At 40.6% G+C, this 288,358-nt stretch overlaps 1 protein-coding gene and 1 long non-coding RNA gene across 4 annotated transcripts; both read right to left on the minus strand.

Moving 5' to 3' along the window:
* Positions 1-21,036: 21,036 nt before the first annotated feature.
* LOC128088466 (uncharacterized) lies at positions 21,037-24,309 on the minus strand. The gene is made up of 3 exons (XR_008210264.1): positions 23,907-24,309; positions 22,836-22,933; positions 21,037-21,280 (listed from the first exon to the last, which is right to left on the minus strand). It is a non-coding gene; the product is annotated as an uncharacterized LOC128088466 (long non-coding RNA).
* Positions 24,310-25,357: 1,048 nt separating this feature from the next.
* On the minus strand, positions 25,358-178,172 carry EGFR (epidermal growth factor receptor). Of its 3 annotated transcripts, none has more exons than XM_052698993.1 (28): positions 177,702-178,172; positions 70,817-70,968; positions 68,789-68,975; positions 67,762-67,896; positions 65,691-65,759; positions 62,907-63,025; positions 61,671-61,812; positions 60,728-60,844; positions 60,053-60,179; positions 59,880-59,953; positions 58,590-58,680; positions 57,935-58,134; positions 57,227-57,359; positions 55,599-55,698; positions 53,630-53,787; positions 50,063-50,098; positions 48,438-48,579; positions 47,251-47,373; positions 46,547-46,645; positions 42,953-43,138; positions 39,545-39,700; positions 38,607-38,682; positions 37,302-37,448; positions 34,904-35,001; positions 33,889-34,056; positions 33,742-33,789; positions 33,488-33,590; positions 25,358-32,503 (listed from the first exon to the last, which is right to left on the minus strand). In XM_052698993.1, the coding sequence occupies exons 1-28, from the start codon at positions 177,808-177,810 to the stop codon at positions 32,127-32,129; spliced, it is 3,672 nt and encodes a 1,223-aa protein (XP_052554953.1). In that variant the 5' UTR covers positions 177,811-178,172; the 3' UTR covers positions 25,358-32,126. The 3 variants fall into 3 exon arrangements, with proteins under 3 accessions (XP_052554953.1, XP_052554952.1, XP_052554954.1); XM_052698992.1 differs by having other exon boundaries at positions 33,488-33,593; positions 177,702-178,171; XM_052698994.1 differs by lacking the exon at positions 177,702-178,172 and adding an exon at positions 176,582-176,790 and having other exon boundaries at positions 33,488-33,593.
* Positions 178,173-288,358: the final 110,186 nt, after the last annotated feature.

The following is a 288,358-nucleotide window of genomic DNA, read 5'->3' on the forward strand; positions in this document are numbered from 1 at the left end:
GCGAGGATCTGTTTCGCCCGGCGCATCCGCGACCTCCGGCGGCCCGCGCTCATCCGGAGGCGGCCGGAATCGCCGCGGTACGGAGAGGGAAAGAGGCGGCGACGGCCCCGAAGCCCGCCCGCCTGCCCTGAGAGCAGAAGGCGGCCCTCGCAGTCCGCCCAGAGCCGGGTGAGGCGGCGGCCGCCCCTTGCTGGCGGGAGAGGCGGCTGCGGAGGGGAGGCGTGGGCGGTAAGATTAGCGTAGAAGCAGCCTGTCCCAGCACCGGCTTCAGCTTACGGTTGTTGGTGGGCTACAATTTGATCATGTAGCGTGTCCGTTATCCTGCGGAGTGGCATAAATATTAAGAAATACTTGTTTTTAACAACTGATCTGATGACTAAGCAAAAATTTAAACAGCTTGTCCACAGCAGATTTACGTGCTCTAGAAGCAAAAATGACCGTTGACTCAAAAATGACACAACAGTCCATGAAATAATGTGTTCTGTAATAACCTAAAAAATTCAGTGTTTTTCTCTTTGAAGGAAGTCTTTTATGCTGAGTGTGAACCTAAATGTGTAAGCACAAAATCTTTTAAACAAATCTCGTGTCTCCATGAAGACATCTTGCTAGGAAAAGTGCATGTTTCTGTCTAAAATGGTGTCTTGCCCTCAGTTGGCAAATCCTGCAAAGGTTGTGCAGTCCTGCAGCAAGACGAACACCTTTCAGTCCTGCGGGTGAAACTGCAATAAAAGTTTAACCAAGGTCTAACACCTGCTTAACAGAAAACTAGACTAATCATTCTTTACACAGGAGGAATTCACAAGCCTCTCTTTTTTACTTAATCTGTGCTTTCCCTCCCTGTAATTCCCCTTGTATCCCACTAAGTCCAGTACCTTACTCCTGATGGGACTACTGCCAGTTTTTAAAGCACTAAAATAAAGTATCTGTGACTTTGAGCCAAGACTGAACAACCATTATCCATGCATAAGCCATTAACAATGCTGTGGTTTCCCACATGTTTTGCTGTATGATCGTTAGTGTGCTTAGTAAATTATTTCAACAAGGGGAGAAAGAGCTGTATATCTCAGAGCCAGTCCTCCCAGGGCTAGTGCTCAGCTGCTCCTCATGCTATGCCTCACAAGAGCTACATCATACAATATAAGCAACATGATGTGGCTTATATAATCTACAAGAGCAACCATCAGGAATCTCAGAATCATTAGCTGTGACACATTTAATGGTTCCTTCAACAGCTCTGTTCCTTCTTTTCACATTAGCTGTTAAGCTGTCATTTACTTATGTGTGTAGCGCCTCCAGACGTGCAAGCAACAGCTCCATTTGTGTTTTATTCAGCGGAAACCAGATGATGAGTATGTGACTGATAAAATACCTTGTAAATTGAGGAGAACCAGTGCAGCAGCTGCATTAATCTCATTTTATTTCTCAATGTGCATTGATGAGGTTCAGCTCATCTCTGGTACATGAATAAAAGGGGGCCAGGCTGGGCACTGCCTTCTTCAGTCTATTATGTGGAAAAACAAACCAAGGCCTCTTTTTATCTGCTCAACAAAACAGTGGAGATTGGGCAGTTTACACCTGCTGAAAATCCAGGATCATACCTTTATTTGCCATGAAAATTACAGTATTTTATACAGACCTTTGCTTTCTCTTCAGTCTGCTTTTTTGTCTATACTGTAGTCCATGTCTGTTTTGCAGAACCCCATTTTCTTCTCTGACACTGCTATAGGCCTATAACAGCCTACAAAGACTTCCTTATCATCTCTTCACCATTACTGTTGCATTCCACTTAATTATATTTCCTAATTTCTTTTTTTCTCCACCACTGTCTATCGTGCTCTGCAGTTAAATTACTTGAAACAGTATAGGCCTAATAAACTCTGTTGGACTTTTTGTATTGAATGTGATACATCAAATTTGCAGGATCAGGCTTTGTATGTTAATTGTAAAAGTCTTCCAGACTTTGGATGAAATTCAGCCCTGTGTTTCAATTTATCTTCAGGCAGAGTATAACTGTTCACAAGAACTGGTGGTTTTGTGTGATATACCATACTTATTTCCCATAGCAACAAATTTCTGTGTCTGCTATGAATAACTGATCTCTGTAATAGAATAACTTTGTTATTCAATATAGCAGAGATTTCTATGTATCTGTTAAGACACTGTGCAACTCAAACACCAAGTAATAATACTTCCATATAGTTGTGGTTTTGTGCTTTTTTGTGTTGTTTTTCTTTTTTAAAATTTTTCTGTTCTTTCCTCTTTTAGCAAAAACAAAATAAAAACAAACAAACAAAAAAGTTGCATCAAGTCTATTGCAATTCTGTTTTGATGAGTGCACACTAATAAATGATAAGGCTGAGCAGCAGTTTTTGCTTTTCAAGTTGTTTTTAAATAATGGATTTTGTCATAATCAAACATTTAGGTTCCTTATCCCCTTAATCCTAGTGCTCTTGATTTTTCACCTTCTGAGGAATACAACTAATAATGAAATTATGCAGAGATGTCTGTAAATGTTCTCACTGCTCTTTACTCTCCATGATGAAAATTGAACCAGCTTACTGCTATTAAAATGTACCCTTAATAATCTTTGGCATATCACTGGATTTTCAAAGGAGATGATACTAACCCTGAGAAGATTTGTAAGCTCAGGAAAAGAACATCCCAGTTAGTAAAAAAGCAACTTTCCAAAAGACAAGGAGAGTAACAAACAGGTGAAATATGTGTGCTGTTAGGCTCCCTGTGGCTGGGCTAACAATACGCCTTTGCTCCATACAAAGGAGCAACAAAAAACTGACAATTTCCTTTCTCTAAGGAAGCTGTCTCAATTTGGATTTTCAAATTTCTGACTGTATCCCTACTACAACTATTTTCTTATTTCTTCTGGTACCCTTTGAATGGCACAATGACAATGTGACTTAAAAAGTAGCCCCAGTTATTTTTTTGAGATAAGAATAAATGAAAGACCCAGGCCTGAGATTCACCAGAAGTAACAGGCTTGGTGCTGTAATGCACAGGGTTCTCTCACTCCTGTTTGAGGGGAAGGTTTATGTTCTTCAAAATATGCTTCATGGCTTCGGATGCTATCTTCAGTGGTTTTCATCATGTTAGGACACAGAGGAATAACGAAGAGTATATTTTGGGGGATAATCAGGAAAAACACAAGCACCTTCAAGCAGAGTGGCTCTAGAACTTTTGTAGGCTGAGGAAGAATGGCAGCAGTAGAAGAAGGGAAAAGAGAGGCAAGGGTAGACAGTAGAATATGTGGTAGACAAGACAGGGGAAAAAAAAACAAAAACAGGACTAGTGGATGCCATGCTGCTCTTACTAAGGAGGTGAGTGCTGACATATTTGTTTGTCTAGATTTTAAATACACCCCCAAGAAGAGTCATGTGTTTGGCAGCTTTTTACGTGCCCTGATGATCACTTTATCTGAAGATGTCTGGCCTGCCACAACAATGGAAGGGCTGAGAGGTCAATTATTTAACAAGAGACCTGCATAACGAAAGCAGTGTAGGTGAAAAGAGAGCCAAAGCTACTCAGATGTCTCAGCTGATCAACAATTAATTGCTCCAGCTCTTGGGACTATGCCATTTGTAGAACTGTATAAAGTCTCATTTTCTGCTGTATGTTTTATTCTTGTTCATGCAAGCTGTGGAAAGGTTTGTTTGTTTGTTTGTTTGTTTGTTTGTTTGTTTTTATGAGCATATGATTTTCAGAAGCCTGGATCAGAAAACAGTTTACTAAGACGTTACGGGAGCATTCAACGCTCAGCAGGATTTTTTCCCTCTTGTGTACACCTTGTGTGTTTTAGTGAATACTGCCTGATTCTGCAAAGAGCAGCAGGCAGTTCTTTTTACATCTCTTGTGTGTGCTCCATGCAGCCCTAATCATGGAAGCAGGAACTGCCTCATTTGGTGCCTTGAGTCCTGAGATGAGAGTACGAAGAACTGGGCTAAAACACATGGAGACAGGTGGAGGTCATTAAAATCATAAACATTTTTCCTGCCTTAATTGAAAGGCAAAAAGGGAATCACATTCATGTGGAAAAGATCCTAACACAGTCCTCATATAGAAAGGGAATCCATATGGATGTCAATTTATTGATTTGTATACAGTACATCTTCTTGTAGCCCTGAGGGGAGCAGCATGGGGAGCTGGAGTACTTCCACAGATGAACAGTGATGACTTGGGACATGATCCCCTTGTTATCATACCTCTTCCCACCCAGGGCTTTAGACTTCATCTGACCCTTCAGAATGCACAGATTGTGCCATTAGCCTCTCCATTCCTGGGATTTCAGCATCCCGGGGTTGGGAAGAGAGAGAAACATCAAAAGATTTTATTATTATTATTTTTTTCCCTGTTACAAACTGAAATACATCTGATCCAAAAAATGCATATTGCAAAATGTGCCTGGCAGATCTTATAATTTGAATTCTTCCTGTAGCCTGTGCGTCTGATGTGCATCTCTGTTTTGTCAGAAAGTATGAGGAAAAATTCAGAGTTCCAAAAATTAAGGTGACTGGGATAGTGCAAAGGAAATTAACATCTGCTATAACAACAGTAAAATCCCTTTTGCTAGGTAAGGACAAAAACAAAGAGCACAGAAAGAGCAGCTTTTTGTTTTGTTTTGTTTTGTTTTTCTTTTAGTAGGGTAAGGATAAGGTTAGAAGGATTAAGGAGATTAAGGTCAATCCAGGTCTAGTAAAAGCAGAATTAAAATTAAATTAAAATTCTGTAACAGATTAGAGAATGTGGAAATGAAAGCAGTGTCATGGGAACAAGTGAAGGAGAACAAATTACTGTGTTCTGAGTTGGGCTGAACCAAAACTTAATACCCAGTTTGACTGAAATAATAAAAACTGGCAAATGAAACTGCAGTTTCCTCAGTTATATTTATTTGTGCAGGTATAAAATTTGGCAGTTGGCAGTATTATGCAGTTGATGAATGGCACATATAAGACCTGTTTAACAAAAAGAGATATAATGAGACATTCCATTACCAATCATTTATATGATCTCAGTAGGATGCAAAGATTTAGAACAAATGTTGAAGAAAGGATTAACTGGGAAGCTGGAGATGTATGAAAATGGAATAAAATAAAATCATCTATACAGTTGCACTAATCAACTATGTAGCCCGAGAGCAGATTAGTACAATTATTGTACTGTAAGCAAGGATCTAACCTGGGAGGGGAGGCAAGAATCTGCCACCAGAGAATGCATGACACTGCAGAAAAGACTGATCCTAATGTATGTTTGTATTAACAATGTTTATAGAGAAGTTAAGGAAAACAAATCAATTACTTTTGGAAGGAAGGGTTGTTGATGCAGAGAAGGATCAGAATTTTGTAAAGTAATAGCCAATAATGTGGAGTTGGTAGTTTCACTAGGGATAAGAGTTTATTAAGCATAATACATTGTTATAATTGCTCTGTTTTAGAGATGGTTAGTCATGCTCAAAAGATGTTAAAATTGGAGTAGATGCAGAGGATGAGAATGGAGAACTTGCTTTATGAGAAAAGCTGAGGCAAACAAAGAATAACAAAGACTGAAATGTATGTAGTTGTTGTCTGTAAGTACCAGACAGCATAAATATCGATCTGTATCTATACTGGGGAGAAAGCAGAATAACTAGTGACAGTATTTGCAACTGAACAGGCGTGGTTATCTGTTGCCCATAATGAAATTCATGCTATAAAGAACGAGGTGTTGAACTATCAGAGGAGGATGGCTTGGAGAAGCCTTAGACTCTGATAAACGTCTTGGAAAAAAATGCTATAATGAATCATAGAATCACAGAATGATAGAATGGCCTGGGTTGTAAAGGAGCACAGTGCTCATCCAGTTCAACCCCCTGCTGTGTGCAGGTCACCAACCAGTAGCCCCGGCTGCCCAGAGCCACATCCAGCCTGGCCTTGAATGCCTGCAGGGATGGGGCATCACAGCCTCCTTGGGCAACCTGTGCCAGTGCCTCCACCACCCTCTGATGAAAAACTTCCTCCTCATATCCAACCTAAACCTCCCCTGTCTCAGTTTAAAACCATTCCCCTTGTCCCATCACCATCCACCCTTACAAACAGCCGTTCTATTTATTAACACCCTCCTGTTTATCCGCTCCCTCCAAGCACTGAAGGCCACCATGAGGTCCCCCTGCAGCCTTCTCTTCTCCAAGCTGAACAGGCCCAGTTCCCTCAGCCTTTCCTCACAGCAGAGCTGCTCCAGCCCTCTGCTCATCTCAGTGCCTCCTCTGGACCCGCTCCCAGAGCTCCACGTCCTTCCTGTGCTGGGGGCCCCAGGCCTGGACGCAGCGCTGCAGATGGGGCCTCACAAGAGCTGAGCAGAGGGGGACGATCACCTCCCTCTCCTGCTGGCCGCCCCTTTTTCATGCAGCCCAGAACACAGCTGGCCTTGCGGGCTGCAGGCACACACTGCTGCCTCATGGCCAGCTTCTCGTCCACCAGGACCCCAAGTCCTTCTGCGCAGGGCTGCTCTCAAGGAGATCTTCCCCCAGTCTATATAAAAATACCTGGCATTGCCCTGACCCAAGTGCAGCACCTTGCACTTGTTCTTATTGAACCTCACTGGGTTCACACAGGCCCACTTCTTCAGCCTGTCCAGGTCCCTCTGGATGCTTCCCTTCCTTCCAATGCATCGACTGCACTGCTCAGCTTGGTGCCATCTGCAAACTTGCTGAGGCTGCACTCGATGCCATCATCTGTGTCATCGATGAAGATGCTGAAGAGTACCGGTCCCAAGACCGACCCCTGAGGGACAGTGCTTGTGACCGGCCTGCACCCTGACACAGAGCCACTGATCACAAATAATGTTATTGTGAGCCAAGATTATCGCAGTCCTCTGAAGTACAGTGGCCTCTGGAGACATTGCAGATCTCCTTAAACCACTGATAGGTCCAGGTAACCAGTGATTAAGAGAGCATAAGCTTTTTTTGCCGTTCATAAACTTCCTGCTGAGGAAGGTGAATTAGCAAGTAAAATGACTGTAATTTTTAATGAGCTCCTGAGTGAGATTTCCTTCATCTGGCTTCTAAAGTCTAATTGCTGTTAGTGATTCTGCACATGTAGTACTGATGTGGCAAAGGAGTACAGGCATCTATACCTGCTTAAAATTCTGCCAGGGGAGTGACAGGCCGAAGTCCTGGGAGGGCAGTTAAGAGAGAGGGAAGTTACAAAAGGATGAACCCAGGCAGGTTTACATTTTATGACTTCAAGGGAGATTTCATTCTGAAGCGAATTTCCCATTCTGACAGTTTCCGCTCGTGTGTTTTTATTTCCATACATCTCTCCTGGTATTTAAGTGTAAAAATATTCCTATCATCCAGACTGAGCTTTCAGGTCTAACAATGAAAGAGAACAAAGGTGAAATTTAAAAGTGGTGCCCTCTTGGGAGCCATTTAAGAGCTGTCAGTTTGATATAGAAAAGACTATTAATATTTAAATTGTACAAATAAGGAAGATACGGGGACACTCTTCTTTTTTCACCTCAAATATTCTGGTTTTTAGCTGCATTTTTGACTCAAGGAATAAAAGAGAACTTAGTTATTGTATAGTCCCTCCAGTACTGTTGGACTGAGTACAGTTTTCCAGAAGACTGAATACCACCAATGTGGCTATCTTTGCATCTATGAAGATACAGTGTAGATACTAAGCAGAAGTAATACAGTACAGAACTTCGTATGTTTGAATAATGTGAGTGAAAATTGCTAACAAATTAGAAAATCCAATTTCTTCTTGCGTAATTGCTTTGACTGGTTCAGATTTTCTGAACGAACAAAATGGATTAACATTACTCTGCTTGCGTGTTGCAATTCAGCTGCAACATCACCTCAGAATTAAGCAGATTGCTTTTGAATATTTCTGGAGTATTGCTACCCATTGCAAGTTACAAGTGTTGTTTTACCCATGCTTAAGCAGGACATGCATCTTTTATTGGACCAGAAGCTGTAGCAGATTTCAGACACACAAATATGTTAGCACACCAGCCTGACTTCTGTAAAAACGATGGATTCCAGGAATGATGTGGGAAGAAATGGTTGCAAAGCTACTGATCATAGCTTACTACTTCAGGAAATGGACAGCATGAGAGAAGCAAAGTAAAGATAATGGGCTTCAGTAAAAGAGACTTCGATAAACTCGAAGAATTTTTAGGTTGATTTTCTTGGGAAAGTAATTTAAGGAGAAAGGAGTGCAGGAGAGATGACAGTTACTGAAAGAAGCTGTATTTAAGGCATAACAGCCAATTTTTGTCGTGTGGAGGAGAAAGTAATCAGTGAAAGAAGCAAGAGTAGCTGAAGCAGAATCTCTTTAAATGTTGGATATTAAAAAGGGAATTATTTACGAATTAGCAACAAGGGTAAAGCTGAGTGGAATAAAAATAGACCAAAGGTTTGTAGATTAGCCTAGAATGATTAAAGCACAGAATTATTTACTACCAAGGGCAATAAAAATTAATGTGAAAAGATTCTATGAGCACTATAAGAGCAGGAAAAAAAAATGAGTATAATACCTTAATAGGAGAGTATTGGAAATAATAAGCAACAATGAGAAGGCCAAGATATTCAACATCTCTGCTTTAGGCATTCCATAGGGGTAAATCATCAGCAAATGCCTAAAGCAATTAGGTTGTTAGGGAACAGATGCATGAATGCAACCAGGGCAAAAAAAAAAATAAAAATTAAAAAATGTTTAATTTTACTACATTTATTAAAGATTACAGTAGTATTTTCCCTGAAATATCTAAGAAACTGAAGAAAGTAACTGAAATAAGTCCTATTAATGCGTTTTTTGTTTCCAGTTTTTCCTGGAGAGGTGGTGGAGTCACCATCCTTGGGAGGTCTTCAAGACACATTTAGATGCTGCACTGAGGGACACAGTTTAGTGGGAACCATTGGTGATGGGCGGACATTTGGACTGGATGATCTTAGAGGTCTTTTCCAATCTTAGGGATTCTCTGATTCTAACCATTAGCACTTGTTGGTAATAGAAAAGGAAAAAGTTCTGTGGGAACTAGAAAAACAAATCACAGAAACGTAACAAATAGCTGTGATGACTGTAATGAGCACAAATGAAATAGTCATGATATGTTACAGTTACAAAGATAAACAACAAATCTCATGCTATGCAGTGCTGATAGAAGCATTGTAGGTAACAAATGCAAGGTAATTATTCTTCCCTACTTGGCCCATAAGAGGCTGGCGTTGGCTTTAAAACAGTTTTGGGCAGCAACTTCATTAAGTATTGTCAAACTTGAGGGAGTCCCAAAGAGGAAAATCAAAAAAGTAGGTGCTAATGAATACATCACTAGAAGATGATACCCAAATTAGTCTGAGAAAAGACTGAAATGTAAGGTTTTCTTTGGTTTATGAAAGGGAAGACTGAAGGTAGGAAGTAATAATAATCCCTGTTAAAGAGATAGGTGGAAATTTGTTTTCAAGGACTCTAGCAGATACATGATGATGATCTCAGTGAATTTGCATTGGAGATATTTTGGGCTTGGTATTAAGAATTATCTGTGGTGAAGTGGCTCAATATTCTTCACAGAGGAGAACTGTTTATGGAAAGGTTTTAAGATCAAGCTAAACAAATTATTAGTACATAGTCTAAGTATAATAACCCTGTCCTTCACATAGGAGGAGAGACTTTGTGATCCCAGGAGGTCTGGTAATGCACCAGGTTTGCATTATTCTGTTAAATTAAGTACAGGAACATGGCAGAGTTGACTATCTATCTGTAGTTAATTCTCAGTTCCAATTTTCAAATACATAAGGCCATTATAAGGCCTCTTTTGTTTCACATGGATGTTAGACAATCACAAATAGGAATGGAATGTGACTAGATTTTTTTTAACTGACTTAAATTTGGAGCCACCTAGAGAATAATGATATGCAGAGGAGAAGATTTAATCAAGGAACTGTGGGAAGTCTGTGAAGAATTAAATATGGTCTATATAATAAAATCCCAATATTTTCCATAGGAAGAGCTGGTAGCATGGCTAGTAGAAAACATGCTGCCCTGAAAGACTGTATTGTGGAGGAGAAAATGAAGGATAAGACAGAAAAAAAACTTCAGGTGAAAGGCCAACCATGCCAGAAATCAAAGGGCAAGAAAGGAGGCTGTAGGCATTGTGAAGACTTCAAGAATCAGAAGCAAATTCTAAAATCTATCCTATATTTATTAGGTGAGACTATAATGGCTTTGAAAATTATAATTTATTCATTTGCATTCTTCAACCAAGTGGACTGGTACAGTGTCTACTGAAGACCTAGCACCCTAATCTTGGGGAGCTAGGAATGTAAAACCTGAATATTAATACTTCCATTCCAGTTCTTTAGTAAGAGTTATTCCTAATACAGGAAGAGCTATCTTCTTTCTTTGCACCTATATGCAGAGATTGTTCCAGTGCTAGTGTCACTCATGCAGCATCAGTGAAGAACATTGCTCGATAGTTACAGCAGACTGGTGCTTTTGTAAGAAAAACTCTGGTTTGTGAATGCAGGTTTTGGAACCCCTGATTTGAGATGCAATGCAGGAAGAGTATGTGCATGCGTGTACATATGCTTGCACAAATGGAGCTGCAGCTAAAATGTTTCCTTTTCCCATTTAGTAACCAATACACGTGATTACAGTTTCTGTTGCATCCTGAATCTTGATGTCTGACAGAAAAAGATCTATTGCGTGATTACCACTCTTTAGCAGAAACCCCAGCATATGCTGTGTAAGACTGCTTTATGCTATTTTAAAAAGGCACAGAGTAGGACGAGAGGAAGAAACGGTTCCAATAAGAATATGTCACTTAAGACAGATTCAGAAGCAAAGGGAATAATGTTTGAATGAATTCTGGCTTTATTCCACATCAATCTCCTGAGTATTATCTGGAATTATTACCCTCAAGAACAGCAGCTGTAAAAGTCCTTCGGATACTTTTGAGTAAATGTATAGATGCACAAACCCATTCACCTGAACCTTAGAGACAGATAGTGTACAAGGATTGAATGGTAGAGATAACAAACCTTAGACAGAAGAAATTTTCTAATTCTTTGTTCTTAAGCATACACCCACTGTGAATGAAAAAAAATCTCTGCATCTCCCTGAGGCCTGCAGAGCAGCTGAAACATCTGATTTGTAGCATGTTTAATCTCCAGTTTAGTCCTTCAGAAATCCTGTGTGGTGTCTGGCTGGGGAATGAAGTAAAGCCAGACGAGGAGGCACAGTAACCTGCAAGACTTATGCAATGTCCACTAGATTTTTTTAATCAGTCATTAAAGTCAGCATCTTTGATTTCTAATATCTTTATATATTTGTTTTTCTCTCTGTTATAAATGCTTTTCCATTGCCTTGGTCCTTATTTGTAGATATTGTGGTTTTTATTAGTGCTTCAATACACTGACAGAAATATCTTTCATTCAAATGCATATATGTTATTCCTCCTTTAAATAAAATATGCTTAATTTTGTGATAGTTAGGATGCACATTTTACACTTATTGATGATATTAATTAATTACACAGCCTGATACTGATCTCAACAATAATCACTGCTATCTCATTCAGGATCAAAGCTGATCCTGAATTGTTGTGGTCTGACCTCTTATTAGACACGTTGATGAAAGTGACCGTAGCTTTTAGATGCGACACTTTCAGAATGTACAGTATCAAATAAAATACAGGAAATGCATGTTCTCCATAAGATCTGATTTTTAGTGAAAAGGTTAGAATTAGTTGTAAACTCTCCCTTATAAAAAAATATGACATTATGGCTAGAGGAACTATTATTTCTTAGCAATACAAAACTCTCAGTGCTGATTAAGCGGAGTTCACTGACTGCTAAAGCTGTGAATTTATCTTCATATTCAGTGGAGATTAATTCCTGTGCTACTTTAGTTCTACTGGCAGCATCAGCAGTAAAATATTTTATGCCTGCTGCCTCCTAGCTTGTCAATGTTGGTTTTTTTACTCTTGGTATCTGTGCAAGTTCACATTACTTAAATTACTTCCCTTTGTTCTTTTTTTCTCTGCCTGAAAAACGTGCTTTTCTCCTTTCCAGTTGAACAAGCCTTAGAAACCCACTGCCGCAGGTATTTTGAGACTCTCTTGAATTTAACCTTGTTTGTCAGGATTCTTGCCAAGTGCTTCAGTACGCAAAAGAATCAGAAGTACATCATCTGGGAACAGATTTTATGTTCAAGCCAGAAATGATTTACTAGCTATATAGGGTGAGGAAGACTTTAAGCAAAACAGACCTGGCTGGCCTGAAAGGGTCAAACAGGGAACACGCGGCCCCTCCTGAAAGGGAAGGACTGCCATGTGAAACTGGCAAGCATAAGCTACAGCTTCTTCCTTCTGTGACCAAGAGCAGAATATGTTCTGTGAAGAGAACACCTTTTGATCACTGTACTGACCATAATCCACAAAGAGCTAATTAAATAATGATGTTTTGCTGTCAGCTGCATGAATGTTATCTGATTTAAGTATTGTATACTCTTGTAGCTAAAAGAATATAAAAACTCTGTAACAACAATAAAGATTGCTTCTTGCGCCACCAGAGCCTAAGCCCGTCTGTCCCAGGCGTCTTGAGCTGGTCTCCGTCAATAGGGTACTAGGGAAAATGCATATTCAATATATCTTCCTTCAAGCCAGGAGTTCATGTAAGTACAGGAGGAGCAACACTTAAGATTCATTGCAAAACTGTTGTACACATTCTGTTTGCCTTTTATTAAAAAAAAAAAAAAAAAAAAAAAAAAAAAAGCTTACACCAGCTATGTGATCACACCATGTTTCATAGTTGAGTGTGCTTGTTCTGAACATTTTCTAACCTAAAGATTAATGGAGCTGAGCTTGCTTGCAAATCTTGCCAAAGATCAATTGTATCACTTCGATGTAGTCCACAATAGCATTGGTCAGAAGCCATGCAATTTCACAAGGATCACTGAGAAGGATCACTTTGTCCCAGGGAAGGAAAATGCTCTCTTTGGTGACATTACTACCATTCAAGTGTGCCGTATTACTCTTATGCCATCAAGATACTGTGTGCTGGACACATGCCTCAGAATCATAGAATCATTGAGGACTGAATGATCTTTGTAGTTTTTACCAGCCATCTGTCAACCCATCACCACCATGACCACTAAACCATGTTCCTAATGCCCACATCTACACATCTCATGAACACCTTCAGGGACAGTGACCACCATTTGCCTGAGCAGAGCCTGTTCTAGCGCTTACCACTCTTCCTGAGCAGAAAATTTTCCTAATACCCTACCTGAAGCTCCCCTGGCCCAACTTGAGAACATTACCTCTCATGCTATCAATAGTTACCAGGAAAAAGAGGTCGGCTCCTAGCTCTTTAGTACCTCCCTTCAGGTAGTTGTAAAGCACAGTAAGGTCTCCCCTGAGCCTCCTCTTCTCCACAGAATCACGGAATTGTAGGGGTTGGAAGGGACCTCCAGAGATCATCGAGTCCAACCCCCTGCCAAAGCAGGTTCCCTACACCAGGTCGCACAGGTAGGCATCCAGGCAGGTCTTGAACATCTCCAAAGAAGGACTCCACCACCTCCCTGGGCAGCCTGTTCCAGTGCTCCGTCACCTCACTGTAAAGAAGTTCTTGCACACATTGGTGTGGAACTTCCTATGCTGCAGTTTCCAGCCGTTTCCCCTTGTCCTGTCTCCACTCACCATTGAAAAGAGTCCGTCCTCACCATTCTGCCCCCCACACCTTAGATATTTATAGACCTGGATCAGGTCCCCTCTCAGTCTTCTTTTCTCAAGGCTGAACAGACCCAGCTCACTCAGCCTTTCTTCATAAGAGAGATGCTCCAGGCCCTTCACCATCTTCGTGGCCCTCTGCTGGACTTTTTCCAAGAGATCCCTGTCTGTTTTGTACTGGGGAGCCCAGAACTGGATGCAGCGCTCCAGATGAGGCCTCAGCAGGGCAGAGCAGAGGGGGAGGATCACCTCCTTTGACCTGCTGGCCATGCTCTTTTTAATGCACCCCAGGATGCCATCGGCCCTCTTGGCCACAAGGGCACACTGCTGGCTCATGGCCAACCTGTCGTCCACCAGGACACCCAGGTCCCTTTCCGCAGAGCTCCCCTCCAGCAGCTCATCCCCCAACCTGTAGTGGTGCATGCAGTTATTTCTCCCCATATGCAAGACTCTACACTTGCTTTTGATAAACATCATCCGGTTTTTTTCTGCCCAGCTCTCCAGCCTGTCCAGGTCTCACTGAATGGCCTTCAGGCGTGTCAGCCAATCCTCCCAACTTCATATCATCAGCAAACTTGCTGAGGGCGGCCATTATCCCCTCATCAAGGTCACTGATGAAGATGTTGAACAAGACCGGACCCAGCACAGACCCCTGAGGAACACCGCTGGTTACAGGCCTCCAACTGGACTCTGCACCACCAAGCGCTCTGCCAGTCAGCCAGTTCTCAACCCACCTCACTGTCCATTCAAGGAATGTCTGGATTTTGTGTTGAGTGACATGGTTTAGTGAGAACTATTGGTGATGGGTAGATGGTTGGACTGGATGATCATCATAGGATTTGGAAGGCTTTGAAATAAAATAATTTTATATCACTACTGATAAACTAACAAACCACTGAAGCTACTCCTAGTATACCTGCTTCTTCTCAGTGTGGTTTGAAAAGCTGAAGCTGAAAAGCTGAAGACAGACTCCTTTTTTCCCCTTCTTTCTTATTCTGCAGCACTCATGGAAAAGTTGAATGCAATCTAGCAATATGGAGATCCGTCAAATAATAAACCATGAATTACTCCCACAGTGGTACTTCTCACATTAGGCATTTATGAAACACCATACTTGCGTCTTGTCAATCTTGAAGGATTTGAGCAGTAACATAATTAGGGATCTACTACTGTGAAACAGCCAAACTTGAACAAAAATAAGAGGGCTGCTCTGAAAATAACATCTACTTTATTACCTTGGGCCAGGATGTCAGAGGCAGATGTTGGTAGTAGAGGCTGAAGCTTTCTGCCAATACTGTTACATTTTGCTGCCATGCAACAGACGGCAGCAGCAGAGGGGCAGTCTGATAGAATGGCACCTGACATGGGAGTATGTGTGAATTGAAGGGATGTAATTGAATCCCCCCAGGTAGGAAAAAAATGCACCCATGGACATCCACTGATGCTTGCTGAACATTTATGGAGACCAAACAGTGGATATCAGCACAGTGAAAGCTGGATTGGGCAGACAGTATTTTTGTAGCAATTATGTCATTGTTGCATCTGTAAAACAGCAAGTCACTTCTATTAGTACAGAGATTTATGAGTGTGGCATGTGGAGTCTTGTTCATTGCTGGCAAAAAATGCATAGCTAATGGTGCGGACTATACTGAAAGAGTGTTTTGTAGCCAACAGTTTGCTATACCAAATAGTGTTCTGATGCTCTTTATGTGTTGTAGTTTCCATGGAAATAAATAGGAAATGAATTACATTTGGAGCAACCTGTGTATATCTCAGTCCCTTCTATTTTCACTTTCATACAAAAGTTATCTTCCCTTCCTTGCTCAAAACTCAGAATTCACTGTATTTCTCTATCACTGACATCCACTATAGCCTTCAAGGACATCACCTGAAAGATTTCAGAAGTAGTCCTGCACACAAAGCAGCCTGTTTTTAAATTCAACTAAATCATGGCATTAGAAGAATTTTTAAAACTGCAAAAATAAAATTCTAAAATTCCATAAAGATAACGCCTAGATTGGTATCCAAACAAAGCATGTGGCTTGCAGAGGAGTGTTCAGAGATGTCTTCTCATCTCAGAGCGTGATTTTTTCATTAACTATGGGTTGAAGGGTTTTTAAGCTACATGGAATACAGATGTATCCAAGAACAGCTTTGGAGATACCCTTGCAGTCTTTACCCACCTGTATGAGCAAATTATTTTGGGTTGCAGAACAAACTGGCTATCATCTCTCAGGGCTCTGCTTTTTTACCTGGGATTAATCCTCATATCTTCAGTTATGGAATCTGCAGATCTCCTGGCAACTCTCCCAGGACATCTGATTAATTGCTGCTCAGCCCTTCACATGCCTTTGCAGCTGCAGGCAGCTGGGTGGGGATAGAGGAGACTCCCATGAACCTCTTGGGACACGTTCGCTACCCTTTCAAAGGAACCACACACATGGAACAAAGAGGTGGCTGGAGCCACTGAAGGTCTCAGTGGCCCAAGGGAAACCTATTCTCTTCAGGAAGATAAATGACACAGTAGAACCATTCCCATGAAGGGGATCCTCAGGCTCTCTCGTACTTTCTCCTCTTCCTTCAAAACGGGGAGTCTGTATCCAGAACTCCAGCCACTGAGCAACAGATGACCAGCAGTAACTTTACTTTTAAGCTGCCTTTTCTGCCAAGGAGACAGATGGATTGCCCTTTTGCCAAGATAAGGCAGCTGATGGAGAAGCTCCACACTCTCAAACTGATGAAGGTGGACCTGCCTAAGAGCAATGAAGAGCCCATGGAATTGGATCTACCTCCACCAGGGCAGAACCATCATCAGCCTATCGCTTTCAGGCAGTGCTGAAGGAGGCCCAGACCCCACCCCTATTATCACAGGGGCACAACATCCTGTCCAGCTTCCCTCAAATGCACACCTCAATCTTGGCACTGAACCTCCTGCCCTGTAAGTTTACCAATAGCCAGCAGAACCCCAACTCCACTACCACTCTGTGGGCTCCCATGGGACATCTATCTCCTCAGTATTCTTCTTTTGGCCTACAAGCCATCCTTCCTGTCCCCACCACCCTTCCCTCATAAGGACTTCTCATTTCTTCTGCAGCAAGAGGAATAAGAGAGGGCAGGGACTGGCATCTGCTGGGCTGCTGTGCTGAGCAGCACTGTACCTGAGCTGCCTGAGGCTGTGGGGAGCTGTCAAAGTGACAGAAGTGGCTGTTACTGTGGAGAAGCAAGACTTCAGTTCTCAAAGGAAAAAGGCTGAAGAGCAGCATGAAGGACTTATTTTCAAGAGTAGAAAAGAAACAATTAGAAGTAATAAAAATGAACAATTCAAAAAACCAAAAAAAAACCCAAAAAAAAAACCCACAAAACCAAAAACAAACCAACAAGAATAACCAAAACAATAGATGTTCTTGTTTTTTGGAACTCCAGACTCTGCATGTAGATTCCTGTGTCCCCTCTTGGTCTCCCCAATATGGGAAAGACATTGCCAGGTGGTGTGAGGGCTCAGCTCAGGGCCTGGAGGGGTTGGGAAGGGGCCAGGGCACCTGGCATTCCCTGGCAGGCTGGCGGAGCTGCCTTCAGTCAGCATTAAGGACAGAAGGCAGAGGTCTGAGTGCTACCTACAGCTGCTGCTGGGAGCATGGAGGAAGATGAAGCCTGACTTTTCTCACAGGTGCTAGGTGGTGGGAAGATCATAAATAAATTGAAAATAATGCCTCCTGAGTAACCTACATAGCTCCTGATTGATGGCTCATTTTGTCTCACAGAGGAGTCACTCCATCACAAAGGCACCTAAATGTCCAGGCCCTAATGAACAGTAATGTCTCACTTGGTTTGATTTGAGAGTGAGTTTGTTCTCCGAAGGCTTCTCAGTGGGTGTACCTGATTTTAGATTTTGCACAGCAGCGTTCATGGAGGACATCTCTGAATTGTACTTACCTTAATAAAATGCTGAAAATAATGAAATGAAATGATGAAATCCTAACCACCTCCTCATTATCCAGACAGCATCTGTCTGACTTCTCAACGCAGGGAGTGTTGCATCCAGTGGGTACAGGAAGTGATTTCTAGCTTGTGCAGTTCACCAACCATAGGAGAAAAATCCGCAAAATCAAATACAGTATTTCGTGAAATATCTAGAAGCACAGTTGCTGAGAAAAGCCTATTCTTATGGCTTTGCTTTTCAGGACTCTTAAAAATGTGATATTATCTTTACTCACAAAATGCCTTTCCTTCATCTCTGCCATGACATCCCTGTTCTAAATAGCTGAGCTAGTTTTGCTGGAACTCTCAACAAAAATAAGTATTTTTGGTAGACACAGGAAGAAATTGGCACAGGCAGAAAAGAGAAAAACTGAAGCCAACTGTAGTCCCTGGAAATTCTTGCATAATTTGATCTAAAGCAACCCCTCTGACTCTCATTTCAATTACCATTCCTCTTCAACAAACTGAGGATAACATAACATAGAATTAATCCCCTTGGAAAGAAGAGTAAATCACAGTTATCAGGCTGCGGAGTGCTTCCTTAAGTAAGCTATCAGCTTTAAAAAAAAAAAAAAAAAAAAAAAAAATTCTTTCAAACAAAACAGCCCTGAGGAGACACTGTAGCATCAGCATAACAAAACAAGTGACTGACAGGATAGACAGGTACAGGCTTTGGTTATGAGATCCTCCTCCACAGCAGGGTGCATACTCCTTGTAACTGTGTCAGACCTTGCTTGCCAAAAATACATCGTACTGCTCATCGCTGTAAAGAGGGCATGGGGCTGAGAGCAGAGTGAAGGGACATGAAGCTGAAGAGTCCACTGGTGGCTTGCGGAAGTGAAGGAAAGCTGGAAAGAGCATTCAAGGTCCTGTAAGATGAATATGGGCCAAATAGCAAGTAGACTGAGGGTGTGAAGGAGAAAAAAGGAAGAGTCAGATGGTAACTCCTGCTAAAAAACTGCCTACATTTCTAAGCACATTCATACTTCCAAGAATTGGGTCATAAGTGATCTGGTTATGTGAAACCCCATTTTAGAAGAGACCTATGTACTTGGAAATCTGTTCCTCTCCCTGAAGTTACACAAGGCGTTCACATCATGCTATACAGCGTTTTTGACATCTGTAAGCCTAAGAGGAAATATATGCAAAACTGCCATTGATTTTACTAAAGTTTTACCTTGTGAATTACCATAACCAGCAAACGAGTTAAACTGAGCTTTTATAACATAGAAAGTGATTGATGCTCTTGTCAGTAGCTGGCAGCAACACCTGCTGCAGTGAGACTTGGAGCAGATGCTAGCTTGGACCTCCAGATGAACCGCATACTTGCCTCCCCATCACTGTGTCCTTTGAGGAAAAAGAAGGATAGCCAGGAAAAAACAAACAAGCAACTGAGAGCTCATTACAGCCTTGCTCCTGCAAGTATTGCATGCTTATATTACACCAGGAACAACTTCATAGAGCTTCTGTGGAACTACTTTAAGAAGTTAAACACCTATGCATGTCTTTGCAGAGAAATTTACTCTGCAGAGAAGGCAGATGTGCCATTAGTCATGTTTTAAAGACTTAAGAGTAATATAAATGATATGTAAGTTCTTACACAGATTGTGTACACAGGCAGATTTCAACAGCATTATTAATGCTATTTGAAGTATTTATAGAAGTGCTTTGCATTCAGCAGTGATTTAAAAAAAAAAAAAAAAAAAAGAATCTGTGCTTCAATTGACATCTTAAAGGGATGTTTAGAAACTTCACTAACGTTTTCCCTGAGGCCCTTCCCATGATATCTTTAATACTGAGACATGGAAGGTTAATTAGTGAATATTTGTAAAAGACTTTGAAGATGAAAAGCTTTTTTTTTTTTTTTTTTTTTTTTTTTAATGCTAAATGCGTTGATTATTATGAAAGCAAGGGTTTTGATGGCTTTTTTTTTGCATGGTGCATTGAAGTGGTTTGCTGCGAGTCCAGTTGGCTGCCAGGTTTCCAGAGACAAGGTAACCAGCTCCACTTAGTGAGCGCACTATCTGCCTTTTGCTATGCTAATGCCTCTGTGATGAACTTGTGCTGCTAGGGTGCCTGGAGATTCAGGAGGAAGCTGAGCTCAAGTGCCACGTTGCACACCACCAGCAACCACCACTATGGATCAAATGGTAAAATCTTCCTTTTTACAATGTTAAAAATGCACCAGTTTCCCCTTGACTACAAGGAACATAGCTTTGAAACCTAGGGAATTGAGTCTATTGAAAAAGATCTGTGCGAGTAACCCTACAGCCAAAATCACACCGATGTTCTGGGCAGCCTGCTCTAGATGCCCCACATGACAATCAGAGGTCCTTCCAACCTCAATTATTCTGTGATTCTGTTCTGCTGAGCATGATAGGGTAGTCTGTAATATGAGACAGAAAAGATGTGACAGCAACTTTGCCATTGGCAAGTTAAACGTTCTTTTCATGAAATCCCATACAAAACTACAATATTTAGGGTAAAGAGCCAAGTACTAAACAACCCGCATTAGAGCATCTTTTGTTTGTTTGAACACGAGCTCTGCAGTAACAGCATGAATCAAGTAATATTTTCAAATCTTTCTGCTGTTTTAAGAAACTAGCTGTTCTCTTCATTAAACTCATAAAAAATACCCAGAGTATTAAGACAGAAAAACGTAGCATTCCTAAGACACTTTGTATTGAAGTGGAAGAACACACAAAAATGAGAATTTTGTAATGGTACAAACTACCTCAAGATGAAGAACACAATGAATTTCCCCAGTGAAAAACAAATCCACAGCTTTTTGCCCCAACCTGTACTAAAATTTTTATTGTACAGTAATACAACGTTGGAAGGCATTTGTACCATATAAATTGTGTAATTTCCCCTCTTTTTCTTAAGATTATATTATAAATTATGACTACAAATTTATTCAGCCCTAATTTCTCACCATCTGTGGAAAAGCAGTCACTGTCTATATATTTGTCTTCAATATGAAGAGTAAGTTCTTATTACACGTGTGAAACGTGTTCTTATTACACATTTCAAGATAAAAATTATAGTTAACATAACAGAAAAAGTCATAAGGTCATAAACTGATAAAAGGCACTGCCAGTTCAGTGAATGTGAGCTTTAGCTGGATCCCATTGCTTTGTATTCCCTGAAGAGCTGAAACAGCCCGAGCCACAGAGAGTAACTTCTGCTTGGTGAATGCAATTAAACCATCAAAATCACCAAGGCTGGCTGAAGACAGGCTTGCCCTCTAGTTTCCATCAGTGTTATTAAAATTCCCTCCCTTCAGGCATCCCACACCAGCCCAGACGGTATTTCTTTATCTCAGTTTCCTACCTTAGTGTAATGTGTTTACTAATCTTCCAGAGATGTGGTGAAGCCCAGTTTTTGTTGCACACTATCAACAGCCAGCATCATCTCTGCAGGATCACTTCCAATTGTCTTGATGTACCATTCCTACTTTCCAGTTTCTTGCCATTGGCTTCCTCAAAAACCATCTTGGTGCAAATCCTCTGAGCTGCCAGTATCCCAATGGGCTCATCTCTTGCTTCATAACGATGTTAAGCTTCCCAGTGACCACTGTTACCTTAGGAGAAGTGCCCTATTAGCCTAAAACATCTCCTATTGAAAGGAAGCAGCAGAAAAGCCTATGTAATTAGTAAACTGACAAGGATGCTTACAAACATGAATTCGGGATCAGTGTTACCTCCAGTATCTAATTACATATAGATCACTGTCCTCTCAAGAATTTCTTGCTGTCTGCCTGTATTTTTGTACTGATTTCAAATGCCTATTGCCTGACCTTGCCACTGCCTATGATGGGTCAATGCCCCAGTACCACAAGAAGACATCCTGAGCAAGAGTATCAGCACACTTGCTCTGCAAAAAATTGTTAACTGGCATGGTTCTGCAATACACAAGAGATATAAAACTGGGAAGAAAGCAGTGCAACATTCAGGAGGAACACAGATGAACAGCCTCTCATGATGCTATTTATCCCTTGTCTAATACGTCGCAGAGACATGCCTGTTGCCTTCTGCAAATATAAAAGGTTCCAAATAAGTCAATTTCAGCACAAAGGCATTCCGTAGTTTTTGCTTGCCTGCTGAGCTGATGTGTGATGGGAATTAGGTTTATTGTCTTCACACATCTGAGACAAATGCAGACCTCACTTCCTTATAACTTGTCATGGTTTTGTGATTTTTGTTGTCGATATTCCACATGATTAACATCACGTAAAGCAGTTAAAGAGTTAATGTTCCGGTTCTGTGCACTGCCTTTTTTGGGAATTTTGGTTCTCAGAGGGCGGGGGGGAGCGGCCATTCCCCAGAGGACGAAAGGAAACACGGAGCTGCCTGCAGGGCTTCAGCGCGCCTCCCTCTCGCTATGGAGAAAAGCTAAGGAGAAAAGTTCTCCTGCAGTCTACTTCAGTAAATTACCGTTCCTCCTCCTTCCTCCTCCACCCACCTACTGTCTCCCTACCCTTCCCCTACCCCCCGATTTCCCGGCTCTCCCGAGGCGCCGGCCCGCGAGTCACTCAGAAGCCCCGGGGCCGGGCCGGATAGGCATAAATGGTTAACGCTTCTCTTTTCCTTCTCCACTCCTTTGTTTTTTTTCCCCTCTCTTCGGGCCCGTGCCCCGTCACAGATCTAGAGATAACTCTGTGAGGTAACTAGTCTGGCATCCTGAGTACAGCATCCAGATTTCTTAGGCAAATCTCTATTGCATTCTGAACCAGAATCAAGTAACAAATAATTCTGTGTTAGCAAGATAGAAGCCAGTACAACCATTTTTTAAGTGTACATAACATTTTTTTTTGTTCGCGTTCCACAAGACCACAACTTTTCCAAAGCTGTCACTCACTGAAAATATTCTTATTTACTCTGCAAAAGGTTGTGTGTATGTTGGAAACTCCTCATATGATAAAGAAAAGCCTGGGCAAAGCCTGCTTCCTAACAGCAGAGTAAATAAAAATCATAAAGCAAGAACGAACTTAATTCCCTTTGTGCTGACACAGCCTATTTGCATTATTTCAACTCACAGCATTATCTGCATGACACGAAGAAAACAAATAACTGAGTGTTACAGAAGTGGCGTGCTTCACAAGAGTATGTGCAGGAGCTCCTGAGGGCAGGACATACCCGTTTGTCACATGGTCCGGTCATGTCCTTGGCGTACACACTGCCACATCAGACCTCAGATCTCTCGTGCATGCAATCACATTGTAGATCTGCTTAAACTACACCATCAGAGAGAAGGATTAATTACCCATCGGATCAGCGCAGCGATCGTTTGCAGCAACAGCCCGTACTTACACTGGATTAAATGTAGCATGAACCTGTACTCCAAATAGGCTGGAAAGTAAATTGCTTGTTTGAGCTATTTTTTTCTGCTCTGCTTGCTGGAAGCCTATCTTAAAGCTATGTATTTGCTCACATTTTAATCTCTTCCAGAAGAGGGCACTGCTAGCTTTTCTTCCGCACCTTCCAACAACAGGAGCCAGGCAGGCTTTGCAGGCTTGGCTGCGCTTTGCCAGCCTCGATGGCTGTTTGTGCTCTCTGCACCTCTCCCCACCGGGCTGTCCGCACAGAACAGCGTGGTCGGGGCCTGGAGGACTTGGCACCCCTACAAGAGCTGCCCCTCTGGCATTTCTGACCCGAAGCAGCCGGCCCTAGTGCAGCTTGCTCTTCGCAGGCAGCAGCGGAGGTGGTTGTGCTTATTATCCACCACCATAGAACACACGAGTTATCTGCTTTCGATGATTTAGCAATTAGGCAGAAAGTGATACAGTCAGCTACGATCCCTATTAACTGTATATTGACTGGTTAAGAGTGCCAGTAGAAACACAGCTAAATGAAAGCTGTTTGTAAGACAAGAACAGCCATCTCCACTGTCATCATAGCTCACACCTGAGAAGGACAGGAGCCACTGAAGTCTAATGTAATCCTGTTACAATTGGAAAGATTCATAGAGAGGAATGATGATAGAGGAGTTAGAGGAGTATAACAGCAAAGGAATAAGATCAGATGGAGTGTTGCTACAAAGGAAGAATGCTCACTGGTCTCCAAAGACCTAGGCTCACAGGAAAATCTTTACAAAGAACAGATCTCCAACCAGAGATCCTTCCCTGAGGCAGTCAGCCCTTAAATGCAGTCTAAGAGAGGTGCAGCCAGGCTCCACCCCTTCCCATCACTCAGCTGTGTTGCCCTCACCTGTGCTTCCAGGGCTGACCAGGTCCTTTTCCCTGGTTCTCAATCAGTGGTGCGACCATGACTCAACAGTTCCCATACAAATCCATACATCTATACCCAAAAGGAAGAAATGAGAAAGAACTGAAAAGTGTAAATCAGCCCACGCAGTACTGGATACAAAGACAAACACTGCTATTTCTGAGCTGGTTCAGTTTCACAGGACAGCAGTCCCTGGGGTTAATGCGTGCATTAGATGATACTTCTCTCTTCAGAAAGAAAAGAGGTTTTAAAGCAAAAGGCTTTCTGAAATAAAAGCTCTGATGTGGAACATCTCACGTATGGTAGTTATTAGGGAGATTTCAGTTCCCAACAATTTAAAGCACCACCCGACCTCTAACTCCAGTTCCTCTTTCAAATATGAGCAGCAATGTCCTCCGTTTTGAATTTGTCCACCTCACAAACATCCTGTGCAGGACGCATCCCTTGGTGTCTGCTGGCCCAGACACCTGGGGGTCTGCCATGAGTCTACCTCCGGTGGGCACCAACATGTGCTGTGTGACTTCAGAGGAGCTGTGCTGATGGATTAGTAAGCGCCTGCTTTGGTGCCGCATGGAAAAACACTCTGCAATGGTAAGCTCCTGGCGTGAGCAATGTGGCTAACGGGGAGCCCAACCACTCAGCCCTGGGCAGGATGTGGCCTTGGATGAGCTCTGCCATCTTCACAGCTTGTGAGTCTGTCATAGGCACTGTGGTAGAGACTCTGACTGTAGCCATGGCTCTTACTGGCTGTCCTGGAAATTTCTTACAGGATTTGGTGTAGTTGTTGCAGGTTTGGATGAGATCCCTAAAGGCTCACTTTGCTCTTTCCTTGCTTGAATTTGGGAATAGTGAAACATGATGTTTGATCAGTGCTGATGAGAATAATGAAGGAAGAACGTGGCAGAGACTTGCCTTCCTCTCCTTAGATAGCAGTTTTCTGTATCTTACCTTAACGGAGATAAGGAAATTAGAGAATACTAATAATTAGGGAATAAGTAGGGAAACACAACAGCTGTGTTTCTTTGGCCGTCCTATCCTTTTGCACCTTTTGTCACTTTTTATGCTTCAGGCTTTTGAACTGAGATCAGTGAAATTTCTAAATGTTTATTCTTCCCAAACATTCGTACATTTCTATACTCACCTCATTCTTGATTTTTAATTTCCTCTCTTCTAGTGCTTCAGCGGGGAGATTTTTACCCACCAGTGTCTCCACTTCTTTGGGTAATGCTGTGCCTTTGTTTTTTCTGTCTGTGAAATACAGAGAAGAGTATTCGTGCCCAATGAAGAAGACTTGAATCTTCACAGCGGAGGTGAATGGACATATATCTCAGTTCCTTTTCAAGTTAAAAATAGTAATACTAATTTATGCAGAATCTTAATTTAGCACTGAAAAAGGAAAAAAAAAAAAAAAAAACATGCTTCCAAGCAGCAGATTTATTTAATTACTTTTATTAAAATAAAAATATCATGCATTAATACACATTAGACATTTCTGAGAACCAGTAATATTAAGACTACATAAGTTCTGAATAAGGTAAGTTGAGCTGGTAAAACATGCAGCCTATGTGTTGGAAAGGTCTGGATGGAAAGATGAAAATGAGAAAGGTGCTGTAGTGGTTCTTTTTGGTTTTTTTTTTTTTTTGTTTTTTGTTTTTTTCTTTATTTCTTTTTTCTTTTCCCCTCTGTACAAAATTAATCTCTAGAGAGAAATAATGATTTAGTTTACTAGTGATGATACCAGGGACTCATCCAGGCTGAGTGTGTACTGTCAATTCTAGATCCTCTCTACTGTACTGTAAACCCAATGTATTTTGCTCCATTATATCACAGATCCCGCAGTTCTTTAAAGGCTTTATTTCAGTTGCTTTGATAACAGAATTTATCCTTTTTGCTAGAGTAGTACAATAATATTTTTCATGTGTGTGACTCTAATTGAAACTTTTGACTTTCCTTTCCATGGAGTTGTGCTGTGTTGCTGTTGCATAACTCATGAGTATGAAATTCAGAGATGTTCATTAGTAAGTATAGCTTGTATGCCAAACGCCACCAGGATGAGAATCTGAGGGATTCTTTGACTATTCTTCTGCTTTTGCTGCCATGAAACAGAAGTGAGAACCTGCCGTGTATTTTGAAAGAGCAGCTTTTCTTAACGCCCTGATAAGCAGCATCGTGTCTTTTATATTACACTTCCAATGGTCGCAACTGTTAGCTGGATTTTTTCTCACATTATGAACTGCTGCACTACCAATAGAGAGAGCCCAAGATTATTGAAGAGAGGAGAGGTTCTGTTATTAGCTTCACTAAGCACTGGATAAATCCCTTAGGTGACCGCTCTTAGAAAAATCTAAGCCCACCAAAAAAAATCCCTAATGTGATTTCTTCTCTGGCTACAGACGCTGCAAGCTAGCCACTGATTTTTCTTCCCCCCAAGTACAACAGTATATCACAACAAAAGTTCTCAACAAATTAAAAACAAATAAAAAGAATAATATACACCTCATTTTTCTCACTCAATATACAAACAATCTTTGATCAACAGTATAAACCATTAAACCATATAAAAGTCAAGAGTTTCTTATTGTACAAATAGTGCTTTCATATTTGAGTAACTTTACAATGCAAGGGTACCACCTGTATCTACGGATATATTGCTTGATAGTTCATTAAAACAAAGACATTATTCCTTATATTCAATTGATTGCATCAATACCAAGCAGCCTAAAATGGGTAATAGATCCATAGGATCTCTGGTTATCAGAATCACTCAACATTAGCCTTGTTTTATACTCTCATTGAAATCAAGTTTAACATCCCATTAATTGCAAGGGGAACAGAATTAGGAATGTAGGATTAAAAAGAAACTTAGGTGTGTAAGCCAACCCTCCTATCACTGTACACAACTACTTCACATGTCCCTTTCATTAAATACAAGGATAGCGTTGATGTTATTTGAAAATCCACAGTTTTCAGTTAGATTGCGAGAGGTCAGGAGTATGGTTTGGCTCAATTCCAGAGCAACTGGAAATGATGTACCGTTCAGCTACACAAGAAAAAAAATCAGCAATTTGATAGGTCACAGGTGTGGTTTTGTGTTTAATTTTTTTCACCTTATTAATCAGAAAATTCATCATTTTAAGGAGAAAGATACAGAGAGACCACACTGCATCCAGACCCATGTGCAACAAAGCTGAAGCATGCAGGAGGACAAGAGCAAAGGTGGTGGAACACCAGCCCCAAAACTTGCTGAAGGTATTTTGCCTGCTGACTTCAGTGATGCAATTAATATGTCTCTAGCCAGGTCCTCAGTTCTTTTTCTTCAGGAAACTTTTTTTTTCTAATGCTACTGAGGGTTTCCTTCTCCTCTAACTGCAGTACAGCCTGCTGTCTCTGCAGTCTCCTCTCCCAGTCTCATTTTGCTTTATGTACAGTAGCTATTGCTGATGTGAATGAACCATGATTTTCAGTCCACTAGGCTTTTGCAACACAGGTGATCTGCAAATGCACACAATGCCCAACTAGGGAGAATGTGCGGCAGAAAGTGAAACCTATCATGGAAGTGTCGTGATTTCAACTTCTCCACATAATTAAAGTAATGCATAACAAAAAGTGTTTTCATTTTAAAGTCTCCCTGCCTGTTGATGCACTTATTCACATAAAAGGCAGCTATCTAATCATGTCTCATCACTGTATTTTTTTCCTAAATCTGAGCCAAAATATAATGCAGTTGTTTCTTTTTTTCTTTACTGTGTCCTTGTTTAGCTATTGCGTTGAATGAAAAATGAATCAAAATTGAGCAGAGGTTGTAGATCTGTCCCTGAAGTGATGTCTGGTTCTGATGTTTGGTTTGGTTTTCTATGGACAGGCCTCAGTGACCTGTGAAGCCCACCTGGCACAGCGATGCTTTGGCCAGTCCCAATGCAGGATGGAGATCAGCAGCTTTTCCTTGTAATGAGATAGTGTGGAAGTGGTGATCAATACCCTATTTCTTTAAAGCAAGAAAACAAGACATTACGTCTTTGGTCCTAATGCAGCTTATTAAAAATGCTTCTTAAAAGTGTCATATTTTTCTTTTGTATAAACTTTATTTTTCTGTTATTTTTTAAAAAGTCTCTTTAAAAACTTGTATGCTGGAACAAAGAGATAAAAACTTACAAAAAGAACACTAGAAAATGGGATTCCAATATAGAAAATTGATTCAGTGGTGATAAAACATTACAAAGCATTCTTGCTAAGTGTTACATGCAGAGTTTGATGCTTCATCAGTATGTGGTTTTCATCAGGAGGGAGGACACAGGTACATTTTCATATCTTGTCCTGATTCAGACTACTTCTCCCAGAGAAGCATGGGCAGAAATAAAAGCTGGCATTTTGTAACTCCTCATCTGGAGAGGCAGTTGTACTAGTAGAAGAGGCTGGAACTCTGAATTTGAAAAATGACTGCTTGTCTGGAAATGCAAAGTTTCTTGTTGGCAGCCTGGAGCACCCCCAGACAGCCCGAGGACACCACAGACACTGTGTGAGGGCACAGACACTGCCACAGCCCCAGGTACACCCTCAAGCCTCCTGAAGCACAGAGGCTGAGCCCTGTTTTTTGTACAGTCTCTCTAGAAATATAGAGGACTTCTCTGCAAGGTGGAAGCAGGGAGAGGAGCCATTTGTGTAGCTATTCCCACCCGTGCCTGCAAGAACAATTCATTGCAAACTTGGCAGCTGTCTCAGATGTGGACTGGCTGTCTGTGTCCTCAGCCTGGCACTACTCTGCCCTTCCTCTCAAGTAAACCCCAGGAGCATATTTTATAATGCATTATGTAGGAGAATTCCCAAGCCAATTTCCTTTGCAGCAGAAGAAAACAAGCCAAGGCCCAAGTGAAATAAAGTGCACCAACACCGCACACAGATTGCTGGAAAACATCAAAGTGACATGAAGACTCTTGACGTGACTTACATTTTCATATCCAAGCATGTAGTGCTTAAATTATTGTTTCAAATAGTTTGTCACTAACTGCTGCTTTATGATTAACAGACAGTAACTTGTGAGTGGTGTCATTTTGCCTTCCATGAGAAATACAGTGAAAACTGAGGTTTTATTTTCTGGATTATAAAGTGTCTGTTAGGCTTTTACCAGTGGCTGTGGCCTGTTCCATTACCCTGTTTAGCTGTGTTTTAAAATCAGTGTTCTATACCCACGTATCCTGAGAGACAACGGCAGCGCTTTTAAGTTATTTTTGGATGCTGATGTATGTAAGCTGTCAAGATGCAGTGCCTTTATCTTTTCCAGTATTCAGAAAATAAAATTCTAATACTTAGTTTCCTAAAAGTTGTAAGCCCACAGCTTCTCTGTCCCATTCAATAGCCTGTATCTTGTACAACGCTGCACCAGCAAGGTGCCTGTGAAAGTGCTGCCTGGCCCAGTTTGGCTTTACTAGCACCTATGGGGCTACTTGCTGTTATACAGTCAGTGACCTGCAGTGGAAAGAAAAAACAACACAGAATGTATTTCAGCTGCTTATTAATTATTTTTTCAGTGGCAATTGTTGGGTACCTTGCTAATGCATGTTACCCAGAAGCACTACCCTGTGTAGCACCCATGCCAACCATGCAGCTGCACAATCTCATTCACCCCAGTGCCACTGTATCTGCCCCTCGAGGCACTGCCTTTTTTTTTATTTTATTTTGCTGGCTTTTTAATCTTTGCTGCGCTGCCTATTTACAAATCATGGCTTAAAGGGTGCATATTTACTGGAATTATTTCACAATGCAGCTAATCCCACAAATCTGGAATCTTCCTGTATGTTTTTATCAAGAGCTAAATCCTCTTTCCTAGTATTCTCATTAAAAAAATATATATTTATATATATAGATATATAAAAATAAATTTTAGATGTATTTCCCTGTTTCTAGTAATAAGTCTCTACTGAATTCCTCCTAAATAGCTTTAGCAAGCTTTAGCAAGCAAACTAACCAATATTGAACAATTTTAATGCTACATAACACTAGTTATAGATATTGCTCCTTCTTAGTGGCTTTCTTGTTTTGGATGACAGATTAAAACATCAATACATTCTTCCATGTAATGGTGTTGAAAATTTGCTATGGGAGGACACACACTGGATGATTTTCTAGTGTTCTGCTTGGAGACAGAACAGATTTAGTGAACTGAAAATTATCTGTGCTTTCTTTTAAAACACATTTTGGTTTTATATACATTCCTCTTGGGGTGGTGGGTGGGCAGAAAAGCACTGCCTGTGCATTCACATTGCTTTTGAGAGCAACAGAACAAATGTGCTCTCAGGAATGCAAGGAGAAATCTGCCACTAGTTGGACGTGGGAACTAAATTTTGGTTATTGTTTTAAACACAAACCATCAATAATCAAAGTCAGACACTGCATTCCCCATAGCACTGTGGCTGGGACTCACGTCTCAGTGACACAAATCTATGAAATAGCAGACCAGGAAAACCTTTGAATTTTGACTAAATACACTTTTCTACCTCAAAATGAAAGGCAGTGATGAGCTACAGCACACACAGGAGCTGCCGATGCCTTTTTCACTGCATTACCTATAAACAGGGTCATTTCACATGACCACTCTTTCACTCCTCAGTAAATCTGTAAAAACAATGTTCTAAAATTGATGAACACGCCTTTAATTTCTGAACTGATGGTTTTATTAAAATTGCACTGCTGCCAAGCTGCTGGAAGGTCACACTTTGGGCATTTCACTCCTAATTCACAAAGAAATATCTTTGCTGGAGAAGTTTTGTAACATAGAGCCCTTGAAAGAGTACCTGCTTTGGTTCCGGTGACTGACATGCTATCAGTATACACAGTATTTATATATTATGTTAAAGTCTTAACCTTGGCTAGTCTGCCTCTTCCACACTGACAACAGAAGCCTGGGCTGGGAATTTTGAAGAAGCAGAAGCTGTGTTTCATACGAGGTAGGCAACTTCTTCCACCATTCTAGCTTTCTCTTCCGAACCCATGCTCACTGACTCTCCTGTGTTGCTTTGAGGTGTGAGAGGTCACCCCACCTGGAAAGGTACAGCCCTAGCCTCTGCCCTGGCATTATACAGCTACTGGCCATATTCTGCCTTGAAGTGAGGAAAGCACTAGTATGGGCATGACCATTTTCTTTGCCAAATGTAGGCGAAAAGATTTCCGAGTCTCTAAAAGAGACTATTTGGCTAGAGCTACCTGTGTTTCCTGCCTTTCTAAAGTTTAATTTAGTATCAGTCTTCCTGTCTGTCTCATGAAGGTTCCAATTTGCAAACATTTGCATTTCCTTGACATTTAATTAGAGTCTGTTAAACATTATTTGACACTTATTTTTTCAGTTATGGCAACATCTTTAACAGCTTTGTTGAAGAGAGGCATTTTGACAACTCTACAATAGCATAATACATCAGAAAAACGCCTTGTGTTTTACCATCAGAAAACAGACGAGTGAGTGCTCTGTAAAAATCTACAAATTATTGTGAGCTGCATTCCTCCTGTCAGTTTTTAGCAGCAGTGGTCAGTAGGTGGTGTGTTTTGCCATTCACTCCTTGTGCTGGTTTTCCCCAGAATAATCTGCTTCATCCTGCCATGGACAGAATCTCCCATACGTCCACCAGATGCACTTTTCCTGTTCATGCCAAGATGCAGTATGTGGAGCCAATGTGTAAAAATCCTGTGTTTTGGAATAACTATTTCTGTTCCAGGACCTTTGGAAAACTATTTAGTAACATTGTTTTTCTTTCTGCTGGTGATCTGATCACCAACTAACAGATGAGCAGTACAAGCATCTGATCTTGTAAAAGATCCAAAAAATCTGTTAGAAACATTTATAAAAATACACATTGTAGAAAGAAATTTGACTGTACAGAGTGTACAGCTCACAAGTTCATCCCAGAGTGGCTTCTTACCATGCTACCATTTGAAAATGAAAGGAATGCATCCATATTTTTTCTGTACAAGAAAGGTCCCGCTCCATTTCAACACACATCTCAGTGCAGGGCATGGGCTTCAGCTATACATGGAAATGGGCAAGAAAAGACCCAAACTGTCCTGTGAGATTGGCTTTGCAGATTCAGATTGCATGCTGAAGTGTGCTTATTGATGCATTGTGGTTGCCATTCGCGCTGAACAGTTTTTGCTCTTGCAGCAGCCAGATGATTCACCAGTCTGGCTTGCCTCAATGCAAGAAGAAATCCTCTGTGGTCATGCTGAAGCTTCAATGTATTCACTTTTTGGTGCTGCTACCCTCAAGTACTCTGGGTTTTCTGCTGCAGGAACTTTCAAGAGACCGTTAGGTTTCGTTTCATGTGGTAGAAAGTCCTGCTGGTAGTCAGGATTGTCCAGATTTATTTGATGATTGCCTGACTGGATCCAGTAAGGAGAGCTCTCGAAAACTGTTTTGGCCTGTGGGGACTGGTTAGTGTTGAGATATTCAGGGTTGTCCACAGCTGTGCTGTGGGAATTCTGGTAGCTTGAGTCCATGGGGAGCTTTGAGTTTGTTGTGAGAGAGATGTTGTTGTAGATTGGATTTTGGACCATGGCAGTAGATGGTTTATTGGGCATCAACTGGTTTACGTACTCTGGAATTAAAAACAAACAACCGAGATAATGGAAGTGGTGAGGTATGACTAATGCAACCATTTGCACCACTTTAGCTGCCGGTTTTAATCCATCTGCAACACTTTTTTCAGTGCAACATCTCACCAGACTTCCCAGCTCTGCATCCAGAGTGGAAGAGAGCTAAATGCAATGACTGCCAAGCTGTACATGAAGCATACTGCCTTGAAGCTCACCATCAAAATTCAAGTTTCAAAGCAGTAGCTTTGAAACTTGGCTGCAAGATAGCTAGTGCTGATTTCAGCAGCTATGTCCCTGACACTGTTCTGAAATTTCAGTAGGGAGTTTGGTGGTCAGAAGCCATATCCCTCAAAAAATGTTTAGAGATGAAGCAACTACCTGGGAAATACAGAACAGACAGTAACAGAGATTCCACATCTCACTCATATGCAGTCTCTTGTCAGTCTTTTCAAAAGAGATGTGGGAAGGGAGAGAAGGTTAATTTTTTTTGAGGATACTACTTAACCGTGACCCTCTCTGCCTTCTGTCTCACTCTGTGATGGCCAGTGCTGTAAGTTAATGGGAACCTGTGAGCTTCCTTCCTGTATCAATATCATGACCAGAAAACTGTTTATATGGCAGAAATGGTATAAGGGGTGAAATCTATGTTGACATGATATTTTCTGAAGTAGTAGAAAGCTTTAAACATAGACTGACACACCTAAACTTCCTGACCAGATGGCACACGTGGTAAACATGGGGAACTTGGCTCATGAAGGAGTGGAAATGAGAGGTGGCCAAAAGCAACCAGAAAAAGTTTAAGAACAGGATATGTGCATGCGTTTCCACTCTTGTTTACTGAGTAAAAGCAAAAGGTAGGAAACATTTGGACTGCTTCCTTTCTCTCAAAGAGTAAGGAAGACAGCTATATTCATGCAAGAGTCTTAACTGATCAAAAGGTTTGTGAGTGAATAGCCCTAGGATGGAAACATAGGAGAGGTACTTACCTGGAGCAGGCAGGAAGCCATCATCTATGCTCTCTTCCAAGAAATTACCTGTTGGGTCTGAGCTGTACCTCTGGACAAAGCTGTCTTCCCTCACAGGGTGCCCCTGCTAGGTTGGAAATGCAGAAATTCAGTATTACAGGGACTGTGTTGTAGAAGTTGACTTGCATAAGTGAGGTATAAAAGGGAGAGGGGGGTTCAATAGGAAAGTGGTCACACAGTGCTGCTACTCCTTTTTTACGAGTCATTCCACTTACCCCATTTCTGTCAATGCAGGTTGTAGCAGAATTGTTGCTAGTAGCGCTCTTTTGAAAAGGAGGAGAGAGAAAATACAGGTAGCATGAGAAACAGTTCACTCTCTCATTACTTCTTTTTTTTGTTTTCAGAGAGGAAAAGCTTCATACCAATGAACTCAGGAGAGGAGTCCGAGATGTAGATGGGCTGTTGAAAAAGCCCTGGTGTGGGACGAGATACTCATCTGCATCCACAATGTCTTCCATGTCCTCCTCCTCCATCAGGGTGCGATAAAACTTGGAATCTGTAGGGCTGGGCAAATGCATCCTTTCATCTCCCTGTGAGACAAATCAGAGTGAGAGAGGATTCCATTAAGTTGAATTCCTTCAAGCCCTCACTATCCATAGAATTTGGACTTGCGACGTCCATGCTGCTGTAAAATATCTGCATTTTTGTAACATCTTTTGAATATTTTGTAATATTCAAACTATTCCAACTCCGTTAGCCTTTCAGAACTTCAGTATGTTATTGGGCATAGACGGGGACCAGTGTTAAGAAAATATTGGTCTTGAAATTCTGTCTGTGGTTCTAGCTGAATGTGTTAAGACCTGGAAGGCAAGAACTGTCCTTAAATTATCAGCATGCGCTAGAAATTATTTGCAGTATACCTTCTCAACTCATGCTGTTACTGAATGTAAGTTCACATTCTGCCAAAAACAGCTGTGCTGTTTCCTCTTACCATCAGTGCCAGAGAGGATGTTCAAAATCTATTCTACAACTGCTCTTGTTTTCCTAAATGGCTTCTCTTTCCACATCATGTTTCAGCAAACATCACAGGAAATAATCCTTCACTGGCAAGGAGATAAACAGACCAACAGATTCTCTAAAACACAGAGCTCTGCCATTTCAGTCAGCTTTCACATCCTCATACCTATGCCATTTGTGTTGGATCTTTTAGCTTGAAGTAAATGTCAACATAAAAAAAATTTTGCTGTAGCACCCAGAAGTGGTATGGGCAGGATAAATCATTCTGCCTTGGAAGGAAGCAAAGCATGGGAACATTGGCCTGTGTGGCCTGGCATCTTTTGTGTGGAAAAATTGTCCAAACCAGGAATTTATTTTCCTATTCATCATTAATCATTCTGGACCCGATATTAAACGCCCATTGGACATGTTGTTCAGTACCTGTATAACAAGATAGCGGGGAGGGTCACGAGCCATTTTGGAGAACTCTGCAATCAGCTCACGAAACTTGGGCCGGCTGTCTGCGTCAATCATCCAGCCTGAAGGGACAGCAGGGAGAGCAGTGCACAATTGAAATTGTTTCGGCAATCAGACACAGAGTCTGAAATAAAGTGTAACAGCTAAAAGAGCAGTGCTATACATGGTAAGAAGAAAGCAGCTGCCTGTAAGAGATCACCATAAAAAATTAATTAACCAGACGCTAGCTGGTGCGAAGGTCAGCCTTTAAGAAGTACATCCTGGCAGTTTGGGAAGCATGAAGGAGGCAGTAAAATCCCAAGGCCAGATAAGCTGCAGCCTAAGCCTGTCCACTCTCTTCCTGGCTTGTCTCTGCTTGGACAGAAGGTCCTACAACATGATAGTAAGGAACAAGACCGGAGGACAGCTAATTGGGGCCAGTCTGGATCTTGAAGGAAGAGAAGCAAAGTATTTTCAGCAGAATCCTGCAGATATATGATAATTTGCCTATTCCTTACTGCACTGCTTCATGAAATCCTTGCAGAAGACCTGCAATTTTCTACCCCGTACCAGATATTTTCTAAAATTTACATCTACAAAATGTTTTGAAAGATTAACCATACCTAAGTTGTATTTAATTAGTATGTGAACTTTAACTACAGTTTAGGGTGTATCAATGATGGAAGAGATTTCTAATCTTGATACTGGTGGCTTTACATGTGAGATGACTTAAAAAATCCACACTTTCCGATATCAACTAACAGATGTGGTGATATATAGACACTTGTGTTTGAAATTAGAAGTAAGAAAGGTTAATCTTAGTATGTCTGAGAGAACTCATAAAAGCAGCTTATCCAAGGCAATGGAGGAGCAAAGTGACAATACGCCATCTGAAATCTGCACTGGACAAAATCTCATCAGTGCCAGTGGCTTTTTTGTCACATTGAAGATACTATGTGTGCTAAATTCTTCCAATGCAGTTTTTACCAATTAAGGAAATTCTTCTCACTTTAGGAGAAAGTGGACCTTTTGGAAGTATGCTGCTCTTGCAGAAGCAGCATCTACTGCTTCTGAATTTATCTTTTAATTGCATGTGTTTAAATATAGCTTAAGAAATTGTGTGTAATAACTTCCAACTTTTCAGTTTATATTCTCTGTTTATGAAAGGAGATGAATGGGAATCCCAAATTCTTTTAGACAAGAGGGCATGGCTTCAGCAATGTCTGCACTGCAACCTGTACACAAGGTCTGATCAGAGCAGTGAAAAATGTGCCACTGAGTCCTGTGGGACAAGGAAGGCTCAAACCCCACATTCGCATGCTCTTGCTTTTAAATTTAGTGCACTGGTATAAAAGAGGGTAATGACACTCCATTGGTAGTGTTTTATAAGCAAGAGGTACCCGACTGAGTGCCTGGAAAAACGCCTGCTTTCTAGCTCTAGCCTGGCTTTAAAGAAGGGCAGTGGAATGGAAATGCCAGGACTCAAAATCTCAGCATTTGGAGACACACTGTTGTGCAGAGCTTGTGAAGATCTGGGACAGGATTGCCAAAATCTGGTAGGGCTCAGGTGTCACCAGGGCTTAGCATTGCTGAGGAGGGACTTCCAGGAGAATGCTTATGGGTCTGAGCACTGCTGATGGATGCAGATGGACATGTCTGGATGTGGTTCCTTCTCACCACAGTGAGCACAGGATCAGACTCTCCTTGCAAAGTGCCTTTCCCAGCACAGCAATGCACAGGCTCTCCAGGCCTATCCAAAAGTGCTATGCTACAGGGTCGGTGTTGTAGCACAGCTTTTATTTCAGCAAAAGCTACAGTCTGTTCCAGTGAAAAGATCTTAAATGCCACCTGGTGGGCTGCCTCTCAGCATCCTCACAAACTCTACTGGCAGGGATGCAGCCTAATCTTGGCTTAGGAAGCAAGGTTACAATCTGACATTTTAGCAGCTGATAGATGAAAAAGGGGTTTGAGATTTAGAAGCCCTTCAGTGTGTCCTACCTGACAGCATATTACTGAACTAAGGCTGAGCCTGGAGAAGTCATTGTTAGTTTTATTTTCTAGGTGTTTAAAACCAAAGTATCAGGTCACATGGACGATGTTATACTGATTTATACTGCATGACATCTTAAAATAATTGACAACATCAGCCAGCAATGTGAATGGTGAAAAACCATTAGTTGGCTGAATTAGCAATTAACGAAATCGTGCCCTCTACTCCCACCTAAGGCATGAGGTGCAGGAATGCACCCTGTCACTGCTCTTTTCATGTAACCTAATTTCCATGCCATCACCAAGAATACAACATACAGAAATGCCTACATAATGAAGACAACCGTGCCACTTATTGGGCTTAGGAAAGCACCCACAAATCCACTGAACTCACATTTGACCATGATCATGTACACATCAATGGTACAAATGGGTGGCTGAGGCAGACGCTCGCCCTTCTCCAAGACAGAGGAGATTTCACTTGCAGGGATCCCATCGTAAGGCTTGGACCCAAATGTCATCAACTCCCAAACTGTCACACCTGCAGGGAAAGGAGAAGACAGTGACTGAAATTTGGAGGAAGCCGAGAGGCTTGCCTGGATGTGTTTGTTAATTGAGAGAAAAACACTGACAGATCCTCATCCAGGCAAAGCACTTTTTGCCATGATATTAAAGACATACACATTAATAAAACAGTTTGAAATCATCCTGCCTTCCTTTATTTCTTTTTAATTGCAACTAGTGTCTCAGTGTTGAACATCTCACAGACTTTCCAGCCCCACAGGAAAGAAAGGAAATACAGGTTACAGACTCCTGACTCAGCTTAGAAAGGGTACTGAAAAATGGAAGTTGTCTTTTTGTTTAAAACAGTCTCTTTGGAGACCAGCAAGAGCAGTTGTTGAAAGATGTGTAAACCATCTGCCTCAGTGTTGTTTGCTGATGACATACTCTGTGATGTAGCTATTGTGATTGTCCAGTAGCTTAGGATACAAAATAAAACTTCGGATGCCAAGATACATAAATGGATTAAGAGAACCAGAGACTGTACTTTTTCTAAATGGATACAGCGTCTGACATTTGTACTTAACTTCTTCCAGGAGTATGACACCATGGAGTGGAAATTTTGCAACAAGTTGCTCTGAAAATTTTCCTTTCAGCTCTTTTATCTCTTGTACAAAGTATAAAATGAATTATTTCAGTTGCTTTTCTTTCCTTGTTGTCCTCTCAGTACCCAGAGAGCACATCATACTCCTTGCCTTTTTGCAACTACTCTGAATCATTTTAGGCCACCGTGACAAAATAAGGTTATATCATCACCTCAGATAGTGCCAGAGGAGAAAGTGGAGTTACACTGACTGATGCTGACTGGCAGTGTGGCCAATGGTTTTATGTCCTCCCTCTCATTACACTGTTTGATTTTTGGTCTTCAGCAGTTCACCGTTTGGAGGAGTGCGGTCTCTCACGTGTAGCTCCTGTCAGGGAAGGGCTCACCATGTGGAAGCATACTCTGCAAAACTTCTTACACCTCACCACCGCTCAGTTCTGTGGGAATTTTACTTAGTGAATAGGTAATTTTGGCCCATTATTTAGGTTTAATCTCTCAATCTTCAGATAATAGGAAGAATAAAGAACTCTTTTCAATGTCATTGCAATTGTTCCAACACATCTACAAAAACTATAGCTATGTTTTCAAACTCACCATAACTCCAGACATCACTTTGATGAGTATAAATTCGGTGTAAAATTGACTCCAATGCCATCCATTTAATAGGAACCTAGGAAGATCCACAAATTAGCCGTAAGATGCTGAACCAAATTTTATCAGCAACCTTTACCACCAGGTGGTGTGTAAGTCAATGATTTGGTTGTAGAAGGGGGTCAAAAAACACAGTGAAACAACACAATTATTTGAGTGGAAAGCAGGCAAGTTCTGAGTCCCTTGTTACTGTTTTAATTTACTATGCTAAACCTGGAAAATTGTGAAATTTTTGAGGCTATTATAAATATCTCTCACAAGTTAGTTTTACCATATTTTTAACAGTTAAATTACTAATTTTTTAACTTTCTCCTGTTGTACCAGAATAGAAATCCAATCTCAGACAGTATGACACAGACTGATTTATGCTCATCTGATTTCCATTTATGGTTGCTGCAATATTTGCAAGCAGATTCTTGTTAATTTCTCAGCAGGACACATTCCCTTCATCAGCATGTAGTACAACATAAAGGCATGTTGAACCAAGCCTGACAGGTCTTTCTTCTGCTATAAACATACGGCATTCCCTTTCTCTTCACAGACTGCACTGTTTTATTGGTGTTGGCTCTGTGATGAATTCAGACATGCTTTCATTTTTATTGTTTTTTAAATAACCTTGTTTTTTTCCAGACATCCAGGGTGGGAATTTCAAAAGCCCTTGCTGCTCTGCAACCTCTGCTCCTACTGCAGTCACACTGGCCTGACGCTGCTCTGGCTGTGCTCAGCAGACTTCCACAGGCTTCAAAGGCAGCAAGCTGAGATTGCAGCTGAGTCTTCTGAAAAGCCCACTTCTTTTTTCCTATTTTTAACATGAAGACTCATGCATGAACACACGAACACACCGATAAACACGCCATGGTTCATCCTCTAGTGCCTTGTACCTTGCCTCCCTCTGCGTGATACTCCTTCTCATCAGCCCCAAGCAGCTTTGCCAGCCCAAAGTCTGTGATTTTCACATGTTGTGGAGTCTTAACAAGGACATTCCTGGCAGCAAGGTCACGGTGCACCAGGCGACGTTCCTCCAGGTAGTTCATTCCCTGCAAAACAACAGACTGGTGGTAAGCCTCTTGCTCACTTCGGGCTTTGATGCGCAAATAAGTCACCAAACTTCAGCTGCTCTATGGTAACTGTATACATACCACCATAAACATGTGGTAACACATTCCCCTTTCAGAAAGATTTGCTGTTTTGAATTTTGTGATGCTGATTGCAGGAGGAGGGCATGTACTACACAGAGGAGGAGGTAGTTACGTTACTGTCTTCTAGTAACCTTTCTGTGGGTCTGTATTCAAATGGAACCATGGAGATATAAGGGATGGTAGGAGGTATAGCAGGGGATGTGGTTCCTCTAGGACTTTGTTCAAGACATATAAAATCAGCACAGTACTGTCAAATGAGTGGGCAAACCCATCTTTCAGGTGTGGTTGTGCAACTCCTATGACCTCAAGGTAGCACAATATCTGGTGACCATCACCATCCTTATTCACACAGGCAAACCTCACTGGGAGAATCTAGACACAAACTGCCTGGGAGAAGAGTCCAAGCAAAAATAAATTCATTATTCAAAGCTGTCATTTCTGTGCCTTGTTACAATGAACTCTGCCTTTGCACAGATAGCAATTAGGCATCTCTGCAAACACAATAAAAGGAAAAAAGTTAAAAAACCCTCATGTAATCGCTGAGCTCAGAGTTGCACCTATTTTCAAGTCCTCTTTGTAAAGGCAAGTTCTTCTGGTTTCATTGCCATAGCATACGTGCTTTTTTGGTACAACTTCTCTCAAGGAAGAACAGACTTTTCTCTGGAGTGACTACAGATCTCTCAGACAGATAAAACTGCTAATTGTGCTGGTTTGATTTTTAAGGCATGATCCTAACATCTGCCTCTCTGACCATAGAGTTAATTCTTTGTTCCCTCAACTCCAATCTTGTGGTGCACGGAATTAAATAAAACCACGATTTCTAAGTTTCCTGTGAGATCCCTTCTAAAAACCACAATTATTCCCAGTCCATAGGTTTCTGCTGGCAGTAGATTACATGCTTGTATTTTTACAAAGACAGAATTCATTTAAAAAGTGCTTTTGGCCTACAGAATTAACACCAAAACGAGCAAAATTTGATGACAGGGCACTGGAGGGAGTAATTCCCTTCCATACTCCACTCCCATCCTAAAGCCCACTGTTAACCTGGACCACCAGTGAATCTTCCATTGCATTTTCTCAGCAGAACTTCACCCTTGTGCTTAGAGCTGCTTGTGTTGCCAAAACAAACCACCCAAACAGACTGGCACAAAGCCTCTGTGAGCATGCGTTTAATTATACAAATATGTCTTTAATGAGCAGAGTTCTTGAAAAAAAAATGAGCTACCAATAGAAAACTGACTATCTTAAAAAAATCACAAAATCTCACCCCGGTGGAGCAAACATTTCCTGCTAAGCATGTATTGCTGCAGAGTCTTATTAGGACTCAAAGCTACTGAAAAGCAGAATATCAGTTTCACACTAAGCTATTTAAGACTCTGGGACCCAAAGGACTTGTACACATGCATAAGCATACACCAAAGATGTTGAACTGCTCATGCAGAAAGTACAACAGATCTTTATTAGTGTTCAAGTCTCTGATTTAAGCCATTTTTTCATCATTAAGTGTGAGACTAATATGTTCAAAGAGACTTCAAAGTGTTTCTGCACATGGTGTGGATAGACTCATTTTGTCTGAAGGACATGGCTTAGTAAAATATAATGTTTGTGAAAGATACAAAGAGAAATTATTTCAAAGCTGTGAAAACAGAAACAAAAATAAACTTCGCAGTGAATTTGTTTCCTTCTGGTTAGTTTCCAGACACAAGTATATTGTTATAATTTTTCTCCCCATTTTCAGAGTCAGAGAAATTCAAAATACGGGGCATGACTTCATCAGCAGCAGAAACATCAGACACATCGGTGGGAAAAAGCCATATGCATTATTTACAAGCACTTTGAGGAGAACTTCAGTATGGAGCAACACAAAGGAGGATGCTGAAGGTCAAGCAACACTGGGAAGGGTAAAGGTTGCTATAGGTGAATGCTGAACTGATGTGAAGAGAATAAAAAAGAAGCAACTATTGTGGATGGTAACATTTCAGGCAAGCGCACAACAAATGGGGTGTTCTGAGGATCAGTCTGGGGACTGATTTTGACACCTCAAAAATGAATGAGGAAGAGGAAGAAAAGGAGGGAAATGTGGTTCATCATCCACAGGAAGAAAGACCAGGAGAAAGCAATAACTGGTTTCAAATGAAAGAGCAAGAGTCAGAATAATGGCAGCTCGCGTTACCGGTGGACACACAAACTAATTTGCTGTGGAGTGTGCTGTAAAAAATACACATAACTAGATGAAAAGTATGCACTGTATACTTCTGGTGGATACATTTCTGAAAGCAAACCATGGCCAGGAGAGCCTGAGATGTATACAAGGTCTCAAGGGACCAATAATGTGGTAAGTGTGTGGTTAACTTGGTATTACTGAAATGAGCAGCATTAAGGATCTAGACTTTGCAAATAATGCTTTCTCACAAAACAAGCCTTACACAAACTGCAGCTTGGTTTTGCCCCACTCTTACATACCGAACCATCTTTCACGCAGCATACTGCTGCTAAGGGCTGTACTTCAATCTCCTTTGCTTCTCTTCTCCTTAGTTCCACGCACAGGCAGATAACTAGTGCCAGGTGTGATAATGATGTTTATTTAGCACTGTGGCAATTTGATCATGCACCAACTCATTGTATCTGAATTGCAAAAATCCCTGTGGTGCCTGGAATGTCTTTGGTCACAGCCAGATGGTATTTATTAATCAGCAGTTTTGATCCCCAGACCACACAGATTTCAGCCTGAAAAGCCAGGGTCATTCTCCAGGGCATGCTAGAAGGTATATTTAACATTACTGTTTGCCTTGTGGCACAGCCCAAATAAATACGGTAACTTGAAGCAACATTTTGTTATGAGAATGACAGATTCTTTTCTCCGTCACAACTTAATTATATGACTGTTTCATCACTGGGTGATTAGTTTTCATTGGTGACAATATTATGCTGCCTAGGAGCAATTTGTTTGCTCAGTGGCTTGAAAATCATAAATTGTTTAAAACAAAGCGACGGCTTGGTGATGTGTATCAAGTTTCCAGGAACTATGGGGCATAGTGAAATACGGAGACCTGCGCAGACAGTTAAGTAAACAAACACATGATGTATTTCCTGATATCTCTGTCACAGCCTGGGTCTTAGCTGGCCCCAAAGCCAAGCCGGTCAACTTACCTTTGCAATCTGCACACACCAGTTGAGGAGGTACTGAGAGCCAATGTTGTCCTTGTGCTCTCGGATGTAGTCAAGGAGGCAGCCATAAGGCATGAGCTGGGTGATGAGCTGCACAGTAGAAGTGAGGCAGATTCCCAGCAAGCGGCACACATGAGGATTGTCAACACTAGCCATCACATAGGCTTCCTGAGAAGAAAAAAGGGAAGAAAGGGATGTGAAACACTCCCTTATGTACAACCAAAATATTTGTCTATGATATCAAGAAAATAGTTATACATTTTATGAAAAACTTAATAAAGCCTTTTGGGCTTGATTTTCATAAATACCTGAAAAACTCTTCTTTCAAGCCTGTACACCCTGAGTAAGGTAAACACGGTGCCTCTTCTTTGCTCTGTCTGCAGTTAAGAGACAAGAGAGGTCCCGAGAGGCTCTTGTAGCCTCTGGAAAAACTGAATACACCTTTTAACATGGACATGAGGGATAAGCCACTCAGACTTCACAGTTTTTTATGCAAAAACTACTTACAGATTAAAATTTAGGATTTGTATTTGTATTGAGATCCACTGTCAAGAGCCAGCTCAAAGAATGGTGTAGTGATGGACAGTGGGCTGAATATGAGCCAGCAGTGTGCCCAGGTGGCCAAGAAGGCCAATGGCATCCTGGCTTGGATCAGAAATGGTGAGCAGGACCAGGGAAGTCATCCTGCCCTGCACTCGGCACTGGTGAGGCCTCACCTTGAGTGCTGTGTTCAGTTTTGGGCATCTCAGTACAGAAAGGGCATGGAGGTGCTGGAGCAGGTGCAAAGAAGGGCAGCAAGGCTGGGGAAGAGCTTGAAGAATATGGCCTATGAGGAGAGACTGAAGGAACTGGGGCTGTTTGGTCTGGGGAAGAGGAGGCTGAGAGGAGACCTTACTGCTCTCTTCCAGTATCTGAAAGGTGATTGCAGCAGAGTGGGGCTGGTCTCTTCTCACTGGTGACAGGATGAGGGGAAATGGCCTCAAGTTGCACCAGGGGAGGTTTACATTGGATATCAGGAAACACTTCTTTATAAAAGGGTTGTTAAACACTGGAATAGGCTGCCCAGGGAGGTGGTTGACTCACCATCCCTAACTGTGTTTAAAAACCATTTGGATGTGGTGCTCAGGGACATGGTTTACTGGTAGGTTGTTAGAGTTAGGGTAGTGTGGTTAGGTTGTGCTTGGACTTGCTTTAAGGTCTTTTCCAACCTGAGCAATTCTATGAGTTATATACAATAGGGGAAAAAGCAAAGCTGAAGTTTTTTTTTAACTAACTTCCCATTTGATTTTGCAGTATTTTTGTTTTGGACATCTTAAAAGACCTTTGATTGAAAACTGATACAATTAAATAAATAAATGGGGATTTTTCAATGCAGTGAGCTTCTACGTCAGTATCTTAACTCAGTATCTAGAGTGCACCAACTAATCATCCCTTGAAAGTTTCAGCATTAAGTCAGCAGTCCCCAGAAACCTGAACTAATAGTCAATGCCCACAGAGCACTATTGTGGCAGGGAAAGAAGCAAATCTGCACTTTCTAAAAGCTTAAGAAATGAAATACCACAGCAGTAAACTCACCACCTAACAAGCTTTCCACAGACGTCATATAGCTGTGTAGCTGGTAAGAACTATTATTAAACAAAGATATTATAGCAATGACGTTCAAGAAATAAACAATCCCAATTCTTAAGCAATACATTCTGTCCCTGGAATTGTTGTATGACATGCCAGCCTAAACAAAACATGACATAACGCCATTTCTTCAGAGGTGCTAAGTCTGCATTTGGTTTCTTTGTTTAAGAGCCAATGGGATGCAAGTGGCCTCCAGGCAGCCAGTGTGAAGATGATCTCCAGCAGAACTCAAATTAAGGGATCCTCAACCTCCTGCAGAATGTGAGCAGGTAACCGAAAAACTATATTTTGTCAAGGAGAATGCTGAGTAAGGCAGCTTGAGGAAAGACAAAAAAAGAATACAATATGCTCTTTAATTACGTAAACATTTACGATTTTAAGACAATCTTGTGAATTTACTATGATGCTTAGATGGAAGCAGAGAGCAAAATACGCTAATCTCAGGAGGCCTCAAAACCCAGCAGCAATGATGATTAAGGGCGTCTTTTCCTAGTGTTGCTTCCTGTTGGGATTCAGCTCCGTGCTGTATTAATTTCTGCAGGGGGAAAAGAAATCTGCAGGCTCAGAGCTGCTTTCTGCCCATCTGCCACACAGCCCCTGCTGGGCTGGCTTGGGGCAGAGCAGGGAAGCTGGAGGCGTGGAGTTGGCATTCGGCCACACAGCTTTCAGAGAGCTCCCAGATTTGGTAATAGGGAAATAGGGCCACGGCCTCCTCAAAGGGAGCAGAGGGGAGCTATTGCACATCCAGCATCCCTCCAAGTAGTCGTAGACATTAAAGTGAGCCTTTGTTTCAACTGTTTATCTTGGAAGTCTCTGTGTATGCTCTGACCTGCTCCAAGTATGCTTGGTATTCAACAACAATCTTCTGAATTAGCCCTACCCTAATAAAGTCAGCGAGAGCTTGTATGGATTACAGGAACTAAAGCTGATGAGCTGGTTTGATTGTCATTATCTCTGATGTTTCAGTGACCTTAAAATATTGGTTGTGTAGCAAAAGGAAAAAAGCTTTTGGAATCATCTTTCTGACTTCTTTCAACAGAAAGTATTTTGATACCACCAAAGAGCATGCAGTGCACGCATGTACCAAATGTATCATTTGGGCATATGGCTCTGCTGAAGGCAGGATGTGGTGCCACAGGCTTATAAATTAACTTTTCCTTCACTATACAGGAATTTGACACAGTTCAATTTGTGAAAACTGTGTTGTGCTCCTTATCACTGTGAAACAGCCCCTGGAAGGCCCATGCAGGAGGAAATTGGCCTACTCTGAATGCAGTGGAGCAGTAGCAGGACCCATGGGGGTCTGGGACTTGGAAAAGCATAAGACTGGCCTGGGGGCAAAGGGTCTGTGCTGCTTGTGTCTTGTCCAATGGCTTAGGGGAAACAAGTGGTTTCTCCCCATGGGATAATGCTAGGAAGCTTGTTCCAGAAGTCCAGAGACAAAATCTGGAAGACAATTTCCAGATCATAGTTGTTTAGCCATGGCTGTCAGCAGCTCCTGGGGACCTGGCAAGGTCTAACAGAGATCTCAGTCATCTGAGAATTGCTGATCTTTGTCCCTCTGAAAGCATATGAGAAACAGTGCCTCAAAACAGCCTTTTCCCTGTTTTGTGAAATTGCAAGTCTTATCCGAGTAAGAAAGTAAAATTCCCAAGCTTCTTTCAGGAAGTGAGACAATTTTTCACTTTTCATGGCTGAGAAACTAGCTGGGAATTTTTCTTTGTGGATTAACAGTTAACTTATTCCTTTATAACTAAGCAACCATGTGACAACAATCTGCAATGTCAGGATTCAAAACAGTTGCATTATGACCGCAATTTTATATGAAGAATTCTGGCTGGGATGTTAAATATTTCTTGCCAGCCAATGTTCCAAAATCCCTTTAGCTGCTAAAGGGGAAAATCCACAGTCCACTGTCAACTTGGCAAAACAAATATGAACACTTACATCAAGTATTTCCTTGTTGGCTTTTGGTGATGTAGCCTCTCTCAATTCTTTAATAGCAACAGGAATTTTAACCTTTTCCCCTTCTGGGATCCAAAGTCCCTACCAAAAAGAAGAACAAAGAATTACTCAGATCTTATGCCTAACAATTTCATTCTCACAATTATGTACACGTTTTACATCTTCTGAGTAGACTTAAATATTCTGAGCAATGGGAAAGCAAAGCAAATAACAAAAAATTTGACAATCAATATGCAAAAAGTCATTATGTCTTGCGGGTATTAAAAGAATCCTGTCAGTGGAATGACATTTCATTTTTTGTTACTTCTACCGTATTTTTATGAAAAAAAATACAAAAAAACTCCATGTTAATTACCTGTATGGATAGCCCAAGACATGCATAAGGAACACCTTACTTGGATAGAAATCTAATTAATTAGCACATTGTGGCGTCTGCAATAGGAAAAGCTGGCCACTTCCAGTTTATAAATCACTGGTTCAGCAACACACAAAAAAATCCCATGTTATCAAATTAATAAATGTGTTAATGACAATTTTAGTAGTATCTCCGCCAGTTCAACACATACAAGTTATGAAAGTGAAAAAAATCTACAACAGTAACCTCAGCTCTCAATTCACGCTCTGTTTGGGTGGCTTTCCCGTGTGGGAACAAGACAAAGAGGGGAAGAGAAACATTGTGATCTTACCTTATAAACAGTGCCAAAAGCTCCAGAACCCAAAACTTTGACCTTTTTAAATTCTGTTTCCTTTAAAATTCTCAGGTGGGCCTGGTTTGGTGCCTCCCCACTGGGTGTCAGCGGTTCGACAAGCTGGTGCAGACAGAAGAACAAGGCTTTAGAAGGACGCAGGTTGGGGTACAGCAAGCAGCACAATTTGGGAAGGAAATTAATCCTACATTTAAATAATGAACATATTATTCCAGCTGAAATTTATGTGAGGGCAGTTCTGCTCTGACTTACAGCAATAAATATCTAGAGTTGTTCCAAATTTCAGAGGTAAAATAAATCAAAATAAGCTCCACTACACCATTTCTGTTCACTGAAATTGAGCAGAATAGCAGCTGCCATTTTGAAGGAAAATGAAGGAATACTGCTGTTCAAATGAAGACTTAGACATAAAAGACTTAAAAAATATGGCACAAAGAACAGTGCAATTACCACAGATCTTAAATAAGATTATTTTTTTCAACTTGCATATAAATTATAAAAATGTTTAAAGTAATGTGCAAGAACCACCTGCAACCTTTCAGGTTTGCTCTTGTTTAATTAGATGAAATTCCCATGGTACTGGAAGTAGCTCCCCCAGACCACTGCATTTAAAAACAACAGTTTAAACTCTGAGCACAATCATTGTATAAATCGAAAAGGAAATGTTGAATTGACTGTTAAAATTTGATCTAAGCCTTGTTGCAAACAGCAGCAATGGCCTCCAAACAGAAATATTTAACACTTGTTTTGATATGTAAGTCAGTTTTTTCCCTTTGTTGATTTTCTTTTGTTGCCACTTGGCTTCTCAGGAGGGAGAAATGACTCAGTGCTGTGGGTTTACATGGCAAGCATATTACACATCACCCCTCAGGCAGTCTTTTCCTCGAGTAGCAATTTTCAGTGATTGCCACTGAGATTTATACATCTAAATCCCTATGGCTTTGGAAAATTTGGAAAATATCCACAGAGATCAGACTTAAGATTAAACGAGAAGGTGTTAGGTGCCCACTGCCTCTTTTCCAATGAGTGTGGCAGATTCCACGGCAGCCAAGCCTGGGCTTATTGAATTACGAGGCAGATCCCAGTGCTGCAGCTCTCAGGTTTAAGGTGGTCCGGCTCCATTGCCCTCAGGAAAGCAGGCAGGGTTGGCAGTTGGCAGTGCTCACCTCCCTCTCTTGCAGCAGCCTGCGCAGCGTGCGCTTCCGCACGATGTGACGTCGCCGCAGGTACAGGCCGATGCCCAAACCAACCACAACCAAGCACAGGAGTCCTCCGACAACACCAGCCGCAATGGATGGAGTTTTGGAGCTGCCGGGCACCAGAGATGCAGAAAGAGAAGAAAATGCTTAGGTGTGTGATTCAGGAAAAACCTGCAGAGGTTGCATATACATTTCTGATTTTTGATTGGACACCTCCCTACAACAATTTGACATTTTGGGAGTCTAGTGTAACTGTATTTTTAAGTTCCTCACCCAGCCTTTGTGTTTATTGATCGCCAGGGAATAGTGAAAAATCAAAAGAACTGAGCTGATTTGAGACCATCTGTACTTCTACTGTGCTTTGCACTGGAGATTTCTTCTCCACTGCTCTGCCATCTCCTCCTCTTGCAGATGATTGTTTTTCTGTATCTCCCATTTCTGTGCTGTTTGCTTTTGTAGTTGTCTTTCCATATTTGCAAAGCAACCTTTAATAAACCAATTTTCTCAGGAAAAAAGTGCTCCTATAGCCAAGTGCTGAACCTTGCAGAGATGGGTCTGCTTGTTTACCCTGGTGATTTTAACATCACAAAGCAGGAGGGAAAAGAGAAAGCTCTCCATGTAGATGAGGTACTTACAGGTTTGTATACATACAGGTAAAGTGATATCAAGAAGGCATACACAGCTGTAATACCGTTGATGAAGCTGACAGCAGTATTTATATCATCACTGTGAGAGTGCATGATGCATGGGTCACGATGTACTTCAAATTATCTGCCCTTCTCCCCAGGTACAAAATGACTGAGGCTGGGTAGCGTGTGAACAATCTGTGTTGCATGTACTGATAGCTGCCTATTTATAAGAGTCCAGCTGGTTTCAGACTTAAATTGAAAAGAAGAACCTGTATCCCAAGGTTGCCTATTGGTCTGTACTTGGAAATCCATCAGATTTCCTTGGGGATTACTACTAAAAAAGGTCATATTTTAACAGTATTTTTAAGCTGGTTTTGTCTTGCCATAGCATAACATAATTGTCAGAAACTAAATTCCTCTCTTAGTCCGAGAAACCTGTTAACTTCTTGCATGTTCTTGAGCAAGATAAGAGGCCAAACAATGCAAAATAAGATCTCATGAGAAGAATGAATGTCTATTTTTGCATGGAGAGGCTGAAGATGTAGAGGTTCCAGACTGGAGAAGCCCCCATGTTCTCTGCAATTACGTCCCTATAATGCAGGGAATTAACTACATCAGTTCTAAACACATATCTTTCTGCCTCTAAACCATTAGCCTTTTTTTTTTCCAGCTTCCTCCTTTTCCTTTCCAGTATCAGAACCCAGGTCTCATCTTGATCTTTCTTTTGACAAGTAAGCAGAACAAGTTTTGGAATCTTGTGCCAGTAGGAGCAGTTCTTAATTACTTAGTCATTTTCGTAGTTTTTCTATATATTTGTATGAGGTCATTTCCTCATACAAATCTGAAACAGGACTTTACCAAGCTTCAGCCTAATGTTACAGCATCCAGCAGACACTGCAGAAATGTAGACACACATGCATTCTTTCAAACTCTGTTGTAAATTATAGCAGATGGAATACTCACCCATTTGGACATCCTTCAAGACCTGGTCCTTTGCACCTGTAAAAACAAATGAGTGCTACTAACATGTTAGCTCTAGCATACCTACTCCTATAATTCCAACTAAGAAGAGTGCTACTGATGGAAATTTTATGTTTTAGAGCAGTACAAGCACAAACACAGGTATTTATAATAATCACACACTCTAACATCACACAATGGCCCTGCTCCAGAACCTTTTACACAGAGGTATAATTATGCTATGTAACCATTATAAAGAATATTTTAAAACATCTTTTTATGTGTTAGAGTGGGGAGAGAACACAGATACACAGATTTCAAATGGGTCTGGATTCCCTGCTTCTTTATTTTGAATATATTTCTGTGGTTTCTACATGTGCTGTCCTATCCACCAGCTTCAAAAGAACTGATCAGCTTGCTTAGACTCAGAGGCCACAAAAATAAACAGCCATGGAGACAGCTGTGTGATAGACAGTGTGCTATCAGCAGTGCTCTGGTTCTATGTGGTCATTTGTTCTAGCAAAGAAGGGCTCAGGGCTGACTGAAGAGGAATACAAGATGATAGAAAGCTACAAGGAAATGCACAGCTGCAGATCCTTCTGTATTATCCCAGTGTCCTGAGAAGCTAAGGATTCCCATTTCCAGACTTAATGGAAAACTTCGGTAGCAGATACATGCTTGCATCAGAAAACAGGATTTGACAGCACTCCCTTTGACTACAGTGTCCATGATATTTTTCTTTCAGAATCTCAGATCTTGTGCCACTGGTAATGTAAAAAGGTATGACAGCTATCCAAAGAGCCAGAAACTCTACTAGCAAGTCATTCTCCCTGCATTTGAATTTAAAAGGTCCAAAATTCATTTTGGCAGGCTTCATATAAAAAAACAACATGGATGAAAACACAGTGACTGCATTCACATTGTGCTCTAACAGGCTTGAGGGGCACTGTGCATTCCCTAAGTGCTGCTGGGCTACAAGATGTATGCTCTTCATAGGAACTGTGGTCTTTGTGGTGCCTGCTGAGGAAGGAGAGCATTACAGAGGAGATTACATCATCTCTGAAAAACAGAGCACAGCAAGGAGAGAGTTCAGCTTGTGGTATCTGCTCTCTGTGCTGACTTAAGGTCCATCATACCAAAGCAGCTACAGAGGAGGTCATGCATGTGTTAAGGAGCAAACCTGTTCCAGGAAGAGTGCTCTGAGTTCCCTCTTACTGAGAAGAGGAAACAGAAAAAATTCAAAATGGCAGGTGGAGCTGAAGATTTTATTTCATGGAGTGACCTAGGTCTAGGGGGGTAAGGAGGGGAAGCAAGTACTCATTTTATTGTGTTTTTGTTTATTTGTTTGGTTTCATTACTCTGATCTTCCCCCATGTATTTGACTTGTTCAGAGGCCAACACAGTGTTCCAAGACCCAGCATCTGGAAGGTCTTGTGAGTTCACTGGTCTCCCATGCAAGAATGTGCATCCTGGTGTCCTGGACATACTGGAAGTACTGTGCATACTGGTTCCTGGATCCTGGGAGTCCTCTTTGTTAGCATTCCCTGTCTGCCTACAGCTTGTTTTGTTTGCTTAGTTGTGTAACTAAACAAAGCGAGGCTGCACATGCAGAGCAGAATCACCAGCTTGCCTGTGGTCACAGGAGATGTATCTCACTTTCTACGGGGCTTATTTCTTTGGGCACTTAAAAGAAAAGTGATTTAGAATCCAAGATCTCAGCCTATCACACTCTATCAGTCACTTGGATGTGAATTTCTATATGCTAATGTAACAAAGCATGTGCAACTTCTCCTGTTTGGTATATGAAATAAAAAAACACTCTTGCATTATTCCAGAATGTGACCATAGTCCTCCAAGTTAATTCTTTCTAAAAATTCTGTTTTTCATGCTACTCTATTATAGCAAAGCCTGCATGCGCTTCCTAACAGCAAAAAAAATAGTACCTGAAGTCTGAGGAATGACTGACTAGTTATTTTTCTAGGCCAGAACGTGGAGGGAAAAGAGGGGTAAATTTTCATCTGTGCTCTTTTTTTTTTAAGGAAAGTATTTCCCACACAAATCCATCAATATTAAGTCTGGTGGGATAAAGTTAAAAGGCGTTTGGGAATAAAATGACAGATCAGCGTATGTTTTTCAAATCCCATGTAATTTTCTGATTCATTTCACAAGTCAAAGAAGAAATAAAGACTATGACACGTATCTATCCAATACTAAGTATAACCATCTTTCTTAATGTGGAATTTTATGATGACATCCAAATGAGAAATAAACTGCCTCAAGATCTTATGGCTGTACTGGGTGGAATCTAGCAGCAGTTGTAGTCTCTGAAATATTTCTCTACTTTTTGCAAAATTTGTGCTCTGTACAATCCCTGAAAGTGTTACATCCTGAACTCAGCATTTCCTCTCTCCATGTACATATTCCTTGTCCTGATTCAGACACAGTTATAGATTTCCCAAATCCATCAATATTTGAATGACTTTCTCCTCGACCCACAGATCCTCATTTGATGTAATGCAGACACACTGCTATGATTTATGGCCTTTCAGAGGGGACTGTGTTTTAACAGCCAAAGTTACTTCAAAATCATAAAAGAAATGGAAAACCATTGGGCTTTTCAAAGCCTTACAAGAATTTTCCTCCACCTTTTCTTTGTCATTAACCTTTAGAACATGACAAAGGCATTGAATGTGAACTGTGCAGCTGCAAGCTTCCTTATCAGACCTCACTTTCTCACCCACCCCTAGAGCTCCCTGGTATTTAACATAAGGACCAATAAGACACAGCACTGGTGAAGACTCTTGAGGCAGGACTCATCATCTAGTCCTAGTAATTACAGTTGTGCTGTCCCCCTTTCTTCCACTTCACTGAATGTGGCTGATTTTGATTCTCATAATCCATGAGAAAATCAGATCCCTCACCATGGAGCAGAATAATCAAGCTGGTGTGTTTTGTTAGTTGCTGGAGATACAAACTGAGTAATTCCAGGGCTTTTGGGTCATTGCTCTCTTTAATGGAGCATATATTCCTAGCTATAGAAGCAGAGCAGAAGAAAGCTGGTGTACAAAATTCCCAAACAGTCACAAGAGAAACAGGGGAGAAGAACTCTGGGATGTGCTAGGATGTGGAAAGTAAAAGGGGAAGAAAATCACTGTGGTACGCCCACTGGAATTTCCCTCCCAAAAAATCAAAGGTGCCCCAGGAGCTCAGCATCCACCAGATGTCACTGATGCTCCTCCCAAAAACAGAGGACCTTGTGCCCAGCCAGGTGGAAAAAAAAAAGTGCACCACTAGTGCAAAGCTCTGTAAAATACCAGAAAGTAAGCAAACAACCCTGTTTTAAATGACCCAGATCCTTCTGTGTAAAGAAGTGCAACTGAACTTTTCCTATTTACAAAGTCCACTGCACTTTGCTTACATTACCTGTGTATGCCTGACCTCTTTCACTTCCTGCTATTTTTTGTTCCTGGTGTTTTGAAATGGGACCAGTCAGGAAGGGAGAAAGCCTGAAACAAGCTGTTCTTATGCTTCTCACTTCTTCCTCTCCATTCAGAGCATGGTTTCACTCACCCTCGTGTACAGTTTGGATGGCAGAGCTGGCAAACAGCATTGGCATCTGCATACTTCCAGACGAGGGTGTCATTCTCACCCAGCACCCCTGCGGGGCAGGTCTTCACACAGTGGGGACCATCTATAAAATGGGCACACTTCACACAGTGGTCTGGGCCCTGCAAAGAAGAAAAGAAACAACTCATCTACGATTTCCTTATGCTCCTCCAGGAAGAAACGTAGAACATAAAATCTGTGCATTCAACTGTGGAACATCTTCAGCATTTTGTGATTTCATTACCCTGCTTCATTACCTGAAATACTTACGAGTTTTTGCTCTTGTAGGATGGACTGTACAAAGGGCAATACCTGGTGTTTAAAGCTAATTCTTCCTCAAGTTGGGATTGTTGCTGCATAGTTCCTGCTGCCCTTTTTGTCTGCCCTCTGCCTGGTGGAAAAGCTCCCATTTTTTGTTTAAAATGGGGAACAATTTAATGAAACCACATTAAGGGGTAAGTTGAAAAGCAGGCCAAGCTATTTCCTGCTGCAGTCTACCATCACATGATTTAAAATGATGGCTGGCTCTGCTTATCTCTCTCTGAAGTACTGGCCCCAAATCGTTATTTCCCTGATTTCTCTGTGTTGAGAAGCACAGGAAATGGAAACTACCCAAGGATGCCATGCATTTTCTGCTTTGAATGGCATTTCATTTGCGTTTAAAGGCAATGCCTCTGGCCATTTTTGGCAGAGCTGTTTTTACTCAGACTGTGACAGCATCTGGAATGCTGTAAGTATTTTAAATCAGGGAAAACAGTAATTCTGGGTCAAATTCTACAGAAAAGACAAACCCACAAAAAACCCACGCCAGATCCACAATGTTTGTTTCAGTGGAATTACAGTAAGACATGCGATGTGAAGATTACTTTAATTACTGTAATATCTAAGGGCTAATATAATTGACTAATTACTAGATGCTGGGAAATATGGAACAAGGGGTGGCCACCACCTGAAGTAGTTTATAATGTTAATGGCATCCCTTAGGTGGTCTGAACTGGAAGGGAGGATGGAAATAGTTCACATTGCTGAGCAGTCACTCCTCAGACTGATGGGCAAGGGTCAAATACAGAGGCTGCGGGAGATGGCAAGAGGTGCTCTGAAGAAGCAAGTGATTTGATTTCAGTTAGTGAGAAAAGCTTATTGAGACAGAGGAAGATTAAGGAGAGAAACAGGTTTATCATTAAGACATGAATTTTATCTGATTAAAATTATTTTTCACAGTTGCCAAACTGAACATTTCATAACACATAAGTGTATTCTAAAAATTAAAGAAAAATTATATAAAAAACACTGAGAAAGATTCAGGACTGACTGCAAGACTGCAGCGTTTTGACTTTTGTAAAAGTATTTTGTGTAAGTATGAACATATATCTAACTGTATAAAGTAAGAAAATCCAATCATTTTGTTTTGAGTGCTTTTCTTTTATCATACTTTATGCCTACATTACTTTAACATTGGCTATAAACTTTAGCCTAGTTAGTTAAAAACAGTTTTAAGTAAAAACTGTATCCTGGGTATTTTTCAGTAAGCACTTTTTAAATCTCAGTTTTAACAGGTCTTTTCAAGATGCTGATCCACTATTTTAACAACTCTTTTCCTGCGAGCAAGGAAGTGTAATTTATTCATGCTAACTTGGCTGTTCAGTAATTACACATCCCCAAATTACTATATCTTCACTTATGTTTTCTTTGTGTGTGTTTTTTTCCACAAAGACACAAGAAAGAAAGACCCTACAATGCCTGTGACTATGAGGCTATGTGGATAACACATGTGATGGGGGAAAAACACATCCTAAAGTTCTCTCTCTTGGTTTTTTCCCCTCTCCCCCACCTGTGCCTGACTGTGGCAAAGAGTAAATGGGAATTCAAGATCATCCCATTATAACGAACTACAGCCCAAGGTACTGTTTTGCTAAGCCAGGTCTATCCTTACAGGTCCAGTGCAGGTTGCGTTGTATGCAGTGGAGTTCTGTACCAGACACTCTGAGTGGCAGGGGAGGCATTTGGAGTCCCTTTCAAACTCACGTGGCTCCCTGGAATAGAAGAAAAAAGAGAAATAATAAAGCCCCAGCTAATTAGTGAGGATTAAAATTTGTTCGTCTCTCCACCTCCTGTCTTTTCCAGCTTGAATCCATCAGGATGATTGCCCTGATACAAGAGAAGGTGTAGGGACCATCTTGCCTGATGTCAGCACACCAGGGGCACTTTCTCAGCTTACAGAGAGGTAAGGGAAAGGGAAATTTAGATGGCAGTGGAACACATGGCACTCCAGGCCACACACTACAAATGAGTTTATTTTCCATTTTAAGCTCATGACACAGAATGTTCTCAAAGATTTTCAGAAGCTTTTAAATGGTAGCGATGCAAAGAGAACAGCAAAATAATTTCAAGTGTTTCTAAAGCTTCAAATAATAATTAGGAAAGTTAAACAGCAATGCTCTGATAATTAAATTCATGCCCTCCCTACAACACACAATTAATCACTAAAATATGAAAGTTGGGAGCAGATGGTTTCAATAGCAATAAAGCTGTTCTCCTTCAAGTAATAGAGTTATTAATTAAACTACATCTACACATCACAGGACACAAAAAATGCCCAGATCTGCCCTTCAGATCATAAAAGCTGCTGGAGGGAATTCACTTATGAAAAAGACAGCTGCTGAATGGCAAGTTGATAGACAAATCATCATGGGCATGAGCATCCTGTCAAGTTCTTATTTAGCACTAAAGATTTTAGTAAGAAACAAAGGCAGAAGTGTTTACACCAGCAAATTTGTAGATGGCAAAGCATTAGTCTATTGTGCATTTCTGAAGATCAGCATATTTTTTGGTGCTAGCCATGCTTTCCCTGCCTATATCACATGCTGAACTAACTGAAAAAAAACAGCCACAGCCCTGATACAAAGACACTGGTATGCTTTCCTTGACTTGTGAAGAACTGAAGCAATATTTTGCCTCAAATTACTGCACCCAGTGCTCTGCAGATGGAGCCTATTTTTCCTTAACTGCAACACTGCACATTGGAGGGCAAGTTACTAATCTGGCTGGTGAGCAAGATCGCCCTGTCCCTTCACTGACAGCCGCAGAGCACACCAGGTATGCTCTGATCTAACGAAACGTGCTGCAGTTCAGCAAATCCAACACGTTGAGTATAACTAGGAGAGCCTTTGCAGCAAGGAAACCTGTGGGGAGTGGCTGTGTTTCTACAACTGCCTCTGTGGTTGATGGTGACAGCTATCTCTGACTCTTGCCTGATGCATTTAACATGACCGGCACAGACTGGCGATTTAAATTCCTTTGTACCGTTTGGGAAGGAAAGGCAGCACTTCACCTCCTTGACAGCTTCGCAGCAGGCCTGATGCTCAGGAGCAGTGGGTATGACCAATGCTGAGAACTGGCCTGAATTTTTCTCCATGCCTGAAAAAATCCCTGAATATATATCTTTTTTGCTCAGGCTAACACCTCTGCCAACACACCAAAATCCAAAGACCCTTCGTCTTGCTCACTTTCTAGCCACACGCATTCTAAAACCAAAACCCCCAAAGGCCCGCAGCCCCTTACCCTTGCAGGATGTTGCACTGTTTCACACACTCCTTCTGGCGACTGAAAAACCTGCAGGAAAAGCAGTGGAAAGGCCCTGGGCCCCAGCAGCCCACGTCCGAGCACAGCGGGTCACACACATGCCTGTCAGCAGCTGAGAAAAGAGAAACCATGAACTTCAGGGCAAGAGAAAGGACAGATACAGCATGGCAAATGACTTCATCCTGACAATCACTTTTTTTCAAACTATTCCAAAGCAGACACGAATCACCTTAGTAGAAGAGGAATAATCACAATTTTCCTAATTCCCAAAACTTGACTTCTGGCCTTTATTTTTGGAGCAAATTCTGGCCTTTCAAAATTAAAATGAGATCCACTGTGACCATGTACCAGACTTACAGTATAGCAAAACCAGTACCAGAGGAGACACTTTTCTGATGTGTAGCAAATTCACATTCTGGTTAAAAGAAATAAATAGATTTTGGCCCAGGAACCACTGCTGAGTGACTAACTTTATCAAACAAGCCTGATGTCTACAGCTGGCTTCTCTGTCCCTCACTGTATCCATAACAGGATGTATGATCACCATGAAGCCCATACCCCCTGTGGGACCAACTCCCTTTTCTCCTCACTGTCTTCTATAAAGCAGCATCTCTGATGAATTCTGCATTAATTGTTCTTCCAATTCATCAAGAGCATTTGCGAGGGCAGGAAAGCAGATTGACTTACTACAGTCATTTTTATTTCTGTTCTGTATTATTTTTGTTTTCTGACTCTGAGTAGCAAACAAGCTGCGCCAGTTCATGGTGTCAGCATAGCAGAGGTTCTTGTTCTTCATAATGGCAATGTCTCCATCACTTATTTCCTTGAGGGAGCGTAGCCCCAAGGACTGTATTTTCAAGTTAACAACAGCAAGGGAATACTGGCCACTGAAATGGACAAAAAGAAGACACATAAAAAAGAGAATTAGTAAGCAGGGTTGTACTTGGAGAAATAATCTTTTGGTATGTATTGCTGTGTAATCAATTTTTTCTAATGGGAATTTTAAACTAAATCTGGCAGGACACATGCACTCCATCAAATGAATGATGGGTAAGGATAGCAGTAGGCAGAGAAGCTATTTTGTGCTGGTCCAAAGCCACTCTTCCTCTCAGGGCAAACTCAAATGGGTGCTGGGTGCAGGCTCTAACAACAGTACAGAGTTGCGTATTTGATCTTACTCTACTGCTACCAAAATGGTGCTCAGCATCTTTCAGGCTATTTCCTGTTTTGCATGAGTTTTGTGACACCCGTATATCCCAGTGCTAGGCACCCTGGTATGTTCAGAGAAATGCAGCTCCCAGCAGAGCTCCTTTTAAGGCATCCTGGCACATCATTTACTTACTGCTGCTTGGTTCGGCCTCGGATAATCTCCAGATTTTCAAAAGCATAGAGATCAGTAGCATTATCAGGCCAGGCCTGAATCAACAGAAATCCTGAAATAAAGAAAAGAAGATTTAAAAAAAATAATAATAATGCAAACACAGTCAGTACTGGAGGTGAAATGTCCTTCTTGAGATTCTCTTCGGCCAGGAGAAGGCACTTGTGCTTTCCACGTGTTTTTCTGAGAATCTCAAAATTAAACATGACATGCTAGGAATATTTGTAAACACTGCTTTGTAAACTCTTTTACTGTTTACTCTTTAGTCCACCATAACGCTCAGGAACACCAGAGAACAGTGTGTCAGGGGCTGTGCATCTGACACACTGAGCTGGCAATGATGGCTCTTGATACAAGAGTACCTTGCTTGAGGGGTTGTGGGCTTCCTGCAGCATGAGGAGGCATTGTCCCCTTTGTGAGCTGCCCTTCAGTAGGAGAAAAAGTAGGCACAGAACAGCCAGCAGCTCACAGTGCATTTGTTATGACAAGCAAATTTCTCTGCTAGGGTATGGTACTCTGGAGAAGGGAAAGAATTTGGGAAATTGCACAAAGAAGTATGAAACTCTGAAGTTAGTCACTGCTACCCTGAAGGCAAAAAGACAGGTAAAAGAGATAAAGAGAAGTGGACCTGGAGTCATATCCACGGGCTCTGACATTACATTTGTTTTATAACTGGATGAACAAAATTACTTTCAAGTTGATGCCTGTGCAAGATCGCAGTCAAGCACTCTCATACTTTGTGGCTCTTGGCCACTTTGTGCTCATTTCCAGGCAGGGCTCTTTGGGCTGGAGAGAGTGTCTCCATGCGTCTCCATGAGGATGATGCAAGAGACTGAGCATGGTTCCCTAAGGAGCTGCAGAAAGGTTTTCCACAAATAGAAACACTTGGCTATTTTCAGATAGAGTGGCATGCCCCTGAATCACCACACACTTCTTGAGTAGCTGAGAATTGCTTCTACTTTTAGTCCTCGGTGGGGCTGACAATTCAGCAGGAGGGATGATCTGGAAAAACCAGAAACATCCAAGGAAATCCCTGGATGGGAGGCAGGGTGGGTACAATACTGGCAAGATGCTGCTGACCTCCAGTGTGAGCAGTGACCCTGCAAGCTCAAGAACAGAAACCATTCTCTTTGTTTTTTTTTCTCTTGGTCTCACGCTCTTCCGCTCACAAACTTTGAGAACTTTCTTCTTCTTCCTTTAGGTTTTAGGCAGCACTACTCAGATAATATCTCATGCTTAACCCATGTCACTGACCTGATATTTCTTTGACTGTTCTGAAGACATCCAGCTTCTTAGGGTCAAGGGGTAGTGTCTTTGTGAAGGCATCCCTGAAACAAACAGAAGGAGGTGTTGGGAGAAGAATGAATCAGCCTGAATTTCTCCCTACTCCCTCTCTTCCAGTCCTCAGTGACCAGCAGGCAACTCACCCCAGAAATGCAACAGGAAGAATGCTGACATCCCCGTTGATCTTTGTACAGTTTTTGAAGGAGTCGATGTTTGTGGCGTTTATGGATAGGATCCCTTTAAGTTCACCTATTCCAATGCCATTGCACACTGTTAAAATAGGGACACAAAAGTTTGGTAGTGAGAAGCATCATCACATGTAAGGAAACACATACTAAAAGACTGCTGGTCAAAAAGCTTGGTCAATTCTACCACTGTAAGATCAGTGTCACAAATCTTTTGCCTATTGTTGCTTTTCAGAAATCACAGAAGGAAAAACACTTCTCTTTTGCACACCTGTACAGCCCTGGTCTTTGCATCTCCACACACACATTCTGACACATGCCCTTCTCTTTGTCCCATTTTCATTTTATTCCTGTTGATGAGAACTGAGAAGGCTGCATAAAGGATGCTGATGTGTAGGATACACATTAAGTGCAGTTTATCTGTGTAAGCACATTTGCAGCATATCCTAGCTGAAGCATGCTCTGCTGCCATGCTTCCTGAGAAAACAGCCTGTCAAAACTTCAAACTAGCAGTGGATATGTGTATTGAATTTGCACTTCGAGGGCTCAATTCAGTTCAGAACTCCATCTATTTATTCTAATAAATCATCTATCATCTCAAAGCCTTACTGTTTCGCACCATGCTTTTTATACCTTTGCTGCATAGCCCATCACATTTTTTACACTTCCGAACGCCGTTTTCTTCCACTTCGTAGGTATCAGTATTGCATGAGCGAACACAGGAGCCATGATCTGTCACCACATAGTTGTCTGGAAAAACAAGGATGACAGAGAACACTGAAAAACAAGAGACATGTACCGGAGGCGATACAGGTACTTCAATACTAGGAAGAAGAAGGTTTTTTGACCTTTGGCCATGCGTGAAACACATACATTAATTATTAATTTCCACATCCTTTGAAGATAGACAGACATAGAGTGCTATTACTATTTTGTAACAGAGGAGAATGGTCACAGAAGAGTGAAACAACATTGCAAAAGACAGATTCCAAGCACTGTTGTTATTTGAATCAATACACAGCCCTTTTGAACCCTCACTTTCACACATCCTTCCAGGCTAAGGGCAACGATGAACCTCAGAAAAGGATACCAGGTTTATATGCTGAACTCTCTCTTACACTTAAGTCTTATTTGTCTAAAAGACCATGGTTATGGAAAACCTTGAAAGAAAGCATCTGTAAAGGAAGCAATGATCACAGGAGTTCTCAAAGAGTGTTTAAACCAATGACTTTCCATCTGTACTAAATAAGAACCAGTTAAGAGTTGGTACTGTGTCAGTAATACACAGGATTGTTCCCATATGTCTTCTCTGGCCATTGAGTTGATGATTCTATTAAGACGCTTTTCTCTCCATTAGGAAAAAATCCTCAGAAGTCAAAATTTAGCTGCTAATAATCAGAGAAGTTGACGGATTCAGAAAGATTAAAAAAGGCTGATTGTCTTCATAAGCCATTCTCTGACTCTTGTCACTTGTTCTCAGTTCCCAGAGGAAATGAAGAGAATAGGAATGTGCTGGGCTGTAATGCAGAGGGTGACACAGGTCCTTCTCTTCGGCTGCAAGCTGAAATGAACTTACGTGGACATTCCCTCACACAAGTGGCTCCAAAGCTGTATTTTCCCTCGGGGTTGACATCCATTTGGTAGGTGGTGGGGTTATAGAGGACCAGTGGGGGACACGTGTCCTTGCAGGTAGCATCATCCCGAAACTTGCGGCATGCCTGTCAAACAACAGCACCCATTAAAACATTACAAGGTCTTTACATTAGCTGTTTAAAAACACTTCTATGAGCTGTGCTGCTTCTCACCTAGCTCTAATGGGAATCCTGAGCATCTCCAGGGCTGGTCCCTAGTGCTTAGGATGTGAAAGGTTACTTCAGGTAGGGCAATTTAGTATGACATTTGAAAAAAAAAAAAAAGAGCAAATGTAAGGTTTTCTTGTTCTGAACAAGAAAACTTGGCACTCTGGAGAAGAACTGCTGGGATTCACATGGGAACATGGGCGAATCTGCATGCCTCAGATGAAATTTTCCCTACAAGCCGTAACCAGATCAAGACAAACAGTACTTTTCTTGGCCAGCCACTTTTTAATAACCTCAATCAAATCAAGTTCTTTCCTGCCAATTACTGACTTTTGTGGCTGAATATTAAAAGGAAACCATTCTATTTGGCTGCCGGTAATGAACAACCTAGAAGCTCTTTATGAAGGATAAGTTGGTTCTTCCAACCCAATCCAGCATTAAATTAATAATCAGTCCCTTTTCCCCTTTATTTGTCCCTGGTTTTCCAGATGAGACAGAATAACTCTTCCTTGCAATCCAGTAAGATCATCCTAGCTATGCAATTTCTTAGGGTGGCCAGAATACAGATAACAGCAACAAGACACAGACTGGACAGTTTCTGTGGGAATTACATGAGCATCACTTAATTCAGAATTAAATTTAGTGCAAAGCCAGGGACAAGTTAAAAGCACAGCATGTATTAACCCCTGAAAACTCTTGTAGACAGACAATAACATTTTTTATTCCTAAAAAAGTTGGATTTGCCCTTTTCCCATCCACAGCACCAGGGACCCCAAAGTTTGTAGCAACTGAGAATCAGACAGGGAAACCTTGTTACTGAAGACCAGTGTTGAAAGGTTTGTGTCCTCTTCCCTGCCTGTTTCAGAGATGGCTTGCTCCCATTCCAAATGGCATCCTATGGGTCAGTATATCTCAGAAGCTTCCTCAGATGGAAGAAGGTTGCAAGACATTCAGCTGCCTGCCTGCTCCTCTGTTTAGGGATTTAAGCACTGATGAAGCTGTAGCATCCTTACCAGGCAGTCGCTCTCCCGAGGTCCCGTGCACCCTGCAGCACACTGGTTGTGGCAGCAGTCACTGGGCACCTTTCCTCTGCACCGCCCAGAACATTGCTGGGCACAGATGACTTTTGTTACTGAAAGAAAAAAAAAGAAAGAAAAGAAAGAAAAAGAACAGAAATGAGGAACGTTTAGGCTGCAATGAGATCAATAAATGCAGAACAACCATCCGATGCAGTATCTGTGCTAGTTCCCCCATGTTCTGCCCACAAATCAGGCAAAAGCTAGGAAGGGTGAGAGCTGGTGTGGGTGGTGGCAAAAAGAGGATGTATACAGCTCTTGTGGGGTGCAAAGCACTCTGTTCCAGATCAGCAAATCATATCCTGCTTAGAAAGAGCATCCAGGCCCCTTTGGCATCGCTGTCTGAATCGAGAATAACTCCACGGAGTCAGGCAACTTTCAGCTTGGCTCTGCTTTATTGAGGTAACCTGCTACTACTGGTGGTAGCTTTGGGAAAAACAACATGACAGGAGAACTGCCAGAACTCTGGGCAATAGTGGGAAATTATGTATCATTGGTGCGGTCTTAGGATTCCTTTGATGACTAAAAATATTTCTGAAATTTGGAGAGAGAGGGGACATCCACTCAGTAAACTGATCTCATATGAATACAATATTATTTTCTTTAAGCTTCAATTCCTTGGCCAAATTTTATCTTTATTACTCAACTTCCTCAGGGTTTATACCAATGTAACCCGAAGGAAAAGCTAATCCTGGGTCAGCTTTTTACAAGAGAGGAAAAGCTGCCTGCAATAATTTTTTAGATCCATATATAATCTCAATTTGAATATCAAAGCAGATAGAATAGTAATCATAAAAATAATTTTAAAAAGCAAAACACCACGAAATGCAGAAATTAATGGATAGTGTATGTCAGCACCATGGGCCAAAAGTGGTCTGCTTTTTCTCCACAATAAAATCACTGATCAGCACTCAGGCAATAGGGGACTGAGTCCCCAATAGAGAAAGTGGGGGATTGCTAGTGTGCTTCACTACAGCACCCTGAGCACCTGTACAGTGCAGTACTGCTACCAGCTTCCCTGCCGGGCAGAAATTAGTTACAACACCACCAGGAAATCCTATAAGTCAGAAATGGTTGTTAACTAACAGAGAGTTATCAGAAAATGCAACCTGATACAGGTACACAACCATCACTGTTTTTTTTTTTCCTAAACCACGCTATATTTTTCCATTATCCATTTTTCTTGTATCTTGTAAGCAACATATTGTCTTTTGAAGGAAACACATGATTTGAACAATACATATTAGCTTCTCTGGCAGCAACTCCTCTGTTCAAGCAGAAACAGGGGAAAAAAAAGGTACGTTGTTCAACATGGACAGCATTTTGATACAACTTTTTCATAAGCATCAGCATAGGAGTAAAACAGCTCATCACTTTGATAGCTATTGACTGAAGCTTCCTGCTGGAAACATGTATCATGGCAAACATTTATATTTCGTACAGAACATCCCACATTCATCTAAGGGGAAAGACACATAGCAGACCAAACTTCCCCACATATGAAAATGTGGGATACATTTTCAGCTGCTCAGATTCTCAAATGCTTCAAGAGTAGAGCCAAAGCTTGCAAATGGTTTCATTTTATGTACTCCACATAACCCTCCTGAAGCCAGCAAGTGTTTGCAAATGCTGGAAGTCTGCAGGATTGAGATATGATCTTTTGCAAGCCCCTGGAACAGCTATTCTGTCTTAGTGGTGGGGAGCACTGTCCTTGAAAGCAACTTGGTGAGCTCGGCAATGGCACAAGAAAAAAAAACCAAGCTTGAAGCCAAATAAGAGAGAAAGGCTCTACATTTATTTTTCTGTCAGCTGTAGAAGCTGTACATACTTGGTCTGACACTTAGAAGCATGAAACTTAGGTTTAAGACATTATTTACAATGGAAAATGTCGCATTCGTTTGTGTGAGTATAGCAAACTTTCCATTGAGCTTTACATGGTTATGCAAAACTGGCAAGCAAGAGAAATTAGAAACTGTGTTTTTCCCCAATTATTATAGAAAAAGAAAATAATGAAGTATAAAGAAAACTTTCCTCCTCAATCTTTACCTTAGGAGAAATAAAGTCTTGCAAAATCTCAAGCAACTCTGATTGCATGTTACTCTTGTAATTTCAGGAAAATAGGCTACCTCCAAAAATTTGAAGTAAAGCATATGCAACAAAACTGAACAGGCTCACAATCGCAAATATATAAATGTACAAACTAAGAAATAACTGAGTGTTCAAAAGGTCTTCTGAGTACAATACGTAGTGCTATTGCCCATATGATGGTGACATTGCTTGTGCCTACAAACAAACTTGTTTGTGTTCAAAGTGGAGCTGGATACTCTTTGAGCTCTTTGAGCAACATGACTGGATTTAAGTAAGTTGCCCCTGCCCAGGGCAGAGGGTTTTGACCAGATGACCTTGGATGGTCTCTTCAATCCAAATCATTCTGTGATTCAATGATCCTCATGACAGTTTTTTTTCAGAGCAGGAAGGCCATATATGCACATGTGTGATATAGACTTGTTTCAGACCCATTGCCACTTATCATGCCTACTAAGACTGTGAGGAGAAGCAAGCCATGTGTTGTGCTTCAAGGAGCATGAGCATAGGAGGACAAAGAAAGGACAAGTGTAAAACACATGCTGCTCAATTGGCAGGTAAATTATTCAGTAGGCAGAAGATTACTATGTCAGATTGTAGCATTCAAGATAATTCCTAATTAATCTATACACTTACAAGTCTGGCAGTTCTGTTCACCAGCACCCCAGCAGTGGTCTTCTGTGCAGTTCGGATGGCACTTAGGACCTAAAACATAAGATTGGAGTATTATAAAAAACCCTGTTTAAAATCTGGGTGACAACACCATATGTGTCACAGGAAACAAAACCTTGAGCCTTCACATTCTATGTTCAGAAATTTTGAGTGCTGGAACTAAAATCCTTATCTGTTGTTCATAGTTGGTTTCCTTTGTGCTGTACTACAAGTCTCCTCATAGCAAGCAAGTGCAATACCTTGCTGATCCGGCAAGACAAAAGAGGAGTATTTTTCCCAGGTACAGGAATTTCAGCAACTGCCCTTCTGGCTCTCAGGCTTGGATTTGCATAAAGCTGCAAGTCACTACTGGCTTGCATTCGGGCATGAGACAGATGCTTGCTGCAGGCCATGTGGAAATGAATGTTTCTGAACAACATGTTTCTAAGAAGAAAACAAAACCAACTGGATTCACAGGTAACTGCCAGCTATTCCTGCCACAAAACAAGTTGACTTGTCTGAACTACGCTCTCCTCCCGCTCTCAACCAAAAACATCCCTCAGCATAGGTCTATGCTGTCACTGGAGAGGCATCGGGACAGATGTACACCTTCAATGTTTAGCACTGGGTTCTTGTTGCTAAGCATCCCTTTCTTATCTGCTTCCCTCCCTCTTCCTGCTGTGTGTACTCTTTCTTTTTTTTTTCCTTTTTTTTTTTCCCTTTCAGTGTCAAGGAGTGTCCCAAAGAAATAACATATTTTAGATTACAGGATCACTATCACCATTGACCATAAGTGGCTTTCTATGCAGACTAATCTGGAATTTACTACACTGAAGAGACACGTCATATTAGAGTAATTCCTCCTGCTAGTGGCACGTGATCCTCCCTCCGTTCACTGCTGATCACATAGCTGAACAAATGTCAGTACTTGTCCAGGAGTCGACTGATTTGCTCTGGGACTGAAGAACTATGTTTTTTTCCAAAGTTAAAAAGTTAAAGGTTAACTTTCCATGATATTCAGAGCCAGGATCCTGTGCTGACTTGCACTGTTTGCAGCAATGCTAGGTTACATTCGAGCTCTGCAGCAAATATGTCAACACAGAAGTTGTCGATTACACAACTAGAAGATAAAGAAAATATGTTTCCCGCCAGTTTACAGTGCCAGAAATGAAATGCTCAGAAGTGAAAATAAACTCCTTTCCTTGAAGCAACAGGGGATTTCACAAGAACTCACAAGGCTCAAGGATCCAGGCTCTTCTCAGGGACATCCAATGACAGGACAAGGGGCAATGGGTGCAAGTTGGAACTCAGGAACACATAAATATGAAAAAAAACTTCTTTACAGTGAGGGTGACAGAACACTGGAATAGGCTGCCCAGAGAGGGTATGGGGCCTCCTTTCCTCCTTTTCTGGAGACATTCAAAACCCTCCTGGCCTCGTTCCTGTGTGATCTGATCTAGGTGTTCCTAATTTGGCAGGGGGATTGGACATGATATCTTGCAAGATCTCTTCCAATCCCTGATATTATGTGATTCTGTGATCAGCTTGAGCCTACCTTAGGCATATCCTACACAAACTTTTAAACACATGCGTATCTTCTTGCTCAGATTTATTTACCTCTTATAATGACATTTTCAAGGATTTTTTCATGCATCACAAAACATAGGAGTTTTTTTACAGCACTCTTGATAGAAAATTGTGCCTTATTGCAAAAATGTGAAGGTGCCTGTATAGCTGCTTTAAATTTAAAGACTCCTGGAAAACATGCAAGTGCATGTTATTCTCAGTTGTGTGGCTATCTTTGAAAAAAAGCATTCATAAGGTACTGCGAGGAATCAATAAAAATTTCTTTGAGCTATGAGTTAAGGACCTAGACATGACAAAACATTGAATCTCATGTCAGTGATGAAGAACTGAATGGATTTCCCTCAGAACTGGATTTGATGGCTCTGTGTATAAGAACTGGTGGATATGAAATCCAAAGCTGAGAGTTCGGTTGCTGGCTCTTCTCTCTGAAATGAGGAAGCTCATAGCATTTTGGTAAATTAATACTTACAAGAAGAAAGATTGCTTGCAAAGTCAAGTACTGTGAGAGGCTTCCTGCTTGTATCGATGATGTCATTCCACAGAACAGTGTCCATGTTGCACAGTTTGGGATTGTTGCTGATTTTAACACCTCCATTGAGAATTTCTGCCATGAAGAAAAAACACTAATGAGTGAAGCACCTTTCTTAAGTTTTCTCCCTCTCTCTGTGATTTAAAGAAAGGGAAACAAAAATCAGATTTCTTCATTTCACTCACACTATGCTGACAATCTGCACAGCACAGGCACACTTGAAGTGCAACCAACTCCAGGCTCAGACTGACAGGTTCTGGAGGGCTACCTGCTGTTGGATGCCACTGAGAAGCCACTACATATAGCTTTTCACACAGTGACACGTCCAGAGGCCACTGACTTTGGCAGACATAGCAGAAGGTAATGTGTTTTCACCTGCTTCAGCTCATGATTGAGTCTCCTCATGCAAACAATTCTTTTCAGTGTGTGCTGCTACAAAGTCTGTAATAAATCGGTACGGCAGAAGACTGGGCATATTGCCTGTTCTGCCATCCGCTACAGTGCCTCCACTGCAGTGGTTGTGATCTCTGATAGAGAGTGAATTAGGCATCTGCTAGCACTGATGGTTTGCACAGCCTGACCCATCAGCCAGAGACCGTATGAGACCCCAACTCTGCAGCTCTTCACATACCACCAGCTCCCACTGGAAATTAACAGAAAATAGTAAATTACACTAGAATTAAAAAAAAAATAAGAAGTGATGATTCTTTTCCATTTTGGGGATACAAATAAATTTCAGCATCCTATTGATGCTTTGGACTTCGTGTCCTTTTGTAATGGCAAATTATGAACTTTCTTCATGTTCTGAAAAAGGCTGTACAGCTGGAAAGCGAATAGAAAAATGGAAAACTGCACCCAGTTTTTTAAGCATTGACTTTGAGAGCAGATCTTCAATTTGGTCTTGATATCAATAATTTAATGGTCTAAGTTTACTTACGGGTGCCTCCACCTTTTGCCCTGGTCTCACCTGATAGCCGTTTCATTGGCAGCTCTCGAAGTCCCTGGGTTTTATTCATGTGGTAATTGGATAAAACTGCCAGGGCGAAAGAGTTGTCGTAAAGCACATTCCCTCGGATAATCTGGAGGTTTTCTAAGGGAATAACGTCCACCATGTTAAGTGCAATGAGCACATAGCCTGCAACCTCCTGTATGGTCTGAGAGAAGAAACAAGACACTTAATCCACAGCATTTATAAACCATCTTTCATTCTCTTGACAAGGTTACTTTCCTTCTCCCACTCCCCCAATGCAATCTTTGAATTTTAATGAACAAAAAAACAGACTCAGAAGAACTAAGTAAATTGGAGAACAAGAAGGGACTACATGAAAAACGAAGCTGAAGAAATGTGTCTTCATGTTTGTATTTTGTGCTTGATTGACTATGCTAAGCAGGTATAAAATGACCCTAAAAGTAGCTACCAGCTGGTCACTACCTGTATCTTGTTCCCAAGCAAGGGCAAGTAGGCATACTTAGAGGATGCAGGAGAAGAGAGCAAGCACATATGATATGCTAACTTGTATGATGCTTTCTCTGAATATTTACCTTCAACCATTTGCAGCACAGACACTTCACCTGATTAAGTCTTACACTTTATCTTCTATGCCTCTCCCCTAACCAGCACTCTAATGCTCAACAGAGGGGAGGATCAGGCAATCACCTCTCAAGCGATAGACGTTTACAGGACAATAAGACAACTGAAACGCTGACCATGGATGTAGGTTAATTCCTGTCTTGTACTGTGAAATGTGTGCATTTCTATCTTCTAAAAAAAATCCCTGCAAATGAAAAAGCCCTCAGGCTACTTAGGATATTCTTCTCTTCTATGAAGTCTATTAGTGAATTTTCAGAAGACTTGTTATGTTCCTGGAGACACTGATCTTCATGGCCAAGCAGTGCTTGGAAAGAAAAATGGCAATACCATCATATTTATAACCTGTATGTCTGAAACAACTATTTTCTGATGTTCATGCTTGCTATTGCAGTGTTTTTCCCTTTTTTTGTTCTGTGAGGAGGAAAGCTCATGAAAATTTCTCTAAACTCAGATGACTGACCTGCTTATTCAGATCCACCATAGAAGAGTTCTTGGTACCAGACACACATTTTTCATGTAAAACATGCATTTTCTCCTTCTGCCTTGTTCTTTGTAAACCTCCTAATCTGACATACCAGGGATGCCAAAAGCAAAGCATTTAAAACTTCTTTAAAAACATAAACCCTAATGTGCAGTGCTGCTGCCATTAGTGCATTCTGACAGGGGGGAGCAGAACTGTACCCTTTACCCAGTGTCTGTTGGTGGGGAACCTGGAGGTGCCAATGAAAGACTTCTCCTCCTCATGCTCTGGCTGCATTTTAACATCCATCCTGTCTGTTCTCTTCCCAGTTGGCTGTGGTAGCTCATGCAGTTGTGCACAGAACAAATGTTGTGATGGGAATAGTCTGTGTGTTAAGTGCAGAGGATTACCTTGAAGGTCACAAAAAGCACACAGCTGGTGCAGAATGCAGCTGCCTGCTTCCTTGGGACACAGGTGCTGATAGATGGTGAGGCACTCACTATCACGTGTGGAAATGGATCACAGATTGCAGAGAAGGGTAACAGCCTCCACACATCAAAGCCTGCGATCAATGTTTGCCACTCACTTTGCCATTTGTTTTGCCCTATCATATAACAAAGACTTTTGCCCTCTCAGAGGGAGACAAAGGGTAAGCATGTGATAATTTCTGAAAATTACAAACCCATCTGCAACCAAAAATAGGCAACCAAAATAGGTCGGGTCAACACTTGAGAAGCTATTTCTCAAAGTAAATGATTTTGTGTAATTGGGCTGAGCATAACCTGCAGCCTACAGACATGTTGTGACTGTGATTTGCAATATCTCTGACAATTACTGTTCTTGGATCACTACAGCATTTAAAAGATAGATAGATGATCCTTTGCACTCAGAAATGCAGTAAGATTCCTTTACTGAAATAAGCCATGTTGGCTGAAACCACTAACCTTAAGGAAGGAGAGATCACGGTTATGCTCCACATAGGTAATCTCCAGGTTACTCAGTACCACTTCGCAGTTGTTGTACATTCTCTGCAGGCTGGTGAAATGGTCTTCCACGTGCCCCAGCTGGGTCAACTTGTTATTTGTCCCTTGACATACTGTGGAAGAAAGAAGAAAGCTTCATGAAGGAAATCAAGATCAGCTACGGAGAGTTGAACAACTCCAAAACGTGTTGCCCATCCAGTTTTTACAAGAATCACAGTAACTGAAGCATCAGCACAGTGAGAAACACAGATGTGTCTAATGTGCACGAACCTAATGGCAACAGCACTGGGAGCATACAATATTTCCTAGGCAAACAGATGCATCAGCATTATAAACAGGCAAGCCCCAGAAACTCTGCACTCATCCATCAAACATTAAAACATCTTTATGTTATTGCAATATGGAGGAAAGGAGAGTAATACATAAATAAATCCTATAGAAGACTTCAAAACACCTTTCAGGTAGAAAACTTCAACCCAACTTGGCTCTTGGGTGGAATCAAAAGGAGGCCTTCATCTCATCATTATTATAATGTATGTCAGGCCTGATCTCAAGAAATTATGCCTTCACAGAGCCATAATTTTGAGAAACACCAGTTACAAACTGCAACACCATTGTATGGGGTGCCATAAGGCAAATAACAAATATACTTGACAGAGCTGGATACAAGTTTCAGAGGGAAGACACCTGTTGAAGATTAACCAAACAATTGATGTTTCACTAGTAGGAAAAATAACTTAATAATCAATGATAAAAAACATACTTATCTACTGCCAAAACCATTCATTGAACAGATGTTACTTCTCAGTACAGTCATCACCATTAAGGAGCTACAGTGACGAACTACAGACAAAATACTCTTCATCTGTGTTTGAAACAGGTCATTCACTTACATTCTTCAGTTATTTCTCATTATACATCTACATAAGCATTATTGTATTTGTGATCAGAGTAGCAGCTGCACGTGGGAGCAGCTTAACACGGACTGCGATTACACCACCTACAAGAGCGTCAAGTGTAGAAAATGACCCTGTTTATATTTGCCTCAAATTTCTGTAATGGATGAGAATTTCCTAGGCAGGATTTTCTGCTCCAGTTTCAAAGTTAAGTGTTTAAATGTGTTCATGTTTAAAATCTGCATCTGAGTTCTTTTGCATATGGGGATCACAGATTATTAGACAGAGACACAGGACATGGAATGATCGTATTTTGAGTGTATGAAGTTAGAAAAATTTTCACATATTGGTCTGCACTGGAAAATGCGCTGCTGTTGGGGATGCGAGTAAAGAGGCCTTGCACCATTTGGAAAAGTAGGAGTCCTACCGACTTCTTCTGGAATTTTAAGCAATGTTATTGTCCAGCTTTTGCCCAGGGATTAGGGAAGAACACAAAACTATGCAGAAGGTGCAGTTTTTACTCAGTTTTTACAGCTTGAATTTAAAGACAGGTGGAAAGAGCAGCCCTCTATGGCCTTGTCTTCCAGGCCCATGCCTACCATCTACCAACTAGGCAGCTGTGGAATCAGAGACAACCAGGTCACCAAAACGAGCCCTAGGGAAACAGCTTGCCTGCAGATCTATTCACTTGAGATCACAGAAGAGCCAGAACTCTGAAGTTGGTTCAGTTGACCCAAAAAGCACAGCCTTTTTCACTGCTTTCTAGCTCTGACTCAGCAGGCTGAGGGCATGGTTCCTCACACACTTCTCCCTCTCTCATGGGACCGCTCAATGAATCGTGCCAAAGAGTTGATCCAAACCCCTAATAGTGCAGAACAATAAATAAGTAAATGAAATAAAGGCTTTTTTATCTCAAGAAAGCTTGTCAATTTGGGTCACCGTGGTGTTCCATGTACTTCTGTATTGCAAACAGCTCTTACAAGGAGAGGGAGAGGGCAGGAGTACATAGTCAGCAGAAGGACCTTGCCAGTGTGTGAGGTCATGAAAGGAAAAGTAGACATAACAAGCTCTGAAGAGCTTCAGGTTGGTCCACCAGGACTTGCTATCTTCCCCTGTCCTATGAGGACAGACAATTTTGATGGCTTCCTACCAAACATATTTTAAACCATGTGCAAAATATGTCCCCTCCATCAGGCGCATCATGTCCTCTATGCAGTAAACAGAAAATAAAGGACGAACGTTTGTTAAGATCTGGGCAGCAAAAGTAAATAGTTTGCTTCTGTTAAGATTTCAACAGTATATGGCCAGCAGCATTCTGACCACCCCATAGAAGCTCCCCTCATAATTTTTTGTTTGCTCAAATACATATGGGGCCAAACACTTTTTTGCCATAAAAAGGTCTAAGTGCATAAAAAAGTTAACTTAGTTACAGTAATACCAACCAGATGAGCACTAGGGTTATAAGTAGTATATGCTGAGAAAGTTGAATCAAACAGAAGAACATAAATCCATGGAGCAATGTTACTGAACTCAGGCTAATCTGCTGCCCAATTTCCCAAATAAAAGGTTTCGAAAGAAAAGAGAATGACTTGCTTAATAATAATACTACCTATAATAATACTATCCTGCAATTTCTCTTCCTATGAAAACCATGTTCTGAAAAGATACATGCTATAATTATCTGCATATAATACATGCATGAACACTATTCTGGCCAGAGGGGAAAAGAAAAAAAACAAGACAAATTACAGATCAGAATCTTCAGAAATAGGCAATGCAGACTGAGACTGCACGTATCAGGTAAACATAGCAGGTCATTTCTTCTAGCCTATGCTGAGCATCTGCACGGGTCAGCAGGCAATAGAGGCAGTCCAGCACAGTGTTGTACTGGCTGCCTCAGCAGAGGTCAAAGGGGGGCACGTATGCATGAATGGATGGAGGAATTATGATTTAACATCTGTTCAGATTGATCTATTTGCCCCCCAGAGATTTTGATGCTAGCAACATTTATTATATACTTTTGTTTCAGTGAGTAACAGAGCAAACTATCCAGTGTAAGGAGAGGAGGGAATGGATCCTTCCACAGTACTGCTGAGTAGTGTGGTAGCATACTCTAAACAGTAAATCCCCAATGAGGACATTACGTGTGTCTCCAGCACATTTTAGATAAAAGTGAGAATGAAGAAAAAACTGAGAAGTTTTCTGATAGCAATTCAGGGTGAGATTGTTCCCAGGCAGAAGGAAAGCTGAGATCCAGATCTGAAAAGTGGGCTGATCAGTAAAAGAGGGAAGTTTTGCTCTGAGATGCTGTGTTACTGTAACAAAAATGCAGCCAGTGTGGAAATGTTGTGCCAGGGCAACAATGTGGGACACCAGAGAGCAACTTCATTTCTATGGGATGTTATTCTTAGCAAATGTACTGGGTTTCCTAAATGTCAGTGTAAAGTCAGTGTTGAGTAATTTACAGCATTACCTCCACAAATGGCCTAAAAGTAATGCTTGCTCCCTACTGTACTTCAAACTGAGCTGCGAAGTAGAATTTCTAGATGATGCAACCTCTGCAACCCTCTGATTCTTCATCTTCTAGGACTATTGGAAAGGTCACTGGTTTCTGCTGAGTCTATTGCTGTGCAAACAACTAGAGTGAAACGAAAGCATTTCCTAAACTACATTTTTCCACAGGCAATTTTAGGGGCACAGAATGCACCCAACCCTCTGCAACGCCAAGTGATTATATCCTCCCAAATTCATTCAATCTCAAATTAAATAAGCTGGTCCCTACAGTGATCGTACTGATACAAGAGAAGTCTGTTTTCTACTTCTCAGAAAATCTCTGATTACTGAAGCACCAATCCTGTCGTGCATATTTGTCCCACACTTGATGAAACCCTGGAGAATGCTCTGAACCCAAATTATTACCAATCCCCAAATCATCAGTTGTTTCTGTTTGTGTTTTGACTGATTTACCCTCTTGCTGCTCTGACACACACACTGAAATAATAACTCAATAAGGCAATTTCAGAGACATACAAGTCCATTTCCATGCTTCGTACACCACTGATAGCTCTACTCCACATGGCATAATAAACATATATGTTTTTTCTGCATCTTTTCCAGCCACTAATGATAATGCAAAACCTGCAGAAAAGAGATTTTTTTGCTTAATCTGCCAGAATATTTCTAATAAGTCCTTTCTTCTCACTCACTTGCAAGTTCATTTTTGATTCATTTTGGCATTTCTTGGAAGAGCAGTACCTTGCAGGGGTCTTGTTCCAGATGCAGAGCTGCCTCCAGAGGTCAGGGAGGAAAATGAGTCTCGGTCTTCTAACATCAGTGATGCCCAATACTAATTCACCTCAACCAGAGCGTGGAGAAAGAAACACTTCAACTGAACTAGAAACATTTTGTAAGAAATACTGATCAGCATGCTTATGTATGGGCAATCACAGATAGGAATGGCTTTGTGTTGATGTATTCGCCCCTTACAAGGGCATCCACTGACCTTTTAGAACTTGATGATCTTTGAGGTCTCCTCCAACTCAAGCAGTTCTATTGTTCCCTACTAATTAAGTGAGGATCCCCTCGTGTATTCAGGCACAAATCTGGACAGATCTTGTACGTTAGACTTTTTTTTAACCAATCCCAAAGCTCTCTCTTACAGCTATTGAACAGCTCCCCAAAGGCCCTCCAGATAGTTGTGGAAACCTGGTATGTGCAGAACTAGCACTGTTAAATGATTGAGATAACGGCATTTAAGATTATGAGGCAGAACGAGAGCAGATAACTCATTTGTAATAATTAATAACTATTTCTGCAAAGAAAACAGGAATCAAATGTCAGAGACTCAAAAAAGAAAGTGACGTTTTGTTATATGTGATTATTTATCTAGTAATACTTTACATATTCCTCAACGTTAGACAGAGACGTGATGGAGAACTTCCCGTATTACTGAGTTTTGAGTGCATTTTTCATACTGAGTCAGTTTCATGGGGGTAGAAAGACTACATGACACAAAAAGAAAAAGCTGCTGCAATGTGCTTTGAAAAGTTGCAATATGGAAAGGAAAAGCTAGAAAACAAGTGAAGAGTGCTCAGATGCTGGCAGATGTTTTCCCTTGAGAACAGTGGTTGCAAATGTATACAACAGCTAAAAAGACCAGCCTAATGTCAGCACTTGGGCACTGGAAATGTCACCACAGAATACAATCATTTTTGCACATACTCAAATTTGGTAATTCGAAGCATCATGAAAAACAGCCACATGTGGCTGTTTTAAATCCATACTCAAAAAGAATAGTTTAGAGTAATGCAACTACTGAGATTAATTCAGATTTTAGGCACATTGGGAAAAAGCAATGATAAGAGCTCTTAAAAATTCTTTGACAGAAGCTAATCCTAAAAGTGACCCAAAACTAGAGCCACAGCAAAGAACAAGATTATGCTCTAAAAGAAAACTTTTCCAGACGGTTTCTTACTTCTATTTACTTGATGAAAGTAACTTTTCCAGCTAAATCTAAAGTCTCCCCTGCTCCGATTAGGAGTGGAGATCTGCCCTTTGATGGCAAAAGTCACATCCTAAATTGTAGACACAGAGGCAGCTTGACAGACGGATGATCTGATTGCCTGTATCTCCGTCTAAAAGAATAGGTAATAATATAAAAACCAAAATCATCTTGCTCCTCAATAAAGACCTCTCCAAAATACAAGCATTTCTAGCATTTCTACCAACAAGAAATTGTCTTTTGAATTCTCTATTATTTTTTCCCTCGATATTGCTCATATTTTTGTTTTTCTTCTCTGTTGCTATTATTTAATTCAGCATGTATATTCCCTAATGCTCCAAAATCAGTCTTTCCACTGGCTTCATTGAGAACGGGATGTGGGATTCAATTCTCTGACTGACAAAGATGAAGAAATAATAATGAGAGTGTGGGCTAGTCCAGCATTTAAACTTTCCCTCCAAATGCCTTACAAAACTATTGTAGGAGGGATAGAGCACAAAACCATTTTTTTCTATTAAAAAATCAATTTCAAAATGTAAATAAGAGCGAGGGTTTTTGTTTGTTTGTTTGTTTGTTTGTTTGTTTGTTTTTCCTGGGGAGGTTTTCTAGTGAGATCCTTAAAGGTACATGATTTTAGACCAGTTTTCCTCAGATAGCTTTGTCAGTGTTCTGTAGGAAATCACTGATAATTATGACTGAAGATGACACAAATGCTGGGGCTCTAAATAATAACAAGAGACGAGTAACCTGCACAGGTTGATTTGTATAACTTAGTAAATCAACGCCTCTGAATGACATTTATCTGAATTATAGCCAAAGGCGAGGTCTCACATTAGACTGTAGGACATGACTAGAAAATGGGGACCTAGGATGCAAGCTTCCTGAGAAGGACTTAGGGGTGAGCAGTGCATAGCTTGATGCACAGTTACTGGATGCATCAGCAGGAAAATACCAAGCAAGTAAAGACCTGCAGTCAGCATCCATCCTTAGCTGTGCCCTGGTGTGCTGAGAGCAGAAGCCTCTGCACTAGAAGGCTCTCCAGTCTTAGTGAAGCAACTCCTTGCATCATCGGAAATGCCCATCCTGGCTTCAATCATTCTCCAAGATGGGTTCCCCAGACTGATGAGCTGTGCTGTACACTTAGGACTTGGCTTGTGCATGGGTTTTGGTTTACTGGAAGTGCAATTACCAATGAACTCAACAATGAGATACTGCTACAATAGCAAGGAACCTACGATGACAAGGAAACTTCATATTTATCAACTACTGTGCAAACACATATGCAGAAATTATAATGCTTTGTAACTTCTACGCACCAATGATTGAATCTACAGAAAAACACACATCTCTCCTATTCATCCCCCAACGCTTTTAGGAGAAACTCAAAGCCACAATTAACACGTTATTTAAAGTCAAACTTGGATGTGAAGTTCCCCCACAGCAGTTTCTCTGTGTGAACTTGGCAGAGCACAGTGATGATCTTATAGTTCCCAACTTGGAGTGGAGCAATTGAACGTGTATGCCCGAAGATACAAAACTCTTCAAGTTCAAACGTGTCTTAAGCAGCATACTGCATGGCAAAGCAACACCAAGCACTGCAAAGAACAATGGAATTTTAGAAACAACTTGAAGGAAATCAAGAGGAAAAGGCAGTGCTGGTGGTGCATTTGGTAATAGCAGATGCAAGCACTTCGGCAGGTCATCCAATAGGAAGCACTGTCCACACATCAAATAACCTCGCCTTTGTTTCTTTATGCTATGTCAAACTCACACACTGACAAAAGTAAGTTCATTCAGTACTGCAAAACAACCTTACTGTGAATCCAAGGAAGAGGCCCTGCGTCCTCCTAGTGCTTTTCCCACAGATAGCCCAATCAGGTAGCATAGCTCCTGGTCAATAGCACTTCAGCTCTCCAGTTTTGCTGCAAATGTTCCAAAAGTCTGCGTAAAGGCCAGCACCAACTGGCCAGAAGAGCTACAACACAGCTCACTGAGCCTTCAATCCTGAGAGACATGCACGGCAGGGGTGTGGCATTTCGAGATCTACGCCAGAATGTATCAGGAAACAAGAAGATGACAACAGATACACAAGCTTGTGCCTTATCATCTGAGAAAATACATTCTTTGTCATTTGTTCCAGCAACATCCAAAGAGCAGCAGGGTTTTATAGCACAATACAAAGAAAATGTGCCCATGACAATGTGAGACCAGTCACTAATGACATCACAACTGAATTGTTTAAAACAGTCTCAAAATGAGTTAAAACTTTGGGAAACAAAATTTAAAACATGAAATGATGCTGTGAACATTTTATCATGAAGGGTTTCTTAATATACTGCAATTGCATATGTCCATTTGCACTTTCCAATTAAAAGAAAACAATTGTTTCTCTTGATTTATGCTAATTTTGAGCCTTTTATTGTAGCAAATTTTAACCTTTACATACGTAGTTCTCGAGGCTTTTGTTCTAGGTGAGCACTCATATGCAAACTCAAAAAGGGTAAGATAAACCTATCAATCTGATTCCAAATAGAAGACTAACAGTAGCTATTACAAATGCAACATATTCTCAATTTTTAACCTGCAAATATTTTTATAAATGCATAAATGCTTATATGATCTCTAGAGATTGCAAAACATATGAAGCACAAGAGCAACCACGCAGGTTTCATTTACCACCTTGAGCCATGCATGCCCATACTCCATGGTATGCACATTCACTTCCATGTACAACCCTGTCCACCAAAGTCATGCGAACACTGCCAGCAAGCACAGTGGATGGTGAATCCAGCCTCTGGGGCTGCATTGCTCTGTCACTGCACAGTGCTTGCTCTGAAGCTGGTCTGTAGAAAGTAACTCTTTGCATATTTCAGCCTCACACAGATTCAAGTAGGAAAGCTACAGAAAGAGGGAGTTATGCTCCCAAAATTCCCAGGAAACATCTTGTCCCTTAAGAATGAGATCGCTTTCTTGAGTGAGGTTAAAACAAGACAGGACCAAGATAAATAATTCCTTTGCTCCTTTAAACAATAAAGGTACTGTTGTTATCTGTACTAACAGAGCAAATAGACCCTGTCAAATAACTAAGAAAAATAAGTAAAAGCTGATAAATTTAAAAGGTTGTATTCATGTGACTGAACCCTACAGTTAACACTTAAGTTAGGGTTTCCAGTAGAAACTTGGATATTTGCGTATGTTCACAGGCAAGCAAGTTAATGCATGCCACGTGGGTTTGAAAAAACTCCAATAATATTTAAGTTTAAAAGGAATAGTTGAAGAGCATATTAAATGTACATATGCTCCAGATTGTTGTTTGATCTTCATTTAAGCCTTGACTAAAAGGAGAGACTCTATTGAAATCAATTGGATCTGAATCAAACTCTTATTTCACTTAATTTAGCTGTGTGAAATTCAATAAATGAGATAAACAGACATACCACTCTTTTATTTCTGGAAGAAGGAGAGCTAAAACTTTGCTTTGAAAGCACCACTAAACAGCCACAAAGTGATTTAACAGCACTTGGTTAAGTTTGGAAGACAGAGACCAATTTATCTTCTACAGTCTGGGAAGGAAAAACATCCAATTTGGTCATTGCTACTGTAAATGTTGCATGTTACAGCAAGTGCCCTGCTTTTAGAATTGGCCTTATTTAGCAATACAGAATCTCAGCTGCATTTAATGCCAGACTTCAGTTCTGTGAAGAAATGTAAACAAGTTTGAACATTTTAAAATGTACTTGAAATACACAGTACAATACATTACAGACTGTTCACACTCTGAAAAGATCCCTCTCCATCTTGATTTGAACAGTGAGCTTCTGCCCTGCAACCTGAGCTCAGAGCCAGCACTCTTCAGCAAATAAATTCCTCAGTAGCTCAGTAGTGATCTCAGAATCTCTGCAATCAGAACTGCATAAAAATAATGCCACATTAGATAAACTTCTGCTAGCGCTCCCAGAGTTGTACGCTCATAATGCACAATTGCCAAGGTCAGAGAAGAAGGAATGATGGAGTTAATCTTTTGTTACAGAACAAGGCACAGACACAAACTGTATTTCTCTCTGACCTTGCCAAGACAGCCCTCCCACTTCCATGTGCTTCTTTTACTCTGTCACTGCAGAGGAAACATCACGGCTCCTATGCGAAGTATTTTGAGGCCCACATGTGCAATGGGCTGCACAAAAGCCTATCAAACAACTGTTCTTGTGGTAGACTTTTGAGAATGCCTTACCTACCTTTTGTCTTTGAAAACACTAATGGAAGGAACATTAACAAACTGATGAAATAAATGATCTTCTTTTCCAAAAAGAATTAAAGTGTGGCTTTGTCAGAGGCATCAACCTGTAACAATTTTCTTTAAGTGAAATTATTAATTCATCACAAGGATGAACGCAGCTGCTAAATTTGATTCTGCAGCTCCTCTGCCCCCGCAGTTTGAGGAACAATGCTGATTTTGTGTCTCCCTGGATCAGTTCCACACAGCCAGGTAGGCAAAAATCCATGTGCCTTTCTCAAACACAAAAAACCTACATGCAAATACGATAATGCACTTAACATGCAGACATAAATCCCACGGACAAAAAGTTGTCAGAAAGAAACTGCTGTTATCAATTAAATGAAAAGGGAATAAATGCTCCTCTTGTATGGAAAGCAATTACATTAGCTACAGTGTAAATTAAAACACTGATTGCAAAAATTTTATTGGTAGCAGTCAGTTGCACTATGCTTATCTTTGCCAAAGATGTCTTGAGGGGAAAAAAGCCAAGCCTTTTACTTGTGCAGCAGAACACATGTAGAGACATGAAAACTTGCTGTAAGCCTGACCAAATTCACTTCTGTTCCTATCTGCTTCACCACTCCTGCCACGTTTGCTTTTGAGAAAGATTGCATTCAGTGGCTGGAGATTTCTGAAACCCATGGACTTGGCTTTTTTTCTAGATGACCCAGATAATAAGGAGTGGAGCTGCTGCATGGAGAGTGGTACCTTCCTGTAGAGCCGATTCTGCTGGAGGGCACCTCCAGCACTGTGGGTGGATGGATGGACCCAGCACTTCCTTGCCCCCTGTACTTTTTTTCTGGGAAGCATCTTTAGCAGAACAACTCAAATCACATTTTGGCAAGTTTCTGGCACACTGTGGGGAGGTGATATGTTTTTCTGCAGCCTATCTTTTGTGTGGCAATTCAAGGAAAGAGAGAATTGTTGGGGTAGCAAAAACAAGGGGAAAAAGAAGAATGTAAAGTCAAGGTGTTACATTTTTTTGAGATCCACTGCTTGAAGTATTTTCAAGTTTGACTCTTTAAGCATCCAAAGACTGAGTGATAAAAACATCAGAAAAACAATACCTACACGAGGCATGCATTTATGAAAGACTGCAGAAATAAAAGAAATCACACTTATTTTTCCATGACATGATGGTAACTCATAAAGTATCTATTTTTGGACACTACATTCCAGAAAGTTTCCGAAACTGCAAAAGAGACGCCTTTGGAGCAAACAGGCATGTCACATGGCCAACTGGGGCCATGTGGGGATTTTTCCCCACATTAAGTAACTTCTGATAAGCCTCACTAAAATCAGAGCCACTATATCTTGGCTAAATGACACCTGTCAAGTGTTCATAGCCATACGTTTGTTTGGCTGCCATTGATGCTTTTGCCAGTCTTCCATCAGCATCTATCATTTCATGGGAGAACTGGATCATCTCACTGCATGCAATATGATTCTACTAGCTCCAGGAACAGAGCAGTTTTGTCCTTCGGGGATGCAGATGGGACCCCCAGTACACTCCAGGAGCAGAAAAAAAATGCATTTTTACAATCAATGAGCAGATTTCAAAGTTAAAGTGAGTGGGATGAAAGCAGTGAGGAGGGAGCTGCAAGTAAGGAGGTGGAAACAGGAAAATAATAAAGATTGGAAACAGAGCAGGGGCTTCAGAGGTCACCTCCCACCCTACAACTCGCTCAGGTTCAGCCCAATTAAACATGGAGCTCCTCTGCAGTAGTGAGGGATGCCTCAGGTATCATCCCTGACTTACACGAGCATAAGTGAGAGGCAAGTCAGGTCTATTTGATTCCCGATCATGCTAGCTTCTGTAGAAAGCTGGAGGGAAATGGTGTTCTCATTGAAATCAGTGGGAACTGTCTCACCACAATTCAATACATATGTGCTTTTTGTTCAAATTCTCTCAGTTTAGTTTTCTTTCTCGAGAAGTTCTTCTCATGAGAAATACTCTCTTTCTCACTTGCCCTGGTATTCACCCCTACACAAGCTTGGAAACAAATATCCATCTTGAACAAATCAAGCTATTTCTCCCACAGACTGAGTAATAAAGTATTTTGTAGTGCTCAGTGTAAGCATGGTGCAACACTGACCAGTCTCCCCCTCAAAAAAAAACTGAAACAACCTTCTTCCCAAAATAAGAAATATATTTTTTTAAAGTTTGCATTACAAAACCAGAACTACAAAGCATTTAGGAGATTTTACACAGTGGGAATAGCAGAGCTGGTGCAAATTAAGCTTCACACCAGTGGAAAGTGGACATCAGAAATCAGAACTGGTTTCTCAGAATTCTGTCTTTAAGTGTTACTGAAGCAAGGACGCAGGATCTGCCACTGAACAGTAACGTTGCCAAGCCCACCATGTCTTTACAGAAGGAATATCCTGAAGTAATGAGAGCACAAAGTTTTCCCAAATACTTAATTCCAGTGTTGTTGCTGTACAAGGGCACCTTTAGAGGCCATTTCACTTCAGAATGACTTCACTTCATTGCACAAGGCTGCAATACTTTGAAGGACACTATTAAACAAAACAGAATGAAGTTTTAAAAATAACAGTGATAAAAGAAAAAAAAAAAGACGGGCTTAGAATGGACATAAAACAGCTGCTGGTAGATGTATTACATTCTCACTCAGCTTAAAATCTCCCAAAAGTTTCTTGCACAGGCGCTGAGAAAACCCATGGGAAAATCTTAGTTGTGATTCGAGTACATTATACAGCTATGGGACACATCTCTGCTTGCACTACACTTGCTTTTACAAGGCCATCTCTCATAAAAAGATTTTGTATTTTAGCTTTTGGATTTCAAAATGAAATTTATTGAGTACTTTCAGAACTTTGCCAAAATTATTTTCCACTGAAAGTCTCTAAGTAGCCTGTGGAAAGTTTCTGCTACATTCTGTTGGAGTCTCCCAATAAATGGCAATGCAGTTTATTCCTGGGGGAATAAGCTCTAACAAGATGTGCCTATTCCATGCTACATACATGCTCCTAATACAGCCCAGAAAAGAGAATATGGGTCCAACAGTAAATCCAATGTGATTCTAGGATATTGTTTTTTCCTCCATATGTTGAAGCCGACAGCAGCAGGGGAGTCCCATGTCCTATGTGACTGCATTTCACATCATGCGACTGAAGCACAGTATGCTGGAACACAGTAAAATTCCTGGTTTCTGGAATGGAAGGACCAAGCTGGCTTTCTTGTGAGGAAGCAGTCTTATCCAGATCTATGGGGATGCTCATCAACAGCAAATAAAATTCTTATCTGCTCCTGTTAACACATCTAATCATACATGTCTGCAAGCATGCGAAATTGCCAGCTCTTCTTATTTTCTGTTTAATTGCATCACCTCAAAATCTGGCTTCTCATCAGCAATGCAGAACACACTCTACGCTTCAAGAACAAAAACTCACATGGTGGGAAATTTGCTCTGGCCAAGATCAGTGATCATGGTAAGGATGATGTTGCTGGAAGCTGTGACAGCAATACTGATGCTTTCAAAAATTCTGCCTTAAAGCCTGACTCCCTTGTTCTCACTTTCAAGCTTCTTTTTAGACCCAAACTTGTCTCTAAATAATTGCATCCTGTAGCACAGAACTGGAAGGCCATGTCTTCATGAAAAAAAATTCATTATAATCATTATGCAATAAGTCAGAGAGGTAAGAGGATTTCAATATCAGTGGATAAATATGTGTATGTCACAAACAGAGCACTGGAAACATTTTTTCTTGTACTTTAGCAGAGGAATGCTTTTAGGTCTCTGTGGTTATTATTGCAAAAGTGTGTCATCATCTCATGCATTCCAACTCAACACTTAAAGTGCTTCCTCACTATTTATTGTACGGACCAGTGACTTTCAACCTGCACACTGCATCTCCCTGGGAGTCTCCGGACTATTTTTGCACCCATGAGAGATAAATAAGGAAAGCAGGCTTACATTCACTAAGCAGAGCCCTGCTGCCCTCAGAAATGCTGTAGGTTACTGCATACTGAGCAAGACTGCAAAACACTGGGATGCACAACCCCACTCCAAATGTGCTGTGGACACCTTTCAAGTAGCTCCTTCTGCTCCACCCCTCACAGAACATAGAAACACACATATACATACATTTTATTATATGCAATATATACTGAATAGGCTTTCTGAAGTATAGACGAGTCTTCCTGAAGTACTTAAAAGGACAACTAAGCTTGTAATTCTTGGGCTTGGCATAGAAGATTAAATTGTCATTTCATAGACAAAAAGAATGCATATGCCTAATTATGATTAAAAGTAGAACAATGAAATTGGGCAACTAGCATTTTAGTTGGTAGAAAGTCAGCTCTACTGCACTGAAGCATCACAAGCCCCTGGTGTCTCTGCTCACTGACTCCATCAGCACTCTCAGTGAGCCTGGAAACTGCAGCTACCGCTGTGTGCTCCTCTGGAGCATGGGTAGCCTGACAGAGAGCATATTTTACTGTCCAAATGTGTTATTGGCACTTTATTTTTGCTAAATGCTCCTTAGCATATTTTTGTATATCTCCTGTTCAGCAGACACGCACAAACAGACTATAGAGGACAGGCAGCTCTTTAGTTTGCAACACTGGAAATCAGAAATAGGTGAGAAGACTGTTTATATCCTTTTGTTTTTGGACATTCTCTCTCAAACTTATACCTGTCTAAGAGTGAAAATAAATGCTGTCTCTGCTTCCACAGGAGTTTATCATCACATAAACCAGACACTGTGACAATTTCCTTGCTGCAACATGAAAAGCTTCTTGAAAAACTACTTGCAAGAAAGGGCAAACATCACAGCTGCAAAGAGGGCAAATGGTATCCTGGAGTCCATCAAAAGAGGGGTGGCCAGCAGGGACAGGGAGGTGATTTTCCCCTTCTACTCTGCTCTTGTGATGCCCCATCTGGGATACTGCATCCAAGTGTGGAGCCCGCAGTACAAAAAAGACAGGGAGCTGTTGGAGAGGGTCCAGAGGAGGGCCACTAGGATGATCAGGGGCCTGGAGCACCACCCCTATGAGGACAGGTTGAGGAAGCTGGGCTTGTTCAGCCTGGAGAAAAGAAGGCTGCGGGGTGACCTCATTACAGCCTTTCTCCCTAAAGGGAGCCTACAGAGGGGAGGGGAATCAACTCTTTGAAAGGGTTGATACGTGTAGGACGAGGGGAAATGGTTTTAAGTTGAGGGAGGGGAGATTTAGGTCGGACATCAGGGGGAAATTCTTTACCCAGAGAGTGGTGAGGTACTGGAACAGGCTGCCCAGAGAGGTTGTGGATGCCCCGTCCTTGGAGGTGTTCAAGGCCAGGTTGGATGGGGCCCTGGGCAGCCTGGTTTAGCATTTAATGTGGAGGTTGGTGGCCGTGCATGTGGCAGGGGGGTTGGATATTCATGATCCTTGAGGTCCCTTCCAACCCTGGCCATTCTGTGATTCTGTGAAATGCATGAGTTAGAAAGTGTAATAATTATTTCTTATCAATCATGTGACAGTACACCCATAAATAAAAGTAACCAGTGTATTTATCAGTGACTTAAAACCATATCTTATCCTCTCTAGCACAACTGGATATTTCCATGAACCCCTCACTCAGTGTTTTTCCTCTACAGTCATGTTCTGTCTTGATTAGGAAGAAATAAAAGGGATTTTTTTTAATTTTTATTTCTTTTTTTATGAAAAGCACATGATTTTAGCTCTGTTGTGAGAAATTTACTACCAAATACATCCTGCAAATATAGCTCAGACCAACACATGCAATTTAAACAGCCTGGCAATCTCTTGCTCAAGAGGGCTAAAATGTCAAAGGACAAGTAACAGTGTAAGATCATGACATGGCTCTGACATACAACTTCTGTTTTCTGAGAGATTCAGTGCCTTTTAAATGAAGGAACCATTTAGGTTTTGCAATCTTACAGGTATTCCTGAAGACTCGGATGTATTTCTCAAAGTGATTCACTTGCATGGGATTATAAAATTGACACTTCCTCTGACAAGATTATAGAGTGCCTTAATGAGTGCGTTACTCTGACTGGTCACAACCAGCTCACAAGGTATTTCCCCTCCAGAAAGGGCAAATTAGACTGTGGCAGGGATATTATGCAAAATGCTGAAGACGGAGGAGGAGGTCACCTACCTTATCACAAACAAGTATCAAATCAAACAATATGAAAGTATACAGGATAAATTGCATAAACTGCACAATGTCCCTTGTGTTAAAAGAGCATCTTCCCCAGTTTGGTATTTTCTTTTCTAATGCATATGTCAAATCCCACATTCATTGGATTTATTCAATCAGTCAGACTTATTTAGCATTGTCTAAGAAAAAAATTTTTTGTGGTGTTTTTTTTTTTTCCCCTCAGTTTCCTCTTATTATATCCCTTCTATTCAATCTCCACCTCCTTTAAGTTAGGGACCAGAACTGCAGACAGTATTCCTGGTGCAGATTTAGCAGTCTTGAAATTGACGTCAACACCTTCCGTACAGTGAGTCTTTGTTTTCTTTACAGACACAAGGTGTCTCCTTCCTGCATAAAGCAGAATCAGTACATGCTTTGTGCTCCGCACCATTTTATCTAATTCCTCTTCCATTTATGAGCATCCTGCAGTTCTTCTTAAATGCTACCAAACCTTCCTCTTCCTTCTCAGCACCTCTCATCCCTCCACTGTGAAACTTCGCTGGGACAAACTTATGTCCGATGTTGAGATTCTTAATGAAAATATTTAATTAGACATGTTTCAAGAACAATTCTTGAAACCCAGAAACCCAGAAGACACCCAGAATTCTTGAAACCCAGAAGACACCTGTCTCCAAAGTTTTTCTGATACAATCTATTGTGTCCTCTTTAAGCACCAAATAATCCAAGTTTAAACTTCTATACTAAACTACCCCCTAAAAGATAAATAGTAATTTCTATTGTTGCATTATTTTACTTAGATTACTCAGGTTCAAGTAAGTGATTATCTCCCTCAAATAAAACAAATAAAAAGATCCAGCCATCTCAAGAAGAAAGACAGTCTGGTACAGCTGCTCTTCAATAATGCAATTGAATTTTGACTGTTTTGCATTTCCTTTATTGCCTTTAAATTTCCTCTCCTTTGATATGCTTTCTGAAGCTAAGGTCTCAAAGGCAGAGTAATGGCTCTACAGCTGAGTTACTTCTTTCAGTCCTTGAGTATATGGGGACATCATTTCATTGTGTAAATACTTAGAATTATGATTGCTTAATTTATTAAATTCTTTATTAAATTTATTATTAATTTATTTATTAAATTTAAACAAAGTATGCTGAGTGATAATAGGAGGTTAACACAAGTACGGTGCAACTGGAAGTACTGGGAAAGCTAGAGATGGCACATATCTCATAGTGAGAAATGTGAAAATCCACCAAGAATTATCTTCACACATATACTGGCCTGGCTATGTACCTTTCATTGTTCACCCAAATGTCCTGTGTGTCTCTAGTACCGTGTAATTCATTTCACAATGGTGTAAACTTTAAATTCCTTTCCTTAATCAATGCAATTTTCTGATGTTCACACCCTTTACAGAGAAATAAGGAAGGCTGGTCTTTTAAATCCAAGTAATTTTAAAGGGCATATTTTTAAAAAGCTATTCAGATGGTCATACCAGCCACTAAGGTTCTCTGCATCATTCTCTGCTGATAAATGAGCTTTTTGTAATATATCAGAAAACATTCAGTACTGCCTTCTGTACACCTTGTTTGTAAAGCTCTGTTTACTTATCTGTCACTGTCTGGCTAACTATTAACCACAATTAACCTGATGTGTTTTCTTCTTTGCGAACAAGCCAAATATTTATGAGAAAAATAAAACTTATTCAGTAAGCCAAATGCAAATATTGTCTCAAGCACAAGCTGAGAGGTTGGGGGTAGAGGGTAACAAGGCTCTCTTTCCATGTGCAGCAGTTTTTTAATTATTTCTGGTTCCAAATTAGAGGTAGGTAAGTCGAACAGCAAAATAATAATTATATGATAGTTACTGGCTGTCTTAGAAGTACTATTTGTACAGTGGAACGTAATTCAACGTATTTGAGGGAGAAAAAAAGTTATTTTCAAGAGCAGCTGATGGAAAAAAATGTAAAATTTACTGAGATGTTAGTAAGTTTTTTCATTCTGAAGTCTGCTTCCATTTCATGCAGTAAGTAACAAAATACCTCTGGTAGCACAACGGATGCCACATTCATCAACAACTTTTACTAATCTCTCACTGGCACTGCTCCATGCTTGCTCTAACAACACAGATGATGGCTTCTGTCCCTCTCATGGTGTTCTTTCCTGGGGCAGACCCACAGCACTAAACCTGCTCTGTCACATGTTTAATACCCTCATCTTCCCTTACCTAAAAATCACCAGGAATAAAAAGAAGTATAGCTAGCTTCTGTACTAATGCTGTCAAAGGTACTCCAGGCTGAAATTAAAAATGTAAAAGAGACTTTAAGTCAATACTGTAAACGCAGAGATTAGTCTTGTATCTTTGTCAAGGAGTGGAGGTGCCTCAGCAGATACTACATCTACGCAGAGAGTGCAATTTGAAATAAAATGTTTAACTTTTCCAGATTATGCTTCCCTATCCAAGGATGTTTGTGAAATCATGCTGCCAAATCTGTGATTTCCAAACTTATCCACAGTGATAACATAAACAGTAAGTAGTGATTTATCTGCAGGATCAAGCTTTGTTAAAAGAGGCACGTGAAAAACATGTACATTTGAAAGCATTCTCTCCCTTGAGGAAGGAGAAAAGCTCATATGTGTGCACAAAATGAACCACGTGCCACAAGTTTTGCTTTTCATTTTGTTCTTTCTGGAAATCTGTGAAATCAGATGAGTTAAAAAAAAATACTAAAAAGTCTATTTGTTAACTGAATTAACTCACCTTATCTCTTAATAAAGAAAAATTGAGGGATTTGCACAACAAGCTTTGTCAATACTATTCACAGCTCAGTGAGCTTCCAGACATTCTTTTAAACTGCAGATTATGTCTTTATCAGGGACAATCAGACTTGGCTCTCAGTTATATCAATGGCAAAACAGAAGTAATGCAAATTTACTCCAGAGTTACATCTCAGGGGCAGCACTATGTAAGGACAGCTTAAATAAAATCCATCAAATTAAATCCAAATTCACTGAACTTCAGCAAGTTATTAGCAAGACGAAAATCTAGTCTGTGTGCACTAGTTGTATTGCCACCAGTTATAAAATCCTCTTAAATTCAATGGATAGGCATAAATATAGCAAATAGAAAGAGGCAAGAAGAATGAAAGTCTCTTTTTGGAAAAAAAAACAGCTCAGGCTAGAGCCAGCTGTGTGCTCCCTTTCCACTCTTTGATATCATCATCCAGAAAACCTCAAAAGCAAAAATTCCATTTATATCTGAGCTGTACAAAGCCATTTGTAAACTGAAAATCAGAGGTGTGACACGCTCAGAGTAGATTTATTCAGAGTAAATTTAATATTGAACAGTGGAGTCATTGTTTGCTAATGTGTGGAGTCTTGTGGGTTATCATTTTGTTAAAATGTTTACTTGTGTTTATCCGTTTTCTGAAGGTGTGTAATCTCCTCTGTGACCACTAATAGTGATCCTCTGCCAATATTACCAAGTGCTAGGCACTACTGAAGTGCCTATTTTCAGGAGCATTAAGTAAAAACTTTGTGAACAGAGTAACACACAAAAAAGGCTGCTTAGTCTGCTGAATGAAAAATATATTAGGGAAAAATAAAAGCCTCAAATAACAACAGAAAAGATCTTCAGAAATTAAGTCAGCCACATTTTATGGTATACTTTACTTTCAGTGGCTGATAGCTCTCTTAATGGCAGCTATAAGGAAATGAGGAGTCTTCTGGGAAGGTTAGGAGGTGAAAAGTCTGCTTTCTCATAGCCACCCAGCTTCCTGATGCAAGGGGTGCAAACTTCAAGCTGGGCCCAAAGAATCACAACCACTCAGAGATGCCTCCTCACCTCCTGCAGCCTTCCTGCACGCGGCTGACAGGCTTGCACTGCCGCTGGGGCTGCCCTGGCTCCGCTCTGCCTGCTCCTGTGCAGTCAGAGTACTCCCAAGAACAATAATAACAATAATGAAAGAATTAAACCCTGAGTTTGTACTGAGTTGTGAAGCTGGGAACTAAAACCTCAGTTCACATGTCCACTGAGCCAGCTACTGGGGTGTAAATAGAAAAACTGAAACCATAAGCAGCAGAGCTATATATAGGAGAAACTTCCAGCCACTCACTCGGTGGGTAAGTTTTCACTGGGAATCATCTCCAACTTAAATCTGCTTTTTACATTTAGGGAGAAGCAGATGAACACAACCAGCCTGGATAAACAAGAGTGTTTGCTTTCCCACAGTTATGTATCTGTTCTGTCATCCCAAGAAATTCAATATGATGAAAAGTGTCCTCAATGCACACCTTGTACCTCATTACAAATTACACTAGTAAGGCCAAGGGAGCTAGATTTCAGGTATTACCCAAGATTTTACTGCTGCTGGTGTTATCCAAGAACAGCTCACAGGAAATCTATGTGAGGCTAGACAGGAATTACTTACAGGCTTTGACATCACACTAGTTTTACTATGAAGAAACATGGGGGCACTGCTTGGTCTGCTTGACAGCAGAGTCCAAGGAAGTCTGAATAAGCTGCTGCCTCTTTGGGCCTCCCAAAAATAAACATGCCAGAGCCATGCAGGTGCCCCTTTGGACATGGATGGTGGAAGCCTGGAGGAGGATAATGCATGAAGTGGGATGAGAACGGAATAGCAGCACAGAAATAGGTCAGAGTGCTTGCAGCCTCAAGAGCAAAGCAGAATCAAAATAGCTCATGGCACTAATCTGCACACCTGACCACAGCTGCTGATTGTCATCCCCAAACCTCTATGTGGGGACCAAGGAGGTAAATCCCTCCCCACTGTAAGGGCAGAGCAAGTCCAAGAGTGCCTCCTTAGACTGAATGAATACAAGTCTATGGGGCCAGATGGCGTGCATCCCAGGGTCCTGAAGGAGCTGGCTGAGGTGGTTGCCGAGCCGCTCTCCATCATATTTGAGAAGTCGTGGCTGTCAGGTGAGGTCCCGGATGACTGGAGGAAGGGTCACGTCACTCCCATATACAAGAAGGGGAGCAGGGAGGACCCGGGGAACTACAGGCCAGTGAGTCTCACCTCCGTGCCTGGGAAGATCATGGAACAGATCCTCCTGGACAACATGCTCGATCACATAAAGAATGAGCATGTGATCCGAGACAGCCAGCACGGCTTCACCAAAGGAAGGTCATGCCTAACTAATCTTGTGGCCTTCTATGATGGAGTGACGGCATTGGTGGACGAAGGGAAGGCGACCGATGTCATTTACCTGGACCTGAGCAAGGCCTTTGACATGGTCCCCCACCACATCCTCATCTCCAAATTGGAGGGAAGTGGATTTGATGGGTGGACGACCCGATGGTTAAGCAATTGGTTGAAAGGCCGCAGACAGAGGGTGGTGGTCAATGGCTCTATGTCCAGGTGGAGGCCGGTAACAAGTGGTGTCCCCCAAGGGTCTGCCTTGGGACCGGTGCTCTTTAACACCTTTATTAATGACATCAATGAGGGAATTGAGTGCACCCTCAGCAAGTTTGCTGACGACACCAAGCTGAGTGGTGCGGTTGATGCGGTGGAAGGAAGGGATGCCATTCAGAGGGACCTCGACAGGCTGGAGGGCTGGGCTCGGGTGAACATAATGAGGTTCAACACGGCAAAGTGCAAGGTTTTGCATTTGGGCCGGAAGAACCCCAGGCACCCGTACAGGCTGGGAGGAGTGGTCCTTGAGAGCAGCTCGGCAGAGAAGGACCTGGGGGTCCTGATGGACGAGAGACTGAACATGAGCCAGCAGTGCGCTCTGGCAGCTCGAAAGGCAAATGGGATCCTGGGCTCCATCAGGAGAGGGGTGGTCAGCAGGGAGAGGGAGGTGATTGTCCCTCTCTAATCGGCTCTTGTGAGGCCCCATCTGGAGTACTGTGTCCAGGTGTGGAGCCCTCAGTACAAGAAAGACATAGAGATCTTGGAAAGGGTCCAGAGGAGGGCGACTAAGATGATCAGGGGGCTGGAGCACCTCCCCTATGAGGACAGGCTGAGGGAGTTGGGCTTGTTCAGCCTGGAGAAGGCTGTGGGGTGACCTCATTGCAGCCTATCAATACCTGAAGGGAACCTACATCCAGGAGGGGAGTAAACTCTTCAAAAGGGCTGACAATAGCAGGACTAGGGGAAATGGATCCAAGTTGAGGGAGGGAAGATTTAGGTTGGATGTTAGGGGGAAGTTCTTTACAAGGAGAGTAGTTAGGCCCTGGAACGGGCTGCCCGGGGAGGTTGTGGATGCCCTGTCCTTGGACGTGTTCAAGGCCAGGTTGGACGGGGTCCTGGGCAGCCTGATCTGAATGTGTATGTTTGGTGGCCCTGCTAGGCAGGGGGGTTGGAACTACATGATCCTTGAGGTCCCTTCCAACCCGGATGATTCTGTGATTCTGTGATTCTGTGTGATTTTGTGATTGTCAGAGGAGCTCCACTGGTGAGTGTGGCTTGGCACTGTGTATGACATGCATTTTCCAATGGAGCACAATACAGTTCCCTTTCTAATTTCCAATGTGATAACAAAGACACATGGATACAAAATGGCTTTGTTAATAATGTCTCTGAAATGACAGGATGATGGGTACAACAGGCCATGTGCCTGGCAACCAAAGTCTGCCCCTACCTACACTATCCTCTGTCTGGCAGAGATAAGGACATGGGGCAGAACAGAGTCCACAGCACACATCAAGCAACAGAAACAATAAATGCAGTCACCTGTGTCCAGAAGCAAACAAATTGCCTGTCATGAGAAACTAGGCTAGTCTAAGCTATCAGCAATTCAGCCTGGTGTTTCATGCCATGGGTTTTCCCTATGGGTGGATGCTCATAGAATCATAGAATCACCAAGTTTGGAAAAGACCTAAAAGATCATCCAGTTCAACCGTTCACCTATCACCAATAGTTCCCAAGCTCTGGCCTTCCTTGGGATGGTGTCTCTGAACACAGTGGATATAAACCATTGGATCAGTGCAAGTCAGAGCTTATCAGGCACCAGGGCTGTATTTTGTAGTCAAGGTCCAGGACTGCATGACAAAAAAATGGGTAGTTTAGGCTTTTTTGGCAATGCTGAAGTTTCATTAGAGAACATGAGAAAGAGCAACGTAAAGCAGGTTTAAAATTATAGTTGATCCATAAATGAAATTGGCAATGGTTTTGTTTGTTTGTTTGGCTTTCTGTTTTAACTTTCATTTTCTTGATCATTGCATAAATGGCAAAGGGAATATTCCCAGGAAGACTGATTCATCTGGGAAGTAGCAAGAGCTTCCAGTTATCTTTCCTAGTGCCTGCTAGTTCTTGCTTGTAAAGAGAACAACTGTTAACCAAAAGACAACTTATGTGTTACTTCACCTTCCTTTTTGAAGAGATCTGAGATCACCTACTTTTTTTCCTCAAAGAGAGCCCATCTCAGCGTGCAGAAGGGGCTTTGCATGAGCTGTGGCAAAATTAATCTTCTTTCCTTCAAAGAATTGCCATCAGTCTGTCTTCTTCCCTGTTCTTTTGGCCTTGAAAAATATTTCTTTAATGTTGCTAGGATGGATGAAAAGTTACCGAAACAAAAACCCGAGAAGTCTCTTGAAATTAGCAGGGGAAAAAAAAAGAAACTTTTCATAAAACGTACACCTTTTCTTTTAGTAAATTACCAGAGCTTACTGCTGACAACAACAATGAATATGTCTACAATTAGACACGTCACATTAATGAAAATACCTTTAGGAACTCAACTTATCCTCTGCCCATTTACAGAGAAGGGCACAGCTCTGTGCAGCAACCACAATGGCCTGCATCCTGTGCTGAGGGTGCCTTGCAGAACATGGTCTTCATTTCCAATCTTTTGTAGAGTGAACATAAAGTCAGCATCTAGTTGCCAGCAGGGAAGATGCTCTGTATATTTACATAGCCTTTAAATATTTTTCTTAGCTCCCAAACAGTCTGTCCTGCAGCCCGGGGAGCGCTACTGGTGAGGGCCTGCTGGTGAACTGCCTCAGGGCCTCATGGATCTTTCTAGTGGCACAAGGGGGAAAAAAAGGTGACTCTATATTGTATACTTTTTCTAACAAAACCACTCACGACAGCTAGATACCCTCTAATTAAAACAGAATTTCACTGGGGAAGGTTTGAGTAAACCGGTGGCTATTTCTGTTCTCTCTGCCTTATGTTTACCAGGAGTTGCATTATGCATCATCTGAGCAGTTTATTCAAGCACCTGAAATAACAGGATTTACACTGTTTTAAATCTACAGGACGTTGTGACTCACTAGCAGTAATAATGCACTTCAAATAAAGACATTCAGCTTCATGTTTTTAGATTAGCATCTTAACCTAGGAGAGGGGGCTCAAATTGTCATTCCTCTATTAATATTCCCCCAATAATTAGCTGCTTATTGTAGTTTTCCCTTTTATATCATGCCAGAAATAAAGCCTTTCCATGAACAACATCCCAAAAGAGAGAGCTACTATTTTAAAGTGTCTGTGTTCACAAAATGAACTACTCTGTGTAAACAATGAGATCTTCTCTTGCCTTGAGTGAACCAGATGTTTAAATTAAAAAAAAAAAAAAAAAAAAAAAAGAGCACCCTCCCCCTCACAGAAGGAAGTTACAGCCAAGAAGAGTTTCTTCCCTCAAAATGACCAATGGACTTTCATTGCTGGTGCAACAGGCCCTGCTTCCAGATTTTTGTTCCCTATCGCTTATCTGCATAAGAGAGATATAAATAAATAATATAAAAGATAATATATAAAAGATATAAAGAGAGATACAAAGAGAGGCATAAATTAGCTTTCCACAGTCATTCCTTAACAGCCTTCAAGACTTTATTTTCTGTCCTGGCTGCTCCCTCCTTCCTCCCCCACTCTCTCTCTCTGTTCTTGCTATGTAAAGATGTTGGATATGGTTGATCTTAGATTCTTAGCTGTTTTTGAAATCCTTGGCAAGATCTATTTTGTAAAATAGTGTTTTGACGCTGATGAGCAGAGCATTAAACAATATAGTCTTATCACATGCCAAAAATCACCAAAAGAAGGTTACATAGATGTTTATATTCTACTTGGTACTGCTTTCTGTTGAAATGATGTTCATATCATATCTGAATGTGAGGAGACCTGTTGAAATGAGCAACATTTTGGCTGTGGCTTGCTCCAATGGGCTAAAGGAGCAGAGACCTTAACAAGAGCTTTTAACTTAGTACTTGTGATGATAATTTCCAGTGATAACAAGCTGGACTTTGAGATGACTGACAAAATGCTTTACAGTGTTTCACCTTGTTACAGTCAACAGAGAGAAATCAGTTTTCAGTAGGTCATTAAAAGACTACATTTAATTAACAAAAACAAACAAACCCCAACTTAGATCTGTACATTACTAAAGTGAACATTTAAATGATTTTTTTTTCATTATTCAAAGTTCAATTTCATACTAAGATCTCATTTTTGGAGGTAAACATTCATGTGCCCATTTTATTGCTGTTGTTAAAATCACAGAAATATTCTAATGAAAAAAGAACTTCCCTTCTGCTCTATCTTAGTAAGAAAAAATTGATTGTCGGTAATTGTGGCTGAGGTCAAATTATCTTTCAGATGATGAATGTGAATACAGAAATTAGGTTTCAGTGCTAATGTCAAGCATTCATTTTTATTCTCTGCATATAAAAACAAAGAGCTAAATGTTTGCTACTGCTTACGAAATTAAACTCCTCGTGAAATGAATTATCTTGGTCAAGTACCATAAAAGAATGGATTTGTTGCACTGCAGGCTCTAAATCTTCTTGTAAGCCATGAGTTAAGACAAGATTTTTTTTCTCCTGATTCCAAGTGGGTACTTGGAAAGTATCCCTGCTCCAGATGTATTTATAATTCCAGCTTTTGATACCAGCATCCTCAGAATAACACAAATAAAAACCAGAACCCCTATAGCGAGGTATCTAAACAAAATATGCAAACACATGCTACATCAAAGAACTTGATCTATATGATTCTAAATTTGTTTTAAGTACAGTTGTTGGAGCTATCACCCCTGCAGTGATTGTGAATTTAGTAAAACTGCTTAGCCAGAATGGATATGGCTCGTTTTACTGACCTATGAAGTACCCAACTTCTAGAGCCAGGACAAGCCCCAGCGCTCCAATGAGGTAGAAGGAGCTCCCCTGAAGCCACACGAGGCTGCTGAGGCATGCATCTGCATGGGGCTGGGGAAGTGATACCCTATTGGATGGCTTCAAACAACAGATACAACCCTTCCTATGTTTCCTGCCCAAACCGTAGGAAGCAGCCACTGAAGGCATTTACTCCAAAGCTGCAGTAAATTTAAACACATCTGCTTCTAGTCTCAAGGGATAGGTGACCTGCTTGCACCTTACATGCTGGCAACAACTGAGATAATACGGCATGTTGCCTTGTGTCAGAGCCTGCAAAGGGCAATGGTGAGATTTCATTTATATGCCTCACAACTGAAAAGAATTCCAGAAAAGCTGCCAAACCGATTGCCAGACTATCATGCTATCATCTGTTTATGGTCACTGCTGGTGTATGCCATCAGTTATAGAAGAATGGAACCGTAAATTTAGAAAATTGGCAATAAGCTGAGTGATTCAAAAGCTTCCCCCAGTCATCATCTTCATAGCACCTGCTCTGCAGCTAGATAGACCCAATGCACAGTCTGAACGGCAACAGATTTCAGTTTCTGCAAGACCAGAAAGAAAAGCACTTTCTGGACTTGTCAGCTGCATAAAGACTGTATTTAAATCCAAAATAAATGAGGCTGCTGTTATTCACACACTCATTCTAAAATACAAAATCTACCCAGAATTAGACCTGCATCTCATCTGGACCATAGACACATTAGTGCCAACTTTGGTGTTGAAGATCTGCTTATGTAACAGTTGCTTTCCCCAGAAAACCCCTTTGCCAAAAATATATCTAGTACATATCTAATAATAATATAATCTAATAATAATAATATATCTAATAATAATATAATAATATAGCTAGCTTCTTTAGAAATAAAAATATTTAAATATTAAAATATGTTTTCCTTTTGTAACAGTATTAAAAGTCAGTGCACACACAATAATTTTCAGATGTTCTGTTTGTACCTTCCTTTGTCAAAGCTTGAAGCTCCTAAGCTTCAAAAGCCACTATGGCCTTTGGAAACTACAACTCAGTCTGCCATCAATTAAAACAGCCATTTCCCGTCCTGTTAATGTTATTTGCAGACTAGATTAAAATATTATAAGATACATGGTTGTTTGAGTTTGTCACGATTTAGCATCCCACACACACAAAGTGTGCTCCTCTCTGTAAAGCTTACAGCTCTACAGATAGTAGCATGTTATTCTGACTTTAAAATATGATGAATTAGGAGACTGAGCACAACCAGTTCACTCATGCCAAATAACAAGGGCTAGAATTAGCTTCTGGAAGTCTCATCACACACATATTTAAATATATTCACAATAGCTTCACTGCTGCACTTAATCTTCTATGCAGCCAAGATTCCAGTGACTTCAGAAAAGCAGAATTGGGCTCTGAATATATGCTGAGCAACAAAGTTACACCTATATACAAACATTAAGTATCTTTCCTGAGCATCTAATACTGTTAAGATACAAAAAGGCATTCACAGAGAGTCTAATAATTCTGTTCATAAAGTAGTTGACTGTAAGAAGTACAACTAGTGTGCACTCATGTTATGAGGTCAAGTTTCACATTATTTTTCTAAATTGCTTTCTATATAATGGCTACGTAACGGCTCACCACAAATACCATGTACTTACACATCTATTCTTAAATCAGTTTTCTGAAAAATACACTACAAACAGAAAATAAATTCAAAATAGGAATTTTAAATAACAACCATGAAATCTGCACACATGGCTGATTTTTTCCTATTTAAATTTCTATTTGTGCAATAAATTCCATACTCTCTTTCAAGATACTCCATGCTTTCCTTAACAGTACTAGTAAAGTGTAAGAGTAACTAAATGTCAATTACGAACAAAAACATCCTGTTTTTCCTTGGCACTTTACCAGAAGTCTAATTCTATGAAGCAGGTATTATTCTCTTTTTTGGTAACTGGATCCCAGTTCAAGTTTTTGAAACTTTGGGGATGCTAAAGGAAAACATACTGCAGATCAACCACTGTCCAACACTGAATAACATCTGCAGAAAATAATAATCAATTGTTTTAGAACCAATATTCATTCCATGCTTCAAATCAGATCTTCCTTTACCTTGCTGTAGGGCAACAACAACAACAACAAAATAGGTAGACAAACTGCAGAAAGTGCTCTTGCAAGGTATCTTTGACATAACTGCCTGCTGCAAACATCTGTACAACCAGATACATTCCTCGTGTTCAACATCCAGCAGAGTTTGCACAGTCTCATTACCATGATGTCATGACTTACAAGTGAAAATATACAAAGTTCCAGAGGTGATGAAAATTCAGCATACACCTAAAGAAGACAGAAAAGAAACTTTCCAGCTATATTGGTCTCCAGGATTTATTAGGCAAGAAGGCTATTTTGATGGCTCTGGACCAGTCCCTCCTTAATGGATCATTAATGTATCATTAAACCTAATGATATAGTGGTTTTTCATAAAGCTTGACCTTCAAAAACAAGTTGGTGATATTAGACAGCAAGCATATTTAGCTTTACGGAGAGATGTAAGAGCAAATCCTTTTCCCAGAGGAATGTCAGGCATCAGGATTGAAAGGTAGTGCAAATTGCCTAAGCATGTCATGGATACCCTAACTGATCCAAGAGTTTATAAAACATCCTATTTAACAGAAAAAAAACCAGCAACTTTCTGTGGCCTTATGAACTACGAACCACAGGGACACACACAGATCCCTGAAGCACTGCAGGACATGTCACAGTCTCTTTAATTTTGTGGGGCAGATGGCAGGTCCGTACTCTTTCATTTTCCTCTGCAGAAATTTGGAGAAAAAAGGCTCCAAGACCTATATTGTTGCACTAGCCAGGCTGACCATAGTTGCTCTTGAATAAGACAGCTGCTGAATACCCAGAGCAGTGACAATGTACGGACAGTGAGAGGGGACCTGGTAAACTCAGGTGGTGGGGGTTGAGCTTTTGTGTGACAGAGGAGAAGCCAAAGGAAAAAGCAACACAAACAAAACCTTATCCCCCCACCCCCTGATTTCCTCCTTCTAAACAGTACCGTAATAAACCAGATGTGCCTGTTATTGCCTTTCTCAGGAGAAAAAAGAACACAAACCTCTTATATGCAGCTTTTCATTCTTTCTTGTCACACACAGACACACACAAAAAGTGGTAAAGGAAACCATTGTGAATGGTTCACTCAAGAGGGATGGCAAAAGATACTTAGGAATATAAAAAAGGAGGCTGTACTGAGCACAGAGACTGCTGGATGCCAGCAGTTGCTGCATTCCCAGGAAATCAAAGAGAATGTATCCTTTTGGGTTATCTCTGATGGCTCAGTCTCCACTGATTAGCTTCCAGACGGGAAGGATTTGTTTTACTTGATGCTATTCTATGATTATAAAAAACACCAGGCTTTAGCTTAGGTACTACAACTGAGACAATATAATTAACTAAATATTTTTTACAGGAAAATGTTGGAGGTTTTGTAGCTCAGCTAAATGTTGAAGGAGTGTAGAACAAAGAGGTTGGACAAAAGGACTCTTTCCCTTAAAGAAAAGCAGGAAAGAGGAGGCACCCACTGGGCCCCAATAACCTGTTTTAGCTGTTGTTTTGCAAACATAGTCCCGCTGTCACATCAGAGTGCAGGTGCAATTGCAGAATTGAAGGAGTCTTTGAGAAAGGCAGGCAGGATTCTTGCTCTGAACACCACCACATACACCAGTAAATGGTTTCATCACCTGGCCACCTTCTCTCACTTCCTCCTTCTCTCCTCTCAGTTTTCAGTCAGCTACCAAGCTCAGTGCTGGGAGTAACCGTCTTCATTAACGTTTACAAAAATACCTCGGCAGATGTATTAAGCCAGATGACATTTTATAGGCAGTGAGTGACTTTCCAGGAATGATTCTCTACTTAGTAGTAACCTATTTGATAGCATTTTAGCATTGTTTCTAAGACTTAGAGCCTGAAGAAGAAATGAACACAATTCAATGAAAAAGAATGGAAAATGAATGGCACCAACCTGCCTCTCCACACCAGACAGTAATGCTTCCTCTGAAAAACCACAGATAAGAAACTTCAGCATGCATTACAAAACACATTTTGCTTTTCTAATAAACCTTATCAACTATTCGCTAAAAGCTTGAGGCCAAACCTTAAGTTTTCATTCAGAACTCAAACATAAAGAGACCAAGCAAGTTCAAAAAGGACTGTGTTTTCTCTTCTTCCCAGTTGGACTTTCACCCTATATCACAGGCTTCTCTTGAAAACCACCAGCCCAAGCCCTCATACAGTCTCTGTGCATCAGCCTCCTGGTGTCCTGCAGCAATTCTTCCCCAGGACTAAGCTATACATGGGCAAAAGACTCCATGGTTTATTGTGACTGTAAAATCTCTCCAGATATGAATGTTGCTCTCTCAGTGAAGAAATACTGCTCTTTAAAGTTCATTTAAATTTGATTTACTTTAAATAGAGTCATATTATGCCTGACAGATTTCAGAGACCTAAGAGGAAGGATGTAGCCATCTCTTGGAATGAACTCTGAAGAGATTTACCATTTTGTATGGTAACATTAATATTGAGCAAGGAGACCCCAACTTCTCACCAAAATCATTCACAGGTATGATGAAAATTGATAGCAGCCTGGATTTGTGCATGAAATGCCATCTGGATAGCTCTCGTCTGTGGAACACTTGAGATATGAGCTCTGTTAATGAACTTATTAAAAAGAAAGTCACTGCCCTAGCCCATGGCTCATGGCAGACCTTGAGATTTATCATGAACATGTGAAGATAATATATTATTCAATATATGGATCATAAATATTGTTGGAGAAGAGAAACAATAAACACACACCATTTGGCATGCACCTTTAACCAATGTTGTTTGAAGCTTTATTTTCAACATGAATTTATTCTAACAAGGCCATTCCAGGTGTAGCATTGTGTTATATGGTTTCAATACATGGCTGAAAAGCTTCAGCTTTTCATAATTAATGATGATTAGTTTTTTTCTGAAATTCTAAAAGTTCAGCTGTTTGAAGTCAAAGCTAATTTAGTGCAGGAGATTTTCCAGATAGCACCATACTCTCTGGGAGACCATACTGTACTTGCTGTTGGTGATATAACTGGAATGGGCTGGAAGAGTTTGTAGTCATGGCAAGGGAACACTTAAAGCTTCAGCTATTTAAAAAGCAAATATGCCCCTTCTGCTGGTGTGACTGCATAAAGAATCCCCCATACAAATGGGAGTGGTAGCCTTTTGGACAGAGAATTAAAAAGCTAGGATGTTAATTATGAGCTAAGATGTAAAGCAGATGAGTTTATAAACAAGGAATCGTTTCTAGTGAGTAGAAGTGCTGAGGGTTAAATTTAATTGCAAACCTCTGATCCTTTTCTTCTGCTTCTGCAATCACAGACTCTCTCCATATGCACTAAGAGCCCAGCCCCTCCCTGACATTAGGAGCTCTCAGTATGTTTAGGGTTTTTATTACAGACTCCTGCAAAAACTTAATGAGCAATAAACTCAGTGTTGTTTCAGACGTCAGCAATGACCGTGACAAGGGTATTCTGACTAAGTTTCCCTGAATCATCCAGTTATTTATCAGTTGACTAGAATAAATATTGACTGTTCTTTGCACTATCTTCTACAAATACAAATCCAACAAAAAACTCAAAAGTCTAAAAAATTTTCAAAGTTCCTAAGCCAATTTAGAAAAGAGCTGATTGTTTCTATATTAAATTTTTTACTAGCTTTCAGATTTCCATAACCAAATAATAGCATTTAGAGAAGATCCTTAAATAAGAAAGACCTTTCAACAGTACAAAAACTTGAGTAGCTGAAGATTATTTTTGTTTGTTTTGCTTTTAAAAGGATTTTCCAAAAGAAAAATAAAATCTAGATACTACTTTTTTAGCCATGGCAAACTTTTCTTTCCAGGAAGATGGATAAATATATATACTTTTTTTTTTTTTTTTTTTTCCCCAAACCCATACTTGCATAGGGAAAAACTAAAGATAATTAAGCTTTGAACATCATCCTAGGTCCATGACTGAGAAATTTCTGCTTCTTTTTCCTATATTTATAAATGATACAGCTTAACTTTTCAAATGCAATTGTTATCTGGGAGGATCCCTCCTTTAGGCACCAATTTGAGGCACCATTCTTTCAGTTTTCCAACATGTCTGTCTTCAGAAACTTCAGTCACAAAGTTTCAAGAATGTGAAAGAACATCAGAAAGGAACAGCTTTCAGTATCTCCATCTGAGCAATCAATCAATGGAAAGGTTCAAAACCACAGAGCACTTAACAATACAGGCTTTTGTTTACTAGCTTTGAACAGAAAGCACTGAAGATGATAGAGAAAGCAGCCTTTACCAAAACCACCCATGCAGATCAAACATGAATGCAATCCTTGATGCATGTGACCTCATATACAGCTTCTTCTATTACTGTAATAACAAAACATATGGGTATAAAAAAAGCACAGGTTCATGTGATATTTTTTAATTTCCCCCCTCCCTCTTATTTAAAGGATTTGGAGACTCTGAGGAGCTAAAGCATAAATCCTTGTGCACTTTGGATCAAATTTTCAACCTCTCTCCATGGGCACCAGCATAAATTTGGTCCTTCCATTGCTCTGCTGTTGGCCGAGTTGAATGAACCATCTTCTGCACAGCGGGAAGCTACAGCTTATGGGAGGGGAGAGCAGTGGTGATAGAAAAGGAGATCATGATAACTCAGCAGGGAGAATAACTAGTGCTACTGTCATGTCATGTCAGGGAGGGTAACTGCTACTACTGTCATGAGATACCACGCAAAGGAAAAATCAATACAGAATAAGCTCCTTTCCACTGCTCACATACTTCTTTGTGCCCTAAAGCAACATTTAGAGAGGAAAGAAAAGCCAATAAGTAACACCTTCTGGAGTAACAGGATGCAATCAGATGGTCTCTGTTACTCTGAATGATAATCATTTTTGTGATTAATGGTTCTGTGTTTGTGATCAGTGGCTCTGTGTCAGGGTGCAGGCCGGTCACAAGCAGTGTCCCTCAGGGGTCGGTCTTGGGACCGGTGTTCTTCAGCATCTTCATCAATGACACAGATGATGGAATCAAGTGCAGCCTCAGCAAGTTTGCAGGTGGCACCACGCTGAGCAGTGCACTCGATACATTGGAAGGAACGGAAGCATCCAGAGGGACCTGGACAGGCTGGAGAAGTGGGCCTGTGTGAACCCAGTGAGGGTTCAATAAGAACAAGTGCAAGGTGCTGCACTTGGGCAGGGGCAATCCCAGGTATTGATACAGACTGGGGGAAGATCTCCTTGAGAGCAGCCCTGCGCAGAAGGACTTGGGGTCCTGGTGGACGAGAAGCTGGCCATGAGGCAGCAGTGTGTGCCTGCAGCCCGCAAGGCCAGCTGTGTTCTGGGCTGCATGAAAAAGGGGCGGCCAGCAGGAGAGGGAGGTGATCGTCCCCCTCTGCTCAGCTCTTGTGAGGCCCCCATCTGCAGCGCTGCGTCCAGGCCTGAGGCCCCCAGCACAGGAAGGACGTGGAGCTCTGGGAGCGGGTCCAGAGGAGGCACTGAGATGAGCAGAGGGCTGGAGCAGCTCTGTGTGAGGAAAGGTTGAGGGAACTGGGCTTGTTCAGCTTGGAGAAGAGAAGGCTGCAGGGAGACCTCATGGTGGCCTTCAGTGCTTGGAGGGAGCGGATAAACAGGAGGGGGAACGGCTGTTTGTGAGGGTGGATGGTGATGGGACAAGGGGAATGGTTTTAAACTGAGACAGGGGAGGTTTAGGTTGGATATGAGGAGGAAGTTTTTCATCAGAGGGTGGTGAGGCACTGGAACAGGTTGCCCAAGGAGGCTGTGATGCCCCATCCCTGCAGGCATTCAAGGCCAGGCTGGATGTGGCTCTGGGCAGCCTGGGCTGCTGGTTGGTGACCTGCACACAGCAGGGGGTTGGAACTGAATGAGTGTTGTGGTCCTTTTCAACCCAGGCCATTCTGTGATTCTATGATTCTATGATATAGTCACTTTTAGCCTTAGAAATCTCTGAAGGTATTTATCAAGTTTTGCTTCTGATTTACAGGAGAGAAAAGCAGAAGACCAACAACAAATTCCACTAAGCTTATAAATGATGAAACCTAGCAAAATATATATACTTTTTTTATACACATCTGTCAAACCCAATAAAAGTTTTTCAGTGTTAATTAAAAGAAAAATGTAAATGCACTACTTGAATGTGTCAGACCAATGTTTTCTGTCTCTACTAGCTCCCCTCCAAACAGCATGCATCTGCTGAGCTTTAGCTAAGGTTAGGCTATATGAGGAAGACTGCTCTTTCCTTGATGCACAAATATATCTATGGAAATTTTGGAGGCAAATGAATACAGCTCGCCAAATTAAAAGTATGCATATAATTCCAAGACATTACATGCACAAATACAATTCTTTAATAAAACGTAGGCTTGAACAAAGCATTTAATAAAGATCAGACACCAAAATTTTTTTTGATGTTTTCAAAAACAATTTTAATCTCATGCTTAATAAGATGCATTTTGCTTCTCTAAAATTCCAGTTTCTTCCAGACAGACTCACTTAAAATGGAGGAGAAGAAACTTCAATGGCTTCAAAGTTACTGCAGCTGCACAGCCCAGCTGGAGGGAGACAGCAAGCTACACTTCCTGTCCACTCTTGTAGGGCTGGAGGAATCCAGCACTGTCTCTGACTGGTAGACGGTGGAGCACACAAAGCTAAGAGCTGAGGGAAGGATAGGACCCCTCTGCTGCTCTCCTGGATGCCTGGTTACATGCTCTACTAGATCCTATTAAAATCAGCGAAAGCCCATCCATTTACCACAGTACAGTATTTAGTACCAGGCCCCCATGTAAGTAGGTGGAACTTTAATTAAGGGAAAAAAAAAGTTAATTTCATTATTAACTCCAAAGGGGAAAACTCACTTAGATGAAAATCTTGTTTTCTAGTGTCACAAGCAAAACTGCTCTGTAAGTGTCACCAGTCTACCCACCCCTCCCTTTCATGTGAACCTGGTGGGTGAGGGGCTTATTGTGTTGGAGCAGAGAACAGAACACTTCTGTCCCTGCCCTTGTACAGAGCATCAGCAAAGCCAAGGCAAGAATAAAGTGGACAATAAGTAGCTTAACACCCTAAATAGCAAAACTTGTAATTTGCTGATAGATAAGACAAGAGAAACAAGTTACAGAAAAGGCAAGTACCTTAAACAAACATTCAGTGGCTACTCAAATAGCTGAATTTATATTCAGAGTGAAAACTCTTATTCAATTGTCTCAGAGACTTTCAATAGTCTTCTAAACATCAAGGAATGAATGAAATAAAGTAATGATGATATTTTTTGTAAACTCTGGCCTCAGATGGCAAGGCCATACAGTTCCTTCTGAAATCAAAGAAAGCAGAGAGTATTTATCACCTCAGAAACTTTTAAGGATGCATTTTTGCCTTTGGTTTGACATAAACCAAGGACAATATTAAACTCAACAACTGAATTCCCACCAGCTTATGTAATCATGAGACTATTCACTGCTCAGTATTCCTAGAGCCTTGGATTTCTGGACTGCAGCTCAGATACAAAGCCTGTGAGAGCAAATCTGATACCTATCAAATTAAAACAAAAGATTTGTCTTATAAGTTTAATAACACCCAATTCATCAGAAAGGGTTCTGTGCTTGTGAATGTCACACAAGTCACCTTGTAAATAAAGTATTTTAGTTTGTAAATTTCTATAGAGCAAATAATAGATAATCTATAGTTTCTATCTAACAAGTTGTTTCCAGATAACATTTGCATTAAAATTTTATTTTTTTTTTCTTCCTTTAAAATGCATTGAGCAGATGGACAACAGAAAACATTAATCAATATTCTTGCTATCAGCCATGAAATAAGCCCACAGGGCAAGCACTCTATTAAATTGCAGCACCAACATTTTTTCTAATATACCCCATTAATGTTGTGCTGGATGTCTTTCTTTCGCAGTTCAGAATAACATACAGACACAACCCTGGGTTATATTCCAGGGCTTTCACCTTACGCTGGAACATCTTGCATGCAGCTTGACACTACTTAATTTAAAAGTTTTAATTTATTTTCTCAAAAACAATAATGTTCTCTAAACAATGGGCTGATAAATAATGGAGCATTATTTATCTCTTGGGAGATAGCTGTGCTTAATATCACTTGACCACACTGAAAAGAACACATGAATTTTCTATCATTTCATCGTAGCATCTGGTTTAGTAAAAACAATCCGGTCCCTTCCTGAAGTCGGAAGCCTGTCATTTCCAGGAGACATTCAAAACTTAACCAAGTTCTTGCATAATAGATGGGACGAGTTATGTCTTAAGTGGGTGTGCAGCTTGATACTGTACCAATATATTTTTTCCATCATTGGCAATTGCCATTTGCACAGAAATAAAACTTCCAAATGAGTAAATGTTATCACCAGACATCATCCCCTGAGATACAACCTCAGGAATTATGTTTTCCTCTTCCAATGTGAAAAGATGTTCAGCATGCAGCATCTCTTGAAGCACTGTGGACGGTGTGTTCTTTTGTTAATGTGAGAAACATTCAAAAAAATGACAGGGTTTGCATTTGATTGGTAAAATTTATTTCTCATCTTCTTGCATACATGTAGACAGTTTCTCTGAGAAAGCTGATGACTTATTATTACAAGAGCACTACAGCAACTGGATGAAATACCAAGACCAACTCTAGGAATAACATAGTGGCATTGAACAGGTAGTGGAAGTTCTATTATTGGTGATTTAGATGGCTTTTGAAGATATAAAATTGAGAAAAGAAGTTCAAGAATGCTGCTTGTCACAGCCTGCAATTCAGAAAGGCTATTTCTGCACACCCCCACAACCATCTTAGCCTCTAAAACTTCTTCTGTGAGAGTTTAATTAATAGGTGGGCTTAAGCGTTTATTTCTAAGACAATTAAAGCTGCCCTAAAAGAGACAGAGTCTCCTTCTTCATGTCTAAGATCCAGCAGTCGTTCTGGCCTTTGGTGCAATCAGCGATGAGGGGAAAGGCTAACCTTAGAGTGGTGCAGCCTAGCCCACTCCCTTGGGACCACCAGGGCCCCACAAAACCTGTTCTTTGGCGCAAAATTACTGAATCCAGCCTCTTTCTTTATCTCCAATAATAAGCAGAAAAAATTACAAAACTGAGTATTTACAAAAATTAAATGCTGTGATTTATCTCATGCACAAACTTTTTTTCTATGGTTCACCTATAAGTGCTTGGCTGAATTACCCACATTTGAACAGAGGCACAAAAACTGTAGGCTGTTGTGAAGGGATGCCAAGGAAAGCGTGGCTCATTGCCATTTCTCACCAGTGTCTGTGCAACATACTTGACAGACAACCTGCCTTAGGGTTTCCAAGATGTTACTGTCAATAGCCTTTACACCCTCCCAGTTCTACATCTTTATGATTTAGTGCAACCATACCTGCAGTAGAGGATAATTCAATTAAAGACACAAATTTGGCACACTTCTGAAGCAGTATTCCTATATATAATAATACTGTCACATCATATCTCATTGAGAGTTTGAAGAGTAGAGAGTAGAAGCACACTGAGAGTTTGGAAGAGAAGAGAGGAGGAAAGGAGGCGCATTTCAATCTCTTCACACTTAGTGCAATACCCCAAACCCTCAGGTCACTTTCCCAAAGCTTGCTTAAGAGCACAAGTCCCACAGCCCAGCGATAATGCAGGAACCCGAGGATGCTGGCTGCAGCCCCAGGAGCAATGCAGGAGCTGGGCCAGTAATAGGGCAGCTGCTTGCTCACAGCTCAGCAGTCAGGAATGCAAGCTGCAGGCCGCCAGGGGATTAAGTGGGCAGAGTGCAGGTGGGGCAGTCACATGCAAATGTAATTTCTACAAGCAGCTATCAGCTGCAGATGCACCAGTTCATGAAGGGCTTTGGGATTGCTTTGTGTGAATAATATACATTACGTACACATATTGTTTCAAATACATGTTTGCTTTCATGGAGGAAATGCTTTCTGCTCTAAACTCAGCCAGAGTACAGTGGGAACTATCCTCAAAGCCCTGCCAGCCCCAAGGTCAGCCCACATCGCTGGGATGAAGCTAAACATCGAGCACACAAATGAAAATTTGCATGAGCATCCTTGCTGGCCATCAGCAGGGGAGAGTGAAGCAGCCTGCTGCAGTCTGAAACCTGCATACTTCTTTGCGGTCAGTGGAATTCCAGATACATGGGAATGACAGTGAAATCCAGGAGGGAGAAACCTTGGTGAATCTTCGCAATTAACAGCCTTGGCTTAACAGGCTTCAGCAATAACCAGGGAGGAGTAAACACATAAGGGATAATTCTTGTCTCTATATATGTTTATTTAGCACACATCTCATTCTTTGTCCTGATTAATACCACAGGGTGTCTACTACCTGCAACAGAAACACTGCAGAACAGATGCTACACTTCTTCTACTTTTGTTTTAAAGAGAGCTGAGAACTGTAATTTATACTTCCAAACAGTACAATGACTCTAGAGAGAAAGACTAGAATTCTTTACTCTTCGGCTCATCAAACAGCTTCTTCACAGGAGAACACAAACAGCAATAATGTAACACTTCAGAAGAGGACCTGAAAATCAGCTCTGCAAAAGCTTTAATTTAGCATAAAGGAGCAGACTGAATCTTCTCTTTCACATGCATCATACAATGGAAGATTTCACTCAAGTGCCAGCTGATGTGGTAATCATGGGGGTAGCTCAGAACAGTGCATTTACTTAACTTTACTGTAAATCTCATATAGCTGTAGATGTTCCACTCTACCACAATATGCTCTGTAATGCAGTGGTACCTTTGCAAAATAATGACCTCAGATTTTATTTCTAAACAAAAGCACCTGGCAAGTTGTTCAAAAATCACACCAAATTTTTCTTTGTTTGATGTGATAGCCATATGTTTGATCCACTCTCTGTCTGAAAGCTGGGGAAATATGTCAGGTATAGTAACAGTGCAAGTCCTTCCTAAAAAAAGGAACCAAGGGGCTCTTCTCAATATTGTATACAATATTATATATGATATTGCATGCATTACCACTTTGACCTTCTGTGCCAAATCTGCTTACTCTGTTGTTAAAAAGAAAGGACTTGTTACTAACCAGATTCAAATTACTACTGATTTATTCTTTGCTATCTCAAATCCATACTTAATCCAGCTTAATGAATGGATTCTGAAGAGAAGTTTTCAAAATCAGTGAATATTTTCTCAGTGCAATTACTATGCATATATACTGTATGGTAAAGTCAGTGTTGGCTGCTTTTACTGAATGACATCTTCTAAGCAAACAGAATGCAGCTAGCAACCAAAACACTCATTGGAGTTTAACATCCACCACTTAATCAAAATTTATCACAATATTGCCAGCATGTTTCAAAGTAGAGGAAAGAACGGCAGAGATAACGGCTTGTTCGGTGATTAATAAAGAAGTTCTCTTATCTGATTATCCTGCTTGTGAAACATACTCAAGTATAACAGACTTTTAATATCTGTGACTTCTGGACAGCCGTATTTGTGCACGCTTCTTCAGTTAGCATTGCAAGAAATTATCTGTGCTGCTGTATCAAAGCATGCATGCATTCCTCTATCAGTCCCTCAGGGAAGCGAGTCTCCAGAACTCTGATGAGAAGATAGTGTGGGATGCTTTATTGCCAAAGCTTTTTCCCTGTTGTTATTGTTAGGGGAAAAAAAAGAGAAAGGAAAAGTTTCCAGCTGAAAATATGTATGAGTGCAATGTGTAATGGCAATGCCAAGCAACAGCAGCCTCCCCCAGCTTGGCCAGAGCAGCACTTGGGGGGGAGGGGAGGGCTCAAGTGAGCAGTGCAAGCAGTGAAAGCCTAAATAAAGTTTGACCATTAGATAACAGGGATATTATTGCTCTGTACGACTTCCTGAATGGCCTAGAAAAACAGAGACAGTTCTTGTTCCCGCCTGAAGGAAAGGAAAACAAGGATGAGTGCTAAGTATGCAGACTGAAAACTCTGATTGTTTCCTTCCTGCCTTCTTTTTTCCTCATTTTTTAAAATTTGACTTTACTTTCTTCTCCTTAAAAACTGCATACACCACCAAAACCATGAGGACTCCCTTCTCATGCAATCCCTCACAAGTTTTGCCTCTCTGCACAAAGTTCTTTCATTCTTTCAGAACTTTAATATGGTTATTGCTTTCTGAAGTAATCTCAGCAAGGGTTACTTGCTGCTTTTAAACCTTATGCTTGCATATATGATATTGCTGGTGTGCTAAAGCTGTTAGAGCCATTACGATGATTATTACAGTTCCTCAGCTCAAACCATATGTTCCAGACATATGTTTTTTTTATATATTCCATGTGTTTTTATATTCCCTGTTTCACATTGAAAACAGTGAGCAGTAGGTGACTCTCAACACCAGGTTTGGAATATAATACATCTTAGATTCACAGTCCCAGATGACCCTCCTCTCCCAAATCACAAAAAATCTGTTTTCCCTTCCAACTACTTCTGGTCAACTGAACGTTCCCTACCTTCTGTAAGCTCCTTCCCTCTGGTTGCTTGGCTCCATAAATGCATAGAAGTTGTTAGAAAATGAAGCACGTCACCAAAATGCCTCTCACAGCCGCATCCCTAAGGCTGCTCACTGGCTTTTCTATTGAAAATGAACTTCCTATCCAACAATTTCTGCTGCTGCAATCAGACCATGCCTGTATTTTTCACTTACTTCCTTACTCTTAGATTTCTTCAAGCTCCTGTCTAAGACACTCCAATTATGCAAGTTTTTTGTTCTTCCCCAGCTCCTCACTACTCTGTACTTTCTCTATTGGTGCATGCTTTTCTCAATTCTTTTCCAGTAAACCATTTGAAAGCCATTCTTTCGCAGCACTGAATGGGAAATCACAGACAGCACCTTCTCTTTGGCAGAGGAAGGGTGTGCTAGACTTGCTCCGGACTCCTTAGAACACAACACCTTCTCAGTTTTGTGAAGCACAAACTGGCCACCAGCCTGACTGGTGCCAACCACTGAACAGGAACAGCAAACTGGAAAGCACTGATCTGCTGCCGAAGCTAAGGAGACAGCCTGTAAAACAGAGTTGCAATGACCTGCAATCTCCATGCACCCTGAACTGAATAGAAATTCCACGTAGAATACAGACAATGTTACAAACAGCAGATGAAAGAGGTTGAGTATTAACAGCTGATATCTAAAGAGCTGATCAGAAGAAAAAAGAGAAAAAACAAACCACAAACACCCCAAAAGTTTCTATTTAATTCTATTGGTGTTAATATGTTGTTTCTCACTGGAGCAGGTAGTAGGTTAAAGAACCAGAAACACGGAAGACAGAAAAGAAGCCCCAAGTCTTGGAGACTGCATGAAGCATCAGGATGGTAAGGCAGGTAGAGTAGAAAGAACATATTTCTGAAATGCACAAGTGAGTCTGTGGCAGATGAGATGAAAATTAGTCTTGAACAGATTTCTGGTGCAATTAATCATGATTTCTCACAACTCCTTTCTTGTATTTCCCAAACTTTTTTCTCCTAAAACTTCTGCCCTTGGATGAACACCTAGAGAGGAAAAGGGAAAAAGCTGAATAACAGCAATTTTACAGTTTTATTTTAGTAAACCTCCAGCATCAGTAATGTCATTAACCAGTCATTAGCTCATCCAAAGCTAATTTCCAGCAGGACTGGAAATAGTGATGTTACTTTACTTTACTTTAACTTGGCTTAAAAAAGAGTCAAAGTTTGTTTCCTCTGGTTTCAACATTTTCCTAGGAACAGTTAGTTAATTCAGGTTAGCGTCTTAAAGTTTAGTTCCCAGGAAGGCTATTATGAAATAAACAACAGAGTTCACATGTAAAAAAGACAGATATCTTTCAGGCCAAAGCAAAGATAAAGCAATTCCAGAAACCCCTGAAATGACCAACTAAACAGACGTGAGGATGGTGTCAGAAGTGACTGACATGTTTCTGAGCCCTTCAAAAATAAACCTTTTTGTAGGAAATACATAAATAAATAGAAATTTAAAAAGGAAGCCAAGGTAGCTGGTATTGCATTCTGTAGTTTTGATTCAAGCATAAGGTTTGTAAGACTTTGTGCAGTACCTGCCTACAAGGCAGACAGGCCACAGACCTACGGTGTGGGATGAAAAGAGGAAGGAGCCAGAGCCAGAAGCTCTGGTGGTCACTGCAGGGCACAGATTAGCATCTAATGCTTGGCCATTACATGGTGTAGTGCATGCCTTTTGTTCTCATGATACCAGATGATACTGTGAGCACAGTATGAGAACAAAAGGCATGCACTACACCATGTAATGGCCAAGCATTAGATGCTAATCTGTGCCCTGCAAGCACAGTAACAAGAACTCCAGGACAGAGTGACACTCATCGCCAGGAAGATGCATAACACCAATCCAATCCAACACTCCCATCTTTGCTCTCTAGCTTGCACCAGATTTATCTCCTACTAGCTGTCTGATAAAGTCCTCTAAGAAACAAGTTTGCCCTGTCAACTTCTGTGTGCATCTAGTGGTGGCTCAGCCCAAACTATGGGTTGCAGCAAGAAAAGACCTGTGCTTTCAGGGCTATGGACCTCATCTGGGCTGCTCTGCAGGCAGGCAGATGAGACTACAGTTCAACCAAGAAAAAGACCAATCCGAAAATGATGGGGCCAGAATATAAGCACACTAGAAGTTAGCTGTATTTATCTTGCCTGAGAAGTTGCATTTAAGTTAAAGCTACTAAAGTACTAACCTTGACTTTTGCCTGTGTTGTTCCCAAGCATCATATTTAACTTTCTTCTCTGAAGAAGGACTTCTTGGAAATCCTCCATAAAGATGAAATCATATACCAAGTGTGAATGCAGTGCAAGGGTTGGTGCCTGTTGCCACATATTAAATGATTATCAGGAACCGCTGCCTTGGTGGCTGTCCATTTATTCAAGTTTGGAAGGAATATTCCCATTAAGATTGCACAGCAGATTTAACTATTTTGAATTTAGAGCATCACCACAAAGACAAAGTTTGGAAGAAAATAACATCAGAAAGAGCTATGTTTGCAGCAAGAGTCATATTTTCTTGATAGAAGCATTTCAGTGCAATAAAAATATAACAAGAGAGACATACCATGTTCTGTTTCTATCAGGCCTCCACAGGCAAGTGACACTTGTTGCAGTCCATCAGTAAGGTGGGTTTTTTTCTTTGATTTTGTGGACCTTCACATGCATATTAAGTTAGAATGAAATTTATTTAAAGTGCAATAGGAAGAATATTCTGACACTGTTAAGTAACTTTAAAAGGGGAAAAAGTATTAAAACATTTGAATTGCTAACAATATTTTTTCTAGTTGAATGCATTTACTTCTATGCTCATCTAAATGAAAAGAAGGTACCCCCATTGACTTCTATTAGTCTGTATAGCTAAGGAACTTAGGCAAAAATGAGTGAATGAAAAAAACAAATCTCAAGTGTTACTCCAATTTCTTGTTTCAAGCTATTTGACCAGCATGTTTTCCTTTTCCTGTGTTCACCCTACTGAAGCAGAGCCAAGGTGTCCTCTTTCACACGGGTAATCATTGCTTTACCTGGGAAATTCCAGCAAATAAAGTTGGATCCCAGTTCCAGTTTTCACTGAGTGATATTATTACCAGAATGAATGAAAGGAAAATAAAGAAACAAGGTTGAAGTGCAAAACTAAAAATAAGTTTCTGAATATGAAATCATAATGGGAAGGTCTGCAGAAGTCCACCATACTCCATTTACTGGCTGTACTGAGGCTTCCTGTGAACACAGTGATGCCCATAAACTGCTGAGAGCCCAAACCTGAAACGGTTCCATCTACAGCATCAAATTGCAGTAACAGCTAAGAAAAGCCACACAGTACATCCTCTTCTAGGAAACAGCATTTAGAAAAACACAGACACAGTTATTGCTAAGAAATGACCACTGAATAATACATCTGAAAGTTTCAGTGAGAGATACAAGTTGGATACCATGCTGGCCTATGCAAAGACTCTGGAGGTACTGTGTTAAGACTGACTTAATTAAGTCTTCTCCTTTACACAGAATCACAGAATCACAGAATTGTAGGGGTTGGAAGGGACCTCCAGATATCATCGAGTCCAACCCCCTGCCAAAGCAGGTTCCCTATAGCAGGTCGCACAGGTCGGCATCCAGACAGGTCTTGAACATCTCCAGAGAAGGAGACTCCACCACCTCCCTGGGCAGCCTGTTCCAGTGCTCCGTCACCTCACTGTAAAGAAGTTCTTGCGCACATTGGTGCAGAACTTCCTATGCTGCAGTTTCCAGCCGTTTCCCCTTGTCCTGTCTCCACTCACCACTGAAAAGAGTCCGGCCTCGCCATTCTGCCCCCCACACCTTAGATATTTATAGACCTGGATCAGGTCCCCTCTCAGTCTCCTTTTCTCAAGGCTGAACAGACCCAGATCACTCAGCCTTTCCTCATAGCAGAGATGCTCCAGGCCCTTCACCATCTTCGTGGCCCTCCGCTGGACTCTTTCCAAGAGATCCTTGTCTTTTTTGTACTGGGGAGCCCAGAACTGGATGCAGTACTCCAGATGAGGTCTTACCAGGGCAGAGTAGAGGGGGAGGATCACCTCCTTTGACCTGCTGGACACGCTCTTTTTAATGCACCCCAGTGCATTAATGCTTTCCCACTGAAGACACTTCATGTCAACCAGCAGGATAAACACATCACTTGAAGTTTAAAGCACAAGAATGTCATAGCTCCACCTAGCATTTCCAATTCTACAACAAAATGATGCTGCACAACATAAAATGCAAGATTTTTTTCACCCTGCTAGAGCATCATTGCCTCCAGCCCCTCAAGGACCCTATCTCCCCCACTCTTCCCTCCAAGCCTCTACTTATCCCTAGCCCAAATCAAAGCATTGGTTTTTTTTCCATGCCCAAGACTTTAATCTCCTCAAACACCTCTTTCAACCTCTGCCAGTGGAACTTTCCTATTCTAACAGCTAAAAAACACCTCTTTCTGAGATACTCTAGGAGAAAAGTAGCTAAAATGTAGTAGTTAATGAACTGGACTGAGAAACATTACCTCTGTGCTCCAGCCTACACCCCATCATACATCTCCTGCATGACACTGGCTAAGTGAACCACCTTCACAGACTCAGGCACAGAAGAGCAAAATCAAAATTAGATTCATTAATATTTGCAAAGTGCTCACTGATTATAGCTGGGTAATGTGATAAATATTTTATTATAGAGATGACCAGCAGAGCTGTAACTCTTTGCCTCTGTAGCTCTCTGAAATAAGCATCTGCCCTGAAAACCTCAATTTGCTCCAGCGATGCCATACTTGTTGGGGATGGGCAGGGAGGAACTGAGAGACCAAAATCTCATATTGTCTTGCTAAACAGGCTCAGCTAAGAAACATAAAAATTGCTAGAGAACTGTGCAAATCCATATCAGCATGGTGTTAGTGCATGACTGCAACAGAGCATACAAGCTGCAAACCATGTGAAAGTCTGATGAGATGTTGAAGTAAAAAAACAAACTACAGACTGTTAAATTAAAAAGAGCTTGTGTGGGCAAGTCTGCTTCATTACTTCAGGTTTTTGTAGCAGGAAAGATGCCATTATGAAGTGGTTAGAGCAAGTTAAACACCTTTTAAGTGTTATAACAATTAGTGGATTATGAAAAAAAAAAAAAAAAGCTGGCATTTGTTTTAAAAAAAAAGTTGTCTTATTTAATTACAAACACACAGCGTTTAAAGCATTAATAACTGCCTATGCCACTCATTCTTACACACTTACATGCTTTTCAAATTGCATTTGGTAAAGCTTGTTCCATCTGTTTTCCCACACTCCATCAACACATGTAAGAGAAGCAGGCAATACCGATGGTACAGTTGTATTTAGTTCAGAACTTTCTGCTTGCATACCAGAAATTCAGTGCTAATTCAACATGCTTTGTGGGCACTCAAGCTATGAAGGATGGGCTTGGAAAGAGGAGGGGAGAAAGGAGGTTTCACTCATCACAACACACACACTTCCAGATGAACAAGTGCACAGGAAGGATTTGTGCTTTGTCAAAGTCCGGTTGTGCCCACTGCCTTCAAACTTCAGTACAAACCTGTTGCAACAGAATGATATCATGCCACAGGAATTGGATGAGTGACTGCTAATCTGCTTGCTAACTTCAAACAAACAAACAAACAAACAAACACATATATTTTCTTTTAAAACCCATCCAACAGTACAAAGAGAAGTCTGAGATTCATCACAAGTCCCAGGCCGATCACTAACTTGCACGAAAATGGGTATGGTGATACCTGTAAGCAGCTCTCCTCAGGTGTTCTCTAGGTAGAGAGGCCTGAGGAAGATTTCAAGATCAGGATCAGCCTATGTCGAAGTCTTGGAAGGAACAAACGGTCTGAGTGTAGCCCCAGATGTGATGGTGAGAGCTCTTTGTATAGAGAGCCAAGGTCCACAATGGGAAAAGGTGCACAGCCTGAAAATGAGGATATATGACGAAGCTGTAGCTTTCCTAGGTGAATTCATTGCAGGAAAGTGATCCTGCTATCCTGCTGCTCACCAGTCCCTGCCTGCTCTTATAAAGCTGTGTGCCTGCCACTCTGTTGCCCCAGCACAACTGTTTGAGAAATCACGCTCCGTGAACCGGATTAACAGGTCTGACTTTAAAAAAAAAAAAAAAAAAAAAGTTTTTCATTGCCAGTCTATTTTTAAATTCTCCAGTGTTACACAACATGGCAGGTTTAACTGAGGGGGTGGCACATATTAGCACAAGGCAAAGGCAAGAAGAGAATGAGGATGCTCTTAGCAGGCAACAGCAGGGAAGGTTTTGTCAAATGATATTTATGGTCTCAACTTTCTCTCCCATTAGAGTTTACTCTGTCTGCTTTATCTATCATTACTTCTTGGATAGCCTTGCTGTGGAGACAGTACTATTAATTTTTCATATTCATGTTCATATCAATTTTTCATAGTTCTAAATTTTGACTCATGAAAACATTCAAACAAAGAAATCTACCAGCTCTGGGAAGCAAGCCAAGCAGAGATATAATTTTTTATTTTTGTTCTTTTTTTTTTTTTTTTAATTGGTTCTATGATTTGTGTCAGGAGGCACTACATCAGATGCTAGCCATGCACAGATCAACCATCATTTGTATGATCATATTGTCTAAAAGTACCTGGAAAAAAGCCACTGAGTTTGGTAAGCACAGACAGAGTAAAGATATAATCAAATTAAATGGCCCTTACAAGCAGTTTTGGGTGGAAACAGCTATCACTTAAATCCTTCGTATATGAAGCTTTGGAGACATTTACCTGCTGCTTTTGCTTATCAGAAGTGACAATAATGTTCAAAATCCAGAAAGGAAAACATTCTGCCTCACTGAGTTTCTTTTTCCTAATGCATTAAGGTAGGTGAGCTGCTGAGCATTTAGAGATGTCAGAGATTAGAATGGAAATTTAAAATACCCTCTCTGTTAACAGATGAATTTCTCGTGATACAGATAGGATGCTATATACATTCACTATTAAACACACAGGCAGTAGTCACTTGCACATGCTCTGGCTGCCATCCAGATAGAAAATTCCATCAATCAATGTAAGAGTAAAAACCTGTCCTCATGCAAAGCTTAGACTTAAAACATAGTGTTTTTCCAATGTAAAGCTCTTGCACTGTAGCACAGTAAATTCTAATGAACCAATGGCTTGTGCTGCAGAACTAAAGGTTATTGTTTCAATATACAAGTCCATGCTTGATTGATTAATTCCCGGTTGTTGCCTAGTATCACTATAAAAAGTATGTTCTGGTAGCTTATACCAGTGTAAAACTTTACGAAAAAAGTTCCCCATTCAGCTTCTACTCTTCCTGGGAAAGCCCTCATGCAAGTATATATACAGATTTCAATATCTGGCTTAAATTATAATCTACAAGTCCTATCCAACTGCAAAACTCAATTCAGCAAAGCCAAATTTAAACCCAAAGGTTCAAAAACCCAAAGGTTTTGCAGCTTATAGTTAAACTAAAGCTAGTGTTCAAAACCTACGTCCAAATGACTGAAGTATCATGACATTCTGATTGAATGATGAATTTTATTTTCCTCAGTCTCCCCCACCTGGACCTCTTACTGTGGCAGAAGGAAATACTTGGAGCTTCATTAACTTTGAATCGGCCTCCCAGAAAATCCCTGCACTTTGTGGACTTTCCATACCATGCAGTGTGGTAGCTTAAGCAACAGCAAATCTCCAGCTTCACTCTGTTTATGCTGAGTGGCATGGAAACTACAAGTAGATTAAATGACTTTATTTGGTGTCACTGTGATTGTTCCCCATTGTTACTCCTTATACATACAATAGGGGAGGAGGAAGCTTTGCAAAGGTGGGAGATGTTACAAGGTCTTCAGCTGTTCTGTTGCTACTTGCAGCCAGTTTTAAGGTTGGAGTAAAGTGGAAACATGCTATAATGTGATTCAGTCAGAGAAGTTTTCTCTGATCAGCCTGCAAGTAAATAAAGCCACAAAGACCATGAATGTAAATGGCAACAGAAGACTCTGAAGAAGCAGAATTACTTCGTGGTGAAAGATGAGCTCATTCAAATGAAAATCCAGAAAGATGGGCTACAGATCCCATTAATAGAGCAGTAATAATTAAAAGAACATTTCAGAGCAGTGTTTCATTCAGTTTTGCTTGTGAAAAGTGCAGAATCTACAAGCAAACTGGATCTCCCCATCTGCTTTCATTGTCTGCCTACTATGTGAGATACCATTTGAAAACATCACTCATAGCAGCAACATTCAGCTGCTCACACTTTGCCCTATGTAAAGCTGTCCATTTTACATCATTTAGGAAGGCAACAATAGAACGCACCCCTGCAACTCCTCTTTCAGCCCCTGTGATCACACTATTAACTTCTGCGTGAAGAGGTAGAAGGTTTATTGCAGGAGGAAGCCAAAGTAGACTCTGGTGGAGCCTTCTGCCAACTTCAGCTCCAAGCAGCCCTAAACTTTGGCCACGTTCATAGTAGCAAGGAATTGCTGAGAGTTTTGCTTTCATAACGTCAAACAGGTTGTAATTTGCAGGAAAAGGAAAAGGCTACCAAGCAGCACAGGGGAATTTTATTCACCGCTATTTGTCTCCCTAAACCTAGCACTTGCCTGAAAATGTATCACTTTATCTATCTCATTCACAAGCAATTTGTTACGCTGCTTCAAACTTCAAAAAGCATATTGATTCCAGAGCCAAAACTGCAGCTGTCAGCAGTGCAGACTCATGCGATCTGTTAAACACATTCCTCGAAGGTGGTTTGTATCCTCTGTTCCCATTTCCTGTGGGAAAGGCAGCAGCCACAGGCTCTCACTCACAGTCCTCTGGAAGGCTTCGCTGTAGGGTCTATGGCAGCTAGGCCCCAGCCTGCCTTGCAGTGAAAGCATGGAGCAAGCTAATGCTGAACCTCAAGTGCCACTGCATGGATCAGGCCAGCCACATCTGTGGCAGGGACAGCAAGCTCAAGGGCTGCTGGGACACCAAAGTTCGAGGGAACCGAGCTTGATCTGTCAAGGATTACAAATGTCAGTGCTGCGGTGGCAGAGTTGTTTTTGTCTGCTTGCTGCTGCTACCTCGGCAAATGGTGGCAGCAGCAGGCCTGTGGGCTCGCTCTCGTTAAGAACACACCATGAGTCTCAAACGCTACAGAACAGTTCCATTCCTAGATCCTCCATTCCTGACATGAATTAGTATCAGTTTCAGACACGGTAGCCAGGTGAAAATAGGTGCAAGAGATCCTGTTGACTTCTTACAGCCAGAACTCTGGCTGGCACAGGTTGTCAGAGTGCCCCTGAGAAGCCGTGGTACAGAGCTGATTTGCACCAGCCTTGCCAATAACCCTCGTAAGGATTTGGAAGGAGCTCCCTGTGAATTAATAAGCTGAGAGATTTTAAGGCAAAAGAAGGAGAATAGCTCTTCTGTCTGACTTACATCATCTCTGAAGAAGAGGAGGAGGAAAGGTGAGCTGGGATGGTTGAGCTGGAAGGTTGCAGAACAAGAGCAGGTGCTGGCCTGAGAGAGGTGTCGCAAACCCCAACCAGCTCAGAATACAGAAATGCTGCCATCTAAACTAGCATTTCTTCATACCAGATACATTAATAATATCAAACAGTGTATGCAAGGAAAATCCACATCATTCTCAAACAGTTGCCTGCTTTCTTCCCTTCAGCACTGAAGTCAAAGGTGAGGCAAAGTATTTCTATCAGAATGATCCCACTGAAGATGGAAAGTGTGAACAAGTGACACAAGGGACAATTTTGTGACTGTCAAAGCCTTAAGAGAGATTTTATGGCTTTGCTGTAATGAACTTCTCCCTAAGCACTTTTGTCTTTCAACACTTGAAACTGCTGTTAGCAATGAAGTAAAGTAAAACAAGAAAGTTTGAACCTAATGTTCTCTCAGCAGAAAGGGCATTAGGTGGCACCTTGCATATTAAAGCAGACCTGCAAAACTTATGACACTCTCTGCCAGATATGTAGTGTATAATCAACCCTTCTGAGAACTGGGCAGATTGCCCTTGATTAATTTTACTGTCATATCGCAGAGCTATTCTTCATCTTCTTTACAAGACCTGTCATGGATACCATAATAATCATGAAACTTTCAAGAGCAAACGGCACTTTATAAGAGGAGGTATTTGAACTGCAACTCTTTTTACAAAACTAACTCAGTCACAAACATGAGCTTTCTCCATAGAAATCTCATATTTAACATGAAAAGCTACAAGGTGCATTTCTAAAAAGGCACATCAGCGCACAAATGAATCTATATCATAAAGTAGATGATGTTGAAACACTAAGTGCTGCCAAAAGGCCCTCTCAATTAAGAGAGAACAACTACACACTTCTGCAGAGGCAATGGTACATAGACGAGTAAGTATTGCAAATATATGCAACTGTTACTATATAAATTCCATTGTATTAGTCATCATGTTCTGGGTATTAAAATCCTTTTCTATAACGAACTGAAACCATAAGCTTCTCCCATTCTGTAAATAGGTCACAGGATACTTGGTAATTCAAATCCTTCATCCAGCAGTACTATGTGCAGCAGCTACACCAAAGAAACTGCAGGAGAAAAATATATATTTAATTTCTTAGATCTGGCTGGGCTTGGTTTGTTGGTTTTGCTCACCTTTGTATGCTTGTGCAAGCGAAGAGAGATCTAGTACAGGTCATGTATCTGCTATTCCTAAACTCCACAAAGAAAAACATTTTTATTTTTCTAAACAAAGCAAGTACTCTGATCAAGTGACTTGATTTCCAGAACAGTCATACAGAGAGATGTATAGGCAACAGCTGGAGCTGGGAAATTACAGTACCAGGTTATGAACAAGGACACATACTTCCTGAGAGTTTTGTGGATACTGAGAGTTTATGTGGAAAACATACTTGGAAGCAGTTTCCTAGATTGATCAATGCAGTAAAATACAGTGGCATCTCTTTTAATATATTTTCTGCCCTGCTATGTATACTTTTCATATACTATACTTACAGTCATGTTATATAAAGTACTAAATTTATTTAACCAAGTTTCTGTACAACTGAAATGCTCTCTCTTGGTTGCTTCTGACTAATTTTGGTTAAAGCTCAATAGTAATGCACATCAATATGCCTTCTGCACACCTCACTGGAGAGCGTCCTCTCTTCCTGCCAGGTTAGATTACCTAAACACCCTTTTCTTAAAAATCGCAGTTGAGATTCATTTAAAAAACTCTTCCTCCTCCAACTTTTGCAATTTGTTAGTTCTCCATAATTAAACCAAACAGGAAATTTTTCCGTTCAGCATTGGGCTTTTGTTAATCAGGAAAACAACGACAACAAACAAAACAACAAAAACAAAACAAAACAAACAAAAAAACCCCTTTTTCTTGTGTATGCCTTTCCGATTTTGCTGAGACAGTCCCAGCCTTTTCATGTGCACAGCTGCTGCAGGGTTATTCAGGGTCAGCTTGCATACGAAGCAAAGGTTCCCTCTAGTCATTAAGGGGAAACATAGCCATGGCTGGCTAAAGGGAAAAGAGAAAACAACTTCTACTCAATTATAAGTGCATTTAAAGTGAAAATCGGAAAGAAACATTTAAGAACGGGACTTATCTAACAGATAATGGAACAGGGAAAACAGAAAAATCTAGACAAAGCACTTAAAATAGTCTACAGAATCTACAGAAACCACTGGTAAGAGTTTTTGGTTTTATATCAGAGCACATCATCAATATGCCTTAACCTTGGAAACTTGCTTAATATCTTACAGTTTGTGAGGGCACCTAGGGCAGAAAACAGATCTTTTTTTTGCAGGCTTTTTTCCATGCAAGACCCCACTTCTCACTGGTTTTAGAAGTGAAAAAAAACAACAATAAACAAAGCTGCCCTTCTCCTCTAAAATCCCCTTCAAGTCCCAAAATACATCAAAATTTGCAAGGTTCTTGAAGTTTCAATTTCCATCCTGTTTAGGAGAAATGTTTTTTTCCTACCTGTAAATGAAAATCAAAGCTTACAGGTTTTAATGTCACTAGCCACAGCAACAGCTCTTTCTATTCCTCAAAGCCTCTCCTCCTAATCTGTGTATGTACTCATTCTCCTTGTCCAGTGTATGCCACTCAGCCAGATAACTTGGAGAATTATTTGTGTGAGTGGTCTCATGAAAATACCCTCAGTATTTAATTTGTGGTATTTACATCTTCTCTCAATTGCATAAGGTAAAAAGATGATAAAAACAGACTTCAAAACATCCTTGAAGATCGTCAAGGGCTACTTTGACTTGGTCCTAGGAACTCTGCTCTAGGTGGCCATGCCTGAATAGGGGTCGGACTGGATGACCTCTGGTCCCCTCCCAACTTTAAGCTTTCTGTGATTCCTTGATTCATCAGTTAAATAAAGGTTTAGAAGAAGGAAAAAGAAAAAAAGAGAAGTATGCTTTATGTAGCACCTACAGTTATTGCTATATTGCAATAGCTGCAGAAACTGAAATTCATTTTTATCTCCAGAAGAACTACAAGGAAGAGATTTTGCAGCAGCTTCCACATGTTTCTGAACTACTGTAAGGCTGCAGGAAGACATGCCAAAGGCTAGGAGGACCTGCTTGTGGGAAGGAGCATCTCTGCTCCTGCCTGGCAGCTGCTAATCAGATTCCCAATGGCAGCCACCAGAAGTTGGAGTGATGTTGCTCATTTATTATGTGGAGGCCCAACCACCAGTGGTAATGTGGGCACAGGGCTGAACTTGTGGTCTGGAGGCTTAAAAAGGTGCTTCTCCCTCTGCTCCATTATTCTGCCCCCACATTATAACATCAACATCGATGCTATTGGAGCCAAAGAATTCTGTGCTGTTTTAGATTAATCTTGATGTTTCCTTTCCCAGGCGTCAGCATATGTAAATACATAAATGTACACAAGTAGACGCTGAAATAATTTCAAAAATCAATTCTGATTGGTCACAGATTTTCTTTACCATGTTTTCATTCTACAAGCCATACAGCTCACAAGGCATCCATATATTGATGGAAAAAAAATAAAACCAAAAAAACCCAACCAAACAACTCCTGCTTTTTAGTTCATGGCAAGATTAATGGCTTGAAAGACAGATTAATTTCCTGCATCAGATTACACCAATCACACAAAAGAAGATCCCTGTCATGAAATGAGATCTGTAAACTTAGTATGCTATTCATGAATAATCCAGTGTGGATGCAGTTATTCAGCCACTGTGCAAATAAGAATGAAAAAGAAAGGGCAACAGTGGTAAACACGCAGGGATATTTTGAATTTAATTGGGATTAGCATGTAATGTGCTTACAAGCTTTAGAAGAGAGGCTGTGCAGTGGCATAGTGAGAGCATCAGCATTTGAAAGCCACAAGCACCTAATTTAATGAGATTGAATGGCAAAAACTTAATTTGACAGTCAGTTCATTTGCTTGGAGTTTAACCCAGTGCTGTTGATTTAGGCTGAACAGTGCTAGTGGGGGGAAGGCTTCAGTGTTAAAGTGCACTTTGAAATTTCAGGGCAGAAGACCAGTACATGAGGGTATTTCCATGACCTAATCTCCTCTTGCAATGTGAACTCCTCGCACACAGAGATACTACATGCAGCACTACTCGCTAGTCTTGATGAAAATCAGAATAAATATAGAATTTTGGGCTTACCAGCACATGGTCAATATGATGTACCTACCTGGGTAGGAGATATAATCTGTATGAGTTTTGACCATCTATCTCTCATGATTGCTCAGAGAAGGTAAAACGGAAAACAAAAATACTGTTTTCAACCAATGTTTTGGGAAGATTGATTTGGAAGAAGCCCAACATGCCCCTGTTTTATCCTGAGCCCACAGGAATATTACTGGGTTGTACAAATATTTTAATAAATTGCCCCACTTGTTCAAGTGGCAAAACATCTGTAGACTGTAACAGGAAAGCATCCATTGGCACTCAAGACAGTTGTATTGGATTTGACTGGAAAAATATCACAGGGGAGAAAAAAGCCTGGTTCAGGGACCTAATCACTGTTATGGGCTCCCAAAGAATATTCAGCAGCTTTTAAGCTTATAAAGAGCATCTAAGTATCATTTTTGAAGAAAAGCAGAGGAAACATTTTAAGTACTGTGAATTTTCCCCAGCCTCTTCTTGTGACTACAGCAGAATGGTCTATAAACTTTGACAAACAAAGGGGAATTAAAAGTAAGGAAAACCTGTTATTGTTATTTATTTATTTATTTATTTATTTTTTAACGCGCTATTTCTCTCTCTTTTGGGTCACAAGTGTTAGCATGGTTTCACCAAAGACAAAGTGCTCCTCACCAGTTACCAAACCCAGTGGGAATGAATTGCACAAATTGCCTCAAGTCTTTCTGTAACTGCAGAGCTTTGTTTGTATGTGGTGATAGTAGGGGAAACAGCGTCTACAAGCGTACTTTATTCTAAATATATCTTCCACTTGCATCTGTGTGAAGAGGCATGGATGAGGTTATGCTCTTAAGTGCTGGTAACTGAGTCTAGTATATTTGTTATTGCTGCAGCTCTAAGAAAACTGTTTTAGGGATTGCTGTACAAGCTTATTTTTCCCATGTACTAGCAGTTTCTGTTTTGGTGAGCTTATACAAATTGGTGAGCTTATACAAAATCTACCAACAACCTAGAAAAACAAGGACCAAATATTCCGCTGACTTTTGTCTACTGCAGACCTACTGAAATCAGTGAGGTTGACCTATTTGTAAATTGAGCAGAATTTGACTCCTGTGTTTATTTGTGGCTACAGAAGAGGATAGCAAAGTTTGCATGGAAAAAAATAACCCAAAACAAAAGAGATATCTTTAAAGAAAGTAGCTTCTGCTTGGACTAAACTTCAGAGGGTTTGGGGACAGAACATGGGAACGGATGGACAAATCCTTAGAAAAATAGCAACCAAACTATCTTTTGTTAACCTGGAAGTGCTCACTGAGCTTCCATGCTGAGAGAATTCCCATGATTTCTCTACTTCGGCTTACTACCATTTTTAATTTATGGATATGATCTGAATAAAAGGAAGCCAGCTGCACAACTGTGACACTCACCAACACCACTGTAGCAGTAAATCAGAAGCAAAAGGACAAGAAAACCCCTGAAAAACTGTAGATATGCCATGTAACTGGGAACATGCAGAGCTCAAAACATGCTCCAGCAGTTAGGCACAGCGCTCAGAACTGGTCCAAACATCACAAGCAAAGTACCAACATAAATCTGAGCATGCATCCTGTAAAACTTCAGGGTACTGGCATTCACTGAGCAGCTTCTAGTTGCCAAACATTTAAGAGGGAGAGAAGCAGTGATGGGGCATAGCTCAGATCCAAAGTAAGGACTGATAAATGCTATTAAGATATCAACTCCAGTTTATCTCTAAGAACCTAGGGATCCCAGGATCAGTTGCACTGGTTGCTGAGCTGTTACCCCAGGATGGGCAAGGACTTACGCATCCCATCCCACACCCACTGCTGGATAAAGCTTCAGTGGCCTGGAAAGTGCTACTAAAACTTGCACCTCTACTACAAAAAGTCTTTTTGGCAAACACAAGTTTAAAAACTCTGAAAACCATGAACACAGAAGACTTGGAGAGACTTAGGACATGAATTTAGAAACAGCTAAGTGAGCCAGCCTGCTATCAACCTGTGGTTCCTGCTCAGCGAATAACTACTTGAGTGGGTTGAGGGAGACGTGTGTGGTATCTGTGCCTTCACTTTAGCAGCAAGAAATCTGGACAGAAAAAAAAATATGCAACCATCAAGTGAGTATACAGGAATTATTTAAAAGTTCACAGGGAAAAGAAGAGGAGAAGTCCAAGCATGTGCATGGTAAAACAACTTAAAGATGACCCTTAAAACAGGGTTCTCCATCACTTCCAGGATGCTCTAAACCAAGCTGCCATGCTGCTGTGTGAAGGCCAGTCTTGACCAGCACATCATAGCTACTGGCTTTCAGTGACTTCCAAACTCAGCGAGAGCTAGGAGCCAGGAGCCATTACCTCTCACAGACACACTACCAGCATGCTTAATTTGGGAAAGGAAAATACAGTCTGGCACATTATCCTTGAATGGCAGCCAAGCCCTGCTCTCATCTATGCAGTACTGGAGCTTGCCAAAAAATAAAGGGAATAAAGAAAAAACAAAAATGAAAGCCTCAAAGCAGGCTGGACTGCCTTAGAAACAACCTGACCCAGACATCTCAGACTCTGTTTTGCTTACCTTTTTCTAAGCATAACACTGATCCAGCGCTTACAGGCAATAAGCATCAAGACATAAGCAGTCTGGACAAATTAGAAGTAAGGCAACACAATGCAAAATTGAGTCCACACAAGAACTTTCACAGCCTATAAAGTCGAAATAACCACTTTTGGAGGCTGTGACCAGGCTTGGTTCACCCTTCTGCTCAATACCACCACTAAGAACAACAAAAATCTTGCCTCCAAGGCTACTCTACAGTACACTCTCCTGAGCCTAATCCAACTATAATTAAATTAACCTAATATCAAATGGGGAAATTTCAAACCTATTAAAAAGAAACCTGCAGCTATTACACGGATTAAGAAACATATTGAAAATACACATATATGTATTAATAACACATGTTAGGCTTATTTGGAAAAAAATCCAACCATCACACATCTTTGAATAAAGACTACTTACTACACCCAGATCTCTTCGGAAATCATAAAGTAAACAGGCTTCAAGAAAGAAGTTTTATAAAAATAAACATAGATAATAAGTGTGGAGACAGCTGTATTATTTACATTTTAAGCCCTAGGAAGCATTTATGTCCTATTACAAAACATTTTCTACAAGAATGGAGACAAAACCCAAACTAAACCTAAACTCCTTCCTTCCTTCCTTCCTTCCTTCCTTCCTTCCTTCCTTCCTTCCTTCCTTCCTTCCTTCCTTCCTTCCTTCCTTCCTTCCTTCCTTCCTTCCTTCCTTCCTTCCTTCCCTCTCTCTTTTTTTTTTTTTAAATAATTTTGTCATTTAATCACTTACTTTCAGAATGTTGGACTTTAAAAAAAAACATCATCAGATGACAGTGCCAACAATGACAAAAATGTTTGTGAATACGATACTGTATTCAGCTTTCTTCAGTACTAGAAAACAAAGTTTTCCTTCAAAAAACATGCTCTGGAAAAAAGACATACATATATGCAAGTACATTTTAGTTGTCCTTCATTGCAGGTATTGAAAAAATTGTTCTTTGCATTCATCAAAGAAAGAGAAGAAAAAAGAGGACTCCAGTAACATATTACAATGCAGGACAATGATATACTATGCAGATCACAGAATTAGTTCAAAACTGATCTATACTATCTATACTCCCAGGAATTGCTCTTAACAGCTCTAATTTCTAGGAAGAATATAACAAAGATAGGTCACATTTGCCTCAGTCAGCTCCAGCGTTCCCCAGTTCAACCACATCAGGCACTGGTGTGGCCGATAGGTATCTCTGACCACTACACCACCACTAATCAGCCCATTGAGTCAATAAGCTCCACCCCTCTTACTTTCTTCCCCAAATCTGAATCACTCTTGAGTCCCTGCCTCTCTTTGTGGACTACAGATGTGAACCAACTGTAGCTGGAATTTTGATGGCTGCTGGTGGAACCGACAGATGGGACAGTTTTCCTTGGGGAAGAGCTGTCTCTGTACTCTGATGCACTGTCTCCCAATCCATCCATTTCTAAGTAAAGGAAGATGCAGACATAATACTTTACCACATTCACTATTGAGATAACAATTGATTTTGCCCCAATCACTAAGATGGTCCTGATAATCCTGTTGCAAGGGGATGCTGAACAATTCAAGCAATCAAGCTCTTCAGAAAGGATAGGAAAGGAAGAAAGAGTGGTGGTGTGGCTCTCTATGTTAGAGAGTGTTTAGATTTTATTGAGCTTATAGATGTGAAGGATAAGGCTGAATCTGCAGGTAAGGATCAGAGGAAGGGCTGATAATGTAGACATCCTGGTGGAAGTCTGTTACAGACCTCCTAATCAGGACGAAGACACAGATGAGGTGTTCTATGAGCAGCTGACAGAAGTTGTATGATCGTCAGCCACTGTCCTTATGGGGGATGTCAACTTCCCTGATACATGCTGGGAATACAACGCAGCACAGAAGAAGCAGTCTAGGAGATTCCTAGAGTGTATGGAAGATCCTTTTGCAGCCGGTGAGACAGCCTATCAGGGGAGGTGCCCCGCTTGACCTGCTGTTCACAGAGAAGGTCTGGTGGGAGATATGGAGATCAGAAGTTGTCTTGGACAAAGTGATCACAAAATAGTAGAGTTCACAATTCTTGGTGGAGCAATGAAAGGGGACCAACAGACTGCAATCTTAGATTTCTGGAGGGTGGACTTTGAACTGTCCGGGAGACCAGTACGGAGGATCCCATGGGATTCAGTCTTGGAGAATAAAGAGGTCCAAGAAGGCTGGTCATTCCTCAAGAAGGAGGTCTTACAGGCACAGCAGTACGTTATCCTCCTGAGCTGCAAAATGAGCTAGCGGGGAAGAAGACTGGCATGGACAAAAAGGGAGCTTTTCCTGAGGCTCCAGAAGAAAAAGAGAATCTACCTCCTATGGAAGAAGGGATTGGCAACTAGGGGAGAGAACAAACAAGTTTTTAGGATGTTCAGGGAGAAAATTAGAAAGGCAAAAGCCCAGCTTGAACTCAACTTGGCCACAGAGCAAAGAAAACAAGAAACTCTTTTACAGATGCATTAACAGTAAGAGGAGGAACAAGCAGAATGCTCATTCTTTAGAGGATACGGCTGGGAACATGGAAAAGAAAAAGGCTGAGGTTTTCAATGTCTCCTTTACATCTGTCTTTAAAAGTCAGACCAGTCATCTTCAGGGTACTCCACCCCATGACCAGGAAGTCTCAGATGGGCACTAAATAATAATAAACCCCTATGATTCAGGAAGAAACACTCAGAGACCTACTGTTCCACCTAGACTGCCACAGGTCCATCACCATGGATCCATCTGATAGTGTTGAGGGAACTGGCAGAGGTGATAGCCAAGACACTTTCCATCATCTATCAGCATTCCTGGTCAACTGGAGAGGCCCCAGAAGACTGAAGACTTGCCAATGTGACTCCTATCTACGTAAGGAGGATCCTGGGTACTATGGGCCTGTCAGTTTGACCTCAGTGCCAGGGAAGGTTATGGAACAGATTGTCTTGAGGGAGATCATGTGCCATGTGCAGGACAACCAGGGGACCAGGCCTAGACAGCATGGGTTCACGAAGGGCAGGACCTGCTTGACCAACCTGATCTCCTTCTATGATCTAGTGACCCATCTGGTTGACGAGGGAAAGGCTGTTATGCAGTCTACCTAGACTTCTGCAAGGCCTTTGACACTGTCTCCCACAGCATTCTCCTGCAGAAGCTGACAGCCTGTGGCTTGGACAGGTACGCTCTTGGCTGGATAAGGAACTGGCTGTAGGGTTGGGCCTAGAGAGTGGTGACCTTATTGCTCTTGGTGGTGAGGTGGGGGGTTAACCTCTTCACTCATGTAACTAGTGATAAGACTAGAGGGAATGGCCTCAAGTTGCACCAGGGGAGATTCAGGTTGGAGATTAGGAAATACTACTTCTCCAAACGAGTGGTCAGGTGCTGGAATGGGATGCCCAGTAAGGAGCGTTTAGATGTTGTGTTGAGGGACATGGTTTAGCGAGTACTGTCGGCAATAGGTGGACAGTTGGACTGGGTGACCTTGTAGGTCTTTTCCAACCTTGGTAATTCTATGATTTTATGATTCTATGATTCTCCAGCTGCAGTGGAGGTCCAAATGGCATAGACAGTAATCTATCCTTCTTCACCAAGTGTTAAACAATGGGGCTGAAATAAGTCTACTTTTTGAAACATTCCTACTATTTGTAATGTTCATTATTCAATATTCAATATGCTACCATAAATCTCAGGGAAGTGGACCAAACTGTAGAGAATTCAAGAGATGCTGTCTCAGGCTGAGAAAGAAATAGTTATTTTCATTAGTAGAGATAAACTATTGAAAAAGATCTTTGGGAAAAAGTATTTCAGATGAATCACATGGTAAAGAAGAGCGTATCGTTTTGTAATCAGTATCAGTGGCTGGCCCTTTCTTGCCTCCTCTTACATTCACTCAGTGAAAAATTAACTATTCAGAAGTGCAACATAACTATAAAAAAGACTCATTCACTAGAAGCGAACCTGCTAGCAAAACAGCAATAGATACTCTACTGATTCACTGCTTGAAGGAATTTTGTTTAAACTGCATGAAAAGAAAACAAAAGCTTACATAATTAAGACAGCCTCTTCACTATTCTTATAAAGCATTAGTATTCTGGATTTGTGTTGACAATTTCGTTACTTTAAGGAATCAAGCAGCTGGTTTGTCACAGAATAATGGCACAATCTCTTGGATGTGGAGTAGACTAAACAACGATAACGCACTTTCAGAACCTGGCAGAAGTGTCCCAGCCTCAGCCCATCCTTCTTTAACCACAGGCTCCCTTCTTGCTCTGTTTAACATCAGCCATCTGCTTACCTCTAAGGCCTGAAAACTGCCTTAACTCTCCAGAGCTGCAAAAATGTTGCATCTCGGAAACCAAAAGTTTCAGTGTATTTCAGAGAACTGACAGAACAATCTTTTGGCTTGTTCTCATTATTTATTTGAATTACTGTGTTTTCAAGAAGAAAGAAAGGAAGCCCACACACTGAGCAAATGAAGACACTTTGCACATTAATTGTTTCCCACTGAGCAGCAAAGCTTTCACTCTCTCAGCACTAGCCTTGTCCAGATGAAGGAGCAAGAGGATTGATAAGGTAACTGTGATATCCTCATAGAGCTTGCTCCTCTGACTTCTCTTTGGAAAAACTGATAATTTTAATTTCCTTATAATTAATTATGCAATATTTTAAAGTAGCGTTACTACTTTTGGTATTGTTTCTATCAGTGTTTAACTAGGGGCAGATATTCATGATGCCTAATGAAAAGCTTTAAGAGTATCTCATTAACAGCTATCAATTTCAAACGTGCTTTCACAAAAGACAGAACAGCCCACATCACAGCAGCGTGGAAAATAAGTGGAAGAACATGGCTGAAAGCACTCATTTTTTACAAGGAGCATCATGTGAAGTTAAAGTTGCATCCCATAACTTCACCATATTGTTTCCCTTTGTCCTCCTTATTGGACACCACAAGGATAACAGAATATTTTGTTTCCAATTTGCTCCATGGCCAGCCCACAGGGTCCTTGGTGCAGTAATGGCAGCCATCTCTCATCAGAAAGATTATTTACATACAACTGTAGATCTATGCACGGGATCTCTTCAAACAAAGTCATCAGGATGGAAGGGAGGTTTAATTGAACTAAACATACGCAGTGAGCCAGGGGGAAAAGAGTGGAGAGGTAAATGCACTTCTAAAAGTCATTCCTGGAAGACAATTTTGACTAAATGCACGCAAACTGAACAGCAACACAGGTCTCTCACTTGCTCTGGGCTACCGACCATGTTTCTCCCTATTGTCTTTGCAGATATTTCCATGCAGTGACCTGAAACAAGATCTTCAGGGTTACATATGTACTTCATTATCTGCCTATACAGCATCTTTTCTAAAGACCGTGCTGCAAAATTCAGCCTAATAAAAATTTGCCTCCTAATTGTCTCATTTTCAGAGACCCATTTTTTATGCTGGACTAATCCACTAACTCCAACAACGTCACGGAGAGATGCATTCTCTCGTTTCAGTTCATGTATGTTCTCTAGTCACAGAGGCTATAAGCTTCAATAAGGACTATTTTGGACTATTTTAAGAATCAGCTCTTTTTTTTTTTTTTTAATACTCAAACTTAACTGTGAAGTTGAACAAAACCACGCAACTTGTCACTAATCTGTCAGTTTAGATAGATCCAGATAGAGCCAAGATAATAGCATATACTGAGTGGTACAAGCACAAGAATTATATCGAGCTAGGAAGGCACTAAGCTGTCATTAGAAATCTGTCTTGGTGTCTTGGTGTGATCTCTTGGTGTAATACCCATTCATTGAAGGTTCTGTCCATCAGCATGTATTAGAAATGATCTAAAACTTGTATTGCTCAAAAAGGTCTTTAGTACCAAATTTACACAAACACTTCAGTTTTTAGGTTTTCTGACATAACAGCCTATGTCATGAGTGTTCACTGCTCTCCCTTCATAAACAAGTGAAGACGAATAAGCAAAAATGAAGATACAAGAATGGAAAGAAGCCCCAAAATTGAGAAGCAAATGATCTAAAGCTCATGCTGGAAAATATGCAGTAGGTCAACACAAAGTAACATACTCTGGTCACACAAGATAGGCCAAGGGAAAGTGAGGAGCAAACTCTGCCTCTAAAACAAATAAAGGCAAGTAAGTGCATATTTTCTCTTTAACTCCGTGCTATGGGACTTGCAAACACAAAGGTTATATCAAAAAAAAAAAAAAGAAAGAAAAAGGGAAAAGACAAAGATTCAATATACTACCTTTTTTAAAAAAAATCTTCACAGAATTTCCAGCTGCAGCTAATGGCATCTGACTGCTCTTACTTCCTCTGCACAACTGCCGATGTCCAGCAAGTAGACGGCATGCACATCTTCAGCCTAATCTGCTCTCTCACATTGCTTCTTCTCTCATTTTTTGGCACAAGGCTTACCTGCCCTATGCTACTCCAGTGACATGTTTGATCTGTGTACCCCGGTTGCCATGGGGTAGGACAAAACTTTGTAAATCTCCACCATTCAAACAGATTCTCTGAAGATGTGGATGTATCATTTTAACACATTTTCTCATCCTCTTTACATACCATTCCTGCTCCCTCTCTCCCCTCCAGCTAAATTCCCCTTTCCATTTTCTTCAAGAAAAATGCATGCACTAAGAGAAGTGAAAATGCAGCAGCTGCTCACTTGTTAAAATATTTATATTTTATTTATATAATTTATAAATATTTATATTTTATTTATATTTTCTTTTTTTTTTTTAATTTACAGATTGAGCCAACTATGCTCTCTGACCTAATCTGAAAAAAAAATATGGAGCTATACTTCTGTTTTATTTAATATATGTTCTATTTAATCTAAATAAACATGCAAAGGGTCTGTGACATTTGAGTGAAGGCAAACACAAGTGACAGGTTGGGGGATGGGAGAAAGAACATGCTGGGTATTTTTTTAAATATAAACCTGCTTTCCAATCCTTTCTTGGGAATGTTTACTTTTGTATTAACACCACAAATTATTTCAACTGCACTGTAAATATTTCTATTAATTTCCTAGGTTAGCATAAATTTCTTCAGTATTCTAAATACAGAAAAAAAAATAAAATGTCTTTAAGTGATCAACAAGATGCAGAGAATTTTGCTGGAAAGAATCCCGTTCATTACTGACTACAACAGCCCAGTAATGATTTCAACAACTTGCTCTTCAGCCCAGTTATAGCAGACTCCCTGAAAATGCTACAGACTCTGCACTAACATACATCTTTTTTTTTGTACTTTTTCTGCACTGGGAAGTATGAGAATTAAGAGCTGTTAAATTCAGCTGTTCTGATATTAGCGGAGCACAGAAAGTCAATATGAAAATAATCAGTTAAATGGAAACTGAATGCTCAGTACAAACTTTCCTTAAGTAGAGAAGAAAAATAAATTAATTTTCAACTGTACAAGTGACTTTATTTTTTTTGTCTTTTCCAGCACAAAACTCCCACCATTCACTGAAGGACTTCTTAAGAAACAGAGTCCTTAAAAGGAGAAATGGCTCTTGCCCAATAACAAGATGGATATCTATCCAGCCCCTGCCCCTGCATCTCTTCAGCTCAGTGGCTGGAAAAAATGGGTACTGCAGGTCTCCTTATTGTCTCTTTAGCTTTTCTCTTCATTTACCTTTGTATTTCATACCATGAGACTGAATTACAGTTTGATAATACGCCATCAACCAAGGGGACTGAATTAAAACCCATCTGTGGGTTTTAATCTTTTGATTTACAGTGTTCTGCAAAAATACTTTTAAAAGAACCCATCAAATGGTCAGTAACTTTGTGAGAAATTTTACACTTTTATTGTTCCATACCACAGACTGGCACGTCTGCGCTTTTTTACAAGCAGCTGAAATGGCTGAGCTCATCCCCGCCACTTCTCACTATGTTAGCATGAGCCCCACTGTCACAGCCTCAGCTAATTTTCCTTCCTACTTGGTACAAGCTTCAAGTCTGGAATGTAGCCATCTGGGTACATTTCATAACAGCTTTGATTGCTGTGGCTTGCTTAAAGAGTCAGAATGACACAGACCATACAAAGCAGACTATCACATGGGCATAAAAAACTCTGCTTTTCTGTGAGATTTTCACCGATTTTGGTATTTTTGCTCATTGCTAGTGAGAAGTCTCCAGGCAAACCTTGCTGTTTCTCCCTAATTCACAGATGAAGACAGCAACATTGTATTGATCATCCAGATTAACAAGGCAGTTTTCTAACCTTGCATCGAAGTTAGAATAAATACTGGAAGGAGTAATGAAGCGTGTGTTAATGAGAGCAGATTTAAGGCTTTACGTGGCACAAATCTGCTGTGCATACTGAAGCCCAAGAAAAGCCACAGCATCCATCAAGCACACTGCAGCTACCTTTCAGAAGAGAACTACCGCTAAAAGAAATCTACTCAGGGCAGGAGGCAATGTCACCACACCAGCAGAGGTGCAAATATCTCCTCTTTTTCCTGGTTGTTGTCATCACAAGTTTTGTTCATCTTATCAGAGACAAAATGCTTCACATCACAAAAGAGCATTACCACCTCAGAAAGAAATCCCAAATCAGGATAGATATATTTAAACCTACTGGTGCCAAATTCATTTTTCACAGAGGGAGTCAAGAACTGACTGGTTCATAAGGCTGGTGCTACTGCTACTTCAGCAAACCTAAACCCCATCAAAGAACCAAAAATCACTTGGTGCTTCACAGAGGTGTGCATTACTTCTGAAGACAGAGGAGAACCCCACCCAGGTCCTGCTATTTAGCCTTTGCTCAAGAACTGACTTGCCACAAAATTTCGCTGGATTGCAGTTTAGGAACCAGACAGTCTTTCAGCAACCCCTTTCTCCTTCCAGAACCACAGCATACCTATCCTTCATACGTTTTTTTAAAAAAGAAGGGATTTCAAAGCCAGATGTTCTGCAATGAAAAATGAACTGTTGCTAATGCTGAGAAGATACATTATTGGTTGCAGTAAGACTGGGGTTGATAAGGCTGATACTGAGCTAAAAATACACTTGAGTAATGAGCATTATCCACCAGCAGAATCCCACCTAAGGCACAAGGCAAGTGCTAAATATGGGGCCACAGATGGGGAGCTGGAATAGGCCAGTGCCCTTCACCTCATGCTAACAGGCTGGTTCTCTCCAGAGAAACCACGGCTGGAGCCACAGTGAGCCCCATGCTGTCACCTTCCTGTCCTGGTAGATAGTTTGAGCAAGAGGACAAGAAAACCTCAATTTCTTGGTTGCCATAGCAAACATCTCAGGAGAGGGAGACACTGTGGGACCCGGACAGGCTATGGTCATATGACAACAGTTCTGATGGAATAGCTGGGGCATGTCCTATAACATCTGTTTTGGCTTGATGTTTTTACATCACACAAGCTGTAGAAGAGAGCTGCTATCTGATCAGGCACCACGCCAACCGGTACTGAATTACATAATCCAGCTTCTCTTGTTTTTTACTTTTAAATGCATATGCAAGGAAAAATAAAGTGGGATTTATCTTATACTACAGCTATTAACAAAGCGATGTCTACAGAATATAGGCTGAGCTGCCTGTCAGACTTGGGCACTCTTTGTAACATACCTTACTCCTGCCTCCCAGTCATGCTTCACAAAATTCTCCTATAAGAAAAATGATGTTTCCAGCTTGCCACAAGGCTCAACAAGAGTGCTCTGAGGGTGAGGGCTTGTGTGCAGCTAGATGCCCTGACAAAACTCCTCCCTGTTAATGCCAGGATATGGCTACCTGTACATCTTCTGGAACTGTGTGCAGAAGTTATAGGGGGCTGCTGAGTGCAGCCCTCTGCTGCAGCACCTAGTGAGATCAGAATGGCATGTTCCTACATGGAGACAGTATATTTCTGCATACAGTATGGCACCCACCCAGTGTTCCACACCTGAACAAACTCCAGGCTCTGCTATTCTTGTGCATTTTTCTGTTCCAGAACAATTTGGAAAAAAAAAAAGTGACCATGCAAAGTGCATCACTAAGGAAGTGGAACTCTCCTGCAGGTATCTGGGAGCCTCCTGTTTCAGCTGATGTAGTAAGGTCATTCACATCTCCTTCACTTTAGCTTATATTGTTAAACAATTGTCCAATTAATAAAGTTACACCTAATAATCTGTCTACTGCTAAATCTCAAAGCTAAGGCACAACACAAACACTAATTAGACTTCTTGTATTCTCAAACACTCTCAGTCTTTTCTGGGGGGGGATCTTTAAACTGAAGGAAGTAGGAGCATGCACTATATAGATTACAGTGGATACAGAGAACAAGAGAGAGGGCTCTGCAGACTTAGCGTGGGAGAATCCCCTCCATCTCCCTAATAGCAACAGTCTTCACATTTCAAGTGTGACTTCACTGCTGAAGAATGCTTGAAGCAGCAAGGAAATGAGCTACAGCCAAGCTTTATTGTTTTATGTATCTGAACCACTAATCAGTGTGAACTGCAGGGGTTGATCCAGGTTATAGTCCAGGTGTGTATCTACTGAAAAGTGAAAATACAGTTATCTGCACAGTTTGTATGTGTTTGGGAATACTTTATATTTTATGAAAGAATCTTCTGTTACTACAGCAGATGTCTTAACTTAGGAGAAATTATGATAAATACATTAATCTTGACATTAATTTCCTTTTTATCTTCTTGTTTTTCTGGACTGCTGGCCTAAAGAGTTTCATCATTTTACCATAAAGCATCAAAAGTTCCCTTGCTGGAACTATACTTAAGAAAATTTTTGGCCTTCCTCACCCCCATTACATCAGTGCAAAGACACTTGAGAAGGTAAAAAAAAAATTACTTTTGCCATTTGGAATGATGGACTAAAAAGTCACAGACAACCTGAAGAAAATATCAGATCCAATTAGTCTAGTGGTGAAATCTTAGGGCAGCAAGCTGAGCTTTAGGTTCTGTGGGGCTCTCCTCGATTAGAAAGTGCTAAAAGGAAAACTGAGTTAATCCAAAACTCATCCATTTATCCCTGTTTTCCAATAAAAGCATGCATTTAGTGTGCTATCAGATGTTTGCAGGCAACAAACTCAAGGCCAGAGACTAAAATCATTACAAGAAGAAAATATTATTACAGAAAAATCAACATAATAATTAAAGAAAAGCATTTTCCAGCCTGTGACTGGAATACTTTTCTCTGCTCTTGTATATAGAATCTGTTCTCTTTTGTCTGGTTATGAGATTAAGCTCCTAAGGGCACCAGTATGTGCCAGCTGAGGAGCATGAAGGAGCAGACCTCTCCATTTCAAGGATCCCATGCAAGTGTCTGTTTTACAGTGGTAATCTCTGGGTACAAGCTCTCGTGGTTAAAGATTTACATCTGACTTCTCAATGACTGCACAGAGATTGACTGAAACCCCGTGTGGACAAAATAGTTCCACTGTGTTATTTGGAAAACATGCCTAATATGTTGTTTGGAGGCTATGAACTTGGTTTAGATGCATGTCTTGTCCACCACTTACTGCTGTTACAGCATCTCCTTTTAAACAAAACAGAAAATTATTACTTATATTTTCCCCACACTCCTCGGGACTAAACCACTCCACACTGCTGTGGTGCTCTAATCTTGGATTATAATGATATGGCACAAAATAATTTATTGCCCAGGGATGCTCTGTGCAAGGTACCCAGCTCTGAAAAAGGGCTCAATAGAGGAAGTTTTCATCACTCTGTTCATAATAAAAACATTTGGAAGAAGCAGAGAAACAGAATAGAAAACACGTGCTCAACACAGATGTTGTAGGAAAAATGTTTGTTACTAATGCAGTGGTGAAATTGGTCAAGACAACCACATCTGTTCTTACATACAATTCTCATAAACACAAACAAGGCCACAAGCAAAGGCAAAGATTAAGTAGAGTAGAGGAAAGACGAGATGCCTTTGGCCCTTTATCAGTGCTAGCCTGACTTCATGAGAGGCAGGGGTGCCAATACATTCATCTGAAGAGCAGTGCCCCTCCTTTTCTGAGCATAAAAGGGTGAGATGTCCTCCAAACAGCTCAGCACTGGTCCCTGGGAAAGCTGTTCCCCTATCTAACTGCATCCATCTGCTTTGGGATGCAGACAAACACGTTTGCAAACTTTTCTGGGAAAACAGAGATATTATTAAAAAGAAACAAAACAAAACCAGAAAACCCATAAATCAGATGTCTTTTTATTTGATTCCTCAATCCCCCAGATATTAGAAAAACTCCAGTCAGTATAGTTGTAAACTGTATTTTTGGAAACCAAAAATTTAAGCATGCCTAAATTGAAAACAGACAAGCACCATCCACCCTGTGTAGAAACACCTCCAAAGCATTCCTTCTCAACTCTTCAGCTAGAAATAAATACTATACTTTTACTGCATATAGGCAATCAAGTTTTTAGTAGAAATTACTGCTTTCAGTAAGGTGTCAAAGTCACTGGCAGTTTCTACAGAAACAAAACAGAAAAAAATACAGTAGAAGTTTTCTCAGGTGAGATTTGTATGTATCTACAAAAACATAAAGATGAAAATACAACGTTCTTTGTGTTTTTTATGAACAATTGTTTGATGGAGATAGTTAAAAGAGAAACACAAGGTAGAAAATAAAGATAAAAGAAACTCTTAATACTAGTGCATTGTAGTGCTTACAATGGAAATATGTGTAATAAGGTGGTATGCTGAAATGGAGAAGTGGGAAAAATATAAATGGAGGAAGTAGAATTATCAGTTAATCATTTTTCCTCTAAATGTAATTCACAAAAGAAGGAAAGAAAAAAGGTTCTTAAAGGAAGCTCAGAGGTAAAAGCCAATATACAAAAACTCAATAAAAATGAATTTCATGTACACAACAAGTTTCTATTAGGATTGATTACAGAACACTATGAAATGCTGAGTTGCCATTTTCTTTACGTCCCCATGACCTTCTCACTGTGCCCTTGAACTACATTGTTAGTTGCATACAATGTACTGTTATGTAAAATGAACAATGATCATTCATGCCCAAACTCCGTATATAGATTTAAAAAAAAAAAAAACATTGGTAAGTGGGGCTGTTAAAAGTAGATGCACCTTATTGATCTCCCCTTACAGCAATCTGCAGTTAGACAGCACTGGTTTCCCAGTGGGTTAGACTACAAATTTCTAGTATTCATCTTGTTGGCAAGGACAGAACACATCAATGCATTACAGCTTAGATTTGTACTTTGTTCAGACAGCCCTGGGAGCTCATTTTAACAGCACAGCACAGAACAGCACATGTGCTAACATACCAACACTTTAAAAGACAATAATTAGCAAAAGAAATAAATATTTTGAAATGCAATTACATTTCTAAGTGATTCCCTATACTATCCACTCTTCAGTATGTACTCTTCAAGACAAGTAATTATAGAAGATGCTTTCACTGCAAAATGGCTGGAGATTTAATAGCACATTTCATCAGGACAAAAGTGTCTTTATCTATGATACTTCATTTGATTATCTCGAAGAGAGAAAAAGCACATACTGGAGGGAAAGACAGCTACACAGGAATGGGGTTGGGGATAGAGCAAGAGATATCTTCATCTAATCAAAGAGCACATGAATCAGAAAATGATCAGCCCTTTACAGCATCCTTGTTCAGGTCAGGTTCTCTTAGAAGAACTGACATGCCTTCCTCCCTTACAGGCTTCCTGTTATGCATCTTTTTCACGATCCATTCACAAAATGCAGGAGCATTGCATTTTGCCTAATTAGGTGAGAAAACCACACAAACTGTGCTGCATCAGTCAGTGTTTGTTAAAGAAATACAGACATGCCAGATCAAGTCTTACCCAATGGCTCAGAACCTACCCTCCCTCCCCAAGCACACACCTAGGTACACACCTTTTCCCTTCTGTAAACAGCCAGTCTCCAAATCATGCTTCCCAGGGCAAACGGTCACTGCTGTTAGTCATAGCAATCGGCTAAAAGAGTGTGAGAGGAGGGTTTACTTTCGGTTTGGAAGAAGGCTAAACATAATAAACCCTACGTCTAATGATTGCGATCATCATCTAATCCAGACACTGACTGGATCATGAGGACACTAATGATGCCATCGTGGCATTAAGTCGCCAGAAGCACTGATGTGTCATAGAGCTAAGATGACATTAGTCCCTTCCTAGCAGACACTTACCTTCCTGTACCATAAACCTCTATCAACACTGAGCGTCCAAGCACCTACCACTGTGCATTGAGGTCTGTTTGTGCCATGACAACAATGGCAACAATGCTGTCTGCCACAACACAATGCCTCTCTGATCTGCACCTGCATTCCTCTGCCGGTCCAGTCTGAAGAATTGTGAATGCCATCTTTCTCTCCTACTAGCTGTCTGCAATATTTGAAATTATTTCTAATTGAAATAGACAGTGTTCTCTGAAATTCTGTGGTGGATCCATCAAGTGGATTTACTAGTGTGAGGAAATAACTTTGAAAATCCCACCTCATATGTACCTATGGGGAAGTACAGCTTTCAAACTAGAAGGTCCAAATCCTCCAACTGTAATACCAATACAAACTGGCCCTTATTCATGTAACACTTCACAGTTTGTTGTCAAAGAATGCAGCAGACATCAGCAGAGTGTTGGAATGCCTTGAACAATCTAAATGTCAGTGAACTTGAGATTAACTGATCAGCCACAGTAGGAACCAATATCTGAATGCTCTTGATAAACACAGACCACTGTGCTCTTTGTAACAGCTTCTGGGAACACATTTTAGAAAAACAAGAGCTTATCTCATAAAAGCCTAAGGAGACAACAGGAACAAAAGAAATCCCTCATCTCCATAATGCTGGAAAAATAGCAAAGCCATCTACAAGCAGTGTTTATCTGACTCTTGCCACTGTGGAGTTGAGTGGAGGGCAAGTACAGCAGTAGATTTATGTCAAAGCAATGAAGATTCATTTCAGCTTTTGCAAAAAGAAGCCTTTTTATCACACAGAGATCATGCGTGCCTAAGAACCCTTCCTGTGACAAACTAGCTGGCATGTACTCAAGATTGGAATCGGAACACAGAATAACAACAAAACCTTTGCAGCTGCCTTGACATCATACATTTGGATTGCAGAAATTATCGATAACATTCTCCTACTAAACCACTCACTTCTAGCAGTAATGACCAAGAGGCACCACGACTTCATGGTCTTGAACTACAGTTCCCTGTCCTGGCTTTTAAGAGCCCAAGAGTACCTAAGCTAACTGTTAAAACACAGTTGCATAACTATCTTGTCTGTGAGATCAGACTCTTCTATCATATTCATCACACAAACAAAAAACAATTACATATAATGCCACCACAATAGAACAGGTAAACAGTTTGTGAACTTTGAGAGCTTGAAGGGAAAAAGATAAAGCTTTTGAAAAACACATCAGCAGATTTATGTTCAGCATGTCCTAAACCCCCACGAAATATCCATCTGACCTTAACAGAGTCAAGTCTCACTTCTGATAAAGCTTCTGAAGCTTTATCACATGCCTTAAGAAAAAAAAAAGTTGCTACAGAGATAAAGAATATGCCATAAGTATATTATTCCCTTATATTAAAGTAAAAATATTCACTAATACACTGGAGATGTCTCATTTACAAAGTTCTGGTGACTGATCCCTCAAGTCATACCCATACGAATAAACTTGCTAACTTCAAATCAGAGCTGAGACTATTCAATGCCTCTCCAGGAAAATCTTACCAATAGATGTATTTTGCACTTTTAAATGTTCTTTCAGTATTTACTGACAGGATACTGACAATTAAATAGACATGTAATAGTCTCCTATGGTACGCCCAATTTTTATACTACTGAAAGAGAAGCTAATTTTACCATGAAAGTTTGGTTTTCACTGAATAAAATTTTAGCACAGATGCTTTAGTTCTGTTTAAATCCACAGGATTTCCACAGTATTTGCATCATCAGTTATTACTGCAGTTAATTGTATCAATCTGCAATTCACCAAATCTTTACAGGCAAAATGCAGAGTCTACTTACAGTTCAGAGAAGATGTTTACGGGCTCCAGTGTCTTCTAGCAAAATCCTCATGTAAAAATACAACAGTAAGAACAGTTTATTCTTACAAAGTAGTGCAAGGTATTTTCCATAACCAACTAAATATACCTTAACATTCTCAAAATGGTAGAGATCAAAGAGGACACATCTGAATCAGTGCTGATGGTTCACAGAGGCATTTACTGAATTTTGCAAACAAGATGCTGGCAATTGGAAAAGGGGAAACATAATCCCTATTTTCGAGAAGGGAAAAAAAGAAGATATAGGGAACTACAGGCCAGTCAGTCTCAGCTCAGTGACTGGCAAGATCGTGGAGCAGATCCTCTTGAAGGTCCTACTAAGGCATATGGAAAATTAAGATGAAGTGATTGGTGATAATTAACATGGCTTGGCAAGTTGTATAAAGTCTGGGAAATCTCAAACAGATACAGGATGGGTGGAGAATTGCTTGAGAGCAGTTGTGAGGAGAAGGATTTGGGAGGTGTTGGTTGATGAAAGATTCAATGTGAGCCAGCAATGTGCACTTGCAGCCCAGAAGGCCAATTGTATCTTCAATAACATCAAGAGAAGTATGACCAGCAGGTTGAGAGAGGTGATTATGCCCATCTATTCTGCTCTCGTGAGATCCCACATGAAATATTGTGTCCAGTTCTGGGGCCTCTAACACAAGGAGGACATGGAGTTGTTGGAGTGGGTCCAGAGGAGGGCCAGAAAGATGATCCTCCTCCACGAGGACAGGCTGAGAGAACTGGGGCTCTTCAGTCTTGAGAAGAGAAGGCTCCAGGGAGACCTTACAGCAGTCCTGCAGTACCTGAAGGGTGCCCATAGGAAAGCTGAGGAGGGACTTTTTATACAGGCATGTAGCAGCAGGATGTAGGGAAATGGTTTTAAGCTGGAAGACGGTAGATTTGGACTGGATATTAGGAAGAAATTCTTTACTGTGAGGGTGGTGAGACATTGGAACAAGTTGCCCAGTGATGCTGTGGATACCCTCTACCAGGAAGCATTCAAGGCCAGGCTGCTGGGGCTTTGAGCAATGTGGTCTAGTGGAAGGTGTCCTGTCCTACCCAAGGGGATTGGAAGAAGATTATCCAGAAGGTCCCTTCCAACCCAAACCGTCCTATTTACCTATGAATTTGCTCAGCTCCTCCAAGTGATTAGCACTCACTCAAAAATGAGTAGAGACATTTGAAGTGAACAACAAGCATCTGAGTACTTCCGGAAATTTTTCAGTCTGTAGAAGCTGGAGATTTTCTTTCAGTGCAGTAGCTTTAGCTGGAAAATGCATAATGATCATCTTACAGATGACTCTTGGAGCTTGGAAATCAGTTCAGGAACTTTGGTTCTTGAAAATACTAGGAAGTTCAGGGATCTGCTTTACATTTATGGCAGCTAGGAGAAGCATCTAGGGGTCAGAAGAGTGCACTGGATAAAACCAGCAAATCAGCAGGAATCATATCAAAACAGTTGGAAGACTGCAGGTTAATAGCCCCTAATCCATTCAGCAGTGACACTGTTAACTATAAAGCCTTTAATAATGGAGCAAAAATGCACAATCCCATAAACCACATAGACAGGTGGTTGAAACTTAAAAACAGCATTCACACCTTTGGAATGAGCCTTCTAAAACTTCAAAAAACACACTTAAAAGATGCCTGTTTTAGGATGGAAAAGTGCAAATTTTTGATGAATCCCCCTTTGATAATGCTTGTCACTGTAAGAGCATCAAGTATTTGTTATTGCCTTGGGCAACTTGCAGATTCACAGAGATGTTAAATTCCTGTTCCTAGAAAGGAAAAAGGTCATTGGAATTCACATCCCACTGCAAGGCAGGCCATCCTGTTAATTAAACTCTAAGAAGTCACATCTTTTGCTGCCCTGATCCAGAGCCAGGGACCCAAGCCTCTTTCAACATGATATGTCTCTGCCAATACACTGTCCTTGCTGCCAGATAAACCCTGGCCCAAGTAAAACTCCTTAAAGCCAATGCGATAGAAGAAGCAGGCATTCTTTAATCTGGTGCCAGACGCAAGGGAGCTATTTCCTTCCTAACACGTACACTAACATAACAAAGGCGCATCCCTTATATTAATCTGAGTGCACTATGGGAGTGCACGGGGGAGGGGGGGGAGAGGTCTGCAATGGTCATGAGACCATGACCCCACTTCTTCCCTTCACATGTTTGGTTAGTTAACGATGTGGTTCATCTCCCCTTTAGCAGGCTAGATTGGTATGCTAATTTTCAAGATGCTCCCGGAAGAGATTAGGCACATGGACAACCTGTTGCTTTGGAAACACAGTTCAGAACACTAGAAACACTTAGATCTTACAAGAACAGGCCTTCAAAATCTCTATACAGTCTTTTTTTCCCCTGTACTTTTAACCAAAAACAAGTGGCTTCAAAATTAGTCTGAACAAAATATTTGAAAGTGGTTTTATGAAAGCAACACCCTTACAGTTATTCACTTTATCAACTTTGCTTTGAAAGTCCAGTTTTCAGCACACTGAGACAATATTGGGAACACTTGTTAAAATAAGGAACTCTTAATGTCCAGGAGTTTAGTATATTTCACTGGAGAGACAAAAAACGGTTCCGAAGGATTCCTATTGTATAGCACTTAAGACACAACTGGATAAACCCAAACCCTAGGAGATACCCAGAGACGCTCTGAAACTGCAAAGAAAACAAAATGCATGGAAAAGGGGATGAAATGAATGTTGAGGAGCCTGAGGCAGGCTGCAGTCCCACTGCCATATGCATGCTTATCCACTTCCAATATGTGCCATGGAAAGAGCTCACACGCTATTTTTATTTATTTATGTATTTATTTTGAACAGCACACTATTGAGGCTGCTGCTGTGAGGGAATTTGGCAGGAAATGACAACTTGGAGGAGTGGTTGCATATCTCCAACAGCCAACCAACCACTAACAGGCACCATGTAGTCTGCCTTCTTGTCTTGTTTAGGGAGGCTTTCTAACCTGGGCCAGTACAATATCTCATTTCAAAGCACAGTGGTGTCTGGGGAGTGCTTGGATACACCAGGATGCAGAGGAACTAAACCATAAGGCTGCCTACAATCAGCACTGCTACCAGAGCTTCTTCTAGACAGAGGATGAGCAAAACTGCAGGAAAGAAGCATGAGTTTCATGCTATTGAGAGCAAGTTGCAAGTTCTGAGAACAAGTTCAGTCAAAATAACCTCCTCTTCAGGTAGGGTTTCAACATGACCAAAGGAGAGGAGAGCTCTCTTGGAGCTGCTCTGCAGTGACACAGAGCAAAGAAGAAAGCAAAAGGTTTTAAAGGAATTATTATTATTATTACTATTACTGTTTTTCTAAGCATATTCTCTTTTTAGACTGAAGACTAATGTTCCACTGCAGTGCAATTATAGAAATGACTCTATTTACATAGTATCTTTTATCCTGAGACCCAAAGGGGTATTTACAAACCATAGGCCATATTTTTTTAGCTCAGAAAAGTGTGCAACTGCGAACGAACACCTTATGGGTCTGTTCAGTCCAAACATCTGCATGTGCAAACAGCCAGCTACATCTTCCATTTCATCTGCTTTTAAACAAACAGAAAAACACGCCATTTGCAAAAGATATCCAAAGAATTAAAATTTACGTGCTTTTAGAAAAACACTGAAGAAGCTTGAAGAAGAAAAAAGAAAGAAATTAGAATTATAAATTCAGGTGTGGTCTTGTTTCCATAATAATTATATTTAATTACACCCAGGTATACCAGTTTACCTCAATTTTTTTGGCGCTTCTTTTGTTATCACTCTACAAGAACATCTTTCAGGCACTCACTGCCATTAGAGTTCTGCTTGAACAAAGACAGAAGTCTAAACCTTGATCTTAGTTCAGAAGAAACTATGACAAAGATAAACACATATATTTTAAAGTATAAAAGAGCAGCAATGTTTTAGTAAGGATCATCATAGTTACAATGCATTTAAAATAAGAACTGCTCTCTTGGCCAAGCAGTGACACTATTCCCGCACACCATTCCTAAGGGAGTGCTAAGGTTGGAAGGGAGGAGGAATCCTTCTCTCACTGCAAAACCACTTTAAGTGTGATGGCTGAAACAGCTTTCTGCAGCCATAATGCTCCCCTGCTCCAGAGAGCTGGGGGCAAAAGCAGAAAAACCCTGATAGATTTCAAATGCTTCCAGATGCACTGCATGTAAACCAAAGTGAAAAACCCACCAACGTCCCACAGAATTTTATGACTCCTCTGCAACAGAGCAAATCAAAGCAGTCAAGAATTGTTAAGAGCTGAAGAAAGCAGTTATCAAACCTGCTTCGAACAACAACATCAAAAAAATGCTGCTAATGAGGCGGGGAGGGGCAACACCACTCCGAAACCATACTGCCTCCTGCCTCCCTTAACAATGAAAAAAAAAAAAGCAGAGCAGATCACACTGTCACTGAGAAACTGACGCATTTTTGGTTGGAATTCTGATTTTTGACTTGATAGCTTTACCATGGAAACCCAGTTGGTTTTCTGCATCTGACTGGGCTCCAAGTAGTACCACATCATACTCAAAATGCTCTTCTCATGTTACCAATTGCCATTTCACAATTAGAAGAGAAACCAGAACATGTTTCTTAGCATAGCATTCATTATTATTATAATTAGAATGAAAAACACCTCGATGAAGGCTGTTATTCGTTCTAACAAAGCCATAGTGCACTCAGTGCATGTGGTCTATGATATCTGCTGTTATCTGGTGTTTCGAGTATCTCTTGCTGCAACAAAGTGCCAAGCTCTGCTATAGAAGCCAGGACACAAGATAGGATTCTATTTACTTCAAGTGGACACGATTTTTCATTAGTTTTTTAGAAGTGAGACGTGCTCTCAATTTTATGTCTACGCCATACATAAATTTAATTAAATTTATCATTTTATTAACTTTTTGTGTAACAGTGATTTTTAAGCTCTTCTCCTCAATTAAATTTGAGTCTAAAGACAGCTGATATTCTCCAAAACTAAACAAATAGAAGTCCTCAACAGGAGTTAAATTGGACACTGTATTTGAAAGGCATGCAGAGCACAGGTATATGAAATGAAAAATTGGTACATTCATAATGGTTTTGTAGTGTCGGTTTTCCTTCTCTTTTCTTTCCAGTAGAAAATGTTTTGTAAGAGAAGTGCAGTGCTAGACTAACAAACTAAAAACTATTAAAAACACAGTATGTGGCACCAGCTACATCTCGGTGCCATGCTCACAAAAAGAGAAACATCCCTTCCCAGTGCCATGAAATAAATACAGGAGGGTGCCAGCTTTATTCCAGAGGGCCACTTCACACCAAGTTATTCTTGATGAGCTTTGCAGGCACACACACTGCTGTTCACTATGCATGTCCCCAGCCACACGCTGTGTTCTTCCCAAGTACTTGCTCTCCATTACACAGTCAGTTTTCTGCTTTCCTAATCCACTCTGTCTTTACAGAGTAGTTTGGCCACACATGAAGCTGAACTGATAGATCAGTTTACATTTATGTCTAAGTTTACAATAGTACAGCTCTTCCATCACGGCTAGTTCTTGCTTGTGACATGCAACAGCATCCAGTGCAAATAGAGGGGCCATGCAGAGGCTTCTTCTGGAGATCATTCCCACAGAGGTTGCAGGACCAGCCACTTCATCCTTGCTGCCACCAGACATCTGAAATGCTGTTACCACACTGATCCTTCTAGGGATCCTGAGTAGAAACCTTGGTGCCAGCACCCGTCAGAACAGAAACTGTCCTGATTTTAAGCTCCACAGGGAAGGCAGGAAACAGTTTCATTAATCAAGATGTTCAAGATAGAGCAGGGGAGAAAGAGAAGCATATATTTGTCCCAGTTTTAAACAAGAGAAGCTCTGATTCGCCAACCTGTATTTTTTGTTTCCTTTGAGAAACTTCGAGGTGTTCCACATGGCAGAACAAATCAACAGGGTTGTTAAGCACCCGAGGCAAAGAACAAATGTTTATTAACCAAGAGAAAATATTCCTGCTCAGACATGGCATGGCATGTAAAATGGATGAAAAGTCACTCCAGCCTTCTACATTAATCAGACTGAGTTCCTCCATTACAAAACAAGATGTCTGCCCTGCACGTTTGTCATAGCTTTTAGTTTTACTTTTTTAAAAATTTTTGAATAAAATACAAATTTTTCTAATTTAGTTTAATTAATCTGTCATTCTTAGCTAGAGCTATTTGCTAGATACATCACACTTTTCTGTGTAAAGGGGTATGTTTTCATTACCAAGCATATTTTTTTCTAATCATTTTGTACTTCTAGCTTCCCTCCTACCTTCCATCTCTGAAGACAATTCAAAACACACTGATTCAAAATGTTTAGAGAAAAGATATATGTTCAACAAACTTGAGAAGTGTTTAAGATCCCATAGCTTTAACAATGCAGGTGAAGAATAGATTTTAGATCTTTACGTGTGAAACTACATGTGAAGTAGACACTTACATTACATGCAAGACTTACTTTACGAATGAAGTAGAGACTTCAGGATATGAAGCCGCTGTAAAACATTTATTTACAGTTATCAGTTATTTAATTTGAACACTAGACACAGCAGTTGTCAACCAAAATTCTGCTGCAGTTAACTGATTCTCCACTAGTATCAGGGCCGCATACACACTGTGTATTTCCCACTGTGAAAATAATCTGAACTTCTTTCTGGGCCAGCATCCCTTATTTGTGCTTCCCCATGGGAATGCAGTGTCCTCCCACATGGACTAAATGCAACCTTCGAATTTGGATAAATAACAACTGGCTGGGGTGAAACATTTTCACTAAAATGTTCCTCTGTCACAATGTCTGAAGCCTTCCTTGTCTTCTTCTAGTCCGTACTGCAAAGTCCAAAAGTGACTAAAAGAACTGTAACAGGATGACACACAGGAATTATACACCTTAAAACACACACACACAAAACAATCAACTGGGATAGAGTACAAATCACGATACAATTACATGTACAAAACAGGACGATCAGCATTCATCTCAGGAGCACTGTAGCTCCTAATTGCACATAACAATCTTGCCAGGTAGCAAGTTACCAGATGTATGACCACAGCACAAGCAGCCAGATCATTATTCTTCTACAGAGACTTTTCCCAGGGAAAGGAGGGACAAGTCCCAGGCAGCCTTAGAAGGATTCTACGACTCTAGGGCAGAAAATTTGAAAAATCTAAAGATAACTCCCACTACTGATACAGATACTATGAGAAATAGTCTCAAAGAACCCACATTCCACCACAGCAGCCTGTGGAAGAACACTAACCCCTTGCTCAAAGAAACTTCTCCTTGCTACCATCCCCCAACACCTCCCCCCCCTCAAGAAAAAAAAAACCTAAAAAAAACCCAACAACTTTTGCTGTTCCAAAAGCAGAATATGTAGTTTTACTCCCCCAGCCAAGGCCTAAGCTCTAGACCTCTGAGCATCTTATGCAGAATGGATGTAACAGTCTGCAGTGCTGCCATGAGCATTAAACTATTTGCCAGTGAGTACCAATTACCAATTTGAAATGTTGGAAAAGGCCCAGAAATCTCTTCCTTTAGATGAACATATGGAATCCAGTCATGTTATCTACAAGAGCTTGAAGACATCCCAAAGTCAGGTTAGGACATCTTTGACACATCTGATGCTTCAGCAAGAGCCCTCTGGGAATGGGAGAGCACTGCTTCATCAAGTCCAGCCTGACTCAGAAGCAAGTATCTGAACTTGACCTCCCCCTAACAGTGCTTAGTGAGGCACAGTTTCATACCACAAATGCAGATCTGGTAATCTGCAGATTTCTTTAAAAGAAATATATGAAAATTTTCCATTTTATTAAGTACTTCTGTTGGCAAAGAAAAGTTATGAAAAGGTCAAAATTGGGTCTTTCAAGAAAGTAGTGCAATTTTGCATACACATTCTACTAACAAGAGAATAATATTTGGTATTAAGATGTTGGGAGGGTCTTTTGAATTGTATAATGGTGTGTTTGAAAGATCATGAATCAGCATCCTCAAAGTAGCCTGAGGGAAAAATTTTGTCCTCTCATTTTTTAAATGTTATTACAGCCAAGGTTTATGTTTTGAACTCAGTGACTGATCAAAACAACATACCTGTTTTTTTGTAGGTGAAAAATAGAGATAACTTTCAGATGAAAAGGAGCCAGTAGGACCTACCTTCCATTTAGTTACATCATTGCCTCTTCACCAACTTCCTACTCTGTCTTAGCAAAGCAGGCTTTAAGTCAGGCTGACTGTCAACAACAGGGCACACAGCTTGTAACCAACCTTATCTTCACTCAGTAATCGCACATATCTTTAAGAGGCAAGAACAATTTTGCATAGCATAACTGTGAATAGCCCACATGCTTAACAAGGTGAGATGTGCTTGTGTGCCGTTCAGATTACTGCACCTCTACCTCTGAAGTACAGAAACACACCTCTTCTCAGCTCCACAGAGCCAAAAGTGCATTTCAACAGAGGCGATTGCACAGAAACATCTACTTCCTCGTCAGTGAGTGGTAAGGCTGAGATTCAAAATCAATATTTTGTATGCTGCTTTTCCTTATTTAATCTAGCAGCTTACACTATGTTTTGAAGAAACACTGAGAAGACTGGATTAAAAAGAATTGTAAAGTCTAGGAACTGTTTTTTGTTCTGCTATGTTTTCTCTCCCTCCAAATATGCATGAAGTCCTTGGACATTCCCTTCAGTTTCTGGCCCTGCCTTTTAAGACAGTAATATGCTTAGATAGCTGGGAATTAAGTTTCAATTATTACAATGCCCCAGAGGTATTTTTACTCTTTACTCTTCATTATGCAAAGAATATGAAGTGAGAATGGTTTTTATGAGCCCACCCACAAAGACATCAAATATGCTGACTCTTAATAACAAATTTGGAATGAAGAACCCAGTCTTGGAGAAAGCAAAAAAAAAAAAGAAAAAGAAAAAGAAAAAGAAAACCACCACAAGGTTCTTTCACTCAAATGGCACAAGAACAGAGCAATAATTAAAGTGTCATGACTTCCTGGTGTTCTCCATGGCTCTCTTCACACAGTTTCTCAGATCTTTTCATTCTGCACTCCCCTGCACATATCCAATGCCTGCCAGAATGCCAGAAACCACATTCATCTATGTGCCCATACAAAGGTGCCTGCAGAGGCCAAGAACTGGCAATGTTGACACATGAAATTCTAGTGGTTAGGCTCATCCTACTGATGCTTCTTGAACTAAAGCAATGGTGCAGGACAGACATGCTTTCTTCTTCTTAAAATAATCTCAGGGAAAAAAAAGTGATCTGGTGGCTTTGTTTCCATCCTGTTCTCCAGGTGCTGAGTACTCACTACACAATAATGTAAAAATCAGTGGGTGTAGAGCCAGTGCAGGCAGTTAATATAATTATTAATATAGTCATTTAGTAAAATAATCTAATTACTTTGTTTACGTAATAGAAATTTTAGGTCTTCTCAAAAATTAAATTTCATCCTCTGGGAATGGAGTTTTATGGTTGGCTTCAAAGATTCTGGCACCAAGTGCAGACCTATCATATAATTGCTCTCTTTTGAAATGGATTATTAAGTCAAATTAAACTGAATATGAAAGAGAGGCCATACTGGAGCTGATGGGAACAAACAAAGCTAACACAGACTGCATCCATCCCCTTTTCCCCATGTACGTTTTTAAGGAATGTGTATTTCCCACCTAGCCTCCATAAAATGCTCCCCTTGGAAGGAAAGATATCGGGTGGAAAAAATTATATTTTTCATTTATTTATTTATCATAAAGAAATATCTACAGGCTGCATATCCAAGACTGGCATTTTCAGAACTACTGGCACTGGCATAGCTCTCTTCTCCATAGTATGAATTCACTTATGTCAGTAGTGTCTGAATTACACTAAAGCTACTCAAAAAAAAAAAAAAAAAAAAAAAAAAAAGACAAATCAAACGCTTTTAAAGAAGCAAGGCTCCTATTTAGCAGACATGAAAATATGAAATACATGCGCAAACATTTCCAGACATAAATGCACCAAAATCCACATATCCATGGACACTAGTTATTTGTCTTTTTTGTTGGGTACTTGCACTGAAAGTAGCACCTCCTATTTATTTTCATGGAAATTGGATAATGCAAAGATACAAAGAGCACAGTAACACTATTTCAACATTGTCATCACCATTAGTTCCGCATTTTCATCAGCAATGAGCAAGAACCTGCATGCTGCACTCTTAAGAATCTGCACGACTAGAAGTAACCCACTGTTGTTACTGCTGAAATGCACCACCCACCTCACCGTGCTTACACCCACTGCTTGGTCTCCATAAACATTCAGCAAGCATTGATGAACAGGTGCCATTCTTCCTGTATGGAGGAATTCAATGACACACCTTCGCTTCATATGCACTCCTATGTCAGATGCCATTCTCATAGAGTGCCCTTCTGCTGTCATCTGTCACACAGCAGCAAAATGTAATGGAATACTGTTGGGAAGGTTCAACCTGTATTGCCTTATGACCAATACCACTCTGATGTTGGAGGACATCATAGTAAAATAAGAGGCATTACTCTCAGACCAGCCCAGTTTATTTTTGACTTTTTTCCATCATGCTTCTATTTAATATCTTCATACTCTCCATTAAAGAGAAAATGTCAATGTGAATAGCTTGAACTGCGTTTTCATTTACCAAGCTGAATTGATATATAAACAAACAGGATCAGTTACTCAGAGGATTGTACTTATTAGGATGGGATAAATTACATATGTTAGACAAAATTTTGCAGGTGAAGAAGGTTCTATTTTGTTGTTGTTGTTTATGATAATAGGAAAGTTTTCTACTCTTTTCACAGATGTTCAAGACATTGCTTCCTTAAAGCTTCCAAAACCAAAAATTAAACCATTATACTGCCTCTATCCAGTTAAATCAACAGTTATAAATGGTACAAGTATGAAATTTCTGGAGTGCAAGGAGACAGCTTTCTTAATTAGAGAGTCCTGAGAGAAAACCAAACTGGTGCTGGGTTTTTGTTTAGTGTTTTAAAAACTTCTTTTCCTTTCCTTTGTAAATCTTCACCTCAAAGGAGTTCCTGCAGATTGGTATCTGACGTACGACGGGATACAAATATATACTAGCTTTTGCACTGGAAAGTACATATAACTCACGTGAAGAAGATAAGTTGTGTCCCTAAGACTGATGTGCAATCTGGAACTACACAGCAGCTAATGAGTCATTACATCCATACATGCAACGTGCTCTACTGAAAAGCAAAGGAAAAGTAGACCAAAACCACCGTGTACATTTAAGTAAGGAAACAAATCATTTCTTTGGGCCAATACAGAAACTGGGAATTCTCTGTGCAAGCACAGATCCACGCTGCACTGTAAGTTATGGCCTGCCCTAAATGAAAAATGCTGATCTGGGGATTGTTCACTTCGTTGTATTTTTCCAAGAGTAACATCCTGTAGGGAACAGCCAAGTTAATACAATGTTTCCACTCAAAAATTGGCAGCCTAAATGCAGCCAATGGGGTGTATTAAATGAGAGTTTGCCTGCTGATAAAATGTTATTGCAGAACATGCAGACTAAGGAGAGTCTCTTACTTTCCATGTGAGAATGTAACCTTAGACTAGTGGAACTGGGTAACTAGCAATGCTCTGGATTTGTAATTCTTCGTATATTTTCACTCTGTCTTAAACATGTTCTGTAATTTACCACATCTTTCAGCCACTGGAAGCACTCAGACTTTTTTTGTCTGGTTTATTCTTTCAGGTAACAGCTTGTGATCTGCCCAAGGATGTGACTCGTGCCGATTGTTTTAATCGGCAGCCCCAGTGTGTGGTGGACGTGCCACACAGCATTCGTCTGCTTGGTTTGAACACACAGCTAATTACTTCTGACGCAAGTATGCATCGGATCTTTCTTTAACTACTCATGGATGGCTCAGTATTTTCTCCAAACTTCTAATTTCTGGCCCAGGCAGTGAATAACTCAAGAGTGAAATGCGAAACTACAGTAATGTACAAAACAAAAGCTGGTATTGAGCAACTGAACTGAAAAAGATCTGAGGTGCCAAAAAGCCCCCGCTGCTCTACTCCATTGAGATAACAGATGTGTGCAGCCCTGAAACCATCTCCACTTCCCCTTCCCCAGTCATGCTCAGCACTCCTTTCATACCCATTAGCTTAAATAAAGCTCACAAGTTGCTTGGGTCCACAGAAACGTGCAGTGAAAAGCTCAGTTTCAGGCTAGGTCTCAGTAATTAACATCATGCTCATGTGAACTGGCATGCAGATGAGGGCTCAGTTCTGTGACTATCACCAGATGCTGGAACAGCATGTGAACTTCAAGATTTCACAGGAAAAAAGCCAAGTTCCTGGGGCAAGAACCACAAGAGCCCTTTGGACTAGACACAGGAAGATGCACAATTCAACGCTAACAAATACTAAGCATGATATGAGTTACATGCAGCTACCATTTCAATACATTTTGTAGAATACTGTCCTGCAACAAAACTGTTTTGCAGTACTGTGTGGGACACTGACTTGAGATTTCAGGCCGAATACTTCCTAGAAGCTACTAAATAAGCGTGCGTGCATGTGTCAGTACATGCACATAACTCCTCAGCTCCTTTCTCCTCCCAAATCTCCCCAGTATATAGCGCAGAGAATCTGCTAATGCTTAAATGGCGGCAAAGCCAAAAGTAATTTGGCTGCCTCTCTGAAATTCTAGAAATTGCCAAATTGTTCTGCTTAGAAAGAAAAATAAAAGTTACTCTTTAATTTAGGATTTTAAAGAAACAACATCTCTGCCAGTCCTAAAGTCAACTACCCAAACGTACTGACCCATTACATGTTTTCAGAAATCAAAGGCAATAAGTTCTTCCTTCTTAGGTGGGGCTCCTACATGATGTGATGACAAGCTTTCCAAAGGGAGAAACAAGATTATAGAAACCTACTTGTTTACAGATACGCTGAAACCCCAATAACTTTCCCATCTCTTTATAAGGATTCCCCAAACTTTCCCTCCTGCTCCTGCAAAATAAGAGATATGGGAACACCTTATCAACAAGCAGACAGATAACTCAGGACACAGCATTACACCTAATCCAGAAGCACAACTGCTTTTATCATCTTTAGGGATAAACAAAACAGCAGACTACAGGAGCAGTCTGCTGTCTGCAGAAGCAGCTTTGGTTATGTGAATCCAACTGGGGAGCATCAAACCCTTCAGCCTTCAATCTGGATGCCCCCCATCAGGATTTCAACAATGTTCTGGGCTGCATTAAAAAAGCAGTGGCCAGCAGGGATGGAGATGATTGTCCCTCTCTGCTCAGCTCTTGTGAGACCCCATCTGCAGTACTGCATCCAGGTCTGGGGCAGAGGAGGGCACTGAGATGAACAGAGGGCTGGAGCAGCTCTGTGGGAGGAAAGGTTGAGGGAACTGGGCCTGTTCAGCTTGGAGAAGAGAAGGCTACAGGGAGACCTCATGGTGGTTTTCCAGTACTTGAAGGGAGCAAATAAACAGGAGGGGGAACGGCTGTTTGTGAGGGTGGATGGTGATGGGACAAGGGGAATGGTTTTAAACTGAGACAGGGGAGGTTTAGGTTGGATATTAGGAGGAAGTTTTTCACCCAGAGGGTGGTGAGGCACTGGAACAGGTTGCCCAAGGAGGCTGTGGATGCCCCATCCCTGCAGGCATTCAAGGCCAGGCTGGATGTGGCTCTGGGCAGCCTGGGCTGCTGGTTGGTGACCTGCACACAGCAGGGGGTTGAACTGAATGAGTGTTGTGGTCCTTTTCAACCCAGGCCATTCTAGGATTCTGTGATAGGTTTCCCTAAAACCAGACTGATGTACTTAAATGTATATTCAACTTCTTGTCTGCTGGGTGACACCTCAAATGATGCTATCTGACAACTCAAGTTGATCCCAGGAGGAGAAGGGCTCCTAGTATACATTTTGGGTGTGTGTTGCTCCAAGAGGGCAGCCAGCAGGTCAGACTATCTCCACTCCCATCCTCTGCTGTTCCTCAGTCTCTCAGCTCTGCAATATTTTGCAGAAGTCTTGTTTGGCAAGCAGGCTGGTGCAACCTGGGCAGTAGCCAGGGGCTCTCATTGAAGGTGCTTCACCCTGCACCCAAGCCTCTTTTATGAGTCTCAGACTTGCATAAGAGATGCAATGCCAAGGTCAGTGTGTTGTTGGTTTTACCAGCTGCCTTTTTAATTAAATTAATTCACAGTGGGATGCGAGACTACAAACAGCAAGGTGTGAAAGCTTTGCTTGCCTTTGTTCAGGTTGCTACGTCTGTAGTTGGAGATGCTCACCCAACAGCCCAAGGCCTCAGCCACTGCCAGTGGGTGCTGCAGACATTTGTCTGGTAGGAGCAAAGGATCAGAAGCATTAAATAGCCAATCCCAAGTAAAAGAAGGGAGTGATTGGCCTGTGCCAAAAATCTCTCCCATTGAACTGCTATTAAGTGACATAAAAAGTGAGCTTCCACGAACTTCATTCCAAAGCCTCCAGCAATTTAGTTCATTACCAAACCTCAAACCGGCTACTTTTATAACCATTTGCATTTTAGATCTCTGTGCACCAAGTTTTCATTCAGGAACAGACATTTGGAAAACAGGTACTTATATGATCTTTGCTCTCCTCACACTTAGAACAAGTGACTAAAGGTCAACTGCAGAAAAATTCAAGATGGAAAACTTAGTGTTACAGTTTGTGCTCCCTCCTCAGACCTCACCACAGTCACCTTCTGGTGACTAGATTCACCAAAGACATATTCAGGGCCACGTAGGTTCCAGGGCCAATGGATCTTCCCCTTGCATCAGGCAGATTTCTCAACCAACTGCCAACATTTCTCCCTGCCACAAAGATCAGGAAAGCATGTTAGCAAGCATTTGCTGCATTTCACAAGAAACCCTAAGCATGCTGTAGGATCTGGCTATGCTTTGATGGCAACCAGCCACATGCCCTGCCAAAACAGCTGTATATTAACTGGGCTGGAAAACAGAACAGATGAACCAATGCCAGTACCCAAAAGGCTTTCTAGAATCAATGATTAGAAAAAATATTCAATTGCAGGCCTCACAGTCTGATCAATACATTATAGAAATAAAACAATTTGTTTGGAGGGCGTCATTAAGTCTTTAACTATCCACTTAATGCCACTAGCAATCCTAGTCAAGTAAATGTTTGTGCATGATTACACTTCAAATTTAGATGTGGACCTATTGCCTATATCACAATCCATGTAGTTTTGTTTGCCTTCTAATGGATTTAAATCGCCAATAAAGTGATGCTTAGGACCAAGACACAAAATGAATCTTGAAAACCAAATATTTTCTTCATCATTCACTTTCAAAATGCTTTGAAGGTTAAGGGAATTCTGTCTTGCCTGTCCCAAATGAGAAATTACAAAATTACCAATTAAAAATTAGCTTTTGTAATCAAATTATGTGCATGAGAGCTGTCATGTGCAGCTCCTCTCACATTCTCACCTTAAGGAAAGGCTGTGTGCACTCTACATACCTGCAGGTGAGGGGGGTGGAACACCAATCCACCCTGCTGCATGGGAGAACGCAAGCCTAAGATCTGCTTCCCAACACTGCAGGAAAGTGGCTTCAACATGAGCTACTTGCAGCTCTACAGGTACAGGTATGTTATCATCCTTCTGAAAACTTCAGGTGAGGGCAGTGTGCAAGCAGTTGTGCAAAGGAATAAGCCTATCTTGGCTTGGAAAAGAAAACAAACAACACACCCAAGACTGGTTTTCCTTTTCATTGCCACCAAGAAGTCTCCACCTCCTTCAGGGCTCAATCCTGCCACTCTGCAAATATCCAGGTAGCACAATAAGTGGCTGCAAAAGCAGTTTATCACCTTTTACAGGCTCTCCAGACATCGTAGGGCTGGGTTCTCCTAACAAGGCACTTTCGTCTTCATAAATTAGATATGATCTGCAAGCAAAATATTGTTCAGAAATTTTTGCAAGTATAAAAAAGGATCTAATTCTCTCTTCATGAAAATAAGCTATGAAGCACTAAGCCTCTGCAGCACAAGCTGCTTTGAAAAAAGTGGGAAGATGCAGTGTCCCACCAGTTATCATGGCCACAGAAAATTGCATCGATTAAAATAAAATTAAAAAAAAAATAATACAAATATAGCTCCCCCAAACCTTCCAAAACAGAATCCACCAGTCCATGCAGGTGCATCATAAATACTCTATATATAAACCAATATTAGACTTGATTTTGAGCTGCAGCAAAAATCTTATTGATATTCAACAGAAGGATTGTTAACGCTGAAGAAAACAGTGCAGGTTAATTCTCAGCATTAATTAGAGCAAAATATCCCAAAGCCGTGAGCTAATAAAATAGTTTCTTAAATGCAGTCATTACTAATGGCAGGTTTTAGGCAGCATATAGTTCAAAGCTTAATTGATTTTCTTCTTTCTCTTTACCCCCTTTGGTTTTCTATTGATCCACAACTCACAAACCCTGACAAACTTCAGCAAAACATGCTACGATGGACAAATTAAAAGGATCTTAGTGAAAGGAGCTGTTGCCAAAGCACTGGCCAAAGTGAGTCTTGGTGCAGAGAATTCCACCAAACCCAAACACTAGCTCCCAGCTCATCGTGGAGGCTCAACCCATCTAGCAACAAGCTGAGGACAAAGAGCATGCTCCCAGGAACAAATAAGTGCCAGGAGGAAAATCTGCAGCATGTAATTTCTTTTTTATGTACAATTTCCTAGGTAGGGGTTTAAGCTGCATTAAATCTATATGACAGTACAGTTATAATACGCAGATCCTGATTTTTATAATCCTCTTTTGACAATCTCATGGGAAATGCATTATTCTGATCCCTATAAATACAACCCCACTCCCAAACACAAGATTAAAAAAAACCCAACAACTTACTCCTCCATAAAATCCGAAGAGACTTGACACTTTGATACCTGAATTCAGGCCACCTTTTAACTTGCTGTATTTTTTCCTGGCTGTACTTCTACCACTTAAACATTTCTAAACTCTAAACCAAAATTCCATTTTAACTGGGACAGATCAATTATAATTTCTCTGCAAATTTTGTTACTGCAGTTTTACTGTGACCTGAAATAAATACTTAAAACACAGGAAAATAATGTGAAGAGTACTGCATAGAACTTCTCCATATGATTCCTCCAGGACAAGCAATATTTCTCTTGTCAGAAGCGTTATGCTGGGCAGCACAGATGGAGAGTAAACCTGAAAGACTTAAATCCTGCTTGGCACAATGTTTTTCCTGGCTGTTCAGGACCCAGGTCTACTTTCAGGTAAAGGTGTGCTAGCTCATTGCCTCATGAGCTATGAAGTTTACCTGAGGGCAGAATGTGACCTCATGTTTTCATAACACAGCGTTGTGGATACCTTCACTCTCCCAGCCCATGCCCATGCACATAAAGGTGCTGTTAGCTTTAGATAACAGTTGCCCGTGCAATTGCTGGCTACACAGGTGAACGTTTGCTATTCCTCCATCTGAAAGAAACTACTTCCCCCCAATCAAACTGAAGTCTTCCTTACCCAGACCACTTTCAGAAGCCTTTAGTGTTCATCTCCCCCTACAGCTAAAGCAAGTTTTGTGTTTTAGCATACCACATCATGTAAGATCAGGAAACAAATACAGATATGCCTTTTAAACAAGGCGCAACAAACATCATAAATAAAACCTTCTAAGTGTTGGGAAGCTTCCTCATTCACTTTCAGTTTGTGCAAACGCTGCAAGCTGCAGAGAAAACACGGGGTCCAGACATAAACCCTAGCTATCACCCTTTGCAAGACACTTAACCTCGCATACTGGAATAATTTCACTGCCTTTAATTTTCAATTTCAGAAGTTTGCTAATTTTGAGTTCAAAAGGCAGGACAGAATGCAAAAGCTCCATTTTTCTTCCCAATATTTCCCCCCCCCAGTGCAGCTTTCTAGCTTTCATTAATCAACCTAAGGTTCACTGCCTCTCTGGGCTTCACTGCAGTGAATGCAGATGAGAATTTATTGGTGTCCTGATGTATTTCAGTTCTTTTCTTTCTAAACCTTTACCAGGAATTCAAGTTTCATTATACTACCAATCTGTGCTTCCAAAGCCCACAGAGAGCAGAATGCTGATACTTATAAAAGACACAGTGTCCCTCAGTGTCTCTGTGAGCAGACTACCAAACACATTCCCCATGTGGTTAAACAACTACAGAGTGCAGGCTCAGTTCCTGTGACACCAGGAACTCCTTCCAGATAAATAATCATCAGACTTCTAAGCTCTTCTGTCTCTTGGCCTCCAAAAGCATCCTTAATATACATATAAAACAACTCTTTAAATCCTGCTATTGCTGGAAAGCATTCCTTGCATAACACTGAGTTTATCACAGTGATTAATTAGAAATCAGGCACAGGCTGCATTTTTTATTAGGTGCACGTACATTTTTGAGTTAATTTACTGCTTGCCTAAGTATTGTTATAGAGCATTCAAAGCATTAACAAGAAAACGTCTTTTAAAAGTTCAACTTTTGACTACAAAAGTACTTCTATTTTTGTCATGATTCAGGCTATATGATGATATATATCAAGTATCTGAACACCTTCACAAAAATCTGTTCCCCTAGTACAGTTCTGGAAAACACATGGAAAATCATGTATGTGCAGCAGGTCTCTGGTGTATTAGTATGAGGTCTAAATAATGTTTCCAAAAGGACTTCTGAGGGTACCTTTGCTCTACCTTGCTCACCTGTCCTTATCCTCCGGGTAGCACCACAAAGGCACCCTGTGCAAAGCGTCCAATCCTAGAATACAGCCACTGTCACTGCCTTTAACTTAAGTGAACTCTAAAGTGCTTTTGGCATTTGCTCAAACATAATGAGGCTAGGATTGTTATCAAGTGTAAATGTGCTCTACTGCCCTAATGTAAACGTGGCAATAATAGATGCTTGTCAAGGGAGAGTATCTGTGAAGATCAAAATGCAAATTAGAGCAGGAGTATCAGCACAGGAACTAGAGCTTATATCACAGTGAAGATGTGAAAAGTAGAGCTACAGAAAGCATCCAAAAGTCATCTTTCAGTGTTCACACCTACATGGTTCAGTCTAGGATGGCTGCCTCCAAGACCAACACAGTTCACACAAAACTTGCTGCTTCTCATCAATATATCCAAATGTTCGCAGGTATTTTAACCATATCCTGACTACATCAGGATTTGGGCTCAGCTCTGAACATCCAGCTGCAGAAGAGGCAGACTTCTGCAATGCTCTCTCCCAAGTTATTTAACTAATGGCTTTCATGGGAGAAAAAGGAGAAAAAGGAGGTAAGCCCCAATGGCACCGTCCTAATGCATGGTCTTAAATGCTCTCAGGAGCAGACCAGGGAAAACAAGAACAGTCAAACAGAAGAGACACCAGTAGGGAAGCTGCTCCTTCCAGCCTTCTGCATCATTTATCTCTCAGCTACTAACAGCACACAGGTTACCATTAATGGAGGAGACTGAAATTCAGGCTGTGACAAACAAAACTCATATTTACAAATATATGAATTAGCACCTGTGCATAATTTCTTTCAGTGTATGTTTATTTCAGAGCACTTTCAAAGAATAAAGATGCAGATCAGCAATTACTCCAAAAGAACAGGGAAAGGCACCAATTATGAAGCATATATAAGTAGCATTTTTCTATTTCACAAAACTGCATATATGTTTCAGTTTTATATAATCTGATAAAAGCACAGCTTTGAGAGAAAAAAAAAACAAGAGAACAGCAGCCAATCTTCATGAAAACATAGTGCTACTGAGCATAATAAATTCTTCATAATCCCCATACACTTTTTCTAAATGCATATATCTATTAATACACACACTCAGCTCTAAGAGGTAAGAATAAGGTTTAAGAATACAATGAAATGTAGTGAATTTGTTGCACAGAAAGTCTTCCTGTACCATAGCTGAGTAACAGCAAAACTCCTAAATAGGATGCTAATCTGATGCTACGATTAGTGATAAGGTAGAGTCTCACTAAGTCCAGACCAGTTCAGTCTTTACCACTATTTTGTTTCTCCTATTTGCACTGCACTGTATAGAAACATTTAGAATGTGTTACTTCAAATCTCTAAGTTTTAATACACAGCAAAACTTTTTACACAGCTTGACAACGTTTTCTTGTTTTCAGACATAGGCAGTGTACACAAGTAACATGAAATCTTGCCCAAAATTCACATCCATAAATCAAAATTTCCAGCAGCTTCTGATGCTTCCACTTATTGAAATTAAATTTACAAACAATCCTCAGAGGCTCATTATCAAGAAATGGCAAGTAGCTGCCCTCATCAGTCATGATTTAAAGCGTCCCTCCTTCAGCTTCTAAAAATTATTGCTCCCTTAAATAATCTACTTTTTGCCCCCAGTAAGACGAGGCTCCTAATCCTGTACAAGCTCAATGACTATGTACAACTCCACTGATTTCAAATGGATTGTGCATACAAACGAAGTGATGCCTTCACCAAAGTAGCTTGCTAAATCACAGCTATTGCTAACTATTTCCATGAAGACCTTTTCTCAGCTTCAGAACCAACTCATGCTCTCCTATGGCCACAGCATTCAGTGAGTGCTAAGCTCTTACTTTTGCTTCAATTGTGTGCAGTTTAAAAGTCTGTCTAATGTACACCATATAGACAGGAGCTGCTTAGGTACTGTGTGGCGTAACAGTTGCTGCAGTTTGTTCCATTTGTTCCTATGAAGTATGAGTGCCAGAGGCCTGTAAAAACTAAGAATGCCATATTAACATATTGTGTCAGGACTACAGTAAATAATTCTTTTTCTTTTATATATAGACGTACATGTATAATACATGTATACACATACAATTAGTTGCAAGATCTGCCATTTAGAAGTTTTGAGTCCAGCACATTCAGTATGTGAGCAAAATGCCATTCGACTCAACCAGGTTAACTCCAGCAAGTTTTGAGATATCTCCTTTTCTCTGCAGTCGTAGAACCATCATGTCAGCTGGCAGAAATCCATGGTGAAGACACATCACTGTACACATCCTAAGGAATTCATCAATTTCAATTCCATCCAACAGAATGTCTAGGAATAATTTTTTAGGAAAAGAAAGTGAAGTGACAATTACCAGATTACTAGACTTACTTTTAAGCACAGCCAATCAAAATTCACATTTAAAGTTTTAATTCTGACACCACAATGCCTTGTGATGTGACTATAATTTATAATCTCACCTTCTGTTTCAGACAAATTACTTTTTTGGCATAGCCTTCGTAATACATAGTCTGGTATTTTGTATCAGCTTTCCCCTTTAAGTAGATGAGAAGAGTTTTCTTAGGCAAATAAAGTAATAAAAAATCCTGATCCTGCATTCCTGGCAGGCAAAATATCCATAGACTTCAAAGGAATATTACACCTAAGGTTTGCCAGATTAAGTACCAGTTGAAAAGACATGCTTCTGCTACAGTGTTACTGTAACAGAGCTGTAACAGAAGCAAGATTTTCTTTTTCCTCCAGTTCTCCATAATTCCACCTCTTGCAATCCACCCCCCCAGCTCGCGTATAGCTGCAGTGCCTTTCTTTGAACTTGCACATTCCTGAGTAAGAAAACCAAAATCTTCAAGGCCATCCTTGAACCTCACCATACCGCCCTCTTCCAAACACATGAGGAAGGTGGGGATGGAGAAAGTGGCTTCATCACAGCTAATGTGCCAGCCAATGCCATTATTAGATGCACAAAACTGCATGAGTTGGGCTGTATAACATATTCCCTTGGAATACATGGCCCACTGCCATCTCCTAAAGAAAATCAAGCAAACAGACAAGCAATAGCACTAAGAGAACAGATCCTGGGTCTATTCAGCAGTAGGCACATTACTTCTCTTCCCTAGAGTACAAAAACTGAACTAAAAAAAAAAAAAAAAAAAAAAAATCAAGTAAGGCAGCTGCTCCTTTTCATTCCGTGCTGCAACTGGAAAGCTCCCAGGCAGCTCCTCCATGTGTTTTGCATTTTGCATTACTCCATTTTGCATTACCAATGCTAGTGCATGAGATACGCTGAACACTATCAATGCCAGGACATTTCACTGCTTGGCTAACTTAATGACATACAGAGCATTTTCCTGCTCTCATCTCTATATTATGAGGATAGTCTAACTGCTACATTGCTTAATGCACTGTTAAATACCCTATGCTATTTACTTTCTTGCAAGAGAACTTCCTTCTCTTCCTGCTCCGGATTACAGTCCTCTCTGTATCAGGCTGGGGCTGATAACAAGTCATTTCACCAATCACATGGAAGGGATTAAGGGAGGAAAAAAATGGAGCTGAAGAATTTAGTAGCTGTGTGGAAAAAAAAAAAAATCAAAATCAAAAGGACCATACATTGACACAGCATGTAATTGTAGATAAAATCTAAGCATTTCTGAATTTTTTTTTTCAAACTGGTGTATTAAAGGCTGGGAAAGCAATCTCTCTTGCCTTTTCAATGTTCACATTCTAGTACCATGCTAAAATTACACAGAAACAACAGAATAGAATTATTATAAAATTCAAAATTCTGTTTTCCATTTCAGCCAAAACAGGCAATGACATTTCTCATTTCTGCTGACACAGAGTATTTGGCAGAGGAAATTCATGGGTGTACAGCTTCAGATGAAAAGCTACGCCAGCCCTGTACAGTTGAAAGAGCTTTGCGCATTTACAGCAATGTGATCAATTAATTTTAAGCTGACAGAATTTGTTTTTTTCTTATGCAAGTTATTATACTTTCAAAACAAAAGACTTATTTTATAATTACAAAAACATAATTGATAGTAGCAATTTATTCAGCGTCTGAGGAAGTTCATTGGCAATCTAACAATGGATGGAATCATTGCTGACAATTTTACAAAAGCTTTTATCAATGTTTACGGGCCATTAAGTCCAACAGTGAGATTACCACTAAGATATCATCACTCTTAACAGTACAGCACTGATCCATGGAACAATCCATTTTCTAGTCTTGCCTATTATAACTAGTCTGTTTACTAAAGTGTTATGTTTGCTGTTTTTGAAATGCTCCTTGTCTTTGAAACAGCATTTGAGTTTAGCTTTATAGTCAGGATCCAGTTGGTATGTTAAAGGAGGAGAAAACAGGCAAGTCCCTTTTCAAGTGTCAGTGACTAATTTAGATTTTCTCCTTCATTTGGTAAAAAATACCAACACGAGCTGAGCATACAAGCACACATACTCATGATATAAGGACGTATTTCTGGGAAATAGGTAACAGAGTATTTCTCTGCAGAACCCCAAAGAATTCTCCTCCTGCATTAGCATCTTTGACGCTGCTATACTATGAGTTAATGTGGGCCATAGTAACTAATGACCAGACACAAAAGAAACAGAGAACTTGTTAATTAGCTATTTTTAGTCTTAATTCACTAAAAACCATGTGCTCAGCGATGCAAGACACACTGCTGCTGTTCAAGTCAAAAAGACTTTCATTTGGAAAAAAACTCTATGCTATCTTTTTTCTGCTTGAGAAATATCATAAATGTCAGGAAGCACACACTGCTGGGAGCATCGTGCACACTGACGAACAAAAACTTCAGAAAAGATGCTGCCGGTTTAGTTAATTTGCCATGGACAACTATGATAAAATGACGCTTCCAATGGCATCTACCACATTAAGGAGACAAAAAAAAAAGAACACAAAAAGCCCTGAAATAATAACTATTAAAAGAAATCATTAGCATGAGCACCTCACTGAGCTTATCAGAAAGGAAACAGGCTGCCAGTATCTTTGTTCAACACAACTACTTTTTGAAGATCAAATGGAAATGAGAAAGCGTATAAATGAAAACCCCTTCTGAACCCAAGACAAAGGAAAAATATCAAACTAATGTAGTAATTAGACTCATCTCAACACGGACGTTCTATGAAATGATGAGGTCTTACCAGGATCACTGAAGATGCAAAAGTTTTGACTTCAATCTCCTACATCATTTAACTTCATTCCAAGTTATCAAATCAGGAATCACCAAAGGGAAGCAACACATTTGCTCTGACAGACAGTAACTACTGTAACTTCACTGTTTATCCCTTGTTCTGAGTAGTGAAGACCAGAAGCCAAGCACTTGGCACAAGCACAAACAACATTTTCCTTTTTCTACATCTGTGGAAAAGGACTTACTGCTGCTTCTGCTCTAGAGGACTGAACTCCTGCTCTCAACTCTGGGGAAGAGATAATGGGACCAACATCTACCTGGACAATGCAGCCATGGCAAGCAGCAAACTGATCCAGCCTTGCACCTCCCACAGCCTGTTGCACAAAGACACTGGCTCAATACTAATGTTTGTTTTCCACAGCTCTGCAAGGGAAACTTCAAACAACAGCCCATGTTCTGTCCTCAGTAAGCCCAAGTAAATAATGACTAGTAACAGAGATTTTCATTAGAAAGACAAACACTAGCTCTTCCACTTGTAATGATGATCAATGTACTGTCAGCTATCATGCCTCAATAGCAATGGCCTCATTGGGGCCAACCAGATACCAGTCAGGATTCAAACACTGAATCTGAAGAGGGAAATACATCCTTTCTGGATCTAAGCCTACAGCATGTGTCCATGGGGAAAGACCTGGCATGGCACATGATGAAGGGGAGATGGGACTGTTCCTAAATTGTGTGACAGCTTGTTTCTAGTGCAGTCACCTTTCTGCCTCAGGGTGGCTGAGAACAAAGTCCCACTTCTGCCACTTACCACTTTCAGCAAAAGTGAGTTATGCCATGCACAAAGACCATACACACCACTCCTTGCTGCAAAACCCACGTTCATCTGCAGACACAGAAGTCTAAATTATGGTCAGCTCTGTCAGAATTATGCTGATTAAAAATTCTTATTTAAAAAAATAATTGGTTTGCCTTGCTCTGGTTTAATTGTTTGGTTTTTTTTTTTTTTTCTTGCTTTCTGCTTGTTTTTAAACAGGAAAAAGCAAAAGGCAGGGCTTTGTACAAAACTCATCTGAAGAGCAGCAAAACAAATGGAATCCTTCTTAAACAACTATGAATATCATGTTTCCATCCAAGAGAAATAAGTTGTAATAAAAATGGAAGGGGAAAAAAAACAACCAAGACTGCACAGATGAGAAAACTTCCATGTGGAAGGAGAAATAATTTCTGAAAAGGTAGTTTCAACCAGGACTTCAGGACATTAGGAAGTATTACTTTTCAGAAAGGGTGGTCAGGCACTGGAATGGATGCCCAGGGAGGTGGTGGAATCACCGACCCTGGGGGTGTTCAAGGAAAGACTGGATGTTGTGTTGAGGGACATGGTTTAGTAGGAGCTATTGGGAATAGGTGAACGGTTGGACTGGGTGATCTTTTAGGTCTTTTCCAACCTTGGTGATTCTATGATTTTATGATTCTATACATCTTCCTTACCCTCTTTTTCTATGGAAGAAGGGAGAGATTCCTGCTCTCATATGCCCAGATATGAGGATACAGATAGATGGTCTCTGTACCTCTGGATTTAATGCATCAGAAGCAAGCTCGTCAAATATTAGTCATGTCTGCTTCTATTACACCCTCTTGTTCATAATGATTAAAGGAAATGGAGGATTTTTTTTCCAGCTTCCAAAGTCACAGTTTGTGCAAAGTCCAGTGCCAAGGCCCTCAGGCAGGAGAACCAGCAGTTGCTGATTTTGTCAGGAAGCCCTCAATTCTTACCCATCCACTGCATCTCCAAAGAGCACCATCAGCCAAAGCTGTTTATTGCCATGGATAGCACGTGATAAATTTTCTTCAGTTTATCAGCATTACTTTGTACATGGCATACTTATAAAAGTAAGTAACAATATGTTTTTAAAATACTACTTTCAAGGTGCACTTGGCAAGAGAAATCAATTCCCCATTAAGTATCTGCTTACAGAGAACGCAAGCATCGAGGATGCAGCACAATGCCACCCATACAAAACAAATCTATATCTCATTTTAATGTAAGCTTTGGTTAAGTGGCTCGTGATGAAATGCCACCTAGCATTCCAAGTATAACCCAACTTAATTGTATCTACTGAAAGCCACACAACAAACAGCATGAAGTATGCAGCATGCCATCCTAATTGCAGAAGTTGTTTCATTTACTAGAAGTTATTTATTTATTCAAATGACCTGAACAAGTGATATAATCTGAATCATGGGAACCAGTTACTGATTTACGCAAACAGCCTCTTGCATCTTTGCTGAAAGCATTGTTAAAACAACTGACCCAGCAGCTAGAATGGGCTTCCTCCTTGAACCATGCCTCCCTCCTAAGCCTTGCCTCCCAGGTAAACTTCAGAAAGCATGGCTGTTCTACAAATGCATTCTGAACCTAAGAATTTCAATAAGAAAACAAATAAATTATATGCATTGGTATTTCCCAGATCAGGGAATTTCTTAGCAATAGGGAACAATAACATGCAGCCATAACAATCGTTTGCAGAATGTAAGTACACAGTTCTGAAAATGAATTGTTTACTACCTTAGATTCAAATCAGATTCATTTTTCAGAAGCACACATAAGTTATCTGATCTTAACGGGTGGAGACAAGTTTGAATGTTTGAATACAAATCCCCAGTCAGAAGTAGCTGTAGTTCTTTGCTGTTTTTTTTTTCTTCAGTCAAGCATTGGGAATACGAAACTGCCACTAATACTGTTCTGCAGCTAGGTAGAAGCGATTTCAGAAGCAGTTCAGATCTCACAAAGCAATACCCACTTGCAGCCCACCTTGACTGCAGCCACTGCCTCATACAGCTGTTACTCTAGCAGCTGCTGCAGTTTCCCCAGTGTGGTGGAACGAGAGGCCTGTCGCAAGCAGAAAATAAGGAGCCAAGCCAGACACATACCGTTGAAGTCACCATGTCCCAAGTGAACCACCAGACACGCTACGGCCAGCATCCCACACGGACATAGAACTGCCAGGGAGGATGCAGAGAATGACCTTCAGGAATGGGATGAAACAATGCCCTTTGCTAGACATCATTTCCAACCTCGCAAATCAGCCCTCAAATAGGAAGCGGGTTACCTCAAACTGCAGGCTACGACAGGCTAGCACAAAGGAGGAGAGGCCAAGATCCCAACAAGCAACTTAGCCAGTAGCCAACTATTTTACCTCAGGCAGCCAAAGTTTCCGTGGCCCTGGTTCCATGGCTCCCAGTAGATAAATAATACTTTTCCTAGCAAGAGAAGTGCAAATTCACAGCGCGCCAGTGCCAAGAATAGCCAATTTCTAGGGCTACCCTGGTTATCTTCATATGTGTAACTGAGTTTGGTGATGAGAAATCAAGGATTATGCCACTATTTGGATTACAGAATGAAAAAAAAAAACCACAAAACAAAACAAAAAAAAAACAGTACCCACAAATGATAACTTTCTTACTGCACAAACCCGAGCTAAAGCACTACTTTTCTGTCATTGAAACGTCTGTTTTATATCCACTCCTCCTTCTTTCCATATTTCCTGGAAAACATCTCACCCAGTATCACCCTGCTCTGGACCCCAGCAGCCTGGAAAGAGATACTCTGGCAAAACAGTCCTTGCATGTACTGTGTTATTTTTATTGTGCAAGGCTTGGGATGGAGTGGGATGGCAGAGCTGCAGTTTCCACAGGCGCCAGAGGGCACGGCTGGGTGGCGAGGAGCACAGCACCTTTGCTGCATGTTGGAACTACAGAGCAGCAGGTGCATGCAGCAGAGGGCCTTTAACCAGCCTGGTAGCACCACCAGCCCTTGGGGTACAGCCTCTGCATGGCAGCCCTTGCTCTGCTGCCCAAAGCCCCAGTCTACACTGGGACTGGTGTCCCAGGTGTATCAGCCCTGGCCAAAGGACAGCACGGTTCAGTGTATGCACCATGCATACCCAGCACAGGTGATGGAAACCAAGATCCTGCATTATTAATTCTCAGTGAAAATGGAAAAGCCATGACAAACATTTGTCTCTCTATTTTACCTTCAGATAAACTGGAGCAGAGCTTCTCAACTTTACACAAATAGCAGTTCATCCCACCTTAGTTTTTCTGAAGCAAAGAATAGAACTGAAGTTAGTTCATTAATTTGAGCCAAATGCAGCAAATATGCCATGGCCCAGAAACTGAGTGGGAGACAAATTTAAGAAAATTAAGCAGTGCTCTGCTATTTTCAGAATAAACTGGCAATTTTTCATTACAAATAGCATTTGATTTTCCTTTTTACCCAACTTGAAAAAAAAAAAATGGTTTCAGGTCAAACAAATCTTCCAAATTAGCTTAGATCTGCCTTTTTTTAGATAGTCAGTGCCCTGTTTTTATTTCCTTTTTTTTTTTTTTCTTTCATTTTTCTTTTTTTTCACTTTACTAGAACCACTCTAATATGTTTCACTTTGACTGGAAGTCATTCTTTCTGTTTGTTTGTTTGTTTTCCTCCTTCAACCACCGAAACAAACAGAATCCTCCCATGGTTTGATGTACTCAAACAGCGAGACATGCATGTGAACATGTAGATGTTTACTTTCACGTACACAGATGTGTGGGTTGAAGAAAGCACACTGGAAGGCAGAGGAAACTCGCATCGGCCTTGCACTGATTTGTCAGTAGGCAAAACACACTTCGCATTAAAACTTCAAAATGTGGTAGCAAGCGTATTTCAGAAAGTTTGGTCATCACAAAGTTTGTTTGAACAGGAAAAGTAACAAGAATTTCTCATGCTTTTTCCTTGTGAACAACACTTAATAACATTACTAATTAAATATAGAGTGCACAAGACCCACACCTACATATAAATATGCTCCACATGGGCCAAACTAATAAGGCATAGTAGTCACAGCTTTCTTAATAAACAACAATCTTGCTTCAGCAGAAATAGACATTCGTTTTGTACAACCTCTCTGAACAGCAAAAAAAACCACTTTCTTTCCACATTTCTTTTATAAATAACTTCTGCTGCCCATATTCATGCCAAGTCCTCTGTAACTATAACTTCTGAAAAAAAAGTACATTATTACTCAATACAATTAGGTCAGCAGAATTCAGCCCTAAATAAAGGAGTGTTACAGTCCAGTTTGATGCCATGGGAAGCCAGAAGTAACACAGTGAAAGCCAAAACGGGCAGGAACTGTACTAGATCTCATCCTCTGCTGACTAACATAGTGTTCCTGGATGCATAGAAGGAAGTCAAATTTTTTCACACACAAAAGGGGTAGCATGCACTGTATCAAGCTGAACAACAACTGCCCAAGTCCACAGGAAACATCAACTGGTGGGTTCACATCCCAAGCACCATTAACTCCCAGCAAAGCAGAATTACCCTAGGACCATACCACACTATAGAGTGACTTGGGTTCAAACAACTATCTATTTCCATTCCCTCTGCTATGGACAGGAATCCCTCCCACTACATCAGGCTGCTCAGGGCACCATCCAACCTGGCCTTGGTAACACCTTCAGGGATGAGGTATCCACAGCTTCTCTGGGCAACCTGTTCCAGTGCCTCACCATCCTCATAGAGAAGAATTTCTTTCACATACCTAAGCTAAATCTCCCCTCTTTTAGTTAAAACCATAATCCCTTGTCCTGTCACTACACTCACTGATAAAGAGTCCTTCCCCAGTTTTCCTGCAGTTCATGTTAGATACTGGAAGGCTACTGTAAGGTCTCCCCCAGAGCCTTTCCTTCTCCAGACTGAACAAGCCCAGCTCCCTGAGCCTGTCTCAACAAGAAAGGTGCTCCAGCCCTCAGATCATCCTTGTGGTCTCTGCTGAACCTAAGTGCTTTCTACCCCTGCTAAAGCTGCTAAATCCATGCCAATGACTACCCGGCAGGGACAAGCAGGCAACAGGGGCAGAAGGACCTCTGGTGAGTCACCCTCTCAGCCAGAGCTGGTGTGCCAGCACACATCAGTCTAAATGGGAGGGTGTATCCCCAAGGCAAGGGCTGTTTTGCTTGATCCCATCATGCCTTCCCCCAGGTATCACATAGCACGAGCAAAGTAATGGTCCAACTCAGCCACCACTGTACCCAGGTGCTGGGTGAAGTGCTTTGTAGGACTCAGAGAGGCAAACTGTGCACTCACTTCTCAAAACATGCTTACAGCAAGGCACGTTGCTCAGGCTGACCTTGAGGTGAGAGCGGGTCAGGTGATGATCCTTAGCACAGCAATAATTACTGCTTGAGCATGCATCAGAGGCTGCACACTTTCCACAGTTTCTGCATGGCAAATTCAAGAAAGGGAAAGTCAGAATGTGCCTCTAATGAAGAGCAAATGAAAGCCCTGCTCTCTTTCCAATCACTTCCTGCTTCTGTTAAAACTAGCAAAATCCTAATTAGATTGGGTGCAATTCTGTACTAGTTGAGCCCCAGCCAAGGCGATCACATTTCCCCTGCTCCAGGAAAGCAGTGTAACAGGGTGGTATTTGAAGAATGATAAAAGACAGTGCAACTAATGCTCTTCCAAAATAACAACTACTCTTGATAGCAGGTCACTTTTTGAAAATGAGGCCTTTCCAGCTCATCTGTCAGTGGGTCACCCCAACAAGTTCTCCTCTTGTGTAGACCAGTCAGAGGATGATTTGGTGAGTATGGCCAGCCCTGGCTTCTCAGAGCAATGCCCTCCAAGGCAAAGCAATTTAGCACAAAGCACAACCACAAAGCATTTCAGCAATACAGACTGGAACACTGGATTTGACACAAGTAGAACATGACATGCTGACTGCTAGGTTTTTAATGTATGTTAGTTTTTTATTGGATGCAACACTTAGAACCACAGTTTGACTGTACCCTCTGATGCACACGTTACTGAAACTTGGACTGATCTAGGGGTTTTGCTTTGTAAGTATGGATATTAGTGCATTCGGGGAAGACAGTCATCCTCCCTAAGATGAAGTAAACCTTTCGGTAGGCTTATTTCTGAACAGCTGCTAAAGCTAATGTAGTTTGTACTGAAGGAAGATAAGGATGCCTTCAGAAGGAACTGGTTTGGCCAGTCAGCTATCTCACTGCTAAAGCTCGCATATCCTACTGATTTCAGTGATATATGGATACCCAAATGAAAAAGTCAGCCCTGAGGAACACAATGACATTGTGTTACACTCCCTGAAAGTCTCTATAAATTAACAAATGAATTATAATGTACTACTCTGATGGTAGTCTTCAGGGCATTGCTCTTCATTTCTCACTTATCTGGAAATCTCTTCATACTCTCCTGATGCAAGCAATAATACATTATTTACTACTATCACTTCTGCACGCAGTTTGTTCACATGTACATATGTGAACATATATGCATTCTGTTGAGACATCAAACTCTTTCACAGCATTTTGCACATTCACTGTATTTGCAAGTTGTCTGAATTAAGGGAATGACTGCTGTCACTCTGCCTTCCCTTCTTTGCTTATCACCAATTGCCCTTAACAATAGGCTTTGGATTTTTTTCTTAATTGTTCACACATTGAGGCAAAGGAGTAAGAACAGGTTTATACTGAAGACTTATTTAATTGCTTTATTTCACCACATTGAACTATATCCGAAAAATCATCACCAGCGTTTCACAAATTTGTTATAGTTTTCAAAGGCAAAAAAAAAAGAAAAAAAACAAAGCAACAACAACAAAAAGAAAAAAAAAAAAAAAACAACAAAAAAACAACTACAGCATCCTAAAGGAGCCTAATTTCCCTGTTCCGCAGAAAGTGATACAAAGCATAAGGTACACGAGAGGGTACTGCAGAGACTTTCTGCAGTATGCTGCCCCGTGGGTAAAATGTGCACAGTCCTTGTTCCCATCCCACAAAGGCTGCAAAAGTACAGATCAAAACTAGCCATATAGAGCCAATAAAGCAACAAAAAGCAGTTTGCATAAATGCAGTGTCACTAAGCACTGAAACACAAAATGGACATCAGTCAAAAGCATGCTGCAGGAAGTGGCATGCCTGCTGTCAAAGGAATTGTACCAGGTGCCACCTAACAGGCCATCCAGCAAATATAAGTGTAAATCCAGATAACTTCCTAACTTCCTCTGTTTTTAATCTGGATCAATATCAGAGAAGGTGGGTTGAGAGAGAGGGAGGTATTGATTCCTGAGAGTGTTCTTCAGTATCCAACAACGCTGTTTGGTGTTGGATTATGCATAACTATTGGGTTTTGTTTTGTTTTTCATTTTCACAACTATAGTCACTCAAACAAAAAAGTTTTGTCTCATCCCAATTTGAAAAGATCTTCCTAAACTTCTGGTAAAATATACAATTATATTTTAATTTCCATCAAACTATGACATCGCCCATTATAGGTTGATTCTGACCTTCTTGTAACAAAAAGGTTTGCCTACATACTTTTGGGGGATAGTACTAACTATTGAAATACTAAGAAGTACAAATGCACATGCCATTTGGACATCTAGAAGCAACAGAATTTTATCATAAGACACGAGTGTTGCAATGTTTATGGCAGTACATTTGCTTTCAGAACTGGAAAATGGGAAATTCAGATGCCATGGGGTCCCAAGGCGATGGGCTTTTGCCTAAATCAGCATCTCTTGATTCCCAAATGCTGCTTTATTCTGTACCCACCTTCTTTTCTCATTCATCCTCAAATGCGGAGGAAAACAAATAAAGCCCAAAGAATTGATTCTTGAAGAAGTTATTCTGCCTTTCCCTCTTCTGACCCTAGTCCTCCTCACATTAACAGTTACTCACTAACAGAATGCTGACAATGTCTGTTGGATTTATCACGTAGCTGTTGATCACTTAATAATCCTCAAATAAACAGCACCCTCATAAGTTCATGAGACACAGAATTAAGCGCTTTAAAGAAGGGAACAATGTGTTTATCCTCACATTTTACAGATTCTACAGGGTACGTGCACCTGGGAGTTGCATTTCAAAGGACTTAACAGAAATGCAGGAGATGGAGCCAGCTCTGCTCTGCCTCACTTTCAAAGGGTGAGGAGAAACAAGAAAAGAAAAAGATCAGAAACCTGGGAAAGAAGAGCTGCCTACATTACATCAGCAACAGGTATGAACTTGATTTCTGGAACAAGGGAGCCTCTTCGCTGCTTTGAGGTTGTGCAACTAGTTCCTCAGAACGGGGAGCTGCTGCTCCCTTTCAAGATGGTTTTATTGCCCTCAGTTACAAAAAGATGGGTTCAGCTGTTTTCAGCCACACACCAGCTCTTCTAAACACCACTAATTCTCTTTTTCCTCTTTTTCTGTAGAAAGAAAATACAACAAATCTGCATTTTTTTCCTTGCTGGCAGATTTCCAAGATAAAGAGAACTGCACTCTGCCTGGAACAACGCTCGGGGCCTATTCACAGAAAAGATCACCACGCATGGAGAAAAAGTGACGGAACTCTCCCGACACAAACGTTTCCTCACTCCTTAAACCAGTTTTTCAAAAATGTGTAAAAAACAAAGCCCCAGAAGCCAAGCAGACAGCCTCGCGGCCACCCCCCGCCGTTCCCACGCACGGCTGCCGGGCGCTCAGCGAGGGTGACAGCATCGCGCGGGGCAGAGAGAGAGCACGGAACGCTCTCTGCTTTGATAACCGGAGAACCAGAACCCGCAAGAAGTTTCCCGTCTTCCCCTACACGCCCTACCCAGGTGTGTGCACACGTATATACATGCATTCATCTTTTTGGAGCGGAATGAGCTGAGGTGTCCGGCCCGAGGCGGCGGGCCGGCCGAGGCTGCCCAGCGTGTCCCTGCCGTGCTCGGTGCCATCTCCCCGAGCTCCGCGGGGCAGCAGGACGGGGCCGGCGGCCAGCACGGGGTAAAGCCGGGCGGTGAAGGAGCTCGGGACACCGCGGAAAGAGCACGGGGGGCGGAGTGGAGAGAAGGAAAAAAAAAAAGCCTCGAGAAGCACAAACGATGAGACGCGCGAAGGTTTATTCCCTTTTATTTCCTCCACCTCCTCCCCCCCCCCTCCAAAAGAAAATAAGCTTAGAATCAGGAAGTCAGAGCTGCGCGATCGCTGTTGTAGGTTTGTTTTCCCATCTTTCTCTCCCGTTTTTTTTTCCCCTTTCTCTTAAGGGACGAAGCCGGGACTTTCCCTCCGACGCTCCCCGCAGCACCAAGGCTCACACCCGGCAGCGCCGCTGCAGACCCGCACCGCCCGTTACCTTTCTTCTCCTCCACGGCGGAACAGACGGCGACGCGCCCCAGCAGCAGCAGCACCAGGACAGCTGCCCCGCGGGGCCCGGCGGCGGACAGGGGGATGCGGACGCCCATGGTGTGCGTGGGACGTGACGGGAGCACGGAGCTCCCCGACGAGCCGCTCCTCGCTCTGCTCTGCCCTGCGCTCCGCTCCGCCCCGCTCAGCTCCTGGCAGCCGCTCTGCCTCTGCGCAACATGCTGGAGGGAGGCCGTCGAGGGTTGCGCGCACACGTGCCTGCCCAGCTACAGGCGGACTGCTGCCTTCTTCTTCCTCTTTCCCCTCCTCCTCCTCCTTCTCCTCCTCCTCTTCTTTCCTCCTTCCTCTGCTCCTTCTGTCGCAGGGGTTGCGGAGCGGCTGGGGCCGGCCGCGGGACTACTGTGCCCAGCTGTGCTCTCCGCCCGGCCGCGGAGCGCAGGGGCTCCCTCTGGGGACGCCGAGGAGGAGGATGGGGCGGGAGCAAGGAGCGGGGGGAGGAGGAACCAGCGGCGCCTTCCCCGCCCAGGTAGGGATGGAGCGGCCCCTACCTGCCCCAGGACAGAGGACGAGAACGGGCTGTGGGGGAAGGGAGCAGCTCGGCCGATTCCCCCGCTCGGTTTATGTGAGTGTTGAGGATATCCCGTTTTCCGCTTTCCCGGCTGTTTGTTTGCCCGGCAGCTGCCGAAGGCGCGAGCAGACGTTTGCGTCGCCGCTTGCGAAAAAGCCCCGTGGCCTTCAGCTCCTTCTCCGTGTCCTCCCGTGGGACACTGGGCAGCAGCTCAGCCTCTGCCGGGGAATGCAGCAGAAACCCATCTCGTCCCGTTATACGCAGCCCTCTTTTCTGCTACCTCGGGATCAGCAGAGCCCGCGAAAAGTCCCATTCGGTCCTATTCCCACGTGGTCATTTTGCCTCAAGAAAAACCGAGCTGATGCTAGATGTATTTTAGCAGGGCCCATATCTGCCCGTGTTGTTTCTCTTTTCTACCTGTTGTGAGTAGTGAATTACTTTGCAAACAGACAGTAATACAGAGGTGTTCTTGGGGTGCTGCAGGGAAATCCACAGAGCAAAAGCACCGTGCTCTTTCCCCCTCAGCTTTGCTACCCCAAGAAGCAAACCCAAGCAAGTCAACATGTATCTGTTTTGTTTTAAAGTGGGCTGCTGATCTGCAAGGTGAGAAGGAGCACTGCCTTATTGCTTAGGCATGGAAATGGGACACGAAGTGTCACTTGTCCGTGCTGGGATCTTCTCAAGTACACGGTTTTCCGTCTCACCATCCGGCACCCAGACTCATACTTATGTGCTGCTTACTGGAAACTTCTTTCTAAAGCTCCTGAAAAGATTCTGGTCACAAAGTCAATAGGATATGAACTGCTATGATCGATTGGGAACTCCAGAACTCACAGTGACAAGGGGCTTGGGAGGTGGACGTGCTAAATGCCTGTGCCTATCCCCATCAGTGTGTTGCTGATAGCAACACAACTGGATATCATAAATATATCACATAGATAGCAAAACAGCCGCTGAGATATCCTGCCTTGGTGATTCATGCCTTCTGAGAGATTCTGAGAGATCCACTGATTTTATAATGATTCATTGATTTTATATTACCCATCAGATTTCTCTGCATATTTTTTTTTTTAAGTTTAACAAGTTATTGTGCTAATTAGGCAAAGTGAAACACCATTCAGTTACAGTAGCACAAGATAGATGCTCCAATACATACCGTATCATGTCCCTAATCATTTATTATTGAGATGAGCTTTTGGATGCTATAGCTGGCATGCTCTTTTCCTTATCCATTGTAAATAATACACAATAAATACTTTGAAGTAAACTCAGACATAAGTATATCCATTCAACACTGCTCCTCTGATTGTTTCTGTGCCTTTAACAGGGGCAGAATTTGATCCTGCAACACAATATCCATTTAATTCAGTTTGCTTCAAAGACGCTTACACGGTGCAACCTCAAAAATTTTACGTGCGTATGACACATTTTCATCTGTTTAGACAAATTTAGAAGATTTTTAAAAATGAGAAGCCCAGGAAAAAATCGACTTTTAGAGAGGGGAGATTTGCAAAGTAACCTCAATACACACTAAATGTTGCAGCTTGCATTATGAGAGGAAGTGCAATTAAGACACCAAAGAAATGAACCTCAAATCAGTTCTACAGATAAATGCTAAATAAAAACAGATACCTCTAGGCACGCATGTTGCACAGTGAGATACCAACATGAAACTGAGTTTCGATAATCTACAATAAAGGAAGGATTTGGCATGACAGTTAAAAAGTAAGCTAAGCACAGGAAAATGAAAACATCTTTTGCACATGAATTCAGTGGAAAAACTTGGCAAAGTCCTGTTCTAACTCATTTCAGAACAAGCACTTGCATTGCAGAATTTTTCATACAATTGTGATTCTACCTTCTGTGCAGGAATATTTCATATTTCATTTACAGCCTATCGCATACTGCCCCTACACCAATCCACGTGAAAACAAGCATTGATCCTAACTTAATTTCTCCTTCGTTCCTAACATGGTAAAGAGAAGACTGGGCAAGTTCTTCTCTGTGTTTTCTCTCCCACTCTGCAGACGTTCAATGCAAGGAAGTCTTGTCTGAGACTGGTGGTGCAGTACCACAGACTTGCCATGGGTTCTGACTTCCTGGCTTTTTGAACACAGATGCACCATTTCTATGGCATCTATGCTCTGCTTGTCAAGGTCACAAGATACACAGAGAGACTGAGGCTGAAGACACTAGTGATGACAGGCAGCTCTTTCAGGCCCATTTGACATAACTGAACAATTTTTGTAAATTTGAACTCAAACATGGCCTTTTCCCTACACTGCTGGCCACATACCCAGAAATTGCATTTCATCCAACTTCTTTGAAGTTAGTGTAACAGAGTGAATTTCAGCATGGGCATACAGTATTTTTTCACATCGCAAAACTGTATGTGTGCAAAGGCCATGGGATAAAGGTCAGGCTTTTGACCATTTATTTTAAATTTATGGTTCATAGTGAGAATATTACACCAAATAAAACACCTCACTTCAACATTCTTCAGTGACCTCCTTTATTGAGCATACATATCTCCTTTTTTTTCCTGTATGTTCAGCATATATACACATGTAAACTGTAAATCCATTACCCAATGAGGACTAGGTCAGCATTTGCATCTCACCAAAATTTACTAGCAACTGTTCCTCAGTAGTAACATGGTTCTTCTGTGCATGTTGCAGAAGTGGTTCTAAAGGGCAGAATCTTTGTTGGAAGAGCAGAGATGAAGCAGAGCTGAATTAACGGGATTTTACAACCTGGCTTTCTCAGATTTAATGTGTGTGGTGTTCCAGGCAGCGGACATCACAGTTTGCACAGCGGTTTGTATTCTATGATTGCTCACTAATGTTTTAAAACAAAGGACCGAGGTAATTATTCTTTGCATTTCATGGCACTTTGCACTTTCAAAGCACTGCACAAATATTAATTAATTTATAGTTGAAAATCACCTGTAAAGCAGGTTGGTAACTATCATTTTCATTTTGTAGATTGAAACTAATTTGTCTTGGGTAGAATGTTAGTGGCAGGACTGGAGTTATCACTCAACAGCTGTTTCTTTTGAACACTATTTAAACCCTGTCAGATTGTGCTGCTTCTAGAGAACATCTCTAGAGAACTGTTTAAATGTGTATATTTTAACACATTCAGCTTCTCTCTTTCCTCTCTTAACACTGATTGCTTGTTTGTACAGCAGCACATAGAAGGGAAAAGACAACACCTCCCTTTATAGCTTTTATAGAACTTTATAGCTTTGCTTACCTAATCTCTAATCTGTTGCATGAGCCACATATGTCCAGAGTGACAGAGAGAGGACATGCAATACTGTGCACAAATACAGCAAGTGTCTGCTCAAAACGCTGTCTTCTCAGGTGTTCAGAGTGCTGCAAAACACATGGCAAAGAGGGAGTAAGGGAAAGCTGATAGCCATGAGTCAATGAGCAAGGAATGTGCATTGCATCAAGGGTGCGGCTAATGGGGGTTTCTTCAGATTCAGCCATCTCCCACTGTCTGCATCAAAAGCAGACACAGATGGGAGTGATAAGAAGTTGCAACACCATGATTCTCCTAAACAACTGCATCCAACAGTCCTAATTTGGGCTAAGCAGCATGGAAGAAATCAGGCTTCCCTTTTACCCACTTGGAGACACATGATTTTCCACAGTAGAGGTATCTCTGCCTTAATTCAGCATTTTCAGGACCATCTCCACATAAACAAATTGCCACAGAATAACTTGTATCCACCATGAAGATAAACTCTCAGTCTCAGGACTAGCATGGCTGCATCCAAACTAACTACCAGGAGCAATCCTTGGCTATTCATATAAATGAATAGCATAGATGGTCTCATCTAGGGAACATTCACTTCATAATTTACCAATATGGACATGGTCATCTCTGTTTCCCTACTTCTTGTTTTCTTTTTGTCAGTTCTCTTGTTGATCACAGTCTGCTGTTTCTAGAAGAAAAAGAAACAACAATAGAATGTTTGAGTTTCTATGGATGCTTTAATCTTTTAAACAGCAATATGGGACCTGGATCCAAACATCAGTCTTAGGTTTCCAGCCGGGGCTGACCCCAAATCCAGAACATAAACAAACTTAGACTTTCACAGATTACTTGGAAAACTACTTGATACAAAAATGGTAGTGGGATGAGAATGCTGAGAACTTCCTGTTACCCAGAGGTACTGCAAAATAAGCTCAGTGAAGCAGAAGCATGGATAATACAAAACATGCATAGATTGTGTAATACAAAGAATGGACAGTGTACCTTGAAGAATAGGATCTGAGAGCTCCACAGACAGCTGGTCTGGCAACACACACAGGGATAAGGCAGGGTATGGGGCTAGCCTCTGCATCCTTAGCAGGTTGGAGAGAAAATTAGCTTACCCCCAAGCCAGATAATCAAGGGCTGACATCATGCTTTAGCTGCTGTCAAAACTTGAGTTAAAGAGGGATTTTGAGGGGTCATTTGGATATTGTGTTTTTTTTATTACATGGTCCCCATCACACCTCAGGATTTCAGCTCTCTGATACTGACTTCTTGAGCTCCCAGCAGCTTTGATGGCACTAACTCCCATTCTGTTCAGACAGATGAGCAATTCTCTGGGCGTAAACCTTCCAGAGGTAATTAAGATATAGCTGTCTCTGCAGCTTCCTCTGCTCCAGACCCAGGTTCAGACACTGAAATACCTACATGACTTGCCACCAAGAAGAAGCTAAGCCCCTAATCAATTCAGTGTGCACACTTCAGCCTCAACAGACTCCCCAGCAACCCACATGTGATACCCTGCATCACTAGTAAGAACACAATATCCTGATATAATGGGAAGCACACCAGAAAACAGTCCAAGGATATATGAGAACAAAGGAAACTGTCTTCTACCCTTATTTTTTTTTCTGAAATGGGTCAGAATGGGTCAGCTATTTCAGATTCTCCATCACCACATCTTTGTAAGCAGCCCTGTAACTGCAAGATCTTCATTTCATTTTATGCATTACTTCCTTTCCCAGCCATTTTTGCAGAACTAGGGATCAATTCAACTGAAAAACTCAGAGCCATCACAAGAGTATTAACTTCTCCAGACCTGTTTCCTTCCTGACCTCACTGCATATTTGACTGCGAAAGAACTGGAGCTGTGCTTTTCAAAAAGGCAATTGAGGGCCACAGCTTCTAATCCTAGCCTGTGGGAGTGGGAAAGTGATTTAGGCATAAATACGTGTAATGTGATACTTTAAATATATTTTAAAACAATTCTTTTTCCTTTAAAATATTTCCTCTGAAGACAAAGAAATTTATCATTGATGACTGAAGCTGTTTTATCACTTTAAACTTCAGTAACCTTATTTCTTCATGCGTTCATGCGTAATCCTTTACCCAGTCAGTGAGCACTTTCTCATGCAATTTGGCACTTTGGCTTTTCTGGCTTACTTGAGGAAGCAAGCGCCTCTTCATTACACATGTTGCTGAATCTATTAATTTGAAACGAGGGTCTTGCAGGAATTGAAGGCAAGCTTGCAAATGGAAGCGTAGTTTAAATCTTACCTGTTCTCTGTACAATCACAGCAGAAGAAAAGCAAATGCCAAGCCCTCTGAGTAGTGGAACTACTGGTGTCTAGTTTCTTGCAAAGAATAGTACTTTCTTCCTTCGCTGCCTGTCATACTCAATGCCCTGCAATGCCAGTGGGAATGGAGGAGACCTTATGGAGGTGTATGCATGTTAATGAGCCATGTGGCTGCAGCTGCAGCTGCAGACTCTTGTCTCACCTACTACCAACTTTCCCAAGGTTTGAGAGGGCCTCAGTCTTCTGTGAAATTCTGTTAAAATTAGTTAGCAGGAGTAGGGACTGACGGACTGAGTGACTGCGTACATCTTGCTTCCAGGCTGAAAAATAGGGAGCTAGCAAGGGGCTATAGCTGCCTAACATGAAACAGCCAAAATGTGCCCTTAATGTCCTTGCTAGAGCACTAAAAATAATTATAGGTTTAGAGTGTGTAACTCCATGACCTTATTTGAATGGGAGCACATCATAGCACATCTGAAATCTCTTGAGGCTTTTTTTTTAATTTCTCTCTCTTTTTTGTTTTTTTTTTAATTTTAAAGAGATTATATCAGGACATCGATGTGGCCTAAGGTTAACAAAGTTGTCAGGGCTAATGGGAGAGGCATAGAGGCATATGTGCTGCATGACCACGATGTTTGTCATTCACAGATCTGCTCCTGACCTCTATTTTTATCTCTGTATCTCACCCCTGAGCTAACAACAGAAGTCAGACCTATTTGAGCAAACCCACACAAAAGTCAGAGGGCTTTCCTGCACATCTGGCCAGCTCACGCAGGCTTCCCTGGGGAGAGAGAATCAAGGAGGTCGTGTTCTTCAGTTTCTCAAGAATCAGAAGATTGATCTTATTTGAACACCAGGCTTTTTTGAGCAGAAAGAAGTAAAGGGAAAATAAGAATTACATTGAAAAGATCTCAGAAACATAAGTGGGAGCACATCATTGCTGTTCTGGGAGATCTGTGTGTCCTAAAAGCGCAAAAAGCAAAAAAAAAAAAAAAAAAAGGAGAACAAAACCAAAAAACTTTCTGAAGGAGTAAATTTTTCCCTGTAGCCTGAAAAAAAATAATGTTGAACTGGGAGTCAGGGCTTCATACACTGTAAGCCTGCCTGAGCTCAATTTCCCCTCTGTAAAATGGTGTAAACAGGTAGTGCAACCAGCTAAGTCATTGTTAGAAATACTCACTTAACAGCTACATGATGCTTTGCAGCCGGAGCAGGCTTTAGGGATGCTAAATGGTCTTAAAATCACAAGCTTTCACCTTGATTTTCATTTGGTGTACCCGAGAGGGTGCTTGCTATGAAACACCAGCTGCACTCTCACTTCTTGAGGGGCATTTCAACCCCAAAACTGAAAGTTAGTGAAATCGATGCAACACAGCATTGGCATTGCTGTTGTGTTCACTCTTAATTGCTGGTGTGATGACAAGTGCAGTATAAATCAAGCCGGATGGGTAAAGTGTTCTTACCACAGGCTGGTTAATCACTACATTACTATGAACATCTGACACTTCATTTTCTAGGAGGAGTTAAAATCAGGGTGAAATATTGAAATATTGAGAAAGGCATTTCATTTGTACGTGTGGGGGTAAGGGGGACAGAGGCTTCTAGCCCCAGTTTCAGCCAGATTGGATGCTTCAACCCTTCCCTTTAGCCTCTGATGTGAAGTCCATTTATACCTACTCAGAGCCAAGTGTGAAAGAGAGTGTTGAATTCAGATGGATTGAGCTGCGTGATGGTTGCACGTGGGCCTACAGGCAACTTACAAACAGACAAATGATTCCCTGCCATTAGTAGTCAGAATGGAATTATATATATTTGTGTGTCTTCCCACCTATTAAAAAAAAAAAAAAAGTCCTACTTGAGCTTTTTTAATAGCAGCATTTCCTAGGAAAGGTACTTGTTTACTTTAGTGCCTGTAAAACTTGTCAGAATGGCAGTCTGGGAAACAGAAAGCCTTGCCTTATTCATAGAACAAGTATAACAAGTCCTGCAAGCTCTCTTTCAAAGTTGATGTGCCTCAACTCAAAGCCAGCAGACTCCATGCATGACACAGCACAGTTCTTTTCTTTCTCTCTCTTTCTTTCTCTCTCTCTTTCTCTGTTTCTCTCTCTTTTTTTTTTTTTTTAAATTTTTTTTTTTTTAGTAGAAGATAGCAATGATCCTAACATGGATTCTGGTAGGAGCTGAGTACTTCAGTATCTTTATAACTTTAGGTCTGATTCTGACAACTACATCCCACCCAAATGGCAATGGGGTTACATACAATACAGGCAACAGTTTTGCTCTAGACAGGGCCAAGGTACTGGGAAACGTGCTGCCAACACTTGCCCCAGAAACGAAGTCACCAGTCACCTCCTGCAGGCACTGTAGTCCACAGGTAGGAGAAACATTATTTTACCAAAGTCTGACTTTGCAAACTCAAGGCCAAGCTTTGCTACAGAGCGCATCAGTGCAGAACGCTGTGACAGATGTAAGAAAAAAAAAATAAAAAAAAATTGATCAGTTTGAATTCACTGGGGACTGTTAAATTCAGAAGTATCAGTGCAATTATGCCCTCTAGAAATGTCCAACACTGTAGGAGATTTTGGGAGCTGTATGGGATGAGGGAGGAGATATATCATGGAAGCATCATTTTGTGCTTGACAGTACAGCTAACCTTCCATTGCACTGAATTAAACTTGGAAAGCAGAAGTGGGAGTCCTTAGGTGCTGTTTCCTATCTCCTCCAGTGTTTACATATGCAGTACAGTTCTTCTCCTTCCTCTGGGCAGGGAATGGGTGTCACCTGCCACCAGCAGAACATTTGCCAAAGTAAATTTCCCTGGTGCTACCTCAGGTGCTGCTCTCTCCTGAGAGAGCTCTTGTCCATCTACGGAAAATACTTGTGAAGTGACAGGGGCCCAGAGAATGCCACATTTCTGAGATATGCATTAGAGATGGGCAATATTTGGGTTGTGTTCCCCTAGTTCAGCTTCTATACCAGGCCCACATGTTTCTGGTTGTTGGATGTATAAATCACTCCTATGACACAGGCACAACCGAGTCTGTGGGTGCAGCACTGGATCACCTTGCAGGTAAAGTGAGGGAAGGGGATAATATTTGTCCCTAATACTACACAGTTAGGCTCTAAAGCTTGAATCTACATTAAATAAAGCTTCATTTCACTACAAGCTTCCCTGTTCTCCAAGGTTACTCATGGAGGAGTGACCTACTGGTAATGAGTAAAGGCTTTGGAATCCAGCCTTTAATGTGAATGTTAGTAATAGTGAACATGTAAACCTCTTCCTCTTACAGCATATGCATGGTATTAGCAAAATGCTGCATAAAAATGAGCAAAATAAGGAAAACTATGCAGAGCACTTGAGCCTATAATAAATTTTGCCTGAGTTACCACAGTCCCATTGATTTACATGGCTCTAGGACAAGCTCCTGATCCTGTTTTCTGTTAGAATGGAGGAGTAACATACAGACAGACTATTTAAAGGAAATGCTTTCCTCTTTCTTAGAGTTTATCAAACTCATCCATTCATACATTCTTGTGCAGAGACATTACAATTTCAAACATTGCTAACACGAGAGATGGTACTCCACAGGCACAAAAAAGGCATCCACAGATCCCCACAGTTTCTCAAGACAAGTACACTTAGGATCAGTAACGTTTCTTACCTGACCTTCCTCAGTCCCAAGCAGCAGATTTTCTAAAACAATTTACTCTGATGGAGGAGAAAGAAGACAACACAATATCTTTGAAGACTTTTGGACGTATATTATTTTGCTGTAGAAAAGTAGGGCACACAGCACAACAGAAGACACGTTCTCTGCTCTGCATGCCCGGTGGTCCAATCTGCCTGTAGTACCACTACAAAAGAAGAGATCAAAAAAGTCACATTAAAACGTGATTAATTATGTTTGTAATTGATTTGGAAGGAGGAAGCTGGTGATGGAAAGGATGAGTGGCAAGGAGAAGGAATGATGTTTGTTTCAAGCTTGTCCATTGTATTTTCAAGTAAAAAGCCCTTTCTAATTTTCCAAACTTATTTTTGGTGCATCAGAACTGTGTTCAGTCACTGCATAGCCTAAATATCTGTAAGCTTTGAAGTTAATTCGTATAATACACCACAAAAAATACACTTAGGTTCTTTGACTGCTTTAATTTTGTGTATTGCTTGCAATTCACAACCTACTCTGACATGTTTGAATGTGATTAACAGAGATGAGAGAAGAACAAAAACCATGTTATTTTAATAAGCAAATTTTGCAGCCTAAAAGATACTATCTACACTCACTTAAAATGAAATAATGCCTGATTTGAATTTCTGTGCAGTTCCTATCCAGAGATGTCAACAAGAGGGCACAAGCTGATTTAATGATGTGAATAAACTCTGGGAGAAACAATTGCTTCTTAAGTTTCAACAGTGGGTTGTCTTGGTAGGTGATATAAAATGAAGACTACCTGTGCCATAAGGGAGTTTGCAGCCTAAAAAAGGCCAAAGGAAAATATTTGTCTCTTGCAAAGTGATCTATTTGGTTCTCCCAGTTTATAGTCTACTTTGAGGTGGACACTTTTGTCATGTAAATTTTAGCTTTCTGTGAGAAGCACAACTTAGGGCATGTTGAAAACACTTCATGATGTTTCAATTTTTCTGAAAATTATGCTTTGTTAAAAAAATGAAAAAATGTATTTTTGGCCTGTTCAAACATTTTGAAGATGAAATTCTTCGATTTATTGATTAGGAATTATTTTTCCTTTAATTAAAAAGAACGCATCATAGACAAAATATATCATTTCCCAAAGAGATTCTCTCCATTTGTTTTACTGGAAAATCTGAAGGAAAATATTATTCTGAATGAAAATTCATATTCAAAACTGGAAAGTTGCCAAACAACCAAAAAGCTTGCTCTCCAGTAAGCTCTCCTGTGCTAACCAAATCTGATAATTTCCAGAATTGAATGTATACAAACATTTACTGTAAAAAGCAGTCCAGAGGGCTGGGCTAATTGTTGGACCAGGTCCTCTGAAGGACTGTGATTTAGCATTCCAGGTCATAGTCGAGTCTGTGATCACTTGCTTTGGTTACTGGAAGTGAATGCAACCGGACTTAGCACGTCACTCCACTAAATATTTGCTACAGGATGCATGTGAGAGCTCTTGTTCAGTATTATTTGCAGGTCAGTGTTTAGCCAATGCAAATTGATGCTGAACTCAAGTCTTGATGCCAGTAGCAGCAGCAGTGGCAAAGGTCCTTAGGTAAAGAAATAAAACCTCCACTCCTCAGTGCCATGAGGCTCTCTGAGCAACAAAATGTGAATTCATGTTAGATTATTTACAATTCATAATGCTTCCTTAGCAGAATAAGCATGAAAAGTAATGTGTCTTATTAAAGACAGAAGGCTTTGTATCAGAGGTCTGGTTCCCTGTTTTGCCAAAGACTTGCTCTGCATTCTTCAGCAAAGGGTATAACCTGAACCTGTGCTGGTTTCCTTTGCCATGTGCTGCAGGTAATGGTATCTACCCTCATTTTATAATACATTTAAAATAAACATGTAAGATAGGCTGTATCATTACAGGGTGAGTATTCAAAAAAATACATATGTACTCAGACAAGCCATAGTGATACCTAAGATACAAACACTCCCCTGCACAGAAATGTACCTTTTTACCCCAGCAGCCACGCTGAGCTCAAGCTGGACTTTTGCCTTTCTGTTTTTTTCTCTGCACATCTTAACAACTTCTCTGTACTCTTTCTGAGTCGCCCATCCCTTCTTCCCCAGGAGATAGATTCTCTTTTTCTCCCGGAGCTCAAGAACAGCTCCCTGTTCAACCACACCGGCCTTCTTCCCCTCCAGCTCATTTTGCGGCTCAGGGGGACAGCCAGCTCCTGCACCTTTAAGACTTCCTTCTTGAAAAGCGACCAGCCCTTCGTGATGAAAATTTAAAAATTTATTCCAGATGATCCCACACTTTTACATTTTTACACTTCCAGGGTCCTTCCAGGAGATTTGGTTATTAATATTATAAATCTAACAAGCTTACCATACCGTGAGTACATGGCACTGCAGCTGGCTTTCTGCTGAGGCTTTTCTACAAGCGGTAACCCTTCTGCTGTCTGACATGCACCTCCCCATTACAAGTCTTAGAGCAGCTTACATGTGGCACACAAGTGAGTCTTGTTTTATGTCTGGTTACTAGATAATCTACAAAGAGAGTTCCAAACTTGTCAAGTTAAACTTTGTATTAAGAGAAGAAGCTCTGGAGATGCTCCATCTCTCTGCAAACTGAGCAGTTTCCAAACTTCATGTTGTGCTCCTGTTACATTTTAAGCAAATTGTTTTAAATCTTTGCCATCCTTGCCAACCAATTAGCACATGTGAAACAGCACTGGTAGAATTACTCTCCCTGCAGAGTTCTGACTAGAGTAAGAAGCTGAGCACTGTTCCGGTAAAAGACTCAAAATACTTTGTTCTCGTACTCTCTCTGGTGCATACTTTTGCTCAGATATCAGTTCAGGCACACATGAACAGAGCTTTCTATGAACAGAAATAGCATAAGGAAACTTTGCACCTATCTTACATGCACTGCTCAATTTCAGAAGCTATTTATGGTAATTATCTAAAATCAAAACAGAATTTAAACCACCCAAATAATGATCGATGACTGAATACAAACATCTCAGCATGCTTTTGGCCATTCCACAACCAGACAAAGCAGTTTACTTTCTCAATCTTTGTATGTATTTATACAAGAAGCTACTCTGCAGGCTACTAGATTGCATTTGATCCTGAAAGAATCTGCTGCTTTATTACGTAGTGCAGTCCTAAACAAACCTATAGGTAACTAAGAGTTTATTCATATGCAGGCAAATGACTTCATTGCTATCTTACTGACTTTATTGCTTTGTCTTTCAGCACATTAGACAGTACAAGATTGCATTAAGTTTCTCCTCCTGCAGCACCTCCCTCTCTGCTGCTGCTAATGCTTTAGGCACTGTTAGTTACTAAGAATATAGATTCTTTGAACCAGCTTTCTGGGAGGAAACAGAAACTACACAGATTAGCCTAGCTGTATCCACGTCCACCTGTCCATCCCACTTTAGTTTTCTGTGTACTGACCAGTTCCATCAAGATTGTCTCAACAGAGAAAGAGACTCCACTGAAGTGTCTGCAAAAAGACTGGGGCACAAGTTATCAGATACTAGAAAACTCCCACAGAGACAACTGTTCTGTTACAAAGGAAGTTTCCACAAAACTCCTTATCCTCTTCAAACACCAAAGACAATAGAAATAAAATAGAAACTTCTAGGAAATTTCACCATTTTATCTTTTCTTGGAACTGCTTCTTTTCTATCCTCAAGATAGTAATGAATTTTACAGATAGAACAGAATTACTCCACAGATATTTGTAATAGTTAAGAAACATTCAATTTCCAAAAGTTCTTTGAAGCAAAGGCTCCTCTTCTGCATTTTTTTGTGCTTAGCATTCTGTATTTGGCCAGCATGACTTAGTATGAGTGTGGTTCATATTCCCTGAATGAATCACTCAGTCTGTAGATAGAAGCACAGTGCCTGGAGAGAACACATCACTATGCACGTAGAAAAAGATAAGGAAAAGAGAATAAAAGAGAATGTTGTGGAAGTTGGACCTCTTTCAAAAATATTAAACATGTTCTAGGATATGATTGAGCTTTCCTACATAAGAATATAAGTAGTCTATGGTTCAAGAGAAAGGTAGTGTTCATGCCTACTAGTATTTTTTATATTCACATTTCTTGACAGAAAATATTTCCACTGTGTAAACACAGTGTACAGTAGATTAGTAGTTGTATTTGGAGAAATAAAGCTTGCTTTACACATTCCTGTGCACAAATGTGATTAACTAGTCAAGTTACTTTGGCTATGGGAAGAAAACAGATAATCCATGCACACTAACTCACAAGAAGTCAAATGAGTTGGGCCTAGCAAACATACTTGCCAAAACAAAAACAAGCATTCCCAAATGACATCAGTTCTACTGGTAAGCCCATGAGTTCCAAGAATAACTACAAAACAAAAGAACTTGCAGAAGGATGGCCCCTTGTATAGTGGCTTCTCCTGCTAAGTATCTAAGAAGAGAACTTGTTCACAGAATCACAGAATCACAGGGGGCTGGAAGGGACCTCTAGAGAGCATTGAGTCCAAGCCCCCTGTAAAACAGGCTCTCTACAGCAGGTTGCACAGGTAGGCAACCAGGCGGGTCTTGAATGTCTTCAGAGAAGGAGAATTCACAGCCTCTCTCGGTAGCCTGTTCCAGAGCTCCATCACACTTACTGTGAAGAAGTTCTTACAGACAATTTTGTGGAACTTTCTGTGCTTCAGTTTATAGCCCTTTCCCCTTGTCACCATGTACCAGTGAAAAGAGCTTGGCCTTGTTCCTTTGCCTTCTGCACCTTAGATATTTTATAGACAATGATCAGATCCCCTCTGAGACTTCTTTTCTCAAGGCTGAACAGGCCCAGCTTGCTCAGCCTTTCCTCATAAGAGAGGTTCTTCAGGCCTCTTCTCATCTTTGTGGCTCTGCACTGGACTCTTTCCAGGAGATCCCTATCTTTTTGTGCTGAGGAGTCCAAAGCTGGATACAGTACTGTAAGTAAGGCCTGACCAGGGCAGAGTAGAGGGGGAGAATCACCTCCCTTGACCATCTGGCCACACTCCTTTTAATGCACCCCATGATCCCAATGGCCTTCTTGGACACCAGTGCACTCAGCTAGCCAATCTGTTGTACACTAGGACCCCCAGGTCCTTCTCTGCAAAGCTCCTCTCCAGCAGGTCATCCCCCAGCCTGTATGTGTGCATGTGGTTATTCCTCCCTAGATGCAAGACTCTTCACTTGCTTTTGTTAAACATCATCTGATCTAACAAAAAGCTGCCTAACTTTCCAGCCTGTCCAGAATGGCAGTACAGCCTTCTGGTGTGTCAGCCATTCCTCCCAGATTTGTATCAGTCAGCAAACTTGTTGAGGGTGGACACTTTTCCTTCATCAAGTTCAGTGATAAAGATGTTGAACAAGGTTGGAAGTTATTTCCCCTCATCCTGTTGCTACCTGCCCTTCTAAAAGGTCCCTCCACAGCTTTCCTGTAGGCCACCTTCATTGTAAGGTCTCATCAGAGCCTTCTCTTCTCTAGGCTGAAGAGTCCCAGTTTTCTCAGCATGTCCTCGTGGAGGAGATGCTCCAGCCCTCTGATCATTCTTGTGGTCCACCTCTGAACCTGCCCCAACAACTCCACATACTTCTTTTTTTAGGGGCTTCAGAACTGGACACAATACTCCAGGTGGAGGTCTCATGAGAGCAGAGTAGTGGGTTTTCAGAGGTGTTCAGTACTTGAAGATCACGAAACTCTTCTATGAGGTCATTTTTATGATGCTTTCATCTGATAAGAGAATTATTTTATTTCAGTCTTTCTGTCTGGAATCTTTTTGTGAAGATTGTCTGATTCTGATGCATGTTAACAGTGTTGTGCTTTAACTAGACTTGCTCTATTTTACTTAGTCCCTATTTAGAAATATTTCCGACAACATTTGTTCTAGTGTTGCATCCATAGTAGCTGGTATTTTTCTTACAACCTCCACCAGTATTTAACAGAAAATTCCATTTCACATATTTTAAAACAGAATGCCATGCTCATTGGTTCTGCAGGAAGACTTGAAAAACATGTTTAAATAACTAGCAAATACAATAAAATAGAAGAGATGTGATGTCCTTTCCTTTCGCTATAAAAATCTAATAAAAAAAGAATAAAAAATGTGATCTGTATCTATACCACTAGAAGGTAGAGAATTGGAGCCCATAATTATCAAACTGACATGATTCCTAAAGCCTGTTACACCATTTAAGTATGTGACAGTTTTGAATGTGTGTGGCCTGCAACACCAGATGTATTCTGAAGAAGGTAAGAGATTGTGTTCCTTCATTCCCTGCAACCCCTCCTGTGAAACACTGTGATCCTGGTCACCTTCCACACAGAAACTGCTTCATTTCCTACACAAAATTCAATTAGCTGTAGGACAACTGCAAGGAAAAGGTGTGAGAGATTTCCCTCTGTCACACTGCTTCTTTATGAAGACCAAGTTTAGAGGCGACTGAAAACAGGGCATGCCAAAGAAGGTTCTCAACGGAATATCACTGAATCATTGCTCAAATCCAGCCATTCCAAGCAAGTAGTCACATTGCCACATACAGTTCAAAGTAGCTTTCATATGAAAACAATTGCAATATGTGGCCAGTAAGCCTTTGATAGTTTCTTCCACAATATAGTAAAACTTCTTTTATTACTATGAAATTTATCTTCGAGATATGCAACTGTCTTCTGTTAGGCATCTTTCTACTCCCTGCTTTGGTGAATGCCATCAGAATAAATGCTGCTTATAAGACTGTAGAGTTTATAGTAAGGATGGGAGCTGAAAAAAAAATGCTTTGCCTATGAATCACCAAATCTCTAGTAGCATAAGAATGAAGACAGACATTAAACCTTTAACTCTGGGAATGGAAGGTGATTTTACAGTGTTTTGCACTGAGTTCTGGAGAGCTAAATATATTTATGTCTGATTTCAAAAAATCTGCAGTGAACTCAGCTGAGCTCAAGGACTTCACAACTTCAAAAAAAGGAAATAGCTCCACACATACTATTCAGAGCTTAGTACTGCCATCCTTGCTCTCATAACGTATTATTGTGATGCCTATTAAGCACTGCACAAGACAAGATGAATTTAAGCAGCTGATTCTTGCTGGATGTCACTTAACCTCAGTAGTTTACATTTATTGTAACAGGGGTGCAGACTTTAGCTGACACCTAACCTAATTTCTATATCATCAAAGTCTATCAAATGCTGGGGAGGAATTCACTACAGAACAACTCACCCTGAAATAAAATTTGTATGATGTAAAACTTTGGCACTGGAAACTGTGTCTTACCCTGGTCCAATATCCAAACAGCAAATTTGGAGCTGTGGGAAATTTCATAACCATGTTAGGACCACTACAACAATGTATAAATTAGAGGAGCAACCACAGTGTCCTGTTCCATGTGAAACAAGTAACAGAGTCAAACGTATCCTGTAATCATCTGTAAGGGGATGTCTAGAATGAATTGTCTTGGCTTGAGTTGTATGGTCACGTTTTGGACATTTGAAATTGATTCTTTTTCTCTTTAAAGAAAACATTGTAAATGGACTTACTGTTTATCAAAGCCAGAACTGTTCTCACCTAGGTAGAACTAAGAATGCAGTTCTTTGAATGTATTTTTCTTTGTTTCTGCAAGGAGAATAAAAATTAATCTATCTGTTTTAAGTAATATGATTTATACATGTTGCTATGCTGCTCTGTACATCTATGTATATATATTGTATTACAGGTTTACCTACACATCAAATGTATGAGACACTTAGGTGTATTCTCAAAGTGGGGTTCTTCTGTTCCCTTTTACTTGCTGATAAGTCTTTCTCTCAGTGTCAATGAATAACCAGTTGTCCAAAAAGACTTAACTAACTGTCCATAGAATCTTGCTGTGCAAGGAAAACATCATTTTTCCAATGAAACTAATCCATACTCACCAAACCACCAAACTCAGCAACCTGACCTATAGAAGTACGTACCATTTTCCTTTCTCTTCATTTAAGGTGCTCAGTAGTTTGCTGCTTATACAACAACTGACAAATATAATGCATTTGAAGTTAAGGTTGTGGATTCAGTGAGATGACAGGAGGTAAAAGAGAGTAAAGCCCAATCTCGTGGTTGTCCCAAAGCAGGGTGGTTGGAGTTTGATGATCTTTGATGTCCCTCCCAGCATAAGCTATTCTATGATTCTGTGATTATATTTCATCACTGATCTTTGAATACTTTAGCTGCTGATAACGGGTGTCCAACCTTTTAGCTTGCCTGAGCTACATTTAGTAAAGAGGAATTGTTCAGGGACAATACTTTGTTTTTTGATGAGTGATGGCTGAAAGTCCATGACCGGGCTGGGTTGCTTGGCAAGCAAGAGCTGCTGCCATGGTGGTGTGGGGTGCTAATTACTAGCTGCTGCTGACCATGGGTTGGATATGCCTGGTTAAGGTCTACAAGCACTCACACGGGATAACATCTTTCACCCTGCTTTGTCCTGAAGTTCTGGGTGTTGGCTACATTATCATAGAATGGCTTGGGTTAAAGGGAACCTTAAAGATAATATAGTTCCAATTCCCCTGCTGCAGGCAGAGTTGCCGACTGCTAGATCAAGCACTGTATCAAGTTGCCCACTTAGTTCTTATCAAGGCTACAGCTGTCCTGTGTGTAAGTCAGAATGCTGAAATGCTTTATTTTCCAGATCCCTAACCAGTAGTGAATAATACACTTTATCTTGTTACTCTTCTGTCTCCTGGCTCCCCAGAATACAAAGCAAACAGTGTAATTATTTATAATATCAAACAATATGATTTCCAAAGCCAGTCTGCATACACACACACACACACACACACACACACACATAAAAAACAAACAAACAAACAACAACAACAACAACAAAAAACCATTAGCTTTTTGGCTGCCAATTTTATCATAATATAAGCCAAGGCCACATAGCAAAACAAAAATTTTAATCCAACCTCCAGAAAAGAAAATAATGCAGCAGGGAAAATAAGCAGCAAGCAAGGTGCTACACATTATAGTTCTATGAGAAGACTCTCAAAGAGCTCTATAAATAGGGGAAAAAATAGCATTGTGACTAGGAATTATTAAACTATCACAAGACACTGTATTAACACACTTCGATCAGATCTGCTGTTATCTCAACACTTCACACTGCACATCAGGTGCCAAACTGACTGTTGAGATTTAACTTGGCAGTTGGCTTAGCACTGCACAGACATTCACTCACTCCCCTTCTTTCCAGCGGGATGAAGAGAGAATAGAAAAAAAAAAAAAAACAAAAAAAACCCAACAAAGTAAAACTCATGGGTTGAGATAGAACTATTTACTAAGATAAAGAAAAGGAAAAGGTTAGTAGTTATGACAATATGTATGTATATATGTGTATATATATATATGAATGTATACAACAAGCAATTGCTCACCTCACTGCACAAGCAATTGCTCACCACCCACCAACCAATGTCCAGCTAGTCCACAATGGATGAGAGCCAAATGAACTCCCATCCTCTTCAAAACTCTCCTTCTGCATGATGTCATATGGTATGGAATATCCCTTTGGCCAGCTTAAGTCAGCTCCTGATTCTGTTCCCTCTCAGCCTTTCATTAGCATGAGCTGAGAAACTGGAACAGCCTTGGTTCTGTATAACACTGCTTAGCAGTAATTATAAGCATCAGTGTGTTATCAACACTGTTTTTCTCCCACATCCAAAACATAGCATCATACCAGACATTCTGAAGAAAACAATTCCATCTCAGATGAAACTAAGGCAACAAAATGACATAACAGTTGAATAATCTTTCTCCTTTAAGTAAAGCATGAAAGAACATGAAAGCTACCAAACTGAGTGTTCAGAAATAACTGGAAATGCATGTTCTGAATGCTGGTCCATGATACATCCCTAGGGTCACTCAAAAACACATACTTATCTGTTCCCTCTAAGCCTAGGGTGATGTCTTTGGATATTCACATTTTCCCTGTTGACTCTCTCTCTCTCTCTCTCACACACACACACACACACACACACACACTCTTACTCACAAAGTGCCAGTATCTATGCATATATGTGTCACTAAAAGAAAGAAAAGCACGGCAGTATGGAGTTTCCAGTAAATTTTTTGGTTTTATTCAAGAGTATGTTATTGAGCTGTCAGACTCTTCCTTCAGGAATCTCCAGTATATATGTTGCCTAAAGATGCATATATTACACTATACTTTGCTGAATTTGTGTCTACACAAGTTCTCTGTAGAACTAGTTCAGCATAATGGTAGTGGACTGTAAAGACCATTACTGAGAAGACAACATTAAATACTTTTTGAATAATGGAGCCTAGTCAGCTCTCTATTAAGAAGCAAGTGAACAAATCGTCATTCATTAGGGAAGCTTGAGTGACTTCTTAAGCTCTAGGATTTCATTTTGATTAAGAGCCTGAAGTTATCTCCAGGTGTGTAACCAGTGTTTCTTCAGATATGCAGCTGTACAGAGTGCGTTTTACTGAAGTTACTTTCATATTCTTCTGCTCTTTAGATGTATACTTAAGCAGAAAACTATTTGAGCCTAATACCTGAGAAGTGACTTTCTTAATAAAAGAAAGCACTACAGGAAGTAGGTCAAATACTGATCTCATTTGCAGCTTCATTGATTTTTGTGGAGGTTTTGTGATCTGTCAGATTTTTGGCTTTGTGTTCCCAGAAAGGCTTATGGTCAGGAAATCTGAAACTGTGTAACCTTTGTGCAATCCACAAATGTGTAAGTAATACAACTGCTGGTATACAAATTACTCTTGGACTATGCCCCTGAGCCTGGGTGACAGACTTTTCAGATAACTGTGTTACCTGAAAAGTACAAAATCCACAAAACAGGCTGCCTATGGTAGGTTTATGTTAAGAGGAATTTAGGTTAAGAGGAATTAAAATCAGACTTTCCCAAAACAGATCAGCAGCACCCATAGCATACACTTAGAAATTACTTTGATGGTTTGAGGCATTAAATTGCTGACAGTAGTTATTAGACACTTTAGGCAGTCAAAGCATCCTGCAGAAGACTGACCTGAATGGGAGCAAAGGTGCAGACAGGCTGGGTCTCTAGGGGAAGAACTGTGCTGTAGGACTTCTGTACCTCGTGAAAAGAACTGCAAGAACAGCTCCTGAGAGCAGATTTCCAGGCTGTCAGTGGCTACCATAATATCATGAAGAAAAAGTACATGAATGTTAAGTATAAGAAAGCTTAGGAGTAAACCTGACCACCAGTAGTCATGCCTTGCTCTGTTTTGGACTACTGCCCCAACTTTTGGGGCAGGTGTTCTTTTCATGAGCTGATATGAATGAGTCTCACTAATTTTGGTTCTTTTAACTTTGCACCATACTCCCAAACTATCCCAAGTGTTCTTGTAATCTTAAACACTGCTACAAATCATGCCATTGTTCATCATCATGCCACCACTATGTAATCATGCCATTTTTTAGGATGTGAAACAAGTATCTCCTGACAGACTGCATGCTCTGGTAGAACACAACACAGCCCTCACACTAGTTCACACAGTCTGAACACAAAAAATAACAGCTTGCAGTCAGAAGGGCATTGCATGGCTTATCTCTGTTGACTAAGCATATAAATGCTCCTCTATATTTGTACCAGCAGTTTCCCTATAAAGGCAGAATTCCAAAGACCTTTGCAAAGAAGATATGCACAGAGATGGCAGAAACCTCCATCAGTACTGACCCGATCTCATCTAAGAGGGCAGACCCACTTGTCATATCGTTGAAGATTCCCATCTTAAGAAGAGACAACAAAGTTGGCAATTCAGCCACTATTTTCTAAAAATAAGTTAAAGGAATTATTTCACATTTCCCTTTTTTTCTGCTCTCATGTTGTTGTGCACTGAGCAGAAAGTCATCAGATGCTAATAAGTAATAGATAACACTGACAAATTTCTGGTTCTGTGTGAGGAGAAGCCATTTCTTTAGAGATCACCAGATCAGGACTAGAACTTTTTTCATGTTACTAGCTGTAGAGCTTTCTGCTAGGAAACTACATGCTGCGATGCCTAGTGCATTCCTGTGACAGGTACACCAACATGGCACGAGTTTTTGCAGAAAGATTTCACTATACTTGTTTTAAATTGCATTATTACACAAATACATTGCATTATTTTTGTCATCACAACCAATCTGTGTATGCAAAGTAGATATCTCACATTTAGGCTCTGGAGCCCACCATCCGCCAGAAAAACAGATCAGGTGTTGTATGAAGTTGCCAGATTCACAAGTCTGTATATCTAACAGTTTAATTTTCAAAAAACATCCTTTACATGTTTGCTTTTGGGTACTGCTGCCTGTATGTGCACAGGTCGTGTCCTGCATAATGAATAATCTTGAAAAGGAAGACAAAGAAAATAGCTGCTAAATGAGAATGTAAGTACAGGTGAAATATCTCTATATGTTTATACAAAAAAGTATTGCTTGTGTATGCTGACGTATTGAATTTGGACTTTAACTAGTGAAGTACATCTATATAGTAGCAAAGGGTTCTGAAACAGTCTCTATGCAGTGAGATGGAGAGCAACACATTTTAAGTCCTTACTTACTTATGCAAGAAGGACTGAATATGTGTCCTTAAATACATTATTATATATGCAGATAAATATGTATATGGTCTATTCCTTAGTTTCTGTAAAGCTTAAAAGAAGACATCACTTTCTCTTATTGAAGACTTTTCTCCTCACATATAAAATTTAAGAATTATTTTACCTTAATATATGCATAATTTTCTGTAGCAGAAGTTGACTGATTTGAATATATTTGATAAATCTTGAAAGTCTTATAGAGCTAAAAGCCAGTATTATATATTTTTAATGATTAGATTTGGCCAAAAATATTCCACTAAAGTTTTTTGACTTTTTTCCCTTAGTAGAACAGATAAGAATATGCAAATGCCCGTTAATTTAACTGTAAGTTTAACCCTTAAAAAAAAAAAAAAAAAAAAAGCCTTAAAAAAAAAGTCTTCATGTGAAAACATGAAAGTCTCATATACATCATTTTTATATAAATGAAAAAATACCCACAAGCACCTTTAGCTCATCCACTTTACAAGCAAATAGCTATTAGAGAGTTTTGATGAAATGCCCTGTGAAAGATCAGTATTCCAGAGTCCCAGTGCGTTAATGGAGAGTTAATTGTATATTTTGGGTAAGCGACAAAATGGTGGATGGAGTTATAGAATCATAGAATTGGGTTGGATGGGACCTCCAGGATCATTAAGTTACAATCTCCCTCTCACAGGCAGGGTTGCCAGCTGCTAGATCAAGTACTAGATCAGATTCCCCAGGGCTCCATCATACCTAGCCTTAAATATCTCCAGAGAGAGGCAACTACAACCTCTCTGGGCAACCGGTTCCAGCACCTCACCACTCTCTCAGAAAAAAATTGCATCAACACCTAATCTAAATCTACCTTCTTTTAGTTTAAAACCATTCCCCCTTATCCTATCTCCATCTACCTGTGTAAAAAGTTGATTTCACTTATGTTTATAAACTCCCTTCATAGATAGTGGAAAGTCGCATTGAGGTCTCCATGCAGCCTTTCCAGGCTGAACAAGCTCAGTTCCTTTGGCCTATCTTCATTGGAGAGGTGTTCTAGCCCTTGGATCATCTTTGCGGCCCTCCTCTGGCACCTCTCCAGAAGCTCTACATCTTTCTGGTTTTGTGGGCCTCAGACTTCAAAGCAGTACTCCAGCTGGGGTCTTGCGAGGGCAGAGCAGAAGGAGACAATCACCTCCCTCACCCTTCTGGCCAGCCTTCTTCTGGTGGAACGCAGCATACAGTGTTATTAATAACATTCTCTCCAAATGCAAGCACCATCTATTTGGTACATGAAGCAGCAGCAGGTTGGCCAAGTAATAGATAAGTGGTGTTAAAATAAAGGAGCTGAAACAAGGAAAGCCTCAGAAAGTACTGAACTTGTATTTGCCCTTTGGGAGGACAATGCAGAGTCCAAATACTTGAGAAAGTGAATTTTAAAATACAGTCAAGTCAGAAGTGTTATTTCGTGTGTTTCTGGTTTGGATCAAAGGGTACTCTAAAAAGCTCAATTCTTCTGATCCAGCAGGATAACTGCCACTGTACAATCAAGACCCAATGGGCCCAATTCAAAACCAAAGCGTTATTTTTAACAGCCAATTCACAGCCACTACTGAGGATATGCAGAAAAGACCATGAAACATATTATTTTGAATGCAATGGTAATTAAAAATCAGGCATTCTCTCCTGAACACCTCCACATCTTTACTAGTTTTTCTATAACATGCAATTCCTTATCATATTCTGTTTACCTCTTGGAGTTCAATCCCCTACTGCACTGCAGGTTGTAAGCAGGTAGGACCAATGAAGATGACAGCCCCTGCCAAACGTATCCTTAGTAAATATCTCCAAAACAGATCCTTGAAGAGATCAAAGTTGGTTCCCCTGAAGTCCAGGGCTGCAATCCTACATGCTGCCTTGTTTCTTCCGTGTACGAACTCAAACTGTATTATCTCATGATCGCTGTATCCAAGGCTGCCCCGAACTTTCCAGCCAGTCCATCATTTTTAAGTACAAAATCCCACTCTGAAAATTTCCACAAATTTGAGGGTGCTCCTATCATATGAATAAAAATATTTTAGTCTTCAAAACACAAAATTAAAATACTATAAATAACATACAGATATGCATTTTCCTCTCTTCTACTGAGCTAAGCACAGAGCTCAGCACTGAGCTCAGAGGAGGTGCCATCACCCTATGTCAAATCACTGAGAGCTGTTGCTTCTGACCTTTAAAACTATATCAATAAAGACATCAGGGTTTGTCTACATTCATTTTCTAGACCTGCTTATTCCAGTCTCTTGCAGAAAGTGAGTGTTACCAGAGAGCCTGTCCTCCCTCCTTTGAGGAAGTGCTTCCATTCTCATAAACACCGCAGATCTCCTGAGGTTAAGCAGGAAGGGGCTGTCACTGTTGCATTTCAAGAAAACTCATTCTGGTTTAAAAAAGGTAAAAACTAGTTAATCAGCACCAAAGCTGGGCAGCTAGTTATGAACTCCTTTACATACTATTTGGCTGTCTTGCACTAGTCAAATGAGACAGAAAGATGTAACTACAATAAAAAATTCTAACCCGAGGCGTTGGAGACATTGTTTTTGGTTGAGCTAAGATTAGAGTACAAGAAGAAATCTGAGGTGGCAGGAAGGCTACAAGAACTGTGTTGTGTCATCAAACCCAAGGTGACAGCCTAATTTGGATACAACTCTTTGTATAGGCATGCTCTAGCTGCCAACTTTAAACTCCATGGATTTATTTTAACTGCTTTTCTGTTACTGTAGATGCTGTAAAAGCATGTACAGTAATAGAATCCCTAAAAGCAACTCCAAAGGGAGAAAAATCCCAGCATAATTTTGCATGCATTTACAGATATAGGTAGAGACCAAGCAGGCCATATGGTCTAACTTTGATGCCTCTCATCCTTAAAACCAGTTAGTCTCTCCAGTAATTCATACACAAATCAGAAATACCACAGGCTGGGCAGACATGAAGTTTCCTGCCCAGGAATGTTTGAGCTGTGAAGGAGTAAATCCTGGCAGCCAGAAAGCAGAAGTTAAGACTGAGACGTCAAAAGAAGTCTAAGATTTGGGGCTACACTTCTCATTTGATTAACTAGATTGCAATGAAAGTAATACCAATGCCTCCTGTTTGTTTCCCTGCAAATTACAAAAGATACAAAGAGCACAAATGATGCTATTTGACAGAGAAAAATCACAGCTAGAAAACAGTATTTTTCATCATAGCCACCACCACTAACTGTGCATTTTTACCAGCGATGAAAGAGTCTGCAAGCTGCTCTCAGACAAAGCTGCATCAGAGGAAGATACCCATTGTCTCACAGCTACTATGACAATATTGCTACCAGCAATATGTTGCCCATGCTGTCCATCTTTCATTGGCGCAAATAGATGGAAGTCAGATGGTGTCAAATCTGGACTATATGGTGGGTGTGATAGGACAGTCCAGCCAAGATTGGAATTTGCTTCAGTCTTTAAACTGATATGATGGGGCCTGGTGTTATCATGTTGCAAAAGAAAGGCTGTCTTTTTCACTCTATAAGCTGGGGCCTTTAGCTTAGTGATACACTGTAGTGGCAGAGTTGCTGGTTTGTTTGGGGCCAGGAAATCCAGAAAGATCATCTATCCTAAAAGACAGAGCACATCACTTCTCTGCTGAGGGCTGTGTCTTAAACATTTTATTTGATGGAGAATTCATATCACCACTCCATGGACCACTGTTTTTACTCCAGTTTGCAGTTGTGACACCATCCTTCATCACCGGTAATGATGCCATCCAGGAAAAAGTCATATTCAGTGTTATACTGGTTCTGACAAACTTTTATACAGTGTTTCTTCTGTATCTATATGAGCACTCATGGAACCCACTCAATACAAACTTTGTGATATTCCAATGTTGCCACCAATATACTGAAGCCAATAGTCAGCTCCACACACAGTTCCTTGGTTGTAATCCACTGATTCATGCAGATGAGCTGATCAAAACACTTTTAATTTCATGGTGTAACAGCTGTGCATAGGCATTCATAACATGGCTTGTCTTCCACTTTGATGTCACCATCACTGAAATGTGCCACCGACAACCACTGTGTGTTAACAGTCACTGTTTAGTCTCCATGAACGTTCAGCAAGCATTGATGAATGTCAGTGGGTGTCACTTTTTCCATACAGAGGAGTTCAATTCCATACCTTTGCTTCAACATGCACTTCCACATCAGATACCACACATGGCATTTTTGTCAGACTGCTCCCTGCTGCCATCTGTCTCATGGCAATAAATGTAACAGGATAGTGGTAGGAACCTCTATCGCCACACCACACCAGACTGACAGTGTGGGCCAACACAATAGCATAGGAGGCACTAACTTCGCTGCACCCCTCATACATTTGAGAAGACCCAGATGTCAAGGTCTTTCAGATATAATAGTATAACTACCAAAAGCCTTGGGTTGCACCAGACTAACCAAGAACATTCTTCTCATGATACATGCTATACACTGCAACAGAAGTCTTTGCTCATATTCACTAACGGTTACTGAATACTAACAGAATGTCTGTATCCAAATGAGATGGGCTTTATGTGTTACAAGTCATCACATTTGAGATTAAATAACACAAATCCTACTAATTTTTTGCAATTATAATGTTATCATTTTATCTGCAGTTTCTTAGAGGACTCAACTCTGAACTCTCATTTTGGTGGAGCTGAATTATAGTCAGGCACATTTTGATGCAGTTCACCAAGACAGGAGTTGCTTTTTTATTGTGTTGCCAACCTACATTGTCTCATGAGTGGGCTCAATGAAGTGTTATCAAACACAGCTAGGAATAAACTCCGATTCATGAGTTTCTAGATGCCTTCATTTAACAAATTCTATGGCCTCTCCCAGTAATGTGGTACCTGAATTTTTCCAGGAACTGGGGAAATAACATGAAGTCAAAGTTACCCAGCCATTTCTTTTCTTACTAGATGATATCCAGAGAACCATTCCAACATAAATAATTCGGCACTAATGATTTTTCCCATGAATTCTAGGCTCTGCCATACACATTTGAAAACATGGATGAAGAACAACAGTGTTTCACCCATGCTCATGCCTTCAACTAATCACTCAATAAGCTCTATGAAAATGATCAAGATCTGATGGAGTGAAATGCTACTCAGAGTAGTAGGGATGCAGCAGATCGCACAGTTTGCTTTATGCTGTCAAAATGTAGTTATGAATACTTGTGTACATACTTTTAAAAGAAAAACCTGATAACTCCATGCTCTGAATTTGGAGGAGAGGAAGATAAACGCAGGCATGTAACCTTTCAATTGTATTCTGTGACTAAACACATTTCACCAAATAGACAACCCAATTTGCCATGAACATGTTATGACTGTTAGCCATGACTGCAGTGGAGAGACGTTACAATAAATGGGTTTGATTCAAAGCCTGTGGAAATTGATGGGAAAACCTCTTCCAAAGGTGCTCTGAGAGGGTCTTCTATGTAGTAGAATGTTATTTTAAAATATCACATGAATCACATGAATCACTGGGACACATGCTGCTTGTTTTGATTGTAGAAAGGAATAAAATGTTTTGGCATTTAATTAATAAACCACAGTTGGAAGGAGGGAGATATGAAGGGAAGTTGTCAGACATAAAGATTTTCTGTAGAATTGCAGTTGCAGTTGGAATTGCTTTTTTCGTCTTCTTTTTTCTTTTAAGAACAAATGGTCACACTCTTTGCCCTTGCACTCTCTTCTGAAGTACCACTCACTTTGCAACAAAGAGATGCTTTGCAGGTGAAAGTCAAGCATAAACAGGAAAAGAGAGTGACCAGGATCAGTGTTCAGCTGACAGAGCTAAAAAAACACCAGTGAAACACAACCCAAATAAGACGCACATTTAAATATGTGTGAACTGGCTCAGCCTTCTAAGAAGTTGTTTGGATTAACTTAACCACAGGGAAAAAAAATCACAATTCTGTTTGCTGTCCAAGTGTTCAGTCTTCCCTAGCCCTTCATTTCTTCCTCAGGGTGTATATCTTCAGATCTACTGTAGACATGGCAAAGAGCTAAATGTAGAGCATGTTAAGAGAGATCTGTAAGATGGAAAGGCCTGAAAAACAAGAATGGGAGGAAAACAACATAGCAGCCCTGTATTGTTCTCTCCTACAACTGCATCCCATAGATTTCCTCTGCTCAGCAGCAGGGTGGCCCAGGTCTGACTCTGAGTCCATCAGCCACCACAAAAATGAAATATAACTGAAATCAAAACAACAAGCAAGAAGACGTCAATTTAATCATCCATTGTAAAAAGGGGTAAGCAGTTTACCCTTTTACTTGGGAAGCATTCATTCCTTTCGTGTAGCTTTGCTACGACTACACACACACAATTGTAATTCATACTTCTTCAAGAACTAGCTATAATGAGTGCAGTGATATATGGTATCAAAGACTGAAGCCTAATCACCATAAATCCTCTAATTTTGCAGTCAGAAATAATCTTTTCACACAATTTATTCCTTTGTACGTAAAAATTCCTCACAAGCTTTATTCTCGTGTTTTACATCCTGTACAATTTGGAGATGCTAAAGAAATTATAGATAAAGCTTTTTGCTAGAATGCAGTCACCTCAGCATTTCCTCCTTGCAGCTCCTATTTGCATTGGTGGTTTTCCCGTCAGATCCTCTCCATTTTAAAAATGGCAGTAGCTTGTTCCCAGATATCCTCTTCTTTATTTAGACCTCCTCAGTGACTGAACACTTTCTGCTCTCTTGCAGTAAGAGATAAGACTTCATTTCTTGAGCAAGGAACTAGAGAGGACCTTCCCAGAAATTTCAATAGCAGATTTTTTCATTAGAGCAGGATTTTTCACAGCGTTGCTTAGATAACTCTTCCATCCAAAATTCACTTTTTCTAGACTGCTGTATGTTTTTGAGATAAAAACCCAAACAGAAATACTGAGCTGAATTTCTTTACACTAAAAGATGTCTTTACTCAGATCCAAATCTGCTTTGAGAAGGAAGTCTCTGTCTCTACATGTTTATAATGCTTTCTAACAGTGCCTACTGAGTCAACAATTATGATCATCCATTGTATCATCATTCTGTTGAAATAAGCTCTTAAGCAGCAATAGTATATCTTCCATGCTGTGAATATACATGTGATTATATATATATGTACTGGAACAGTGTGGCTTAACTTTTTCAGAAAAGCGGTCAGTGTCCCATTTGAGATATCTGACTTCAAGAAGTGAATGTCAGGAATTTCTTACGAATCAAAACCCCATAAACAGCATATATTTTGAACTGGGCACCCAAAAACATGGTCACTTGGAAATAGGCTACTATCTTCTGAACCATCCAAAATGTCTCTGGAGATCAGGAAGTAATATAGCCACCAGAAAAGAACAAACTATTTAGAAATGCTAGACACAGGAAACATTAATAAAAGCCTATTTGATATCCAACTACGCAGTGGGAAAAAAAATAAAATTAGCTCCTAAAATAGGAAACACTTCCAATTCACTGGGTTCAGTCGAATGTGAGTGGAGAGCTAGGGTTAAGAATGGCCTGGCCATAGGCATAACAGCAGCTCCCAGCAATCAGTCATGTCAGTAATCGCTGCCAAAAATCTCCCCTAGGATCATGATGACTGTATATTCACTATTCTGCCTGGAAGGCCCCAGTAGATGTTGCATTGCAATAGAGTGGAAGGGAAAGCATTGTGCTGAAACTTTGAATAGGACGTGACACCTGGGCTCCACCAATTGGCTCCGAGAAGTTTGACCTTATATTTTAACTCTTACTGACTCAGGCTTTATGCTCACAGCCTCACACAGGCTGAAAGTAGGCTTTGGACTGCATGAAAGCTAAAAGTGGAGCAATGGAATACTTGCTCCTGGCATGAACACAGCAGCTGGCCAAAAATATTATAATGCATGAGAACCTCGCAGGTGGTGCAAGGCTGTGTAGCTTTTTGGGAAATATTCTAGATTACACTACAAAGCAGGAAATGAGAGAAAATACATTTTGCACAAGATGCAAACTAATAAATAGTATGAAAGGTACTGTCCACATTCAACGTGAAAAATACAACTCCGAGAGCAGAACAAGACAACTGTCTGAGAAGGGATACCTTGCACACATCACAGGTTCTCCAGATGGTATGATCCAGTCTCTAGCAGTTTAGCAAATACTAGTGGCATTTAGCGTTTTGTAGGCTCTAGAGATCTGCTAGCAGCGTCACCTTCCATGCAAGAAAATAGGAAAGATCTTCTAGATGGGCAGAGCTATCCCATGGCTTTGCAATATGGTCAGTGCTGTTTGAGTCCTTGCCTGCCTTCTGAAGTCATACTACATCTGACGTTTACAGATGCTGATATAAATAACACAACAAATAGAGTTAAAATTATCTGAGATAAAGACAAGATTCTGGTCTATCACAGAAAAGATTTGCATTTCCCCTTCTCCTGGTGCATATTTGTTTTCAATCAGGCAATTGTAATGTGTTTAAAAAGAGGAGGAAAAGAAGCATTGAGAGACTTTGAAACTGTCAGTACAGGCCACTAGTTTCTGAAGAGTTCTTTCCAGATGTAATTTTCAGATGTTTTGGGATATTTTGCTGGCACCGGAGATGCATTGACACAATTTAGTACAAACGGCACTCACAAAACCAACATGATGTCATGATGTTTTGTGCTGATATCAGCCCCCCAAAAAGTTAAATTTCTACAGTTCACATTCTTTTGAGAAGATTCTAAACCACACCTAGAAATTAAAAAAAAAAAAAAAAAAAAAAAGGATTTAATCCTTTGAGTTTTTCTTGGCTCAGTCATAGGAATACAAAAATAATCAAAACAACAAATTTAAACTATCTCACGGAGAAATGGATTTTAGTTTTTTATTCTTTTTTTTTTTTTCCCCAAGTCATCTAGTTAAATTTAGATTAATACTGAAACAAATTTATTAGAACTGTGATGAACTAGTAAGAACTTCCTAGAGATCTGCGTATAAGCAGAGAAGTATTTTTGCTGCTGCTAGTCAGTAACTTAAGGACCAGCTTTTCCCTTGCTTAGATGATGCCTGCAAACTTTGGGGCCCATATTATTTAAGTGTTTCTGTACATATATTTGTCAGCTTGTGATGGTTCACCTTAAATATATTTTCTGAGAAATGGAGAGGTTTTCTTACTTTACCCCTTTCTTTGTTTCTGAAGGAAGCAAAGCAGCTCTTACCCAGAAGGGGTAAAGAAAGGTTAGTTTCCTGTGTAATAGTGCATGCTCATCCTCCTTGGCTACATTACCTGCAAGATGGAGCACAGCCAGTCCTGCCACAGGCTCTGATTTTCAGTGCTTGCCTTGAGTGTTTGCCTGTTGCAAATGAGGCCCAGGGGGCTCTCACACATCATTTAAAATTTCCTGCAGGTCCATGCAAGATGCAATGAAGTGTACTAGGCTTAAATACGTGCTCTGTGGTACTTTTTTAATCCTCTTCTCTTTCTCTCTTTTCCTAAAAATATTTTTATTAAACTAATGGCTTTAGTATCACCATGTGTTTGGCCACAGAAGTTGTAAACTCACTGAGAACCAAATCACTACTTACGATTTAACAGTTTATCCATTATTCACTTTAACGTCGTAATGTCAAGGAGCTTCATAACATAATTCTATGCAAGTTTGGCTTTTTCAGACATTTGATCAGTCCAGCTCACTTACTAAAAATGATGCTTGACTACATCTTAGCAACAGTGTCTATTTGGTGCACGAAGGTGAAGGTCTCTAAAAAACTGCAATAGAGAAGTTTTTTTCCAACCTCCAGTTTTAACCTCCTACATCTGTACACATTAGTGTGCAGGTAAAACTGAATTATCGGTGTGTGCTAAATGGGTGATACAAGCTGATTAGTCCACCTATGTTGTTTAATTACAAGATGTGTGCTGAAGAGGCCTTCAGAGAGAATAAGTCTGTGTTCCTTCCAGGTTTTTTTAACTTCTGTTTACATTGAGTAGCTTTGTGCTACAAGAAAATCAAAGTCACTTTAGTCTGTGTAGATTCCCAGCCAAACTCCAATTACTTTGGTATTTCTTTTCAAATAGAACCACTTTCTGTAAATCCAAACCAACTAAAAATTTGCAGCTGTGAAGTTACAAGCATTCCTCCACTCAGGAAATATTGAACTACAGAGCCAAAACTTTCTAAATAGAGTAATACCTGAAGACTAACCCACAGTGGGAAAGGCTGACAACATGCTGGGTTTTGTGTAAGAGCACACCAGAAGGACACTGTGGAAAGGAGGGTTTCTTACTTGAAAGCAGCTGCATGAAGTTGGCTGTGTTGCTCTTTCAGCACATGATGGGCTGCCTCGCAGCCCAGTGTCTTGCCAAGGAGCATCCTCCAGGATCACAACAGCTTCAACAGGAGCACAGTTGTTAGGCTGAGCTCCAGTCAAACTCTGGGTTGAGATGATGTACTGCTGCTGAAATGTTTCTTGCAGTTTCAGTTCTGTGATGTATTCCTTTACACATTGTCCCAGAGATGGAAAGATTTGGGGCCTGGTTTGCCCTTCAAGATGGGAAATTTAAACCTCCCATTCCTGTTCATAAGAATTGAGTAAATATGCTGCTGCTCAAATGAACAGTGGCTAAATCCTCTTTATTTTTATTTCAGGAAAGCGTGGAAGTAGCACAGGGAGCTCAGCCTCCCCAGCAGCAGGCAGTCTCTTATTTGGGATGGCAGGGAAGGGCTATTCTGCCCTTTCTATCATGATTGCACTCTTGTCTTTGCCTAAGCCATCTCCAGTTTTTCCTGTGCATTTGTACATGCTGTGGTTGCACCATATTTTTGGAGCATGAGGCTGTGCTCTCTACCAAAAGAGCAGTGCTTTTTGCCTGTTGTAGGGCAATGCAGGTTATTCAGGGCATCTGGCCATATTTGTTTGCCATGTATGCAAAGCTGGGGAGGATGGGGAAAATAAAATTTACTTCTACTAACTCATTCCAATCTCAAACAATTTACCTTCAGGGCTCATCAAAACGAGTCTTTGGTATTGAAATGCATCAGATTTGGCTGAAGCTCAGAGAAAACTGATGAATGGCAGGGAAGCAGCCTGAGGTTTTAAAACAACCTATCCTACACAAGTTGATATATTCTACATTTTAAAACACACAAACTTGCAAAAACATGAATGCATTCAGAATATTTCTTTTTAGAGAGCAAGTAAAAGTATTCCCAGCCAGCAGAGCAAACTCAAGTTTCCCTGTCAAGATTTGTTGCGTTTTTCTTTAATTATAGAAACAACAAATAGGTTTAAATTTGAGAACTAGTGAACAAATTACCTGCCTCTCTCCCTTCTTCACTGATTGCTTGAATCTTCAAGAAATGAAGCTTCCTAGTCTTAGCTCAGGGAATCTTTAAGCATTCTTTTATCTTCAACTACTGCACTGAATCCAACTGTATGATACACATTTGCCAAGTTCAGTGTGCATTTAAGTGCTTTCAGGGATGAAGGCTGGAGTATATGTGAATCTTCAGAAATTCAAACTTGGAAAGAATGTGATTGCAAAGAATTTACCTTGCATCAAAGAGGATTTTTTGAAAGGTCTCTAAATTAAACAAGAAATCATTGGTGCTTTTGAGGATTCTAGAACAAAGCTGCTGTAAAATGATGTAAGTATTCTGATGTTGCACAAGTATAACTGTCATCTCTGGAGAGTTCTTAATGTCAAAGAAGATTTTTGTGAAGATTTCAAGAAAAATACAGGCATCCTTGCCAGAAATCATCCTCCTGGCTACATGGGAATCTGTAATTCAGTACACAGTGAATTGCTTTGGTAGTTAGCACAAGTCATACTGGCTTGGGACAAAGCCCTGCGACTCCATCATGCTACAGTGGTGGAGGCACACCAGCTCCATGTCCAACATTACAGAGGATGGAGTTGTTGTTATCCCACCAGGCAGACTGATTTTCCACTCCAGATTGTCAGGAGTCCCTTTCTGCATGTGTCTGCAGATGCTTGGTTCTCAACTGTTTCAGTTGAATCCAGTCCTTGCCAGCTCCTTTCCTGTTACCTGATTCAGTATCACATAATGTCCCTTTAAAAATGATTCTTGAAGTGTAAAAAGTTATCCAAACCAAAAGTTATCCAAGCCTCATTTATTCTTTGCTGTATCTGAATGTGTAATGCAAATCTGAGAGCAGCAGAGTTAGCAGCTCTCCTGTTGGCAAAGCTGTTGGCAAGGCTGGAACTGAAATCATGTTCTCCAAGTGCCAGAAAGATAGACCTTATGGAAGGAAGTATTGAACGAGAGAGCAGGAAAGTGAGTTTGCTTCCAAATTATAAATATGCATACCAGAAATAATTGAGACACTAGAACAAAGGAGAGGGAAAACAAAGCAAATCATAATAATGGATCCTCAGACGAACTAGTTTTCCTTTGTAATATGGAAGAGAGTGCAGGAGGGAGAGGGAAAATAACAGTTGTAGGTAGCTCAGAGCTGGCCAGAAAAAAAAAAATCTTTCACTCTGTGATAAAGTCAGAGAAGCTGCTAATTCTGCATGTTGGTTGTCAGGGTGATAAGTTGACAACATGGTTGTTCCAGCAAAACAGAACAAATTTTTCAGGACCTGACCACCTGCTGGCTGACATGTCAGTGAGCCAGGCAGCTAGCCACTTTGTATGCTTTCCTTTAAAAACACTCACAAAAACAACGTATTTCAACAAAGCAGTTCAGTTCCACCAAAATGCCATTTTCAAGTAGAGTTCTATCTGACGAGGAGGTTTCCAAGCAGTTCCATAATGCCAAACGATCACAGTCTTTTTAGTATCAAATACCAGGAACAAGGAAGGAACAAGAGGAACAAGACCCAACATTCCCTGCTACTAGACATATGTAAAGCTGTATGAATGATACTTCCAGGCTGCCATGCTGATAGCTACTGAGTCTGTTGGGTTGCAGGGTAAACAGAGACAAAGAATTCTGGAAAGCTGGAGAACACAAAGATGGGATGGATGCAGGACATTTTTCAGTGGCTTCACACGATGCCATGCTCCAAGATAACATTAGATGCTATTCTTTTCTATGGCATGACAAGAAGCACTGAGTTTAGGCACCCAGCCTAGCTGGTTAAATTACCTGGCTTGCCTTCTTAAACTCCTTTAATTGAGAAGTTCTCCTAGAGGCAATTCAGAATGCAGACTTTCTGAATTGCTCCTGGAAGCAAATCTCTCTTTCCCCCCCTTGTTTCTCCATTGACTGTGGCTTAACCAGCCAAGTTGGGTAGCTAAATTTGGGTGGTCTGAGCACCTCTGCTTTTGTGTGAGGCCCAGATTAGGATTTGAGTTCTGTCTTCAGCATCTATATTTGCTGACAAAGTACTTTATCACTGAGCTTTAATGTTGTTATGCTGTAAATGAACTACCTAGATGTATACTTTTTCACTTGAGTACATATAGTATGGAAATGAAAATCTAGAAGAGTAGCGTGTTCAAGAACACAAGGGCAAGAGTTAAACTGGAAGCAAACAGAAGTTCAGATTCACTCTGAGCATTTTCCCTTTCAGACACTGCCACTTCCTGAGCTCTGAGTCACAGCGGTGGATGACAATCATCAATGAACCTGTGTGAGCAACATGGTATTGTTCACTTGTTCATTAGATTTTTAAAGAATTCTCTTTGAGTGCATTTGAATTCTATTTTTCACAGTCTCCCAAATATGAACGTCTCCCCAACTGCAGCCAGCATTACTGCATTCCAAAGTACTTACTTTGCGTGACATACCAGTTGCCTTCAAACAAACACTGGGCTACATTCGTGAAGACTAATTCAAAGCTTGTCATTTAAAAAAGATAAACATTTAATGGCCAGGAGCTCTGAAGCTAAGCACTCACCAAACCTCTTGTCATATGCTTCTTTCAGAACTCTGAAATAATATGCAGATAACCCATTCCCGCATTTCCACAGCTGGCCTTCAGCACTGCAGGCTCACACCAGATTAGGAGCCCATATTTTAAATTGTTCTTTAAATAAAGTAAGACAAGTCATTTGTCTAAGTCTCCAGAGCTCAGTCCTTATCACAGTAGGGAAAGCTGTCCCCCTCTAAAAAGGGCAATACCTGCGTATTACGCGTATACCTGCGTAAAACTTGGCCTGCAGGAGGAAGAGCACAGGACAGATCAGGTCTTATGGCCCCAAGTAGACACTTGGGAGAATGATGTGATCCTGTGCCTGGAATATTTTTCTTTTTCCATGTAATGAAGAATCACCAAAGGTGTCACATTTTTGTAGTCCAGACTTCCTGAACAGCTGCAACTATTGAGAAGAAATATATATTTATAATCAGAGCAAGCCAAGATTGACTCCAAGAAGTCAGGGATTGTTTTGTTGAAGGAGGAGGAATTATTGCCACTAATTCATTTTCCAAAGCAGAACCAAAGATTCTGTGTCACACAACTATTCTTTCCATCTCATAGAGACATAAGAGAACAGATAAATGCTTTCCAGTTTTGAAATTAATGTTTGTGCATAATGTTTTCTTATAGTTTCCTATAGCTCTGAAGGCATAGAATGATCCCCATGCACTCAGATTCTTGCAAATAAAGATCAAAGAGGAAACAAAAATAAAACCTCCCAAAACTTCCCATGATCCTGTTGCCTGTTTTTCACAACAAAGAACACAGGTCTATGTCTGTATTATTATACATTCTTCAAACACGAGTAGGTCTGAAAACATCTGGCCTGGCCGCATCATGCTCAGCTGGATGAAAATTCATGTATAAATTCTAACAAACAAAAAGTACTGATAAGCATAAATTGCTCAGATTTGGACTAAGTAATTAAATTTTGGTTATATAATCAATTATACAGCACAGATTCTCCTCAAAGCAAATGTGAGCTTCATCCATAAAGGCTTTTGATGTGGGTTCCAAGAATTTATAATAAATCAAGGTATAAATGGGGTTTTTGGTGGTGCAGGTCAGAAATCATATAAGGAAACAAAGTTTCCGTGGAAAAAAAAAAAAAAAAAAAAAAAAGAAAAAAAAAAAAAACACCAACAAAAAAAACCCCATCAATGAACACTGCTTTTGAACACCTCATTTTATTGGACTTTTACCAATCCAAGACTTCTGGCTGTGTTCGGGTTCCTGGAGGGTCTGTCAGAAGCCAGTGATCTGCAGGCCATGGAGCCCCTTGGCCTCAAGCTCATGCATGCAACTGCTCTGCAGACACATCTCCAACCTCAGAACGTGTTGGTAACTATTTGCTGCCACAGCTGCTAAAACCAAAATGTTCCTGGTTCCAAGGCTCATGTGCTCAGTAATTCTGCCTTAGGAAATGAGATTTTGAAAGCTTCTTGCATTCACCCCCCCCCCCAAAAAAAAAAAAAAAAAAAAAAAAAAAAATTAACGTTTTTGAATACTGGTGAGGCCAGGAAAGCTTCCAGCTTGATTGTAGAGAACTAAATAAAAGTTGGATTCTCATCACAAAACACAGTGAATTAATATAGGAAAATATCTTGCAAGTCTCTGCTTGAGTACTATAAATTTGCTGTCTGTGTGGCACTCCTGGCATCAGTTGTCTGGATTTTTTCTGGAGCTAAAAGCAGTTTTTTCAACACACAGGAAAGGGCTACTAGCTGGTGCCCATCAAGGACAGAGGGGACTTGTCTGATAAAATTTCTTTCTGGTTCACCAACTACAAGAAAGACATTGAAGCTCTGGAGTGTGTTCAGAGAAGGGCAGTAAAGCTGGTCTGAAACACAGGTCTTATGAGGAGTAGCTGAGGGAACTGCGATCATTTGGTCTGTAGAAGAGGAGGCTCAGCGAAGACCTTTTCCCTCTTTAACTTAAAAGGGGTTGGCCTCTTCTCCCAGGTAACTAGTGATAGGTTGAGAGAGAAAGGTCTCAAGCTCTGCCAGATGAGGTTCAAGATGGATATTAGGAAAAACTTTTCCAATAGAGTTGTTGGGTTCTGGATCAAACTGCCTAGGTAGAGTTACTGTTCCTGGAGATGCTCAAGAAATGTGCAGATGTGGTACTTAGGGACAGGATTTAGTGGGAAATTTTGCTGGTACACGGATGACTGAATTAGATGATCTCAGAGGTCTTTTCCAACCTTAATGATTCTATGATCCTATGACTCTACGAAAAGTGTTAAGCTTAATGTTGAGCCAAAGAATGTGGTTAGATAGTGGAACAGGTTCCACAGAAAGGCTGTGGATGCTTTCCCCCTGGAAGTGTTCAAGGCCAGGCTGAATGGGGCACTGAGCAACCTGATGTACTGGAAAGTGTCCCTGCCTATAGCACGGGGGTTGGAAGGTGTGAGGGATGGAGAGGTTGGCTTGACCTCATTGAATACTGACTTGCTGATAATGAGGCTCTGGGAAGGAAATAGAGGGACAGAATAAATGGGATGTTTTGCAGCTAAGCATAAGATAAGTTTGCTGTTGTTATGACAACTTCTTATGCTTTTTAGACAATGAATTGTTAAGTGGAAAAGTACTGAATATGCATGCTAGAATATAAAAACCTTGCTTGGGAAAATAAAGCAGAATCTTTCACACAAGAGAGCCCTGTGTCGTGTTGCAAACTTGAGACTGCTGGTGCCTGAACAGGGACCTGACAGGTCAATGGGTATTCAGCTGACCAGTGGCAAGCCCCACTGAACTCAAGACTGCTGAAAGGAAGCAAGACCAGCCATGCAGCATCATCATTTCTGCTGCACAGAGGTGAGCAGTGAGAAACTATGGGCAGTGATATGTCCAAGAAACAAAAAGAATGGGACCAAGTGGGGTTGAAACTCTGGGACTCTGCTACTGGCTCAGATACTGTATTGCAAGGTCTTCCAGGGCTATGGAGAACTGTTTTTTAAGACTTTAAAGAAATATACGGGTTTGGCAGAGTTTGGCAGAGTCTGAGACGCCTCTGTTCCTTAAATAAACGGTGAGGCAGGTCAGACAGTCTGCTGGCCCCCATTGCTGTCCCTCAGTGTGGGAAGCAACTCCTGCCCAGATCTGATCCACAACTTCAATCCCTTCCCACATGGGGAGAAGAAAAATAATGGTTCCTGGAAAGCGCTACCACCACTGCTGTGAGGTGCCCAGAGCCCCACTCTTGCAGTCCCTCATCTCTTGCTGCACTGCTGCTGCTCACCATGACATTGCCACCCTCTGCAGTTAACCTGGCCACCTCTGAACCAGTAAACCTTGATTCTGTGATTCTGTGACAGTGTAAGCAGTGGCTACAGGAGTAATTGGTTCATTGAGAAACGGATTGAGTTCTTTCCTGTTAGGGCATTCATCAGTCACAGTGCAAGGTCTTTCTGCAGTACTCAGACTTACATACACTGATTGTACTGCAGAGGTTAAAATTATGGTCTGGTCACCCATGCCCCCATGTGAAGTGGGGCAGGCACTTGTATTGCTCAACTGATGCATTTTTAGATGCTGGTTGTGCCTATGGAAAGGGGGGCTGCAAGGTTTGGATCAGTGGGGACCCTCACACAGAGGTTTAACTTTTCAGGAATTTTAGACACAGGCAATGCTGTGACTGTGCTTGTTCATGGCGCCTGGCCCACAGTTGACTTAAAAGACTGTTTTTTTTTTCACCATCCCTCTGGATACCCACGATGCTCCTAGGTTTGCATTTTCTGTCCCAACCCACCATTTCGATCAGCCCAACCCACCAGTATCACTGGACAGTATTACTACAGAGCATGAAAAGCAGCCCTAAGATATGTCAATGGTTTGTTGCCAGAGCCTTAACCCCTGCAAGGGAAAAACTGTTTAATGCTGTTATTTGTCATTACATGGATGACATTCTTGTGGCAACCAAGTCGACTAAAGAAATACAGCATGCCATGGCTATAGCTGTTAACAGTAAAAGAAGCCATGGTTTAAAGGTAGCTCCAGAAAAGGTCCAACAGAGTTCACCATGGAAGCATTTCGGATGGTGAATTACAAATCAGACTATCACTCCTCAGGATTCAGACATTCAAACTCTAAATGATGTGCAAAGGCTGTTGGGGACTGTAAATTGGATCAAGACTTTGCTGGGAATATCTAACGAAACCTTGCACCTATTGCTTCAATCATTAAAGGGCGATCCAGCTTTAAATTTCAAAAGACTGACACATGCAGTGCGACAAGCTTTGCAGGAGGTTGGCACAACTGCGTCTCACAGACAAGCTCAGCAATATGACCCTGCCCTTCCATTTGAATTAATAGTACTAGATCCAGATTTCCAACCTTGTGTTCTTCTCTTTCAGTGAGATAATACTTCGAATGATCCCCTTTTAATACTGGAATGGATTTTTTGCCTCATCAGTTTTCCAAAATGATCACTATGAAGGTTGAAATGATTTCTGCTCTTGTTATGGGAGGAAAACAAATGTTGCTGTCGCTGAGACGGACCGATTCTTTGATAATTATGTTGCCTGTGCCTACAAACATATTACAATGGCTGTCCCAATGTTCACTGCCTTTTCAGGTGGCAATGAAGGAATTCACCAGGGTGACATCAATACACCCACCAGGGCATAACTTGTTACAAATGCATTTTATTGTACTGGAGATGCCAAAATGTTCTTTGGTACCCTTAGACGACTGTATTCACGGATGGGTCGAGGAGAACAGGTCAGTTGGCAACTGTCTGGCAGGACACATCTGGCCGATGGCAGTTAGATATGCAGACAACAAAGGGATATCCACAATTAGCTGCAGTTGTTGGAGTTTTTCAAAAGCGGTCCAGTCCAATTAACATTGTCACTGATTCAGCCTATGTTACAGGAATAGTGACTAGAATAGAAGGATTGTGTTTAAGAGACATTTCTAATTAACAGCTGCTCATGCTTCTGTATATCCTTTTGTGTCTAGTTAGTTGCCAACGGGAATCATATTTCATAACACACAGCTGATCACATACCACTTCTCCAGGGCAGTTAGTAGAAGGAAACAGATCTGTGGCTTAGTTAGCTGGTGTTCCTGTTTTTCCCAATTCATTTGAACAGGTTTGACTGTGACATGCCTTTTTTAAACAGAACACTAAGGTGCTGCAAGTCTTATGGCCTTAGATTAACTCAGACACAGCAGATAATTGCAGCGTGCCCTGATGCCAACAAACAACACCTTCCCTTTTTTATGGTGTTAATCCCCAAGGCCTAACAGCCCTGGAATTATGGCAGACAGAGGTCAAACACATCCCTGAATATGGAAGACTTAAATATGTCCACGTGTCAGTGGATGCCTTTTCTGGAACCATTGCAGTGACAGCACATATTGGAGAAAATGTTTGCAATTATCTGCAAATATTTTCTTTTGGCCTTTGTAACTCTCGGGGTATTAAAAACTACTAAGACAGATAATGGCCAGAGATACATATCACAGAAAGTACTACATTTTTTACAGTCTAGAGGAATCAAACATCAAAGACATACCATACTTGCCCACAGGACAAGCCGTAGTTGAGCATATCCATAGTACCTTTAAATATAAGCAAAAAGAGGGAATGGAGAAGGCATTTTCAGTAGAAAGGCTTGCTAAAGCTACTATTGAACTTTTTAAATCCAGGGTGTGATGATGGAGGACCACCAATAGCCCTCATCTTGTTTCAGTTAACAAGGAAAGAGTGAATATTCATGGAAAAATTATGGTACTAGTGAAGAATCCGGAATCAGGTCAATGGGAAGGCCCATTCCCTCTGATATCTTGGGGAGACATAATGCTTGTGTTTCCACAGGTGCAGGACCATGATGGGTTCCAGCAAGGGCAATGCGATCTCATTTGTCTGCATTAACTTCATCTGCTGCACCATTATCATGAATGCTGTGTGGGTACCTTCACAGCCTAAGACTAACGTGTGGATGAGGCTTGCCAATACCATCAGACAGAACACTTTCTGCTTAGCAATGATATCCCCTGACTCCCCATTTACTATATGTCTGGTAGGACTTCCTCTTGATCAAAGGAAATGGAAACAACCGGCTCACACTACTAGTGCTTCCTCACTTGAGCAGGATGAGAAGGTCCGGGGGAACTGGATGGTGGACATGTGGGATCAGTCAGTGATATGTTGGCGACTGAGGAAGGCAAAATTCTCACTTTAGTTAGCAAGAAACCATGGAAATAAGTAACTAAAGCTGTAAATACTTTCTGAGAGTATTTTGTTTTGTAGAGAGATCTAATCTTAGTGATTATTTCTATTTTGCAAGCAGGTGTTTCACCTGATCTCTCTATCGTGCACTAGCCATGTGAATGTGGAGTACAAATGGAAAAAACACTGCAGACACAGAGAACAATAAAAGCAGGAGAAAGTCCATGGTGAGTGAGAGAGGGAAAGTGCACTTTGAAGCACAGGACACCCTGCTGGCACTGCTTGTTGTATCCACGATTGGCATGTTCCTTCTCTCTCTTTTTGGTGGTTTGCCATCTCTCGGGGGTCAATAAGTAATAATACATTAACTTAGGAAGTTTCCATTTCCCATGGAAATTGTCTAAAATAGTCACATGGAATTGTCTAAAATAAATGCCTATGTGACCTTGTATATACAGACTAAAAAAAAAATCATGACTCTTCTATGTAACTCTTTTCTTATGTTTAGCATGTTATCAATCAAGGCCTTGATTGAATTATGATGATCATGTCATTAACATAATTAGTGACATTATTTTATAGTGTGGTAATAGGGAGGATGGAAAGCTAAGAAAGGAAACTTATGAATGTATATAAGTTATGTGAGAACCTGTAATAAACGATTTGTATTGTTCATATCTGAGTCCAGACAAGGACCTGAAAAGCAGATCAGTCGGAGAGTGCACTGAGAGAAATGTGAGGGAGGCCATGGAGAGAAACGCGAGGCTTGACATAGAAGCCTGTATGAGGGAGCGATGAGAGAAATGCGGGTGCCCAAGGTTTCATCACCCCAACCGCTCTGATTGCTTCTCACTAGATGAAGAAACAGGTCCGAGATGGGTACCAGCACGAAGGGTCCGTCCATCCGTCTCATCATCTGCTATAACATGATCAACAGACTTTCATCAGCATTTTGGATTTCTGCTCAACCAAAATAGAATACATGGGTCACCCTCACCAACAAGATGGGATAGGACACACTTTGTTTGTCAACTGCGTCACCAGGGAACCCGTTCTCAACTTGCTTGGTGGGACAACCCCTGGACAAATGACCCATCCTGAACTCTGTTCTCGGTATAGCATTCAACATGAGCATGGCAGTCAGCAGATGGGATAGATGGGTACCCCATCTGCAGTAGAGCAATCTTGAACCACAAGAACTGGAATTGTTGGGATTGGTTAAAATGGACTGTTGTTTGTAATTTAACTATAGTGGAAAGAATCAATCATTAGTTCAGAGTATTAATTCTAGTTTATCTGCTTATAGAAGGTCCCTGCAGTCTGGGGGAGATTAACCCTATTAGCATCTAATATTGCCATGATTATTTGCCATCAAAAATGCTTTAAGCAAACTACGCATTCCTTTGAGCCAAATTGCCGGGATGGCATCAAATTTTGGAACCCTGGGAAGATAAAAACGGCTTCCTTTTTAGCCCCAGGTGTTGCATCAGCTAATACATTACACACACTTAATAAACTTGGATGCTGGCTGACCAAGCAAACACTACTTCCTTGGCTTTAAATGGACTGCTACTCGGTATAGACTCAGTATGACATGCTATGTTGCAGAATTGTGCTGCTATAAACTTCTTACTGTTAGCTCAAGGTCACAGGTGTCAGGATTTTGATGGCATATGTTGTATGAATATGTGGGATCGTTCAAAATCAATACATAAGAGCATTGAAGATTTATAGAATGGAGTTAAGAAATTATGGGTTGATAACAGTTAGATATATTTGGAGGCCTCTTTGGAGACCTGGGGACGTGGATACAAAATTCACTAAAAATATGGTTAGTGTGTCTTATTGCTTTTTTCTGTATACTGACTTGTGCTCCTTGCCTATTGCAGTGTATCCAGAAAATACAGAAGATGCTTTAAGCCACTCTTTTTTTATTAATAAAGAAGGGGGAGATACGGGGAATGGAGAGGTTGAATTGATCTTGTCAAATGCCAACTTGCTGATAATGAGACTTGTTGTTGTTATGATGATTTGTCATGCATTTTAGCCAACAAATTGTTAAGAGAAAAAGTACTGAATACGTGTGTTCATACACATATATATGACATATACATATACATATTCACATACATATACATGAATATAAAAACCTGTGTCATGTTGCAAGCACGCAACAGAAGGAAGTGGTCTTTAGGTCCTTACCAGTCCAAATCATTTGATGATTCTGTGACACTGTGATTCTGCTATAGAAGTAATTTTCCCATCACCTCTGAGAAGCTTTGACATGTTTACTGTGCTCAGTGCTCAAGCTCTCATTTTCCAGTACTTCAGTGAAAAAATGAGCAACATAAGAAATAGGTACCAAATCTCCACACTTCAGTCGAAGATCTTGCACCTTTTCTAAAACAAAATTTCAAATCAGTGAATGACAGAACTTAAAGTATTCAAAAAGAGTAGATGAGTACCTTCGTAGAAAGCAAAAAAGGAAAGAAAAAAAAAAACTGGAGAAGATATTCTAGACTTTACAACAAATAGCTCAAATATCAACAGAAAGAATATGAGGGAAAAAATTCCTGTTCTCTCTTCTTGTCTTGAGTAGCTACAGGAACAGGTCTGCAATAGCCTTACTATCCTGTTCTGAAGGCCAACAGCCAGAAACATTAGGCTAAGAAATCTGGGGGAAAGATTTAGGCACTCCTTAAAATTGAGCACAAAAGTTTACTTAATGCTATTACAGTAACCCTGAAATTCTGCTTCTTTCATTACTATGGCCTGCAGTCAACAATACACTTGAAAGCACATGTATATCTTTAATATAAGTTGAACACTTGAGTAACCTCATTATCTTAATTGAACTTATGTGAGTACTTTCCTGGGGGCTAGATATGCTCTTGCTAAGTGGCTCAACAGCTCTGGCTGAGTGAAGAACCTTGCTTCACTCTCTGCAATTTTTTTAAATTAAATAGAATATGACAATAAAAATTTACTAAATTATGTCCCTCATTAAACAATGGAGGCATTCATTGTGATGAAGGCCTTAACTGTACTTTATGGCTGCAAACATAAGCAACGTCATTTTTAGAACAAAGGTTTAGAAAAACCCTTCAGTGTTCTTACATAGCTCCCTATGATGTTCTAGGCCATCTGCAGCTGTAATACAGGGATGTGTGCAAGACACTGCCTTGTTTGGGTTATATACATTCATCATTGCACAAACTCAGAAGTCTGTCTATTAGGAGGAACCCTTCCTTCACAGGCCCATGTCCATGTCAGTTAATCAGTTTGGTAACTGACATTTGGTAGGACTGAAAATTTTGATTGCAGTTATCATATGAGTTTCTTTGTCTTTTACATTTTTCTCAGAGGTGACATTTTTTTAGCTGTCTCCTGCAGGTTGGCCTTCTTCATGGAAATACTTGAAAATGCTATCATAATTTTAGTTTGGAGCTTTATAATTAATGCAGCATTCCCAAACAATCCGAAAATACCTACCAGCAGGCATATCTGTAAATAGAACATTCTTCCTTTGTAACAAAGTAATAACAAATGCATTTTCTGGCTGAATGACCACTACAAAACAGGCTACATCTACTTATGCTAAATTATTTAGATCACAACATTTACTATTCCTGTTCACATATTAAAAACTTTTTACAAATCAAAACTGAAGCTTTGTCTCATTTTCAGTAGTGATTTTCAAATGCTTGTGTTCAATATCATATTTCCTATAAGATTCTGCTTTTAATCTTTTCTTTAGTTTAGTCTAATTTTTAGTTTAGTCTAGTCTAGTCTGAAATACTGAAATTCAGTTTTTGGCACCTCAGTACAGAAAGGACATGGGGGTGATGGAGGAGGTCCAAAGAAACACAAAAAGGCTGAGGAAGGGCTTGGAGAATATGGCCTGTGAGGAGAGACTGAAGGAACTGGGGCTGTTCAGTCTGGGGGAAAGGAGGCTGAGGGGAGACCTTGCTGCTCTCTTCAAATACCTGAAAGGTGATTGCAGCAGAGTGGGGCTGGTCTCTTCTCACTGGTGACAGGATGAGAGGAAATGGCCTGAAGTTGCACCAGGGCAAGTTTAGGTTGGATATCAGGAAACACTTCTTTACAGAAAGGGTTATTAAGCACTGGAATAGGCTGCCCAGGGAGGTGGTTGAGTCACCATCCCGGGATGTGTTTCAAACCTTTTGCATGAGGTGCTCAGGGACGTGATTTAGCAGAGGGTTGTTAGAGTTAGGGTAGGATGGTTAGGTTGTAATTGGACTTGATGATCTTGGAGGTTTTTGCCACCTGAGCAATTCTATGATTCTATGATTAAAATCTTGAGTTGCTGTTGAACACGTTTGAGCTCTCTGAAAGACTAAACCCATTAATTTATAAGTACCATGCAGATAATATCACACTGTTCCTGAATGTAAATATATATAGTCATTCTACTCAGTGGATCTGAAGTCTACAGTACAAACATAAAAAAGCACTTTGTGGGTTGGATGGAGAAATAGTATAGCATGATCTTATTAATAAAATCCTCTAGCTCTGTTCTGAACATGCTTGCTGTAGCTCTTGGAAGCCTGGTCAAGAAAATACCTTCTAATTTACACCCTACATGTATTCAAAGGTAGCATATGTATCTATGTGTATGTAAATGCATGAACACTGAACAGTGTTTCAGAAAGTGCCAATCTATACAGCACTGGTCCTAATACCAAGAAAATAATTAATCAACAGTTGCAATAATTTTCTAAGTTATAGTTACAATAATAAAATAAGATCTTTAAAAGGGTCTACAGTAATATTTTTGACACAGGGAATCTTTATTCTCTGTAGCTCCATAACAAAACCCTTGAACACACACACATACACATACATACCACAATAATACTGAACTTCAAAATATGCTTGGGAGCCTTGCATAATAGGTCTAACTCTTGAAAGGTCAGAAATGGCACATCTGTATTTCTCAGAAAATACCGATATTTTGATATTTGTCCTGTTTGAAATATGGGAAGGAGATAGAAATGTTTTGCCAAATGAACAAGCCAAAATTAATTATTGTGCCTAAAGCTATGAATTTCAACAAGACTTGACAGATAAAGCATTACAAATCAGTAACACATAGATTAAAATTCATCCACATAAGATTAATAGAAACAAATAAATCAGAACAAAATATGTCGATAACATCCAATTTCAAGAAAAACAAAATCTCCATTTAAATGTATTCTCTGCTCAGAACTATCAAATCAAGATAATCCTCATAATACTTTCAGTTTCAGAAGTCGGTTCCAATCTCATCTTTTTCTTGAGCCCTTTAGTCAAGCTGCCAGTATTATTTTCAGGTTTAATTATGCAAAACAAATCTTGATATCTCATCTGCCTTCAGCGTTCCCTCTGATTTGCTACAATGCCACAGAAGTGTATCTGTTTCCTTCTTTACACAATAACTAGAGCCCAGGATTGAAGTATCATGGTTGCAGGTTATGAAGCAGGGGCTGAGTATAATTTGAATTCAAGTTAAACCATGTCTAGAAACATTGCATATAATTTTGGGGCAACTAAATACTTGAAATACAGCAACCTCTTGCAGACACAAGCAACAAAAAGATACACTGAGTTAGGGAAACATATGCATTCAAAAATAGATATTAAAAATAAATACTTCACATAGCTCCAATAAAAGTCCTAGCTAAAACAAACCTCACTCACAGCAACTTACTCGTCCTTTCATCCTCACCCCTATTATTTATGCTGCAGTAGTCTCAAGAAGTCCCAGGTCCCTGTCATGATGTACAAACACAGTGTGATCATCCATTTATTTTTTATAGTACATTAGATTTTCCTGCTCATGAGTGAACAGGCAAGGCGCTGATTTCTGAAAGTACAGCACACATCACACATGCCCAGGCAGTCAGCCACAGAAAGTAATTTCAGCTTCAGCCTTTGTTTTAAATAAACACTTGCATTTTCATCTTTTTCACATGGAGAAAAATATTTGTTTCATGAGCTGTCACAGCACGTTTGTGTGCTGATAAACCAAAAGCTCTTTGAATTCTATACTGCATCCATTCCCCAATGCAATTTTGACAGCCCTGACTATCCTTCTATCCTTTTTTTTGCTTTTTTTTTTTTTTTTCTTTCTCTTTAACAAAACATTTCTGCAGTTACTTTGTCATTTAGTTAGGGGCTGTGTCTACATCTGTGGGAGGGAGAAGCAGGTTGCTGCTCTACTCTATGCAGATTGAGAGCCACTATCAGTCAGTATTTCAGTGGGACAGTACATTTGGTGGTCAGGACAGGTAAATCAAGAGAAGGCTGCTCATCTTACCCAGGGCTGTGGTATAGGATATGGTGCTTTTGACAGCCCACATACAAACTATCCTGGTCTCACTGACAGCTATATGCCCCAATCTGCTTAGTTCCCATGGACAAGGCGCTTTGCAAACTGGGGATCCAATGCAGAAGCATCTGGCACATGATAAAGCCCTCCCTGCTCCCTGTGTGAGCCAATCCTTGCCTTCAGCATCATAAAATGCAGAGTCAGACTTTCTCTTTCACCTACAGCCACATTCCAAAGGACTTCTACACAATAACATCTGTTTTCCTTGGGCTTCTCAATTATGGCAATTCCTTTGAAAATCACGGCATTTAACCTTTCTGCTCCTCAGGTTTCTCATTACACATATTGAAAAAGTGATGTTATGCAAGCTTAAGGTTTTGCTAACCTAAGAAATTTCTCATGGGACCTATTACACCACATACTGAGTCATTTTTAAATATAGACATGAGAAGACAAAAATAGTCAAGAAATCCTTAGTCTGCTCCAAACTCATCCCTCCTCCCTTTCCTTCTGCCTTCCCATCATGTATGAACAGGCTTTCCCCCATGATCATGAAGTGTTTTCTTTGTTTGCATTATACACACCTAAACTTAACTAGCTTCTTAGAAAAGTGGTAGGAACTCAATCAGGCTCTCTCTTCTCATGCCTTAGAAGAGGAGACCTGTTTGCAGAGTGTGGGAGCAGGGAGGAAAGGGGCCCATGATGGAGTGAGTCTTTTGCAGCCAGAGTTGGGGCCTGGGGCTGAGTGAGCAAGATGGGAATGGGGAGGTGCCAGGGAGACTGTGCTGCACTGCAGTGCAAAAGTTCCCTCTCAGCAAAATTACCCTTCATTTTGTAAGCCATGCCTTGTAAATAAAAGCATTCCTAAGAAATGTCTAAGTGATGTACACCACATTTTTTTCTGAGACTACACTGCTTTTCCACAGAGGGATCAGAAAAACTTACATGTATTAATGTTACAGACAGGGGGTGGGAGGTACTTTTGGCCAAGAGACAGAGAATGCAGAGACGTGACTCAGACCTTCCACAGTCCTGCTGCCAGCCCGCATCAGTGTGCAACCTCTGTCTTACACTCTGCCTCTCCCCACAAGCAACTCAGTCTGACCTGACACGCAGGGATGCAAGGCGCAGCTGAGGCTCTAAAACTCTTCTGCGTAGCTAGGAAAAGAAGTATTTCCTTCAGTCTTTGTCATGGCACAAAGAGCCAACTTACAATAGATGAGTTTAAACATGGAAGAAATGAAGTAAGACAGAAGGGACCTGATACAAGTTTTCAATTGGAGATGTTTCAGAGGTTTGTTGACATTTTTACCCTGCTACACACCTGTGGAACTTCCAGGGATGTAACTCAGCTAATACTAACAGCAAATACTGTACCATTTCCACAGCAGAGTTAAACCAAGAGTCTGCCTTGATTTGTTGCTGAATTTGATCCTTCGATGCCAGAAGTTGGATTAAGCTAGTGATGACAGTGATGGGGAGCAGCTAGTCAGAGCACCTGGCTGAGGGCACAATGAACACTGAGCATCCCTATATCACAAGGTTAACACCTCTTGATTAATGCTTCCTCAGCACGGCTGGATTGGGCCTACACTGCAATGAAGCTATGAGGACTGATATCAACATCACATATGCATGGGATGGTGAAGGAAGGAAGAAACAGCTTGTCATGCAATTGGCAATCTCTGGTACAAAAAGGGAACTTATTTAAAAATAGCCAGCTTTCTGGGCAACAGCCCAGGACAGTACTTTGCTAAAGGTCTGTAGAAAATGAATCCAGCCTTTTCACTTTGCTGCCAACCAAAAGCATTGCAACAGGCTGCCTGTATCACATTTCATTTTCTCTCCAATTAAGATAGCTTGTGAAATCCACACGTGGGCATGAACTAGACCATCCAAAATGTCTCTAGGATTAAATCTCAAGCTCTCATAGTCTATCAGTTGATAGCAAATGATTTCAGGACAGGACAGCACACCAGCCTCAGCTGGTGATATTGCTCAGGAATGCAAGAGTGCTGTCTTGAAACTGAAATTTGCTCCAGGTTCTCATAAACACAAACACTTCCTCTGGAAAAACTGTTCCCTACAAACAGAATAGCACATTTAACCAAGTCACACCCCAAAGCATAGCCAGAATAAATCTTTTCAGTATCAGTGACCCTTTGTGAGAAAGCTAAAGGTGGAGTGATTCATATTATGCCTACAGCAGTGGATGAAGGAGTCACATGATGTGAATGTGGACAAAATATATCACAGATGCATCACTAATTATTAATACTCACCAAAGCTCCTGCCTGCCCAATGGGATCTGAGACCTCAGAGTAATGAGCACTGTGCAAGGCTCGGTGAGGGATGATGGAGTACTCCGTAGAAATCACTGAGGAAGGAGAAATCAAACATGGTCTAAAAGCAGTATAACTCTCAGTTAGTCACTGTATGTCTCAATTATGAGGTACTCTGGTAATGTGGCTTCCAAGTCCTGAGTTAGCAGCTTGACGCATAGTATGAGTTCTACTTATTTATGACTAACTTACCTTCATTGAAAACTTCCACAGAAACACTGGAGTGAAGCCTAGCACTGCTGACATACACCATGCAGCCATCTCTGCCATGAAAGTTGCCAAAGCCATGCCAGGGTTATTCAGTTTAGAAAACAGCTGGCAGTAGTAATGACTGCAGGATTTGGAGTTTCCTCCTGTATCACCCTCTTTGCCCGAGTCATAGAATCATAGAATGTCTTGGGCTGAAAGGGAACACAATGATCAGTTGCTAGGGCATCACTAAATCAGACACTAGATTAGGCTGCACAGGACCTCATCCAACCTGGCTGTGAACACTTCCAAGGATAAGGCATCCACAACATCTCTGGACAGCCTGTTCCAGCACCTCACTACCTTCTCAATGAAGTTCTCATCCTCAAGGCTACTGTTGCCTCTACAAAACATTGAGGGTAACTCATCACACAGTCAAAACCTAAATATCATGTTAGATATTGCTTTGAAAAAACATCAGTCCATTTCTGTTGATTCAGCTTGTTACCTTAACCTCAACTGTTACAGGAATGCATGAAGATTTGCCAATCACCATTATCTCCTATAAAAGAATATTAAGGTACATTATGAGCTCTTCCACTTTCTGTGGGACAGGTGATTCACAAGAACAGTTTCCTGAACTGTAGGATGAAGGAAGTCTGATTTGAGGCAATCCTGTTCTACATCATCTCCATATACCTCTGTTGTATAAGTAATGCTTGTTAAAATAAGTTGACTTGCTTAAAGTTATGCAGTGTCAAGAATAAAATCCAAATATCTTAAATGTTGGTACAAGAAGAACCCTTTGCACACTATCAGTCAATTTCTCCAGCATTTTGACAATTCTAGTAGCAACGTACTGTACTACTGTACTTCATACTTGTATGGAGATATTGGCTCCATTGATTTACTTTAGTTGAGAAAATTACCATAGTCTAGCCATGAAAAAAGCCAACCTTTTCAATCCACTACTGATGTATAAACTTATGGTAGCATGTAATAATTTTCAGCATAAATTGATTTGCAACATTCTATTTATTTATTTATTTATTTTTTAAATGATGATTTAGTTTTCTGATCATGGAATTTTAAATTCATTGATATTGCCTTGCTTTCTTACTTACCTGTCACTGGTCTCCTCAGAAGTAGCCTACGAATCAGGATGGCTCTGCCAAACATGGCCTGAAATCTCTTCTCTGGAGAACTACTTTTCAACTTATTTTACTCCCATAGTTTTTAACACTGCAACATAAATCCTTTAATAAATCCCAAACAGACATTTGCATAGAAGTGGACCAGATTACTTCCAGCATTTATTACTACCTATCTCATCACATCTTGACTACCTTTGATTTACATAGTCATTGCCATACTTAAGGGCTTTAGGATCTTAATTTTAAAATGTGTCTGGGTCTGCAGATGTGCTTACTTTTCCAGGACAAAAAAAACAGAGCAACTTTCTCTCCTCAACCCGTCCCACACAGGGAAAAACAGTGCAAGCTATCTAGTAAGGTCAGTGATTACAAAGCCATACCAGAACATGGCAAATGCCTTAGTGAAATTGTATCTGCTAAAGAGTAACCACGAGCTGCAAAGAAGTAACCAGCAAGCGTTCTGTGCCAATACAGGGACTGGTGTTATTTGTAGGAGACATGGATGGTGGGATTGAGTGCACCCACAGAAGCTTGTAGACAAACTCCAAGCTGAGTGGTGCAGTTGACAAACTTGAGGGAAGGGATGCCACTCAGAGAGTCTGGGACAGGCTTGAACCCACGGGTCAGCCCATGCCAACCTCATGAAGTTCAGCAATGCCAAGTGGAAGGTCCTGTAGCTGGGTGGGGGCAATCCCATCCACATATACAGGCTGGGTGGAGAACGGCTTGAGAGCAGCCCTGAGGAGAAGGATTTAAGGGATGTCAGTCATTGAAAGCCTCGATATGAGCCAGTGATGCGCACTTGCAGCCCAGAAGACCAGCCATATCTTGGATTGCATCAAGAGAAGTGTGATCAGCAGGTTGAGGGAGTTGATTCTGTTCCTCTATTCTGCTTTCATGAGACCCTACCTGTAGTACTGTGTCTGGTTCTGGGACTCACAACACAACAACAAAAAGGAAATGGAATTGTTGGAACAGGTCCAGAGGAGGGCCACAAAGATTATCAGAGGGCTGGAGCACCTCCACTATGGGGACAGGCAGAGAGAGTTGGAGCTCTTCAGCCTGGAGAAGAGAAGGCTTCAGTGGGACCCTATAGCAGCTTTCCAAAACTTTTTCTTGTAGGCTGAAAAGCTGGGTAGGGATTTTTTAGAAGGGACTTTTCAGATCATAGCAGCAGGACAAGGGGAAATTATCCTAAACTGGAAGAGGTAGACTTAAACTAGATGTTAGGAAGAAATTCTTTACTGTGAGGGTGGCGAGACACTGGAACAGGCTGCTCAGTGAGGGTGTGGATGCCCTGGAAGCATTCAAGGCCAGGCTGGATGGGGCTTTGAGCAACCTGGTCTAGTGGGAGGTGTCACTGCCTATATCAGGGGGGTTTGAACTAGATGACCTTAAAGGTACTTTCCAAACCAAATCATTCTATGATTCCATGAATACCTTAAAATGCTTTGAACAAATGCCTCCCTAACTCAGACTGCTGCAAAAGGATGTTTCTTCAAGCATATCATCAGAGAGACAGCAAATCTCTGCTTTCACCCACTGCTGAAACACAGCACGTTTAGGAAGAGCAAAGGTTCTGGGTATGGAAGCTCTGCATGACTGGCATTCCAGTCCTGCACCAAAATCCTGAGCAACATGAGACAAAACAAAAGAAGAAACGAGGCTTGTTGTGCCACCATTTATATTCTTTCTGCAAGACAAATAACATAGTAACTTTTCATTGGTGTAAAAGGTTTGAAGGTCAACAAGGAGGCCAGCAGTGTGACAGGTGTTACTGTAGGCTGCTTAATAGCTGCTGCTGGCCACTAACTTTATAGTAAAAGTATGGGAGAAAAGCCAAAAATAAATGGAACAACTGGAAGTATATAATATATGTATACATCATAATGACAGTTATATCTAAAATTGGAAGTGCAAGCTTGCTTCATCGAAGGGTCTGGAAATCTAGATCTACTCAATCTATCCGGATCACACCAATTGTAGCAAATGTGCTGTGAGCTTTTGAAGACAGCTGTCTTTATAATGTTGTTGTTGTTCACAGGGAATATAAGAAGCACAGTGCAAGTTAATGTTCCCATATCCCTACATGTGCACAGGTTCATTGCCTTCTAGAGGGAGATATTCTGTGATGCATTCACTGCAAAATTTACCCCTTCTCCTTTTTCCCCTTCCTTCCACTTCCACTTCCCCCTGTTTGGTTGACATTTGAACTCTTGTGCAGCGAACGTGAATGTGCCACTGCAATTTGGTGGCACAGAACATCCATTTCTTGCGAGCATAAATTATTTAGCAGGGTTCCAGACAGCAACAATCAGGTCAACACCATTCTCACTCTCATGAAAACATCACTTTTTTCTCTTGCCTTGCTCACTTAATATAAAAGGTCACTGCAACTTGAAGCATATGTTTATTATTTTATATGAAAATATAATACTACTATTACTACTATTTCTTCCAGAGAAGCCAGAAATTACCAGAATGACCATTTATTTCACAAAAGTACTGCACTTCTGTTTTTATTTTCTAGAACTTAGAATTTCAGAAGGGCATAAAATAATGGTAAAGTTATGATTAACATTTTTGGAAAGCAAAAAAGGAGAAAATGGATTTGAATTGTTCCCAAAAGCAATAATTATTACATATTTAGTGCAAGTCAGCTCATTCACCTAGACTGAATTTGCAATCTCAGAGGTTGACACTCAGAGCTATCTCTAGGGCGTCATAATCAGCACCTTTGAGAGAATGCATTTTTTTATCAGCTTTGAGTAATCACTGAAAAAAGGTAAATCTGTACTAATTGCATATGCTGATACAGTTAATCAGATCTTTCCTTTAAATTTAATACATTCTCTATTCCCCACAATTATTCCCTGTGTATCTACCTCATTTCTTTGCCAGCACCAAAACCAAGCTCAGCTGCTAAGTTACAAGTTGCATAAGCCAGTGGAAAACGTACCAGTGTGTGACAAGAAAATGATGTTTGATTTATCAGTGGAAAAAGCAGAAAAACAGACCTTATACCAGAACTTCAGTTCTGCAGACTGCAAATTGAATTTCTGAAATCAGTTCTACGTAGCTTGAGCTTTAAACAACTTACTTAACTCCCAGTATCTCATGGGCCATTTGTGGTTATTTTGAGAATTCCTGATGGCTAACAGCCTTAGCACTGTCATGGTTTCTGTATTACTCAGTGACCAGTACCCTTGCTATTGAAACATTTTTTCTGTTTTTTCAATAAAAGCAATATTTGATGTGTGTTACACCTGGAAACTAGGGCTGAAAGTAAACACCTGTGGGTCTCTCAGTCTTATCTACATAATCAATAATGTTTCTAGTCAAGAGTTGAAAGGAATGAAAGGCATGAGGAAAATTTGTCATAAAGAATAAAGCAATCAGCCAAGGTTTGCTCTTGTATGTGAATTAAATGTGCTAGAAAAAAAAAACAAAACAACAACCCTTCTCCAGATATACTTAACCTAGAGTAAGGAAGATAAATGGAAATATGTTTTAGCTAGCCCCTCATCTTAATTTTTTTCAATTAAAAGCTTGAATAAGCATGTTCTTTCAAGCAAAGAAAAGATTCCTCATTAAAATGCAATAGGTCTCTTGTGGTAGCAGCTCAGGTATGCCTTTCATATTCTTACATAACAGATTCCTCTTCCTTTATACAGCATTTTACTTTAAAAGCAACATGCTTAAAATGAACATGAAGAGCTGCATGTTGGCTGGGTAAACGGCAACACAGAAACAAGAGAAGTGCAGGAGACTACTTGTGCATTAAGCAGGATTTAACCACTAGCTAGAGCAAAAACATAAAATTAGTTAGGAGTAACAGTGAGCTTAATCACCAAGTCAGAGGTCACAAGGTAGATCAGTATATTGTAAAGATATTCTCAGTGGTGAATAAGGCTTTGTTTTCAAGTTGTTGTTGTTGTTGTTGTTTTTATTTCAAGCTTTTTTATTTTAACACTATGGATGTCATTATGGGAAAAAGGTTTTCTCCATCCTCATTGGAATTATTTATATTAAAAAAAAAAAAAATCTGTCCTTATTCATTATTAATAAAGAGGTCATCCACAACTTCTTTTTTTATATTTTTCATCCAAAGAAAATCTCTTACAAGTCAAGAAGGAATGACCTTTGATTTCCATAAGTCAGTGACAAGGGATTCAATCAGCCACATACCTTCTCTCATATAATCAGCAGCTGTTGTCTCCCATAGAGTACACAGAGTGCAGGTCCTAGTGGCCCTGCAAGTGATGAAGAAAGCAGCAGATCTGTGCTTTTTAAACCACTGAAGCCTGGCTGAGGAAATCACTGTGAAACAGTTTTATTCTTATTTCACAAGCGAAATAGGAGCCTGAATGTTTAATTTGCATGAGCTACTAGCTCTGCACACACCTCCATATCACATTTCCTCACTCTGAACACTGTCAGTGCTGCCAGAGAAGCTGTAACATCACTGTAGATTTTGTTCATACTAATTGATATGTGAGTCCATCCCTGCACATTCTGTATGTTCCCAGGCATGGGCTCCATGAAGCTGCAACAAGTGCAGCAGTAGCGCTGTTCAATCTCAAATTTGAGAAGCAAAGCTGGACAGGCTGCTGAGAGCCAAAAGATGACCTTTATCTGGTGTCCCAAATTCTCCTTAAATTCAGGAAACTTATTATACCAGAATTGCTCTCAGCTAGATTTCTTGTGTCATCACTTTGGATAGATACGGAAGCAGGATGCAATATAGTTGTTGTGGCCTAAATGAAGATATAATTTGTATCTGCAACCAGATAGATACACCTCAATCCTAATCAGATGGTCCTTACTATTCTCTGCTTTTAAACTTTATATGCACATTGTTATCTCAGTGATATCTGTCAATAAATTCAGGACTTTCAGCAAATAATTCAAGTGCCTCAGTACAACTATTCTTATGGGAAACTTCATTTCCTAAATAAGAAGGATAACTGGAACCTAAAAAGCAGAGATTCAACACTCCACCAGATTTGAGGAGGATGTAAACTGTACCCTGCTAGGGTTGATAATATATGCCATAATAAGGACAAAGCGCCAAATAAAAACTTAGTCAGTAGTCATACATTTTGTAAATAGGTTTCTGACCATATATGGGGACATGTAACACACAAACTTCTGCCAGGATCTGACCACCAAAGGCCCCTTACCAGAACCCCAAATTAACACAGTGCATGTGTAGTGCTAGATAAGAATATCTAGGAATTCTAGGAATAGGTGGGCATTTCATAGAAAATGTATGAATATTCACATGTTAAAATGTATAAGATCTGTGTGCTTTTGATCTTGAGTGTGCAAGTCAGGAAGGAGTGATCTCCCATGCACCCAGTACTGCAATAAAGTAATGCCAGCTTTCCAATTTGTCATTCAGGTTGCCAAGTTTTATTTCTGCTATTTGGTGACATCAATACAAATTCAAGAGCTTACAGTGCTTTCCCCAGACTGAAACCTGTGCTCCCATAATTTTATTTTTTCAAGCCACTGAAGAAACCACAGAGAAAGATTAATGAAGCTTTCCAATGAAAGCAAGTTGCTAGCACACTCTTATTTAACAAAATCTCCTTTGAACAAGGTACTTAACAAGCCTTGGTGATTGACAAGTTTGATTCAATCACTTAAAATCAAGTGTCCCAGTACTGCTTTGCAATAAAGGAAACTGAACAGATATGCTGAAAGGAAAAACCTGAAAGGTCATTATAAACTTCATATTCATAGAACTAGGAGAATCACTTGTCTCTTGTGGGTAAAATAATAGAAAGGATAGGAAATTGAGTTATTCTCTGATATCCTGGGACAAGAGATTTGTTTTAGTGGCTCAGCTAAAATGTCCACCCAAAACCAGCGCCCTGTTTCAAAAGCACAAATGGTCAAAGTTCAGGGGAAAAATACATGCTACAACATATTTGTGACTATAGTATCTCACTAGCATTTTAGGAGCGTCTACAGATAGCATTTTGATATGTGGCATTTTGTAGTCACTAATAGGCCTGTATTTCATGGACTTGCTACCTAATTAAAAAAAAACTCATTCGTGTTTGTACTTCACCACATCCTGCAGCAATGAGTTATGTGAATACTACCATAAGTTTTGTGAAAAAAAGAAAAAAATAAAAGACATTGTTCACTTCGGATTGAAGTTGATGTATTATAATTTCACTATAAGATTTTTGGGTTTATACATAGATGTTCAACTATGTAGATAAATGAGAAAGGGATCCTACATATATTTTCTCTTCAACAAGGATTAATTCACAGAAATGCATCCTCACATCATCTGTGTGTTTGAACTGGAAAAGCCCCAGTCTATTTTCTCTTCCAAACATTTCATACATTTAGTATCTGGAATAACCCTTGTTATGCATATTTACTCCAGTTCCACTGCCTGAGTTGAGTTGGCCCAGAATTTCACATAACATTCACCATCTGTGGACAGAATGCTTTTATGCATGTATTGACGTAATATATGCATTCAGTTTGTTAACAAAAAGTATACAGACCAATGTGTCGGCATACAAAAGAAAGGACAAGCCTCAGCCAAGCATCCCTCACTTTGTTTGTCCCACTGCCTTAGCAATTCCCCTGCCAGAGCTTTGTCACTGCCCCTAGTACATGGCAATTGCATGAAGCTCACACATTTTGCCAAAAAGAAACAGCTGATTTTTTTGCTGTGTAGCTCATTTTGCCCTCTCCCCCACATACGGTTTTGATCAAGGCTAAATTCTGGGAAGTTTTGTGGCTAATGCTACAAAGGAAAATAGAATGATTTGCTGCAATAGTACTTTTTGGCCTTGGAATGGAAAAAGCTGTGGTGCTCAGAAAATATGGAAGTGGTGCTCTCCCAGCCAGAAAAAAAGCAAAGGGCTCTGCACCCTTCTCTTACAAATCTCTTTTCTTCTACTGGCCTTGTTTTCTATCATTATTTTTCTATGGATCTGTTCTCCTCTGTATCTTAAAGTCATCTTTTCTCCCTCAAATATACCTATTAGACATGTTCTGTTTTGAAAGCTAACTGGCAAAGATGTAAAAAAACCCAAACCAACACAAACATAATCATTTGTAATGACCAACAGTGAGAATTGTTTCATGCTTTTTCTCTTTAGTTCCTAGCACCAGCTGTATTTGCGCATGTTTTTTAAAACTCAGTGCCACAAAATTATCTGGACATAAGAGGAACAGCAGCCCAGTCCCAATTATTTTTAGCCAAGTTTTCTAGTTTCCTCAAAACTTGTGGCTTTCTTCTGGATGTTGAATTGACAGTGGGAAACGTGTAACTGAAGAGCAAAATACTGGAATCAAGATTATTCCTTCATTTAGGATAAAAGATTCTCACCTCAAACACGCAGTATGAGTAAGAAATCCCTAAAACCAATGTAGCCTTAGACAAGTTGCATTACCTCAGTGTTTCATGTTATTTTTTACTTGGACAAAATGAATACCCAGCACACACCAAAAAACATGGAAAATATTTAAGAAGAGAACATGCAACACACCTCACAGCTTGTCAACAAGCATCCACCCAGACAAGACAAACTAAAAGCTTGGAAGCACAGAAGCTACTCACTGGATCTTAAAAAAAAAATAAAATAAAATAAAAATAAAAATAAAAAATTAAGGATTTTTGGAGTACGCTTGGACTTCAGTCCATCTGAACATTATGCAATAAATAATTCTTGGTTATTCAATATATTAGTTGGACAATGGATTAAAGGCTACATTATTAATTGAAGTAAATTAGTGTAATTTTGAGGATGCAAATAGAGGCTTGCGTGTACAGCTTAGTATCTTTCTAGGTGCTTAGTGGATTTTTTTTTTTTTTTTAAGCCTAAGAGTGGAATAATCATGAATGGATTAAAGGAAAAACATAACATTGGAGCTGCTGTAAAACTACACTTCTCCAGGCTGAAGCTAGAATAAAACATTGTCTATCACTTATCTACTTCAAAGATTCCCAAACTAATACATTACTACATTCCAAAAACTCAGCCATTTGTACTGCATTGCTTCATTTCTTGGAATATTTCTGAGACGTCTGTCTCTCTCATAAAATAAAGGAAGACGGAGGAAATGAACAGATGAAAATTAAAAGACATTTCCAAGGATTAAAATCATTAAGTTATTCTAAGAATTATGGAGACAACAAAGACTTTGGTTTTTTGGTCCGTTTCTTGATGAAGATGGTCACCTTGCGAGTAGGGATGTAAACAAAGTAGGGATATTTAATGTCTTATTCATCTCCATCTTCAGCATTGATGTACTCTGGAACCCCTGGAGCCCTGGAGTGGAAGATCATAACCATAACAATAAACTCCAAGCCAACTCCAAAACTGTGTGGGGTTTGTTGCTATGTCTGGATGCCTATAAGTTTATGGGACTCAGTGGTATTCATCCCAAAGTACTCAAAGAGGTAGATGATGTCATCTCTCAATTATTTTGGAGAAGTTCCAGTCGACAGTAAGCTGGCAAACACTGCCCAATTTTCAAGAAGGGCAAGAAAGAAGATTCCTTTAATTACAGACCTGTCAGTCCCATTTCCAGGTAAAATTATGGAGAAGGTTTTAACTGCTATGAATCTGAGTCCCAGCAGCCAAAAGGGCCAACTACTTCCTGGGATGCATCAGGCCCACATCACCAGCCAGGCAAGTGAATGGATTGTCCCACTCTGCTAAAAGGTAGTGCCTCATCTTGAATGCTGTGTGTAGTTTTGGGTGCCACAATGTAAGAAGGACTTAAAATTACCAGAGTGTATCAAAATGTAGGCTATGATGATGGGAAAGGGTCTAGAGGGTAAGACGTATGAGGAGCAGATGACATCTCTTGGTTTGTTCAGTACAAAGGAGAGGAGACTGAGAGAAAGCCAGTATTTCAGATAAACACCTGAGCTGGCAGACTGGGAGAACACGTTACTTCCTGCTGTAATTCCAAATACATGGGTGATGATGGTAACTGTTTATTTCTCTGCATTCTCCACCTGAGCTTCCTACACAGTTTTAAAAATCACACTCAAACATTGGTATTTCTCTACTAACTTTCTTGTACACTGCTCTTTATATTTTTACAAATGATATCCAGAAGTCTAAAAAAAGTGCCACAGCTCAAGAAAGAGTGGCATGGATGAAAGAGAAAAACATATTTTTGCATATGGCAATTTATATACAGAGAATAGTACACAATCACAGAATCACAGAATTATAGGGGTTGGAAGGGACCTCCAGAGATCATCGAGTCCAACCCCCCTGCCAAAGCAGTTCCCTATACCAGGTCACACAAGTAGGCATCCAGGCAGGTCTTGAACATCTCCAGAGAAGGAGACTCCACAACCTCCCTGGGCTGCCTGTTCCAGTGCTCAATGTTAATCAGCCACAATTTGAGCCGGGTCCCCAGCAGTCTATGAACCAACCAAGCGAAAAGGGACCAGACCAATCAAATCAGGGCTGAACTTCCAGTGATCTCACTCACTTTCCACAAATTCCACAACAAGACTTTTTAAGAGATTATTCTTTTGCACCTTTGTCTCAAAGCTTGTTGAGGACGAGCCCAGGAAAGTCCTCATCAAAGGTTGAAAAATCCTTTGTCTAAAGGACACAGAGGGACAAATCTAGGCCAGTCCTGGTCAAAGTTGGAGAAATCTTTTGTCTGAAGGTTTGCACGCCAGGAGCAACTAGAGAGAAGCCGCAGCTTAGTGGCTGGGAAGCAGTCTTTTATGTGGGCTTATCTTGAGGGAGACAGCTATCTCAGGAGGCACTGACCCAAGTGCCCAGGAATGCGGGGTTGGGTGAAGAAGAAGGATAAAAAAAGGGTAGGTTGCCTCCTGCATTCTGACAGACTCTCCTGGCCCTGCTACCTGAGACCTGCCCCTTCCTCCCGGACTCGCTCTCTGCTGTATCTGCTTGTTTCCTAAGGCCAGCCACACTGCTGCTGTTCTCCCCCTCCTCTTTTGCCTTAGACCATTGGAACAGCTTGCAGCAGGATGCTGCTGAATCTTGGTGATGACTATCCCTACTTTATGCAATTCTTGCTTCTTTCTATCACCTGCTTTCCATTCTCGATCAACCTAATTTGTAATGAACAACTGTTACTGTAAAATATAAAATATATAAAATACTATTAATTACTGTTTCTTAATCTCACGTCAGGTATACATATATCAAAGAACCTCTTCTTCTTCCTTTAAATTGGAGCGAGACAGGTTTACCTATTATTTTAGCATGGTCTGGCTAAATATAGTGAAGTTAGAAGTAGATGTTGTCCATACATAAATTTTATTTTCTTGTTAAGATAGGAAATATCTTAAATACATTTACATCATGAATGCTCTAAGGCACATGCAATTCTGTGAGTCATACACTTAGGTTTTGTGAGAGGTAGATTGTGTTTTTGCAGTGGAATTTTCCAATATTTCTGTATGTAACATAGGATAAGTTGCCTTTCACAACAAAAGCTGCTGGTCAGAGTAAAGTTGAGACTGGAGTGTCCCAACCTGGGTAGAATTGGCACAGGCACTAGGTAAGGTAATCATATAGAGAGAGTAGGGGAGAGTCTGGTAAAGGAAGAACAAGTGTGCTAATTTTTGAGACTACTGTCCTCCTGTTGCCATAAAAAGTACAGAGCATACCAAGAAACAATGAGTTGGTAACAGACATTGTATGAAAATGTATTGTAGCAACAGTGTCAGAAGACTGTGAGCCTGAGGCACCCAACCAACAAGTGCCAGGAGAGGTTTTACCTGATCGGACCCAGAGTATGTAGCGGGATGGATTTCACTGACTAGTTAAGCAATTTCCCCCTTGTCAGCAGGGGGTGTGCGCCCATTACTGCAATAATGAATAAACTGCTCTTCACTGAGATCTTTGCCTGATTAGAAATTTTTGATCTTGAGCGTGTTTACTTTGTCTATAGGAGGAGTCAGTTGATTTAAAATAGGATTCAGCTAACAGCAATGGTTAGAGTTGAAATGTTGCTTAAAGACAGAAGGAAAAACTGCCCTTTAGGTCATAGAGGAGTCTCTGGAAGGTGATGGTGGTATGGTTTTCTGCATTACTATAGTCGTAATCACTAAAATGTCCATGTTTACTAATAGTTATCATGGGCTATTGCAAGTCCTTTGTACTTAAACATGGGAAGATGACATGCAAGATTCTAACACCTATTACCCACCATAAATAGTTTGAACAGGCATGTGCACAAACCAGGCTAGATCATATAGCAAGCAGAAAGTTATACAGTTTTCCAATAATTTTAAAAGCAGAAACTAAAGTCATGCATTCAAAGGAGAGACACAGCACAACTTAGCCATCTTCAGATGGTACACATTTCTGCTATAACCACGATTTAACACAGTCAAAACTTCTAACTGGCACAGAGTGTGATACTAGGACAAGACCAACAATTATTCCTCGTCTAGATACCATTCAGCATCTTCTCAACTACTGCTATGACTGAACGTGGAGAGAATTGTGCCATTTTCATGTTGTTTAGCATCCATCCTGTTTTATCATTTAGCTTGAGAAGCCCTCAAACTCTAACAGACTTTTAAGACTGATATCAGAAAGAAGGCATGCCTCTCCACTGAGATTTTTAGATGTCTAACAGATTAGAAGTCTTCTTTCAGAACAACATAATTGAATTCTTCTTCCTGTTTTTCTCCATTTTACTCAGTCCAGTAAACTTTTAGACTTCTGACAAAGAGAAATTGTGGGATCAGGAAGAAGCAGGGGTAATGTTTAATAGTGACTATAATGCTGTCTTTGGGATGTTTTAGGCTGAACTATTCAGGTACGGCAGAGATGAGGCCACTGTCAGAAGAGAGACAAGCTGCAAGTTCTACTCATACAAAGAAGATTCATGGTGCTGCTCTTGGTTCTCTGGACAAACAAATGACCAGACTGCACTTGCCAAGCTGGCTGGTTCTGAAAGGGAGGCCACGGTTTTGAGGATTCCCTTCAACTCTGTATGCTTTGGCAGACCTCCTAGTCTGCTTGGAGGCCTTCATGAGCTCAGAAAAGGAGAAAGAAGAAACTCCAAACCTCAAAACAATGTTCAAATAACAACAGAAAAATTGGAGCAGTGACCCAAATCAAGCACATTCACAGATCAGGGAACAAGAACTATTCCTACAACAGTGAAAAAGAGAAAGCAGAGGAGACCAGAGCAGTGAGAGAAAAAGGGACTGTGTAAACTGTCCATTGAATAAAATTCTCAAGAATGCTGTTTAAGCCCTGTTAACTGGATTCCTCTGATATTACAAACTTTTGCAATTCAATTTTTTATCACATTCCACAAAATTTTCAAAAACTATTCCTATTGAAAGCTATTTATTTAATCTTTGGAATTTCTTTTTTGGAAGTATATTTTCTGTATTCATTATTCAGTTTTGATCTTTAGTTCTGTGGGATTTGTATTGTAAAAAAGTCTGAGTAGCTTTTCAGGATTTTTGTTTGTTTGTTTAATTAGGAGAAAAAGCTAAGTTTAAATAACTAAAGCAAGTATCAAATGACCCAAAAAACAGTTCATCATATTCACACCTTTACAAGATAAAGCAAGCTATGGGTTTATAAAGTACAAACTATGAGAACAATTGCAACACAGATCCAGTGATAATTCCAAGTCTCTAAAGAACTGCACAGCTGTTTTAGGCAGTCTAAATCTATCATCCTTGGGTGCACGGTTTGATCATTTTTCCACGATGACATTTCATTTCAGATTTTGTGACCTCCCTTATTCTTTGTTACCTCTCTCCTTGAATGCCTGGATTCTTCTGATGCTCTACGCAAAATGAGTCTAGGATGTAAAAAGTCACTGAATCGAGACAATTCTACAGCCTATGGTGTGTTCACTTTGTATAGGAATAGGGAATTCTCTCTGTAATTCCAGGAGGGGGAAGAAATAAATTAAAAAAAAAAAAAAAAAAAAAAAAAGAGGCATTTCTGGTGGTTTTCTGCAGTCCCTCAGGCCCCTGCTGCCTTTTAAGAAAAATCAATTTACAATATGGTTCACGGTCTAGCCTCACAAATAAAATTACTGTTGCAACTCAGGCAGTACACAGGGAAGCTGTGGCCTTAGTGATTAAAGTACTGAGCAGAGGAAGCCGAGATCTCTTATGGTACATGAAAAGCCTTTTTAAACTATAGGGAATTAAAAGATAAGTGTCTTGATTTTAGCATAAGCCTGTTCTGAAGGTATATGGTACACTGTACAGAGACACTGCCAAGAACCTAAAAAAAATCACAAACAAGGAATCTCTTACATGACGAAAACTTCTCTCTTGGCCAAGCAAAATGGTGCTAGCTAATGTACATTACCCTGTACTTGGCACAGAATCAGGTGCCAGCTCACCTGATTCAAGGTAACTCATTTGGCCATGGAGAACATTTCACTTGCCTCACCCCAGAGCCTGATGTCACTGACTAGATAAAGCTTCACTCACAAATACATTACCTGTGAATTTTCAAATGGAATGTACAGAGTTGCAATCAGACATTAAACTCAAAAAATGATCATGTCTCTTTACTAGAATTCAATAAGACCTGTCTTACCAGATGAAATTATCCCTTCCTTCACAACCATACCTTATTCTTGTAATTGCTTTTTGGCAATAAGTACATTTGTGAACAACTGTTTTCAAGGATGAAGCACAGGAAGAGTAATATTTCGTCAAAAATCCCTAAGGAACACCTTGAGAACTCACTAAGAATTGCAACCACTTCCACCAAAACAGATATTGATGCCTTATTTTCACAAAAACAGGGCCATATCTAAACATCCTACTATTTTCGTTCTGTTGCCCTCTTATTTATGTTTTAATTAAAAATATATTTTAAAAAAGCTATGTTACTTGTATACATTAACTATATTATGTACTTTTGTATACGTTAACTATATTGTGTACTTACATGCGGCCAAAGTCAGTTTCTCTTCACTCACTGAAGCTCAGGTGAGCCAAAAGGTCAGCAACCCATGATCTATCCCAATTGCCTGACTACTTCAAGGCTGACTAAAAGTAAAAGCACATTGATAAGGGCATTCATCCAAATGCCTCTTGAACAATGGTAGGCACAGCGCACCAGCCACCTCTTTAGAAAGCCAGGACAAGCATTTGTTTGCCCTCATGGTGCAGAAATGTTTCCCAGCACCCAGTCTGACTCTCTTGTGATATAGATTTGTGCTTTTCCTGTCCTGCCATTGCTTCTCAAGAGCGGAGCCTGACACCTCCCTCTTCTTCCTCTCCTCAGGGAGCTGCAGAAAGCAGCAGAGTCACCTCTTGGCCTCCTCCAGATTGTGAAGACTGTGTTGCCAAGCCTTCGTACCTAGCAACCTGGCATCTCTTCTCCTGGTGCTTCACTCCAAGCAGAACACCTAGATGCAAAGTATTGTGGTGAGAGTAATAGAGATGTTCCCAATTCCCTTTTAAGCAGAAATTCAGCAGTTCGAGAAACTGCCTGGCATGTGAAAGAGCCAAGTACAGTGCCTTCTCCATGTGAAAAGTAGTGACACAGATGAATATTTTAACCCTGATTAGGGATGTCCCTCACTCCTCCTTGCTGTAGAGGGGTAGAGACGCATTGAACAGATGAATGAAATCATTGTTGCAATTATTATAAAAATTATATGTCTGAAAGCACAGTTACTGAGGTACTTAAAAACAAATACACAACTATAATCCACACAACCAAATAAAACAATATCTGCTCTAAACATAACAGTGGGCTCCAAAGCATGCAGCTATTTGAAAAACACGCTTCTTTTGGTTAAAATGTTTTAGTTTTTTGCCATAGAGCATAATGTGGAGCTGAGAAAAACTGTTACTACTGACCATTGCATGTCTGGCCATGTACACATTTTTTTCTTTAGAATTCTATTATAAAATATGCCATCCTGTTTTAAACCGTCATTACTGTAGGCTGCAGTAAGATTGCAAGTTAATATGTACTGTGCTATGAATATAAACAAATAGCTTATTGCGTCTATGTTTGCTTCATGTGAGACAGCTCTTACAGCATCCTCAGTTTTCTGTATTTATTTTTAAAAGTCTAATAGCAATACTAACATATTTTCCTTCTTAAAAAAAAAAAGCATGACACAAATCAGCTTCAAAGCAGTAAGTAATGCTATGAGTAGGAACATCTGAACTAGATGAAGTTTATACCCCAACTACTTGGTTTAACTTGCTATCCATCATAGGATCTCCTTCATCATTAGTACTTTCATCTAGAACTCCGAAAGCATGCTGAAATTATCCATGGCAGCTTGACTAGAAGAAGAGGACTTTTAAAAAGTACACTGAAGACGTAAGATACTCAGTAAATATAAATGTGTGTTTAGACAGTTATAAATTTGCGTGATTAAATTTCAAACACTAATAGCACTTCAAGACTTCCTTCCCTCTCCCTTCTTTTTTTTTTTTTTTTAAACTTGAAATATGTATAACCAAGGTCCAAGGATGGTGGACAACAATTACATCAAGCTTAAAGGTACTGTGAATCTGCCCCGTTACTCTTAAAATACAGCTACTTCAAGACATATAAAAAGTAGCACAAAACCCATCATCATTGACAGCAAATACAGGTGAAGAATAATTCAGAAGTACGGAAAAGCAAGAACACCTTTCAACTGTACTCAAGCTATTATAAGCCTGAAAGACTCACCTTTACTAAAAGCCTCTCTAAGAATTAAGTAGCAGCAGAATAGTAGGCAGGTTTGCCACACTGACAGGCTGAGTCAAAACCGTCCATCAGATGGATCCCAGCTTAGCTGCTGATCATGACATGTGTGCACATTAGAGGCTTCTCCAGCTGGAAGCTTGCCTGCTTTTCCCTCTCAGTGATGTTTAAGCCCATGGAGAACAGTGGAGTCAGCTGTTGTATTAACAGCAGTTCTAAAGAAGTTAGGGAGAGGGTAGTAAACCACTGCTACTAACACTGACACTGCAAGCACTTCGGAGGAACTGGAGAACCTGTACTTTAATGAGATGCATGCAGCTGAACAAGAAGGATAACAAGCCAAGATTGCTAAGTGTGTGTTCTTGTTCTGTAAGCGCAGGGCAGGGAGCTGGAACAGGAATTGTGAAAGAGAGGTACAGTTTGCAAATAATGGAAAAATGCAAGTGTGAAGAGTGAGTGGTGTGTGCAGGATCACGTGGTCTTCAAACACAGAGTTTCTACACAATATTTCTCTTCAGTGAAGCCCTCTGGCAACCAGTAAACCAGTAAACCAGTAAAGTTGTGGCAAAATGAGAGTTGTTTTAAATTATTATTTTTCTTTTAATAGATGAAAAAGCTACTGTAGTTCCCAGACAATTTATTAAGTATATTTTGGGTAAAAATGTGACTTGAAAATGTATGGATGAATTAGGACTCTGAGATTTGCCCTTCAGTGCTGCTCTGAAAATCTTATCAAGGATATAACCTTACAGTTTCTACTGGCCCAGTGTAAGAGATTATTCTTTTACATCATTGTCTCAACGCTTGCTGGGGACACAGATGAACAAGTCCAAGCAAGTTCTGGGCAAGGGTTGAGAAATCCTTTGTCTGAGGAACACAGATGGACAAGACCAGGGGCAATGAGAGAGAGGTAAGCTGCAGATTAATGGCCATGAAGCGGTCTTCTGTGTGGGTTTATCTGGAGGAAGATGGCTGTATCAGGAGGAGCTGCATATGACTCTTACCCAAGTGCCCATGAATGCCACGATGGCAGAAGAAGAAGGATAAAAGGGTACCTACAGTCATGAGGTTGAAGTTTTCTGGCAACAGATTCCTCAAGAAAAATATTTCTGACATGAGAAGCCTTACAACCTGCCTCTCACCCTCCTGGACTTGCTCTGTGCTCTACCACGATGCTGAAGAAGAACAGAGGTGTCTGACATCAGTTTCCTCACTATGGGATTCCTGCATGCTGACAGTCTCTCCTGGGCCTGCTAGCTGAGTCCTGCTGCTTCCTCTTGGATTGCCTCTGCGACTTCTTCCTGCTACCTGCTTGCTGCCCAAGGCCGTCCACGCTGCCACGCTCCCTCTCTGCTGCTTTTGCCTCCGACCTTCGAAACGTCATGCAATGGGACCGCTGCTGGATCCTGATGGTGACTATCCCCGCTTAATGCCATCCTTGCTTATTTCCAGTCTTTTCTATTGACCTCCTTTCCTTCCCTATGTCTCTGATTAGGATTTATAATAAACTGGTTGGACCAACATTTGAACCGTTTTTTCTTAATCTCATGTCAGTTATACAGATATTAAAAGAACCTTCTCTCCCTCCAAAAAATTGGAGTGAGACACCCAGCTTTTCCTGTCTTTCAGAAAGCAGTAATGGCCCACAGCTTGTTTTACTTAGCTTTAGATCTCCCCCCTGGGAACCAGTGCTTCTCATTTCAGTGAACAGACCTAAATCTGAGAAAACTAAGCCTATTGTTACTTGAGCTCAGGAGGCAAAAGATGTTTGGAAGTTTAATGTTTGGCATAGAAGACTAGAATCTTTCCTACTTTCACTGTCCACTGGGATCTATAGACTTATTTTTTGATAATATGGAGAAATAATTCTTTCATAACTGCAAAGGCACCATCCTTCTTCAAATTGCTTTCATTCATTGAACAGAGCTCCTTGCCAGCTCTGTTAGTGCAGCTCCAGTCTATCTCAGGCACTAAATATACAGTGAACTGGATTTCCTCTAGATGTTCAATTCAGATTGAGTATTAACAAGCCATAAGTGCATCTCAGCTGGGAAATAAAGAGTTTTCTAACCAGATGAGCAGACAGGATGTGAAACACAAGTGGAATGAGTGAGTGTAAAAGGTCTAACTACTTTTCAGATAAAGTTTGATGTAGTTCTAGGAGGAATAGCTGGCAGTAAAACCATGAAGATGCTGCTCATGACATCTCTTCGAGCCCTACAGCATACAAAAGAATTTATACGATGCTATAGAAAAGCCTCTAGGCTTGTGCACAGATCTAACATATTCTTTACAGCAGTATTCCTGGTTCTTTGCACCAGATTTGCACCTAATGAAGAAGAATACATTTTCTTGACCCAGTGGAAAGATCATGAGCAGTTTGGAGAGTACCACAAAAAGAAAAAAAAAGGAAAAAAAAAAACACAAAAAAAACCTCTGTTAGGTGTTTGGACATAAAGCATTAAAACCTATAGCTATTTCTCACATTAATGTCAGTCAGTTACCACTCACATTAGCCCACTATACTGAATAACAAGTGCTCCTGATGCGCTGTGACATGTCTGTAGCAATGCTCCTTTCAGAACTCTACTGTCAGTTTCAAATGCTATATCCTACTTCCTAATTACTTAATAATTTTGACACACAAAAATGTTTTGAATGTTTATGCATCAGAAGTGAGCCAAAAGGATATATATATATTATATACATACATATATATATATATATTATTAGCTCTCAAAATGGTAAAGAAATAGTGATTACATTTGCACAAGCAAAATGCTGAATGGCCTAACATGGCATTCCTGCTTCTGCTATAGAAAGGCACCATTTTGGAAGATTTTTACAGTAGTAAGCAATGAAATTTTTCAAAATGCTGCTCAGGATATATATCCTGCCAGGAAAGCCCTAACTTAGGGATTTTGCAAAACATTTCTCTGCACATGGTGAACTTTGGATTTCTAACAGGTCATACATCAGGCAATTCAAAGGCTTAGAGGTCTGCTATGTAAGAATTGTTTTTGTTCCCTTTTTTGGCTTTATTATCTGGCTTCTCATGAGATTTGTGATTTTAAACAAGCCTTTCTTTCAAAACAAGACATTTTTTTTCCTGCTGGAATTCAAACAACAGTCCTACAGTTCTACATGATTATGTCAAAATTTATAGCAGCTCAAAACAAAGTCACGTCTAATGTCTTCAGCTCAGGATTACAAGCAATCAAAACAAGAAGGATATGTAAAATAACCTGATTGTATATTTCAGAGAGGATAGCAGAAATACTTACCAGCACGTTAGTATGCAGCATAAAATTGTACTGATGTTGTCTTTTGTAGAGACTAGACACATCATTACCTGTGAAAAAGAGTTTATCACAGAAATTTATAAAAAAAAATCATTAATGCTGGAATTGCTTTATTTAGGAGGTTTTAAAATTAAGTGTTTGTTGAGAGAACAACACTTGTGTGAAAAGTTGAACTTCAGCATGAAGTTAGTAGTTGGCAGTTTGCGTTGTCATTCCAGAGCTTAAAGAGGGGCATGAGATTTCAGATTTGAATTACAAGTGTCATCAAATGAGAACGTGTCTTTCAGAACATAAATCAGAAGCATATATGTGAAGGAACAGAAGCACTAAGTTCGCCTACTGATTTCAGTGAATGGCTAAGTGTTTTTGGAAGTCTATCTTCTGTTTTATGATCACAAGTTTTGACATCTTGTTTTAAAAATTTAAGTTTCAACTTCCATGGCTACATAATTTAAGTTTGTACATTTGATTTTGCTGTGCAAGTTTTGTGTAACTTAACATTGAAATGTAAAAAAGGAACTCTTCAATGTGAACATAGATTATGTAGAAATTGAAGTTACCTTTTCAATGAATGTACCTTCAGGGTACCATCAGTGAAGATAAAGCTATCACAATCAATTGTATAGCTACAATTTTCTCTTAAGGGACTTGCAAAATGGCCCTGTGTTGCATCTTCCCTTCAACATGCTTGTAATTGCTTTCTGGTCCTTTCAAAGGACTTGGTCCTTTGAAACTAAGCAGATGGTCTTGCCACCACACCAACCACTTCTCTTTAAAATAGTGCTGGCAAGTGAATCCTTTGTAGATGGAGCCCAGGACAGGGCACTAACAGTGACAGCTGTGGGACCAAATAACCCTTGACTAATGGTGCATTTGTGATGGCTCTGGTTTCTGAAGACATTGACAGGATTGGAGCCATGCTGACAGCCCTGGAGGGAGGTCTGGTATTTCATGCACACTGTCTACTACATCACTTTTACATTTGGGGGTTATGCATGGATGCTCATGATTTGGGCTCTCCCTAGCCATATTTTGAGTCTTCCTAGTTCTTGGCAGTGCACACACATTCTCTGTATGCTTTAAAAAGAAATGAAAACAAAGCACCAAACTTGGAAACGGAGGCCATCAGCGTTAAAGCCACAGTGTTGCAAAGTGATTGTTCAAATAAGTTCTGGGATTCTGTATTTCTGATACAACAAAGTTTGTGAGCAGCTCTCTTTCTTCTTGCTGCCAGCAGTCTCAACTGCTGTTCAAGAGCCAAGTCCTTCTGTCTGGCCACCTGTCACAGGGCGCTGCAGACCAAGCAGTAGCTTCAGAAGAACGGTCACTGATTTTGCTACATGGAGCTGGTTAGCTTTTGGTCATCAGTGATCTGCAAGAGAACTGCTGACAACAAATAGAAGAAGAAATGTGTTTCCCATCAAGTGAGTCAGCAGATAGGACAGAAAGCTGTTTGGCCAAACAGAAAGCTGCTATTTTAAAATAAGCAATACCTCAGAGGAGAATCTATTCTTTAGGACTTTTATAATAGACTTTTGAAAATGTGGTAGAGAGAAAACTTGGAACTCTCTCATCACTGTACAACCTGCTTCACATGTTGCTGAGCCTAGTTTCCTGATCTCAAGTGCTTAACATTTGACATCTACTTGCTAGAGCATTTTCTTTTAGCTGTTTACCAGAAAATAAGATGCAGGCTTTATTCTAGTGTGAGCATTACTTCTGAAATTCTGTACATCTGTCGACAGCCACCTTGATGAAGTCTGTGCAGTCGACGAGGCACGTCTGTGCATCTTAGCCAAATAAAACTTAATGCATTTCAAATGCTATTTCTGCACAGAGTCACTCTATAGTGGTGGGAAGGCTTGTCTGATTTCTCTCTCCTGCCAGCGACTTGGATTAGGATGTTAGTCAAGTGAGTTCTCCTAATTCACCAAATGCCAAATCACAACTGAAATAACCAGCTTACAAGAACTAAGCTTAAACTAGATACATTTTGCAAGCTGTTCTTCAATGCATGATGTCAGTTATTTATAAAATCCTTTTCTGTTGGCTTATTTTTTCTTCATGTTTTCTGCTGCTTTCTCTTTGTACTCTTTGTACTTCTAAAATTAGCATCTCATATCCCTCATTAGAAAAATAACTGAGTTTTCAAAACAGTTGTTCTGTTAGTCAGTTTTTCAGTGCTGTTCTTTCAGTTTCTAGTCTTCTGCAAAGGTTGGTATATAGCCTACCCATGTTCAGGGAATCAGAGGCAAGCTAATATTTTTCTATTATAAATCCAAGTAAATTTTCTTATAGATCAAAGTTATCACCGGACTTTTAAGAACTCCCTTGAGATTACAAATCCAGCTTCAGATTGGTTAGGGTGGGAAAGACACTCAAAAAGTTGAGAACAGTCTTCCCATGCACATAATATTTATTGAGAAATATGAAGCTCAGTCTCCTCTGCTAATGACAGTTTGGACATTGTGATCATTGTGATACTACGGTATCACAGGCCACAGAAACTTAAAAGGCTTTATAGGCTAAAAGCATAACTTAAAGAGTTTCACTTCAAGTATACCAGCAGCCAGGCCACAGAAACTTAAAAGGCTTTATAGGCTAAAAGCATAACTTAAAGAGTTTCACTTCAAGTATACCAGCAGCCAGGCCACAGAAACTTAAAAGGCTTTATAGGCTAAAAGCATAACTTAAAGAGTTTCACTTCAAGTATACCAGCAGCCAGCTCAGCCTGCTATGTGCTGTGATCCAACAAATGCGTCATAAAATATAAAGGAAGCAAGAGTCCATTGTTTTTAAGGTTTCAAGTGATCATACGCAGTCCTGAGGTAAGAGAACCTCTTATCAGCTCTGTACTTGAAGTAAGAGTTGATATGCAGAACCTCTTGATCCTGATCTATACACCCTGTGTTATTCCTAATATCACTGTTGGCTGGAAGTGAAGTAAACAAACAAAAAGAGCACAGTGCTGCCATCTGCTTCATTTCATTTAGAAAAGTGCAACATAAAGCCAAAAAAAAATATCAGAAGTTGTCCAAGCTATTAAAAAAAAACAATCCCAAACAAACAAACACAAAATAAAGTAGATAAAGATATAGTGATGTTTACTAGAAAGGGCACAAAATCAAAGGCATGGAGTCAATAACAGATATGGGACAGTGGATAATTGAAGAAGAGGACAGAAGGACAGAATAGGTGAGATTATCAAACCAGGGACAGAGATTATGAGAAATGCAGGAAATTCACATCTTGAATAATAAGGCTCCAAGATGGAAAAAATCCATGGTTCAGTATCTCAGAGCGCACACGTATACCATATCCTGTGTATGGTAAACTGCTCATTTTGGTTTACTTATAGAATCTCACTGCAGCATCTGAGGCACGGATTCTGATATGTGAACAATCCCAAGCCTTTATTGCAGGTTCTAACATCCCTTATATACAAATCCAAGTTCCCTCTTGTAAATTTCCATCCCCCTACATGTCAACAGGACACTCAACAGGTCTCCACATCTAAATACTAACTAGTCGTGCAAGTGCTTATCCAAGCAGAACCATAGGTTGCTTGTATTCATGCCTTTCTTCTTCTGTCAGGGTCATCATCTGGCGTGGATTATGCGCCCACTTGACTTTTTCTCTTGCCTCCTGGAGACAGCCTTTGTTCTCAGGGTCTTCTTCCACACCACACTGGACGCAGCGCTGCAGATGGGGCCTCCCTCTCCTGCTGGCCGCCCCTTTTTCATGCAGCCCAGAACACAGCTGGCCTTGCAGGCTGCAGGCACACACTGCTGCCTCATGGCCACCTTCTCGTCCACCAGGACCCACAGTCCTTCTCCACAGGGCTGCTCTCATGGAGATCTTCCCCCAGTCTGCATAAATACCTGGAATATTGCTTCTTAAACTAATATACTAGTCCCTAAGCAAACCAACATATATCAATACCATTGCTACAGAGCAACCAGAAAGGCCACATCTAGTTATTGTAGACTACTGCTGGCTCTTGGAAAAGAACAGCAATAGACTTCAAAATACTGGACATGTACAACAATGTTATTATTTGTGGGTTCTCAAGGATTTGATTTTGATATATCTGACTCTTCAACAGTGGCAAGATGTTTAATGAACTGTAAGTTTCAGAAGGCAGTGATACACTGTGGGACAACTTGACCTATTGTTAATGAAGTTTACTGCTAATGAGCAAAGCTTTAAGGTTGCAAGCCCAAGTCACAATGGCAGCTGTACTTCTAGAGCCAGCAGGGAGGATACTGTCTTTGGTTCAAGAAGCCTCAATTTATTAGCAGAAAGTCATATCCTCTTTCATATTTTCTAGTGTCAGAGAGACAGTCAGTTCTTTTCTCCACAGCATCAGCCATATCCTCTGTGACACAGTAAGATAATAAATGAATGTTAGTGCCACAGTTTTATGATTTTTTGTTATCAGTATTCCATATCGTAGCATGAACTAGGAGGAGTTAAAGAGTTAATGCTTCAGTTCTGTAGACTATCAGTATTTCTGGGTATTTGGTTCTCAAAAAAGAACAACTCCATATCCCAGAAGACTTTCACTGATCCATTTCCATTTTCTGTTTAGAAAGAAAGATAAAACTTCTCACTACTCATGAGATTGTCCCTTCCTTTTGCTATTTGTCTCTGTGGTGTGTGCACCCCAGCTGTCTCGCCTTCAGCATTAGAGTAAGGCCTTCAGTTTTGGACACTCTGTCTTTGATTTATTTGGTTTATACCTTCAATCTCAATTAACTTGTATTTCTGCTATTATAATTAGTAAATTAACTTTCCACCTCAGATCCTCACCACTGTTTTTTGCTGATTTGTTTGTTCTCTTTCCCCTCTCCCCATCCCCCCTCCTCCTTTTTTCAGGCTGGTGAACCTGTAGGCATGCTGGCCCCCTGTCACAGACACAGACAGATCTAGAGATAATAGCGTGACAGTTAGCTTCTATTTTTTATATCATTTCTATATTGTATGTAAATAAGATGCAAATATATACATTGTATAGGGAGTGTTGATTGAAATCCAGTTGGTTTTGTTTTTTTTGTTTTTTGGGTTTTTTTGGCATGTTGTTTGCAGTAATTCCTTCCATTGTTTATAGCTCTGTTTCTGTATTTTGCATAATAGTGTGGATTAGCAACTGTTGCTGGAAATTCTCAACATTAGTCTGGCCTATGATTTATGGAGACAGACACTGTAAAAAAAAAACACAACACAACAGAATGGGAGTACCGTGGCAACAGAAATTGTTGACAGTACATGTATGCACTGAGAGCAAGAACTACAGTTGGTTCTTTTACTGCACAGATCAAAATTCACATAGCTGAATCTGAAGTGCTAATTGAAAAATGTGGAGAAACTGGATTTTCTTCTGGATTGGTCAGGAACTATTGGCCAAAACTAGAACTTGTCACTCCATTCTGCCCTGTCTCCAACTATAATTGTTCAACTGGACCATTAAAAACATTTTATGAAAACGCTTGGGGCACAGCCACATCCCAGTAAAGTCTTTGGCCAACCAGTTTTTATGCTATTTATTAGGGGTTTTGCTCTGAAACACTTGTGCTCTCTAGGTTCTCATTTCTATCACACTCCAAAGCTTTTTAATTACAAGATTCTCCTGCTCTGAAGATTGGAATTTTACAGTATCTTAAAATAATGAAAAATAATTAGATATCAAGAATTAAAGGATTCTTCCTTAGACTCTTGACCCAACATCTTTTATATTGTTTTGAGTTTTGAAGTGGAGTGGCATGTTTCACAGCCATTTTCACCACAAATTGCTCCTATCCACTTTCACTGCAAAAAAAAAACATATCTCCTTGTGGATAGCGCATAGAAAGGGATTGCATTTTTATTTCTTACATGTCCACACATTTCTGGTGACAAAGGCATCAATACTCAGAGGCGGGAGGGCTATCATTTGTGGTCTGTATAAATCCAGTCTAATTGTTCTTATCTTAGCTGATGTTTTAGAAAAATAAGACCCAGCAAAGGATTCTTTTTTCCAGAGTAGAAAGCTGAGAAATCTTTCGGGTAACTTTATTTCCCCCCCTCAAACATAAAACAATTTAAAAAACAAAGTTGCAATTTGCTTACGTTTACTTTCTGGGTTTTTGAGGGCTTCTCTCTCATAATGAGAAACTTAACAATTCCAGGATTATGAACACAGCAGGAATTTATTGAGTTAGATCACATCCAAATGATAATGGCATCATTTCAAGGGAGTCAGTTTTTCCATTTTAGCGTCTTCCTCTTTTTGACACCCCACCCTTTTATACAGACTCGCCAAAATCTCATTTCTTCCATCTGAGCTTCTCCAAGAAAAAAAAAATAGAAGTAACTATTTTCCTCTGTAAAAGCTGACTCAGGAAAAAACATTCTCCTTTTGAGTATGGCATGCAGTATGCTATCTTACTGAGCTGTACCGAAATTAAAATAAGTCTTTGAGATATTTCTTCTGTTCAGTACAGTTACAGAGAGCTTTAAGACAAATTCAATCTCTAACTTGCAGTTTTTTTCAGAGGGGTCTCCATGTCTTCCTTCCATTTGATCTCATGCTATGTCAGATATGAACAAGCAATAAATTTAGACACAAAAGGCATTGTCTCTGGGAATTCTGGTGGTAGGAAATGAAGAAGGACAAGTCATGAATTTTATTAAACTGCTGCAAGTCTGTATGCAACTTAATGTATAAAACAAGCTCCATTATAGAAAACATTCTTGAAACTGCCATCATCTTAAGAAGCATCCAGTTACTAGGAGCCAAGCCATTTCCTTTCAGGGAATCTGTGGTAGCCACTGTAAGGAAGAATGTTTTTGGAGGAAGGCTTTCCTTGTTAGCACATAAACCCAGCTCCATGAGAAGAGCTTTTTTAGCTGTGAGGACTTTCCTATCACTTCTCTTTCTGTCAGCCTTGTAAAACAATATGGGCACTGTCTTGCTGGGAACATGTAAGCAGCTGAAAGTACTTCTGTTCCCACATCCCCTCCAGCAAACACAGTCATCTCAGCCACAGTCTGCAGCATCTGATCACAATCATGTCAGTTCTCTACCTATAACCATAATAAATATTCCTGCCTTTCTAAGGACAAAGTTTGTTGTGGACATCTCTACTTTCAGCATCAGCAGTAGCCTTGTGTGCAGGGACCTCCAGAAGCTAGAGCATTAATGGGGACTTCACAGTCTGAAAATAGTATTTGTCAACAGTTACCAAGTCTCCAACATTTATCCAGTATATGAGTGTTGTTGAGGCTTGCTGAGCTTCCTACAGGCAATAACAGTGCTACAAGATGTCTAGAAGGGCTTTTGGCTTGGCTTGTTTTCAGAGAGAAGAAAGAAAGAAGGAAGAGTAAAGGAAAGTGAGTTATATTTTTTGAATCAATAACTGAATCGAATTCAGGTAAATTGTTTTCCCATGACAAGTGAGGCTAGAGACACTAGCAACTCAGTTTGTTAGGACCCAACTTACAAATGACAAGCATTTGAAAAAGCATGGCATTCTTATAGGCAAAGCCTCCCGTTAAAGAGTGCCTTAAGCACTGCATATTTTGCAGCTAATGAATACTGGATGACCTAAAAATACGTACCAATCTTAAATGGTCACTTGCTAATACAAATCTGCTAGATCACTAAAGAGAGACTTATATTCCTATGCAAGAGATTTGTACCAGGTTATGGAAACTTGTCTGGTTTGGGTTGCTGCTCTGCCTCCCACTGCAGCATGAAATCGCAGACATTTCACAGAATGTTTCTTGAGCCAGCTCTTATCCACATAAACACACACAACTTTCTAAAGCTACAATGCTAAGCCACAACCTATGTAAAAATAGGAAAATAGGTTAGTAATTATTTCACCATGCTAGCTCTTGAATGTCCACTTCTGTTTAATTCTGCAAGACAGAATAAAATTAACTTTGCTAGGATGCCTCTATGATCTTGATTCCACTCCTACCTACCCTCTCCTACTCTCCTGCAATTTGGCCACTAACTCTGTTGCATGGCCAAATCGGTAACGCAGATTCCCTCTGGGAGCTGCTGTCTTCTGCTCTTGTCCTCCCAGACACTGAAATTTCCTGGCTCCACAGCTGCTACAAATTCAGGCTATTCTGCATGGTCTGTGATTTATATATCACATGGCTACTCTTTATACATGATTGTCTTTCATTTTACATTCAGCAAAATTCTTAGGTGAAAATTTTGCCCTTTTCTTCCACAGGAAGCGAAAGTATATTGGAGAACACTTGAAGTAGAGGGAGTGGGGTACAGACGGAAATTAAAAAAGGGGAGGAAAGGGAAAGAGAAAAAGCTTTACCCTTCTTCAGTCAGGCTAAGATATCTCTCTGACTGGGGAGGTATCCAGAAATATGAGAAATTGAGAGAGACTGTTCACAGATTTATCCCATTGTTGCAGACTGTATGTGCAATTTAGCTAATGCATAAAACAGAGACCTTTGTGGAAAACACTCTTAAAAATGGTATTAGATCCTCACATCTTCTTAAGAAACTTGTCTGGTTACTGAGCATTGAGCCTATTGCTCTCAGGTAAGCTAAGGTTGTCAGCACAAGGAACAATACGTATTTTTGAAAGGCCTTTTCTTATTGATGTTTTATCAGTTCACTGGGAACCAGAAATGCCTGGAATGAACATAAAAGCACACAATTTTTCCTTCTTTTAAGAAATGAAGGTGAACATCACACAGGCTAAAGGCAGGATAGGATGTTTTGCAGCCTGGTACCTTCACCTTAGGCAATGGGGGATGAGGTCAGACATCCCTTCAGTCCATCAGGCACAGCTGATGACCCACACTCTTCTACAAACCCAGCTCTGCCAGCTCACCCCAGGTCACATGCCTTTCCAAAGCTGTAGTGCCAATATAAACACTTAGATGTGCACTTTCTGCAGTGCTTGGAAGAAAGAAAAAACATGATGACATGAATTAGCCACAAGTCAGATTTTCTTTAGTTGTTTCAGCTATTTATTTATTTTTAATCAACGCTGGTGACTCATTTCAGGAAAGCATATGAAAATGTTTTTTTTTTAAAATGCTTTTAGAATGAACTTTGGATGGCAAACTTACAAACGAAGGGAGCTTATCTAGCATTTTTAAGAGAACTGTCAGCGGATGATAAAATACATTGTTAGCTACAATTAGAGTAACAGACTTACGCAATAAAGTCAGAGCTCTTTAGGTTGTACTTGGTTCTAGTTTGGAAAGAAATTGTACCTGAAAATCTGTTTCGACATGAGGCAGACTGAGGGACTACCTTCAGAGGCTGACACAGTATCTGTGCAGCCTTGCTAAATAGAAAATTCATCACCAAAAGGAAAAAGAGCAGGTGTTCGCAGTCCAGTAAAGATAGTATTAGTGAAGCTAAATCAGAGAGAGAGATACTACACACAAATGAGTAGAGGTATCTGAAAACTGAAGGTATCGTTGGAAGAAAGGCACAAATCAGTCTGATCTGCCTAGCTATTTGTAAAACATGAAGTGCCACCAACTCTGTATTGGGGTTCTGATGACACTGTAATGTTATAGGGTAATCAGTTTAGCCTTAGAGAATCATTAGAGACATTAAGTCATCTTAAAAGATCGAAGTAAAATTTCTAATGCATAACAGGAAAAAAGTTATTAATATCACTGCAGGGGTTAATTTAAGTCTTGTTTGTGGTCAGGCTGTGCATCTTTCAAAGTCAAGAAGCTACTAATATCTATTTTCTTTCCAAGCAGCTCATCTTTACAGACCTCCTCTGATGAGTATTCTCGCTCATTGATTTTGCTGACTTGTTTCAAAAGGAAGTGCTTTTCAGGAATGGGGGACACAGCATGGGATCCCTCCTGGCTGTGCACAGCCCTCAGCTCCCTCTGTGTCTGTTCTTGGGCTGAGCCAGATGGCAATGCAGTACATGACAGCCTGACAACAGATGACATGCTTAAAGAGCTGCATCAGCTCCAGCACTCTCCTCAGAAGCAATGCTGTTGTGTCACTTAGAGGTTTGCTCTAAATCTGCGAAAGGAGAAATCAGACTGGTGCTGGCTGTGATTTATCTGCAGCATTCAAATGCTGATTAATGTTTTGTTTGGGAGTAAAATCTTGATGCAGTTACTGTCAGAAAGTTTCTGAGCATTCAGCTCTTTCTCGTATGTTCCAATGTAGAATATCAATGACATAGAATCTAGAATTAACTCAATGATAATATCAAGCTTTTTAATATTCATAGAAACAATGAAATCCAAAGCTACCATTTGTAGATCAAATTTTAAATGACATGAAGCCACCAAGTACCTTTTATACTGTTTTATATGCTAAACTGTGTCAATTTGCAAGACCTTCAACCAAGCCGTAGCAGGCATGGAAAGTGGCTGCAACAGAAGGATTTTATATGCAAGTTTCCAAGTATTTTGGCAATTGAAAAGATTAAATGATGCTTTGAAACCATCTTTCTCTGACCAAGATTTCAGTCCAGTACCTTGACCAGACAGTGCATGCTGCTCATTCTCCATGGAAGATCCTTCACACTTGAATAGTTTGAAGAAAATTGGGAATATATTTGCTGTAACTTTCTATATATAGTAACGCTTGGCTGGAGATGCAGTGTAAGGAACAGAATTGTCTGACCAGTACTTTCAGAGAAAAATCTTAAACTGTTGAATAGGGAACATCTAATAAAACTGACAAATTATCAGCAAGCCACCTATAACTGGGCTGTAGAAGTGTTGTGGCAAACAGTCCTCTTAGTATTTCTGTTCCTGTGTCAAAATCCTCTCAAAACCACTGCCACTTTCAGTAAAGAATACAGCCTAAGAAGCCAGCTGTGAAAGCTGCTTGTTTTGCACAATAGTCTTAGAAAGGTGGCATAACTGTTGGGAGTTAGTTCTTGGTCCTCTACAGCTGGTGGATATTTAACCTTTAGGTCCTCAGCTCTTTCTGTTGCAGCAAGTGTTTTTCTTCTTTAACCTCACTGGCCTTCACTCCTCATCCAACAAATATTTAGAAATTCCAGCCTGATTTCTCAAGACCTCCTAAAAGTGACTGAAGCAATATCCGTAAGTCAGAGATAATCATAAATGCCCTCCTGCCTGAAGAAAGGATTTTCTTAACTTAGTTACACAATAGTTCATTCAACTTGGCTACTGGCGGAAGCAACAAGAAGGAAAAGTCAACCTATGTAACAGTTTAACTCAGAAAGAAACTGTTGGAATCTGTCCTGGAATTGTTCTGCTGCCTGACACGTGTCCTATGCATAAACACACACACTGGTAAGTCGTGGGACAGTACGAACTTTACTCTTGGGCAAACTGGTGATAAATGAAAGACCGCTGTTGGCCTGTGCAATAAAATGCTGCACTGTGCTAGCTAAGGAATGTACTCAGTTTGGCTCCTCTGAAGTGCATCAAGCAGACATGAACCCACACTGTAAGCCTTAGTTCATCCCAGCCAAAGACAATTTAATTCCTTTAGAGCTTTCTGACCTTTCTGTCTTTCGTGTACCAGAGAATGTTGCTTTTTCAAGTACCAGGCAGAAGCTTCACAGAAGAGATTCTTTCCTCTCACTGGTAAATTTAAACATAAATATCTTCCCGCACATCTGCTACAAAGAGATCCAAGTGTTACGTTCCTCATCCTTTCAGCTCTGCTTTTACAGTTGAACATGTGCTGTCACAATACTACTTTCCAGATCCAAAAACCATATACAGCAGAGTTCAGGATAGATCTATGGAAACTTGCCCATGCTCAGGTAAATTGAATACTGTTTCTTTTGGGTGCTTTGAAGGGTTTTGATTAGATGTATCTAATCCAAAAGTCTTTTTCCTTTAACTTCTGGGCACTGCCACTTCCTCAGCAGAGATTTAGAATGTATTTATTTTCCATATGTACATGCCTAATGTTACATTGGAGAGTTACATATCCTCTACACATCTAGGAAAAGCAGATGTAGCTGGAAGGATTAAAGAAGGCTGAGAGGGAGTAGGAAACCTCAACACTGTCAAATCCAGGCAGCCAAAGTGGCAGGATTTGTGCAAAAAGGCATTTACTTAGAACTGTGAAGGGAGATAAGCACAATGTCATTCACCCCTTTACTCTTTGGAGCCTTAATTCTGTTTCTTAGCTAAGTGTTTTAACACAAAGGGGCTTTTTTAGACTTCCAAATGAAGTTTACATTTTGTTCCAAGCGATATACATATAGTTCCCACTATCTTGTGGTAAAGCTCTCCACATATCTAGACAGCAATTCAGCCCCCCTTTTAGGTTATAAAAATAATGTGTTTTCTTGTCACCCAGAAATACTTCGCCCAATACAGAAATCAGGAAATCAAGTTACACACAGGAGATGAATGTCTGCTTGACCCTTATGATGCAAACTTAACAGGAGTCAAAGATGTTCTAAAGCAAAATTAGAGGAAAGGAATCCTGTGGAATGACCTAATGGGGCAGCACGTTTGTCTTAAAGAGTGACCTTCTGGCACTGGAAGTTTAAATATTTTCAGTGGCCTTGGTATTCAGCTTCTGTTTTCCTATGTCACTTCTGAATAAGCAGTACAAAATATTTTCATCTGCAATGGAAAAATTTCATTTTTTCTTCCCTCTGACTTTCCCCGTATAATACAAAAACTTTCATTTGTTTTGAAATCAAGAGAAAATGGAAGTTATGTGAAATCATATTTTAAATTTGTTTTTCTATTTGAATTCAAACAAACAAACAAACAAGCCTATAACATAATATTCTCCTGAATGCATTTTAACTGTAATCTCACATGGAAGAGGAATGCCAAAACTAGACAGACAAGAAATGCACTGAGTTTTCAGGCAGTGCAAAGCTGAAGCAGAACGAAAGAGGAAGGGACTGTAGCACAAAGCAGCTCCCAGGAGTGGCTCAGGAATTATGCGACAGGATTAAAGAGACAGGAGATGACCAAGTAACTTGAAGCTTAATTTTCTACCCTCTATTCCCCTAGTCTTCCCCAGGGCAGTTTTCTGAAAGTTCAAACATTCTCAGATGTAACAGGACAGGATTGCAAATCTGATCATAGAATCATAGAATCACAAGGTTGGAAAGGACCTACAAGACCATCTAGTCCAACCATTTTCCTATTACCATTACTATCACTAAGATACTAAACCATATCTCATAGCACCTCATCCAGACACCGCTTGAACATCGCCAGGGATAGTGACTCCAACACCTCCCCAGGCAGCCATTCCAGTGCCTGACCACTCTTTCACAGAAAAAGTTCTTCCTTATATCTAAACTAAATCTCCCCTGGCACAACTTGTGGCCATTTCCTTGGATCTTATTTGTCGCCTGGGAGAAAAGACCAACCCACTCCTCACCACAACCTCCCTTCAGGAAGTTATAGAGTGCAATGAGGTCTCCCCTGAGCCTCCTCTTCTCCACACTGAACAATCCCAGCTCCCTCAGCTCATAAGACTTGTGCTCCAGACCTATCACCAGTTTCCTTGCCCTTCTCTGAACACTCTCCAGGGCCTCAATGTCTTTCCTGTAGTGAGGGGCCCAAAACTGAACACAGCACTCAAGATGCGGCCTCACCAGAGCTGAGTACAGGGGATGATCACCTCCCTGCTCCTGCTGGTCACACTATTTCTAATGCAGGCCAGGATGCCATTGGCCCTCTTGGCCATGTGGGCACACTGCTGGCTCATGTTCAGCCAAGCATCAACCAACACCCCCAGGCCTCTTTCCTCTTCACAGTCATCCAGCCACTCTGCCCCAAGCCTATAATGCTGCATGGGGTTATTGTGGCTAAAACAGAGGACCTGGCATTTGGCCATGTTGAGCCTCATCCCATTTACCTCAGCCCAGCAATCTAGCTTATCCAGATCCCTCTGAAGGGTCTCCCTACCCTCAGGCAGATCAACACCATCTCCCAACTTGGTGTTATCTGCAAACTTCCTGAGGATACACTCAACCCCCTCATCTAAGTCATCTATACATAAAGATATTAAACAAAATGAGTCCCCGTACCAACCCGTGGGGGACACCACCTGTAACAGGTCACCAGCTGGGCTTAACTCCATTAACTATTAAATCTGCTAATCTAGCTTCCTGTTCCAATGACTATCTATGGAACTTACATGAGTGGCCCCATTAATTAACATCCCATGGTAATGTTATTGCAGCTGTGAAGAAATCCCAGTGTCTGTATTTGTGGATTACAGATGGGCATCATGTCCTGGATACAACCTTTTGATACAACCTGTAGTGAACTGTAAATCTAACATGACACTCAGGAACAGAATTTCAATTCAAGTGTTAGCTTCAATTGCTAAACATCCATTGAAACTGATAAGAATGTGGCAGATAAAGTGGAATATATAGCTTGGAAAACATGCCAACCCTTAAGTCTTTGCTGTGACAAAAATCTTTCCATTGGGCTGAATTCAGCATTGGAACAGACAACCAAAGCCTTTTGGGCACATACTCAACTGCAATTTCACCTGAACAATTATTGTGGTCCAAACTATAGGGTAACAGACTTTCAATTAAAGCATATTCAAAAGATAGGTCTAATGTTTTCCTCTGACAAGTCCAGCAACAAAGGTGGATTCAGCACTTAAAAAAATATGCATCAGTATTACAGTCTTACAAACATTTCTAGATGTTCCAGTTGTAACCTAGCTTCCTGGAGTATGTTATTTCCTAGAAGAAAAAGGTCTTTAATTTTACATTTCTTTGAACCGTTTCTCACCACCACATTTATCACAAAACTACTCTGAATGAGCCACAGAAATTGTTAGCATGCTTCTCATGAATTGTGTGTCAGAAATAATTAACAGCATATCAAGAGCTAGCAGTCGCAGTCTTTTTCCCTGTTAGCTCACTGATTTTCTTTCTCTGCTTTGACTTTGACTTTCTTCCACTAATAAACATGAATAACTTTCAGCCACTGGGAAAGTTATTGGAAAAAAAAATCCAGTATCCTCTAATGACTGCTTTGTTGGAACTGATAACCTCTGAGTTCAGTTAGGCAAGCTACATATGTATGATCAATAACCAGGGAAACTGAAAACAATTTTTGTTTTTTTATTCAACATGTTCTCACAAACACATACATGGAAACAGACAATGTAGAAAACTCATTGCTTGTCTCTGTTGCCTTTTTCAGAAGTGTAATTAAACATTTCCCTCATTTGTCACTGAGAAAGATTACCTTCTTGGTATCACTTGGATCACAAAGAAGGAAAGCATGGTTGTCCTCTTATCTCTTAAATGCTTGTTGTGACAGCAGCTTAAAAAGTGCTATCTAGAAAGATTTTTTTTTCAACATACTTTTGGCATCATCACCCTTGTGATGTCATTTCCACTCATCTGCTAACACAGAAACATTATTTTCTAGCACACATCACAGGCCCAACACAAAGGGCTCACAAGGCAACCAGCGTACAGGACAGCTAGCATATCTAACCCTCACTTTCATTCTGTCCAAAGAGAGGAAAAATTATATAACCAGCTTTCTAGTATTAGAGATCTGATTTTTTTCACTCATTACTAGCAAAGCAAGGCTGTTCCCTAATTGCAATGATTGTTCCCAATCCTGCTCCCCCTGACATTTTTTTTTTTTAAGAGTCTAGTTGTCAGCAATTTCAAGGGCTCATTATTATTCAAAATAAAGTTTGGCGCATAAGATCATAAGATCTGGCTGACATTTGATTAGCCATTTCTCAGCTCTAGAAGTAAAACAGGGGAAGCAACTTTGTTATTTCAGTCTTTTTATCATTTTTCAAGAACAGCTTGAATTAAAGAACAGGGAATTAATATGCTCCACTTTGCAAGTAAAGAGCTCTTCGAGCAGCTAAAATAGTGGACAAGATTCAGAGGTCATATTGTTCAAGGTTTATAGCAGAAGTATATGGAAGAGTGTGATGCTAAAACTCAGGTTTTGTTTAAATCAGAGACTTCAGCCTAAGATAACATAAAGCAGTAAGTGGGAAGGAGGAGCTCAGCTGAAAGTTAAATCAGAAAGAATCTAAAATAAATCCTTGTATGATTCTTCACTGTGAAAGAATCCTCCAGAAGGTAGCACATCACCAAAAATGAAGCTAGGGCTTTAGAGACATCAAATATGTACAGAATTTTACAGAAAATCCTTCTTCTACAAAATGTTAAAGGCACTACCAAATACACATATAACCACACCCTATTATAATAAAGTACAGACGCATTTAAAACTAACGGAGTTGCAGGTTTTCTATTAATACGTAATTCTTCCACAATGCTGTTTTCTAAGTATTTGTATTAGGCTCAGTAGTTCACAAGTTCTGAAAGTGACTCATGTCTTCCACTGAGATGACCATGATGGCAGATAAGCTCTGAAGAAAGGTGCTACTGACAGGCATACAGAGATAGCAGATACAGTGACTCACACCTGAAGCCAGAGGATGAATACTTTCACAGCTGAATGCTTCTGATCATTTTGGATGCATCAAAACAGGGTAATTGCAGCAATTGTAGAACAGAGACCAATCCAGAAATACACAAATTTGGCTGAGGATGGGAGGGGAGAGGAAGAGTTTCTCATTTTTCCTCTTGTACAATTGCATCCAACACCACTTCTACTGTTCCATTACCTTCTCAGGATCAGAAACTACTAACGACCTTGCTCCTTCTACCAACTTCTTTACCGCACAAAAATGGTTAGACTGCCTCCTCAGGCCAGCAGTAGTCACAACACACATAGCTGACAATAACACAAGTAACTCTTGTACTGTCGCTCTCCTTCCTAGGCACCATATAGGTAACTCGCTGAGGCCAACGCACAATGAGAAATACATCTTCCTTCTTCCAGTAAGGAGGAAAATCATAGCATAGATCATGATCTATATCTATATATCTATAGATCAAGCACTATGTTGTTAAAATATGAACTCTATGGAAAGTGGCATGGCATAGTTTGTTTATAAAATGAAATGTCTTTTGAACTTATTAGAAAAACAGAAACTATGCTAGATAGCATACCCTGTGTAAACCTACACTGGTTACTAAGATGAACGTATATCACATGTTAGGTACTTTCCTGTAGTTTTGAACAGCACCAAAATGGGCTCCTGAGCTGTAGCAATTCAAATGAGCTGCACCAGTTGCACAAGAAATACAGATCTGGCACGAAAAATTATATGGTTTCCTTATATAATACAGTAATACAGTTACAATACAGTTACAATAATACAGTTAAAACACATTAGAAACAGCATGAAAATGTGATCATATGGCAACTAAGAAAGGGACTGAAGGGAGAAACACATGGAAACATATTTTCTGCGTGAAGTAACTGTTCTTCCTGCTTAAAAGGAGTCTTCAGTGTTCAATGAGGAATTTCAATAGAAATCACAAATGTTTGATTTCCCTAGAGCATACTCGCTAAGCTTGTACAGGCAGATTTTCTCATTTCTCAACAACTTCTATTAAGAATATTGAGACAAATTTAAAACATAGCAGAAACTGAATGGGAAGCAAAGCCTTCACAAGCAGAGCAGTGCCAGGGATCTGCCAGTGATCTTAGTGTTTCCACTTCTCTACCTGCTGGCTTTCTACTCTCTTACATTGGTGCTACTGGAAATATTTGTTAGATGAGGCAGACAGTGTGAGCTGGTTTCTCATCTCAGTCATACAGCACCAAATCCTGAGAAACCACTAAAAACCATGTAATTATTTGCTTTCCTCATATTTACATTAATCTAATAAATACCTAGAGGAATGGGAACCTGGCCCTGAAACTCCACGTGCTGTGTGGAAGGAAAGTCACTTGTTCAACACCAACAGCATGCTCAGAATATGCCAAGAATCTCCACATATAATAATACTTTCTTTGCGCCATTAAGGAGCTTGGAACAGCACAAAAGTGGCTTGGAAAAACGCCTTGCACTTTCACTGCCATCATATGTCATTCTGCCAGGGTGACTGATCTTATAGAAGAGCCAAAACAAAAAAAAAGAGGGGGATTTCTTATGCAATGAGGACAATAAAATATATTTGCTATTTAAAGCAAGTAATAAAGATAGGGGGGAAAAAGAGAAGCATAAAAGGATATGACAAAATGTGTGCATTTCTTGCAAAAACTTGAGAATAGAATTAAATATTTATTATCTCAAGAAATAGCAGGTAAGCTCGTATAGTGACAGCAACTGTTGTTCTTTACTGATGGAACTAAATCAATAGATGCCTCATATTTAAGCCAAGATATTACTCACCAAAACTTTGCATCTTCTTAATTTAGCCTGGAATAAGGAAAGAAGAAAAAGAAAACTTCTGTGTCACAGTGTACTGAGCATCAAAGCAAAAAATGCAAAATAACTAGAAGAGAGGCACCTAGAAGGAGAACAGTTTTGGGCCTGATAAGATGCATCCTTTTCTCCTATTCCCTGCTCTGTGATGTTACCTATTCTGTGGTGTGACTGTTCTGTGGTGGTCTCTCCCTCTAGTATCTCAGAGCCGTATGTAGTAAATTTATGACTATGGAGAACAATGGATAATAGAGTCTTCGATAATGTTCTCAGTGAGCTTTTTGCTCTCCTTATAGACTACCTTTTCCATCAAAGGGAAGAAGCCAGTTGACAGAATCTGGTGACCATATTGTTTCCTGAATTCAGATTTGCAGCAGAGCTCACATTCTCACAGCACTGGGTCTTTCTTCTTGCAAGTTTATGCCCTGCCTCAGTCTGTGCAGCTTTCACAAATCACATAGCATTGCTGTCACGTGCCTCTTCTCTGAAGGAAGATGGGCATGAGTCACAAACCAAACTCAGTTTTTGAGCAAGCTGTTAAAATTTACAAGAAACAGCTTGCTTAATTGCTCTGCCTCATGCATATTACAACCAACTATGGAGAGCATAAAAACGTTGGAGCCACCTGTGTTTTAGGTAACCAAATAAAAAAGACTCGCAGTACTTTTCCAGTTACAGAGAGAAAAGAGAAAAAGATCTGGACCAAACAGATCTCATGATGCTGTGATCCTCTGAGATCTAGTTTAGTTCCTCACTTCCCCCCAGCCCACTAGATAAGCCATCTGCTTAAGTTATAGCATTTTGCCAGTCTGATGCTTATGCTGCAATCACAGCTAATCACATTCTTTCTCCTTCCCCTAGCAATCCTACCATAGCAGTTCTCTTTCAGCTGTGGGTATGGTGAGTATATGAAAAATAATTTGGTTGCTACAGGTTCTTCAGTGGGCAACTAGAAATATAATAATACTATTGGGATGACCTGAGAATCGCTGCCTCAGCTTCTCTGAAAAGGCAGTGCTTTCTTTTGATTGCAATTACAAAGTAGGCAAACCATATAATGGGAAACAGTTCTGTGTGCAGCTGCTAATCATGTAGAGAGTTCCTTTTCCTGGAGCTAATGCAGTGGAGAAACTGTTCCATCTCCCTTTTTGCCTTTTTTTAAAATAAAGTTTGTTGCCACAGAGATAAATTGAGTTATTTCACTCTAATTTATACAGCACATGTTGAACCATGTCTTTACTAATGCTCCAACATGCTTACTTGCAATATGTAGAATTAACACTGCACTGTTGTCCCTGAGGGCTCTTCTGATCAAAAAGAGCTGTCTTCTCTTTTGCATACTCATCTTGAATACCAATGCTTTGAAATTAAATAAATAAGGGTGTTGTGTATTGTTCTTTCTCATCTTTTCTGTGCTTGATACTTTATTTTTAAGGGATACAGTTACTTCTTTCTATTGTTCTGGGTAGACAGAGACTGAAATGTGTCATAATTCTACTTAGTCCTCCTGATGTTAGGCATCAAACTCCCTAGACTCCACAAGCCCAGCAGAGAAGCAGGGCTTCTCTCTTTTTTGTTGGAAAGCATGCGGTACAGTAGGGAAAGATTCAGCTTTGAACAGGTCTATCACTAACAGCAGAGCATCTAGTGGCTGTGTTCTTTCTCTCTTTGTGTACTGCCTACCCTCCTTATGACACTTGGCCGTCTTCCCAATTGATGCAGTGTACATGAGAGAGCTAGAACACCACTCCTTAAGCACCATTAGTCTTGTTTTAGTTTAGTAACACCATATACAGTTTACTACTTTTGAACATGAAAGCTGAGCATCCAGCACAGGAACCAAATAACTTTTAGCCCTTTTAAATGTCATCACTACAAACTTCTTCATAAGTTTTGTGTACTAGCGATGAATATTTTCACTGGCTTTAAACTGGGTATAGGCTGAAAGTAGTGCTAATGGGTGCAAGTGCAAAAACTCCTACAGACTCCTCATCTGGAGTACTGCATCCAGTTCTGGGCTCCCCAGTACAAAAAAGACAAGGATCTCTTGGAAAGAGTCCAGCGGAGGGCCACGAAGATGGTGAAGGGCCTGGAGCATCTCTGCTATGAGGAAAGGCTGAGTGATCTGGGTCTGTTCAGCCTTGAGAAAAGGAGACTGAGAGGGGACCTGATCCAGGTCTATAAATATCTAAGGTGTGGGGGGCAGAATGGTGAGGACGGACTCTTTTCAGTGGTGAGTGGAGACAGGACAAGGGGAAACGGCTGGAAACTGCAGCATAGGAAGTTCTGCACCAATGTGCGCAAGAACTTCTTTACAGTGAGGGTGACGGAGCACTGGAACAGGCTGCCCAGGGAGGTGGTGGAATCTCCTTCTCTGGAGATGTTCAAGACCTGCCTGGATGCCTACCTGTGCGACCTGGTGTAGGGAACCTGCTTTGGCAGGGGGGTTGGACTCGATGATCTCTTGAGGTCCCTTCCAACCCTTACAATTCTGTGATTCTGTGACCTTGCATTAATGTACTTCCTTTTCACAGCCAGCAAAACTCCCTTGAGTGATAGAATTCATCTCATTGTTGTAGCTATTACTGAGTTATTACAGTTATTTTCATAGTGATCCATAAAGAAAGACAAGCAAGGAGCTCACTATTAAGTACCTTACAGCAGTCCTTGGAAAGTTGTCATTGGAAAAGGCAAAGCCATCACCTCTGAGCACCCCAGCTTAAGGTACAACTAAACTGGTTTCAAGGAGCAGGACAAAAATCCAAGAAAGCTCGAAAACAAGTAACTAGTGTTATTGAGGACATCAGGCTCTTGGCAAGTGAAGGGGCTGTGTTCATATGTGATATTATGCTAACCTAGATATAACACCTTGTCCCCATTTCTTCTGACTAGAAATGTTGCAGCAAGAAGATGCTTACAGATCTTGACGTCACTAAGTGATCTGACAGGTGAAAGGGAAGGCTCCAACACAGTACTGAGCAGATGATGGAGATTGAGCCTCAGAGGGGAATTATTCAGTAGTATAGAAGCGTAGCTTGGAAAACCTGGACTCAATTTGTTGGTCTCTTCATTTCCTGTGTGATCTTGGACCACACAGCCCTTTGAAAAAGAAGGCAGGCTTTGCTCCCTGGCCTTGCAGGGTGTGCTTGAGCGCTACACTACATAAAGACGCTGAGACAGACATTTTGTGGTGAAAACACACTGGTAGCCCAGCAGGCCTGAGTACCACAAAGCACTACCAGGCTAGAGCTTCAACAGTCCTTTATCTTCCTCCACTCCCCAAGGTATCTAATAAACAAAAGATACAAACACCATCTTTCTTTTAGGTAAAATATACTGATGGCTGTAAGAGTTAACAGAGGATTCAGCTAGAAGACCTTTAAACTTTGTCAGCTGTCTCACACACACACACAAAGGGAAAAAAATAAAAGTAATTGATAAATAAAGTCTTAAGATGCCCTTTTTAGTTACTTAGAATATCCAAGTAATTTGCTGTCAATATCCATACAGCTTATGGTAGGTGAAGCATTTTTGGCCACAGTAATCCACTTAAAATCCATATTTTACTGAAGTTCGGCAAACTGGTTTTAAAGTAATCCTGGAAATAGTCAGTTATAGGGTAACCACAAAATGCCACTGTCACATACCAGATTTAAGAGGCTACAAGAATCTGTTCCTCAATTCCAAAGAAATCTTTAGAGTTCAAGAACTGAAGTGCCATGCCATGTAACGACAGCAAGATTGAACTCCTTTGCAGTTCTGACAGCTGTTTGCTGGTTAATTCCTGAGCACCATGGCTACAGAGGTGAACCTTCTTGCTCTTCATCCCAATGCAGCACAGTCTGATTGGACAGAAAGCACACAGCCTTACAGCACTGCCAGAGGTAGCTGGTGGAGGCCAAGAGCACTGCACCTGTCAAGGAGCAAGAACAGTTCACTGGTGAACAAACAGTAGATTATGTTTGTTTGGCAATGCATTTAATGCAAATTAAAATGGAAATGCCTCACTCCGATCTGAAATTAAAGAGCAACATAAAAATCCAATCTATCATTATATTGGTTTGCTACTTCTGATAATGTATTCCCATTCATTGAAAAAGTTTTAACTTGTGTATGTATGTGTATGTGTATGTATTATGTAATACAAGAGAATGATTCTGTCTTCTCAGAAACTGGTTGTTCTTAAGGATGTAGCAGAGGAATAACTTCACAAAATAAACCTTTCTGCAATTGTCTACGTATCAATGTGGAGTAAAGCAGCAAGAAATGGATGAGGCTGAACAAATTAACTCCTGAGCACATGATCACATATCAGCCACATTCATTGGTACTTAGTGATCAACCCCACTTGCTTGCTTTGCATATAAACAAAGCCTTATTTTCAGTGAAACAGATATCAAGAATGCAAACTTCAGGTAAGCAGAACCAATAATACAGCATCATAGTACCGCAGGAAGTCCTGAAAACAAGACTTTTCTCAGACACAGCACTGGCTATGCTGCCTGTATGTTGCCTTAGTTTACATGTGGGAAATCAATGTTGTAAAGAGGAGAATACCACCTGTAGAGCCTTAGAAACACTCACATTTCAGAAGGTCAGCACAGGGGCACAGGCAGTGATATCCGTGTTCTTGAGCATGTTGGATGAGCAACCACACACCTTAACTGTTGTCCCTTCTCAGTCCCTGCACTCTCCCAGACACACAGTTTCACTTCTGAGCAGGCAAGGCAGAAACTCATAAGTGCCTCAAACCTCTCAAAGACCTTAAAAACTGCCTTTATGCATAAATCCAAGTTGGAAACCGGTTAGCCAGCTTTAAATATGAATCAGTTTTACATTGCTCTATTTCCTCCAGAACATTTAACTTCTGGGGAAACAATGCTCACACTTGTATCCACTTTCAATCTGTGCATTTGATAAGAAATGGCATACAGCAGCAGGCTACCTATATGATAATACCACAGCAAACCACCTTTTCAGCCCTCCCCAAGGCAGCTAATGCTCATCTCCTAGGTGTAACAATGTGTTGCAATCAGAAAGCTAAATTTATATTTCCTTTCTCATTTTACAAACATAGTTCTTGTTTCTACCCACTAAAAGCAGGCACAAATAATTTTCTCCAAGCCTTCAGAGCAGAGAATCTGTTATCTCCTGATGAATATTGGGCCCAGACAATCCAGACAATTCCAGAGCCACAGGTGCAGCACTAGACAGTACAGTGCAAGGAAGTCTAAGTACTCTGCTAAGCTAAAACAAGGCCAGAAGGCTGTAGGAGATACAGAATTATTATAGCTAAGCTCTTCCAAATGACAACATATTAAATAATTCCAGTCTAAGCCCTTAGCTTCTACCTCTCATGAAATATTAAACTTTCCCTTTACTGAGTAAGAAAAAAAATCTCTAAATTGCATTTTTTGTTAAGATGCTTCAGTTCTCTGTATTTGACATTCTCTAGCTACTCAACAAATCTTTGTATTTTTACTTTCATAGTCTGACCTTTCTTACTGTCAGTTGCTTGCTTGTTAACACCAACGGCACCACCCAAAGGCCTCTCAGAAAATTAAAGTCTAAAATTAAATTGAAGGACTTGCAGAGAAGAAATGCTCTAGCTTACATTGTATGAATCTCTGTGGTACCATCAAAGTACGTGTTGTCATATCAGTTCCCTCACCTCTTCTAGGATTTCCTCACCTGAATTCTCAAGAAGAAGCCGTTTATCCCTCCATACATGTGTCATATTGCTTCTTCAAGTCAAAGCAGTCTTGTATGAAATAAATTTGATGCACCCTGTCATAGTAATCTGATATCTATCCTGTGCAGGAGAGAAGACAGGAAAGGATGCTATATGTTGCTGGGTTTTATGGGTACAGCCTGATCTTCTGCTCAAAACACTTGGGTTCTTCTGGTTGGTTTTGTTTGTTATGTAGGATGCCAATTCCTGTATTCCTTTTACCCTATCTAGCATGTGATTATACAGAGGCACTCTCACACTCACAACACAGAATGAATAAAGCATCTGAAAACTAAAAATGAGATTGAACGTGAATGAATATAAGGAGACACAAAAATTGAGTTATGTCTTAGATCCCTCCTAATAGCTATGGACAAAATTATTTTCGTCCCTTCAGATTTTAAGGCTAAGTGTACTGTGCAACTCTGTGGCCTGGAGGGTAGTTTGGATTTACGAAGCCTACTAAAATCTTGCAGTGGGTGTCTCTACATTTAAACTATGTTAACACTCAAATGTTCTTATCTGTTAAGTAAGAAATGGTGCTGCTGCACTGTTCAGCTAAGGCCTGCCACCTGTTCACAGTAAGAAACAAATCACTGCTGACTATTAGTGCAAATGCATACAAAAAGCTGCATTTTGCTTTTTGAGAGCAACAGCTGGGCGAGTACAGTATACATTATCCAATATTTTTCCTAAAATATTTCTTCCTAAATATTTCTTCCTAAAATATTGTATAAATTCATTGAAAAGAGATTGATAGTAATGAGGCAGGAAGGAAATAATTTTCCAGTGAATTATAATGTAAGTAATATTAGATATTTTTCTGAAACCATAAACCCCTAATAATCAAATTTTAGAGAGCTTCCCAAACTGGACAGCACATCCTTTCACATAAAGTGGCACAATCTCTATATGATACCTGGCCTCATCAGCTCCAGTCTGGTTTATTACTACTTAATTCCTAGGATGCATCAGTAGATGGGAAAGCCAAATGGAGTGATATATCTGAATTTTCCTTCATATTAATCCTTTTCAAGTATTAAAGCCAGAGGCTATGGAAGTTAATTCTATGGTGGCCATGCTAGAATTAGAATAACCTGTGAAAACTGCAACCTTGACATAGAGAACAAATCACTAATTGCATGTATGGGCTTGTAAAACTAAGCAGTGGTTTACATCAGTAGCAAATACGTTTTTATCACGCTGACTGAGGACATGAATCTACTTGCTAACTCGTCATAATGAAAGAGGGATTAAAATGTAACTTTTTACCACCTTCCCAAAAGATATTGGACTTGCCAAGCCATTTGAAATATGAAGTTGGAAAATTATTTGTGTAAGGTTAAATACATAAAGAGAATTTCATATATCCAGGCTGTTTCTGAGCACAGTAGAAAAAGCAAACGTTGGCAGCAAGACTGGCAAAGTAGTTAATCCAATATGAAAGCTGTATTCCTTCCCAACTCAGAGTAGTGCAGAGCCAGCAGAGACAAAACCATTGGTGGTCCAGGATGCTCACAGTATCTTCACAACATGTCCTGAAACCTAGCTTCTAAAAAATGCTCACGCTAGGTTAGGATAGCATTCAAGTTCCTCCATACAATCCTGATCCAAAGCATGAAGTCCATTTTGGAAAGTGACTGGCTGAACAGCAGAACAGTCAGTTAGAGATCATCATGGTTAGAGGACCCATGAGGGGACTCAGATTCAGATTCCTTTCCTACAAATTCTAACCACCCTGCCATTTCCCAGGCAGCTGCATTCATCCACCTACCTGTTGAGCAATCCCCATTGAGTCTTCTCCCTAAAGATAAGTTTAAGTTATTGTACTCTATATAGTCAAGCACTGAATGAAAACAGTTTCATGGAGCAGATGCCACATTATTCACAGCTATGGAGTTTACTTATTTTGCTCTCCTTCCAGTCCACTTAGAACCCAGGCTAAATGATGACTAAAAGCAATCTTGAGTTTAGAGCAGTCTTTTAGGATCTGTGGGATGTAAGACTAAAAGGCCATAAAAATCATGGGACAATTGTGAAGTGAGAATGTTGTCTAAGTATAATATCCTGACACAAAGTGGCCAACATCAGAAATACCAAGGTTAGAAAAGACCTACAGAATCACCCAGTCCAACCGTCCACCTGTCACCAATGGTTCTCACTAAACCATGTTCCTCAACACAAAATCCAAACGTTCCTTGAACACCTCCAGGGTCGGTGAATCTACCATCTCTCTGGGCAGCCCATTCCAGTGTCTGACCACTCCTTCAGAGAAGTAGTATTTCCTGACATCCAGCTTAAATCTCCTGTGGCACAGCTTGAAGCCATTCCCTCTCATCCTATCACCAGTTACAACAGAGCAGAGGCCAACCCTCAGCTCGCTACAACCTCCCTACAGGTAGTTATACAGTTATATATAGTTCTACAGTTACATAGTTATAGTTACGTTGTTCATAGAAAGATGCAATAAAACCTTATTTTATATTCTTAAGAGACTACATCTAAAGAAAAGCTCTTTCAGAATGGACAATTTTTGGCAGCTGGCTCATGATGGTGGTTGCTCTTACGTTCCAGATAATCACTAAATCCTCTTTTGATCATTGCTACAATCTTAGCATTGGGTTTCAGGACAAAGGATCCCAATGTTTACCCCAGCTCCCCATCACAGCTCACCTGCGAGGTGCTCATGCCTTGCCATGGGGATTTGTAATAGACAGGCAAGTTATGGCCATATTGAAGCAACACCAAGCTTCTTTCTGTGTATGCTTAATAACGGCAATCAGGCACAGCACTGGACATCACATCTGCCAAAACGCAGAACTAATGCTGCATGACCACACCTCTTATAGTAACTACATGCTTCATTTTTCTGAACATTAAAAAGCTTCATAATATTCTCTAGGGTCTGTTTTCACTTAACTTAAGAAGAATTACCAAACTCAGACTCTGTCCTGCAAAAAACAAGCTCCACACTGTGAAGCTTTGATCAAATAACTAACATTATCTAAGGGATTACTAAAGCTGGCACTTAAGGATCACACAGCACTTCTCAAATACTCAGCATTTATTTGGAGAAGATGACTTTCTAGAAATATGCTTTCTGTGCCTCTTCCGCAGTGGAGGGAAAGCTCAATTTAGCTTCTCTAAAGAAATGGTACTGTGCTAAGTAAATCAGATTTTTATTTGTTGCATGTTTAAGGCAATAAGCTTCCTAATCCTTTATTTTTATACTTAAAGTGATAGTTATTCTCTAGTAATTTTTACATTTGGAAGTCCTTCCTAGTGCTTCTCTCCAGAGCATGGAGTCAAAAACCCTTTCCCCACCTCCAAGGTGTTACACAGCCCTGCCTACAGCAACTAGCTGGGACTGTCATCCTGTTACATGTCCAGGCTTTTCCTTTCTAACGTGGACTGGTTTGATTCCCACAAATGAGCCTGCAAGTAAATGATTGCACTGTTTTCATTTCACACAGCATGCTTTGTCCAAAAGGCTGGATCCTGCATGAAGTGAGTAAAGCAGGCAAAGGGAACTCCTCTAGTTCTGTGCAGGTTTGCTGCTGGGATAGTAAACTGGACAAAGCGTGATAGTAAAAACTATGCAGGCATGAGCTTGATTATAGTCTCTTTCTTTCAGCATCTCAAGCTTCTTCTAATACAAAGAGAATGGGTGCAGTTATCTACTACTACTCTGCAACTCCCTTCCCCTCCTCCCCACCACCCCAACCCCCACCTTTTTGAATAAACAGATTTATGGCACTTAGAAGAAATCTGGAGTTTGAGTTTAGGCCACAGAAAATTAACTTTCAAAAACATTAGAGAACAGGGCAGAAGAGCACTCTAGGACATTCCCTAACCAGGCCTTCTAGTTAGTTTGATTTTTATTCAAGAACACAGTAGAACACAGTCCTTCTCAGCCTTCTGAGATTTACAGTTCTTTTAACCATTTACATATATTTTTGAATCATCTTTATGCTTGCATTATCTAGTCATGTGCATTGTCTCTACACTAAATCTCCTGCCTGTGTATACCCTCATGATAGCTCTGCACATACTCCATAGCCCTTGGCATCCCTCATATAAATTAACTATTCCATTATCACAATGAGGAGCTGAGCTGCCACCTGTAGCAGCACTAACTACTTAATTTCTTTACTAGATCCTGTTATTAAAATTTGGAGCATTGAGCATGAAACAAGTGGAGCGATTTCTTCATACGGAAAGGCCTAACTGGAAAAACGTCATCTACAGAGATGTGCAAAGGTTATTGTTACAAATACAGCTTAAGGAAGTGGGGCTTCTAGTCACATCTACTGGGATAACTCTACTGTCTTTAGGAGGAGTTGGGTTCACAAGAGTGCTCCTATTAAGGGGCAAGCAGTCCTAGAAAGAAAACAAGCCACGAAGGGAAGCCTTACAACAGGGGAAGATGGAAATAAAATAGAAAGAAGGTACGTCTGCAGCCTCAGAGGGGGAAGCAGGGACACTCCTACCTTGCCCCAACATAGTATTTTTCTTTCTTCTTCTTAGTTCTCAGCACTTAAATGCTTTCCATTAGGAGCAGGTTATGTCTTTCTTCTGCCTACAGAGCGTGGAAACAGAGTTGGCAGCACACAGCATCCACCATGCTCTTGCTTTTGGCTATAGGTGGACATCTTTTTGCAGACAGAACCAAATTCTCCATTCATTAGTTCTGCACTGCATTCTTGCTGGTGGAAGATCAGATGCTAGCACAGGGCTGTGAAATACTTTCAGGCTTTCCAACACAAAAGATACTGTTCAAGAGAAGGTATTATTAATCCATGAGCTAGAGGAGACTACCTGACAATTTGGAAGAAAACCTAGAACTTTTAAACAAGACCAAACTAGTCACTTAGAGAGTGGAGGGGACAAAAATGTATTTCATAGAACAGGAAGGCAGTAATCTTGATAGCACAAACTGGTAAATCCACATATTTCTCTCATTTTCCACCTGAAAATTAAAGTTATTATGAGGCTCATATTTTGCTGTGCTTCACTGAAACACCTGAGGTCAGGCCTCTCCAAGAGATCCTCAGTACCTTACAACTTGTGTTTCCAGGTATCCCACTAAAATTTGTCCAGTACTTATTGGTATATTCTCATTGTGATATAAATGGCACATTCACACACATCTAACAACTGATAAACAGTGCTGAACAGGCTGAGACTTCATGAATAAAGATGATTTGTTATTTATCAGTCAACTTTATCTCCTTCACCTGCTTATGCTCAGTCATCCTCCTGCAGGCTGAGAAGTGGCAGTGTGGTACCCCAGGGCTGAGCAGGGACTTCTCTGAAGCCTCCTCAAAGGTTCTCCATCTGCCTCTTGTTTCAGCAATACCTTAGCACCCCAAATGGGATCAAGATCAGCTTGCACCTCACACAGATGAAAGGGTTGAATAGTATGGAGTAGAAGCATTCCAAAAACTGAGTGTACCCTCTCAATCAAAATATAAATAAATGCTGGAATGGTAGAATTTTCTTTTTCTTTTTTTTTTAATGTGCTGTAGTAATATGACGGCCTAACTGCACATTTGAAAGTAACCACATGGGTGAGTCAGAAGAAAAAAGGTAAAACATACACAGAAGATCACATGATCACATTCAAACTTTACCTCAGGCAAAGCTTTGTAGGAATCTGACTGATTGCACCCCCTAGCATTTATTCTTGGCTTCCTAGTAAGTGGGAACCAGACCTAATTATTTTGCAACAAGACTCTGGTATAGGATGAATTACACTTTCAGCTGTCACTGTCTACTACACTGGGTGGCAAATTATTCTGTCACCCTGCGCTGTAGTTTCAATTTCTGTCCAGTGATGGTAATTCTGCCAATCTGTCTTTGAAAAGTCTCCCACAATATGTTTAAAGAAGTCTCCTTTCAGCATAAAACCCAGCCTTCTCTCTCATCTGTGAGCAGAATATTGGGGGTATGTATGCCCATCCAGCAGCATCATTACAGAAGACACCTCAGAACCTCCAGATTAACCTATTTTAGACCTACTATTATGGGGAAAGTGGGTAAAGTCAAGTGTAATACAGCACACCTGTAAAGAGTACGAGATCTCCCTTGCTGCAAAGATCTTTCTTCTGTATTAGGGAGCAAGAATGTATCCTATAGTTATTCTGTCATGTAGCAAATTGAATAGTAGCCCTCATTGTTCTTCATAACTCTCTTTCCTCACACTGCATCTGCTTTCTTTGATGGCCCAAACACTGTCAGTAATGAGCTGTCCTGAGTCACAACTACAAAACAAACAAACAAACAAAAAAAACCCACAAACCTTTAGTTTGTCCAATGGACTTTCAACCATATTTCCTCTCCTCTCTTCCCCCCCCCCCCTCCCCTCCCCCCCCTCCATTCTCTTCACCCCCCCTTCTGAGAAGTATTAACAGATCAGTCAGCAGCCACAACCTGTTCCCTTAGGGCAGAAATCCTGCATCTTGAAACAGTTACAAAACTGGGATGGCTTTTGTTACTCCTTGGATTCAAACAGAATTCAGATGTGGCACATAGAATAGATCACCAAAGGTGACATGGCAGTAATGTTTTCAGTTACCAATCACAAAAATGAAGGAATACCTAAAAATATGTAAATAGGAATGAAGATGTTAACATTTTATTCCCACCAAAGATGCTTCCTCCTGAAGGATGGTTTGGAATAAAGCCATTATCGTGTTCCTATTGTCAACACAGCCTCACTAAAAAAAAATAAAATAAAAATCCTATCTACTGGATGAACTCTCTTAACAGCTACCTCTGTCCATCTGGATGGAGCTGCCTCCTCATGAAGGCTGGGAGGTATCATAAAGCTAGAATTCTTGCTTGAATGAATTTGGAGCACAAATCCCAGGACAGAAGAGCAAAGAAAGGAAAAGGAGTGACAGTACACACCCCCAAGGGAAAGTATTAGCCTTAATACTTAATACAGTAAGAAATCAGTATAGCACAACTTGCACTTACTTTACTACTTTGTATTAATAAAAACCCCATGTCATGGGCAGGATTGCCACCCACCAGATCTAGCTGCCCAGGATGCCATCCAACTTGAATAACTACAAGGATGCAACATCCAAAACTTCTCAGCAACTTGTTCCAAAGCCTTACCACCCTCCGAGTAAAGATTTTCTACCTAAATCTCCCCTCTTTTAGTACAAGGCCATTCCCCCTATAAAAAGTTGGTCTTCCTCCTGCTTGTAAGTTCTCTTCAAGTACTAGAAGGCCATAATAAGGTCTCCCCAGAGCCTTCTCCCCCTGAAGTACAAGCCCAACTCTCTCAATCTTTTTTCACAGGAAAGGTGCTCCACCCCTCTGATCTTCTTCACATCCCTCCTTCAGACCAACTCCAACAGTTCCACATCTTTCTCATGCTAGGGGCCACAGGCCTGGAAGAAATACTGCAGATGGGGCCTCACGTGACTGAGTGGAGAGAAACAACCACCTACCTCACTCTGCTGGCGACCTTTCTTTTGATGCAGCCCAATTTTATGAGAATATTACCTTTTCATATTTCTTATTTGCTCTTCTACCTTTTGAAAGCCATGTCAAGCATACTGATTAAAAAAAAAAAAAAAAAAGCTTACAAAAGCTATAAAGGGAAAGAAACCCAACAGAAATATAGAATCATAGAATCATAGAATCACCAAGGTTGGAAAAGACCTAAAAGATCACCCAGTCCAACCGTTCACCTATTCCCAATAGCTCCTACTAAACCATGTCCCTCAACACAACATCCAGTCTTTCCTTGAACACCCCCAGGCTCGGTGACTCCACCACCTCCCTGGGCAGTCCATTCCAGTGCCTGATCACCCTTTCTGAAAAGTAATACTTCCTCATGTCCAGCCTGAATCTCCCCTGCCGTAGCAAGAAAGATATTGAGGCCCTGGAACGTGTTCAAAGGAGGGCAACAAAGCTGGTGAGGGGTCTGGAACACAGGCCATATGAGGAGAGGCTGAAGGAGCTGGGAATGTTCAGCCTGGAGAAGAGGAGGCTCAGGGGAGACCTCATTGCTCTCTATAACTTCCTGAAGGGAGGCTGTAGTGAGCTGGGGGTCGGCCTCTTCTCTCGTGTCATTAGTGATAGGACCAGGGGGAATGGCTTCAAGCTACTTGCACTTGCAACTCACAACACACACGCACAGTTCTGAACTGATACTAACAATTCCAAACATCGGTTTGCATAGTCACAACCTGTACTCTGACAGACACATACCTTCATTTGACCTTTCAGGGAAATCCATGGCAAGTTTAGGTACCATAAACATAACTTAGCACTTTGATACAGAGATCTGCTTGTCCCAGTTATCTGAAGGAAGATGTGTTGAAGACAAAGGCAGCCTGACCTGGAAGTCTGGGCAGTATAAAGTGGAAAATGGGATTAGAAAAAGAGGCAATGTGTACAACCTAGAATACATCCTAAAAGCACATATTCTGTGTTCATAACCTACAGGCAGATCCACATCTGAATCTAGGTACACACAAAGTCTGCAGGGGTTCAGAATAATATAAGACACTGTTGAAATACTTTTAAAAGGCCCTGCAGTGCTAGAACACAACATCAAAGGCACAACACAGCTGTGACAACAGGGACTTTTCTGGGTGCTAATATGAGACCTGTTCTTTTTTTTTTAAAAAAAAAAAAACACAAACAATGCATGGCAGAGATTCATATGCTCTCACAAGAATTGTGTATCTTTGCATAAACTTTGGAGAGGTAAGAACTAACTGATTAGTGATGAGTGTTGGTTTACAAAATTAGCTTTAATATACATATATGATGAATATGTTACTGTGGTAGGCTTTGGACTTCAGTTTCATTTTATACCATGTCATGAGTTACAGTAGGAAGCAAACAGTCACAGAAACAGTTAAGCAAAACAGATCGGTGCATTTTATGAGGCTTGGGAATTTAATAAGCCACAGGCTAAATACTGACAAGCTGCAAACTGGTGGAACAGATTTGTAAAGAGACAGAATTACCATTCTAAGGTTCAGGAACCCTTGAAGTTTACTAGTGGGTTGTACAAGGTAATTTCTTGGCATGCTGAACTTGAAGATTTCAGTTGTTCTTCTGAAGTAACACTGCCATCTAGCTGTAGCTTCCTTATCATTCTTACTGCTATTATTATTCATTATTTAGTAGATACTGTGAATCCAATCTTGTTAGAACAAGAAAAGAAAGCATGTCACATGTGTAGGATATACCTATACCAGGAGGTTTGAATCTGGCCTCAGGTATGTGCTTATGTCTGAGGCAAGCCAGAGCGACTTAAATTCCTCTGTTTCATGAGGTGGGAGAGAGATATCAAAGCATAGTGGGACACCACATATACTAGGCAAGTGTCATACAAAGCTTGAGAATTGGACACAACTATGCTTCTGAAGATTTGGGGCCAGTTTGACTTACAGGATCTGTACAGGAACAGGAGATACATACCTGCTTGCAAACTTAAACACCTGACATGGGCTTGTGAGAAATAACTAAAATGATTCTTCAGAGACCGGATCTCTTGTGAAAAAGTTGTAATTCGAGATTGCAGTGGTGGGCATCCTGCTAGCAGGAGCGCATAACCACAGATACATTACAGCCTTATATCCCCTATCCACGGACACCAAGAATTCCTCCTGTTTCCTCATTAATTGAGTACTCTACATTAGCAATCAACTTGATGCTCACTACTGTATCTACATCCTAATCCCATTAACCTTTAATCTCTTGTTCTCTGTTACCTCTTGTTTATCATGTTTGTCCCATCCATTTTCCTAATCTCTACAGCTGATCCTCTCACTATCTGCCTATCTGAGCATACCCTAGCTGTCATGCAGGCTGGGAAAAACAAACACAATTTTAACTCTTACAGGCAATTTCCATATTGCCACATTTTATTAGCAAGCTGATAGTTTGGTCACTCCTAAGAAACTGGAGATATAATCTAAGACTGAATTTTAAGGTTTCTTAGAGCCTCTCTAGCACCACAGTATTAAAAACATAGTCTTCTAGAAGGAACACACAAACACTTTCACACAAAAAGAAGGGGTACAAACATTTCCTGAACAGGCACAGATCTAGATGATACTAGGAAAAGGTCACACTGATTTTTTTCCATTTGAGAATCCTGATCTTTTCTCCAATAGGCATATAAAATTATAAAATAAGCTATCAAGAACAACTACTATGCAGTTCTAACATCCTTAAGGCATATTTGTACTTTCTCACTTTTAATATGAAAACATAATTTAAGTTTTCAGTGCCTGTGGAAGGAGTAGGTAATTTGCACTACCTACCAGAGGGAATAGGGAGTAGACCATTCACACAGTCCCACAGCACATCCATGTGGAAGACAGCCTTTTCACATAACTCCTTTGATTCACAGACATGAATAAGCATTACAATCAGCTAATTGATTATGTATACACTGTAGTTAATAAAAGCAACACAGAAGTAATGCAACTATGACATAGTCTGCTAGGCTTTAGAAAATTAGCTGATCCTGCTTTGAATGTAGGAATTATACTGCTCTAGGTCAGAAACAAAGCTTATTGATCAGCAAATCCTAGAGTAAATCATTATTGATTAATATATCAGCCTAAGCATCTAATGTAGGAAAACCACCCCAGCACATATTTGATACAGAAATTAAAAAATAATAACATAGGCAGATATCACAGAAAGCAAGACCATTATTAAAGTATTTTAAAAAGCCATTTTCTTTGGACGTATTGCAGAATTCAATGTTACAAACAATGGGAGTATAATCAATGAATGTACAGATGTTATAACTATGAAATACACCAGAAAGTTTAGCTAAGCAGTTATTATTCCAAAAGAGAATAGATAGAATGCTTACCTGTATCCTCGGCTCACTATAAAACTCCAGAGAAGGGATCTCCAGAAAAGATCCTTCCCCACTGGCAGTCAGCACTGAAATGGATCTAGGAGAGGTGCAGCCAGGCTCCACCCCTTCCTGCAGCACAGCTGAATTGCCTTCACCTGTGCTCTCGTAGTTGACTCAGTGCTCGCCTCAGGTGGTCAATTAGAAGTTCAGGCAGTGATTCAGCAGTTCCCATGCAGCAGGAAACATAAAAGTAGAGTATTACTAGTGAAGAACTGCAGAAAGATGTTCACACCACTCTGCACGGTTGCAAAATTTAAAAATGTTAAGCCACTATGAATGCATTATTTAGGATTAGTAGCATTTTACAGGAACTGTAAATAATGTTGGAGTTGCTAGACAAAGAGGAACAATTGCACCAAACAACAGAAAAATCAAATAAATTCCAGAATCTATTTTTCAGTGCCCAGAGCACTAAGTAGCTCTGTAAATAATAATAATTTTAAAGGTAAAAATAAACAACAGAAAGCCAGTGAGCTTTGTTCTGGCTTTTTAAAAAACAGCAGTGACATTACACAAAAAGAATCCACAGCAGAGCAGGAGCCCTTTGCTGAGGCTGTGTGTTCTGTTCACTCCATCTGCTGTGAGAGAGGTCCTGCCTCTCTTCTGCTCATGTATTGTCTGGTCCGCTGCAACTTTCTTACAAGCATGGTCACACTCCATGTGGGAATGGAGTGTACAGACAGTGAGCTTAATGAGAGTTCACAAGGGTTTTTGAACTTGCACTCATTTCATTGCTCATGCAGTGATTGATTATGGTTCAAGTCATGCGCAGTTAAAATTCAAATAAGCTCAAAGAAACTCTTTCTGGGAAGTTGCAAGGCATCAGAACAACCCAAAATATAAAGAAATAATTACTCGTGTTTCTCAAAACAAACAAATGGCTAGCTGGGTTGCTAAGGAATTCAGGGCAAGGCAAAGCAGCAGAAGTGGCTGAGTGCTGTGTCAAAACAGAGCTTGCTGCCTGATCCTGAGCAATGCTCTGCCCTCAGTCAGTCTGAATCTACTGTCTGCTGGAACTGGCTCCTGGTAACAAGTATCAGAGAAAAATGTATGTTTATTGCATGTTTTAACAAGAAGCTGCATAGAGAATTAATGATTGCACAGGAATATCCTCCAAGGTAAATGCCACACAGAATATCCGAGGTATCAGAGGTAGATTAACTGTTAAGAACTTAACATACAAGACAAAAATAGATATCACAGTTAACAAGATTTTCTTTCTCTAGCTCTCTGGATGACTTCACAGGAGCTTTAATGATATTTCCCTCCTTATTTCTCATGTGTGAGTGCTTTTCTTCTCAGTTTTAATTGTCCACAACAAAGCTCTTTCATCTAGCTTCCTTGCCTCGCGTAGAAGGATGGAAACACGCTAAGACAGTAAACATGCATCTTTTTCACTGTTTTTAAAATGAATGTGTGTATAATCAATGGATATTAAGATATTATAATCATAAAATAAACAAGAGAGTTAGGCAAAGTAGACTACGATAACAAAAGAGAATAAAAGGAAGGCTTACCCTTATGCTGGGCTCACCACCCAAAACACCAAAAGAGGTGATCTCCAGAAGAGATCCTTCCCCACTGGTAGCCAGCTCTTAAATAGGTCTAGGAGGGGTGGAGCCTGGCTCCATCCCTTCCTGCAGCTTCACCTGTGCTCCTCTGGCTGACTTATGGCTCGCCTCAGGTGATCAATCAGAGGTTCAGGCCATGACTCAGCAGTTCCCATACACTCCACCCCTTCACAGCGTGAACCAATGATCAGGTGAACTAAAGGGTAAACTTTCCCTAATACAGAGATCCGGTATATCGCGACGCTTATACAACTTTATCACAACATGTGTTGGTACAATTCAAGACGAGTGATGACCAGTGGATGTCCATATTCTTCTATGGGCCAGTGCTTGATGATGTAACTGGAGGCATGAGGTCCTGAGGTGCAGGTCCGTTCTATGTTCCATCAGTCCCATGCAGACCATCACCAGGTGTTGTACGTGATCTGACAGCAACGCTGGAACACTTGATGGCATTTTGTTCCTTCCAGTGGTCCTGAAGGCTCACAGACTCATGGGGAGTCATACAGATGTTTCAGAGGTACCAGGAGGGGAAGGTCTGCTCCCCAGGGCAAGATACAGGCCGTATTTCTGTCTTGGGTGAACACTTCCGCTTTTACTGGGGCATGTCCTGGCTGCCTGTACCACACCTTCTGGCTGGATGTCTGCGGCTGCATAACGATATCAGGCACCAAAGGAGGTGTCCTGATCTGCCACAGGGACACAATGGGGGTCCCTTTAGCAATAAAGATCGGAGTGTTGACCACAATATCAGTAGGCCATGTACCTATTACTGGAGGGACTACTGAGCCTCCCACCTCCAATAGTCTCCCCCAAGGTGCAGGTAGGCCACACCACTTGGGTCCTACCTGCACCTTCCAGGGTCATTTTGTATTATGGGTACCCCGGTTCTCAGGGGCAGAGAGCAGAAGATTATTTTCGTTACCAATCTGGTGTCTTACCTGATGATCAGTGCCCGTAATTTGGATCCTAAGCGGGGTGGCCCATGTCATCTGCAACATTCTCAGGGCACTGGGTCTGCCGTCTTGAGGTCTTTCATTCAGGTCCCACAGGGTTTCATACAGTCTTTTCATCCACCCTTGCAGGAACTGGGAGTCTGTCTTCAGGGCAGCCTTAAGAATACCGTTATAACGTTCGATGAGGCCTGCCCCCGTTGGATTATATGGCAGGTGGAATCACCATTTGATGTTATTTTCTTCTGCCCAGCGCTGTATCGTTGCACCAGTAAAATGAGTTCCTTGGTCGCTCTCGATGACTTGAGGTGTCCCGTAGGCAGACATCAGTTTAGTGAGTGCCTTGATGGTATATGCCTGGTTTGCTTTCAGTACTGGATAGGCCTGCAGTAGCCCAATTGCAGTGTTGACACAGGTCAGGGCATATCTTGCCCCTTCGGAGTGAGGAAGGGGCCCGATGTAATCGACCTGCCATCTCTGGAGAGGATTGTGTCCTCTAGCAAGATGGGCTGTTGTTTTGGGCAACAACCTTGGTCTCATCTTGGAGCAAGCATCGCAATCCTGGCATGCCTGGATGATATCAGATAGTTGTATGGGCAGTCCCCATGCTTTAGCAGCTGCCCACATTGTCTTTTGTCCAGCATGCCGTAGCTTCTGATGTAACCAGCAGTCGATGTTCTCAGATGGTGAATTCTCAATCCATTGAACTCAAGCCAGTGTGTCGGCTTCACTGTTTCCCGGTGACTGTAGGGGCTGATGACCAGAAACATGGTAGACACGTACAGTCCTGTGTTTGACCGTATTCCATATATCTAACCACATGTCTTTGCCCCAGATCAGTTGGGCGTGGATAGTCCATTCCTGGGTGGCCCACTGTGCAATCCAAAGAGTGAGCCCCCAATACACAGCCCAACTTTCTGTGCAGATATTCAGGATACCATCACCAGGTTCCTTGGTTATAACCATCCACACGGCTCACAGTTCTTCCCATTGGCTGCACTGACCATCCCCCTCGTCGAACCAGATTGTCTCAGTGGAAGGATGGTATGCTATTGCTTTCCACTTGCTTGGGTTGCCCTTGCTGGACCCATCTGTGCACCAGGCATCTTCAGGGATAGGATATTTTCCCTCCTGAACGGGAGTCTTCTCTGGTGGAGCAACCAGTATTTCTTTTGGTGCATCACTGTGATATGTAACTGGGCCTAGGATCTTCTGGAGTTCTTCTTTCAAGGGTGATGAAGACAGACTACTCCTTTGGCTGAGATAGGCGACCCACCGTGCCACTGTTTGTGCTTGGGCCACCCCTGTCTTAGGAAGGTGGGTCAGATCTTTCACCCACCCCTGAATTGGCAGAGTGGTCTTGACTATAACTGCAGCTGTTTGAGTTATTGGCTCTACTGCCTGTAATGCCAAATATGCAGCCAATAACTGTTTTTCAAACATACTGTATCTTTCTTCTGCTCCGTGCCAAACCTGAGACCAGAAAACAATGGGGGTCTGAACAGAGCTCTGGTGTTGCCACAGGCCCCAGCCGAAGCCGTCTTGAGTAACATGAACATCGAACTCAGCTGGGAGGGTAGGATCAAATATACCCAATGCCTGGGCTTGTTTAACTGCCAGTTTCGCTTGTTGGAAAGCATCCTGTTGGTTTTCCCCCAGTCCCATAGCTGCCCCTTTTTTGTGAGTCTGTATAGTGGCCTTAGCAGCTGCTCTAGGTGAAGTATAAAGGAACACCAGTAACCCAATATACCTAGAAACTCTTGCAG

Source organism: Tympanuchus pallidicinctus, unplaced genomic scaffold (assembly GCF_026119805.1).
Source record: "Tympanuchus pallidicinctus isolate F22 unplaced genomic scaffold, pur_lepc_1.0 scaffold34, whole genome shotgun sequence".
Lineage (NCBI taxonomy): Eukaryota > Metazoa > Chordata > Aves > Galliformes > Phasianidae > Tympanuchus > Tympanuchus pallidicinctus.

Coding starts and splice junctions, on each gene's coding strand:
- EGFR (XM_052698992.1), bottom strand. CDS start 177,810: ATGGGCGTCCGCATCCCCCTGTCCGCCGCCGGGCCCCGCGGGGCAGCT. Junction 67,897..68,788: donor GCCAATGAAACGGCTATCAG/GTGAGACCAGGG, acceptor TCTTCATGGCAG/AAATTCTCAATGGAGGTGTT. Junction 59,954..60,052: donor CTTCCTGTTGCATTTCTGGG/GTGAGTTGCCTG, acceptor TGTTTGTTTCAG/GGATGCCTTCACAAAGACAC.